The 260,074-nt window shown below is 37.9% G+C and overlaps 3 protein-coding genes and 2 long non-coding RNA genes across 20 annotated transcripts; 2 read left to right on the top strand and 3 right to left on the bottom strand.

Annotated features, from left to right (window-relative positions):
- Positions 1 to 11,629: 11,629 nt before the first annotated feature.
- On the bottom strand, positions 11,630 to 67,430 carry TNFAIP8 (TNF alpha induced protein 8). Of its 10 annotated transcripts, XM_064403906.1 has the most exons (3): positions 67,327 to 67,385; positions 55,260 to 55,327; positions 11,630 to 13,514 (listed from the first exon to the last, which is right to left on the bottom strand). In XM_064403906.1, coding segments are annotated over exons 2-3 (567 nt in total). In that variant the 5' UTR covers positions 55,261 to 55,327; positions 67,327 to 67,385; the 3' UTR covers positions 11,630 to 12,948. The 10 variants fall into 10 exon arrangements, with proteins under 10 accessions (XP_064259976.1, XP_064259975.1, XP_064259980.1 ...); XM_064403905.1 differs by lacking the exon at positions 55,260 to 55,327 and having other exon boundaries at positions 67,327 to 67,430; XM_064403910.1 differs by lacking the exons at positions 55,260 to 55,327; positions 67,327 to 67,385 and adding an exon at positions 46,640 to 46,809.
- Positions 67,431 to 68,991: 1,561 nt separating this feature from the next.
- DMXL1 (Dmx like 1) lies at positions 68,992 to 145,618 on the bottom strand. 4 transcript variants are annotated; one of them, XM_064403898.1, is made up of 46 exons: positions 145,460 to 145,618; positions 136,061 to 136,186; positions 132,515 to 132,592; positions 130,505 to 130,583; positions 129,875 to 130,007; positions 127,572 to 127,638; positions 124,808 to 124,983; positions 123,247 to 123,436; positions 121,595 to 121,763; positions 117,603 to 117,815; positions 116,686 to 116,939; positions 115,910 to 116,594; positions 115,268 to 115,389; positions 114,650 to 114,739; positions 114,244 to 114,346; positions 112,345 to 112,461; positions 110,896 to 111,120; positions 108,611 to 110,302; positions 107,956 to 108,066; positions 106,507 to 106,676; positions 105,260 to 105,357; positions 104,412 to 104,577; positions 103,385 to 103,637; positions 100,664 to 101,754; positions 100,206 to 100,397; positions 98,908 to 98,984; positions 98,606 to 98,733; positions 96,921 to 97,169; positions 96,436 to 96,549; positions 90,315 to 90,478; positions 89,159 to 89,298; positions 88,743 to 88,828; positions 86,691 to 86,892; positions 85,232 to 85,349; positions 83,913 to 83,975; positions 81,994 to 82,080; positions 81,233 to 81,354; positions 80,983 to 81,124; positions 77,079 to 77,129; positions 76,741 to 76,801; positions 76,121 to 76,248; positions 75,855 to 75,947; positions 75,299 to 75,390; positions 74,334 to 74,386; positions 73,034 to 73,251; positions 68,992 to 72,668 (listed from the first exon to the last, which is right to left on the bottom strand). In XM_064403898.1, exons 1-46 carry the CDS (start codon positions 145,544 to 145,546, stop codon positions 72,444 to 72,446), a joined length of 9,300 nt encoding a protein of 3,099 aa, XP_064259968.1. In that variant the 5' UTR covers positions 145,547 to 145,618; the 3' UTR covers positions 68,992 to 72,443. The 4 variants fall into 4 exon arrangements, with proteins under 4 accessions (XP_064259968.1, XP_064259969.1, XP_064259970.1 ...); XM_064403899.1 differs by lacking the exon at positions 77,079 to 77,129; XM_064403900.1 differs by lacking the exon at positions 96,436 to 96,549.
- Positions 145,619 to 145,648: 30 nt separating this feature from the next.
- LOC135290015 (uncharacterized) lies at positions 145,649 to 150,819 on the top strand. Its single transcript, XR_010352771.1, has 2 exons — positions 145,649 to 145,969; positions 146,998 to 150,819. It is a non-coding gene; the product is annotated as an uncharacterized LOC135290015 (long non-coding RNA).
- LOC135290013 (uncharacterized) lies at positions 149,508 to 166,632 on the bottom strand. 3 transcript variants are annotated; one of them, XR_010352769.1, is made up of 4 exons: positions 166,230 to 166,632; positions 161,824 to 163,928; positions 150,906 to 151,066; positions 149,508 to 150,507 (listed from the first exon to the last, which is right to left on the bottom strand). It is a non-coding gene; the product is annotated as an uncharacterized LOC135290013 (long non-coding RNA). The 3 variants fall into 3 exon arrangements; XR_010352770.1 differs by having other exon boundaries at positions 149,508 to 150,498; XR_010352768.1 differs by lacking the exons at positions 149,508 to 150,507; positions 150,906 to 151,066 and having other exon boundaries at positions 160,324 to 163,928.
- Positions 166,633 to 166,903: 271 nt separating this feature from the next.
- Positions 166,904 to 229,910, top strand: DTWD2 (DTW domain containing 2). Of its 2 annotated transcripts, none has more exons than XM_064403902.1 (6): positions 166,904 to 167,076; positions 191,726 to 191,816; positions 195,814 to 195,908; positions 203,656 to 203,845; positions 224,525 to 224,653; positions 226,374 to 229,910. In XM_064403902.1, exons 1-6 carry the CDS (start codon positions 166,928 to 166,930, stop codon positions 226,542 to 226,544), a joined length of 825 nt encoding a protein of 274 aa, XP_064259972.1. In that variant the 5' UTR covers positions 166,904 to 166,927; the 3' UTR covers positions 226,545 to 229,910. The 2 variants fall into 2 exon arrangements, with proteins under 2 accessions (XP_064259972.1, XP_064259973.1); XM_064403903.1 differs by lacking the exon at positions 166,904 to 167,076 and adding an exon at positions 184,985 to 185,010.
- The last annotated feature ends 30,164 nt before the right edge of the window (positions 229,911 to 260,074 follow it).

The raw sequence follows: 260,074 nt of genomic DNA, 5'->3' as shown, positions 1-260,074 counted from the left end.
GATGCGTGGGAGTATGGGTGTTAACGTCTTTGAAATCGGTCTTAATGTCGCTATTAACTTCAAGCTGCAGGTTAGTTGCAGAGGGCAGACAGCTTGACTCCTGAAATAGACAAGGGTCTGCACAAGCTTATGTTTCCGAACTTTAGGGTAAAATGCCAGGTTCGAGGTGGAATGTGTGGTGCGTGGTTCAGGAAGGCTGTACCTTTCCAGTACGTAAGGCGATGGGGAAAGGAACAGGGCAACATGCCACCTGGAGTTTAGGATAAAAAGAGGCTGTACCCTCCAAAACCTCGAGACATGAAATCCCGCCGGTGTGTGCCCTAATGAACTCTGTCCCTTTTATTCGAATAACATTCGAATGTCTCCCTTATAGACACTGGCTTTTCATAGTGTGATTTTCCATGCAAAGGGAAGGGATGGGGAATGGAGGAGAGGAGAAGAGAGGGAGGGGAGAGGGAGAGGGAGAGGAGAGGGAGAGGGAGAGGGAGAGGGAGAGGAGAGGGAGAGGGAGAGGGAGAGGAGAGGGAGAGGAGAGGGAGAGGAGAGGGAGAGGAGAGGGAGAGGAGAGGGAGAGGAGAGGGAGAGGAGAGGAGAGGAGAGGAGAGGAGAGGAGAGGAGAGGAGAGGAGAGGAGAGGAGAGGAGAGGAGAGGAGAGGAGAGGAGAGGAGAGGAGAGGAGAGGAGAGGAGAGGAGAGGAGAGGAGAGGAGAGGAGAGGAGAGGAAGAATAAAGGGAAAGGAAGGGATGGCAAAAGAACGGGTGGGGAAGGGATGGGGAAGACAGGGGGAGAGGAGGGGTTGAGAAGGGTAAGGAGCAGATGCAGAGGCCAAGGAGGGGCTTGGGATGGAGGCAGTAGGGCCCAGGATCGGCCCTGCCTGGCCCTGCTTTCCCAGCTGGCTGCTGTGAAAGATGGGAAGGAGCAGGCTGTCCTGTCCTGTCCGCGTGCCCAGCGAAGCCATTGCTGGGCTGGATTGTGAGACCAGGCTACCCTGGCTAAGGCACCACGCCTCCATTTAAAGTTAATCTGCAGTTATTTATTTTATAGTAACCTTGTTCATGGTGTGCAATTTTTATCTTCCTCTATTTACAATTTCCCACTGGAAACACTGCTTTGAGCACTGGGAACTCTGCATTGAGCAGTGAAAGGGCAATACACCTCCCTTTCTTTACCCTGCGGATTTTGGCTGCCCCTGTGCGGGGGGCCTGCAGGCATTCCCAGGCCCAGCACGGCATTCCCACTGGAACCTAAGGACTCACCATCAGGCATGGCTCAGACTCTCAGAAAGGGTGCTGGGAACGTGTCTAACAAAATATAAACCACTTTTTGCAGCAGTTGTGGGAGAGTGGGGAAGCTGAGGGAGAAACAGCCCTGCGGACACGCAGGCCAGTGAAGAAGGAGAGCAGGTGGTCCAACTGCAGGAGCAGATTCCCTGGAGCCCATAGAGATGATCATGGTGAGGCAGCCCATGGAGGTTCACACTGGAACAGATTTGTTGGCAGGACTTGTGATGCTGTGGGGGACTGGAGGAGCCTGTTCCTGAAGGAATGCACGCTGTGGGAGGGACCCATGCTGGAGCAGGTCATGAAGAGGCGCAGCCTGTGCGAGTGATCCCGTGGTGGAGCAAAGGAGAACAGAGTGAGGCACAAAGAGTAGAAGAGTGCATTGTGTTTAGTTGAACCAGCCATTGGCTTAAGTACAAATATACACATTTAAACATTATATTATTGCAGGTGTTGTGTGAGGCAGTGTTATTCAGAATGTAATTGTTCTGGCATTTCATAGGGCCAATGCTTAAATCTAGGGGCTGCTCAGGGAACAGAGGATTGTGCACAGAATTATTTTTTCTAGGAAATCATCAAATTATTTATTTGAGATATCATGTACATATTCCCTCTGCACAGATGAAGTTTAATTCATTATTAACCTTTCTTGTAAACTTTGGATTATTTCTAGAGCTAATAGAAACAAAAAAAATGGTTATAGTCTTGGCTGTAAATGCCTTGCTGTCTACAGTAAAGAAAGGTGATAGTTTCCTGAGCGACACCTATCTGGAGACTTCCAAAACAGAATAAATTATAATTTCTGACCTCAAATCATCTGTAGCATTCACTCACTCCTGTAGAAACAGTGGGAACAGAGACTAGTGGTCTATGATTTTATGACACAGTTCAGCTTGCAGCGGTTTGAAAGCTTCAACTGCAACTTACACTGTGGGCACTAGAGCGAGCCCGTGCTACAGTAAGGCTGCCCTAAGTGCCCACATTCATAATACCACCCACAGGGAAACTACTGGAAACTACAGGAAAAAAAATAATTTCTGAAGGCAGCCAAGGGAAACTGCATCAGATAAACAATCTGCAATCAATCACAAGTTTCAAGTGTGGGGAAATAATTCTTGAATGTGTGCAGAGACAACCCATTGCACTGGAGGTGTTTTCTGCTGTCACCACACTAAATACCCTCAGAACTAATTAAACTTTGGCAGTTTGTCTATGTCATTTGAGTGCAGCTCAACAGAAGAGCGAATTGCCCAGCAGTGAGAGGCCCGGTGCAACTGGGTGTGTTTTGCAGAGAGAACATCGCTGATTGTGGTTTGGCTGTGCTGTGCTTGGCAGCAGGAGGAGGCTCTTTCCTGGGGGGGAGCAGGGCAGAGCTGTGAGTCAGATTGCAATTGCCCTTCCTGAGGAAGTAACAGATTGAGCCCTTAACATCTGTGAGCTTTGGTTCAGCCTCAACACTCAATGTTTTGTTTATTGTTGCTACAGTGTGGGATTGGGCTCCCACCTGGGAAAAGAAAGGGAAGTCTCCAGGATGCTGTGAGAGCAGCATCTAGTAAACACTGGAAATACCTACAAGGACTGAGTGGTCATCCTTTCAGTACCAATTTTATTTGCATAATCCCCTATGTAACCATATTAATCTAGAGCAGCTCAGATATGCAGGCACTTCTATAAACAAGGCCTAAGAGAACCAGGTACATTTTCAGTACTGATTCTGTCCACCACCAGATCGTTCATGATCTTGAACAAGCCATTTCAGCTCTAGTCTTTCACATTCCATAGTCTTCCATCTGTTTTTATAGATGATGGGCTGTTCAAGAATGGGACTTACTCTTGAATTTGTCTAGAAGTTAGTGGTTACATGGCCCAAATAAAATCAGTCCCTGAAGTATTTCTATAGCGGAATTTGTTGTTTGGATACCAAATAAACAGGCCATGTTAACAAGTCAGGAACTTTTACAGTTTATTTTTGTGCCTAGAGTGGGATTAGAATCAAGGGAGAGCTCACACTTTGATATAACTAAGAGTTTCCTCAACAGATTGGTGCTTTTCCTGTAGAACACAAAATAAAGCACACAGGAGAGACAGTACATCGCTTCTGTATTTTATGTTTTTAAAGTTAAACTTGTCTGTATTAAAAAGATGCAAAATACAAAGAACTACTCTGGATGGAAAGGTGTTTCATGGGTAACAGTCAGAAAAGCTTTGTTTCAGAAGTTATATCAGAAAATATCTGTATCAGTCTGAAAAAGGTATGATGGAACTGCTGCTGCTTACCGAAGTGAGGTGATGGTAGGTGGAAACATGAGCAGAAGAGGTGTCAAGCCACAAACCAAGGTCAAGCACATAGTGAGTTTTCAGTGATTGAGCCATTGTGCAAGAATAATAGCAGGACATCTACATTCCAAACACAGCCAGACAAGGTTTAACAAAATAAATCAGTTCAAAAATGAGGATCGAATTTGCTTTATTTTGTCTTAGTCAGCATTATGAACTAGCATATATTATCATTAACATGTATACTGAAATTTCAGACATTTTTCACTAGGAAAAATTTGCCAAAAACCCCACACAGTACCTTGTAATACTGAACATGATGATGTTTCTTTCCTTTTATGCTTCAATGCCCAGAGCAGTTAAGTTCGTTTCATTAGCAGCAAAATTTCATGATGTGAAACAAATTTGGTGTATGTTCTGACATCTTTTGGGTAACAGGTTAGATAATTTGGTTTGGCTTTTTTTCTTTTACAAGTCTTTTGTAAACTAGGGGCTTTCACTAGGGCCTCCCACAGGAAGTCGTCATCCCATTGGAAATGGCTTCTGCTGTCTGCTGCTGGAGATGGTGAGCACCTTGGAAACTTTTATTCAGGGGGAATAAAAGAATTTACTGACTTGCTTTTACTCTGTATTTTTAACATTGCTAAAAGATCTTTTTGGATTATAAAGATAATTTTCAAGTACTTTATTTGCTTGCTAAATGGTTTTGCTCATGGAGATTTGCAGAGGCCTATTCACTGGGAACAAAGACTTCTCTACAAACAGGATTGAAGGGGAAGATATTTCTTGCCATGATTGGAAACTAGATACTGAATCCATGTTAAAAACTGTAGCGCTTTTCACTGAATAGTGAAAAGTACAGCCTTCAACAGATGGTGCCTCCCAATAGCCTTAGTGCTCTAAAACTCCCTATGTTTGTGAACACAGATGTTTTTTGCTGTGACCAAAGATGCCTTGCTTGCAGCCAGGTCATCCTCCCCATTTCCCTTCTCCCTCTCTGCAGCCATTCTCTGGCTGTCAGTGCAGAGAGGTCATTGATGGGTCTCAGGCCCTGAGCTGGTCACATGTTTATCTCACAGAAACTGACTGCATGGCCCAGCTCACCATAGTAATTACTCCCTTAGTAAAAGTGTTTAGATAAACCTGCTTAGAAACCCCCACCGAGAAATTCCTCATAGCTTGAATGTAATATTTCTATTGATTCCTTTCATCTGCAGTATGTCAGCATATAGTAGTATTTCCATTCTAGCTTCAATTCTCTTGACTTCTTTTATTTTTCTGTGAGCCTGCAGCAGTTAGTAAGTGGGGATTTTTTGCCATTGAATCAGTTGTTTGTCACCTTCAGAAACTGAAAAGCAGCTTTCCTGATGAGATGTTGAGGAGCAGCCTACTGTGTAGTAAACAGTGCACACATTCTTATGCACCAACTGCAAATATAAATGCAAACATTTTTATAGCTGTTGTCAACAACTCACATCACAGGAGGTCTCATATCCCTGTTTTGGCAAGAAACATTAATTTTGGCATTTGTTGCACATACCACTCAATTAAGTGGAAAATTCAAGCAGGGGGTACAAGCAGAGCACTATGGAAGCTCTCCATTTGATTCCATCAGAGACTTAGGATTTAACGGAGGCCAAAGCCCTAGGTCAGTCAGGGCTCAGTGGACTGCTGAGCAGGTATGAAGTGACACAGTAGTAGAACAAACTTCTGAAGCAGAAACTAGTTGCTTGTGCATATCTACAGCTTTGAAAATGGATCCTGTGGTGACAAGTTAGGGAGGCGCCAGCAAAAGGTTATGGTGTTACTCCCATAACACTATTTCATCCTCAATGATTCTTCATGAAAAGTCCATTAAATTGGTTCTCTTGAAGGGAAAAAAAAAAAAAAAAGGAAAAGAAAAAAAAAGAAAAAAAAGGCAGTAAAACCCCACAAGGACTAAAAACAAGAACTAAAACGAGAAGTAGAAATTCTGGCAAATAACCATATGTCACATTCTGTGGAAATCAGGTGCATATTTGCACTACTATCAAGTTACAAGTAAACAGATTCTGCAGATGAGTTGAATCTTTAATGAATAGATAGAAGATTTGAAATGCTTCCTGAGAAAACAGATTTGGTCCACTTGCTTCCTGAATCTAAATGTCAGCCATACTGACATTTAGAAGAGCTACAAATTCCAAGAGGTTCTGCTCATAGAATAAATCCAGACATCTCCTTTAATGAACACAAAGTGTTGCAAAAGGTAACTTACAAAAGGTAAGTTACTTTTAAACTGTGCCTTCTAAAATGGCCTCTCCAGCTGCCACCGAGGACATTTTACAGTTCTTAATCCAAATTTTACAGAATTTTTCTCTGTGCACAACATACATTCATTTTCCCTAGATTAACAGCAGAGTTCCAGTTGTGTCTCAGAAATACCTACTCTGCCAGCTTCCATCTCAGCCATCACAAGAATGCAAATGAAAGCAAAACACCACAGGTTTGTATTGTCTGTATTCCATGGTGAGAATTCCTCCCCAGCTTAAGTAAAGAAGAATTTTAGTCAAGAATACGTGAAGTATGGCATAGCCTTCTCTCTAGAAGCAAGATGGAGAACAGCAAACAACATAAAGAGCTTGTATTCCTCTTTAGCACTCGCTCTTCTAATCAGAAATTAGGTGGGAAGTCAAAATAACCCAGCCAAGATTCTCCCAGCTCCAAACAGTAGCAAAGACTAGTTTTTTTGATACTGTTTTCTAAAGGGCCTCATTCCCTGTTTCCATATGTTGTAGCATGAGCCTCTCTGTTCTAGTTTTGGGGTAAACCATAGATTACAGTGTCATAGGATACTGGAACTGTAGGATTAAATTGTCTTAGACAAAGCCAAATGCCTGTGCTTACAGCAGGCAGTAGTCCTTATCAGAGTGTGGATGGCAAAGCAAACTTAATGAGATCTTTGTCTGATCACAGCCCTTCCTCCCAGAAAAGTGCTGAGCTTTTCTTTCCACATTTCCCTAATAGTTTCTCATATGATGGCACAGCAAATGTACCTTTGGGAGTGTCCACACCACTGAAATCAAGTTAGGCAGACTGTAACTGAGACAGCTTTTTGGTTGGGCAAAGAGACTCACTTTAGTTCCAAGGATGAGATAATTTTTCCATTGCTGAATTGTCAAGATCCTTGAGATACAGAACCAGCTCTCTTGAAAGGAACAGCTGATCTCATGTCATGTCCCTGGACCGATGCACTTATTCCCCCTCTGGCTCAAAGACTCGTGGGGAAATAAGCCATTGGCCTCAGTCTCTCTTATTTCTGCAACCTCTTATTAGGACTAGCAGACCATACATAGTTGTGACTCTCCACAAAAATAAAACCGACCCCCTAACAAACAAAGCAAAAAACCACAGTATCTCCATTCCAGTCAGTGAAGTGAGCTGAAAGCATCAGCTCAGTGGTTCTGGAGGGGGGAAAGGCTGCTCTTTCATGTCACAGAAACCCTTAATTAACTGTAGGCTTATCAACAGCCAGGGGACATTCTTCTCAGAACCCCAGCCAAGCCCAGCTACTGAAATAGAGTCTCCAAATAAAATAGTAAATCCTGCTCGGGAAAGCCAAGTAGTTTTTCAACACTATTTGGTAATGGATCATAACTAGTGCATTTGTATTCCCATACAAGAGAAGAAGGGTTGGTGGTATAGGGGCCCTTCTTGAGCTGATTTATTCCAACTACACCACCATACTCCCTGTATTAGAAAACCCTCACACAACTTAAATATAACAATATTTTTCATCCACCATTAGCTGCAGCTTAGCCAGAAAAATCAACAGCAAATGAATTCTGAAAAAAATGTACTTCAAAATGTCCCACAAGTGTCTTGCAAATGAAGAGCATTAGGTTGCCACGAGGTGCCAGCAGAAACTGGAGAACAACTGTGTGAAAAGCAAACAATTTTTCTGTTAGAATTACCTGAATTGATGAAACCTTCAGAATTATATCCACTAAGAAACCAAAGCACCTAATGAAAAAACTCCAAGGTATCTAGAAAGCATGATATGATGCCCAAGGCCAGCTGCTCTTTTGCTTCTGCTCATATTTGTGTGCACTATAAAAGCACATTTTAAACCCAGATATGTAATGCGTACTGAAATAGGAATTAATTTGTCATAAAGCCAAGGAAAAGCTTCAGTGTTAAGATTTTTAGACTAGACAGAGGAAGGCCTTACATGCAAAAGCAATTTAAATCCAAATCACAGTAACTGTAGGAAGCTCTGCCTTTGTCCTCCACCTACCATACTAAGACTTTCCCACAGGGTAAAACAACAAATAGCAAATAAGTTTTGATTGCTTGGGAAAGCTGGGCAAGCAAAGTACCTTCATAACTACATTATTCTTAATCATTAAAGTCTGCTTCTTTGTTTGATACTGTATAATTATGGTACATCCCAAAGTTTTAAGACTCCTCTTTTCAATTTGCTCCCTAATAGAAAGAAATGCCGTAAGGGATGTTTCTCCAGAAACTGGTGTTGTGCTAGCAAGTAGAAATTTACAGATGGTTACAAGATATACATCAGCACCTGTATTTCCCCAAGCTCAAAAAGTGGGTATTGATTCAGGAGTGTCTTGCCCATAAATCTCAACATTAAAAACGGAAAACAGAACTCTAAATAATAAAACTGAGTACTAAGAAAAGAGAGGTCACTTCAGCAATTTGTAGTTTAAACATTAAGGAAATTTGATTTGTTACACAGACTCAGCACTATTGTATTTGCGAAAGAAAGCTTTTTGACATAGTGTGTATGGAGATATTATCCCTTTGTTTTTATAGACATAAAAAGAAATCACATGTTAATCTGTAATATTTAATACTATATATGAATTACAAAGCTGCAATATAATGTCAACTTCAGTATGCAGAATTCAGCATGAAAAGATTATTAAAATAGTAGAATGGAAAATTATTTCAGAAATTCTTTCAAATGCGAGCTTTCTTGTTTTGTTGCATTTTGGTGTCTTTTTTTTTTCTGCAAACTGTAAATAACTACATTACTAAGTCTAAACTTTCTGAGTAATAGTCACAGTTTTGCACAGCAATTTGGTTTTAAGATAAATAGGAAACTTTCCCCTCCCAAAAGACATTTTGTTTATGTGAAGTGCATATTACAGAAATTTTCTGGACAATTATGATCTCTTTTGACAGTTGTTTTATCCAGAGCACAGATGTTTGCCACTTAACCATGAATGTTGGCTGACCTGCCCAGATCTCCATAAAAAGCAGTTGTAACAAAGTTTGTCTGCAAATGGTTATGCAAACAGGAATCTTCATCTCATGTATATGAAGTATACCCTTTGTAATACGTTCAAAAGCACTTCTGGGAAAAAAAAAAAAAAAGGCTCAGAATTACATGTACTGAAAGCACACTGATGACACTGATGAGGGTATAGATTATAGCCAGAACAGTATTAGCAGCTAAATCAAGATGTAGATTATTCTTTCAAAGGTCAAATTACATTGCCAATGCTCCCTCCACCAAAAAAAAAAAACAAAAAACAAGAAATCAGGAAAGCGGTGTTTATTTGTGTTTTTTCATTAAGTAAAGCAGGTAATGTAGCCTATAAAATCTTCTCCTTAGATTACCAGGTAATGTAATCCTGGGGTAAAAACAGTAGGAAAGGAGTTGACCTGTCTTTTAAGTTTCAGCTGCTCAGAATGGCAGCGAGAGGCAAAAGAAAGCTGCGGTAGGCGATCACCAGACAGCCAGAGCTCATCCTAGAAAGACCATCCGAGTCCATGCAACGTACAGCTTACCATCCTACCCTCAATGCTGTCCCCTCTACAATGAAGTGGGCTAGATCCCTCTCTGCTAGACCCTGAAAATGAGCACACTCTGGTTCTTTGAAGAGCTACAGGCAGAATTCCAGTTTACCTTTAAATAGTCACATTATAGCCATTACTACTAGAAGGGGCTGGAAAGTTACTGAAGCCAACTGCCATCACAATCAATTCTCTGTTTTCTTGGGAAAATGTAATCTCACTAGGGAGAAATATGAGAAAGCAATTGGCCATCTCCTCACTCTATTGTTTTACAAGAATTTATGGGTGGGGTTGAATTTTTTTTTTAGAGGAGACATGATTTGGGGGAAAAAAACCAAAACAAAACCACAAATTGCTCCACATCAGTTGCTGCAATCTTCCAGATTCCTTATGATCTCTGTACCTCCTAAATGGAGATAAATCTCAAGAGAACTCAAGAACAAGGCTTGTAATTTACCCAATTGTGTCTTTTTGTTTGTCTGTGCACACAAACATAATTAAGGAGTGGCCAAAAGCCAAAAGCCCACACACAATGGCCCTGATAACCTCCCTATATTTTGTTTTTGTTGTATGCATGAGATCATGTTTGTTTGTACCTTGTAAAATGTATCCAAGGTCTTACTTAGCACTTTTTCAATGCCTCTAGAAGGCGATAACATTAGTTTTAAGTTACAGAACTTCAACATGTATTTTGATGGCATTAGGTTTTACATATTAACTAAGTGTTGAAAAATTATTAAAAATACATATCACCTGAGGTACTGAGATTTAGATGCCTATTGTAAAATGAATCTATGATGACTGGATTTTAATGTATTCATTATTACCCTATTAAAACACAGTATTATCAATTTTGCAATACTAAATTATGAGATTATGCTACCCATAATTGAACAGTAAGACTGTAACATTTTAAAAATCTTGACTATGTCAAGTTTCTGCTAGAGGGTCAATGCCTTCATACCAGTGTACTACAGGCAAAAATGCCCTCAGTTTATTTCTGAATTGTCATCATTAAAGCTACTATTTATGTATGCTGCAGGAAAAAGAATTAACTGCAAAAGTATGTAGCTTGAGTGCTTTGTCAGAAGAACATGGTAGGTGTTAGGAAACCAAACACAATTGGTTTCTTTCGTCATTATGGAACTCACTTTTTTGTAATTCAAAATGAATGCCAGACAAGAACCATTGTCACAGCATCTCAGAAGAATATAACTCAGTTGTGAGCTAAATATATGTTCTCTTAACTGTCAAGGTTTCATGCTTATAATCAGATCTCCATGGGCAATTTTAACTTTTTCTAACAAGTAAATGGCCAGACAGTGCAGCTCAGTAAGAAGGTCTGGGTACTGAAAATGTACATGGCTCATATGCATGTAAGTAGGTGTTAATTATCAATGTGCAAAGATTATTTCACCAGGTTTTTTTCCCAGAGAAAATTCAAATTTCAGCCTTTTTTTTTTTTTCCAGAGAAAATTCAAATTTCAGCAATCAAAAGATTCTGGTTCATGGCCAAAGATAATCTTCTGTGCTTCACACAGCATACACATGTAATACTGTGTATTATGTGTGTATGCTGTGTGAAGCATACACATGCAATATTGTGTTCTAAACAAGGTACTGTCTCCTCCTTTCAGTAACTGTTACCATTTGTTATAAACTAGGCTATTTGGGGAGAGTCAGGACATAATTTAAAAATAGGATTTGTAGATAAAACTGTTTTAATTTCTAGAAGTCAAGTTCCTTTTTATTCTCACCCCAGGAGGAAGAATTGGTATTTCTAGACAGGAAGATAAAATAAATACAGCAGCAACTAAACTCTTTACAATTTGTGCGATTTTTCCCATGATGTTGCATTTCTATACATGACTTCTGATGGACAGAACACAGTGTTTTTACTGTTTAGGCAAAACATGAGAAGAGATCTTACATGATGCTCCTTCAGATGTCAACCTAATAAGTTACTTCTTGGCAAATTCTGGTGTACTGTCCTTACACCTGTTCCCAGCTGTTTCCATAAAAGTAGTACATCAGTCTTCTCTCTCTGCTGAACAACAGTGGCTTCCATAAAATGAATTCACATTTTGAACACATTAATCCAGCAGGTTTCCAGGAATATTGAGAGCCTAATGACCAACCTAACAGCAATAAAACTTATTTTTCTCTCTTAAAAATCACAAGTAATGCTGAAATCGTATGTCAGATGTTGCACTGCTTTTGTTGCTGGCACAATTTAGAATTTAAAATATGATAAGGGGGAAAAAAGACAAGAGAAGTTTGGAGTGCAAATATTCTTTGGTTTACTCATTAAAACAAAAGGACACAGCAAACAGCAAAAACACTGGCAATTAAATAAACAGCAAATTCTTTATATGCTTCCTAACAAAAAGTCTTTGGCTGTTTGAAATGTATTAACTTCATGCTTTTAAGTACATTACAGTGTCTAGAAAGTCACATTTTTTATCCCCAATGTCAAGGCAGAGAGAAGATGAGGAAGAAAAAGGATAAAAAGTAGGAAGTAAGAAAAGAAGAAAAAAAATTATTTAAAATTCCATTTTTCCATTAGCTAAATAGTATATAACACAATGATAACATTAATTTCTGTTTCTACTTTCATTGTACACAATGCAAATTGGCTTGCAATTTATCAACTTTGGTGAATTCACATGATCATACACATCAGACTAGTATATCAGATATAATGACTCACATCTTTTCGAAAAGAATTGTGACCCTTCCAACCCAAATGATTGTTTCTATGATTCTACTAGCAGAATTCTATAAATCTTAAGGAATTGCACAGAGAAGTCACTGTGTTTTATCTTATTGTAGGCAGAGTTAAAATTCTGTACCACAAGCAGTTTCTTGGGAATGCTCTTTCCCAGTTCAGCTCTTTTCCTGTAGCTTATTCCTCAAATAATCCCCATGTAGTCAAAGGAAGCAAGCACCTGTGCAGGTCTATCAGGATCTCTACTTGGGAGATCCTGCCTTGCAGACAGGAATTTTTCACCTCTGAGCTGGAGATGCACAAGCCTGCTGTTAAGACTCTATGTGACAGCATCACTGATTTTATTTAAAACTCAATGCTTCATAATGGCAACACTAGGAAGCTGTTATCTGTGCAGAGAGCATAAAAGACTATAACTGAATCAAATATGTCTATTTTACAAGTAAATGAAAGAAATTACAGAGTGTACCATCACCATGACAGTCTGTTACCAACATTAATGGATTCTGATAGTTTAGAATTAATTCTGTAAATCTATGAAAGATGCGGATTGTCTGACGGCATATTGTTTTGGTTTGTATATCTATCTCACAAGACTCTCACTCTACTTGAACCATTCTGTTTGATTATCTTTATCAAGCTGTTTCCATAGGCAAAGCACAGTAAAAAAAGTCATGTGCAGTTTTTCTTCCAGATGGACTGTGAATAGCAACAGATAGCGCACAGTAAGAAATCAATTAATAAAGATATTTAGGAAAGATTTGGTATAATGTAAAAAAACCTGTTTGCATGCTCCCTTATTCCTTCATAAATCAACAGTGTTCCATCCACAAATAACTCATAGGCAGTCACCTCTAATACAAGGACTTATATGTTCCCCTCATCTAGCATTTTGTTGACCCCATCACAAAGTTTCTGCAAATGGATTTTATAAGGTCCAAAGGGATTGTACAAGGCAGCCAAGAATTCACAATCAGAGAAGTGATCAAACACATTGTTGACGCGTCCGTGTGACTTCGCAGTTAGGTGACGCTGAATGATTTCATGCAGCAGCTCTCTACATTCATTCAAGAGTTTGGACAAAAAGTTCCTGTCAAAGGTATAATCCACTTGATGGAAACTGACCACGGTCTTAGCCAGCTGATGGACCTTCTTCTTGAATTTCTCCATCAGTGCTATTTCCTCCTGATTAAACTGGTTGTTCCTGTAGAGAATTGCCAATTTGAGGACTATTTTAATGAGGTTTTTGATGATCTTCTCTGCTTCTTTTTTATTTTGTGTATATTCCTTTGTTACTCTGTAAAGCTCATCTAAAACATCACTGCTTGTATCATCAATCAAAGTAGTTGCTATTGATTTGGACACCATTTTTCCAAGGATCTTCTTCTGGGCCTGAATGGCCAGACTTTTGGAGTTGAAGACATCTGTGGCCACTAGAAGAAAAAAGTGTGCAGTCAGTACTTCCAAATAGACAGTCTCTGGACAGCAAGTTGAGGAATATTTCTATATTAATACATTCACAATAGTCTTACTAAGTGCCACAAAAATAATGCAACATAGTTGCAGAAAAAAAACCCATCTTTAAATCCCTAAAATTACATTTCTTTAGCTTTACATTCTTTCAGACAGTTTTACTTTTGTGAAAATACCAACTGAACTTGCTCAGAAATGGTTTGGAAGCTCTCTCTATATATAGATTGATGGAATTTCAAATTGAGGCAATAAAACTGCCCTATTTGATCAGATGAGTCACAAATCTAATCTGATTCTCACTTTCATAATGAAATCTGAAACCAGGATTATTTCAATGCCATGAAAAATAACCACTGCTACTCAAATAAAGATAATAATTCAGTGAAGCAACCATTATAAAGCCTTTTCCTGCTTAGCATTTTACATGATCAGTGAATGCAGACACCAGACATTAATTTTTTTAAAAGATATCTATTTTGTACATATCTATAGATATCCATACAGAAATACTAAAGAAATACAAAATACCACGGTCAGCAAACAACACTGAGATTCTCTGGATGGAAACTGAAGACACTGGTTTTCAGAAGAAAAGCAAGTACAGATTAACATTTCCATGTCCTATACTTTTTGCAGTAAAACAAGAGATTTATTTCCTAGGGATTCTCATAACAATTGTGAGCATAACCCTTTAAAAATGTCTTTTTGTGACCAATGAAGTAGATCCTAGACTACATTTCCAGTTCTAAAACTATGTTTGATTGCACTAATACACCCATTGACTGGTTCGCACTTTTGTTCAAAAGAACAAAAAGTCCTTGTTAGAAGACCCCAAACAATCCTTCACAAACTTGACTTGAAATGTTATGACTTGTTCTGTTGTCAGTTACAATTTTTTGACACATGTGAGCTGATATTTGCAGTTAGAATTGTCTGGGAAATGGCTGCTGTTGTGCTGCAGCTCTCCTGGAGTCTCAGACAGGGGGAAGGAAGACTACATCTGTTTACATTTACTATACATATGAAAGGTTTGCTTAGCAAACACAGGGACTGGAAATATTTTCTTCTTTTTTTTTTTTTCTTTTAATGAAAACATCAACTCTGCAGATGTCAGACAGTAAGTCCCTGAATTTGGAAAAGGTTTCCTCCTAACTGCTGGTATGTGGGCAGCTGGGTGTGTTCAGACTAAGGGTGCCTCAGGGGTTCCAGCAAATAGAAGAAACTTGTCCTTCAGGACATGAAACACAAATCTGTATTTTTAATTCAAGAGTATCTTTGAGAAACTTAATAACAAGCTCCTTTTTTTATCATCCCACAAACCTTCAAGCAGGTTTGTTTGTTGCAACTTTCAGTGCATATCAGTATTTTGTTTTGAAGCATGAAATGTCTGAGCACATTTTTGAAAGTCTTTATTACCAGAGGACACTCACAAACCAAAGAACCCCTTGTTAACTATCTCAGGCAAAGCTCTCAAGATCACAAGACAGACACACTTCTCAACCACAAAGATACAGGAAGACATTAAAGATGCTGAGCAGTCATTTTGAACTGAAAATATTTGATTTTTCTTTCTGTGTTAAAGCTAAAACTGCAATGGTTACTATTAAAGTAAAACTAATCCATGTTTTCCAAAGGATGGTCAAATACCAGAACTCAAGAGCCAATGCTTTACAAAGATCTATGGAAAAATTATAACTTTCTTTCTCTTCCAGGAGAAAACAGGAATATCAACTATTATTTAATAACTTTTATTAATTAGTCTTCTTAGTAATGGTCATGATGTCTTCTTTGTGACACTCCACATGGATATGGATGTTCCTACTAACAGCAGTTACTTTTTGGCAGTATGCTAAATATTTTACAGTTTTTCAACAAAAAACCCCTCTTATATTACATGATTTTACATTTTACAAAGTACAACTCAACACACAGTTACCTTTGCTAACCAAAAGAGGAACTGCTCCATTTCAAAAGCTGCCGAACTCTTAAGGTATTTTTCCAATATCTGTCTGAGTTTTAGGGCTATCCAGCATACTTATGCGCTTTGCTACTTAGAGCAAAGTAGATACTTTCTATCTTTGCTGTAAGTACACCAGACGTTAGTTTCATTTTCCCTGTGCTGTTACATGGGTTCTAATTTAACTGTTAAATATGTAAATGTCATACTTCAGTATTTCAGCCAATCCAAAAAAGGAACTTGCTAAGTCTTTGTAGTTTATAAGCAGAATTTTTCCTCCTTACTAATGACAGAAAGACTTAAAATTTATTTCACAGCTTGGATAAAACTCAGTTTAAGCAGTAAGAGTATAGAGCTTCTTCAGAATGGACAAACATACTTCCTTAAATAACAGTAAAGCTATTACTTACTTGTTCATCTCATGTAATTGCAGTTTTTACTGCTGCCAGCAGAAAGAGAAGCAAAACACCCAAGGTGAAGTCTGGCCTGTGGCGTATTTTTTTTGGTAAATGCAGTGCACACTTTATCGTGTGCTTTGAAACATTGTCAGAATCTATCACAGAGAGAATATGGAGTTTTCCTCCTCGCCGTAAGGGCAGCTCTTCTCAGCTACCTTCCTCTCCTGCCTGCAGTGCTTCATTTTGCTTTGGCACCCCAACATGCAAAAATACATCTCAGTGGTTTCACTTCCTCGAAGAGAGCGCTGAAAGGAAATTGCAGCGCCGAGCAAGCAATGCAACACCGAGGGCTGTTCCTGCCCACTGACAACTGGAACAATTCACAGACAGGGAAGGAGAAAAAAGATCCTGTGACTCCAGAGGACAGGTGATGTGTCAAGAAGAGGTTTTAAAACATTGACCTGGTATCTGCAAGTGGAGATGCTGATCGGTGTATCAGAGGTGCCTGTCTCACAGGTTGTGCTGGGGAGGGCAGTGCTCCCAATGCAAGGGCTGCCAGGCACCCCCTTTCAAACTTCTGACTGCAATTTCAGATACCAGCACCTGAAAATGCACTTTTATACAACTACTTGAGGATGACTGTATGTAGACACGTTTTGAAAGTGATTATAGTAGCTGGCCTGGATGTCTGACCACATCTTCTGTGTTGACAGGTTACATCCTTGCACTTTATACGGAAATAATGTCATTTCTCTGGTGACCTGCAGGTAATCCCATTAATTTGAAGCAGCTCACAGTTTGGTTTACCTCATGGCTGCTCTTTATAGCTCCAATTTCTTTCCTCTGCAGTTTTATACTTTACTTTTTAAAAGGTTATCATCAAAAAATACCCCTTTGAAATCAATGGGATGTCATTTGCTGCACAAACTACTCAAGTAAGCATGATTATGTGCAGTGAAGCCATGCCTCCACAGAAGAAAGTTGTCCAAGAGGAAAGGCTTTCGGAGGAAATCCTGCTTCCATTACTTTGAAACTCACAGAATCAGTCTTGGGAATAATACAGACATCTGCAAAATTTCCTAATTTATTATTTAAATGAGCAAACAAGGTGCTAGAGACAGCCTCCTATGAAAACCATGAGCTTAGTGATTATGAAACTTTTTGATTTTCATAGCCAAGCACACAGTATATGTGTTTAACATTGTATTTTGCATATTAAATTAATAAATACTGGACATGTAGAATGTCCAAATATTTTACTATACAGAGGTTTTCCTTAAACTGGGGTGGAAGTGTAAACTTTCAGTGAAAATTTAAAATTGTGGTTAATAGACCCTCAGGAGACTGCTATAGAAGTACAAGAAGGCTCATACTTAAGGCTGCAATGCTGACTTTTCCCTCACATGGAAGCTAGCACACCTCCCTCTGTACTGTGGCAAATGAATATTACACTGTTGCCACATACCCTATGTCTCAACTTTATTTAAATTTTAAAAAAAAGGTAGTATTTGGAAAAAAAAAAAAACAGCTTATTTTCTTCCACAAGACAATAGTCTACGGTAGATTCAACATCACTTGCATCTGAGTGTATGCAATCTCATGTACACTGACAATGAATACTTGAGTCAAAGAGTATTTTTAAACTTCACATTGTGAAGGAGCAGGGGAAAAAAAAAGCATCCAGCAAAAAAATTACAGTGAACCAACATAAATTCCATAGTCAAGAGTTGAGCTTTCTGAGACTCACTGTGTTGACAGAACAGTCCCAAAAGAAAAGAAAATATGACTGTGAAACACTGCTCCCTGAGACCCAGTTCTCATTTTAGTGAAGGGAACATCACGTGCTGCACAAGACCCAAAAATGATGAGGGTTTTTGGGAACAAAAACATCAACATGGGCTTGAGAGGAAAGGGACAGCACTGACTGAGGGCTTCAGGCAGCATTTAAAAGACTATTACATAGCATTGAGAAATGTGGGAATGGACTTCCTGCCGGGAATCCTGTGTGGATGTGTGTGTTTGCCTCTCTACAGACTGTAGAGCTAAAAGCCTGCACATGCCATACAAATTGCATGTTCAGTCAGACTCCTGTAGTGAAAGAGCACTATTTCCCTGGAGGGTGGCAACTTAAAATCAAGTGGAATTAGTGTTATGCTCTCTGAGTGTATGTGACCATGAGTCATGCACCTCCAAAATCATGAGATTGCCTAGATATGAAGGAATAAAAGAATTACTGAATTTTTAATCTTATTTTTGCCTTCTGCTTTCTGGGTCTTCACATATCTACTCTTGTTTTCAGGAATGTCACAGACCAGAAACATAATAAATACAGAAGCATATAAATATATTAATTCAGGTATAAATACATGACTTCAGTAAGGTAAAGCTGCAATGGTGATAAACTACAAGACTAAGTACCAGTGAATAAACAAGTTCTGAGGTACAAAATAGGAATAAATAGTTACAAACCTGTTACCAGGGCTGTAACAATTTTCACAATTATTATACTCATTATATGTCAATATGATTAAAAAACTTGAGTGGTAGGATACAGACTATGAAGTCTTCAGATATGAACAAAGTAAGTTGATTTTTCTAGCTGCCAAATGATATATATAGCTTCTTCTTAATAACCATTTGAGTGAGTCACAGTTTCAAAAAGGTTTTTTAATGCTGTTTTCTTTTTTCTATTTTAAGAGAAGAGTCAGTCTTTTGATTCTTATCTCAGTGCTTCAAAGTCTCTTGGGTAAAAGGTACGCTAAAATCCTTCCCAAAATTCTTCTAGAATTCCTTCCAAAAATACAGCAGCTCCCAAATGGCCACTTCAGCATATTGGCCAGTCTCCACATTCAAAAGCATTTGTTCACTTATTGGCTTTTCAAAAACTGGTGAAAACTGAGGTTTGTACCAGACATGCAAGACCAGAAACACTCTGAGAGCTTTCACTCTTCAGCCTCAGACACTGGCACTGCAACTTCACAGCTGGCTATGGGCAGGAGTGGGAAGAGACCAGGAGAGCCACAGAGTTTATTGATAGAAGGACGTCAGTAGGGCACACGGGTTGGGCAAGCACCACCAGGCAGTGGAAAACCCAGGCAGCAAATGGCCAAGTGCAGAAGGGGGAATGAAAAAAAAACAACTCAAACAAGGGCCCTGTACAGTACTTGCTTCTTTCACATGCACCTCTACTTTTTTAATTCATGTACATGAGGTCCTTATTGGAAGATCAAATATTTTACTTGGCACCTTGCATTTAAAAAGAGGGATTTATATACGAATACTGATTTTAACTAGGAAACAGTTTTAACTAAAATTTTTAATGCATACAAAGCATTCTTTCATGAGTAACATTTGCTTACAGTTCTCCTAACAGGTAAAGTAAATTGTACTAAATTCTGTCTTGCCATAATTGTTACCAACTGAGCATATGACGAGAATGCTAATTATTCAAGCAACATGCACTAGTTCTAGTATTCACACTGGAAGACCTTCAAAAGGAAAAACACCCCATCTGAAGCCAAGCTTTATGCATGGCAAATATTGCATGAGCAGTCTTACTGGATCTGGAAGTCAGCTATGAGGCTGCAAGTCACTCTGGAAAAACAGTTAATCAAGCAATTTCAGGAAAAAATATGGCTAATTAAGCATTTTTGAATATACAGAGTATGTCTGACCTGCATTCTCATACTGAAAGTGAGCATATATTGATCTACAGAAAATGGGAAAAATAAAAGACAGCAAACAACATTTAGAATAGCTTCTCACCCAATAAAATGCTCAGTAAGTCATTGCAATATATGTTTGCAAAACACATGTGATACTGTTATATGCTTCTGGATTTTGCTATTTAATTCTAATATTAGTGTATTAAAATGTCCAAAATTTTACAAACCACAAAAGATGATCCATATTCTAGCTGCAAACCAAAACCAAGCCATTAAAAAACCCCAGAAAATAAAATACTTTTTTTTGTTAAGAGGTGAAAAGAATTGCCAAAAAATGTACCTGAAGGTTAAGTCTGGGTAGAGTAGCAAGGAATTATGCTATTTCCAATAAGAATGTTGCAGAGTTTTGCAGTCCCATGGGAGCAGTCAGTGCCAACAAGTTATTCTGGTTTTACATGCTTGTGCTTCCCACAGCCAGCCTATGCATCACATGATACATATACTGTAGCTGATTTAGAAATTTTAAAAAGTCTCCTAAAAGATATTTTCCCCAAACCTCTGCATTTGTTTTCATTAACAGTGTAGCTTTAAAAACAAGGGAAAAAAATCAGATTAACTTCAGATGAGTGCTCTCAGAATATTTCAGAATACAGTGGATATTAAACCAAGAAAACTACAGTCACAGAGAACAATGTCATGAACTTAATTTGGTATTTCAGTCTTCTGCCACCATTTGTTATCCTTGTTGGAATGTAACAACTGGTGCAGTGCTGTTAAGTACACAGCCTGTATATTTCAGCTGTTGGTCTTTTCAGGGCTGTATCAGGTTCCTCTGTATCTACCAAGTGTCCATGCACAGTGAATAATAATGCTGACAAACCTTTTCACAGGAAATTAAACGTATCTTATGTCATTCCTTCCAATCAATCAAATGCAATGCAGGTACTCTATATTTTGTCCAGCCTTAGAAATACACACCAAACTGCATCAAGGCAACAGTGCCAAGCTCCTGAACCCAAGTGGCATTCTAAATTTGAAATTTTAAAAAGTGGTATCTAATTGCTCTTACAATCATCCTGGCAAAAAGAATTATTTCTCACAAAAAATTAACCCCAAAACACTTAGCTGTAGGCACAGGAACTACATACATATAAAAAAAAAAAAAAGAGTTCCTGGCTTCAACACAGAAGGAAAACCTCAGCAGCCAGCAGCTGAGGAGCACTTGGAATGCACTGGAGAAAATTAAACTTGATATGTTGCAAAAATACAATGAACTGGAAGGTCCAAATGAGATGGCAATCTGGCATGACAGAGACAGGTAACTCAATCACAAGGCATATGTCACAGCCTGGCCATTAAAATGCAAAGGGCATGTATATGAATCACATGTAAAGAGTCAAAGCAGAGGCTTCAGAGTTCAAATGACACAGAAGTTTGTGAGGGATCTTACAACGTCTTTGAAACTTGTTAATAATGTTTTTCCTGTATTTCTAGTTCTGGCTCTCTGTTCTTCTCCCTGTTGATCTGTAGCTACACTGTCTGTTTCTTACAGAGAGGATGGGACTCCCTCGGTATTTGTCTTTCATTTTAATGTTTAAAGCACGCTGGATTGCTACCATTAACTTTATGTGTGTATATATATGTACACATATATATATAAAACTAACTTCTGAGGCACTGAAGACTACCACAGCTACAGGCCGGCTGCATAAAATCTAGTAGTCTAGTCAGGGCTTTCAATTCTCAGGTGTCAGTTTGGTATATTCATTGCAATATCCACATTGAAATGTAGATTATAAAGAATACACAAAATTATACCATCTAAGAATTTTACTTATCAGATATCGGCTGTTCTTTAGGCCTAATACACTAGTAGCACCCTTCATCTCTTTTTCAGTTTTTAATTTTTTACTACCCTTTTTTTTACTAGAAAGGATAAATTTTATGGAATTCAATGCATGGCTGTAGAGACAATATGTGCTTTGTCTGCCTTCCATACCACTCACTCATGGCAATTTCCATGGTTATGGAAGACTACAACTGGTGGCTGAAATGGCAATTTTTTCTGCACACCTAACATGTTTACTTTCCTATTCCACAAGGAGCAAAATGAACCAACTGCTAAGTTTTAAGTTCTTTTCCCATTATTTAGTAGCTACAGCCTGTTTCCTCTGTATCCATACTAACACAACCTTTATCCAAACATGCAGTCATGAAACAAGATGTTGAGTCTTTTCTCTTCTTCACTTCTTTTCTCCCTCACAGGCTCTCCAAGACCCAAGCACACAGTTATCTTCCAGAGGCTTAGCTTTGTCTCCTCTTTGTTTCCACTAGTGCCACCCAAACCCACCTTTAAAATATTTGACTTAACAACAACAACACAACAAATTAAACCTAATTTAAGACTGTCAAAACACCAATCCACTTCCCCACATATCTTAAGAGTTTGGTTTGCTTTCACTAATGTCCTTAAGTTCTAGTAGAATATAAAACATAAGAGAAAAAATGGGTCTTCAATATTGTTAGTTAGAACTTAATCTTCTTCTGTAAAATTGAATCTTTGGTTAAATATTATGTCTGACCTTGTCATACATCAGGAAGTAGTATTATTTGCATACAGAACTCTGATATCTAGCAAAGCAGTAATAATCCTATTTATTTTTGAAGGTCACAAGTATATTTACTGACTGAAAGCTGGACAGCCTCCAGAGGTCCCTGTTCAGCCTCAAATCTTCTGTTTGTTAAACCTGCATCTTCTTTGTAATTCTCTTCTTGGGGCAAAGCATATGAGACTTGGCTGCATGGTTTTTTACAGCTGGTGATTGATTGCTGCAGAATTTGACAATTTAGCTTCTTTACTTTGCAGTGACATCAAATGACATTTTCAACTAAGCAATGGACAGCTCTGATCAGCTATGAAAGGTCATAAAATAGCAAGAAAGGTTGTTGCACCTTGAGTGCAACAAGATTATTACCCATAGGTAATAGAAGGAGGAATGCAAATTTGAACCAGGAAAAGGAAAGCCTTCAAGTGGTGAATAGAAACACCATCAATCTAAATTTCAAGTGTTTGCACTGAAATAAAAATGTCAATACTTTCTCTTTTTCTCACCATAATGTTGTCCTCTCCTCCCCAACTGTATCACATCAAGTAACAAGTTACAAAGAAGGGATCAACTTTTATCTGCAAGTTACTGATTTTAATACCAACTGCTTGTTGTAAAGAAGAGTTTAAACATACATCGAGGACCCGACGTCTTGCACCACAGAATTTAAATCTCTAATTTCCACATTGAGGACAAGGCTGTGGGCTTGATAAGGACATATCACCACAAGACACCAGAGTCAAACTTTATTCCTACTCCTTCCTGAAGTACCCATTTCTGTTCGCAGATGCTCAAATTTATTATTCATTGTTTCAAGTTCCTAAAGAAGTTGGCATCACTATGCCTCAGTGAATGTTTTTAAAACAAATGTTTTTAAGTGAACAGAAACATCCATTCATTTTCTCATTTACAAGGAGGAAAAACAGCCACTGGAATCAGTAACTGAAGTATTCACCAGTCATCTGCTTGCTTCCGTTAATATCAAAACCAAATTTTATTCTTTCTAGAAATACAATTGCCTTTGTAGAATAGTTTTGCAAAGTGGACATAGCAAAAGTAAAACCATTCCTCATGAAAGTGTCAGGTTTGAAAATAAGGAGTTTCTGCATTTTTCAAAGGTTTCTCCACACCGCTCTGAAGTTAATTAAATGGATGCTTGTCTGTGCATGCACTCAGTTCTTTATTAATTGCTGTATGAATGTAAATATTTTGGGATAGGGACTTGAGGGTATCACATTCTTAGAGATGCACAGGGCATCTAGCAATGCCTTAGAGAAACTTACAATTACTGGCCTTTACAGATACATAAAATCATCTCAGAATGTCCCTGGAATTTCAGGTTTCAAACCTTTCAAGGATAAATGCTCTCAAATAAATTAGGTGCTTATTCCCACTTTACTGCAATTTATTCTCATTGCTGCAAACTGCCAGCAGGAACAGGACTCTGCAGACACTGTGACATTTGTACATTATCTGTCAAACTAAAATGTAGGTTTTCCCTATTGCTGTGCACAACAGACTATCTGACCTTTCACTACTAATCTGCATGGTTACAAATGCTGATACTAAATTCTGAAAAAGATAGGGAAAATTAAATTAGTTTATGCAGTGTGTATCCAATCCTCTATATTGCTTCTGCTAAAACAGATCTGTGGGGAAGATTTTGAATGCCAAGGTCCCCAGACCGAATCCAACAGGCCACCCAGAGATGTGAGCTCTCTACTTCTGCCTGCCAGCTAAGCGCTAGAAATGAAGCACACACTAGAACTGGGACAGAGAATTAACTGATGGAAACTGAGTCAAATCACCACCCAATTTGGGCAGAGATGCTTAGTGATAAGAACAAAATTTAAGAGAAAACATCCCAAAGTCTTAAATGTAGAATGAATATCTCAAAGAACAGGCCACTCAGTTTCTCTCCTTCTCCCTCAAAATAAGACTGTCTCCAAATGACAACGTGTTTAACGCTTCTGCTTTTGCTGACACAATGGTTAAAACAACTGAGATTTTGGCAGTTGCATTTTATTGCTAATCCCACTGTGTATCCTGTTTTGTAGTCATGACAGAGACGCATCCACAAAACAGGAAGTGTACACCTACCATCAAAAACACAAGCAACTCATCAGATATAATTATGCAAACTAAGAAAACATGAACATCTGTAACGTTCAGATTTCCCACCATAAAAAAAACACCTTAGTGTCAATATGTATAAAGCTATTGTTCAGATTAGTGCTACTCATTAAAGCAGAACAGCCAGTTTAAGCACTCAAATTTCTTACACACTCATAAACAGCAATTGCTACTAGTAACAGTACTACTGCTGGATACTACTGGATTTAGAAATATCTAGCCAATACACAAACATGAAAAAATAATCTTTAAATATGAAAAAAGGTAATTTTTGCTTTAAAGCCATTATGAAATAGATTAAACTATTTTAGCCTACTACTTTTATTGAGTATGGAAAAATTAAAAACCAGAAATTGTTTCATGAAATAGCCTGAAAACCTCTCTTTATAAAATTATCTCCTTTTACCATATTTTGTATTCGAATTGTAGCAAAAAATAATTTCATAAGTTTGAAATAAGACCTGCAACATAGTTTTCATTTGCTTTATTTATTATTAGAGGGACACTAAATGACTGAGTGGAGAGGGGTTGCATTTTGTTTCTCAAAAAGCAGCATTTAAAAACCCTTCTGAAACTGTAATATTTAATGGAATATTTGACCAAATAATAAATCAATAGTGATAAAAGAAATGTTGTGTGTTTTTGGATAAAAACTGCAAATTACAGTGACTGTTTCAGCCTTACATTTTCCTTAAGCTACTCCTGGCTAATGTATAACAAAACACTCATTATTCTTAGAAGCAATTAATTTAGCCTGTTACTACACTTGGAAGTAGTAATGGTAAAGAATACAGCTTTACCAAATGTATGTGCAAGGCCTTCCCTTACCCAGATACTTCTTTTGATCCTGCAGAGATTTGCTGACTTTAGCTCTTTAGCTCCTGGTCTCAAATCTCTGTCTCATTTGTGGCAGTCCATTGTTTGCAAAGTCTCCGAAGGAAACAACCCAAAGGTCTAAGTACCATAATGCAGCAAATGCTATAATCACAGATAAATGAAAGGAAGACTGGGAAACTATGTGTCCAATACAACAATTTCAGAAAATGAAAAAGTTATACTCATAGAACTTGAAACCAAAGTACTTTCTTCCATTATGTGGAATACTGTGAACAGTATTGGGCTCCCCACGATCTCCCCCAAAAAGGCAGCTGGCAAATAGAAGCAGATCCTACAGGCTGTCACCAGCATTATTAGGGAAGTGGGGCACCTGATACCAAAGACGTGTTGAAAGTGCCAGGTTTGATGACAATAACAGTGGTCCTTACCATCATGTGCAATTTGTTACTGAACAGTTACAGAGTAGGCAGAGCCAGGCTCTTTTTGAGGGTGCACAGCAAAAGAGAAGAGGGCAGGAGACCCAAGCAGCATCAAGGGGAAGTCTCATTTGGAATGACACAGCAAGTGCGGCCAAACACTGAAGCACTACAAAAGTGGTCACTAGAGAAGTGGTGGCATCACCACTCTGGAAGACAGCATCAATGCAACTGGAAAAAGCCTGAGCAACCTCATCTAACTTTGAATTTGGATCCAACTTTAAAGCTGGCTCTGCCTTTAGTGAAATGTTGTGCCCAGTGACCTCTAGAAATTCCCTAGAGCCTCAGTTAATCTATGATTCTCTCTATCAACCAGATAGCTCAAGGGACTGAATCTTATTTGAAACTAAGCATGTGAACCTTGCAATTCATTTTGGATTAAAAGATTTGATTGCATAAGTATAATTATATTAATGGAATTTTCTCAAAGCAATCTAGCATTCAACCCTACAATCACAGCTAAATTATTAACCTGTTAAGTTTCAGTGATTCTCTGAAGTAATCTATCAGCTACAGCCCATGTTTATCCCATGGCCTCTGCTCAAATTACCACCTAGCTTCCTCATCTGATGCAGCTGCACAGATTAATAAATACATGAGGTACAAAGTGTCCTGCAGAAAACAACTACTGCATATGGACTTCCAAATGTGTTATACAACAAAAAAACACCAGTTCAACTAATTAAATTCTGAGCCTGTAGAAAAAGCAATCAGAGTGGACATCTGATCCACTCACAAACAGGTTATCTCAAAGATGACCCTGATGTGGCCAGGAAAATAAAAACAACAATTCTTTCAGTTTTGAAGGGGAGAGGTGAAGAGCTTCTTACAGTTCGATGGCTTTACAGCCTGAAGTCAGTGCTCTTTGTGAGAGTCAAGGGTCCACATCTCAATGAAGCTGCAGCAGCTGTGTTACAAACCATGGCAGTTTTTGTCCTCATAGACCTTTTATTTCTTGCATCTTGCTTCATTAAATGTACTGTCACCAAAACTACACTAAAAAATAAAATCTGCCAGTTCCAACTTGCCTGTGTACTGTACTCTTACTCCCCCTAAATTTCCCATTGCTTCTTCTTCATTAAGGTTTTATCTTCTTTATTTTCCTTTTGCCCTACTATTTGTAGTTCTGGCAATGCTTTCCTCATGCATATGTGATACTGTTTTACGGCACCTGGCTAGTAATAATTCTTTCTAAACTTTCACAAGCTTATTTTCTTTTTTCCTTCTTTCCTGTACTAGAGGGATACTTTTTTCCCTATCACCCTGTCCTAGTATAATTCCAATTATTAATAATACCAACTATTATTGCACAAAAGGCCGAATTGCCAAGCATTGCTATGATTTACAAGACTGTGTACATGATATGCACAGCCAGCAATCTTTTCATTCTCTTGATCAACAGTAAGAAAGTTATCTGTGAGATATAAAAAAAAAAAAAAAAAAGTTCTCAAATTGAGTAATCAAGATCTCCAGCACATCCACTGGGGCCAGATGATTCTTCCTGCTTCTGAACTGAACTGTCCAGACTACTACAACAAAAGGCCCCTGTTTCATTGGCCTTAATGTTTTATGAAGATTATTATCTTGACAAGGGAGGCTAAGCAAAGAGCAGGTGAAACAAAGGAAGCCCACAATTTTTAGTCTTTAGGGTGAGAGCAGAAGGTGATTCAAATCTGTGGGGTTAAGTACTAATTCCATGCTCTACTTCTACAGTTTGGATTTCCCCATTCATTGTCATAAAATAAAAATAGGTTCTAACAAATGCTAGTTTTGAAATTAGTGGGATGGACACATTACGGAGTCCCATTGACGGAGCAGATGGAGTAAGTGGACTATAGGAGCACAAGAGCAACTGATATCTTGTCTAGAACAAAATTCTAGCTTGGAAAACATTCACACATGAAAGATGACTGCAAGATGTGAAAGCAAATCCAGTACTACTTACAGGAGAGAGTACTAACTTCTTGAAACAGTGACTGCTCTGTGATTTTATAACCCCTGTGTTGTTCTCAGCTCTAAAAGGAACAAAACAGGTGAGCTCATTCTTCAGTAATCTCATTTGGATTAAAAAAAATGCTAATCATGTCTAAAAAAATCTCCAAGCACTTATAGGAATGCTCTGATCTCTCTCCCTCCTGAAATGTGGTATTCAAAACTAAGTATGAAAAAGGTGCAATGCAGGCTCTCACTTGTGTCTGAGTTTGTTTTACAGGCTTACATTCACGCTGATTATCTGTTACTGTTTTACTTTTCCTTTGAGATATTAGACTTCTCCCCTGTTGTTTTTAAAATATATTGCATAAAACCTGTAGCATGAGGTTGAAGTTCTCTGGAGCTTTACATAAATTCCTGTTTCCCTCTATTGAAGAAATGCATTTGCATCACAATAATCTTGATTGGTGTTGCCATTTATTTTAAAATGTGCACTCATGATACATAGTTTTAACATGACAGGACTAAAAACATTTCCTTCAGATGTCAAAAAAGAATTCAGTCAAATCAAAGCCCGAAACCATCTGGTACCTTCCATGGTAGGTGACATGGCACCAATCAACACCAGAATGAAATTATGCCATGCAGTTAAATGCTATAGTCTTCTTATGGACTTTAACACACAAGTTGTTTCATCTGGTGAAAGCAATGAAAACAAGAAAATGTGACAGGGTTATTTATATCATGACAGTTGTTGGAATCTGTAAATGCAATACAGATTGATGCCATAATGACACATGCACATATTTACCACAGCATTGTGGTAAATATAAAGATTGTTCTGAAGTTACTGAGCAGCGTGGCAGGAGGAAAAAAAAAACGTGTTTCATGTTACCATTCTAATACAGACCATGAAGACATCAAAGGCAGAAGCTGAAAACCCCGCATACACTGCTGCATACCCTATATCCAGCAATTAGTGTAATATATACTGGGGTAATGCCTGTCTTCTAGCAATGTCTTTTTAGTCTCTGTTCCTGTTAAAAAAATAGATTTTACTTGAGGTCGAATGCTCTACCTTTATTTGATTAATTACAAAAAGAAAATCTTTAGGAGTTAGCCATTCAAAATTGACCTTTGTTTTGTGTTTCATTGTAACAGTGGATACAGCTTGTTTTTACACTAGTAAAGCCTACAATCTTGGATCTTGTTATGTAGATTTTTTAAATAATAATCCATGCTAAGTCTACTTTTATAGACATCCCAATATTCTCCAATTACTGCAATTCCCTTGTATAATGTAGCGTAAAGTGAAGTATAAAGTGAAGTATTGCTCACTTCAGCATCAGATCATTGGCAGAACATACACAATGTTCCATTTTATTACTGCACCCTCAACTCTCCTCTTCACTGAGGCTGATCTTCCAACACACGGGAGTCACACCTGGAAGCTGCAAATGAACTTCAGAACTTCTCACAGACCTCTTTACTAGCTCCTGGCCATTTGAGAACCTCTGCATTAAGGAAAACAAAAAAAAAAATCTGCCTATGCTTACAAACATCATTAAACCAACATTTCTCATGTAGCCTTCTCTTCCTTTCACTTTTTAACTTGTAGCAGATGAGCCACTATACTATTCATCACTAGTTTTGGCCTTGAAATGTACAGGATCTGGTAAAATACCTGTTCTATAACTGTCCAAGTGTACCCTCTACTCCCTCCATAATCAGGAGTTACCTCCCGATTCCCTAGGTGGACCATATAGTTTGTAGGTAAATCAGAATTTCTCTTTTAGAATGACATTTAGTCTTGCACCTAAAACAAAAATCAACAACCTCCCCTTTGGTAAACCACTTTAAAATGATACAGCCTCAATGTCAAAAGACTGGGACACACATTCAGTTTGAATTTGCAAAGCATCCATTTTCTTTATGCAAAAAACCGAAGTTTCTTCATGAAACACAGCTTGTTGAAAGATTCTGCTACATACACTGGATCACTACCAATATACGGGTATTTGACTGCACTTTTCAGTATTTTATGCTTCCATAAATGTACAGTCAGACTAGGCAAAGTAGTGTGACAGCTGCAATTCTACATTTTATCTGTTAATTTCACTTTTTATTCACATACACACTTTTCTCATGCATTTTTTAAATTGTTCTTTTAAAGATGTGAATACATTACCAGGGATACGTTTACAGACTGACTGAAAAACCTTCTCAGTGACATCTGTACTTCACCTTCCCACAATGGTTGCTGTTTCATTTTCCATTCTAACACGTTAAGAACAAAGAACAGCAAAACCCAAATATTCCCTAAGTTAAAAATAAGTAATCAAAAAGCTACCTCTCTCTCTCTTTTTTTTTCTCTCTCAGACACCTGCTTCAAATGTTTTTTTTTCAGCATGAAAATCCTGGCACCTCAAATTGTTTATGAAGAAAAGAGCAAACCTATTTGATTTTAAGAATCAGAGTCATCTAAGAAGGTAAGACATTTCTTCAAACAATAAAATTTACATCTCAAATATAGCCAGCTTCTTAAAACTGTCTGGAGCTTCCTGTATGAAACCAGAGGATCTTTCCTGCTATAGCATGCAAGCAGATCTCTCCTGCTGTAAAACTGAAGGAGTATGTTCATATATTCTCTTCTTCAAAGTTTCTATAGAGAAATAATTTTTACAGTTCTGCTTTTCAGTAAATCTGTCCTACAGAAGAAAAAAAAACAAAACAAAAACGACAAGCTGCCTTTTGGTTCAGATGTTCATTTGACAAGAAGAAAAATGTAAGGATTTTTCTTATCAAAACAGAGACAATTGGGCTCCATTACTTACCAGGTTCTACCAGTATTATTAGCATTAATTCTGATTCAGTGCAAGGAGACTTTTTTTGCAAATCAACAAAATCATCTTTTAAGCAAGTAAACAGACACCCATGGTGATCTTATGTTCAAGTGAAGGAAGTTGTACAGACTGTGAGGGGAAAACCACCTGAAACATTGTGAAAAGTTCTTCTTTTCACCAAATATAAAATGCTTAGGTCGCTCTACTGCTTGCTTTTCTGCTGGGGCTTTTAAAGTTGTTTTTCTCAGCCATACTGGATCTCTGTATGTTTGAATCCCCCTAAGGACTTTGTCTAACCATGAAACATCAATTCTATTCTAAGAAATCCAGCATACAACCCCACCACTGCCCTGTTCCCTCATCTATATAAATGCTCTTTTGTACATAGGCACTTTCAGGAAATTGCCCTCCTCCTCCCCTGCTTGCTCCCCACTGTCCGAATCCCTCTCACACCCCCCCTCCCGATCAACACCAGGGAATAATTGCATTTTTGTTGGAGCACTTCCAGCCCCTCCACACGTTCCAGTCCAGAGGCAGCAGCACGCCGTAGCTTTGGCACTCTCCTCTGTTTTAACACACACACGCACACACACTCATCCGCAGGGAAGTGAGTGGCATCAGCCTTATTCCCAAAACAATGACCTTTCACTTCTCCCCATGCAACTTCCTCTTTTGCTGAAAAATACAGCGCTCCCAAATTAAAGAAATCTTCCTCTTTCGACATTTGGCTACCAGTGTTTTGAAACACTGTTTCTCCCACTTATCCGTACTCCACGTGTGAGTAAACTACCATGGCCGAGACAGACAGATACCCCTGGGTGCCAACACTTCGGTCACTTCCTATCCTGCAAAATCGCCAGGGCTTCCAACACTTTTGCAAGGCCTTTTCCCCTCCCCTCTGAATGCCCGAAAGCTGAAGAGAGCAGAAACTCTCCTCCGCGCCCAGAGAAGCAGCGTGCGCATTTCCTCTCCTGCGAAGATAAATAGTTTGGAACCGTACCTTCCTTGGGTTCATCGGCTTCCGAACTCATGGTGTCAGGCAAGGCTCTGGGGACCAGACCAACGCTGACGTGCGCGCTGAGATGCAGCCGCAAGCCAACTTCTCTCCCTCTCCCTTTCTCTCTCTCTCAGAAGGAGGGGAGGGGAAAAAAAAAAAGAGAGAGAGAGAGAGAGAGAGGGTTGGGGTTTTGAGGGGAAAAGTCCACGGATTCAGCAAATCACAACTAACCTACTTGAAAAGGATCCCGCCCCTTTCTCAGCTGCACACAGTGATTGTCTGAAAAAACAGCACCTTCAGAGAAACCCCGATTTTACTCGCCAGCTGTCGCCGTTTATGAATCTTATTCTCCCCAGTCTATAGGAAGGGTGGAGTTTTCACTTGTTGCAGCTTGCCAACGTGGTATGAGAAAGCAAGCAGGAGAGGCCAAAAAAGCCCTGAGTGCAGAGTAGTGCCTGATTGCGGTGACTGACAGTCACACTGGGGCTCCCTTAACTTGCAGGAAAATCTATTTTAAATAGTTTTGGTTTTAAGCCCGAATTGTACATTTCAACACTGTTTGCTATCTGGAATTACTTCTGCAGCCTCCGTAATTACACTGACTAATGCTGGATGACTTAATAGATGAGAGCTAGCAACCTTCTTTCAGGCAGTTGAAGCAAAATAATTTTCTTTCACTCATGCTCAGTGCATGGTGCCATCTACCCTGAGACTAGCGATTCATCTTATATTCTAGGGAAAACTATCTGGATTCTTTATGCTACAGTTTCTCCACACACATCCCAGACAAGGCTGATGTTTTTAACCACTACACGAGACAGTTTTACAGCAAGAGATCAGGGTCTTGAGCAGCCACGTCCCCGTCTGCAATGCCTCACACATGCCTTCAGTGCACAATCAGGGGGAATCACTCGGAAGCCTATTCTCAGTTAGGACAGACTCCACTAAAATAATTGTCCTAGGGAACCTGCTTACTCATTTAATGGATTTTTAGCACAGTGAACAGGACAAAACCTCGCTGGAACCATGACTGCTCTGACAAAAGGAGAGGTGTGGTCCCTCAAGTGAAGGCCTGATGGCACTGCCAGCTCCAACATGCAATCAGATTCCCACCTACCTCTCAGTCTTACGGGGTTAAATGTGTGGGCCTGAAGGGCTGTCAGGGTCTCCCGGAGGTAACATCATTAACAGCTATTAACAGCTAGCAAATGTCTTACTGGAGTCAAGTAGAAGTAAGTGTATTTGTATTTCACGGTGAAGTTAAAAAGAGCCAAAGCTGTTAGCTGCTCTGCACTGAGGCACAGAGGAAAAAATAATAAACTGTCCAGATTGTAACATTCCCTTGGAATCGTTAAGGCTTAAACACTCACAAAGCTGCGAAGACCAGATGTAGGTAGGATGGCCTTGTAAATAACAGATACAGCATGAATTCTTTACCTACAGCAAAGCTGCTCTGTGGACTGGGGTAAATAATACTTCAGAATGTTAGCACTTTTATCCTATTTGCAGCTATTTTATTATAAGGACTGTCCTTTGCCAGGTACTCCTCCCACACCTAGAAAAGACAGATTTCCTTTTATTTAAAGGCTTTTGGTGACACTGCCAATTTCTTGTTTTGCAATACACATAACTCCGTGGATTCCTTAAAGATATTCCTAAAGAAGCTAGCTGTCTTCTGCAGGCCTTATCATCCCCTGTGGTGTACGATGCTGCATCCTTGACAGCACAGAGAATGAAATTGAATTTTGCCCTATCTACATCACTGGAGTAGCTAAAGAAGTCACACTTTCAAGATTAAAAAAAAAAAGTACTAGTTAAGGGTAATTAGGAGATTAAAATCAATCAAAAATTTCACACAGAATAGACAAGGAACAGGAAGAAAAGGTTAGTCCAGAAGAACTGCAATAGCCTCTGGGGTCCTTTAATCAAAGGAAGTGTTGTAGAGAAATAGGAATATAAGCCAGCATCAAGATCACTGCATGATGAGATTTACATATTAGATGCATGCCTTTTGTTATTTCAGATGACAGACACAGAGATAATAAGACTTGTGATTAAATGTCTGCAAGTTTTGCAAATCAGGATTTCTCAAATCTCCCAGAAACTTTACACCTCACTAGAAGATAACAAAAATACAGTGATTTTATTTAGTTACTTCCATACAAAATCAACACATCTCATGCAGTCCTGTTACTCCTGCATACCGGGTCCCAATTCAGACTCGAAAAACTGGTTTTTCTTTCATTTTGGTTGTTAGGCTTCTTAAAAATACATGCGCTGGCTGAAAAGACTCCAACCTGGCCATAGACGTTAGATATGTAATTTGTGGCTCTCAGGTTAAGCAGGAACTTGTACTGGCATATGACAATGGGATATTATCACCTTTTTCAGAGTCTGAACCCAATCAATTTTAATTACTGTCCTTAGAAAGAGAGCAAAAGTAATGAGGTGAGGCAGGTCAAAATTAAGCAGTCTGTGAAAAACACTAGAGCCCGGGTAACAGAGGACACTAATCTACAGGGAAGTGACATTTATCAAAGCATCCAGACTGATCTGGATCGCATGGTAAGTAAAAAGTCTGGAACCCCAAAACCCCCTCTTTAATTGTAAACTGTGCATGTGATTTGGAATAGGAACAACAACAACAAAAAAAGAATAACAGAAATTCCAAAAGCATAACTACTAGGTGCAGCTAAATTTCATAGGACAGATTCTCTTACAGAAAAGTACCTTCCTACAATGAAGGCCTAAAACTCGCCACACATTTGGACACACACTGTTGTGGAGGGAAGGCCAGAATTCCCACAAGAAAATGAAATAATCTGTGTGCAACAGAAAAAAAAAAAAAAAAAAAAAAAAAAAAGGGCTGACTTATTTCAGTGGCTAAAAGCTTCAAAGCTGGGTAAGACAAGGGGAGTACAGTCCTTTCCACCCTTCTTTGCTGAAAAAAACCAAACAAAAAACAAACCCAAAAACTTTTAGTTTTACTTTTCAAAAAAAAAAAAAATTAGCTAGTTTTGGTTTGGCTTTAACTCATCATCTGTAAATTGTCCTGACTTCTGCTAAACCCTAATGGAGGGTCACCACAGCAAGAACAGACTAGAGCCAGGCCCTGGGTTACTACAGTAGTGCATGGGGAATTGTGAAGAGATGGGTAAGCACATCCCCCATCCAGCTCAAAGCCCAGCTTATGTTTTGCGTCACAATCCAATCTGAGACAGCTCTCTTTACATTTTTACATTAGATACAAAAGTTGCAAATATGATGATGCGTTTTGTAAGTATATAACTAAAATAATAAGCATCTTAGCAGAAAAAAAAAGTGCCAAAATTTCTGTCAAGAAGACTGAAACATCAAAAAAGACTATAATATTTTGTTTCATAAAAAAAAGAGGAAGCATCACCACTACCAGAAAAGTATCAGCAAGAAGCTTTCAAAAGGAAGCAGCTGCCATGGAAGCAGGACTAAATCCTCTACTGTAAGAAAAACCCTGAACAGCCCTAGAACAGTTCTAAAGAGAAGGAGTGGTAATGCCACACTTCAGACTTCACACATTCATGGGATTTTAAAAAAACCCCAAACTTCTCCATATTTTGTTAACATAATTAAAGTTGTTTGGTGAATATCTTCTGCTCTTCCAGAATGTCGCAACCAATGGACTGCAAACATTTAAACAATAAAAAAATAAGACCTGTGCCCAACTACAATTCCCTGACACAGACGACAGTCACCAGTCCTTTTCCCTAAGTCAGTTATGTCTCTTTTATGGACTGTAACTTACTGAATTATTTGAAGTCACATGACAGCAGCAGAGGAGATCTGGATTTCCCACCACATTCCCAATTGTGAGAAAAAGGAAAAGGTACGCAAGTAAACACTGCATGTGATATGGAATAGGAGGGGCAAAACAAAGAATGGCAAAAACTCTAAAAACAGAATCAGTAGACACAATAAAATTGTGTGCAGCATATTCTCTTACAGAAAACAAAAGTAACTTCCTACAATGAAGGGCTTAAAACCCACCACACATTTGAACAGATAATGTCACAGAGGCCAGGCCAGAATTCCTGGAGGAAAAATACAAGGAAACTTTTTGCCATTTCTCCTTTTAGCCACAAAAAGCTGTTGTACCCATTTCTGACACTAGAAGTTTGGGTTAATGGAATTTCAGCTTCTGAGGCTCTTCAATGCGTGTGGATCATGGATATATGACACAAGTTTTCAAACAGGATAAGGAGAACATTGGATACTATCCTGAATCACTCACACATATTAATTTTTGTATGAATACAATTTTCAAAATGTACTGGGATATTATGTGCCACACTATAATGCATTTCACCAATCCTCAAGAGTTTTGATTTTTTTCTCAAACTAATGTTCTGAGAGGGAACAAAATGCAAAATTGTTATATGTAAGTCTAAGACCTTCCAAGCAAAAAAAAGGGTATCAGGTCTGGCCGGCATACATGGATGGAATATCCAAACACGCTGACCTCTCATAAGGGCAACCAGATGCTAACACAGTACCGCAGAAAAAAAACCATACAAATAATGGTGGTATTTTCCTCATAGAAATAAGAGGAAAATTGTTAAATTCAAGGCTGGAAGCCATGCTGAGATATCATTAGGAAATTAACTATAACAACTGCTTCTACAAGTCATGCCTTAATAACTTGCAGATTTTCCCTGAAAGACCTTTTTATAGAAGTCACAGAGGCGTGTCCTTGACTTGCTCCTTTGCTCCTTTCCTGCGTTCCTTCCAGTACCATTACAACCTTTTCCTCAGGCAGGCAGATCACAATTGCACTGAGTTTCAAGAAGCACAGATTTATAAAACAGGAAATATTTTTGTTTTCTAGCACTTCTCTATTAGTTCAGACTGGTGGGTGAGCTCTCAGAGCACTGAGATCTTGCAGCACAAAAGCAGGATCTGCTGCCTCTTCCAGCACTGTCCATCTCCTCTCCCAGGGTGCAGAAATCCATCTGCCAAGCTCTCAGGTGCCCAAGGGTGCAGCGCTGACCTGCAGTCTGTGCCCTCTGCTGGTGCCACACACAGGCATAAAGCTGCACGCAGACATTGCATGTGCAGGATGGGGCAGGGGGAGAGTGTGGAGAGAGTGGTACAGGCACAGAAAAAAAAGTGAAGTTTCAGCTTTCTTGCTGAAACAAAGAATTGTATTATGCCCACTTTATCTAAGTTGTTCTGCTTTCAGTTATGCACTGAAAGAGCTGCAAGCACACCAAGACAAACCAGACAAACCAAGAAGTTATTTTAAAGTTATTTCCTAACAGAGGTAAAGCAACACCATCTGTAGCTGTATTACTTCTACTATTGCAAAAGAAGATGCAATATGCACTGTCCATGAGGTGTGAGCACAGCAAAACCAAATTCCAACTCTTACACAATTTAATTATTTTGGAGTTGAGTAAAAAAAATTATCTTGATTAGCCGTGTGATTTTAACAGCACCGTTTATATAGCTCTGTAAATAAGAATATTAGGTATAATAGCCTATCTTTTGCTGTAGCCAGACTTTACTACTATTTTATCTTCCACCATAAACAAGACATACATCAAGATAACCTAGACAGTGCTTAGCTTATGAATAATGTCAAAAATATTGTTTTCAGCAATAGTTGGTGTTTCCATGTAACAGCATAACATTAATATCTCAGTTACATATGACACAAAATTTTAAACCAATTTTTCTACAGGCACATAAACTATCAGGTAGTTTTTATCTTAGGAAAATTCAGCCCACTGAAAGACAGAGAAACAAAATAAATAAAATATTTGTAGGTTGAGCTATAATCCAGATCTGAAAAATATGTGTACTGCTGGGTTTGGTCTGATCGTTGCTGCTTGTTATTCCCTTAACTCTTTATTTCCACTTAGCCCAGCAGACTTCAGACAGAGGCAGATGGTCTGGTTTCAGCACTTGCTGAAACACATACAACACCCCCACCTGTTGGGGAAACCCATGAATGATACTCTAGACTGTGCTTCTGCCATATGGTTAATAAATTACAGAAGCTAACAGCCCTAAGTTAATGAATTATAAAAACATGTCATTGCCACCTGATAATTTTACTAGAGGATCACTCAATGGCATTCGCACCATGCTTGGCTTGATTCTATTCTTCTCCCCTCCCATGCTGCCCTCCTTTCCTTTTTCTAGACCTTCCCATTAAAACATCCATTTTCCACCAGCTACTGGTGTACTGAGGTCTGTCCATACTTTCGTTTCCAAATGGTAAAAGCAAAATATGGCAAATCTGGTGCTGAATGAACCCACACAACACTGGTGGTGTGGCCCTTCAGAGTAAGCAAAATCTAGAGCTTCACCACAGATGTACAAAAGTGTGTCTGAAGACCTCCTTTTGACAATGAACCAGGCGAATGAGCAGCAGTATGGGATGACAAAGGAATTCACAACAAGCCTACCAAGTGCAGGACAGGAATGCAGCATGTGGGGGACAGATGCTGGATTCCATATGGATGGAATTAAACTTCCCTAATAGACAGTCCTCACCCCAGCTCCTCTCCCTGACAGAAAACATATAGACAGAGGGCAGGAGGATACATGCACAAAAGGCTCCATAAAGCTGAACCTGCTTTATACTGAACATAACTTTGCTACAACATTTGGAAGTCACATCTCTGCAATACCCATGACCCCATTTATAAATATTCAGAGCTGACATGAAGATAATGTGACAGTAACCACCTTGCAAACTGTCAAGACAGCATGCAGTGTGCATCTTCCAAACTGCTGTCCTTGACACAAACATGCTGATATTTTAAGTTTCCAAATAGTGACAAGAGCTGTTTTTAAGTTATTGTGAAGATACACTCAAAAGCCCCTGTGGTTAAGAGATGAGAAAACTCCATCACTTACCCTCAAAATAAAGCTTTCTTCATAAATTTTAGCTGCATCTGCCATTAATTCCTGGATTATTAGTCACAGCACAGTCTCAGCACAGGCCGGATGGGATGGTGGCTCAGACTGATCCCTACTATTCAAACTCACAATGTTTGTTACTTGTTACAGAACAGCACCTTGCCAGGGTACAAGACTGCTCTCAGCTCAGAAAGAGTTTCACTGGCTTATCTTCTTTCTTTTCAAAATCAGTCTGAAACGTCACACAAAAAGCAACATCATGTCTTCTGAGATGTGAATTCTGATGTAATTCTGATTTCTTGTCTGTACATATCATGTTGTCAAAACCCACTAATAATAGGAGGTCTTATTGTAGTCATATAGATATCATGCACTGAGAGTGGTTAACTTATCCAGAAGTCGGCAGTTAGTGAAGACAAGTTTTCAGTGCATAAGAAAGCATAAAACAATTTCTCAAGAGCAAACATATCAAATAACATTCAGTGGCTTGGTTGTTACTGTCATGGCTTAGCCCCAGCTGGCATCCCCACAGAGCCACTCGCTCACTCCTACCTGGGGCAGATGGTGGACTTACTTGGTTTTTTATTTAAAATACTATCACCATTGGCTAATTAAGAAACCGCCCTTTGGTAAATAAATTTCTATAACACATTTTACATGTTCACAATACCAGGCATAGCATGTCAAGAATTGTTTCTTATTCTTTCCTCTGGTCTTCTTACAGCCTTTCCCAGAATGATGCTTGGGAAAGTTGTGTTTCTCTCTGTGGCCAGAGAGCTGCTGCCAGAAGGAGGTAATCAGTGACAGTTGGTGGTGGTTTGGGAATTCATACAGGTTGTGGTGGAAGTTAAAAAGACTGTTTTTGAGGGCCTTGCACCAAATCATGCAATACGTACCAACACTGGCTTAGAGCACTATTTGTTCAAATAGCAAACATTTCACTCACTATTTTCAGTTTTTTAAGTGTTCACTTAAAAGTTCACTTTAAGTGAACTTTTTTAAGGTTCTGTAACAGGACTACATACAAATTGCTCCTGCCAACGGTGCTATGCCAAGCAAAGAGCAGCATTGGACAAAATGAGACTGTGACCTGCATGAACAGAGGTAGCAAAATGCAATTCTCCAGTCTGGTGAAGAGTACAGCTGATCAGAGCTAGTTTTGTAGCTTGGTCACACAGGAAGATAAATTTCCCAGCAGTAATTTGTGACAATTCTTAGGAGATATTTGTGTTACTATATGCAGTTGCAGCCTTTGCAAAAATAAAAGCAAGGCCTAGAAAATCTGAGGGGCAAAGCACCAAAAAAATAGATTTGAAAAAATCCCTGCACTGAAAACAGAAATCACACCATAATGTTACAGTTTCCCCAGACAAGTAGAGGGAGTCAGTGTGCTACACAGAACCTGCTGACAGCACCACCACAGGCCATGAGAAGAGACACTACACCAGATCTGCTCTCAGCAAGGCAGAAGCTGTATTGCCTGATGCCTGTGCATCAAAACAAAGTGCTGGAACAATTTTAATTGAAAAGTGATATTTTAATTACAAACAGAAAATCTAGTATCACATAGTCAAAACTCAAAAAGAGCTCAAAAACAAGGTGCCTGAACTAGTGTTAAATATAGTACATTTTAAACAGTGGTACTGGAGGGTATGGCAAATAATGGCTTTATTTTTTCTTTCTTTCCTTTTTTTTTAAAATGCTGATAGAACAGGAAACTGAAAATTATCTTTAAAAAAGGAAAGTTTCTGTTCATATAAAAGTGGTGTACATGTGGAAAAACACATGTGTCTCAGTTTGGAAGGGCTGTGTTCCAGTCCCAAGCACACCATCCAAGTGTTTTGCTAATGAGTAACAATCAAACTATGCTTTTTCTCCAAGACATCAAAGATATTAATCATGCAAACAGTCAAAACACCACTTGCATATCAAATGGAGATCTAATCTAGAAAAAAAATTCAAATTAAAAAAAACCTTAAAAAATACCTATATTAATAATCTCATTTTAGTACAAATTCAATTAAGAGATTAAAAGAGAGATTTAAATGGATATTAAACCTAAGCAGGGTTTGCTCTTTAAAACTGAATTTAGCTATAGTTTACATTCACAAGCCAGATGTACCTAATTATATAGTATTCCTTCAAATAACCATATTGATTTCTGCTTGTTCCACATTGGCTTTAAATCATTTTATTATTTGCATAAAGCTTAGACTGAAGGCACAATGAATCTGGAGGATACAAGAACTAGCTTTTTTTTTTTAATTTTTTCTTTTAGCAAAATATTAACTACGACTCTGTTGAACAAGTGCTGGAATTTCAATATCCAAAGAAACCCAAGAACTCATAATTTATGAAAGTCTTTCAGCACTCGCTTTCTCTGGTTCATGGTAACATTTTCATAACTAAATCATACTTGAGAAAACAGCACTTCAGAATGGTCCAATTGAGAGTGTCTGTCTACCAGAGCAGCACCTTCTTCTTTTTCTTCTTCTCCATTTACCATGCCAGCATAGCCATATGGTGTCCATTTACAGGACATATATAGCTAACCTTTTTTTTTCTTTTATTTTTTTTGTAAGAATTTAAACTACAAGTAGGTCTCCCTTTTTTTAAAATATAAAATAAATTAATTGCATCTAAAATTAAGTCTTTGTCTCAAAAAGGTCTTGGGTGATTTCTAATCTAGTTAGAACCACTGAAAATCCATACCTTGCTCATTTTTCCTTCTATTTAGCAAACTTACATTGGTGAGCGACGTTCACTCAAATTTCACATGTAAACTCTGGTTAGCATTTCCACGTTGCATTAAAAATTCAATATTAGACTTCCATTGATTGCTCTCAGTTCCAATTAAAAAAAAAAAACCCAAGAAACCCAAAACACATCAGAATTTTGCTGGACTCCAAATGAGTTTATTTCATAAAAGTATGTCTAACTTCTCAACAATTTTATCCACTTTGCAGGAAATTCATACTTCAGCCCTTAGAATGCTTTAGCAACAATAACAATAGAATTTGCACTCTGGGGCTCAGCCAAACTGAATACCACTTCAAAAGGTTATTGCAAGACTTTCAGGAACTATTTCAACTATTCAGTTTCCAAAAAAAAAAAAATAAAAGAATTGTGGATAACAAGATCTGAACAAGACGTCTTACTCTTGTTGCTCAATATCTTGTTTACAGAAAGCTGAATTATGGCACATACTTAAGATGATTTACTTGTTCAGGTGGACGGTCTGCCAAGGCTGTGCTTCTGCAATTCTTCCTAAAAGCTTAGGACTTTAAAGTGTGTTTCCAAAATCTGAGACTCAGTATGAACAATAGCTACTATCTTTGTCCACTAGAAAATAAATGGGACGAGAGAAAGAATGAATGAAGACTGCCACTGACTCTCCACACAAGGAACGCAGCACTTGGATCAGAAATCCCACGTAACAAACTTCTGAGAGTTGCACTGAGGTCGGGTCAGGTCTCTTAAAACAGATGCACCTGCTCCCCTCTGTGCCTCCCACATCCATCTCACTTGGACATGTCAGTGATTGATGTAAGTCATGGAGCATTTGCTAGTGGTTTTGGCCAATGCCACAAAGCGGCAACAGCACCCTGATTAAAAAAGCCAGGGCTTCCTGAATGAGTTTTGCTTGTCTAGGGAACCGAGCAGGAAAGCACTGGCTACAATGGCAAGCAAGAAGCTTCCCAAACAGCCCTGCAATAGCACTTTATACTGTAACACACAGAAAGGCTGCAATTGTGTTTTGTACATGCTGGTACAGCAAAGCTGGAGAACCAAATGCTTCTGAAACAGTGGGCATCACCTGAAATCTGTTTGCAAAACACCAGGTAGCAGTACAAAATACCTATCATTTTCTTCTCAATATAAAATCCAGATAGATTTGAAAAAAACTTAATTACACTAGAGGATATCTACATTATGATGGCAATATAGCAGGTGATGTAGTGGTAACAGCTTGGCTCTATGAATTTGAAACCACACTAAAATTTGAAGTATCACTTCAGAGTATGGATACAATTGTGCTACTCATGAGGCTCACCCTATGCTCCCAGCTTCTGCCTGCAGCGACTTAGTTCAGACCTACTCTGTCCTGTATGTTCTCCCCTTCCCTATCCTGCCTTTCCAGAAATGGGATAGTGTAACCTTTTTTTTTTTCCCCTTGGAGGGGATGTGTTGAGTTATCTGTAACTCAACTTCTCAGCTGCAAAGTCAATGCCAGCATTTCCTCTTATGGGACATGCAGGATTGTTTTGCATGCAGAGGTGGTGCATTACTGGGGGAGCACAGTGTTGAATTGAAATGCCCATCAGAAACCAGGAATGCCATGTATAAAGATTGCACATGCAACCTCAACTAAGTCTGAAAAACATTCCCAAGTGTAAAGCTTTTCTTTGTCTTACCTCCACGAAAAGACAGTCTCATTAATTTTTTGAGAATTCATATATTCAAAAGATGTTTTTCTTTTGACAATTAAGAGCAACTCAAATGGTGGGAAAAGGATGGTGCACCTAAAATTAGGTAATAGTTGTTGTTTCTGTGTCCACTGTAAAACAGCAGTTATTGGGGCATCCCCCTTCAATATTTTTTCCTATGCAGCTAATTTATAGTAAAGAGATGCCATAAGAAAATTAGGATATTCTAGTTTAATCAGTGTTGGGTAGAGACAATTGCTTACCATGTTTTTAGATGGGTATGAAAACAAAAACTACTAAATCTATCTTTTCAACTTCCTGGCTGCCTTAGAGCATTTAATCTTAAATGTACGGCAAATGCATTTACATTCCTTATGAAAAAAGGTGAAGCAGGGACTGCCACCACTTAAAACATTCCCTTTACTCAAAACAATGCTATCTAAGCAAGTAAGATTTTCCCCAAAATTTTGATCTGTATTTAAAACCAATGTAGAGTTACCAAACTCTTCATCTCCATAAGTGAAATTGAAAAAGCAAATGCCCATTACCAAATACCAGACATGACACACTTAACTGTGAAACTAAGAGAATAGTACTAAGGAACACATTAACTAAAAGCACTAAAATAGCATCTATTTAGTACAAAGCTCATATGCTCACTTGCCTATATAGCTGTTTCATTCCATTTATATGAACTGATTTTTATAACCAAGCACTCTTACTTGATCTCAGTGCAGTTGTCTCTGTGTAGAAAACAGTAGCAAGTCCAGATGATGAATAGAAAAGAAGAGCTGAAATGCGGCATTATGAGGCCAGGCTACAAATATATTTGACTCAAAGCTAATGCAATGCCTTCCCAAAACAGATAATTTCAACATCTACATAATATAGCTTGTTTTTAACATCAGGAAAAAGCCAGCAGGAACTTACCTGACAGTAAACAGTGAGCATGTTTGGGCAACATAATACTAAGGCCATCATGTTTCCCCATTTCCTGACAGTTTGCTTTCATAATCTTCTGTGGTTTTTACTCCACAGTTTATACTGTAAATGCAGACTGACCTTCAAGCTTGTGACCAATTCTTGACAGCTCTTCAACAGTCGCTGCACAAATAATCTAATTTATTTTCAAAATTTCTGTGGAATTTAAACACAGAAGACTCCATATGTAGTTATCTGGAAATCTAGAAGCCTGTATATCAGTCCATCAAACAATGTGGATCAGGGATCAAGAAGTGAAAACTTCTCTGCAAAAATCACAGGCATGACAAAACAAAAACAAGAGCAGTTTTGGCCCTAATGACTGCAAGAAAGAAACAAAAAATTCCAATTTGTCATAGTGGATTTCTGATATTATTCCAATATTTACCAAAAATAGGTGAAATACAAACATTTAATAGTGAATGAATGGGCAAATACTGTGAAAAAAATAACTACTGCACTAAGATATGCAAGTATTTAAGACAAGTAAAGAAATCTGTCTAAATTGAAAGTCAAAATGTATTTTAAATACATAAATAATGTAATTTAAAAAAAAATTACTACTCAAAACTGGTATTTTGTGATGACTGATGACAAACACTGTTGCTTTGTCTTAGATTTATGAACTTGATACTTTTTTTTTAAATTTATTTTTCTAGTTTTTAAGAAGCATGCAAGTCCACTCATAATGAAGTGTTGCATTTTAAAGTCATAAGGTGTAACAAATGTCAGCAGCCCCTGTATGACTCTGGGCAACACAGATCCTGCACAGCCTTCACTGACCACACACACGGAGCACCCTGGGGTATGCACTGTCTGTCTATTTCTTCCAGATTCTTTGAAATGTGGTATCTATGAACATTTATCCTTTGAAGAATGTTGCACATGAATGCCAACTCTTTCTCTTAAATGCAGCTGTAAAATTCTTTGCAGAACTAGGAACTGTACACAGGACCAACAACAACCAGAAACCGCTCAGTTAATCATGTTTGTGCAACAAAGATCTGAAAGAAAGTAACATATTTGATGACCACAGAGATTCATGCTCATCTTATCTGATCTCCAACTCAAATCTACTTATGCCTTCTTACCAATTGGTTTCTAAATGAAATCAAAACTGAACAGGGTTAGAAATGCTTGACATTGGAGGAGACTTGAAACAAGAAAAAAATTTTAGCACCTTGAAGCTATTTCTAACATTATTATATAAAGAAATAAACAAATCTGACAGATTATATTTACTCCAAAGTAATGTATTAACAGTCTCCATTCACAGAAAGGTCTGGTTTCAGAGGTCCAAGATACGAATTTTTTGGAGGACACGGGTAACGTCTCTCTGGACAGGAACTAAGACTTCATGCATGTTAGCTTCTGCTGATCACCAGACAGTCCTTGCCCAACCTACTGGTGGTTGTGAATCCCACATAAACTGGTCAGCTCTTTTTGAGGGTGCTGACAGCTGCAAACATCCAGGGCTGCGTGCTGAAATCCCTTGGTAAGACAGCAGTTTTTTCCTCCCCAAACTTTTTATAGCAAAACTCTCATGTATAAAGCTACAGATCTTTCATTTCCCCTCCTACTGGTTTCATAGAGTAAAAACACTGTAACTACAAATGTCTGCTCTAAAATTGGCTGCACAGGTTAGTTAATTATTCACAGGTGGTTTATACTAAAGCTCAAACTAGATATAAATGTTATTTTGACTAAACAAGACAAATGAAACAGTATCTTTTGCATCTCAGCAGAACTACCAACCCCAACAAATAAACAGTATCTGTTTCTGCACCAAACCGGAGAGAAGCTGTTGATCAAAGCATCTGATACACCTCCAGGAAAGGAAAACGGGTGAGCAACATCATGAAAAATAAAGTCCGGGTAGTGACAAAAACCATTAACAGTTAATATCTGTGAAGGTACCCAACAGTTCCTGTTTAACTGTATTTGTCATACCTGATACCTCTTAATATGCAATATGTATTTCTATTTTTATATATGTTTTACTGATTACTAAGTTTTTGGGGACCAGTTTCATTACAAAAAATTAAGTAATTCAGTTGTAGGCCAAACAACTTGAATATATTAAGCAACCCCATCACAAGCCTGTGCTATCATTCTGGTCTGCATAAACCTTGATTTACTATTAAATAAGAGAGTAGTATTAAACAACTGCCTACCTGGTTAGCTGGTCAGAAATAGTCCCAAGACATGCACACTTCACCCACAAAACAAAGTGCTTTCAAATGCCACTCTGCTGTATTCCTAAATGTTTATGTTATCAGTAACCAATATCTTGGTTGACAGAGATACTGTCTACTCACATTTTGATTAAGCATGACTGGAACTGCAGGGGCAGACGTGCTCACATCTCCTCCCTCTAGGAGGACACAAGTAGCTGGATCATGCTGCTGTACCCTTGGTTTCTTTACAACCTTTAAATATCAGAATCAGTTGACAGCTCTTGAGGCAGAATGACACAGAACAGTGAATACAGACATGGAATGCATCTGGAATTATCTGTAGCTATCAATAAACAACCTTCACATCTCCTTCAGGTGAGTACTCCTTCATGTTCACATCTTTCTTCTACTCCAGAAGAAACAGGCTGCTCAGGGCTGCAGCCTTGAAAGACTCCTTAGCAAAAGACATCAAAGCCTGTCTAAGGTGCCCCATGAAACACTATCCCTGAACACAAGAAAATACTCAGGAACTCAACTGAGGCCTGACAGGAAGACATGGGGTGGCATGTGTTGGCTACCCCTGTGTTTAAAACTGACGAGCACATCTCATGGGGCTGAAAAACCCCACATTAACGAGGCTGAAACCATATGGCTGACAAGGGGAAGCACTGGGGAAGGGAAGCTGTCCCAGCATTCTGAGAACTTCTGAATATTTTTGAAGATGAGGCAGAAATGCTCAGTAGAAACTCGTACCTCAGACTGAGAAGGGGTGAAGGCACCCAGTTGTGCTAGGAATCCATAGGCTCAGAAACTGAAAAGCCATTACTTTTTATCAAAAAACTGAAAAGCTGGTGTTATCTTATTGAAAAAGCTCCAGATCTTCCAGGTGATTTCTCATGGGCAGCTCCTCACACACAGCCAACAAACTCCATTTAACTTCTCGAGCAGCCAACCTACTCTTATACAATACCCATCCTAATTGGATCCAGCTGTGGCCTATTAAGGGCAGGCCTGTTCCTAATTCAGCTGTAAATCCTTAGGGGTGAGATTACCTTCACCACTAGCTCTATTTTCCTACATTCCATCCATCCACAAAAAGCCATGACTTTTTATACATTAAAAAAAAAAAAAGTCAAAAAAGGTAAGGCTTAGGAATACTTACTACAAGTTCTGGTTTTTTCAGCTTTTGTGTTGGGCCTCTCACTAGCAGCCCAGATGTTTAACCAAACTAAGTTATCTTGTAAGACAACCTCCCAAAAGTCATTGACTTCCCCACAAAGGATGAAAATCTCACAGTTCTGTTTATGTGATACATTATGATTGCTAACTGTCAACATGGAAGCATGCCAGTTGCTCTTTCAGTTTGGGAAATGCTAGACATCACTCCACACGGCATGGAGCTGCTGTGCAGAGGTACACAGAAATGCTGTGCCTTAACCACCCAAGTGTGCTAAGGAGAGCAGCTTCCACATAATCCAAATCTGGATGGGTCAATCCAGATTTGTCAGTTTTGTCAGGGACTTCTGATGCCTTGCATCATTTTATGTAGAACATGGCATGAGATACTATGTCAGCTGATGACATCACACACTCCACTATATCAAAAACATGAGAAGGGTTGTTCATCATGATACAGCTGCAAGAAAATGGAAATTGTTCAATCTCTGTCCAAATACAGAACAGAAGAAAAAAACCACATCCTTTTTGGCAGGAGTCCAAAGATGTGGTGGTGAGATGCAGTTGGAGGGAGGCAAAGACAGGAAGACAGTCTCTATAAGCAACAGCACTGCTTCCTTTCCTGAATATATGGACGAGTACAACTGGTCATAACATTAAATAAGAGATGCAGCATTTGCTAAATTCTGGCTTAGCTTCTTTCAGAGACAGTACAGAAAATGAAGGGGAACTCCTCAAGGGCACAGCTCTATCTTTGCTGCTGTGACTCCAGCGCCTCTTGTAGCGAAAATTCAAAGCAAGGTGATCTTCTGGAAGAGTATTGGAGTCAACTCAAATATTATAATACTAGACAAAAGTTATTTGAAATACTTATGGACTACTACTTAATAATTTGTTTTAATTTACAGTAGTTAATGGACATAAAAATAGGAGTTATCTGCTTATATTGTACATGTAAACATGAAATTAGAAAAAAGTTATATTAATTTACAAGTCAATCAAAATATCTATTTTTGTTCATTTATGTCAATTGAAAAAATAAATCTCTAAACTCTTCTAGCATCTCTTGAAGAAGTTGGGAAAAATCCTGTACAGTAAAATCATACATCTATGTCTTCACCACTCTGGTTCAGCAGATAATTAAATACAACTCTTATAGGGAAGGAAACCACAGCATCTTGGCTTCTGTGAATTGTCCTGTTCTGTTGAAGTATCTCTGTCACAACTATTTTAAATCACCTTCTGTATTGTGGATTTTACAGAAGCAAAGAACTACAGCAAAAATTCAGTATTCAGTCTAATCAACTTAAGAAATACTACCATTTTAGCTTTCTCATGTATTTTGAAAAGGAGACTGAAGATCAGGATTTAAGACTACCAGCTTTCCTCCCTTAGTTAGTATTTCAAGTATATTGAACAATCTCAGTCCTCCCTTCACATATACTGACTGACTTTCCACTTATACTGAAAAGCTGAACAGAAACTATTAAACAACTGCTAAGGAAGAATATTTTTTAAAACTCTGCATGTTTGCTAGTAGAAACACAAAAATACTTTGACATGCACATGTACGTCAGCTACACATGTACTTAGTGAGATGTTTGTGGAGCAAAGGATTTTCTATTACACAATAGCCAATGCACACACATGTGGCTTGCAGATGCTACATTGGCCCTTCTCGTATACGTCCTGCAATGCAAACCTGCCACTGCTGACCCTGAGAGACACATATTCATAAGACTTAACCACAAAATTAATCATTAGACACAGCTACATAAACGGCTAAGATTAATGGAAAAATCCCTCAGTATATTGCATCTTTTGTTTTCCATACATCCATTGTACTTAGGCACTGCTGGGTCAAATTCCCCTGCACTGCAGGGTAAATCTCTCACTTCACTGTGACAAGTGGCACAATGAATGCCACACACTACAGTGGCCCAACATACACGTTACGGATCATAAGTCTTTGTGAAAGGCAGTTTATTCAGGTATACAACTTAACACTTGAGAAACAAAGCTAAGCTCTATCAAGTACTGAATGATCAAAAACCCCCATACTTCAAAAACTGACATAGAGAGGATCAAACACTCTTCTTAAAAATATCTCAGAATCCAAACACACTACAAAATTCTCATAAAATTCTCCTAGACAGATAATGATGATATGGATTTAAGGCTGAATATTTTACATCTGTAATTTAGGAAAACTTCAAAATAGCAAACCATAAGGGGAATGGGAGAAGTGAATAAGTGATCTGACCAGCTACTACTGCCTCTTCGTTTACAGCAGCACTCAGGTAATGGAATGCATTTTAAAGAGAGATAAAAAATGGACACATTATTCAGAAATGGCTACCTCAAAAGGAGGTGACATTAAAACAACCTATTATCTTTTCCAATTTTCCAATTCAGACATATAAAAAATATATATGAATATATAGTGAATAACAGGTAACTATTAATACCTAATTAGACAGCAGAGTTCTAAAGGAAAAATTACAGCATGGAGTAGTGGAAGGGGAAATATCAGATTAAAAGAAGCTTTTTTCTACAATTTGGGTAAGCCTGTGTCTTTAAATGTATCTAAACAAAAATTCAGAAATAAAAATTGGCTCAAAAGAATGTGAGCATTTGTGTGGTGTCTCCCACAAAGCTGAGAAGTGTCCTGAACAGAGAAAGACAAAACACATGAGAAAAAAGGAACAAATCAGGCCAGGATTTCAGTGAAACGCGATACAGACCAGTGTACCTAAGCTCAAAGTCAGACTGAGAGACTTTCATGAACACAAACTTTTAAGCACTTCCTCCAAATGGGAATTGTGATTGCACAATTCCCAATCCTCAGACATGTTATACCCACTCTATCCCTTCCTTTCACCCAGCCTGAGAGCTCCCTGTGGTAGCAAAAGCATCTGTTTAGCTGCACAGCACATCAGATTGAATAATTAATTCACAAAAAACCCCAAACTGCTGGGGGGAAAACAAAAAAGGCTAACTGATCTCATGATTGAGTTCCTCATTCTGATGAACACGAACGTTTCTGCTGACACAAGGAAGGAAACAATACAGGCATGGGAACAGGACAGCATGACATTTTTGGCAGCAGAAGGGGTGTGAAATCAGTGCCAACAGACTTGAATCCTTCAGCAGAGAGGCTATCATCCACTGGAAACAAAAGGAAAAAGACCTGTGCCACAAGATCATGACAAATCAAACAATCTGTCACTGCTCCAAAAAAGATAAGACAACAATAGTGAGACACACAAGACACTCATCTGCATACAAAGGATGATACAGACACTTGGTATGTGGCTAAACAATAAAGCACAGTTTCAACTCTTCTACAGAAATTCAATGAAGTCATAAAATGTGTGAGCTTAAGGATGCCTTGCTTTTTATCCTGTACCCAAAGTCATGGATCATAATCCTTTTACCATTTAGAGACCACACTGGTCAAAAAATTGTTCTAGTCATCTCGTTTCTTTTCTGAGACTGAAAATTTATTAGCTCACTGTATTTCCTTCAGTTATGCATCCCTTTACTGCAGCTACCTTTCCACTGTGTATATCTGTCATGCATAATCCTGTGCTGCTTTATTACACAGAGGTTCCTACATTTGAAACAACACTCCCACAACACACTTTGAAAAGAATACTTCTGTTGTGTGCCCTGTTTCTCAGTCCAAATTCCCATTGCCTTCAGTCAGGCATTATGCACACTTGGTAGCAGGGGACATTACTAGCTCTCAAACCTTTTTCCTAGGTGCACCACATTTGTTTCTCTCTACCCACCCTCCACCCAACCTGACAAGATTTTGACTATCTCAAGACCCAAATTCAGGTTACCATGATAATGTCCCCCAGCATGGATGTCATTGCATCAGACTTGCCTGTCAGCATTGGTGGCTGATCCCATTTATTTCATCAACCACCTCTTTCATTGCTTGACACACAATTCTCATGGTAGAGAAGAGAACTCCAAAACCACTCCCAAAATGCTCCTAGCACAATATTCACCCCACAGCTTCCTTTGAGGCTCACATACCCACAATCTTAACACCTACTGGTGCTTGAAATGCTACATGTCTAATATAAACAAACATCACTGAGCTTCTCTCCTTCTTTATTTATCTTCTGTATTTATCTCATTAAACTGGGCTTTCTTCATCCTCAGGCCACTCTAGATGAGCAGCTACCTCTGTAGCTGTGTGTGCTGAGAACAGTGCTTAACCTTTACCTGAAACAAGGATAACTTCAAGTGACCAGAGATTTTCCACCCTGGCTCTTAAAAGCTCAAATGGCCGAATCCTGACAATGTTAGCTAAGGATTTGTACAGTTTTTCACATGCAGAAAGTGAAGGAACCAAACACAATGCATCTCCTTCCACTTCTATTACCACTTCACAGCTTTAATTGCATACCAGGACCTCACTAGGTCCTCCTTACAGCCCCAAATACCCTTGAGCTCCAAAAGCATCTGCTACACCATCACAAACACTGCTCAGAGCAGCTGTCACAGCTAAGCATAAAGAAAAACATGTCTTGCCACATGCCTAATAATGTTCATAAGAATCTGCTAGTAATGCAGCCACGTGAGCCTGCTTGTTGATGACTGTTCTTAGAACCTTAAAATCATTCAGGTTTTAAAAGATCAATGAGCCCAACCTTCTTCCAAGCTGTAGCAGAAATGCTGCCACAATACAACAGTTAATGCGACTGTGTATCTATGCCTGTGGCAGCATGAATATGCTTGGCAGAGGAGTTCACCTTTCTCCAGCAAGAAGAAAAATACCATGAGCAGTGATTCCAGCAGAGACTCCACCTAGAGATGTTATTTATGATAGATGTGTATGTGTGTATGCAAAGAAAATCATGTACTTGCCTGCACTGCTCAGGAGAGCAGGATTCAAACCAGGGGAATTGCAAAGGAGGAATTAGCAGTCAAGGGAAGAGAGTGCACAGAAGGCAGAAGAGTTTGATATATTTCCTCTTTCAACCAGCAGGCTCATCAGACAAGACCTCAGACTATAAAAATATCCAGGGTCTGAATAGCAGGTCATGGAAAGAATTATTTTAACTCACAAGATGTTATGAAAACAAGTGAGAATAGACCAGCCACAAGACAAGTAAAACTCTATTGGAAGCCTCCAACACTGGAGCAAATCCCCCGGCTACCTCTGTAAAGAGCGAAAGTACCTGTGCAGAGATAAAATTAGGTTTGGCCACAACATGAGATGCAAATGCTTGCTACATGGACACATGTGATTCAGAAGGCAGGCTTTTTCCAGCTATTATTCCCAAAGCACATCTGCCACCTTTGGCCTAATGAAGTCGGTATGAGTGCACACAGGACCAGGGCAAAAGCTATAAAGCTTTTTCTTACAAACCTTAGCATACCAAAAAGAATTAGGAGATGTCTTATAATTAAAGGTAAAAATTCCATCAAGTGATTTCACACTAGCAGCATAAACATTAGCAAAAATATTTAGTGATTGTCCCTAGGTTATAAGAGATGAAACACCAGAAAAGATTTTCTAGGAGTCAAAATGAATAGCATTCAGTATTAATTGAAGAATAGCAGTGAAATTTAGGTCCAGAAACATTAAAATTGTACAGTCAGCAAAACCAGGAAAATTGCCCATAATGAGTTTGATTCTGATTAATTTGATATTATGAATATAATTTTTAAGTTAAATTCTTTAAATCCATTTTCTTACTCAAAATAAAGAATGATTTAGTAAAGTCATAAACACGTCTCAACTTCTGCCATGTTAAAAATTAACAGGCATAAAATACTATATATTTAATTTCTTTCAGGAAAGAAGCTTGAAAAGTGAGAGGGTTTTCTACAGTACCTATTTGAAAAACAATGGAAGAGAAGAATCTGAATGAAAGCAGCTGATGACTGCAGCATGAGAGTTAGTTTCAGTCTGTGACTGAAAAGGCTTCTGCTGGTTTTAACATGCACCATCTGAAGCAGTCTCTCAACAGCTCCAGATTCCTGGCTTCAAGCTCCCCAATAAGGGAAGAACTATCAACCACTGAGGGACTAGCCTCCTTGCACAGTCTCTAAAACAAACATATTCACTATTTTGCAAGTGGGCTAACCCAGCTGCACATCCTGGAATGCGGTGTAACTCGTCATCTTTACTGACAAGTAACGTTAGCAAAATTCAATGCTTTTGAAACAAACAAACAAAAAAAAAGATGTTATCCAATGGACACTCTGTAAAATTTCCTTATTATCTGGCTACTGACAAGGGACACTTCCTTACAGCTATCTGGTACTAGATACTGGTTGTAGTTAACACAAGGAGGTGCTTTAATGCTATTCTGAGATAGTGCTAGAATTTAAGCTACACAAATAAGTTCTAAGCTACACAAATAAGTTGCAGCAGAGCAACAAATTTCCATAATTTTACCTCTGAAAAACAGGTTCCCAATCTACATACACTACCCAAGCAAGTATGTAAGGGCTGAAAGTGCTCGCTTCCCATGGCTGACAAACGAAACAGGGAGGGCTGACAAACAAAGACAGAAGAGGTGCGTTTTCTTTACACATAAACAGAAATTTTAAGGGAAAAAAACCCCCACAAAACACCAAAATAAGTAATACTCTTAAAAATACAGAAATAATCTAATAATATATTTTCTGAATGTAAGCAGAGAAAAGCCCAGTTCCTCTAAAGATGCAGTACCCTGCACTAAACTATTTTTAAAATTATCTCTATAGATGACACATTTCTATGTAAAACATCTAGAAATCCGATGTAATTTCATTTTTTTTCCCCAGAAATTACTGAACACTTTAATGACACAAGAATTATCTGGAAGCTTCACAGCAAAATGTTACATTAATTAAGCTTCATGCAAACGCTATCTTGCACCACATTAGCTAAGAACATCTTTTTTTTAGAAATGAGACTCTTTTAGTTGTAGGTAATTCTAAGCAGGGAAAAATCACAAATATGATAAAATATCCTTACAATTTCTTACTGGGATGCACTGGGATGGAGTCAAAGCCATTGAGGCTGTCACCTGGCACAGATACACAACTACTTTCTCACCCTACTAGTCTTTCCTAGAGGACTAAGGCCATGCATTGTTTTTCATAACATTAGGCAAACTATTCCTGAAAAGAATACAGACTAAAAGCAGAATAATTTGTGACTTTCATTATAGGCCCTCCCCTTCTTCCTTTCTTTCTTTCTAGAACCAGCTATTGCCTATCTGTAATGTTCTAGCTGCACAGATTATTGACAGAGTTGTGAGCTGTAAATATGGCCAAGTGCATGCAACAGAACCTAAACCAAAAATAAGGAAAATTGGATATAAGCTGGGATGTGCCCTGGCAGCCCAGAAAAAATGTGGCTAGAAGGTCAGGGAGGTGACCCTGCCCTTCTACTCCCACCTGGAGTGTCTCATCCAGCTCAAGGACCCTCAGAACAAGAAGGATGTGAACTTGCTGAAGAGTCCAGAGGAGGCCACAAAGATGATCCAAGGACTGGAGCATCTCTCCTATGAAGACAGGATGAGAGGTGGGGTTTTTCTGCCCAGGGAAGAAAAGGTTCTGGAGAAAACTTTTCTGAGGTTTCAATACTTAAAGGGGGATTAAAAGACAGAGAGTCCATAGTGACCACACAAGGGGTTTTCAGCTGAAATGGGGTAGTTTTATACTAGGCATAGAGAAGAAATATTTTACCATGAGGGTGAGGCTCTGGAACACACTGCCCAGAGAAGTCATGGGTGCCTCATTCCTGTAAGTGTTTAAATCCATGCTGGAGGGGCAACACTGCCTAGTGAAACATGTCCTTGATGACTATGGGGGCCAGGGTTAGGCCTAATCTAGCTTTGAAGGTCCCTTCTAATCCAGGCCATTCTCTGATTCTGAGAAAATGGGACCATATAGTCAAAGAAATAAGGAGAATACCAGCATGCTGAAATTACACCAGGCATTTTTCAAGGCTTAAAGTTTGCTCAAAAAATATTTTAAGATCTATGAATAAAAATGTAGGTCTGAATATTTTGAGCTACTTTCTGCAGTCCAAGAGTAATACATTGAAAGAACAACTGAAAAATTATGTTTTAAGAAGAAATTCAGCTTGTGGTCCCAAGCACAGGAAAGTTTTCATCATAGCAGTTTCTGTATGTCATTGATACAGAGGAGAACACTGTGCAGACCTAGTTACACTTACTTGATGCACATGAAAGTACATGCAGCTGTTACAGAGAAATTTAGAGAAACCTGTCTGGACTTGTCACTCTGGGGAAAAAAGAAAAAAAGAAAAAAAAAGATATATTAATCATAGGCAGAAAAACAACTTTAAAGCACATGGCACTTAATGAATCACATCAATAAATAAACATTACAAGCAGATGTCTGAGAAACATTCCTGTGTGTAACAAAGTTTAGCTTGGTATGAATTACCTCCTAAACCATGTAAAAACCCCTGATGTTATGTAACAAAACTGTCTCATATAATACTAATATTACCAGTTACTGAAAGTTCCTCACCTGAATAATGGCAAAACACAAAAGAAATTACATTCTTCTCTTTGACAGTTTGGAAGGAAGCTTTATTCCAAAAAGAAATATGAACTCTTCCAATCATGTAAAGCAAAAAGAATTTAAAATGTCACACAGAAAAGTTTCCTCCAACAGATTATTTTCAGCTTGGTGTCAAAACAGACAACAATATCTGGAGCATATTTACCTCGATCACACACCAGCTTTACAGTCACCAGCACTAATTGACTTACACATCTCCACTGTCAATAAGAGATCTCATGTACTCAAAGAGGAACCTACTTTCCTTTAGTGATGATTATTTTCTACTGGGACACCTTGGAGTGCCTTTACCTGACGCTACTCAAGTATCTCCAGGGCATTTTAAGGAGAAGAGCATGGGAAAGAACAATTAAGTACAAGCTCTGCAAAGAAGAAGCACATAAAAAAGAGGAGCTGCAAAATTTGCTAGTCAGACTCAACATTCGTACGTGTATAGTGCCAGAGGTACTACAAGAAGAATGGGTGTCAAACGAATTAATGTACATCCTTTAGAGCACTCAAAAGAGGGTACTAAGGGAGCAGGCAAGTTATGGACTAAAGTCTTTCCACGGTTTTTGAATTTCATCTTCTTATTTCACTAGCTTGTGTTAGAGTAACTTCATTAGTTTATCATCCCACCTTCTCTCAGCAGTTAGACTAACTGTAAAAATATTGTTGCTGTAACATTTCTTCTAAACTACATGGATTTGTGAATCTCCTGAGGATTCCCATTTTAAGTAACAGAACCACTCTCTCATCATCTGTTTATAGACAAAAAAATAAATTATGCATAAATAACACAAGTTGAAATAATTTAAAGGGAGGGAGGGAGGGAGGAAAAAGATGTTATGGTTTTGAAGCACTTGACTGCCTTTTATTCCCTTGAAGTAATCTTACATTGAAAGATTCAAGATTCAGATCCAAAACAGGAATTAGTTTTGCTGCAAGTTGCCACACACGAAGCATTACAGAACAACTGCTGCACAATAACTGCATTTGCACAGACAGCTACTTCCCATTTCAAACCCTACTGTATCTGCCAAAACGTTCAGACACAGGAGCACAATCTTTGGGATACAGTGACCTAAGTGCTGCGGTCTGCTGCAGGCTTCCAGACTTCCACAACTTGCTCTGCGGCCACTGAGGGAGAACAGAGCAGATAATGTTACAATGTGCTTTTCAACTGAGAAGTCTAGCAGGATGTAACAGTTTTTTGCATGTTTTATTCTGGAGAAAGTTACTGTTTCTACAGGACTTTCTTTCAATGAGGAGGGTTGAGAGCGGTATGGGGGCTGTCCAGAGAACAGGATTTCCCAGCTCTCGCTATTGAAGGGCCTCTGCTAGCAGGATGTGTAGCTTCCCACAAGCAGCACTCACTCAAGAGCCTGAACACCATAATTACAATACGGTCTTGCTTAAGGGACAAACAAGCTCAAGGCATGTTATTTTCAGGGTTGCAGCAACACTAAGCACCTTAACAAATTGCCTCCAAATTAGTCAGGCCCAGTAGCGTCGCCCTTGAGGGAATTTCAGATGAATTTACCTGAGCAGAAGAAATTAGGTGATGCTCACAGCTCTTCATACTGCCAGCGTGACGCCAACTGACCAACTTTATTTGCCTCAGTAGCCAGCACAGCCCCACGAGACCTTTACCTGGTCACCCACCCACCAGAGGGGACACAAACACTCCTGTCGGGTTCCACACCACTGCTGAAGGCAGAGGGTTTCTCGGGAGAAAGCCCCACGCTGGGGACAGGCTTTGCAAGGCACCTGTGCGGTGTGCCTGCCTCCCTGCAGGGCACGCCAGGCGAGGCAGGATGCCCACAGCCAGCGTGGGGCTTCAGGCTCTTCTGTGGCCCCGCAGCACCAGACCAGAGATCAACCCAGCTGTGCCCCAGCTGTGAGCTTCTGGTAATGGCACAGATGGGTCTGACAGCTGTTCTCAACACAACGCAACGTGTTCTTTGCACGCTCCAAAGTGCTCTACAGCCAGCAAGCCTTCCATGCATTCCATTTTTACTGTGGTGTTCTCCGCTCATACCCACAAAAAAAGAAAAAAACCCAAAACAACAACAACAAAAAACACCAATAACAAACAAACAAACAAGACCAAAACCTAAAATAAAACAAAAAAATTTTAGTTCACTGATTCTACCCGCTCACAGAGCAAGCCCCAGTCGACTGAGCACAGAAAAAAAGCTGCATGATCACATAGTTTCACACTGTCATGCTGGGTATCTAAACTACTTCTCTTCTATGAAGAGCTCTTGATGAGGACCTCTCTTCTGTATGGCACTGTTAAAAGTTTTAGTAACTTCAGCTTATTTTATTATGATGTTACTCAGTTGTCCATACTATGAAAAAATAAAGCTTTAAACACTTTTTTTTTTCTTTTCAGTCTTTTGTTCTTCATCTCAAGGAGTTAATTTAAGCTTCTCAAGGTTCTTCTAATCCTTATTCCAGTATTTGATTTGATCAAGTTCTGAATTTATTCCTCCTTGCTAACAATGTATTCCTTTGGCTATGTGCTAGTTGCCATTCTTCTCCATTAATGCATTTACTGCCATCAAGACTCAGAACATGAACTTTCAGATTTGTGCCGTAGCTCTTCACTTTTTAAGCAACATTGTTTTAAGACAAAGTTGAAATAGGTCAAAACTGCCTTTTTAGCTGTGGAGTTCTGTTCTAGTTCTCTCACATACAGTTGTGAAACTTAAGGATTATTAAATGCTGCATGCTGCATTTAAGCCTGGTTAGTAGAGAGGTCTGCTTTCCTATAAATTTAAACCTAAATTTTAAAGCCCACTGTAACCCCAGACTCCCCAGCCTCAGTCACATGCATAAAAAATATTGTGCTTGAGCAGAAAGTAGTTGGTTTTGTGACATGGTTTCCTGTGTTCAGAACAGCAGCACATGTTTTAGGCACTTAGAGGTTTTATAGGTCTCAAATGCTGAATCCCCATCAGGTAGGCACAAACACACAAAATTTTTGTTTCAATACCACTTGATTGATATGTAGAACTGGGTACCCCATGTAAAGCAGGATCTTTACACCAATACAGGTTGGGTGTTGGATTTGGTTTTTGGTTTGTTTTTTTGGGTTTTTTTTTAAGGCCTTAAATTTTAAATGAAGTAATTTAGAAAAATTAATGTGCTGAAATGCTAAGAAACTTCTAAAAAACTACAGGTAAGAATAAACAACTTGGACAAAGCCAATCGGAAAACACCAGCAAACAACCAATGTTTAGGGATCCCAGATGAGATGGACAGCAGTGTCCATGAGCTGAGGTCAACAGCAAGGACCATGTCTGTCATCTTTTGGTGTTGCCTAGAAAATGCATTCAGCAGATGGATCTTTTTGTAGTAATTCAGGCCCTCTATACTACCCAACGTAACATCTGAGGCAGAAGAAATGTATAAACTGCTAATCACCTGAGATTACATTTGAACACCTCACAGGAATAAATAAAAATGCATACAGTATTTTATTACCTATCACTGACCTCACATTCACTATTCCCCCTTACCTATTCCCCAGTTATCTTCCCGGTATTAACAACAAAATTGACATTTCAAGTGACTTTAACCATCCACCTGCATATTCAAAACCACTTGTACAGCAAATACTGCTGGCAAACCTGCACAAAAAGCATTTGGTCACAATCAGCATACTTTCTGCATCACTGACCAGCGTGGTGTTTTGCAGACCAATACAACACAAATTCATTGTTTGGATTACACAGATTTTTCTACAATTCAGATGTTAATCACATTTCTGCTATTATTCAGCTCTACCTGTAAGTTCTAATAAATTTGCAAAGGCTCCAAACAAAACAAGATTTGAATATTTCTTTAACATGAGAGTGCTCTAATACACTGAAGTACTACATCTTAATGGAAAACAAATTAAGTAAATATGCCTGGAAATAATCAATTGAATTCACAAAAGCAGCAGATAAGACCTTGATATGAAATGCATGGCAATACAAGAGTATCATACAAACAATTTCTAGTATGAAATCTTTAAACAAGAAGAAATTCCACCCCTCAATATGTTGTGAAGTACAGGACCAAAAAAAAACCCAGTCTGGCAGCTACACAAAACTATTAAGATTCCTACAGCACTGCTTATAGTAAAAGATCTGTATTGTTTCATTATTTTATCAGAGAGGAGGCTAAAGCATCCTGTAATTTATACACAGTAACTACAAATACAACTCAGTACACAAGAAAATAAAACTAGTCAAACAGAGAAAGACTTCCCCTCAGTGTGTTTGAATTATTCTGAAACCACTGGAAATCACAGAAGCCAGAATCATAGAATGTTAAGGGGTGCAACGGACCTTAAGGATGAGGTGAGCTTTCCTATTCCCTGTTTCACTGTAATTCTAGCCATAATAAAATATCTAAACATGAAGTTTATAAACTATTTTCTTCTAACTTGACCTGCAAACTACTGGACAGCTAAGCAAACTTCAAGGCTGCCACAACAGGCTCAGATTTGTCTCTCCTCTCTATCCCCTTGTCTTCCTTCCTGAATCTTTTGCAAAAAACTTCTACTTTTTAATCTCATAAAAAAAACATAATTAATTTTCACATGCCACTAAACCCCACTTAGCTGCCTACAAAATCACTCCAGTCATGCCAAAAAGATAACAGAGCTGAAAGTTCTAGCAATACTATAAATAAGACCAACTCTAGACTACTTGAGACACAGATTTTATGTCTGGAATCCCAAACACTACAAGCTACAGGCTCAACAGCAGCAAAATGTTTTTCTCCATACTGAAGACAGACAGGTAAACAATGTTTCCTCAGAAGAAGATTTTTTTAAAAAATAAAACAGTCCTGCAGTCATAAAGACAGTACTATATACATCAAGATTAAACAAAATCTTAATATCAACAGTTACTGACAGTAAAATATCAGGATGAACAACAATTAAAAAAAATTGCTAAGCAGTTGTTCATTTTTGTTTCACCTTATAAAGCATAAAGTAAAAAATTCATTTGAAGTGAAGCAGATAAAATGCAGATTTTGTGTTCTGAATGGAGGAAGAAGGATGTGGAATAAGCTGAAGGTGGGCAAAGGTTCTTCCACAGAGCCTGAAAATTACTTTAATACAGCAAGGAAAATGGGTTAAGCATATATACAAAATAAATAACCTTCTGCTGAGAAGTGGAAGGATATCATAAACAAACACATATCTAATTATGGATACTCTAAACCAACTCAATAATCAGGGCTTAATTACAGGCCATTTAACCAGGCTTACCTTATCTAGCTTTTTTATGTATGCACATACTTACCACTCATCTGCAGCAGATGAGTCAGAAAGGCACAGGCACCTTCTAACACCAAACTAATATTTCTCCACATTCTGAACCCACAGTATGTAAACACTAAAAAAAACTCATCTACCAAATGTTTTGCAAAAGATGGGAGGTATGGTTTTTGCTACTGATTTCATACTAGTTAACCATGATATACAAGAGATGGCTCTAAAATGCATTTTGTATTTCATACAAATGGAGATACTTTATCAATAGCAATTAACACAGCAGCAAATTCCTCTATTTTCCCCAAGGCAAAGGAGCACCAAAATGCCCTTCATAACTGTTAAAATAACACTACATGTTGGCTTTCCATGGCCAGGTTTTGGTATTGGGGGCTACAGGGGTGGCATCTGTGAGAAGCTGCCAGCAGCTTCCCCCATGTCTGGCAGAGCCAATGCTCGCCAGCTCCAGGATGAAAGTGCCGCTGGCCAAGGCTGGGCTAACCAGGAATGATGGCAATGCCCCTGTGATAACTTGTTTAAGAAGGAGAAAAAGGTTATTGGGCCGATGAAAATGTGCTCAGAGAGGAGTGAGAACACGTGAGAGAAACATCTCTGCAGGCCCCAAGGTCAGTGAAGGAAGGGCAGGAGGTGCTCCAGGTGCTGGAGCAGAGATTCCCCTGCAGCTGGTGCTGCAGCCCATGGAGGGGCAGCCGTGCTCCTGCAGCCATGGAGGTCCACAGGGATACAGAAATCCATCTGTAGGTTATGGAGAAGCCCTGCTGGAGCAGGTGGGTGTGTGCAAGAAGGCTGTGAACCCATGGGAGGCCTGTGCTGGGACAGGCTCCTGGCAGGGACTGCAGGGCTGTGGAGAGAGGAACCCATGCTGGAGCAGGTTTCCTGGAAGGACTTGTGACCCGCTGGGCGACCCACACTGGAACAGGACTGACCCCTTGGAAGAGTGACCCATACTGTAGCATTTTATGTAGAACTGTTGCCTGTGGAATGGACTCAAGCTGGAGAAGTTCCTGGAGAGCTGTCTCCTGTGGGACGGACCCCATGCTGGAGCAGGACTCCTCTCCATGGACAGTGGCAGAAACACACGATGAACTGGCCATAAACTCCATCCCGCATCTTCCTGTACTGCTGGGGAGAAGGTAGAGCTGGGAAGAAGGGATGGGTGGGGGGGAAGGTGTTTTTAACTCTTATTTTACTTCTCATTATCCTGTGATACTGTTTGGTGGATGATCTCTGCTGGTCCTTATCTCAACCCTTGAACGTTTTGTTCTATTTTCTCTCCCCTTTCCAGTTACCAGGCTGAGTGATAGAGCACCTTTGACGGGTGCCTAGCAGCCAGCCAAGGTCAGCCCACAACACACTGGAATGCTTTCAGTAAGTCAAGAGGCAGTTATTTACTTCAGACATTGCAATAAAAAATCTGAATCATATTTTAGATCATTTCACTATTTATAGCTGCTGGGGATAAACATTCTGCTGTACAGTGTACGATTTATGGATAAAAAGGATTTGTTGCAAACATCACTTTTCAAAAATTGGAACACAGCAGAAGACTCATGGGCCCAGACATATCCTTTACTTTTATACTTTCCCATATAAAGCTTAACATTTTCAGGGCCCATATCTACTGGTTAGAAACCAGTAGAGATTTTTTTATCCCCATGTCATCAACAATATTCCAGCGATGGTAATGACCCGGCTATGTCTCAGATTTCTGTAGAACTGGCAAAAGCAGGAAATTATGCTTTTTTTTCCTTTCAGAACTGAGTGAGAGCAGCGATATATTCAGGCTGGAAGTGCTAGTTAGCATATACACCCAACAGACTTCTGACAGAGAATGCTCCTCATTATCTGAAGCCAAATTTTTAATACTCTTTGTTTCAGAATTGTATAATTAAATTCCAGAACTTCAGCTGTACTTGCAGGTAAAGTAAGTTATTTAGGTAAGTATAATACTCTGCAGTAATGCCAACATACTTTAGATAGCCCAGATATAGATATGCATCAAATTGAAAGTGGGCAGCACTGGAGTATGGGAATTGGGTTGAAAGCAACTTACTTCAGCTGGGAGTTAAAAAGAAATTCCTCTTCATGGAATGACAGTGGCTACACACCCAGTATTGCACAATCAGTAATTTAAATGTGGTAACATTTTGTTTGATAAATTTCAATTTAGTGTGTATTTGGATAAAATTATTATCCCCTCCCTAAACAATTTTTTACCTAACAGGCACCTTTTTTGGCCTCACTGGATCACTTATTATTACTTAAAATGCCTTTCAAGACAACCAAATTACAACACTTATCTGTGTGGCTTATATATGCTGGAAAGGACAATCAGTCACAGGTAACTAATGGATTTTATTTCGACCACCAGAGAGGTGTTCCAACTTCAAAGTTCAAGAGAGAAATACTTTAACAGATAATGACATGCAGGTGTATGCTTTCTCTGTTTGCAGCTTGTTTTTCTGCTTCTCATTAACTTGAAGTTTAATATACTCTTTCCTTTTACAAGTATTTAGTATGTAGAGGAATAACATGGACTACAGTTACATGTTTTTCTTCAGTTCAGTTATTTACAGTTCACCCTGAATATAACTGAGCCCCAGTAACTTCTGCAGACAAAACACCAAACAAGACAAAAACATACTGTCTGTAAAAATACTTGGTTAGCTGGAAATTTAGTTTACAAGTACCAAAGACACTAAAAGAAGCAAGCATGTAAGATCTTCAACTATAGAAGCCAGTTCTGTTTAAAACAATTTTCTTTGCTCTGCCATTTCCTGAATTCCTCTCCAGACCTCCCTAGCATGGACACACTATTCAGACATGCTCCAGTACTACAGCAAAAATGAATCCATTAACTGTGAAAGGCTTCAACACACCACACAACAAAAATTTTCCAATTGAACAGGTAATAAATATCAAACTGCTACGGTAAATGGAAGTTCCACCAGTTTATTCTGGGGTCTCCCGACACATATACAGAACAGACCAATTACTCAACTGCAAATGCAGAGAGCCCAGCCCACTGCTCACGCACACACACCTCCTTCAGATGATTTAACAACCATCACTTGGGGTCAGACGTGCATCCAGAGAACTACCATTAGCCACAGCTGCACCCAGCCTGATTTCCATAGGCCAACTCTACTGCACTCCCACGTTCTTCACTGCATTATTCCATAAACTGGGAGAAAATGCCGGGTTTTAATGTGTCCAGTTTTGTTGATTCCACTATCCTCAGCATACAACTCATCAATGCCAGCTAAGAGTATTATCATCAAAAAGTCATGTAACATCTTTTAAATCCCTGTAAGGTTTGCTCAAGGGCCAAGACATTTACTATCCATTTTCTGTATTTCCAAATAAAAATGTATTGAAATTAAGGAGCAGCTTTAACACCTGTAATTTAAAAGCTATGCATTCTGTTTAATACACCATCTCACACACCTGACTTACTACCAGGACTCCAGGAACCACCACAGTGAAATGAAGAAAGAAGTGATGTTTTGGCTGGAAATGACAGTGTCAACAATCAGTTCAGACAACAGCACCTGAAATACAACATTAACACCTTCTAACACAAAGCCTGTATTCCACACTCTTCCCCTTCTTTGAGACTTGTTAGAGATGCTAGGAAACAGCCAAGTCCTGCCACTGCTCTGCAAATTACACACCTCAGTCTCAGAGCACAGAGCTCACTTCTCAGTGGGGATGAGGTCAATCTCTAGGTTAAAAAAGGAAATTCTGGTTTGAGCAAAACATTACTTGAGAAAGAGAATGTAAAACTGCTGTATGAAACCTCTTGTTCACATGCTTAACAGAAAAATGTCATCTTAACTTTCACTTGAACACACCTAACATTTACTCTGGGTCTTATGATCTGATGACATTGGAGGCATAAGAGGAAAAAAACCCATGTAATTTCAAGCCATACTCACTTTTGGTGATTGCAAAGCCAGTATAAAATAAAGAGGCCTAGAATTTGCACTACATTACAGTTAAAGAATGTTGTAAACATTTTTATCACAAACAGAATTGACAACATGTGGCTGTGAGTAGATGGACACAAAAAATCCCCCAGAGCAGCCCAAAAAACTCCCCAAGTTACTTTGACATTAAATCATATCTCCTGAAGCACCAGTTTGTGTATAGAAACTCCAAATAAAAACAAGGGCACTAGAATCTGTCAAGTTGAGATACACATTACACTAGAAATTTGTCTTGACACTTTTTCAAGGTATATTGTGTACAAAGAATACTTTTCCTACAAGCAAATTCTTCCTAGATACTTAATTTTCAATAAAATCTTGTTTTGTTCATCAGTTTAATTTGATTCACAAAATCTGACAAAGACAGTGTAAGAAATTTGTCAGTGAGAGAAGATGATCAGTCCAATACAGGGAAAATATAAAAAATTACAAGAAACCTACTTACAATGGCTGTGGGAAAAGAAAGACAAAAAGAAAAGAAGCACAGTGCCATCTATTTGCCTTATGATTTACCTTAAGGATGTAAGAAGCTGTAACTAAATTTACCTAGAACATTGTTAAAGCTGCTAGAATGTAAGAAATAGAGAAAAATATTATGAAAAGGTACTACTAACCTATTAGATGAAGTAGGTAATTTTAAAGGATATATACAATGGTAAGATTATGACAAATACCATTTGGTGACTTTTTTCCTTCTCATTTTTATACTGTTCATGTAAAAGGATTAACAAAGAACATAAAGGTGAATTATAGCCCAAAACCTCTGTTATGAGGTAAACTCAAGAACAAACATCTGCAACTTGGAAGAAAATTCATCCTAAGATGTAACTTATCTCAAACCAGCCACCGTTTACATACCATAAATTGCTATTTCAGTATTTCAGTATTAGTTTTGTATAAAACTAAGCTATAAGGATGCATCATCTGCTTTAATGCTAATTAGGCATTTTACTGTCCATCACTTGGAGGACTTTCCTTGTTGTACCAAAATACAAAATTGACCAAAGTTGAGATTTGATTATCCACTCAGCTTTTTCAAGCAGCCAGTATTATTCTTTACCTAGCAGGAACTATTTAAAGAAAACTCAAAGCGGGTAAGCTAAGCCATGAAGCACACTGAAATCTAGGTTTAGCCAGACTGGGCAAGTTACTATTTAACGGAAATGAGCAGCTTCCTGTTGTCAGGGCAAACAGCGAGCAACTTCCATTTCAAGCTGCGGTATTTTGTGCTCCTTCAAAGATCTGCACCATAACTTCTATTTCAATAGTGTTGCAGGTGAAATTTGCTTTCAGGTGAAGCAGAGACACTAAATGTACTAGAATGTTTTAGTTCAAGTACTAAATGCAAACGTACTAGAACATTTCAGTTCCTTGTTCCTGCTTCTAAGTATGTTTCAAGTTCACAAAGTTTTGTTTTCCAAATAGAAGGGCTCGGACCTCTTTCCACCGCAACACTCCTCCCCTCCAGACTTTTTTTTTTTTTTTTTTTGGCTTCGCTCCACTGTCGGTGCTCTTTCAATGCAAATTTCCTATTCAGAGCTTACAAAAGACAGAGTTGGCAGCCGCCAAGCCAGCCAGTGAGCGTGAAAACCACTGCTGGGAGAAGTTTTTACCAGGGAGCTTGTAACGTGAGTGGTTTCACTCAGCAGTTACGCAAAAAGCTTGAAAGGAGCGTAACTGAAACAAGACACGTGCAGAGAAGAGGAAGCATCACCTGGACCGTGTTTCGCTTTACCTGTGGTCAGGTAAGACTGCGAACATGTACCTATAGAGATCAACAGAGCTGTGGAAGGTCTGACCAATCAGGTTTCTAAAAAGGTTAAATCCACACTGAACTGTGATCTCTTTTATTTAATTAGCAGTATGTAAATAAGATACAATTCTACAGCCGGAACTGCAAGATTTTTGCTAGTAGTATTTCAAAGTCTAACTGGCACGTCTCAGAAAAGTTTCTTTTACCACCACCGTGCAGACTCCAGCTGCATCACCACGCTTGCCTCTGCCCCAAGAGCTACAGGTCAGTCACGCGCGCCCCGGCACACGCGGAGCACGGCTCACTCCGCGTGAAAGCAGAAACATTGCGGGGAGAACAGCGGAAAGCTAGCCTAGGAGGAGCGGAGGAGTTTCGGTATCGCAGAGCAGCCTTCACCCAAGCACATCGGCGGTGAGGCAACTCTCCCCGCGTGGTTCCGGGCAGCTCCCACCCGGAGCGCGGAGCCGGGACCCGCCGGCACAGGAGGCGGCAGCGACCCGGCCCCAGACCCAGCGCCGCGTTTCCCCCCCGGCGGAGCCCAGCCTTCCGCCGGGGTCGCCGCCGGGCCCCAGCCCGCCCCGCCGCCGCTCTCGGCCGGGCTGCCGCGGGCTCGCAGGGGAGGGCCGGGGCCGGGGCCGGGGCGGGCCGGGCCGGAGCCCGCGGGGGCACTCACTGTGTGTGCGCGGCGGCAGCGGCGGGGCCGAGCGGAGCGGGCGCGGCGGCGGCGGCGGCGACTCGGGGCTCCCGCCGGGAGCGGGGCGGGGCCGCTGCCGGCCCTCCCTGCCCCGCGCTCGCCCCGGGCCGGGCGGGGCCGCTGGAGCCCCGCGCCGCCTCTCTCTCGCACCAGCGGCAGCTACCGAACCCTAAATACAATCGCTGGTGTCTGTCGAGCTGCATGCAGAGGCGGTAAAACATCGGGCAGCTGCTTGCCGCGAGCCTGACGAGACGCATGCTCTCTACTCGTGCCCACTGTGTGACTCGCGTAGGGGCTGCTAGGAGTTAAAGAACACGTCTTGACACTATTACAGCCAGTGAGGAGAGGAATTTGTGCCAGGAAGGTGCTAATTCCAGACTTGGCAGGGGCAAGATCTGTTTAGCAGAACTCGGTCCGTACATTTCCGCTGGGACAGACTGTGAAAAGCAGCAGCTCACACACCTATCGATGAAGAAAAAACATCCCAAATTACGGGACAGGTGGCCTTTGCAACCACCAAGAGCCTCCAAAGTTCCTGCTGTGGATACCAGGATCCTGGGCTGCATAAAGTAAATACTGCCTAATGTCCTAGGGTAAGGTTAAAGGAAATAAGGGTTTGTTCTACTGGAAATAAGGATGTTCTACTGATAGTGGATACAAAAAATTGCCAAATTCACAGACCACAAGGACATCAGACAAAGCTCCCAAGATAAGGAAGACACCAATAAATCCAATTCAGCGACCGTACTACAGTAACTTTGACTGGGTAAAAGGTAACTCCAGTGGGGAGATTGCAACCACCAGATGATAGCCCTCCGATCCAAGAAATCCACTGACTCAAAAGCAGAGAAAGAACTAATTAGCATAGGAAGCAATGGAGTCATTAACCAATAGAAAATAGGATACTAACTAGAGAACCATGTAACTTGCAGCTAATAAGCATGGATTCCTTTATTTGCTAAAATGCATAACAAAAAATTTTCATAGTCAGTTTCATCTTGTGTACCCAGCACCTCTTCCTGCACAGAACTTACCAAAAGAAGAATGAATTAGGTCCCCCCACCCCACCACTGAGAAGCCCAGGATGAAAAAGGACCAAGACACCCCTGGATCTCTAAGTGGTGACTGTCTTCTGTTGGCACTCTCTCTTTCCCCTACACACTAAAAGCTACAAATAAAGTCAGTATTGTTGAAATGGCATTTCATCTCGTTTGTTCCTTAATTTGGGCATCTCTCACTAATCAGAGCACAACAGGTGCATTCATACTTGTACCTCTGCTAGAGGTGGCAACATAGAGGTGGATGAAGCACCCCATGACCTTCACAGGTTTTCAAACTTAAATGAAACTGAAAAGGGGATTCAAAAGTTAAGTTGTGGCAGACAACAGAAAGTGCCATTACTACATCACCCTCATTAGACTGCAAAATAATTTTGTTTTGCCTAGTTCTGTTACTTATACAGAAAAGAAAAAGAAAATGACGCACAAAAACAAACCCGCAGCAACCAGTCCCCCTCCCAAACACCAAAAAGTTAGAATAAGGAAAGATAAAGCATGAGACCATAAGACACTAAAAAAACCACCAAACTCAAAATCATGCATATTTTAGATCTAGAAATGGAAGGAATAAGAAACACTACAAAACTTGGTAAATCAGTATCTTTATTTTATAGAAAGTAGTTTGATCAGTGTGCTGAACCTGCCATTAGCGATGGTTTTGCTATTTTTAGTAAAAATAAACATTTGAAAATAATTACCTTGGAGCATATAATCTCCAAGCTTATTTCCCCTTAATCACTGTTGCTTTTTTCATAACTATTGCATCTAATCTAACACTGGGTGCTCTTAATAGGAAGGGGGTACCTAGTGTAGGATATCTCCATAGTTTATTTCCTGCAACTGGTTCTGAGGTTCCTAAAATGCAGTAGAACATGTATGACCTCACCATGCACCACCTTGGAGCGGTACAAAATCTGCATCTCTTACACCTTTCTCCATCAACGTCCTGCAATGTCAGCTGTCAGCTGAGAATTTTCTGGTGTAAAGTCACACAACAAGCCAGTTTAAGTACCTAGATGTCCAGAGTTTTACCTTTCACAAGTTGCTGAAGTAATCATGAAGAACTTGGATCATGTGTCTAAAGTAACAGAATCAGTTAGCAACACAAGAATGACACACTTGTGACAATATTATGTACTGCTACAAAGACAAACACAAGTCACAGCTCCCACTCTGTGATATTTAAAAGGGACATTATCAACGACAAGCTAAATTATTTTGTCTGGACAAAAAAGTATTACTGATTAAGCACTGGCAAAAGCAAATTTTAAGTTCAATTTGTACACATGGCTACTGTAAGCACTGGGACCTCTGTAGGCACTAGTACCCTTAAGTTTGAGTAACTTGCATAGCAACAGGGAAAAAGCATTAATTGCTGGAAGATAAAAGTCAGTGGAAGTTAAGGGCAACACCCAGAGGCTTCTGAGTTCAGTTCTTCTCCAATGACTAGATTCAAAGTTGAGAATGTCCCTTTAAAAGTTTCACATACAACAGAATTTAATTCATTTTTAATCCATCATTACAAGAAAGCTACTGATAATTTGTCTTACAATAGTTAAACATCAATGAACAATATGCAGGTGAAAACTGATTTGTAAATGAAATAGCAGCAACATGGAACTCTAGAAGGTTGAGCTTCTGCAGGATTTATTGGAAAGATTATAAAGGTATGGCAAATACATTGTGATTTACATAATTTAGTTTCAAGAATAGCTTATGGTAACTATAAACATTATTGAAAATGCCTGGTCAAGGTCAGTACTTTTCTGGTATAAGCATAAGTTTGCCAGGATTTTTCAAAGTGCAGCTTTACTCAGAAAAATTACAACATTGTATGTCTTGGCAAATTGCATTTTAAATCTGCTCAGTTTGCAGATGGTAAGACAGCTTTTTGTGATTGCCAGTACAACAGATTTGAGCTTGAAGTATTAAAGCTAATGAGATATAAATATTTAAGGACAAAATATCAAGGACATAATTATATAATACTGCCATGATTTTTGCACATGTAACTTTGTTAGTTCAGTGGGTGTATAAAACTGAGGCATGTATTTAAAGCAGCTACAAAGTCACGGTTTCAGCTGATTCTAAAGCAGTGTGCTACTGTTTATCCCTCTGTTTTCCTTCTTCCACAAGAATAAAGAATATTAGAAACTCATCCACTGAGCAGATAACTCATACTCATTGGGCAAGTCTATTTTGTAAGGTGGTGTCACTTTTAGTCACTTTTCTGGTCCATCACTGTACTTAAACTGTTTTGAAATCACGTTCAATTTCGATCTCTAAGTGTTAAGGAAGAACAATTACAACTGATTCACTGAACAGCTGTACCAGTTTGAAATGCTGTCACATGTTTCTTCATGGCAAAACATTCACATTCTTTTTATTGCACAATTTGAAAATTCAGGTTTTGTGCATAAAAACCTTCATAGTGTTTGCACTGCAACTTGCGAAACATACATTTAAAATGACCTTAATACATTTTACAAAATCTTTTTAAACAACTTTATATTCTTAAGATAAAAGCATCCTGAGAATGTTACATAGTTCATTATGCAAGCCCTTCATTTCTGCTATGCTTTATTTATCCCCATAGTTCCTAATTTGACAGGTTTATTTTACAGTTAATATCTTGGTGCTATATTTCACAAAATATCTTTTAGCAAAAAGTACACCATTGGCATTCAAGTAATCCAGCCTCACATCTAATTTACAAACTAAACCTTTGTTAAACTCTCAAGTAAGGAAAAGTAAACCAAAATACATACAGAAACAGTTTTGCTGAAAAAAAAAGTAAAGGCCTTGTGCATTAATAATTTGGTCAAACATTTAAGTTATGCAGTTTAATATTTTGGCAAAAGAAAAAACCCTCTACATCTATCCTTCTCAGTTTGTTTACTTTCATCTGACACCAGATGTAAACATAAACATCAAGAAAGAAAGACTGACAGTGTAGAAGTACTTTGCTGTTGAACTACTTTTTCCTTTTATAAAATACTTACGAAAAACAGACAAACAAGAATGTAAGTGCTAAGAATGGACTATCTTTGGGCTAAATAAAAGTCTTACTGGAAAAAAAAGTCAAAATAAATTAGGTTGAGTTTTTCTTTTATTTCCTCTACAGACATCTAAATAAATAGTCTTTGAATTCTAGTGCCATATCCCAAAGCAGTATCTTCCTGTATCTTTTCGATCATGTCTAAGGCTTCACACATAATCTTGACTATTTTACTAGGAAGATATCCATTCATATTTACATTTTATTTTTTAAAGGGAGTGTTCAGGGTTAAAAATATATTTATTTTTAAAAGATCAGCCTGCCATCCTGATGGCAGTGATTCAAGCTATAGAACAGAAGACAAGATACAGAACATCCTTCAGCTTCTTATACTCTAGAAGAGAGGAAGGAGATCAGGCAAGTTAGAGGTAAACAGCCTGGATTTCAGGAATGGAAAGAAAAAGTGGCTCGTTACGTGAATGTCTGCATGACCAGGACTATTCATTCCTGGAGACTTTGTTTCTCTTCTGCACATAGGTATACATTTTTATTGTTGGCTGATTAAACAAATTGAGAAGAGAGACACTTATGGTGGCCACAGTGAAAAAACATTACCTAAGGTTTCCATCAGGACCGACATGCTTTTACAAGGAGCCAAGATGTTGAATATAAGCAGAGGTCATGCCCAGATAGTACACTCCAGGTGAGAGTGTAATTACCTCAAAAGGAAGTGTAAACCACTTCAGCAACATCTTTATAAATTATAACTATGTAATTTGGAGTCATATTTAGCTTTTATTTTAGGCAATGATCAAAATCTGAAGGACCTTTTAATCTTTAAGGCATTAGTGCATCAGGGACTAAAAGCTCCAGGTAATTAATAAATAGGGGGTTGGAGGCAGAAGGAGAGAAAGGAAAAAAACCCAAAACATCTTTGTATCACAAGCTATCATTGTGCAACTGCTTTGTGGGTTCGTTCCAGGAAAAATATTTTCAAGGATGGCAGAAGGGGAATGTTATTCACTATTCTGAGAAAAACATTAGATCATAAACTTCACATCATTTTTTAACACATCCTTTAAAGAGCTAAATCTATCAGGCAAGATTCTCATCTTTACTGTTCCATCAGCACCACAGGAGAATATGTGATTTGCTGGTCCTGTTTCAATTTGCATGACTCCTGTCCCAATGTTTCTGAAGAGAGACTGTCGAGCATGCTCATTGATGAAAGTGTGAAGAAGATTAAATGTAGACAGACTCCATACCTGGAAAAGCATCAAAACATTAATCTCTTATAAGGAAAATTACCATGGTCTTAAAATCATCAACAGTGAATTGTGCATTTACTTTTCTGATACTAACTGTAAAAGTAGAATATGTAGCAATCTGTAATGACACATTTATAGAATACTAGTACTCATTTACTATAATAAGCAATATAGAGACACTAAGGTATCAGTAATTAAAATGAGGACTGCATTAAGAAGAGATAAAGGCTGACATTTCATAATTAAATTCATAAATATGAAAGTCAGAGTTGAGAACAAATAGGATATCTGATTGTTCCACACCTGCACAAGCTTCTTTCTTAATGTACACAATACCTTTGCTCCCTCCCCCTCATTAATACCTTTATGTTGCCTTCGGCAGATCCTGTGACAAAATACTCTTCCGTAGGATCAACAGCAATTGCCTTGACTGGAGAATCATGACTCTGGAGTAACTGTTGCTGCTGCTTTAGGCGAAGATCAATTACACAGGTAAAGCCTTTTCTGCCACCAGATATCAACAGCTGGTGTTTTGGAGCATATGCTAGCACAGTTGCTCCACTATCATGACAGATAAAAGCTGAAAGCCAAAGGAAAGTAATTAAAATAAAACACTGTACTAACTTGCATTTTCCATCAACCTCTAATAGTTTAAGACAGTAGCAACAGTGACTTTGATGCTGTAATCCAGTTGACCACAACCAACCCACTTCCTGCAGTACCAATATACATGTAAAAACCAAGGTTCCCATCAGACATTCTGAAGCTACAGTATTCTCAAATTAAGCAATTAAAATATGGATTAACAGAAAATTATATCCTTCTTTTCTATCCCTGTGTAATCACAAACTATTAATCCTTGACCAGAAAGAGATTATTTTAATAATCTACTATTAAAGTAACAGATTTGTTGTTTTAAGTAATACTTGGTTTTTTAAGTCACATATGGCCATCAGAAATTCTTCCTAAACTATGTGCACAAATCTCTTGCAAGTTTTCACTGGTCATTTTACTGCTAATTTGCTTCTTCTTACATTTATTTGGATATGTTTGCTCCCCTATATGAGTGGGAAAACAGAATGAAAATCACAATTATCAGAACACAGCTTGGTATGCTGTACTTATAGTTCAAAGGGCCTATGAATTTACATTTAGAAATTCCATATACATACACTTAGGCATTCACTACACTTTAAGTACAAGGAGTTCACAACTCTCTGATCTCAATTCCATATTTCAGATATTGAAATGCATTTCTTGTATTACTAGCAACAAAGCATTAGTAATAAAACTAATGAAACAGAGCTAAATACTTTTTGCACCCCCAAAATCCTACTTAGAGGAATAACTATTCTGAAGCAGAAGCTGCCCAAAGCCTTTCAAGAAAGAACAGAAATGTATGTTTTGCACTTGTGGTACAAGGACAGAAGGCATACAAAGGAAGGTGCTCAAGTCCATGAGACTAATTGTGCATACAGAACACCAAGCAATTTCTCAAGAATCTGCTTCTATACTACCACTGGTGCACTCACACAGAACAATGAAAGATGTTTTACTGCCAATGTTAAAATTACTTCCCACAATAACTCTTCCATAAAGATAGACTCACAAACACACTTTTTATATTATAGTCAAACATTTTGTCTGTTGTATTTTACTGACCATGCACCAAGCTGTTTGTAGGAGAAACCAGAGTGTCCCAAAGGCAAATATTTCTGTAGGAAAAAAAACCAAAAAACAACTTAATTCAGCAACAGATGTTTTAAGGTATTTTTAACTCTTGAAAAGTCATCTGTACCTTAACATGGTTGTTTCAGGCATTAAGCACTGTAAATAGACTCTCAATGATGATGTCTGAGCAGAACTCAAATTACTTCCAAAGCTTATCATACACTGCAAGAAGATGCCTTCTACACAATTATTCTACAACTGGCTATTTCCATAAAGCATTTATGTTAACAATCTTTTGTAACTTAATTAAAAGGAATGTTACCAGGCTTTGGTGGTTTTTGATCAATACTTACTTATGAAGAAAAATGAGAAATTAAGAGCTATGCAAATTCCCTAGAGCTATAAAAATAATTTATGACAGGTTCATCTGCATAGAACAGAATAGAATAGCTCAGCTGGAAGGGGCCTAGAAGGATCATGCAATCACCCATCTGACATCTCCAGGGCTGACCAGAAGTTAAAGCATGTCCAAATGCCTCAAATTCTGACAGGCTCTGGGGACTGACCTCAAAGAAGGCTGTTCCAGTGTCTGAACCTCTTGGTAATAAAATGTTTCTTGATGTCCAGTCTCATGCCAGACCTCCCCTGGCACAGCTTTAAACCATTCCCACACACCCCTCACTGGATTCCTGGCCAAATCACTCAGGACCTCCTTTTCTACTTCTCCTCCTCATAGGGAACATGAGCAGTATATTTGTGCTTCCCCATGGAGCCTCCCTTAACAGGCACACTAATTTAGCTGCAAACATGGCTTCTGTCCATCTCCTACCAACAAAGAAATCTAGCAGAAGTACTCTTAAACTGCTTAAGAAGAATCATTAAAAAAACCAAAGTGAAGGAAAGGAGAGAAAATATGGCACCACTTAACTTTTACGAATTATCACGCTAGATCTTACCTGTTGTCAGAAGAAAATCCTGCTGTAGCTATCAAAGATGATGAACTGATGAAAACAAAGTCATTGGCTGTTTTGTTATGACATTGCCATGTCTGAAAAATTGCAGTTAGAAATCATTAATTTAAAAGGAATCCATTATGTGCAAGCAGGCAATATTAAACTTCCTTGAGAAGAAAAGTTGTTTCATAAGAAATTTAAGGCACATAGGATACAAAGGTATTGGTATGCCTTGTAAGACTCTTAATTTTTCATGGAAATATACTCTGCAACCCTATGTAACTGTCCATTAATTGACAAGTGACAATTATTGACAAGTCTTAATGAACATTAAAGTTATTTCATACCTCATGTTACATTTTCAACTCTCCACTTAACAAACATTATTAGACTGTAAGAACCTGTCATGCAGACCACAGGATGGCAGCAATACATAACTTAATCTTGATTAATACTGGTTAACATCACAATCCTTGCCCCCTTCTAGCTATTCTGAAGGGAGAAAGAAGTTGGGGAACACAGTGCAAATTTATGGAAATTAATTTATTATTCAGCTTACCAAATATGGCTTAGGTGAAGTTCCAGTAAGTGGACAACATTTCCAATTTGTCTGATATAAACTTATATATCCATCAGCATCAACAATTCCAAACTGAAAGAAAATATGCAGTAATAGTAAATACATAAGTAAGTATTGCAGAGAAAACACCCACAATTTTGAGAAAACACATTAAATAAGAAGCATGTGATGTTTCTGTAATTTGCAATTATATTGGGGGAGGGGAAAAGAGAAGAGAAAGCATACAGAAGCATTTTGTCAGTTACCTTATTTCCTTGGTAATTGAATCGCATTCGAGTTACCCTTGAGTTGCCACCAGATCGAAAACATGTGATCTGCTGTGCATGACCCCATTCAAACATTCTTACACTTCCATCTTGAGCACCCGTCAGATCTGCAACAGAAAGTATTTACATGATCTTTCACAAGTGTTGCAGCTTTTTTAACTTCAGGAAAACTCATGCTATCTCAAAATAACCAGTGCTAAAATTATGCCATAGTATCTGTCTTGGTGTAGGTGCAGGATGTACTACTGCAACTTAAAGTCGTGTTACTCATTATTTGATCAAGATTTGTGTTTAGATGCTCATGGAATATGAAGCTATTTACTTGGAGATAATAACACATCTTTCCTATCATCTTTCATTTTAGTCACAAATAAGAGACAAATACAGTATTTTTTCCCGTTTATAAAGGCTATTCTACAACCCCCAATATTGTTTTATAAAATGAAAAATAGTTTCACTAAGTATGCCTTATAAAGAACTTTCAAAACATGTAACAGATTGTTGTTCTAGTATAAAATAGCAATGCATTAAGAAACAGATGAGTAATAAATATATAATCTTTCTATAACTTTTCTGTTTTTTATAAGAATCGAACTCACAATATGGCAGTGTTGGATGAGAAGCCATTCTTCTGACATTATTAATAGCTTTCTTGAGCATCTGTTCAACACACAACAAAATAGAAAAAAATTAAACAGTATTACTGAACAAAAAGTTATCAAACTAGAGAATAATTAGTGATTGCAGAGAGTTGTTTCCTACCAAAATTCCTACAAAAACAAGTACTGGGTTTAGAGATTCAGATAGGAGTCTGTATCTTCCAAGACTAGTGTAGATGTTAGCACTTATGCAGCTTTATACATCTAGATAAATATTAAACTTTTGCTTCAGAAATTTATGGATCCAAATATAAACACTCCTTAGACTGCAGTCTTACCTCTTTTCTTGCCAATTCCTTTCTGACTCCATTAAATTTATTGGAATATTCCTGAATATTGTAAGATAAGCAAGAGAAAGGCAGAAGCATGTAAAGAAAGAGGTAAACAAACTTTAACAGAAGTAGAAAGTAGGAAGGAATATATCTATTTTCAAGTCTAGTTAACTTATTGCCATTGATTGAAAAGTGGCTATTTGTGACCATCCAGAATAAGCAATATACTATGTAACTGGTATAAAATAAGTAAATAAATTAAAAAAATTCTTCAAATGTATTTGTAATTTTGCAAATACAGATCCAATGAATTTTCAGTAGCATGTTTGTTCCTAAATTCCAAAACTGGCTTTGAGATAGGCATATCATCCAGATTTTTGTTTTCTCTTATTTTATTAATTCCTACTGAGAAGAACTCAATGTGCAAAGAGGATTGGAGACATTAAACAATTACATTTAACCCCCATCTATTTAAATTATACGTTCAACACACAAAAAGGAAAAAAAGAGTAAGGATTTTTTAATCAAGGAAATATATCTGTGCCTGTGTTGTCTCTTCCCTTCTTTTCTTTCTATTAATGTACATTCAAGTTAAGTTTTCATTATTTTACTCCCCAATAGCTCTCAAAAGTATCTGACTTTTCTGAGGACCCTCTTTTCTCAGAGAATTGTTGGATTTGGTTTGATCATACACCTCTTATTTACCTCAACATTTGAGAAGGGAAAAATATATATTTATGGCAGATGTTAATTTCAAATGAGAACACATACGAAATTTTGCTGCCAGGGCACTCATCTTCAACACAGCAGCTTATTGCTTACCACCCACCAACAACAAGCTGGTACTGAACCACTTTCAGAGAAACATTTAGGTCAGAAATGTTTAACATCACTGAACCCAATTGTGACTTTCAACTGCTGTAATTTTGTACAGTATTTTAACACTGCTTTCTTATGGGGCAGTAGATAGTGATGAGATATTTCAATTATGCCATTCTCCCCTGGCCTCCAATTATATCAGGGTGTCAACTGGAGGGAGGCAGGAATTACAAATTTTCAGGTGCTTTATATTCCTAAGTAAGATCAATAGAGTTTATAAGAAATATCCTCTAAATTATCAGTTTGCAAACAAAAATGAGGAAAAATACTCAAAAGGGAAATAATTTACTTTCTTGTAAAAATTTCCCTGGGTTTGGATCTGTGGAATAACCACAATCCTCTTAATTACACTTTGGAAACAGATTTAGACCTTTCAATTCTCAAAGTTTTACCACTGTTGAAGAAAAAGCTGTGTGTCCCTCATTCCAAAACACTTTCTAAACATAAAATATATGATCCTGAAATATGTATTTCCCTTTCTTCTTCTCTAAGTACTTTAAATATCACGGAAAAAGCCAAATGGTTTGGTAAAATTATATATACATTTTAAAATTCAGGACAACAGAGAATGATATTCTTCAAACATTTACAGAAGGGAATGTGCACTTATAATTGCAATACTTTGCTCTCTAAACTCACAACTTATCTTCTGTATGTAAATGGAAGAACAATAATTCATGTCCACTATTTCTTCACTAAAATGAAGGGCTGTATTGAGTTTTACAGCTACTAACTTTTACCCAGAAGTTAATGGAAGTCATCTTCCTCCACTGAACAGATAAGCACACATCATGATCATAACCCCTGCTGGATTATGCTTTGGAAAAATGCAAATTTACAGAAATGTGCCTTTGAACAACTCTTTGGTACAGTTTGTCCAATTTAGAAGAGAAGTACAATTATGAAATGCAAATACTTCCATTATGAATGTAACTGACATTTGACACTCTAGCCCCCAGTTTGCCCTTAGAATAGCTGATGGCTAGAACACTGCTTGTTTTGCTGGACAGTTGAGTGCTTTGCGCCTTAATGTACATTAAGACTGAAAAATAAAAATACACTTTAACTCCAACCCACCCATTGTTAAAGTGTTAAATATTGGTGTCAGTCACATTGATTTGTATGACAAGATGTTGGTAACACTGCCTGAGTTTCAGAGCTGTAGGTACATACTATTCCCTTCAGTACTCTCTTACAAACACCTCCTGTAAGACCTGTGTAAACAAGCTGTGCTGACATGTCTGACCTTCCTTACTTACCTTCTATGAGCTGTGTAACAGGGAACAGTGAAGAGTGACAGAAAAACCTTACAGCTAATACAACTTTAACTGCCTGACTGTCCCTTGTTGAAGAAAGTGGAGCAAAAACAATGAGATTGAAAAGCCAGTAATGGTACCAAACAGTGGGCTACAACCACTAAATGGGATGCACATCATGGAAAAGCAAAGATGACATCAAGAACCAGCAGTATCTGAAGGAACAAAGTACAAAATGGTAGCAAAATAAAGGTGTTAGTGAAGATGCTTTTCTTCCAGGTTTCAGCTCTTCCACAGCAACATTATTTCCTCCCGAGATTCCCTATTTTTTCCTTTATCTACTTTGTCCTTCATTAGGTACCTCTGACCTCTGTCTTCCCTCCCTATTGGGTAGGTGCTGTTCTGTTCTGTGGTGGGTTGTCAGCCACAGTCAGAAAATATGCCAGACAAAATTTAGGTCCAATGTTTAACAGCACAAACATTCAACACAAGCACAGACAAATATATTTAGGAAGAAAGCTTTACAGCATGTAAAATAAAAGGCCATGTAAATACCATTTGCATTAATATATTACACAATGACTTAAGGTTGAAAAATACAGAAACACAAAAATTCTGTATGTACATAGACATATATATATATGTATATAAATTTAAAAAATGTATATATATTTTAAAAATGTATATATATTTAAAAAATGAAAGTGAGAAGACAAAGTGGCAAAGGCATTCAAAGAATACTTGCACAAGAGACCTGACTGTAATAGAAGAGCTGCAACACTGCCACCTAGGATTAGTAGTTCCTAAAGTGAAAGCAGAGGTGTAGGTACTGGCACAATACCCACTCCTGTATGTGGAAAACATTATCAATCTTATAATGCTTATTCCTTACTTACTCCTCCTATTCATCAGCTATTTGCAAGTCAACAACAGTAGTAATTAACATATGGTTACTTAATTTTGCCACCAGTTATAAACTTGCTTTGAATTGTTAAATGACGCAGCCAAGTCTCAAGACTTAACGCATTTGGTTATTTAAGAAAACTCCACTTTCTGCACTCCATGTGCAGAAGCTCTGAGATACTGGTGTCTTGTATGACCATTTCAGCTCCCTTATGTGTCTCCAAATAAGCATCTGTCAGCCAGCTAATCAACAGATCTGCATCTATGCTCCACAGGAACTAAGATAAGAATGTCAATGGCCAGGCTACAACTATCATCTGATCTGAATTAAATTTAACTTAATAGCCTTTTGCTCAGGGCCAAGCTTCATTCCAGATACAAGATCTCTTTCTGAAGCTCAGATTGAAGCTAAAGATTATGCTTAAAATAAAAGCTACCAGAAAAAAAAATTCTATAAATATTTCTACCCAATCCTTATGAATTAATATTCTGAAACCTGTGAAATACATGCTTTTTAAATACACCATTCAGCTTCAAGTCATTGAAGAAGAATTTATAGTCTAACTTCTTACCCAAATCCTGATTCTTTGCTTTTAGATGATGCTTTTACAGGAAGCATATATGACTTGACTGAAAGCTTTGCTTGTTTAGTTGTCCCTTAAATTCTGTGTAGTATTTTAACCTATTAAGTGAATTACTACCAAAAAAATCCAGCTTGCTTTGGTTGTAGAAAGGTTATATTATATAAAGGTTATATATATATTTAGGTTACATATTTAGGTTCTACTGCAAAATAGAACAAGCAAGACTGAACAGACAAAAGGAGAGAAGTAGATAGATTACATAAAGCTAATCTTTGACAAGAGACTTACCACAGATGCACCCCTGCCAGTTTGTGTACTACCAAGCCAAGGCATATTGATAGGTGTGCCAGGATTACTATGAGTATAAGGAGTGCTTCCCTGAACATTTACCAGATCATCACGAGCATGTATAACTAGGAAATCTTCAGCCCTAGAAACGAAGAAAACATTTCAAGATTCTGAACAGCAACAGTAAATACCATGTTTTACTCTGATTTAAGCACAGTCAAGTGTAATACTGAAAACAAAGCACATATACCCTTTATTTTCTATTTCCATATCATCATCAACCCAGGTGTAGATCTGCGTAGCTAAAATTGCAGAAACATCCAGTTCTTGAATATCATGACTTGATGCTATTGCAATGCAGTTCCGATTTGCCTGAAAAAAATAACATACAGAAAGACAGATGCAAAAGAAAACCTCAAAAATGGACATATTTTATTTTTTTCTGATCGTGGCACAGTTGCTCACAAAAATATACACTTAATTTACAAACCATTTACATCTACAAATTTATGTACATTTATAGTTGACATTTCCCTTTCAAAACTTATTTGCACCTGGGACAGTATCACACACTGTTTGCATCTTGTACCTCTCAAGCAGCTCAATATCTCCTTGCTATTCTCAGAAAATAAGTAATAGGTAACTATATTATAAGGCTTGCAACCAGGCTCCCCTCCTCCAGTTCTGAAGTGTTACATGGCTGAACAGAGAAAATATAACTTCCTGTTTGACAGGAGAGGACAAACACTCCTACACACAAGCCTAAAAAAAGATTAGAAGCCACCTCTGCCTTTGATCGATCCCCTGCACAATAGAAAAAACCAAGAAAATTTGTAGTAGAACTGTTCATGAGAAGGTAATTTTGAAGTGCTTTAGAGAAGGGACTGGTAAAAGTTATAGCTGCTAAAAACAGTAGGATGGCTGGCAAAGCCTATTTCACCCAGTCACAATGTGCCTGTGTATCATGTGGAAAACACAGCAATTAGGTTATTCTACCTCCTTTACACTCACCTTATTGACTGCAAAAGCAGTAATGATGTCCGACTCTTTATGGATTATTCTTGCCTTCCCACCAGGGCATCCCAAATCTGTTTCTATCTGTATTTAAAAAACAAAGCACAGTTAAATGCAAACTTCTGTACAATACCACATTTACTGAAAGTACAGAGATCCAACAATGTTATGCATAAAAATTTTTCCCCCTTAATTTTAACTCAAAGAAAACTCAATAAACATAGCCTGTAGAAATTATGCTAAACCTGTTTTGTGTAATAATACATCTTCCCATTGCCATGTTAAGATTACCACAGCACAGAGAAAATGTAATTTGTCACAAAAGCCACAGTACTGCGTTCATTTTCATGTTTTGAAGGGGTGCTGAAAACCAGCAAGGCTACATGCAGCACACTGTTGATTGAAATTTTGAATTTTGATGTTTTGCTCTCAAAAAAGTTTGCTAAGTCTATGATTGCTCTTAGCAAACACCTTTTGCCACTGAAATAGATGAAATAGTTCAAAAGAAGGTGCAGGCAAGCTCCTGAACAGGAAAATGAATTTGAACTTCATCAGTGCATCTAACCACAATTATTGCAATTATATAAATCTGGAATCTTGTACATGTCAGAACCACAAACCTTTTGCTATCACTTTTTTTTTTTCCCATGTGATCAAATTCTGGATTTGAATATTGTCTATAATTTTGTATTTTAAAAATGGAATCAGGTACATGCCAGCACACAACAAAACTCTAAACTTTACCAGCACTGTAGCAGTCCTTTTCAAAATTAAAGACCTTAGCGCTGAAAGAATTAAATTGATAGGTTACAGACTGTTACAAAATAGTTTTACAAGAAAAACAGTAACACTGCCAAAATAATGGTGATCTAAGAATTAAAACCTGAGTTACAGATGTAATATTTAATTAAAAAAACCCCCCAAAGAATTATGTCACAACTATTTCAAGCCTCTCATCTTCAAATTCTTAATTTTCTGTGCTTTAAAAGATTTAAACAATAATATTTTACTTGAAAAACAGTATGATTTTTCTGCCAAAGAACTGAAAAAGGTCTTTTACAAAGTCTAAAAAAACAGTTGTTACAGACTAAAAAAGATATTCTACTTGAAGTTAAAACAGAATTGATACTTCATTGATTTTATGTATATAACACTGGACAAAACTGCAGTGGCAAACAGACAGAAAACCATGATTTGTGACTCATGATGAACAAACCTGCATGAAATTAAAATTATTTTTTCTCCAGCCAGTTCCAATTACCTACTTGCTATTACTGCATTATCACATAATTAATATTAATAAGGTAGCCCAAGCCACAGAGTGTTCACATTTCTGTCTTCACACTAGTTTTATAAAAGAAAGGAATATGGTATTCATTTGAGTATCTAGGCATAGACACTCTACCTTTTTAGTATGTCACACCAATCTTTCAAGACAGTTGCAAAAATTCTGTTATATGGGTTGATTTGTCACCATCTTTTAAATAAGGTTCAGTGAAAGCTTTCAGTAGCAAACTGGTATCATGCCAACAAACTGCTCAAAGTGCAGCTCACCACCTTCACTTAAAAGCAACTATTAAAGCTCGTACTGATCAAAGGTTCTGTATGTACTGTGTGTCATACTACTACTGAATTTTTGTCACTTGGGCAAATCTCAACTTCAGCTCTTCACTTGGCCAAGCTATGGAATTTGATAATAGATATTGTTTGTACCTGGTTGATGTAGCTAAGATAATTAAGTTTCAGATAAACTCTGAAACAGTTTAACTCAATCTCTTACATTTTTTAAATTTTTAAGTTTGTTTGCTATGTGAGCAAAGACTTTTTTTTAAGTGACCTCAGCAACATTTAGACAAAAAAAAATTCATAATTGTGTTAGGTCTAATAATTTTGAGGATTATTACCAATGACAGTACCTTATTGATGACAGGCTCCTCCACCACAGAATTTTTCATGGTTTCATTGTGCTCCTCTAATGACTTCACCAAGGAAAGAAACACCACAAAAACAAAGCAAAAGATAAGATATAACATGCATGATATCAAGGAAATCCTCAATTCCTTGTTGTTCCCCAGCACAAGACAACTGAAACACAACAGCATGTCTGCACACACATGGTGCATATTTTATATAGTAAGAATAATTAACAAACTCTAAGCTCTGTTTTCAGTACAGAATACACTGATTTACTTACTGTGTACTGTAACAGCACCTTGTCCATCCCAAAAGCTAAATTTCTCGAAAAATAAGCAATTTACACTGACATTCTATCAGCAACAAGACAGAAAATAAAGCCAATTATGCTGCATAAGGCTGTGAGCCTACCTTGAAACACATAAAGTACATCTAAAATTTTCCAAAATACCTGTCCATACAGCATAACATTGTTGTGTTAACATAAGATAGAAGTGGTGCACTTTTAATGGCAAAAGGAAAAAATTTCCTTTTAACTGCACTCTGTAGTGAACACAATTAGCCAACATTACCCAAACAAGCTAATATTCTAGCTGTGACAGGACAAAGGTTAGGTCATGCAGAGCTCTGCTGCCATGGCTTTACTAGTCATGCATATTCTTTCTCCTGCATATTTAGTTTGTTCACATCTGCTTCTTTCTCCTCCATTTCTGCTATGCTACCATTTTTCTGTAATACCAGCAATTCTTTCAAAATTAGGAGCAGTGGTAAGTAAGAAAAAGAAGTGAGAGGAAAAAATCCAAAAGCTCATTACAGAACCAAAATTTAAAAACATTTAACTGCATCTGGAATAGGAATCCAACTAGACACTGAGACAAATAATCAGGCACAGAAATAGTAATTGCTGCATGAGGACTTATTAAAATTGAATCCTAACATGGTAGATCATAAGCAGTGGATATAAGTCAGGATGACTACGGCAGGGACAAACTAAAACCTCAATACTTTGGCTCATACTGGTTTTAATCTTTGAAATGGTCCATTTTGTCCTTCTTTTGAGGAAACTTTTATATTGGTCTTCAAGAAGAGACTGACTGTAGCAACATTGTGCTAGTTGTCATTTTACAGTCAAAGTCTGATTATTTTTGTATTTTATGAAAAAATGGACAACTATTTTTTTGCATGAAATACTGTACATTTGAAGTCATTGACAAGTACATTAACCCTTCATGCACCAGAAGTAAACAAACCAGCAAGTAACTTAAATAAAAGTTGACAGATTGACCTGCAATATTTTCTGCATTTTATATACCATACCAACCTCATTTAGGCATCGCTTTTTGGTAAAAATATTTCTGATAAAAGTTTCCTGGACTTCCTCCTGTTTGACCAAGTACTGCCAGAGCCTCTTCACAGACAGTGCAACATGACTGCTAGATCTACAGAACAAAGTTGAATAAATACATCATGCTCATACTTATGACTGCAGTATTTTATGTTCTAATCAAACTATAATCAGAAGAAATGCTGAAGTAAAACTACAGAGCTATAGACAGTACACTAAGACCAATCTCAAAGCACTTTAATACCCTCTTCCTGCAAAACACCCACATGAGAGGAGGTGCAAAAGGAAGAATAAACAGAGTATGTAGTATCTTCTCCTTCTCTCTTGGGACAAGTGAGAAAATCTCTTTAAGAGATTACACAATGGTAAGGGAGCATAGAGACTGTTTATTAGTCCAACTCATTCTTTACAATATGAATAATTTCTGTTAAATCCTAAAGAGTGATCTTTCACATGGACAATGAATGATTAACACTTCCTGCTAGGAACACATCATCAGCTATGTAACTTCTCTGAAACATCCATGATTTTTTAGTAACAAAATTGGAAGGATTGTAGAATCAGATCAAAATTCAAATGTTTATGCTTATCCCTAGAAATGGCACACTCAAGCAAAAATTATATATACCAATTTAGCTGCTACATATAGCTGCTTATGACAAACCAAAATCCATCAAACTCTGAATTGCTTTAAATCATAATTTAAAAATAATATCAGAGAGCAGATACATGTTAAACTGGTCCCTTTTAATCAACTCGAGTTACTGAAAACGTGACCATGATTAAATATTTCACAATAAAAAGCCAGACTTTGTGTGTTCTGAAATCCACAAGTGATAGCAACATTAAAAAGGCATAAATCTATATAAAAATTACACTTTGAGAGACTGAGCACACTTTTCTGGCTGAACATGCAATTATGTTAAGTCATACCTATGCAAATATCATAAATAATAAGTATTTATCCTCTGAATTTAGGTAACAATACTGATAAGACTGTGAGGTAATTTTGTTACTCTATAATAAATATAATAAAATTAATAATATAATAAAATTACACTAAAGATATAATATCATATAAAGTATACAGTATAAGTAATATAATAAAATTACTCTAATGGCAAATATTTAATTCACTGTCACTAATCCATAATTATCTTTCAAGGTGAATGTTTTATTCTTTATTTTATTGTCAAACATACTTTTTCCAGAGACACACAAAATCCATGTTAGGCTTAAGTAAAAGAATTTTAAAAAATTGGAAACTGTGGTACATTTTTCCTGCTCTTGCTTCAAATCAGAGATGCATGAAATCTGACATGCACCCTTCACTTCACATAGTTATTGAAGTCGCAATCTATCATGTGCACAAACAACGTAATACTTGATTTATATCAAAGATATTACAATCAGTGTTTACAGAAATTAGACTCACCTGAAAGGAGTGTTTGTAGGCTCGAGTAAACTTTTGTGGCGAAGCAATGCAGGACCAGCAGAGAGGGCATCTTCAGAAGCATGAACTGAAATATAATGTTGAGGTGGACCCCCATACAGCTCAAGACGTCGGAGAAGAACTTGTTCCCAGCGCTGTAAAGTTTTCAAAACTGCATGGCATATCGGGGAGCTAACTGGAAGCTCTAGAAAGACAAGTAAATAATAATAAAACCCCTCCCCTTTCCTTACCCTTGATAAAGATAATTCCAGCAGGTGAAGTTTATTTTGAATACTTCCACAAGTAAGATTTGTTCAAACCTCAAGTCAATATTTGCAAGCATAAACAGATGAACTGCTTAGGGCTATTATTGCTAAAAAAAGGAACAGATTCCCAATATTGGAGAGACTATATCATGGAGTGAACCATTATGAAACTGATCCTCCTGGAAGATATCAAGGTATACAGATGATAGGCATGTGATAAGAGAAAGCTGACGTACCTTCCTAAAGGGCAAATTGTGCCAAACGAATCTATTAGTGGCATTCTATTGTGAACTGACTGTGTGGGAGGGCAGGGAAAGAGCAACTGATGTCCTCTACTTTTAACTTCTGTAAGGCCTCTGACAGTGTCCCAGACAGCATCTCTGCCACTCCACTGGAGCAAAAAGGATGGACTGTTTGACATCTAAGGAACTGGCTGAATTACATCCCCCAAAAATGATTCTACGATTCTATGGTTCAACATCCAAATGAAAATAAGTAACAAGTGTCATCCCTCAGGGATGAATGCTGAGACTGGTAATGTTCCATCTCTCCAATAATGACACATGCAGGGGTAGTGAGAGGCACCTGCAGGCAGATGGCAGAGAACACCAGGGTGAGCAGTGCAGCTGAGTTCTTGGAGGGAAGGGAGGCCACCCACAGGAACCTTGGCAGGCCTGAGGAGTGGGCCCATGTGACCCTCACAAGCTTCAGCAAGGACAAGTGCAGCTGCATCAGGGCAATCACCAGTAAAACTGAGTGACGAACAGACTGGGAGCAGCCCCGTGGAGAAGAACTTAGGGATACCAGTGGATGAGAAATTTGGCATGACTTGGCTCACAGACTAGAAAGCCCACTGCATAATGGGCTGCATCAAAAGAGCAGGGTGAGGGAGGGAATTTGGCCCCTCTAATTTGTTCTTGTGACACTCTACCTGGGATACCATATCCATGTATGAGGACCCCTCTACAGGAATGACAGGGACCTATAGAAGGGATCCAAAGAAGGGTGACTAAAACAGGTCAGAGGGCTGAAACACCTCTCCTTTGAAGAGACTGAGGCTGAGATTTCTGCAGTTCTTCAGCCTGAACTGGAGGCTCCAGGGACATAATACAGCAGCCTTTCAATATTTAAAGTAGACTTAAAGGAAAGAAACAAAGAGACTCTTTACCAAAGCCTGCAGTGATAAGGGAAGGAGTAATGTTTTCACACCAAGCAAGTAAATTTCGATCAGATAAAAGAAAGACATTATTATGATGAGGGCAGTGAAACACTGGAACTGGTTGCCAGAGAAGTTGTGGATGCCCCAGATGTGGGCGGTCATGTCAGATGAGGCTTTGAGCAACACCATTTAGTAAAAGATGTCCTTGTCCACAATTGGTGGGCAGGGCTGGACCTAGATGACCTTTAAAGATCCTTTCCAAAATCAAAACACACTATGAGTCTATGAAACAAGGAGCAGGAATGATGTTACTTCAATTACAAAAAAAAAAAAATACAGTGTTTCCACCAGGAAATAAATATTGCAAACATTCTTACATGACTAAGAAGCAAAGAAAACATAAGTATGTGGAGAACTGAGCATTCTTTCTCACCCATTCATCTTCACAACCCACCATGTCATTTCATAAATATACCTGCTGTATGATAAACAGTATCAGAATATCTTTCCCATATCACTAGAAAACTAAGAACTTTTGAACTAAAACTTACAACATATGCATATTATTCAACACATCGCTGATTTTAATGTGCTGATTAGGTATGAAGAGACAACTCTGCTGCTTATTACCTGAAAGATCATGTCCAGCCAAAGGGTAGAAAATCTTCAAATTGTGAAGTACCAGCTGAACCATTGCCAATCTCATCAGTGACCAACTAACAAGAAAGCACTAGTAAGTAATTTACTAATAGGAAAATAATTTTCTCACTTATTCATTACTAGGTTTTAAATTTAGAGCTTCAAATCTTCATTAACAACTACTGAAACTACAAACCATACTTTAGAATATTATAGGTACTTTGAATTAAAAAATCACTACACCACAAACTCAAAAAATAAGTTAAATAATTATTGTGAAAAATTAACTACTAAGTCTAGGTAATACATGAAAATATCAAGTAACTGGTATATTATCTCAAAAATAAAAAAGCAGAAACGCAAGTCTAGACATGGCAAAATATCTTGCATTCTGAAGAGTTATCTACCTGTAAGAATTTGAATTAGAATGCTCTTGGTTATGTGAATTTGATGCAAATGTATCTCCATCATTGTCTTCATCATCTTCATCACTCTCCTGACTCTCTTCTGAATCATATTCCACTCTAGTTTGTGATGGAAGAAATGGCTAAAAAATTCAACAAAATTCTGTAAATAACTTCTAGTCAACATCCCATTCTAAACTACCTTTTAAAATTGAATAATTACAATGCTTAAAACTTTTTTATAAAAAGCAGACATCTCTTACTCAGTTTAGTAACATTTGGAGTTTGTACCTCATGAAAAGGGTAATGGTCCATAAGCACTACATACATAAGTTAACACCTAAACTATTTTTTACATTACTGAAAAATTCTAATGCTAAAAATGGAAACACTAAGCATTTTTGAATTATTTTGTTTTCATGCCACATATACAAACCAGAGTGGGACACACAAGCCTGCCAAAGAGAAGGCAAAACCACTAGGGTATATTCTCTTCAATTATTCCAAGAGCCAAGAGAAAACCTGTCCTCTCACTGATCATATTTATGATCAGTCCATTATCATTGCCTCACTGTGCTATTCAGTATTTGCTTTTTTTTTTTGTCCTTGCTTGTAAAATACACTTACTATGCTCACTATACACTCACTATATGCTTATCTACATAAGCAAAACTTACTAGCTTATTTTGCTTATGTAGGTAACTCTTGATATAGAAATGTGTGTATAACTCCACGAAGTATGTAACTTTCTGGAAAGAAAGATCTGTCGCAATGGACTTAACAAGGCAACATAATATGATTTCCAGCGGGTATGCACATGCATTTTACCCAGTGGAAATAGCTGATAAATGCTTCTCACGTTTCCTTATTCCCTTAAATACCTCATCAGTAATTATCTACACATTTGTATGCTGTAATTATAAAAATTAACATGATTTGTTCATACCATTATCTGAAAATAAATTAATTGAATAGCAACAGTTTTCAAGAAAGCTGTTTCAAAAATATGTATAGGCTCCATTTTAGAAAAACCTAAATGTGAGCAATAAAAACAAGGAGATTGTATCACAACAGTACCTAGAATAATGACTAAGAAGAGAAAAACTACCAATCCAGAAGTGATAGAAGACACTTAATTGTCAAAACAGCAAAAAATTACCTTTGCAATGAAATAATCCCAGATGCTAAGCTCAGGAGGGATAAATCTTTCTTTGTAAGATGATGATTGTTGGTCTACCAATGGCAATGCAGGCAACTGAGAACTCTCTTTTGGAGAAGTTTTTGATGAACGCCTGTAATGTTTTTGCTGTTTCTCTCCATCATCTATGTGAGAAGAAAATAGAGTATGTTGCTTTAAACTTTCTGTTCTACCTTCCTATTGCTTTTAATAAACAGAAAAATGAAAAGTAAAAATGACATGACAAGTTTTCAGAAATTTACCTTAGCATTTATGTAACAACTAAACACAGAGAATGTTAATTCTCAAATACATAAAATATGTAACTAGAACGCGAGAATGTAAAAACTCCCTGCACAAATAATACACCCATAACTGCATGAGATGATCTTCTTAAAAACTGTCAAATACTGTTACTCAAGCCAACAGTCTTGCAAAACTAAATTACTTTAATAAAAACTACTGAATATTGATTATGTTAGCTTTTAAGACAAGCCAGGAGACTTGTTTTTCAGAACATACATTGCAAATACTTGTAAGCTTGCCATTCCTGCTCCAACTGGTAACTCCATGTGTCCCTCTAGTGGAGATTTGTATTTTTTTCCTCAGTAGAAAAATTCTGCTAAATCCACATGCCCTGACAATACATTTTCTCAGCAAATACAAAAGATAACATTTTAACTAACACAATCTAATATACAACTTATTAAACAGTGAATTGTAGTAATACCCTAAATCCCAGGAGCAGAGAGGTCCCCTGGCTTGCCCCAATACTGACTTTTTTCAAACTAAGAAGTGTCAATGGAAGGTTTTACTTCCATTCTTGATTATTACAGTACTAAAGGAAATAGCTCATTCAAGATTTCAGAAATATCTTAACATATTTGTACCCCCTTATACCCTGAAATACTTCTGGATCTTGTTAGGAATCATACTCCAATACAGCCTTTCTATTAGTAAAGGAGGAATGATACCAACTGTCACTTGTCACCAATTATCAGTGTTCTGACTCTCCAGAACACATCAGAAGTGAAAGCAGCAAGGCAGAAATTATATTTGGAGATTTGTTGGCCATCTTTCATAACAAAGAAAATGGACTTGAATCAATTTCCTACTTGATTGTAGAAGGTGGAGCTTGTGTTCGTTTTTTTGTTGTTGTTGTATGGTTGGGGTTTTTTAAAGATTTTTTTATTCTGTCTTCAAATAGATACATGGAATGTACACAGATCAGTTTCTACAGTGAACCTCAGGAGTCGGTTCAAGACTTAGGTAAAACAAAGAAAGCTTAAAGATGAAGATAAAAAGGCAGTTTATTTTTTGAACATCAATTTGGAGTCCACAAAATGTGGAAATTTAGCTGAGTCTGTTTTCTTAAGCAGAGGGGAGTATGGGCTGCCTTAACAGCAACAGTAAGTATGAGCCAAGAAAGCAAAACTACAGGCTTGAAGAGCTCACCTGAGGGACAGATATCTCTATCACTGAGTTCAAGCACCAACCTGTTGGGCCAGACCAGTTGCAAGAATGAACTAACATGAACATCACCAACTAACAACCACTGAAGCTTCCAAAATTACCTTCTCCTGTTAATAATGCTGAGAATGGCAAAAGAAGAGCCAGCACACCTATCTGTTCCTGAAGTAAACTACCACGAAGTACTTCCTATACCCTTATTTGTTTTAGTGTTTTATCCACAGGAGACTGAGTCTTGATAGGTGCCTGAAAGACTATGTCTTTCAAAACTCTTATGGGTATTCCAGTCACTTGAAAACAAAAGGTCTAACACTCTGAACAAAAGAAAAATAGTGGTAATTTACAAACACTTATTTCCATATGTAAGATTTACTTGCTCATAACACAAACTGAGCCAATGGTACAATTGTAACTCTGGGCTATTAAGATTTAAATACATGGTTTTAAAAAAAAAAACCTTCCAGGATTTCCATACCTCACCATTTTTTGTTTTCTTCTTATGGAAAAATTCTCTGTACTCACACTAGTCAATGGAATTTATTCATTACTTCTGGTCATTTGTGGACCAGGAATAAACATGTTATTCCAGGATTCAGAAAGATTTTTGACTACGTATGAAGACAAACTTCATCACAAGCAACTGAACTACTGTGCTGGTTGAGGCTGAGGTAGAGTTAGTTTTCTTCACAAATGGCCATTGTGAGGCTGTGTCTTGGATTTGTGCTGAAAACAGGGTTGATGACACAGAGATTTCTTTTATTGCTGAACAGGGCTTCCACAGAGCCAACGCCTTTTCTGCTTTTGCATTTCCATCCTGGCAAGGGAGCTGGGGGTGCCTAAGAGGCTGGGAGGACACACAGCCAGGACAGGTGACCCAACTGACCAAAAGGATATTTCAGAGCATGTGACATCAAGGTCAGTACCTAAAGTGGAGGAAAGGAGGAAGAAGGGCGAGCACCTTTAGAGGCATGGTGTTTGTCCTCCCAAGTCACCACTGCACATGATAGAGCACTGCTCTCCTGGAGCTGGCTGAACACCTGCCAGCCCATGGAAAGCAGAGAATTCATTCCTTGTTTCTCTTTGGCTGTGTGCACAGCTTTTGCTATTAAATTGTCTTGATCTGAACACATTAGTTTTCTTTTTTCACCCTTCCCATTTCATACCTGGTCCTGCCAGTGGGGGAATGAGTGAGCAAGTGGCTGCCTGGAGCTTGGCTGATGGCTGGGATTAAACCATGACACAATTTATATATTAAATCTAATAAAAGATGAAGACATCCCATCTTTCATCTTGAAACAGGAATATCATAACACTATGTGTTGCACTTCTATACTGTATCATTTTCTTTTTTTCTTGTTAGGGATAGTATTTGAAATCCACTTACCTGTACTAAAAGTCAAAACCACAATAACTGCAGTACGATGCATTTTCATCTCATTATTCAAAACTTATCAGTTAAGGAGCATGCACATGCATCACCATGAATTTTTAGCTAATTTTTAGCAACTACTTAAAATAAAAGAAATTCACTAGGCATGAAATAAGGAGCAAGTGTTGCATGATACAGAAATGAGCAAGTATAGGCCAGCAGGTTGTTTTTCTAAGCAGAATTCAAAAGGTAAGTTTTATTTAAAAAAACTTTTTAATTAAGTTTTTACTTTTTTATTAAAAATGTACATTATTGCTTTCTGTTGGATTGCTCTTTGTATTTTTAAGAATACTGTAGGCTAGCCATTGGAAAAAATTCAGTATGTAAGGTAAATGAAAGAACAACCACCTAAGTTTGACAAACACTATTCATGCAGATTTCTTTTATACATTGTAAAAGAAATTAACTACATTAAAAATGTCCTTAAAGTTCTGACTGTCATTTGGGATTTCAAATTACCGATTACACACACTTTCAAATTTCCCATATATTTCTAATTAAAAACAAAACATGTGTTTTGTTTTTTATTTGAAACATTTATCTTTGCTCCCATTTTACTTATAACACAAAAGTAAAATGTATGTTATTTCCCAAGAATATTGGACTATTTCAGACAAGGAAAATCCTTTAATTTCTGTCGGGTCCTAAGACATGCAATGATACTGAAAAGATCTATTACTTTCCACCTTCCCAGGAAGAACTAAAAAGCAAACTGCTTTCAACTTCCCGTCACTTGCTCTTGCAGCATGGAGTAACTGAATACATTAAATGAAACTATGGATTTCTAATTGCTAAAACTAAGGTCAAATTCTTTCTCAAGAACCTTTTGGATGATAAGAACTTACCATCTCTATAGACTTAAATTATAAAACAGTTTGCTTAGGTAGTTTTCATGGTAAATGTGATTCTGAAAAAATTCTGCTATAATCAACAACAAGGTTCTTTTTCAGATGATAACTGCCTCTTGGAAAACAAAACATCATGCGCTAGTTCTGTTTGCCAAAATCATTTGCTGCGACTGCAAAAGCAAGAAACACGGCTGAAAAGCATAGTGAACTGAAAAGCTTTCAAACTCCTTTGTTCTGTCTGATTGTTATGTGACAGAGGCACTAAAACAAGTTTTTATTAAAAAAAATTCCTAATAGAGGTTAGGGATTTATAAGACTACCAGATACTGGGTTTTAGTTCCTGTTTTTACCATTTGAGTCTAAGAGAAGGATCATATTTACTTAAGTGAAATTTTATATTCAAAGTTACTACACACTCAAGTCAACTAAAGCAAGGAGCAGAAAGGGAAAGAACATAACTTTATTGACCAGTGCTGTACATGGAGTTATGATCTCTTAAAAGAATTTTCAAACTTGGAGATCAACACCCATATTCAAATATGTACTACAGGATTGGAGGGGAGGCAAAGAGGAGAACACATGCATAGTCTTGTGTTAGAATTATTAGTGTTCAGAATTTTTAGCTTTTCGTCTCCATTTGAGAGTGGAAGCATTTCACAAAAATACAGAAGTAAACATAAGGGAAAATAGTCAAGTTAAGCATAACAAAATGGTAAGATATAAAAATCTAAATAATATTACAGAAGAATATGGCATAGCTGACCGGAACAAGCATTCCACTCACTTCTCAGTATTTGCTTCTGGGTGTCAGAAAGAGTAAAGGCACAAAAATACAGCTGATTTTAATCTTAATCTCTCTGCTTCATTGGAGGTCTCTTTTTTTCCCTTTCTCCTTCCACTATTCTTTTCAATATGAATGAGAAAGGACTTTGGAGAAATACCTTTCCCCCAAATCTGCTTTATATAAACATGCATTAAAAACAAGTAATAACTCAATGAATCCTAGAATTACATAGGTTGAAAGACACTCAGTCCAACCCCTTGCTCAGAACAGGGCTGACTTGATTGATGTCCTAGCTTGTTCAAGTTTTTGAGTACCTCCAAATATAGAGATCCCACAACACCTCTAGGCCCTTTTCTCAGTGATTATCACTAAAAACTAGTATTAAAAAAATGTTCCTTCCTCCCTTCAAATTTTAGGTAGAGCTTTGGGATTCTTCCAGCAATAGTTTTATTAAAACTGCAATCAGGCAGCCAGCATTCTTCCTTCAAAAAAATATGCAGCATATAGGCTATATTTAGTATCTATTTCAGAATACACTTCTTTGTAAAAATTGTTTGCATTTTAAACCAGTGGTAGCAGTAGTATTAACACAGCTTAGCATAGAGGTAATAACACCTAGTTAGCAGAACTGCCAACAAAAGCCAGTAAAGGCTTCTGACAATTCTGTGACAGCAAACAAGTTTACCTTACTAAAGTGATAGAGAGAAATGTTTACTCGGTACCACAGAGAAATCTAATCAGAATAAGAGCTCACTTTTGGGTAAAGACCTCTACTCTGAAAACATTTTTCTAAAAGTCTGATGAAGATATTTAAATAGACCACATTTACATGTTTCCATAAATGGAAGGTAAGACATTTCAATATGTAGCATATATGTAAATATTAACAATATTTTAAAAAATAAAATTACATTTTGTTTCTCTACATATATATTCAGATGCGATTCAGAAAGTCATCAGAGTTTAAGTAAATTTGTCTTTACAAAACTTTCCCTCAAAAACTTAGTTAATTGTAGCATTTTTGCTGTTGGTTTTATACAAGTCAAATGAAATCAAAAAGAACATAATTATATGAAAAATAAAAGCATTGCAGGAATTTGTTCTGGACCTGAGGATAATTTATCACTACTTGAATTTAAAACTTGAAGATTGTTTACTTTTCTAATGGGTTCTTAGAAGATCAACAAGACACCTTTCACTTGTAATGTCTGGAATGAACACTTAGAAATCACATGCACAATAATGCTTATATTCAAAAAGCAAAACAAGCAGCTCTCCAAAAAAGATATGAAACACTTCTGATATTTTCAAACCATGGTCGAAGTAATTTTGTATTTAATATTTATTTCAAGTGAAGAGCCGTAAGAATACTACATGCTGACAATTTTCTTTTTTTGGAAAGGCCCAATTTATGTGCTTCTTTAATTACAAAATTTTACTTTAAATTTTGATATCATGGCTTGCAAACAGAAGTTTTTCTGTCTTTTTCTGTCTTTCTGCATATGCAAAAAAAAAACAAACCACACATAGCAAACTGCATGTAGAGGCCTAGTACTAAATCTAGTGTCTTGCCTGAAGTTTTGGTAGGACTATGAGTACTGAAGGAGGTAAGGGATTTGGAAAACCCCACGCATTCCATGGAGAACACTACTACCTGATGTGGGCTAGGCATTGGGAAGTGCCTACCTGTCAAAAAGAAAAAACATACTGTATTTGTAAAATAGGAATATATTCCAGTTAGAAGAGAACTGGAAAGCTTTAAAATTAACACAAACTAGGCTGTAATAGTATTGGAAACTCTCTAAGATCAACTTAACTCCCTCATACTATAGCAGCTGTGCTACTTGGAAACCTTATTGCAGTAGCATTCATTCCTGCTTCACTCTTCTCGTCTACAAAATATCTACACAAATAATTTCAGATCATTGTTTTTCTATGCAAATCCAAAACCACAATAAATTCTTATTGAACACAAGCTACTTAAAGAAATTAAGCTTTCATTAGTCACATAATTTTCTTAAAAATCCCAGAAACATACATAAAACAAGAGAACTGACCAGTTTTTGTCTTTAATTGCTGCTGTCCTCTGCTGGGTGTATGAGCTCCTCCTCCAAAGATAGCAGACCACATTTTGTTGTTAAGTGGATGAGCCATAATTCTATACAACTCATTGCTAGAATGTGTTGCAAGGCCATGGATGAACAGGCTGAGATAGACCGCAGTTAGAATTTCACAAAGTAGAACTGTCAGACCTGGCTGAGCTTCCTCGCCAGCAGAATTCAAGAGACGTATTAGAGCTGTCATTCCTGTTTATATAAAATAAACATTCTTTAAGAAAGCACAGATATGTGTGTGCGAACATACTCTAGATTATCATGGGTATTCTGCCTGGCAACCATGTTACTTAGTAATGTTTAGTGTAGAAAAATTCCAAATTCTACATATTGAAACCTAAGTTGAAAACTTCAGGAGAAAGAGGCAAGCTCTTAATTTTTAACACTTTGTTAGTTTTTTAGCTTCCTGTTTTGGACTAATGGTTAAGGAAATGTATAACACCTTTTCAATTATTATAACTACATTATAATCCTGAAAGCTGAAATTCTATCTTCTCACTTTACAGTGGTAAAACCAATCAAAAATCATGGGCATCAACTTGCATTACACATTGTCTGGCAAGTGTTCTTTCACCCAAGTACTAAATATCTTGTAATGTTTTTATGCTCCCACAAAAGGATGTAGTTTCAGATGTGGCTTCAATATGACACTTTGTGCACACAAGTAAAAATGCACACAGCCATGGCAAAGAATTCTCCTTTTGTCATGCTCTCCAATTTGCACACACAGCATATAAATCAACTAAAATATAGAGCAAGTCAGTTCATGGTGATGTTCTTCATAAGAGCAATTGCTAACAATTCCTTGTCCAACTCATCAGAAATTTAACCCTGCGATAACTTAGTAACAAGAAAACAGATGACAAGCTAGTTTTTCTATAAAATCTCTAGTCAGTGACAATGTTTGGCAGAAAAGAAAAACTGGCATGGAATCAAATACAAAGGTTGCTCCAGGTTCTCCATGAAGATTTTCAAAGAGAAATTGTCTGATTTAAGAAACAATTCTCAGAATAAGGAAGCACATTTCCTGGCTATGCTTACATTAAAGCTAGTGCTGTAAACATCTATACCTAGATGTATTACATTGGTAACACTCCCTCTAATGTAGTTCCATAGCATAGTTTAACCAGCATAGATGTCAGCACACTCTTAAGTATTACCTGAAATCTGACATTAATTTTACAGCTACAGAAAACCATGATTTATTACAAATGTCTCGTTTTTAATAGTTTTAAGGTAATTCAGAAATTGTCCATAAGGTAAAATAATTCTGAGCTGGAGCAAAAAGACAGCATTCCCAGTCCTTAGGACTCAAGAAGTAGAATCCTGGTGCTCTAGGGAGTGTAAATAGAGCACAGGACATGACTTCATCCTACCTCCTATCTAGCTGCTCTCTCTTTACTAGAACCAGCACTAACATTTTTTAGTTAAAGAAAGCAATATAGACCAATTTGACTTAATAAATAATCAGAAGTAGTAATTTAGATGTTAAAAAAAATCACAACATTTCAATCAAAGAACTCAACACAGCTGTTAGAAACACTACTAGAAAGTCACAGCCACATGCTCTTTACAGTGGATCCAGATAACTCAGTTTTCCTTAAGAGGAAGGAAACAAGTCTAGATACCTGGCCACTGAGCAGGGGATGTGTTGGGAGTCACTGTTTCTTCTAAGCTTGCTGTTCTTAACGAATGGCGTTGAGTTAACAGGACCGTCTGGTATACTGTCCCAGTGAACTGATTTGCTTGAAATGAGCTGTGAAACAGAGAAGCAGGAAATAACATTTATTTTTAAAAGTTACGCTTACAACTATTCAAGTGATAGCACTTTCTACATGTAGGCAAGTGCGATCACTGCCTTCTGAAGCCCCATCCATTACCATGGCTGCAATAAGACAGCTGTCTAAAAACCACTTTTCATAGACGTTACCTGTAGCTGTGGCCATCACAGAGACATTGGTAGATGCAAGCAGAGAGCGATGCTGCTAAGGTATGCATTACATATATCTGAAAGACAAAGTTTTACAGAACTCATTACACCCAAAGTGAGCTGTGCTTAATATCACAGCTCTGCATACAAATGTGCAACAAGCATTGGTCATGAAAGGTCTAGGTCCTTATGCATTTACAATGCCACCTTTTGCTTCAGAATTTATATCAGACAAATCAGTTCACACCCTATAAAAAGGATGACAGAAAACTCACTCATCCCACCAACACATAATCACAAATCAGCTCCATCTGAAATGTTTTCAATTATTAAACAGCAGCATATTAAGCCTGTATTCAACAGTCCTACATAATTACACACTAAAACAGTGGCAGTTTGCTGGCTCAGAATACAAAGAATTGATTCCACAATGAAAACTATAATGCAGCTTAGTTTTTGATGAATTCTAGTGCAGCTCCTGGACACACACTCAATTTACTCAGTATCGTATTGATCAGTACTTTTAACACAGCTGACACTTTTTTTAATGTATCACAAAACACACTAAGATTAAAAAGCTAGAGAAGCTGTTAATCAAAAAGGTTCCATTAAACCAAAACCAGTTTATTGTATTTATTTTTTTGTTCCCTCTAAAACAAAGCTAACTAGGATTAAACAATCTTTTTTGTGTTCTTTAGAAATCCTTACTAAAAGCAGACATTATCTGGGACCTAACAATACAAAACTTCTGGAAAGACTAAGTTGTATTTCCAGTCACAGGTTAAATACAGGAGAAATCTTACAGAAATAATTTTTAAAAACTACTGTACAAACAAATACGGTTTCACAAAAAAAAGTATGAGTTTATTGAAGTTTGCTGACACTCAGTTTTTTGTACTTAAACATTTAATTTTACTTATATCTAAGAATAAAATGCAGAATCTGCCATTAACATAAAAGAAGTAATGAACATACTGTCATAAAGACAAATATTATGCTGATGCTTTAGTATAACATATTTTCCATTAAAATGTCCTCTTGGACAAATATCCAGTTCTGAGAGAGGCCAATCTACAACAGCTTGTTGAACCAGATGCTCAACACCTCAACAGCAACTGATGATCTCTGGACATTTCTTTAAGTTCAAGGTAAGTACTACAGAAAATGATTGTGTTTCATGGCTTTACTTTGTCACAGATAGGCACAGCAAAAAGCTGTCATTCTGTCTGCAAGAAAAATTTGTGACTTCAGCAAACTAGATGATAACAACAACAAAACAACTGTAAAAAAATACATACCTTGCTGTTCTGAGCATCTGGATGAGGTGGTGAATCAAGGTTTATTATAGCATGTAATATATCATGAGTTAAATTGCCAAGATGTAGCAATGGATTAGCCACCACTGTTTTGGCACTAGCTGTGCAAGCAAATAGGAGAGGTATGGAGTTTTGCTCTGGTGGAGGGCTGGAAGGTATCTGTATTGACTGCTCCTAAAATCAAGCAAGAAACACATACACAAAGCAATAGTACATATTCTTTAAGATATCATAATAACTTTTGAAAGAGGGAAAAGGATTCTATAGAACAACAACAAAAAACAAGCAATGTACAAAAAAACTCTGTCAAAAACAGATTTAGATTTATTTAAAAACATGTGTATGCTACACAAGGAAAATTTCAAAAATATTGCAAAACACTTTCAAATAAATCTACAAACCTGAAGCAGAGAAAACAAAACCTAAGCCCCCCCACATACCTGCTGAGATTCTTGCAAGAGCAGAATTAATTCCATTCTGACAGATGCCAAGCCTCCACCGTGTGAGCCATGAAGTACACAGTAACTAAGGAACATTCTGAGGAGAGACTGGTATTTCAGAAGCCATTGGCGTCTTTTCTGAAAGTCTTCTTTCTGGAGCATAGTTTTTTCCTGGTCAGCTAAGTCTTCAGTGTTTTCATGTAATGTAGCTTCCTCTGGCATCCCTCTAACTCCTGACTGTATCTCTTCTGCTTCAACACCATAATCACAGGTCTTCTGAAGAGCTACCACTTCTCTCTCAAGCCACTGGTAAAGCTGATACCGCAACTTTCCACCATCAACTTCATAGCCAGTGGATAGTGTACGAAGCTCCACAGTAAGGATTTTCAGGCATGCCCTAAACTTCAGCTGTGCTGAAATTATATCTTCTGATGGACTTAGAATATCTTTGTCATCAACTACACTAAAAGATTCTGTGTAGCTAGAACCTGTTTCATGTAATTTTTCAGTTTTCTTCAGAGGTTTTAGCTCTTTCATTACCAGGGAAGAATCTTCACTTTCATCATTTTCATCACTGTCTGACTGTAGTTGCAATTGCTCATCTTGGAATAGAGCACTTGGCTGGCTCCAATCAAAGGACAGAGTGGAACTTGAATGTTTTCCTGATGAACAATCTGAAGATGAACCTAGACCATTGAATACTGGCTGTGACCAATCAATACTGGAAGCTTGATCCTTTGTTTCAAACTCTTTAACTGGAGATAATGGTGAGAAATCTTTACTACTATCCACTAAACTAGGGGATTTACAGAATAACTTTGACCTCTTGACAACTTTTGGCATCTTTGATAACACTTCTAAGGCCAACATAGGACAACCAGCTTTCAGATGAGCATATGCAGTGGTGAAAAATAGCCGTCTTTCACCTAGGTTGATTTTGTCAGCAAATCCATTTTCTACTGTTAGGCAGATGTGTGTTGAAGATGTATCAGAAGAGCCAAAATGACGTCTCAGCAAGAGGGGATGTGTTCTTAGGTAGTTATAGAAGTTAAACACTGCAGGGTTGCAACTTGATGAGCCATCCCCTTCATCTGAAAAGATATGGCAGCATGAGGAAAATGTACCACTCTATGAAATAACCAATCTGCAAAGTACTAAGTTCATCAGAAGGCTTTTAGGTCTTAGTATCAATCCTATTGTCTATCTCATACATCCATTCTACTGTTTACTTCACTGCACCCTCCTTTGCGTCTTCATCATACGAATACCTCAGTGCGAAGGACATTGCCAAACCTACTAAAACCAAGCAGAGTGGGGCAGCAGGCATGAATGTTAAAATTAAAACAGCTACCATTTCTTTTTCCTGTAGTCAAGCCAGTTTTACTGAAGCCAAACAAGATCACTTTTCTGTTAATTTTAGATTTCTGAAGTCTCCATGTTCCATGTCTAAACTACAATAAGACAATATCTTACTTCTTTTACTTAAGGTCTCTTTTAAAGAACTGGAACAGTATTTTTTATTTTGTCTTCATCTCAAAAGAAACGCAACTTACAATAAAACTAGGAAATCTATAATGCTTATACACAATGGTAGCAGTATTACATACAAATAAATGAATTACACAACACCTATTCATTTCATGTCCACAAGAAAAAAAATCCTGAAGAGATATGAGAATCAGCATAGCATGATTCAGACAGCTTTCAAAGGTCTCAGAATAGCTGAAATAAACCCCTTCTCTCTCCTCTATCAGAAGTTATAAGCACAACTGGTGACAGTTAACAGAGAGAGCTACATGAAAACGCACATTCTAGGTAAGAAACTAAGGCAAGACACTACATACAAGCCATTAACTGATCACAGAAGAATTAGCAACACTTTAAAATTATTTTACACAGAAAGATGGGATCAAGATAGAAAAACCAAACACTATATTCCTCATTTGATCAAAATCCTCCTGAAGTAATTAACTTCTACTAAAATCAGTTTCACAAATTAGTTACCCAGTTCTAGTATTTGAGCCTCTTTTTATTCCCTTCCAATTTCTCTCAGTAACCAGAACTGAAAACAGCTAACTACCTAGGACCTGAAGCATTTAACTTCAATGAAAATACTACCTTTAGGAAATAAAACTATTATTTCTTAGAAGGCTTATAAAGCCAGCAAGTGAACATAGAAATGAATTACTCTAGGAGACTCACATGCTGTTTCAGGCAGCACATAGGCCTCCTCGTACCATTTCAAGTATCAAAATCTTTCTATTGGTATCAAGTATCAAAATCTTTCTATTATCCTAGTCAGCTGTTACCAAGGCCTAAAAGCTACAGAACACCATGTCTTCCAGACTCTCTTATGTAAGTGGGCAATCAGAAATTTTGTCTTAGACTGTGATGGAGTTGAATTAATTTAAGAAGTAAATTTTTGTCTTCATCTTTAGACTGCTTCTGGAAAAACAGCTGCATCACTGTAGAGTCATTTCACTATCTTGACAGTCACATACTTAAAGGACAAAGTATGCATTCATGGAATACAGGGTAACAACAATACAGTGACCACGTTTGTTATTAAAGTCCACATACATTGCTACAGCAAGCTATTTACTAACAATGGTGAGGAACTGTGTGGTACCTGGTTTTCTTTAGATGACACTTCAAGAAACTGTGGCTTAAACGAACAAATATTTAAAATCAACTCAACAGGCCAAATACCTATATTCTTACCTCCTTCATCTTCAACAGAATGCTTAATCAAAGTGTCAAGAGCCTTGCTATAATCTTCCAAAATCCAGTATGCCATACTTCGCAGGAAAGGGTCACAGTGTATGTTTCCTGAGCTCTCTTTTCCAGTAGACACATTTCCCAAAACTCTCTTCTGTAGCACAGATTTGTAAGTACTAGACGCTTCAAACTCAGATTCATAAAGTCTTGATATTACAAGAGCCAACTGGATGTCATGCAGTTTTTCAAGGCAGACCTAATTAAAAATAAGTATATTCAAATGATCAAACTTCGTAATTTCTCCTCAGTTTAAAATGATTACAGGGCAGGAAGTGACATAAATTTGCTCAGATTAAAGTAGGTAGGTCTACCAACTCCATAAAAAGTGAGCAGGAACTAAGCAAAAGTGTAACTAAGTATCACATGCAAGACTGGATTTGCATTTCTTCAGTTTAAGTATGGCCTGACAACAGATCTTTGAAATCAACCAGCTTCAATAGATCATTACCATGCCACCTCTTACCTCTGGATTCTGGTTGTTTTAGCTAAAAAGCTTTACAGAACAAAATCCTTCATTATCACAGAGATTAGCTTCCTCACAATTTTGCAATTCAAACAGACACAGGAAATAATTTGTGTTTGCTTTGTTTTTTGTAAAGGACTTCTAGAAGCTAATCCACATCTCTGCCAAAACACCACATCTGGAACTTCCTAATGAAAAACTATGCTGTCTTCCTATAGGACTGGGTAGAAAATCTGAAATGAAGCTAATTGTAGGTAGGGTCCTTAGTACTGGAGCAGAGAAGTTACCCATGTCACTTTTCAGTATCAGTGATATGACAGATAAAAAGGAATCCAAATGTAAAGATGAAGGTTTTGTATTTATCATTAATTTGGAGCGGGAAAGAAGAGCAAAAATTGAAAGTGTAAGAAGCTTCAGGGGTCATACTAATGCAAAATGCAAACTGCATTCAAAGTATTTGTACATTTGGAACAATGTAACATTCTTAAACATTAAGAATTTTATTACCTCCACTGCATCTTTTAAATGTCCAGCCAACAAGAAAAATGCTGCAGAATGTTCAAATCGCTGTTTCCCAAGCAAAGAAAAAGCATTCTTTAAGGCTGCTTTACGCCATCTGTCCTCAGTAAAGTTGTTTCCAAAAAACTGTGTCATTTTAGTATCTTTTTGGGACCTGCATATCAAACATAATGGATAAAAACATTTTACCTTCATTAGTTGCACTATGGTTCTGAATTTCCGCAGATGTCAGTATAATTTTACACAGATCTTCACATTAGGAAATGCAGAATCTCTCACCACACTGGGAGTTGAAAAGGCTACTTATTTAAAAATAGCAGAAACTTCAATATATGAAAACCTAATAGTATTTTCAATAACCTGATACAGAAAATCTTTTTTCTTAAGGTGAGCTCTTAAGTGACAATGAAAATTAGTTTTCAGAAGGTTTCCAACACTGAATGCTGTATTACGAAACATCAGTTAGAAAGACCTAAATCAGTCCCCTGATCTGAAGGTAACATTTTTAACAACAAGCACTTATGTAAAAGATAATCATGACATTTCACACGCTACACTGCTAGTCCTCAAAAGTAAGCCACAATTAAGCAGTAACTTAAATTACAGGAGATCTGAGGCTAAAACTTGCAGCAACTGAAACAGCAACTTCAGAAACAGCAACTGAATTCCTTCAGTAAATACAAAAAGTTTAGTTACATTCAATGTAATGACTATTTTAGAAATCAAACCTCAGCTTTCAATGATAATATTTGTGCTTCCTTTGGATTACCATCACATTCAACTTTCCCCCCATAATTATACCAGACAGTGTAAATTCCATATAAGAGCTTGAATACCTGTATAATCCCCAGATAACAGCCTTCTTCTTCATTGCAAGGTAAAAAATGGCAGCATCAAGTGGATCATTGTTTCTCTGGAAAGCTGCTTTAGCAACCTGAGAAGACAATTCGAAAGCAAAAAAAACAACCATAATTTAAATTAATCTTAAATGAGATTCTTGGTGCTTCTGGCATCTCATACCCCAGAGTGTTCTGAAGTCTCTTTAATACAGGATCCCTCCTGTCATTATGAGTCCAATGTAAGAACATATGAAGATACAACAACCTGATATCACTTAGCCCATGCTGCTCTTCCAGTTCTAGAAGCTTTTTTTGCCGATCAAATGGGAATCCCTGTATCTGAAATAAGTTTCTAAAATCATAGCAAAATTAATTTACTAGTTGTTCTGTTAATAATAGGACAGATGGAGTCTTGAAAAACAGCCTGGTACCATTGATTGCTTTTGGAAGGTGGAAAGGAAAAACAGTAAGGGACAGCAAGTTCCATGCAAGATAACTTTAAACTCAGGCCCAGAATACCTGGAATTTTTTTAATGCAAGGCAGTTAAGTTCCACAAAGCGAGGATTAATTACTTTAGATTTAAAAGTAAAAGTAGAGACATGCATTTTATCATTCCGTGCTTTGTAGTCTAAGTACCTTGTGCATATAATTTTCTAACTCAACACACTTAGCTTCTCTAAGAGCTTAAAACAAGTGACAACGAGGTTAGGCTAATTGCCACATATGTGATTATTATAATATGTAATATAAAAAACTCAACAAAACCCTCAAACAAAGAACAAAATCACCAAGACGAAACAAAATAATAGGTTTGTTTTATCATGTATATAATCAATTTGCAAGACAGATGTACATATAATATCTAAGTTGTTCCCACATCTGATAGGTTTCTAAAAAGAACCTTTTCGCACAACTTGTTTCTCCATTTTGCTATAAAAAACAACTATACATTCCATCTGTATCTTGAGCATCCACAATAAGCACTGCACAACAGTACTTTTAAGTATCTAAGAGCAAAAAATGTACTCCACTCTGGAATTTGAAATCTAAAGTACTAAAAAAAATTAGTTAAATACAGAAGTTCCTATTCATACAGAGAAGTATAGATACAAAAAAACACAGCACGAAATGCTCAGGAAAACTTTATTATCTAAAAACTTAAAACTACATAAATAGAAGGTAAACACTGGAGAAGAGTTGTTTGGAAAGATCCTGTTGGGTTTTTTTAGAATGCTATGTTTACCTTTTCTATGCATTTCCGCAGGCTGTGGATGTTTCGAACCCACCATCCTACACCCATAGCTCTGAGCTCAGACCATGTAGGATCTCCCTTCTGCACTGCAGGGAGCATACTCAGGAGCTCTTCCTCTGCTACGGAATGGAATGCCCAGGCAAAGTGACTAGTAGATAAGCCTGTACAATGAACATTCAAAAAAAAAAGGAAAATTCAGAAGACATTCATTAATAAAATAATCCAGAATCTGAAGATAAAGGGATGGGAAAGGGAGAAGGGAAGAAGGTCAAACTGCTTGTTTTGAATTTTTAAGTGCATTGCTGGTGACACAACAGAAATTTTAAAAATATTTGTAAGGACTGCATTTCAGAAATATTACAGAAAAATGATACAACTGGAAGCAATTTTTCATTTGCAAACTCCTTAGGTAAGTCTGCGAAGAACAGTTTCTCTATGAAGCTAAAACACATGCATAGTAAGTGGCACTAAGATTAGCCATGATACAAAGTGCAGTGTACTGATTAAATTTTTCAAAATTTTGGAAGATAGGTTCACTATTTTGACTCGGATTAGAAAATGCACAAGTTTCACATATTCAGAGCAAAAACACCTTTGGAGACAGAGATACAAAAGAAAATTTTAAATAAAAAAATCTCACAAGAAGGAAAGCAATTACTAAACAACAACATAGCTGGCTAGGGATAATTGCAATTCTAGTGAGGGGCAGGCGCTTGTTTGTAGAAAGGCATTTCCACATGTGCTCCGGAGGCACTTCCCACTCTCACCAATTTCTGAGCTCACCAGAAGCAGAAGTATCTCAACTAAAATTACTCCATCAGGAACTTAATACTCTGCTGTGGCAGTCCTGGGAAATTCCAACCTCTGATTCAGCTGAGGGGTGACAATGCTATCACAACTGTCATGATGGCTAAAGGAGTAATCATAGCCAGTCCTTTATGACTAATCAAATCCATCTTATTCTGTCATATGCAATATCAGGATGGAACTAGTTAAATTATACAAAAAAAATTCCTATATGATATAGTTGATTGCATAATTACAGTAAGTATATAGAAATATTTAAAGTCTGAGTAGTAATTTTTTTCCAAATACGTACCAAACCCCTACATAAATAGGTACAATTGTCTACTACATTATTCCTGCAGAAGGTTATTGGAACAACATGGTAGTAGACTTTCATTTGGAGTATTTGGGGTGTTTAATGTGGGGAAACAGAAACTCTCCTCCACCAACTAAAAACTTGCTTGAAAAAAATCAGTTCTGAGACCTTTACCACAAGCAAAACAAGACATTTTCTGCTCTAGCATTCATTCATATTGGACAGTATTTTCTTGAAAAATCCCAATGAATTAAATTATTGGTTCTGCAGAAGTACACCATTCATAGGTGCAGCTACATCACTAAAACTCAACTCATCTAAGAAAACACATGAGTTACCTTGGTGAAGCAGCTGGGCTCGATGCACAGGAGGAAGCGCAGTTGTCAGAAAGGTGTGACGCCGGACAGCCAATAAAAACTTTAAACCACACTCATCAAGAGTTCCTCCACCTGGAAATAAGTATTTTTACACACATTTTACAGCAATTAATCCAAGTAAGTATTGTGAGTCTTAACAGAAGAAATATAATTTTATGACTGCTAATACTTTGAATTAATAAATGATAGCTTAGTCCATAATTCTTCCCTTCAAGAAAAGAGAAAGAAGAAAATTTCAAATATAAAAACTTCTGAAGTTACTTGTTCTGTTTAATGCAAGAGACAGAAAATGTTATGTTAAAAAAAAAACTAACCAAATTCTTTCTCAATTTCTCTACACAGTACAACAAATATTTGGTGTTCCTGTCTCTTCAAAAGTGAATTAAAAATAATCATAGTATGTGGACTGATGGATCCACAGTGGCATTACCAGGTGGCAAATAAAATTTTAATTTTATTAAAGCAATCAAAGCATAGGTCTCAAAACGATTATACTATGAAACAAAGGTGCATCATCATCATCTCACAAGCCACAGAAATATTCCAAAATAGGAAAAAAATCCCTGGAAAGGCTGTAAAGTTCAGTAGTACATTTAACTTGGAAGACACAGCTTACCCTGACTTCTGTCCCTGCTTTCTCCAATGTCAGTACTGGTAGTAGCAATTGTATCTGCCAAGGCCATCAAAGACATTTGCTCCATCCTAGTCAGACCTGGCAAGCTTGAATGAAGCAAGTGACGAGAAAGAACTTGAGCATGTTCTGGTCCAAAGTAAGTTAGACTGTATTGAGAAAGATCAATGACTTTTGAACTGTCTTCATCTGCCTCAAATGTGACAAGGTCATCTGTACTTATAACAGTATTTTGGAAGAGATTTTCGTAACTGTCACTGGGCATATCCTGTTTATTTTGACTATTCTGATTATTGGACTTCTCTAAACAGGAATAAGATGAATCATCATCCGCAGCAAGCAGAGCATACAGAGGCAATGGTGGAACAGAGTCTATTTCTATATAGTCTGTAGTCTCTGTTTTGCTGAACATTTTGGGATCTCTTGCAGTACTTCCACTAGCACTGATTGTCAGAGATCTGAGCCTCCTGTCATGATTAGGCTCAGACTCATTTATAGCAACAACTTCTCCAGCAATGCACTTCACCAAGTGGGACAGAATGGCTTTTGCTCTGCGTACTTTACCAAGATCCATGAGTTCCAACAGTTGATATGGATGGTACTGAGGTAAAGTTGGAGATAATGTATGAGCTGCTTCAAATAGACCAGAATCTTCGATTTCCATGGACAGATCAGAGGCAGACCTTTTCCCACTAAGTTTCTGTGCAAGGCTGGTCAAAGATCTGGTCAAAGTTCTCTTTGGTGGATGCAGACCTGAGGCAGCTGACTGGCTTTGTTTCATTAAGCTAGTTAGGCATGGCATACTTCCACTGTAGGAATCTGTACTAACTAGCTCCTCCTTAGAAGGAGATTGCCACTGGGAATAAACATGCATTTCACAATCCATTCCAACTACTAGAATGCCATCACGCACCCAAGACAAGGATACAGGAAAAGGAGATGACCCCTCCACAGATGAAACCAAGTCAACACAACGCAGCAAAACAAACCCAGAAAGGGCTGCAGCCTTAGGACTGCCACTGTGGGAGATTGTTACAATCTCGTTACCATTTTGTTCTTGCCTCTTCCCAGACATCTGGCCAAACATATAAAGTTTTGATCCAATTCCCACTGTCAGAATATGTGAACCATCTTCCCTAGACATCCAATCCAAGTGTACCAAGTGCTTAGTGCTAGGTGTAGTACTCCCACCATGAGACAGAGAAGTATCTTGTTGGTTATCTGCCACTAAATCGCTATCAACACTAACACCAGAGTCCAACATGGTGCCTAGCTCATCTAAATTAAGTGTCTGTTCTAAAATCCAAGAAGAACCCCCTGTAGATTCACACTCAAAAATACTAACATGCATCACAAAATCTTGAGAAAGATGGCCATTTCTAGATGCTGCCTGCTTGTATGCTACTGCTAATCTGTTTGTGTGTGCACAGCTGACATCAGTTGGCCTCCCTGGAACATTAATAGCACTACTATTAGGAAGTCCATCCTCAATCAGTAATGGCCATTCTTCCCATACATATTTAATATCACTGTCTGTGCTACATTGTGGCATGGAAGAAGCTGATGATTCAGTGATAACCCTGCATCTCCAGAATCGAACTTTTCCATCAGAGCAGGAAGTAGCCAGCAGATAAGGTGCACGACAAACAGGATATATGGAAGAAGAACTGAGATGTCCTAAAATGAAAAAAAAATACACTCTTACTGGAGGAAATACTAAAAAGCAAAATTAGCAACATTTGTATTCAGCCACCATTCTATTACTCTATTACAAGTTAAAAAAAGTATTACTGCTTCCTCACAAAGAGGTCATTTACAGGGCCCCACAAAGACAATACGTCAAAAATACCATGCAACTGTTTTACCCTTTGATTGCACTGCGCCCTAAAGAGTATTATTTAAACATGAATACTAATACATATCCTGTCAAACAAATATTTCTTCACTGAAAAATCTCAAACTGTATTTTAGAAAAACTGCTGATGAAAACCTTAACATTCAAGTACAGATTGTACAAAAAATGTTATGAATGACTGCAAAACAGAATTTGTGTTTCAATTATTCTATTAAGTAAGAGCTTTATTTTAGTGTTAGTTCCAGGACTGAGATATTAAGTGACAGGAAGTACATTTTAGCAAACCTTTTGGATTCACCTACACATACTCAATTCTAACAAATCCAAAACTCACTATTACTTTGTTTATGTTTTAAGACCCAAGTCAGAAAGGCAGCGACTCCCTATTTTAGTATTTTAAAAAAAGACAACAAACCTGCTGATGGCTTTACACTTATTATTTCTACTCCTTCTGGCATACTCAATTCTTGGCTATACACCATTTTGGAAGACAGAGTAAGCCAGCTGGTGCTCTGAAGGTTTGCTCTACAGGCCCGATACTTGTGAGTGAAAGGCGATTGGATCTTCTCTGGATCCGGTGAAGAATACAATTCTTCCACTTGTGTTGTTTCTTCAGATGGATTTGAACCTATCTTTTCATCTAAAAAAAGGTATGCATTGTTAACTTTAAAGATCAATGATTTCTTTTAATGTAAGAAGTTATTTTATTCACTTTAATAGTTCCAGAATAGACAGACAAAACCTGACTTAAAATTTTACTGAAATGTATTCTCATACTCAGATTTAAAGGGAAACACTAGGACATGTCACATTAAATACTTTGGAGATTCTAGAACTTTTGAGAGATTATAAAACAGTCAAAGCATGACCAAATAAACCAAAAACTGCATCCATATGTGGCTATCCACCGAAAACAAGGTTTCAGTAAGCACAGAATATCTGCAGCGAGGGAAAATTAAGACCTTCATGTCTTAGCTTACAAATTGGTGAAAGTTATTTTTCAGAAAAGTTTTAAAAACAGCTTTATTTTATTCCTTAAAACATAGGCTTTCAGAGAATGTGATATGAATGCTTCCCTTTTTTAATAAAACTCAAGACCTGAAGCATAAAATTGCTGGAAATGGAACACAAAAATTTCCAACAGATTTGCTGCAGAGCTTTCTCAGTCATTTCCTCATCACATAAGTACATCAGAAAATTTAGATCTTTATTATTCTCACTAACTTATAAACTAATTGCAATAACACTTTTTCTCTTATTTAAAAGCAACGGTAAGAAATGCTAATTTAGTTTAAATGACAAACATGGATTATAACTGATTCCTCTGGGAAGTAGTATCAGATTTATGTTTCTTAAAATCTTTGAATGTCAACAGAAAACTACCAGAGTGTATCTTTCCTTTCTTTAAAACCTAAGAGTTTTAGAGATAGTTTGGTAGTTTGAAAGAGAACTAGAGCAGATTTCAGAACATCAAAATTATTTAGGATTGTAATTGCATCACTGATGCTTAGGTGCTTCAGACTACGGTCCTATTTAAAATGTATGCATCAACTCCAAAATTGCAAACTAAAACTTACGAAAAGCAAAACATCTGAACTGGCAGACAAAACAAAACATGTTAACTGTATTAAAGCCAGTTAAGCATACCTGGCCTTAGAATGCACAAAAAATACCAAGTTCCAGACTCAGGCTGAAGAGTTTCAGCAATCAGATGAGGCAATCAAGAATGAATGGCTGTGATAAAATCTTGTAATCAAATGCAGAATCTTTTCAAAAAGATGAAACATTTTAGATTACACTGAACAGCAGATACTCACTAGACAGAGGCTTTTTTAAAAAGAAAACTACAAGAAAGAGGGCTTACCTATTGAGACAGGAACTGCCTTCAAATGTAAATGCCACATATGTAGTAATGAATGGTTTTGTGTATATTCTATCCCTATTAAGTAGAATTTTTCAGAGAATCCATTCTGCTGGTTTCCTGGTAAAATTGAGAACAGAAAGATCTTAGAGACTATTGACCTGAAATCAGAACTAAATTTTGCTGGCTAGCAAATAATCAGATTAAGACAACATGAACTAATACTGAAATGGAATGGTCTGACTGTATCTAACTCTTACATTAGCCTTCTCATTTTTTTACCACAACCAACAAACATTACAATTACAGGTACACTCATGTAAGAGCTGCCAGTGTTTTCTTTCAGAGATGACAACACATTTGCCTGACTTCGCTATGTTTAAAGTTAAATCCCAAAACGTATTAGCAGTACAGTATAGCCTAGAAGAGAGAAACAGATACAATGCTTCTTACTAAGAATTTACTTGCCCTAGTTTTACACAAAAAGAAGATATGTTGTACTATCAATAGGTGCCCATTTCTGGAGAGTTCACCCAGATATGTGCTTCCCTTCATTTAAAAGTCAACCCACTAGGACCAAGAAGGAATAGTTAATTTAGGGACTCTCTTCTGTCCATGATTCCTCTGACCCTTTAGTTGTGTGTATACATAAAACATTACCAAGAATAAGCTGTATCTGCCCTGTGCTTTTAACATAGAAAAACACAAGTGAATTTGTTCTTTTTAAAAACAATATGAGGTAACTACCTTCATGCATTATTAAACAGGAAATAAGAAAGAACTAGAAAATAATTTCAAATGAGAATGCATACAGTTCTAATTTAACAGTTTTTCAAAGGGTCCATTTAGCCCAATTCCTTACATCGACGGCATGCAGCAATCTATTGCAGGCTTTCAGAACACATACAGATGTATACAGTTGCCTAAGATCAAATATTTCCCTATTTGTTCTAAAATTATTTCTGTGTATCATACTCAAGATGGAAACATACACTTATGCTGTAGAGTACCACTTTTTATGTTCTCTATTTTATTTCTTATTTTCAACATCTCAATTCAATTTTTTAACTCCACTGAGGTCTGGGATTATCTCCACTGCTCCAAATCTCTTCCTCAGATAAAAACAGCCAGTTCCAGGCCCAAATAATCACTATGTATATCCAGTTCATTTAATATTTCCCTAGGTTCCTTTGACACTTTTCTACAACTCTGCTTCCTTTCATTCAGGACTCCCATCTAGTACTGCAGATGACCTGGTATTACAATCTTTATTCAGACCCCTTTTTCCCTGGACATTATTTCATTGGAACAGAACAATGTGATGCCTATATATACAAATAACCGAGGCACTCCACCAAGGAAAACAAATAATTTTTTCCAGAGCAGCTCAGATCTGTCCAAGGATCTAGAAATCCACACACTACTCACAATATTAGGGTGAGGAGGAATTGTTTGGCTTGCCAATTGTTGTACCATCCAAGGCCTGAGGAGCAATATTTAGCTGATGTAAAAGAACAGCATGCCAGGATACACCATGTATCCACCATGACAGGATACAGTAAGTTTTGTTTATGTCATACCCTATAAGTACAGGCATATTTAATACCCTTTCCCCCTTCATGTTAAAGGACTGCTTAACACAGAACACAATGGGTATCTTGTGATTTAAACTTGATCTAAAATTGTGATTTACTTGATCTAAAATTTGGTTGCTCACAACTCAAAGGAAGTGAAACATCCAGGAGTTTCATTAGTTTCATTCTTCTGAAGATCTCAAATTAAGGTATTTGACATTAAAATGATACATGCCATTAAACAAGTTGTTTGTTTTGGGTTTTTTTTTCCCGTGGAATGAAAAATAAAACACTGCCTTCAATGTACTATGAAAAAAAAATTATTTACCAGAGTCTGATAAACCGTTCTTCTTTAAAGGCATTTCCTTCTCCTGGTTATTTAAAATAAATTCTTCTTGAAAAACATGGAGTAACTGTGTTTTTCGGCCATGCTAAGGAAGTAAAAATATGCAAGAAGTGAACATCCTGGTAAATACTTTTCAAGATTTCTCTCTAACACAGGAGCTTTTAACTTGGTAAGTTAAACACATCAACAGAAGACTCCTCATGAAAATGCACTTTCATTACTCACATTCTTTCCATTTACAGGTACTGTAAAAAAAGTACGAGAGTATGTCAAAAACAGCCTAAGTACCCCAAATTTACCTAATGGAGAGCTACAGGTATTGCCTTTATTATTAAGGCTTTTTAAAAAGCTAATTATGACACAAAATGAGTATAGCAGAAGATCTTACAAGCTCTGTGATGGCATCCAGTTCAATGATACATCCCGGGCGAGCCGTAGATTGCTGACTTATGATGTTAAAAACTTCACCAACATATTTCTGTTTGAAAAGAATCAGCAGGGTGGTCTTGTTAACCCCTATGCATTTCTGTGGCACAACCTGCTAGATAGGTGCAACATCACTATGCAAATGTTAACTAAATCATAAAATATATACTAGTTGTGATTCAGTAAAGAAAACAGGTAACATCTCTGTTTTATTTAGTTTTGATGGCTGAAAGGTGACAAGAATATCTGGAAAGCCCCACATCTAGCAATTGTTCTTTCCCCAAAAGCTGTATTGTTGTCTTAGCTTTTTCTCAGGATGGCAATGCACCCACACAGTTACTATTCCCTGTGGTGTAAGCACTTCACAGATATTTCCTAATCAAACCTTGGCCTGCCTCAATATGCAGAGTTTGAGATTAAATGAAATACAGCGTAGCTAAAAAGCTTTACCTAATCTGTTTTTACAAACAGAATAATCTGTGAAATCTTCAACAACCAGCTTAGTCAGTCACGAGATCTGAGCCTAGTGCAACTGAATGAAGTTGTACCATGCAAAAACTTGAGAAGGCTTTTCACTTACGGAAATTTCTGGGTTGGAGAGCTCACTGAGAAGTTTCTTAGCATCTATTACAGCTTGATATAATCTTAAATGCTGTCCGTCACTGGCCACAAAGCAGGCACTTGGAGAATTACAGTATGCACCTGAAAAGCAGGAAGAAAGTGCTCAAATATTCAAACATCATATGGTTTCATTATTCATTTTTTGACAACAGGCATTTTCGAAGTTATGGCAAAAAACTATACAGCATAAAAAAATGTCCTCTTAACTTGTATTCACAAGCAACAATTACAAAGTTTAAAGCTGTGCTTAGCAGCCAAATCAAGGTACATGAAAGAAAATAAGAATTCCATTTGCAAACTAGAGCTAAATCTCCCTCAGCTTTTAAATCTTCACCATGCTGTTCACTACTATCGAAGAACTTTACTGCATAAGCTCCTAAAATAACAAATACATAAAATAAAGCAGTAGAACATAGAAACTTTTTACACAGGAATAAAGAATTCCCAAGCACCAGCAGCTTGAAAATTTGAGAAATAAAGGACCCATGCTTAAAATTTTTTCCAGTTAATTCAAGTATACCTGTATTATCTATTACAGTGCATTATTAGGTTATATTAATTTTATTCTAGAATACTTCACAAATCAGAAAATGAAACTCACCAAGGCAATAGCTGGGTATAAGTGTGGGCAGCCATGCAACATTAGAAAAAGCTGAAACATGAAGAGAATTGATCCGAGCAAGTTCAGAAACTCCACCAGAAAAGGACAAAGGCCCAACAGGATCTACTCTCCATAGAATAAGTTCACTGTAAACAGCGTTGGGATCCTGGGATGTCACATTTGCATTGCCCCTACTCTGAGGCCTTACTGGTGACTCCTGAGACTTAAAAGACTCATTTGCCTGTATTGCTTTCTCAACATCTGCTGAAATTGGAGCATTGTGATGTGAGGTTGTGAGCAGCAGTGGTAACACTGAGTGGCAAGCCAAGTCGTTAAGATGAAAACGGTGACCACAGTATCGGGATTTGTGTGAAATACTGAGTACAGTTGAAAAAGCAGATTCTTCAGCAAAACTCACTAGCCACTGGTTCAGTGACCCATCTGCATGTTTGGAAATCATCATAACATTAGGTGTGAAGATACTTAGTTTTAAGCTGTTGGTTGATTTAGTGTGTCCAGAAGAGATAAGCATAGATGAAGATCGTGTAAGGCCAGGAGGCTTTTGTTTGCCTTGTTGAATAGCTAAGTCAACATTTTTGGTACAAGCATACATCACTATACTTCTGCAAAGAGAGTTTGCATCGCCTGTTGGAAATGCAACAGGAATTCTTGACACAAATGACACCTGCAATTTTAAGAAAGAAAGACTAAATATTAGAGTTCCCATCATACTTCTCACTGAACACCAAAGCAAAATGCAGGAGGAATCCAAGTACCTGCACCTGGCGAAACATGCCAGGCTGGTATTCATCCAGCCAGTCCACATGCCACACCAGCAGGGAGCCATCCATAGGATGTATACTGAAGAGCATGTCAGCATTTTTACTCCATTCAGAAAGCAGAACTTCAATTTCATGATCAAAAATAGCAGAGGATAAAGGAACAAGGCTTGAATATGGAGCAGCTTTCTCATCACCCAGTTCCTTCTTCTCTTGGTTTCCTTTTTGTTCATCTCCATTTTCATCAGCTTCTAGAATACACACACACACACATATGCATATGGAGCTAATTTCAGGCCTTTTACAAGCTACCCATATGAGAACTAATTTAAAAGGATGAATATTACAACCATAAATCCTCTAACAGAGCTCAGTGTCTAACAAACCAAAATAGGTTATGCTACATCCTAATTTGAAGCATCCTTCTTTCCCCCTATTTTATACAAATTTTTGCATGCATAGACAGAACAAAGGATAATAATCTCAAGGATGTATCTATTCAAATTAATTGATTGTATTATGTTATAAAATGAAGCTATGTAAATAAGCTGTACATTAATATCTAAATTTAAAAAGTTAATTCTAAAGTTGCTCCTGCTTCCTTAATATTGAAGTAACATTTTCATGCAAAGGCCTCCAGCCAAGCCCAATTAAATAATACAGTTTTCAGCATATATAACTCAAAATTTCTAGAACAACTATGAAAAGAGAAATCAGAATACAAATACATTTTTTTAAAGTCACTTAGATACTTTCACTGTAAGGAAAGAAAATGCATTGAAATGCCACTGTAATCTGTCTGTATCCTTGCATGTCAAGTTGCCAATCTCTCACTTCGTCCCGGGGAACATTACAAACTACTTTATAAACTGAAAGCCATTTCTCTATATGACATATGTCTGTATGACTTTTACCTTCTTCTGATCTGCCATCCATTTGGTTAGAATCCTCAGTATTAGTCTCAGGAGAATGATGTTCGAAACTCCTTTTAAGTTGTTGCAAAAACACTTCCATAGATAAGGTAAAATGAAGTTCTTTGTTGTTTAGCCAGTGTACAATAAAAGGTCCACTTTTTTCTTCATTTTCACCAAGACTCAGAGATGTGATAGAAGGCAGTAGAGGAATATCTACCAGAAAAAGATACTGATTGGCGTTTTTGAGAAGTAAGTTAGGTCAAAAAATAATTTTAGAGAAATGGTTTTTAAACAGAAATCCCACAATGAAAAAAAAAATCCAAGTATATTGCCACTTGTCATTCCCTGCAACACCATCTGCTTCGAGACTTCTTCTACACAGAGGCTCTTTGGTATGTTTACATTAGGATAACAGTAGGGTCCTGCAATGTTGATGTAATACTGTGCATGTAAGTTAATTTACTTTTTTTTTGCAACTATGGCTCAGTATGAACCAAATCATTTAAGCACAATTTTCCAACATTTAGTCCACAATGGATGCAGCAGTAGATATACACTGTAACCAAAGATGACGGGCTTACACCAGCAAAAATTAGTACAGAGATCAGACAATGCCCTCTGTAACATCATCACAAAACTCCAGGAGTTCTGGTTCTGATACATTCTGTTAATTAATATGGCTGTTTGATGGCATTTGGTGTCCCATGTAGCTGTGAAAAATAAAGTAGTAATCATGAATTGTGTGACAGAAGCAAGGATCAAACTGCTGCAGAGTAACATAATCTAAATTAATCAAGGCTAAAAAGCAAATAGGCGATTTACTGCAATGTCCTCAAATGCATGATACAGCAAGATGTTAAAATCTCAAACTGCATGTAATTCCCACCTGGACGTCTCCATGTATAGTCTCATCTCCTTCTGCTCCCTATTTATGCAGAATTGCTTGAATTCCACATCCTGGGAGACAAAATACTTTTCACCCAAAATCTGTTGTTTTTATCAAAATCAGCAATAGGTTTGAATAACTAATTGTCCAATCTAGCCAAAGAAAATTGTAATGGACAGCCCACAGGTAAAAGAAAGCAGCACCACAACAACTAGCAGTTTTGTTTGCGGGTAGGGGACGCAGCAGGGGAAGGGGGCAGAAGTAGCACAGTTCATTTAAGAAATACAGTCTACCTTCCTACACAGGTCAATGCCAGCCTCAAAAGTATCATTATACATCTGGAAAGTAACAGAATCTGAAGGAAAAAATTCTATTGATGCCCTTTGAAAGATGAAGCTACAGTAAACATGAATAAGGTGAACTAGAAAGATTACTTTTCAGATTAGACTATAAATCTACGTGTTTTTTGAGTATTTAACAAAGTCACTAAAGAAATCACTTTTTTCAAATATCCATCTAAAACTACCAGCTTCTAAATGATGTTCAGCTCTGAACATTATTCTTAGTGAATTTCTATCTGCTTCATAAATCACAATCTCTCTTTCCAGAAAACTTCTAATTCAGTAACTTTTTCTGTAATTGCCTAGAGACAATTTTGTCCTAGCAACCACTGCTTATTCCTTTCACAGAATTCCACCCAGGCCGGACTCTAGAAAAATTATAGTATAAAAGTAGGTTGCAAGGATTTTGGTTGTACACATGTTGTATTTATTATTATATATATTCTTATATATAAGTATATATGAAAGCATTATTCTTCAAAATGTGAAGTGAATGAAAGATAAAGCTGTTTTGACTTTAGTTTTTATCAGATATTTTAAAATGCTGTAGTAATGACAAATTTTAAAACAAGACATCACAAACCAATTTGCTTTTAATCAAATGAAAGGAAATACAATTAGGTTTTTGGATTAAATTTAATTGCAAAAGGGCAAACGAAAAGGCCTACTTAAAGAATGTGCTTAGACTGGGGTACTTAACGACTTGACTGTGAGGGAGAACACGTATTTCTTCAAATATTTCAAAATATTTGAAATGTGAAAGTTACTTCAGAGGTTCTACAATAAAGAACAACCTGTTAATCTCCAATCTACTGAGTTACAAGACCAAGAGATCCAAATTATATTAAAACAGATACTGATTGATATAGATAATATAAAAAGAATATAAGATTAGAAAAGCCAAAGGCAAGTTTTAAGTACCTAATTTTTCTCATCTTTTTCAAAATTGTTTTTATGCTCATTCTGTAAGTGTGCTGTTTGGCATATTTATACTGCAAAGTCTATCAAAAGCAAAGTTAAAGTGTGCATAGTTGTGCTGGTTTTGGCTGGGGTAGAGTTAACTTTCTTCATAGTGTCTGGTACTGGGCTGTGTTTTCGATTTGTGCTGAACACAGGGTTGATAATATAGATATATTTTTGTTGTTGCTGGGCAGGGCTTACACAGAACCAAGGCCTTTTCTGGTTTTTGTACTGCTGCACTGGACTTTGGGAGAACACACAGCCAGGACTGAAATGGACCAAAGGGATATTCCAGACCACATGACATCATGGTCAGCGCTTAAAGTGGCAGGAGGAAGGAAGAAGGGGGAAAGTTTGAAGGGATGGTGTTTGTTATCCCAAGAGACCATTAGGTGTGATAGGGCTCTGCTCTCCTAGAGATGGCTGAAGATCCCCCGGGCCCACAGGAAGCACTGAAGTTATTGCTTGTAACTGTTTGGTCACGTGTGCAGCTTTTATTTTCCCCAGGAGGTTTCTACCCTTCTGATTCTCTCCCCAGTCCTGCAGGGAGTGAGCAAGTGACTGCCTGGGGCTTGTATGATGGCTAACATGGTGAACAATAACGTTAGCTATTCTATATAAACATAAGAAATGCTTTAAAAGTAAGTAAAAAAAAAAAAAGGTCAAAGATTATGTGCTTCCTGCATGAAAAGATTAGGTAGCTCACTGTGCAATCTGAAGAGGTAAAAAGATAAGAGGAGATAAACAAATCTCCAAGAAGCTTTCAAGAAACTTTCCTGTGTGACACTGGATAATAACAAGCAATGACTGGGGACTTTTCCTGTGGAAATATGATAGCACTGATGGTACAGCACAAAACTGTAAGAAGTTTCCTTCTGATAGGCTGGATGTGATTCTAGTCCAATCTGTTAAAATATGAACCAATGAACTACCACTCAAAATGCTGAAGAACAATCAAGGAAAAAGTGTTTAGAGCTTTGCTTAGCACAGGCTTGTTAATGGAAATCACTTGTTCTTTCCAATCACACCAGACTGTATAGCTAGAAACATGAACTAATCATAAATGCCCTTAGATGAAAATTGGCCTTTCAAACAAGGTTAAGTAGGAACAGAAAAACAATACTATAAAACAGAGCTTAACTAGTTTAAGACAAGAATTACATATTATGTTTGTTCATTAAGTCTAGACACAGAAAACCACATCAGAACCTTCATGAAAGGCCATTCCATATTGCATTTCTAGTCAGTTTTTCAATGAGCAGACACACTTCACTTTCAGCATACACAAAGATAATAAAGCCAGAAGTACCAATAGCCACAGGGGAGTTTCCTCAACCCCTATCAACATGTTCCAGTGCAAGGCAATGTCAAAGTTTATGGAATACAGGATGAAGGCATGTTTTGTTTGGTTCAGAGACAGAAGTACATGAATGTGTGGTTACTTCAACACTTAAGTGTCAGGTGGTCACTTTAAGAAGCTTAGACATTTTTTATCACTGTGTTCCCAGTACCATACACAATTCACAGTAAATTTTAACTCCAGTTACAAATACTTAGCTTTCTCCATTTTAGACACTATCAATCTCACTTAAAAGATGAACAACTTAAGACAGGATTACTGCAGTGGAAATTTAATCAAATAATTTCATTATTGTAGAAAGTTCTTCCATGCAAAAATGAAACCAACATACCAGCAATTGTATGATCATACAAATACTTAACAAATACATTTGCTAAGTTTCCAGAGAGAACACAAACCTAACAGCAACTGCAGTTCACTTCATAGCAAGGATTACATTTCTTACCTGTGGCTGGATTGATACTGGCAGCAATATGGTAGTGGCAAAGGGCATTTGCATGAGGAGGAATGTTCCTGTGAGCTTCATGAGGATCTTGTTGATGCAGAGCATATCCAGTATGTGCTACAACAGCACCTGACCTCCTCCTTCCTCGTCGGAAGTGCTTCAGGTTTAACTGCACGAAGAATAAGGCATCATTTAAAATCCTTTCAAAAAAAAACAGCAGATTTAATCTGTAAGAGGTTTTCTAGGCACTAATGAATGATATTTTTCAGTTTAAAAGTGAATTTAAAGAATCAGTGGAGTTTCTTGCAAAGTTGTGTTGAGTCTGCAGTAGAGAGAAACCAGTGCCTTTGGATTTATTTATGAAGGCCCAAAAAATACCTTCATGTAGTAACTACTTCATACTTCAGTGCGCAGATGATCTTCATACACTTTTTATACTTACACAGAAAATACTCTTGTGTTTCATAAACACACATCATGCTTATTTACAATTCTGAACAAAGCAGCAATACTGAGTAGTCTCATTTCATGAAAAACTGGATCCACACTTTGTATCTAATTAGATCAGCACTTCAACACCCCACAAAAGACCCCAATGAGTTTTAAGGTCTTCCTCTTTTATACAAATTCTTATTTCCAAGGGAAAGAAAAATATTAAGTTTTTAAGACTGACTTACACAGTTCAATCCTTTTGTGCTGTAAGCACCCAAAGGTACACAGAGTTTCATAATTTGCATTAAAGATGGTGTTACACTCTTGGCATCCCTTTCACCTGCTGTGCTTTCCATCTTTACACAGCATGCTCATGTCCACCAGTGTTCTCTCAATTATCACATAATTGCTGTTCCTGATTTTTAATGTTGCCTCTTATTTTCCACAGGAACATGGAAATTTCTCCAGCTTCCTTTCTCCTCCTCTCTTTGACTATTTCATTTTTTCAGGTGTGCATTTCAGCCTGCCATATTTTTCAGGTATGCTGCACTATTTCTCAGGTACAGAATGCACTATGAGAATGCTAAGTACATCACACCAGTAAGATAAAAGCACAATGCCCACATATGCTCTACATACCTTTGAAGCAGTCCATTAATGCTACTTTCTTTCTGATTCACACTGGTTAGAAAACACTATCTGGTAAGAATCACTTTGCATTAATGCTTATGAGCAGTCTGCTCTGAGGACTACAGCAGAAAGACTATTCTTCTTCCCTCCATATTACTGTTTTTCCAGTTGCAGAAGTCAGAGAGAACATCCCACAACTTCAGAGGTAACAAGTGAGCCCCTACCATACGTCTTAAGGAAGCATCACCCCTGGGTTTCACATAACCGATATATAACGTGTGCTCCATACTGCTCCTAGCCCTTTGAACTAAATACTGCAAAGCACTCTTCTTCAGTCACCAGACAAAAATAGGCAGTTGTGACTTTGGAACAGTGTGTCTTCAATGTGAGAAGCTCATAGCAAAAGAGCTGTCAGCTTAGCCTGCCTAAGGAAGATTTCAAGGAAATTCACCCTTTCATAACATTTTATGCACATCTCTGGTATAAAGGATTTCAGCTTGTGATACATGTCTGAGTTACAAATTACAAATTTGTCCAAAATCACAAATTTTTATGTGTGTTTATTCTCACTGTTTAATTTAAATTCTTACCTCCAATGCACTCTGCACTTTTTCTTTACTTGAAGTATTTCTCTTGAAGTTATTTGTGAAGTTTGCTGTTTCACTCCAATTGCTGTATCCTCCACCATACAACAGACTGTCATTGGGTAACAAAGTCTCTGCCCAGAGACGACAAACATTATCCTTACAGCAAGTCAGGAGTACATTGCAGACAGCACCACTAATGAAAGAAAATTTAAGGAGTGAAGAAGCTGCTATTACACAGCATCAAAATAAACTGACATTTCCAAACAGTTTTCCACTACCAGTCTTTGGAATTGCACTAACTCACGGATACCAGCACAAGAAAAACTCATCAATACATTGTTAGGAAAATAAATTATATAGGAAAGGCCTTCCCCTCTGAGGTGATTTAAGTATCTGACTATAAATCACCTCAAACGTCATCACAAAATAGAAGACCAGCAAATTGTGGATTTTAATTTAAAGAAAAATTCATACGAAGATTAACAAAAGGCAAATTTTTATCTTTTAGAGTCATTCACATAAAAAGCGAATAATATTCTGGATACCTGATTGTAATTCCAAATCTTACTGGTACTTCAGATAATACCAGTATACTCAGATAAACTCAGATAATACCAGGGAAACAACAGACAATTTAAATGTATGAGTTTTCCTTAGTTATTATTTTTCCACGTATAACTTGTGTTAGATATATAGCCAAAAAATCCCACTACCCTAAACCAGATACCAGAAAAAACTACACAAATCATCAGGTTTCCAGGTCATATAAGTTCACTGTTTAGCTCTACATAAGGCTCGAAAGCTATGACCAGACTGTCCAGCAGCAAACTCCCTTAGGAATCATGGAGCAGGTGGATTTTCAAAAGTGACACACAGAATAAGAACTATAGATTTATGCAGAGTCTTAAAGGCTGGTATAACAAACAACATAAATTTGCTCAACACAAAGGAATGCAAATTTGTTTACTATTTGGAATAAAACGGCAAAGAGATGGTTGCAGGCCACAAAACCGCTAACACTACTTCAGGTTAAGATTGAAAGTACTGGTGACAAATAAGTACAGGTCATTTTGGAATCAGCTGAACACAAACCTAACACCAAATGATTACTTGAATTCAGTTTCCAGATACTATTTCTGACAGAGATCTAGCTTTGTAGTAGGCAGAGAAAGAAATAAAAAGAAAATATTTTTGAAAGAGGACTTCAAATCACAGAACTTTTGCTCTGATTCCATCAGGATAGAGCAAGCCGGCATTAAATGCATGAACGGTCACTTAGTGCAATCAAAAAAAATGCAAAGAGACATGACTTTTCAAGAGCTGATTCTGTATTTAGTTCAATGTCTAAGTCAGTCTCTGAGACTTCTATCTTTTCAATTCTTTCTCAGGTAAGAGGATACTTGTCATCCTCTTAAGAGCAGAGACAGTATAAAAGGTCTTACACACATACAACTGAAGTAAATGCACACATATAATTGTGTGACTGTTGACTGTAGAGAGAGGCAGACTGTACAGTTTAGGGTTTGTTTGGTCAATTTATAAGCTAGTTATTAGAACTACTGACCGTGGCATGAATTTACTGGTCTTTCTCCATGAAAATGCATTTACTGATCGAGGATGAGCCAAATAAACAAATGAAAAATCAAGCTCTTTTGCTTGGTTTTCTGGACCAGCACCAGGTGGTGATACGGCTGACCGCCAGCTCTCTGCGTTGTACCATACTTTCACAAGACAGTCATCCTGTGGGAAGACAAAAAAGGACAGTAAATAAGATTACCTTGTGTAAGAATATGATGCACTTCAAGTACTTTTGCGTACATCTCTTGAGGTTTCATTTTTCTTTAAAGTAAAATGCTTTTCTTATCAGAGAGGAACACAGGAGCAGAGCTTCCACCTAACTCCTACCATTACTAACTTGGATTTCATATAGGTCCTTCTGATTAGCTTCCAATTTTTAATCATAAAACTACAACTTGCTCTAGCCTGAGATGGTATTCAGACATTAATACAACTAATTCTACCTTGTCAGAAAACCACCCAAACCCCCTGTGTAAATTTAACTGCTAGGAAAACAAACAAAGGTCATAGATGATATCTCAAAAACTGAACTCAATACTGATCAGCCTGCTTTTTTTCAAATACACACATGAATTGATATCTTCAAGGACTAGATAAATTAATCTGATAATAGATTCACAAGCTGTTGATCAACTATTAAATGTGAATGGCACCAAAATATTGAAATAACCTAGGTATGCATAACATGACCCTACTTGGGGGGAGGATAGGTCGGTGCTGCTGACCAGCACTGTCCCTCATGAAAAGTTAAGTAAAGGAGTAAGACATAGAAACAAAGATGTGCTTTAAAAGTTCTCCAGGCAGGTAACTAACTTAAGCATTTATGGTAAAAAATATGTTATTAATTTTCCTACTTACTAATTTTCTTACTTATTCAGTAATTCGCTTAGAAGGAATTTATAATCTAAAATAACAGGATATAAGATATTGGAGTCAAAAAGTCTGCAATAATATTAACCTTACATAAGCTATTTGCAGATGAATTAATTTTTCCACCACTCCATCAAATTGTAACATTGGAAACCATTAAACCATTTACATTTGACTTGTAAAATAAACATTAACTCCTACCCATCAAAAGAAGGTGGAATACATATATTTATTGTTGACAATAACAAAACACTACCTTTTTACATAAAACATATACCCAAAGAATTTTATTTTTCTGAAAAATGGCTGGAATGGCCCTCCTTTCTATGACAGTTTAAGGCATTACAGAACATATAGCAAGAAATAAACATTCAAATAAGCACAAAAAGAATGCAGCATGAGAATTCATTGGTTTGTTTTTATACAGATAATCACTTAGCATGAAGAAAGCCAGTATTTCACTTTGTATACTGGAAGCTTGTTAATTGGAGTATAGTTTCACTAGAAAAGGAAAGTTAGGCAATTTTACAGATTTGTTACATCTCTATCTTTCTTTAAAGATAGCAAATGTCTTAAAAGTTAGTCTTTTAAGCATGATCAAGCATGCTGACCTGAAATGGCAAGCTTTAAAGGAAAAAAGCCACATACAACTAATAAAGATGTGCATTACTCATCTGCTCCCAATGCACATAACTGAATCACAAAAATATGCATGACAACTGCCTTTCAAAAGCAATATTTATTTGCAGGCTGAATCACCACCAATTCTTTATTTTTTAAGCATGTACTAAGGGACACTTTGACCCAAACAGCCAAGTTCCACATTACTACTAAATCAAACACTGTTCTAACCACTTATTATGTGAATACACTAATTTTTCACTCATGCATCCAAGACAGACTAGTGTGAATTGCAAAACTGTCTTTTATTCTTCAGTCTGAAACATGTTCTCTCAGGTTACTACTGCTCAGGATTCTGAGACACTTAAACCAGGTTTTCACTAATATCAGCAAGTGATATTAACCTTACGTACTATAGCATGCTGTTTTGTATCTAGTAACTCGGCAGCCTTTAGGTTCTTTAGTTAGTACCAGAAACTTCAGGCAGGAAAGAACTACTTCTCCCACTCATATTCCTTAGCAAGTAATATAAATTCTCATATGGGTTTGTCATATTTGTTCACTGCATCCTCTACATGATCTTGATTTTTTTTTTCTGTTTTGACTTGTAAGGACATTATTCTCCTACAAAACCTGAACAACAAGTTTTGTAGTATAAATAAAAAATTAGCTTGTTTCAGGAAAACAGAAGACTGACATTTTGCTTTAATTTTTTTGCTTATTTTGCCAAGGGGTTCTGCTTTTGCTGAAAAACTGCTCAATGTTGAGCACATGGAACAAACTAGTGAAATTGGCCACAAACACTGTCACGAACCTTGTGCACACGCCTATGGAGGGGAATGTGAACCTCTTCTATGGACACAAAAACATATGAAAGAGCTATTTTTGATTTTTTAGATTTTTTTTTTTGGTATTTTGATTATACTGCCTCACTACTAGGATAGCTAGCAGTGATCTCATCCACAGATTTCCACCATTCCTCAAAACTATTCTTTTCTTATGTTTTATAATTTGGCACAAATTAAAAATGAGTATTTTAGAATAGTAAGCACTGAATATTTGGTGTGTCACCTCCCTGCCTTGAACTACCCTTCTACCAAATTCATGTTTACCAAATTCTGAAGACACATAGACAGACTACAAAAAATTATCAAAAAGCTTTTTTTTTTCATTAACCTTTTATTTTTAAAGTGTTTTTGTTGGTTTGCTTTAATGCTTATCCGAATTAGTACAAAGCTGTAAGGATAAAAAATTCTTACCTTTCCAGCAGTAGCAAAAAACTCCCCATCTGGTGAGAATTTCATTAAACAAACTTGAGAAGCAGTTCTATAGAACAAAGACAAAAAGAGAAAGTAACTTTGACAGCTTTTATGGAATTCTGAACTTTTTTCTTCCTTGAATGAGTAAAAATTTTTTAATTCTTAAATACAAGTGTGTATTCTATCGTGTGAAAGTTTTAACAAAGCGCAAAAGACTAAGATGCAAACTCATGTATAACACAAGGCTGCAGTGATCCAGAAAACCAAAATCTTGTAGCTGAATATGCAATATTGAAAAATATCATACCAGAAAAGGAGTTGCTAACAGATTAAACTGCACTACTTCCAATTCACTATTATATGGGTCTCAAAATGGTCTCTGTTGTACCATATTATCTTCCAACTTCTCTGAAAGACAGCTTCACTTCTTGTATTTCCTACAATTACAACTCAAGAAAACAATGCAGTGTAAAAGGAATAATGTAGTTAATAAGTGGCTGAAAGTAGCTTTCACACGAATGGTCACACTGCTATAAAATGCTACACCAAAATATTCCAAACCTAATTATGTGGTTAACTTTTGGAGCATTTCACTTGAATTGGATGTCCTAAGAAATCTTTTACAGGGCTTGAAGCACTCAGTTATTGACTAAGCAACAAAGCCTATTAATAGCAACAAGAACATAGAAAAATTTAATTGCACAGAACAGATACAGTGTACATTTTCATCTTGAATTTAATACACATGGAACAAGTTGTTGAGGTGTAACTTTCAAAAGGGATCAAGGTCAATAAAACTAGGGTGCGTTTAGGTGCAGCAACAAGAGCAAGGCAATTACAAAAGCCCTGTATCAAAGAAGTCAACCCAGGTTTAAGCAAAATTCTCCTGCTGGGGCAAATATGAAAACATTTGGAAATGTTTCCTTCAGGCATTAAAACAGGATATTTGCAGGGGCAAAATAACATTCTTGCAGACTTTTCTACAAGAAAAACCTATTATAAATCTAATTGCAGTACAAATGCCAGGAGACATACAGGCATAAAAGTATACAAAAAAAGCAAGTTCTGTTGACCCGTTCCAGGACCTACTCCTTCAAAGAAGGCAACACTCTGCTCTATCTCCAACAAAGAGAGTTTAAAAGAGAAAAACAGGTGAAGAGCTGAGAAGACTTCTGTTAGTCTTCATATATGATACAAATGCAAAACCTGTTAATTGAAGGGACAGAAGAAAAGCACTCTCTATATGATTTTGACTACTGTTACCAGAACCCCAGATTCTAAAGCTACACTCAATGGCAGTCTGTCTACAGGCTGACATCTCTTATTAAGCTGAGAGATGAGCACACAAAAATGCTTCAAAAAATAGAGCAAGTCTTCAACTTCTTGTATTTAGAAAGTTCACCACACACGAAGGAAAGTTTTTCAATGGTCATTTGGATGACCTTGGGTTTTTAAACACTGATAAAAGTTCAAGTACAGAGAAAAAGGAATAACTGAAGGATCATAAACTGGATGTTTTTCTGGTACATCCAGAAAACTACCTATAGAACTACCTGCTAGAATTCTAAATGTTTCACAAAGAGTAACTTCAGGTGGGTCTTCACAGTCAGCCACTTCAGGAAACTTCTTTAGGAGATGGCCATATGGTACACTGCTCTTACCTGAACAATGTACCCACCCCATTGTACTAGTAAAAGTCTACCTATGGCAGAACGATTTAAATTGTCTTATAAACTTAAGCACTAAACTAAAATTCTTCTGAATGCACAATATACAAATGCAAATATCAAAATCAACATGAATACAAGAAGAGAATTCAGAGACACAATAAAGAGAATGTATCAACCTTGACTGTTCCAAATTCCCAGAATAAATCTAGAAAGAGTACAAGTGAAAGTAGGGGGTGGATGTGCAAGAAGTAAGAAGGAAACAACAATAAGAGTACACTGAACATAGAAGGAAGCTTTTTTTAATCAGTCCTACCAGCAATTACACAGCTTTCACCTTATTTCTTCTACAAGGAACAGTGCCTATTGGAGAGCTTCAATATTAGCCTTCCCTCAGTATTTTACTAGTGTTCTCTGTAACTGAAGAATTGCTCTAAAACCAATTGCAACTCATCTTATAAAAAGAAAGAATGTCACATAGTCAAGGGAAATATGATTAAAGTTTACCTCACATCAATAATATTTATCAAGTAACAGTATGCAATAGCATTTCACGTAACTACACTAAGTATTTAATCTCAAATGTATGAATCAGTAAAGAAAACTGAATTACTTGTCTTTAAATGGGTTCCTTACTTGCATTGCCAGATACATCTCCACTCTCCAAGTCCAACATGGGCTCTTTCAGTACTATCATTGTCAGCAGGATTTTCCAAAGGAACATTGGACCAAAGTTGAAGACAACTGGAACCAGTCAGAAGGCGAGTACCTGGAACAAATATTTATGGAAATCTAACAACAAACAAGTATCAAACTATAGATTTTTATAGAGAAAGAGAGAAAAAAAAAAAAGTACTGCAAAGCTGAAACTGCAGAAAAGAATCTGGCAAATGCACCTTTCCTAGACTTTTTTTTGTAGATTTGAGCATCTACAGTTCAAACTATGAAAATAATAAAATTTTAGTTATTCTTTAAAATAAATGCCTAGGTCTACTGCAGACATTACTCTTTCTCAAGAAATATTTACCATTTAAGCCACGTTTTCTTATCTGCTCAGATAAGAATAATCGAGCCATACAGATGCACTTAGTATGTTAGCTCTCCTGTAATAAGTGACAAAAGGTACATTTCACTCCACTTCAGTATTCTCTATCATACTAGGACAGAAAAAAACCCTTTTCCTTGTCCACAAGCAATGACGAAATATAAAATAAAAAAATAGGTGCAGTATCAAATAGAAAAGTGTTTCTCTTAATCTGTTCGTACCTGTGGGATCCCATGTTAGATTATGCACTATGGCTTCCAGTGAGATTTGAGCATTCTTCTGCCACTGGTAATGTAACATCTGAAATTTTAAGTATTTACAAACATTAGCATGAAAACTCTTCATTCTCCTCTGTCCTCTTTTTATAATATAAACTGTACATCTTCACTGCATTCTCCAGATTTTATGAAGGTGTTTAACATAAGTTACTGCTTATCTAATGAAAATTGATTCATTCTGATGTTAAAACAAAATAGCTTTTCATTAATATGGCCAAATTTATGAGATTTTTAACTTCTTATTTTGAAAGTTTAGCTTGAGAAAAATTAGTATATAAGATTATTACTGGAATTTTTTTAGGAGGAAGCAAGATTTAAAAGATATCAAAAATTAAACAAGTTAAAGGCATCTGGTGTTTGATATCTGTACCACTGCTGAATTAGGAGTTCAGAAAGGTCAATATAACACGTGATACTCCCCTCCACTCTTTTTTTTTCAAATATACAACAGAACAGTCAAGTACTTTTCTCTTTTGCATCACTACTTCACTCTCTAAAACAAGTTGAGGATTAAGTTTACAAAATATTTATCTTGTCTGTTTCTGTTATAGAACAAAAAGGTTTTATGTTTTGATCTACAGAAGAAACTAAAAACATTTGTCAAAATTCATACTGCCAAAAGACAACAAGAAGCAGCTGCAGATAAGGACCTACACAGAGTATTTGCAAAGCTGGTTTTTTGGGGCTTTTTTAGACCCTGAACATTTCAGTAAATGGAACACAGAGACAATCTTACAATAACATCAAATAATATGCTGGAAACCATTGCATAAAAGTCAACTGAAAAAATGAAGTAACAGAATATTTCTTCAACTAAAAACATTTGAAAACATTGTGGGTGGTGAGTGCTTCCTCTACTGCTTACAGTTACTACTCCAACTCAAGTTTCAAACTAAGTGTACTCTTTACCAGTATAGAATATTATTCAGGATGGAAACACCTGGAAAATGGAGTGGATGGACCAAAACCAGGAGCATTATATCCAAAGTGTTCACAAGAGTGTGATATCTCACACCTTACTGTAATTTTATTCCACTGTTTTCCAGTGTCGTAAATTATTACATAGGTGTTCATTTCCAGCTATTTAATTAATACATAATTTACCACAAGTTTACACATACACCCCAGAATCTTATGACTGAGTTGGTTAGTACAAAGAGGAGAAACCACTTGATGATCATATAAACAGTTCGTTAATACAAATGTTGACAAAACCCCTGAAGAGGGAGAAAGAAGCTCCTTGAGCAATTGCTGCCAAAGTTCTTATATCAACAAACTGACTTTAATTAGAATCTAATGCTTCTAATTATAGCCATATGCCTCCTCATGTAAGAAGCATGGCTAAGTAACTTGCCCTAAATCATATTTATTATTCAGAAATTAAGATTCTGGATCTTAATCACTAAACCACTGTCACCAAAAGTAAGCCCCAAAAGAGCAATTTTTCTTATTCATCACTGTAATGTTGAAGTATAATCATTTAGTCAGATACTCTAAAAAAGTCGCAGATTTCTGAAACTATTACAATTTGGCCAAGGGCGTGTAATTTCATAACCAAAAGTTAAAGTAAGAACTGTAAAACAAAACAAAACATAAAGGGTATACAGGATGGTTCAAAATGGAATTCCTGTTTTAAGGAATGGCTACACTCAAGGCAGAATGGGGCTGTGCATATCTTTCTGGGTTCTGGTGTATTTTGGTTATGAACTGCAGGGTTATATAAGCAAGTAACATGAAGCCTTATAGTAAAGCCTATCTTCCTTAAAACTATTTCAAATTACAGGCCTCTGTCCTTATCCCACCCTTTTCCCTTCCCAAGCACTACCTTTATATCTCAACTTTATTCTAGCCTTAAAAGAAGACATCAAAAAAGCTTCATCTTTAAAGCAAACTTTAAAGTAAAATCTGTCAAGCTTTGTAACTACTCAAATTAAGGACTGATGAAATACTTACATTATGATGACTGCTGTTCTGCTTCAAGATGCTAACTGGCTCAAAGATACAAATCACCTTTCCATAAGAAGCTGCAATCTAAATTAATACACATTTATATGTATATAAACACACAGAAACAAGTTAAAGAAACAAAACCAAGATGCAAATGGTTGATTTTACTTTTAATCCTGCTTGTAGATAAATTTGAAGCTCACATCCGTACTTCCCTTTGAACAGAGAAAATTACATTTACCAAAAATCACTAAGCTAGTGTTGTCAATAATAAAAATACAATCCTCCATTTACTCATTAATCATGGTAAACTACTGAGAGTATAGCTGAATGATTTTTTAAAATCAGATTATCAGCAATATTCTTCCCATATTAAACTACATAAACACTCAAAACAATCTGCAGATTTCATATTCTCAGATATGGAACCAGTACACAATTAGAGCACTTTTGTGAACTTCCCTAGCATTAGAACAGGCTATCTTTTAAAAAGTTATTTCAAAAGGCCCAAACTATGCAAAGAAAAGACCCAATGCAGAAAACTGCAAATAAAACTACTACCAAAGGTTAACATTAAACAGTCCAAAAAAAGTTGCAATACGATCAGTTTTAAGTCATCGTTTGAAAGTCTTATTCTTCACAGATTATCACCCACCTCAAACTTGCATTAGGACAAAATTAATACTATTCAATCTGAAGGCATCTTGCTAAGAAGAAACAAAATAAGTCAAATGTATGTTAAGACCTCAGGCAGAGAGTGTGAGAGAACTGTCAAATGACAATGTGGCCAAAAAGTATTTTGAATTACAGATTTACAAAAATTAAGGAGTCTGCATAGGTCATGAACAATAGACATCCTGGAGAACATCTACAGATAGATTAAGCTACAATAATCAATATTCTAGTTCTGTAAAATTCTGACTTAATGTAATCATAGTTTTCCTTTAAAAATAACAAAGTTAGATTCACTTTATAAAATATATTTTGATTCCAGTATCAACCACTAAAGTTTGAAAGGAAACCAAACTATCATACCTGAGATCTATACAAACATAGAGATTCATACAGATCCTAAAATCCACACATCCACAGCTTTAAGAGAAACCCTCTACATTAGAAGAACAGATAGTTAAATAAATTTCCATCCTGCTAACATCAGCCTGACCCAAAAATGCCAAGAATAATTTTGTCATATTTGCAAGGAAAAAGTTTCTTCAGGCATTTTGCAGACTAATACATGCCCTCTCTAATTCTCTTTAAATACCTCACTTACTGTTGTATTCTCTAATAATTCCATTCCATACCCAACAGCAAAAATTTATATTAACTCATATTGATTGGATTTTTTCCTTTGTTCCTGTTCTTCAAATGTAGACATTTTTCCCTATTTTATTGTTCAGTGTGTTTAAAAGATAATATTAGCATTCCTAAATGCTCAACTTGTAGTGTCCAGAGCAACTGCCGCTCCCAAAACTTCCCACTAGTTTCCACAGCCACTCACCCCGCATCTTCACTGAGCTGCATTCCGCCAAAAAGAGTAACGGTGGGGTTGAGAGCACCTCCACCAAGTTCCCTTGACAACACCAAGCTGTGTGGGGCAGGCAACAGGCTGGAGGGGAGGGATGCCAGCCAGAGGGACCTTGGCAGGCAGAGAGGTGTGACCATGTGAACATCTACTTCAAAAAGTCCAAGGGCAAAGTCCTGCACCTGGGTCTGTCTGAAAAAATACCACCAGAACAGACTAGGGAAATGAACAGATTGAGAGCAACCCTGTGGACATAGATTTGGGGGTACTGGTGGACAAAAAAAACTATATGTGAGCTGGCAGCATGTGTCTGTATCCCAGAAAGCCAATCATGTCCTGGACTGCTCCAAAAAAAGGATGGCCAGTAGGGTGAGGGGGACGATTTCCCTACCCTACTGAGACATCACCTGCAGTACCACATCCAGTGTCCCCAGAACCAGGCAGACATGGACATGTTGGGTCCAAAGAAGGGACAGAAAAATGGTCAGAGAGCTGGAGTACGTCTCCTATGAAGACACACTGAGAGCATTAGAACTGTACATTTTGACAAACCAAAGTGGAATTTGTGTGTCAGTACTGATGAAGAATGTCTAAGGAGAAATTCCACCCTTTTAAGAATGACCTGAAAATGCACTGATCAATCTGGTCAATAAGCAAATTCCTAGCCATCCACTGCTTAGTACTTCAGCATTTAGAAACACATCCAGTTTCCTCACAGCAAACAATACCAACTTGCAGACTCAAAATGACCTCACAGGTCTACTTAAGAAATGAAAAAACTCTGAAGCTCAGTAAGCCTTACAGTGTGATATATTCAGGTGTGTTCATTTACAATTCAAGGACAATTTTTCATTTAAATGCATACAAAATTGGTATAATGCAATCCATATGACCTTACAAATTTAGAGAAATAATGCTAGTGAACTCAAAAAAAAACCCTTCTAGTTAACAGCAGACAGTGGAGAAACCCAGATAGACTATGGCTATGAGGTGCCAGAGATACAGAGAACATATCTCATTTTTGTGTTCCTTCGCTAGCACTGCAAGAGTTTATCACTCAAATGTTAAAAACCAGGAACAGGGTGTGGCTGGGGTTTCATTAGCACAGTGCTCACATGTAAACACACAAACTGGTTTCCATCAGAGGTCTTGTCTCAAGATGGACATAAGATGAACATGGAATATAACCCATCTTGTCTCAAGATGGACATGGAGTATAAACAAAGCTCCCATCAGTTCATAAGGCTGGTAGTAATGAGCAGAAAGCTGACATTATCTACTCACATGGACAAGCTTAAAGAAGCAACAGAGATAGAAAACCCCTCTTACATTAACAAATAGTTATCCAGAGTTCCCACTGAATTGGTCAACAGTTTAATCCTTGTGACACCCCAAAGGGGTATTATGGAACTGTGACATCCCAGTGAACAGTTACCTGGTTATTTATTTTTCACCCTGACAGGAAAATTTAAAAAAAAAAGCTCTCTTAGAAGGAATTAAACCCCACTGTTGTCTTGAAACACAGCATTCTGACACAGACCTACTTACAAAAAAAACCCAAAAGCTAAGAATTCAAGAAAGCAAACCCCATCCAAGAGAGGTTTTATGAATTGCTTGAAACATATGTAATTTTTCTGGATAATCTGAAAGCGATTTTTGTGGAAGCACTCATCTCCTGCCAGCCACTAACATGTCAAAGTATGTCAATGACATGCCCAGTAGTGCAAATCCACAGTGAATAAATTACTTTTGCCTCCAATTTAGTAATCTCTTAGTCAAATTCTTGCCCTGAATGTAGCCCCAAATCCACAGCCTTCTGTGCAGTCCTACCTATCTTCTAGAACCATCTATCATATCTATGGTTACTATTTACATTTACTGTGCTGCTTACAGTTAAAGACAGAAAGCAATCAGTCATTTTACTATTCATTGTAGTATTTTTGCCCTAACTTGCAAGTGTACACATTCCTAAGAAGGTGCTTAACATGACATTGCTGGAACATTATTAGAAACACTGCTCTACATACCTTCCCCTGTTGCATTGAACAGTCCACACATCCCACTTGAACGTTTCCATGTTTCGCTCCAGGGATTATCTGTAATCTTTCAAAGTCAGTCCCCAGTACCACAATATCACATCCTGATGCATATGCCTACAGTATATTAAAAAAAATAATTATAAACATGCAAAGAAAACAAAAAAAACACTCCAAAATAATGTAAAGCTTTATCTACTTACAGTGTATCAGTGAAGTATGAAACAGCATAGTCCATGTATCCTATCCATGTAAACACACTATACAGTCAGAAGAGGTCTTTGCAGAGAAAATACAGATGTCTGCAACTTAAAACTACGCAACAGAAGTGGCAAATTGCTTTTTCTCCAGGCTTACTAGTGCATCATAAGACTTGCATAATAAGCAAACTGGTTTGTGATAGAAAAACCAAAAAAATGTGGAGATACAAAAACATCTAAAAGGAAAGTAAAAGCACAAAAAGCAAAGTTTGTGCAAAGTAGGAAAAGGTAATATATTTCTTAGATTGGAGACAAGAGAATTCAGAAGCTTTTATTTTAGTTTTTTAATTTCTGTAAAGATGGAATAGAATTGAAGAACTATAATTTTAGTAAAACACTTAGTAAGGACTTTGTACAGGCAAAAATCAGAAGGGTAACAACTTGAAGCTTAGTTATACAGAAGTAAACCTGTCCTCTCAGACTTGCTGAGTCTCCTGTTATTTGCAATTCTATTCTCTCAAGTTTATATTTCCACTGAGTATGTTGATATACTAACACATTCACAGAGCCAATCCACTGAGTCTTGCAATGCTTGTGTCAAAATTTTTTCCTATCTTCTTGGACGTTTTATGAGATACTGAGCACAGATAGAGGAAAAGATTAAACACTGGAGAAAATTGTGGAAACAACTGTGAGGAAAACCATCCAATTAGCATAACAAAGCATCCTTTCATTCAAGGATGAAATTCTTAGAATAAGGAATGCACTCATTAAAAAGTTAGTCAGAATGATAGCAACAAAATTAAGAGCATAAACAAGTGTTCTGTTAGCAAGAGAACGATAAAAGGATAAAAAATATACCATTTTAATTGACTAAAAGTTTCAAGAGCAGAATAGCATCACCAAAACTGAAGATGGAAGATTTCCATACACTGACAGAAATGATCATGCCTTACAACCAACTCCTCTACTAATTTCTAATATGGTAAATAAAAACTGTGGACTTGAAAACAAAAACAGAATAATTGAAAGATAGATATATAAATTTGAAATCTGATGAACATGTTTTCAAGTGTTTTACATGCAAGAGTACTTTTACCAAGACTGGCCTAGACTGCCATACCATCACACACCTTAAAATAATGAAAACTATTTAGATTTTGGTCCAAAGACATTCTTCCCCACAAAGGATTAAGTGACACTTCAAAGAAGAGTTTTAACAAGAAGACTGTGCTCACCACTCCCAGCCAATATTCAGTTATCACACTGCAACCAGCAGAACACCAGGCACCACCTCATAATTGAAAATGCTGTCTGTAATTCTGCAGACTAAATATAACCATATACTTATTTATGATCACTTATAACTAATAGGTTTTTGAGCCCCTTCCTGTCCAGTTCCCCCTTCAGCTTCAACACATTCAAGCAGAGTAATTCCTCTTGTCAAAAGAGCAGCATTTATTACTAATCAGCACACTCACCTACAGGTTCCAAAGCAATCTAAGCAAAAAGTCATTCAAAAGAGGAGACCGAGTAGTAATTTTTGTTCAAATGCTAAAGTAATTTTTTTGATGTTGTGATGGCATGAACTTCAGACCTGTTCACCACAGAATGCTTTTTTCTTCAGTTAAAAATGATCTCACCTAGTGACTTCCTGGTTAAGTCCACAGTTCACCAGAAAAAGATTATTCAGAAATATCATATAGACAATTTTTCATAAAGCCATTCCTTAGAATTTAGCATTCTGTAGAGGCAGTTTTAAGGAAAACAAAAACAAACCAAAGGAAGTGTTTCCACGTAAATACATTAATACATTTATAATAAAGATGCGTCTAGATTTCTATGTTAAGATTGAAGTGTCAAAGGCTGTATGAAACCTACCTGCTGTGTGCATATGACCCCCCAGGATTCATCAGCACTTCAAAGACTTAGTATACTTCTCCCATCTGGTTTTCTCCATTTCTAGCTTCACAGACAAGCCTGAAACCATCTTGTGCCACCACCACAATCATAGGATAGAAAACAAAGAATGGCTTGGATTGGAAGGGACCTTGAAGATCATCTGGTTCAAACTCTATTGCAATGGGCAGGAACATATTTCATTAGACCAGATTGCTCAGAACCCCAGCCTTGAACACTTCCAGGGATGAGGCACCCACAGCTTCTCTGGACAACTATTCTAGTGCCTCATTAACCTTACAGTAAGGAATTTCTTTCCGTCATCTAATCTAAACCTACTCTCAGTCTGGAGCCATTTCCCCTTGTCCTGTCACTACATGCTCTCTCTCAATCTTTCTTGTAGGCTCCCTTCAGGAACAGGAAGACCACGATAAGATAATCCTTACTCCTCTTTTCCAGAGTGAATTTCTCTCAGCTCCATCCTTCTAATTATATTAATGGCCCTCCTGCAGACTTGCTCCTTGCCTTTCCTGTGCTGGCACCCCAGAGCTGGATGCAGGACTCCAGGTGGGGTCTCACCAGAGCAGAGCAGAGGGACAGAATCCCATCCTTTGCCTTGCTTTGGATGCAGCCCAGGACACGTTTGGCTATCTGGGCTGTGAGTGCCCATGGCTGGGTCATGTCCAGCCTATCACCCACCAGCACCCCCAAGTCCTTCTCACAGGGCCGCTCTCGATCCCTTCATTCCCAGCTTGGACTGATAACAGGGATTGCCCCAACCTAGGTGCAGCACCTTGCACTTGGCCTGGTAACCTCACATAAAATGCCATACTTCCATCATAGTGCGTAACACATACCATTATCCATAAAATAACTATTTCAATGAGATCACAACTCCATTGGTTTTAAGACCTCAGTAGAGTTGACATTTTGCACTGAAAGAACTCTATTAGTAACTATCAAACATTACACATTGGAGACTTGAGGAAACACATATTCATCAACACATCAGGAAATAAGATTTAAAACAGTTATTATAGAATATCCTGAGCTGGAAGGGACCCACAAAGATCATCAGCATCCAACTCCTGGCCCTACACAAGAATCAAACCACATGCCCAAGTGCAATGTCAAAACACTTCTTAAATTTTCTCAGGCCAGTGCTGTGTGACCACTTCCCTAAGGAGCTTGTTCCAGTTGCCTCTGAGAGAGCAACCTTTTCCTAACAGCCAGCCTATACCTGCCCTGACACAACTTCAGGCCATTCCCTAGAGTCCTGTCACCAGTGAGAAGGTATCAGTCCTGCCTGTACACTTTCTCTATGAGCAAGACGCATGTTGTCACGAGGTCTCCCCTCAGTCTCCTCTTAGCCAGGCTGTCACTGCTGATACGCCTTTCCTTCCAGACCCTTCACTGTCCCCCTTTGGATGCTCTCTCACAGCTTTATATCCTTCTAACGTTCTGCTGCTCAAAAGTCAGAACCCAGGCTAGCTCCTGCTAACCCAGGCTATGATGGACAACAGTAGCTTAAAGTATTAAAGCACCCTAGACTTGCTGTTTCCTGTTTCCTTATGTTCTGGTATTTCTCCACACTACCTGAAAAGACTGACACTTGGGGGGAAAAAAAGGAACCACTTCAGACATCAATCTGTTCAGACAGATTAGATCATACCTTATCACACTGGCTTCCCAATGCCCAATAAGCTGCAGAGCCACTATCTCCTAAGCCTGTAGAACTTAACTGTTCCCAAAGAGATAAAAAGGGGAAAAAAAGGCCTTTTCAAAGAGCTTCCAAATATAGAGCCAAGCCGAAGGATGATGACTTGGAGGTTATTTTTGATGTTTAGTTACTGCTCACCTGCAGAAGAACCACAGTTTCAAAGACAAAAGGCAAGGGATGCAGAGGGTAGAGAAGTTTTATATTGCAATGGAAAAAGTGTCTGAAGAAGAAGGTGACCAAGTTTTCTGGCAACTGTCTCCCTTTTCTACTATTCTCACTATTCCTCACACTGAACAGACACCTTAGGAGGGAAGCATGTGTACTCCTCCTAAGGTGTCCTTCCTTTGGTTCTTCATTGTCCCCCCTGCAACTCACCCACTAGACTGATTCTGTGCAGAGATGCCAGATCCTCTTACACACTCACTGGAACCCAGACTTAGGTTCCTAAGCAGCAGTACCTTACCAAGATGTTTCTCTAAACAAAACACATAAAATTAACTGCCAGACTAATTTTACATTTAAGATTTTTTTATTCACTGCAGAGGTATTTTAGTATAGTATAATAGAAGACTGTACTCAGGAGTAAGAAATATCTTCCATACCCTTCAGATACAACAAGAATGAATTCTGTCTACCAGTCACTTTATCTAACTTTTGTTGTGAGACTTGTCCATGGTATTTCACGTGCCACTCATCTTCATTTTAACAGGAGTTAGTAAGAGTGCATCTTTGTGGTAAATGGTAAACAAGAAAAAAGGCAATTCCAATCTTCTCTTAAGCAAAGTGCAAGTGAATCCAAAATAAGAATTTATTGTATGTATACATATACACACATACATATTTTCATATACATATATCTATTATGTATCATATATCCAATATTCCATTGTGGGAAGGGGGGGAAGGGAGGGGAAAGGCACAAAATGCTGTCACACTGTTGAATGAAGAAAGAATTCCTAAAAATATATTAATTTTTTTAAATAATATTAAAACCCTAAGACAAGTTTTTGAAGCAAGCAGAGCCTCTATGTCTGATATTGGCAGGCCATAAAAGCCTTTCACCTTAAGAACGCCCTAGAACATTTACAAGAAAGCTGTCTTTGCACAATAAGACAAGCAGATAATGTGATATTATCACGTACTTGGAATGTTTATTAAACAATGCTTTGTTCTTCTGTTACAGAAATAAACAAGACAGAACTAGTTCAAGCTGCAGGACGATGGATCTTACTTGCTGCTGACACAGCAAACAAGCCTGAAAGTAGGAAGTTAAAGATGTTCCAGACCTGTGAAAATAAATGTGATTTTGTATTGCAGAAGTGGGTTTTCACAAAAATTCTGCCCATTTTTTTAATCCAATGTTGGCTCTTAATTCTAAATTAATACTTCTTTGAAAAAGACTAACAAATTTTGACTAGAACAGTACTTTAAAAGCACAGGAAATAGTATAGACAATTATATGAACTATTCTGATTTCTTTTTAAAGTGAAAGTCTGACATAAAGAACTCACAATCTGAGATTGCTGTTGGGAAATTTCTCTCAACAGAAGGAAAGCAAACAACTGGGGGCTCAACCTCTCATGTAGCACAGCACCTTCAACACATTTATTCCCCTTACAATCAACCTTCTTGACATATTTCTTCTATGTACTGACATACAAAGTTTTTGCTGTAGTTTCTGCTACAGCTAAGTAAGGGCTGACATATTAGCTTGGACAACTTGTAGAAATTTTATTTAACCTACCTCTCTTACATGAAGGGCAGCTATTATCCGTGGCTAAATGCAGCAGACCATGCAGCAGACACATGCATATTTATAAAGATACATATACATAAACAAATTCAAGCATATATGGGATGAACATATATGCTTGAAGGACAACACGAAACTCAGTAAAAGTCAAGATAAAAACAAATCTATGAAGCAGATGATACTGCAATAATTGCTGTATTTTTATGTCCTGTGCATAGAATGGTCAAAATCAAAAGAGTCACCAGGAGCCACATAGTATCTTGCTGAATTATTTTATTCTATTTTACTATGGTGTCCCTCTATCCCCACTTTTGCATCAGAACTTACACTAGCCTAAGTAATCCACTTAAACATTTATTTAAAATAATTAAATTCTTTTATTAGGATGCTAAATTAAATTTTAAGCTATTATATTTCATCATGCTTCGGAAAAAAGAATTCAACTTTTTTATTTACCAGAAGTACTTGAACTATTATACTATAACTGTATTATAGTATATATAAGTACCCAATTGATTGGCCATGCCCTTTGAATCATGTTTCACTGCACTTCAAATCATGAAACTGCACTTTTCATTGATGTGTAAAGAAATTTTTTTAATTAATTCAGTTAATACACAATTAATTTCTGAAGTCCAGAGTAGCTTTACTCAAGTATTATTTTTAAAGAAAAGGACCTCTTAAAAAAGTTCCCTACTAAATCCCTTCCCTTTAGTAAATACCAACCAAGAAGCAGGTGAGGTGTAAACAGTGTAATTTCTTGACTTACTCTTACAATATCTCAATTTTCTGAAATACAGATATCCAGTGAGTTCTAAGTGCAAACATTAAGTATTTTCTAGACAGGTAAGTAACAATATCACTGAGTCATAGAAATTCATTTTATTTACCAAAAAACTTTGCACAATGGGAAGCCTTTTTCTATTGCAACCCAGTAGCTTTAGAAAACTCAGTGTGGTCCTGACCAAGCTATGGAACCCCGTCCCTACCCCAATTTTCCAAGTGCCTTTCAACTTCAGATATTTAGTTCCTGGTTCTATCAATTGTACAAAGCAAGTCTCAAGTCCAGAATTATTTTAATCACACACACAAATGAAATTTGTCAAGGAAATATTTTGGTTCCATTGAAATAATCTGTGTAATAAACGAATAATTGCTCTTTTGTGATTTTCAGTAACAGTCTTGGAACTTGCACTTGTAGCATTGCTATTGCTCACACAGACTTCCCCCCTCCAAAATCTTTTTGCTACTTTTTAATGACTAGAAAAAATTTACAGAATCAGAACTGAATAAGCAAAAACATTGTATCAGTGCTGATTACCCGCTTAACTTAATAACTTAACTACAGCTTCAGTAATAACCAGTTCAGAGGAATCCCATGTGATAAACTCCAGGAGCTTTTTAAACTTTTACTCAAATATTTCAGACCTGACATTAACAAAAGAAAGGATGGTTTCCACTGTGGACAAGTACATGGAAAATAAAATAATTCAGTATCTGGAGAAGGACATAAAGAATAAACAGGTAACTTCTGACAGCTGAGGGCCAGGTTCTTATTGATTTAGTGTGCCATACATTACTATCACCTGCCCTCAGCAGAGAAACAACAGGCATGCTTCTTATGGTATCTTGATACTTATGAGCCTTTTTCAACACATAAATAAAAGATGGGCTAAAAACTTTACCAGTGTTCTCTCCAAGAAAGCTCATGCTCCCACTCTACACTTCACATCCTAAAAAAAAGTCAGAACAACAAACCTGCCCCCAATAGAAATCCGAAATACCTCTTGAAATATAACAGCACTTACTCAAAAAGGTGCATATGATTTGCTGGATACACGAAGTTTTATACTAATTTTCCTTCTAAATTTTCAGCTTTTAAGAGAAGAATCTTGATACTTTTAGCTTAGAACTGTAATATTTTAAAATACTTCACTTTGAATATTCAGTGCTGTCTATGAGAAAATATCCTGAAGCATACTGTATCTGAAAAAAAAAAAAATTACAGACCAAGTTCTCCTGTTGGACAAGGACAACTTGTCCCTCCTGTACTGTACATAACCTTGAAATATCAACTCCTATATTCTCAGCCACAATAACTGAAGCATAGAAGTCTGACATGTTTGGTTTTTTTTTTTCCCTTTCCAAAATACAATTCAAGAGTATTTATACTAATTAATGCTTATATCATAATTTCAGACAGGGAAAAACTATGTTCAATTTTTTTCCATTGGATTTTCTAAAGCTTAAGTCCATCATCCTTTTCAAAAAAAGCAGAAATTAGCTTCAGCACCTTTAACTTCTTAATCCTTCTGAGCAATCTCATTAACTTAACACAGCATTGCAGAACCAGTAACAACAACAAAAACAGCCCTGAAGCAGTCAAGGATATTTTGTTTGGCCATTTTAAATATGAGGGAAAAAATCCGCTAACAACCTTTCAGAGAAAAGGATAATGTTTTTACATTTATGTCCAGGAAACATTGTTACAATATGCATCGATGAAAACAAAAGAGAGACCACAGTAATGAGTATCAGAAATTACACTTCCCAATCATTCCATTCTCCTCAAGAAGAGATTCCTATCATTTTTATCCACTGGGAACCTCCAAAACTTTAAGTAGGTTCGGCTGTAACAGGCTGAAGTGAGTCTAGTGACATGAATGACTCAAATTGTTTTCCTCAAAAAAGAATGATACCAAAATGGCAAACTTAGGGCAAGATATTTTGAAAGCTTAGTAGCATTTCTCTGTAAAGCAGACCTCCTTGTCTCTTACTGAATAGCTTCCCACCACAGGTGGGTCTTTGACATTTCTGGATATGTAAAATTAGAGAGTCTGGCACAATTTGGTATCTGAAGTCTCAACTGCTGTAGTTTAAGATCTCTTCCAACATGAACTTATTTATAGGAAGCAAGGACATGGCCGGACAACGCTGCAGAGACTCCGCAGAGCCAGCCTAACCCTGGGGAAGCACCTCTGCTCCCCTGCCCCAGGCGAAGCTGCAAGCAGCTAGATGAATTTAACTGCATACACCAGACGGGACAGCAAACAACAAGATTTCATTCCTGCATTTCCGCCTATCAATCCCTTATCAAACTGGAGAGCACACCAGGCTGAAGCTGGGGGCAGCCATAAAAGGTAAGGCTAAAAATATCCCAGCATGGTGCCCTGAGAAACTTTGCTGCATCTGATTTCATTCCCCTTCAGCCCTAGGCGGAGGGAGGGTGGGAAGAAGAACACAACAGAAATCTGTTTACAAAACAAAAGGAAGGAAAATGCACGCTAATAAAGACTTTGGCCTTTACAACGTACTGAAGTGTTTCCTCTCCACTCTAAAGAGACAGGGGCTTCAAACAGGCTTTGAAAACCTCAGCACCACTAGGGCTGGGTATACCAAGTCTTCCTCAGCTATGCGCAGGAGAGGATTTCAGCCACCTTCCTGTCTGCAAGGCAGCGCTGAAACTCCCTTCCACAGCGAGCCGCACGTCCCGGCTGCCGTTTATGTAATCTTTTATCACCGCCACCACATCTCCGCGGCCCCGGACCGCCTCTGCCCGCATGTGCCCGCCGTCCCGCCGGCTCCGCTCCGCCGGGGCCCCCGCCGGCAATCGGAGCCGCCGCTCCGGACAAGTTTTGCTCGTCCCCGGCCCCGCCGGGCCGCAGACCCGCGGGCTCCTCGGGCGGCGCCGCCGCCGCCGGACGGCGCCACCGGGGCCAGCCCCGCGCCCGGGGCCGCCCGCGGCCGCCGCGCCTGACGCAGCCGCTTTCGGCGCCGGGCCCTGCGGAGGCGACGCGGCCGCGGCGAGGGACGCTCACCGTGAAGGGCTGGTCGTGCAGGCTGCCCACGGAGAAGCAGCTGTCCCCGGGGTTCACGGCGCCCGTCAGCACCTGGTGCAGGTTCATGATGGAGGGCGCGGCCGCTCGGCCACCGCCGCTCGTCCCCCCGCGCCCGGCGGCGGCGGAGGCGGTGCTTCCCGGGGGCGGAGCGGGCGCCGCGCATGCCCGGCCCGGCCCGGCCGCCGTCCCTGGGGCGGGCTGAGGGTTCCGTCCGCCCCGTGGGGAACTCGACTTTCCTGTTAAAATAACCCGACTGTGCTGTCAAAACAGAGCTGGAAAACGCCGCCGCCGCGCTGGAGCCAGGCGGTGGTGACGGAGCGGACTCGAAACCTGCCGGGCTGCTGCGCCTCCCGCCCGCCCGGGCCGACAGCGCTGAGCCCGAGCGCATCCTCTGCCAGCCCCTTCCACAAGGGCAGGGGCTCATCCGCCGCCCTCCCACCGGGCCGTGACAAGAGGAAGCACGTGGAACAGGAGTCTTGCGTCCCCGAGGTCAGGGGAACAAAACGTTTTCGCTTGCACCTCAGAGTGGCTGTAGGCAGCAGGGCTTGTCAGCGCCCGGCTGAAGGGAGGGGACGCGGGAGCCGCCTGGCAGCTCACGGGCGCGGTGGGCGCGGGCCGGTCCGGCCCGACGAGAGCCGGCAGCGTGCCCTCCGCCTCTGCCGCCCGTCCCAGCAGCACACCTCGCCATTTCGGCAGCTCCTCGGCGCCAAAGCTACGGCAAGCTGAGGTGTCGCCCAGCTGTGAGGCAGCGTGGCCATTCTCTCTGCTACGCTTAAAGAACTTTATAGTATTTCTTTCCACTGTAACTAGTTTTTAGTCTTCCATCAATTTCTCATAGGAAACTTCAGCATTACAAGTGTTTTGTCTTGTAAATTACAGGTCCCACATCAATTTTCATTCTTGCATTATCCCTGTATCAAATATTAGATCCTCTTTCTGCCCACCCGCTCGTCCAAGAAAAAAATGCAAAATTAAAATAATTTGACGGTGTTAGGCATAACTTTGTGTACCACATCCCCGAATACTTATAAAGTGATACTGTGTATCTGTAGATGGCAATGCCTACGTTTCTGCATAAGCAAGGTCAATCTCATACACTTTTGGGCATTATGTCTTACACATAATTTTAGTAAATATAAGCCTTGCATCCTTTGAAAAACAGATTGACAAGCATGTCACCATAACACAAATTGCTGATGATAATTCATGCATATTAAATAAAGACATCTCTTATTTTTAAAGTCTTCTGATATGAGAAAAAAATCATCAGGTTTGGCAATCTCAGTATGTAGATGTTCCTCCAAGGAAAGTTATAAACTCCTGTAACTCTAATCACTTTTCTTTCGCAAAAGATCAAAAAGCTTATAAAAGTATTCTGTCAATGAGTAATGATCTTACTCTTGCAAGGCTTGCTGGTCACTGATAAATGATCTTAATTCTTCTGCCAGCTGCAAAATCTCAAAAATCAACCTTAGTGAATTTTTAAGGTAACAAAAATTCTGTTCATTGGGTTCTAGGTAATAAAGTGTATTATTACTGAAAACAGTAGGAGACTCTCATCTGCAATTTTCAGCACAACCAGCTACTTCTAAGCTCACACTGTGAACTGCTCTGACTTTGCTTGCAGCCAGCTGGGACTTCTTTCCACAAGGACTGATCTGGAATACACTGGACAGAAGAAGTCAGAGGTACTGCAGATCTATGTTGGTTCTTCAAGTCTTATTCAATCCACAGGTGTAAAGCTCATAGGATTTGCAGTATAACATAAGAAAGAGCAGGCTAATAGTAGAGAGCAATCCCAGTCCCCTGTCTGAGGAAGGTGAAGCAATCAGGAAGGAGGGGAAACTCAGGACACCAACAAAAATGATGAAAGGAAGAGTTTTACTCTGCAGTTGATAACTGCTTTTTAATCTATATCTATTTACAACATAGTAAGACATTTATAACTGCAACATCCTAACATGCTGGTATGCTAAGAAACTACAGAACTTCTCATTTCCTTTCTAAGTGAATTTGACCTTTGTCACTACTCAGATTAGTATGTTTGGCTTACTTTATAGGACATTAACTTGTGTTCTCTCTCCTGTGTATAGAGTGACAGCCTATGTAATGACCTGTCAGGTGTATAAATCCAAGGGCTTCCATCCCCACAGGAATAGGGCATTACCTTCCTCCTCCCAGATTTGCTGTTGGCAATGTGCAGTAGTGCAGGACTCACACCTCACCTCACTGCTGATCCCTTACATGGCTGCTATGCTTCTTCCACTTCTTAGCCTGGGGAATGGCAAGGACAGCCATGTGTCCTGCGGTTTGATTGATGCCCCTCCTCGCTTCTGCAACATCTATGAGTTCAGCTGCAGACACATTATCTACTGTATATTTTATTATAACACCAAAGTGAATGCATTGTAGAACACTGGCATTTAAAAAGAAAAGCTTTAAATTGTTTAATACAATTAAAAGTGTATTTGTACAGTGTCTTGTTGACAAAAACATGTAAGTTGGTCTAGCTCAGAATTTTAAAACTCAATGGTTTCTCAAAGGTAGAAAAAAGCTCAGAAAGCTAACAGTTACAACCACAGTTTTTTTCACATATTTTTTGTTAATTTTGCATATTTCCTCACCTTCTCAATAAACATGTTTTCCTCTTTTAAGAAGATCTTGGGTTTGCCTTTAACTCAGAAGAATTAAAAAAACAGAATAGGCATTGAGTTTAACCTACAGTATTATAAAGTACCATTATGAACTCCTTTTCATTGTTCCCCCCCTAACCTCAGTAAATCTTCTTCATTTGAATCTTTCAGGACTGAAGTTATTCTCACAATCTCATGACTTCTGTCATTCACAATTACTAATGAGTATGCTCACTCAGTCCTTGACTTTGTTTCTTTAAAGGGAACTCTATGAAATGGTATCTGTATTAGAAGATCAGGAAGGACTAATTTCCCAATACTTTAACACACAGTGGCTGTGGCTGTTCTGAAAACCTGACAGAACTGCAGCATTTTTGCATGTACAAAAGGGCTTGGAAGTGAACAATTTACTGCTTTTTGATTATTGAGAAAAGTATTACTTTTTCAATAACAATGAGGCCCTTAAATGCTGCATAAAGCAATACCAAGTATATGCATACACACTTCTCATTAGTAAATCCTTCATATATTTCCTGACAGTATCCAAGGAAAGTCTAAATGAGAATTTTAAATCATACTCCCATGAGTCTCTTCTAAATTCGAAATTGCACATCTGCACAGCAAATCCACATTAACAATATTCTTCAGTGTAATGAAGTACAAAATTGATATATATATATGTAAATTATTTCACTTGCAGAATTACAATGACATACTTTGTGTTCTTTCTGTACAAGAAACATCCATGAGTCACTCATTAACAGCGGTGAGGCCACTTATGTCAATGATATACAGGCAGCTTGAAAGAAGCTGGCATTTTAAGTGGCATGTTTAGAGTTTGTCTATGGTACTAGAAAATGTTGTATTCTTCCTGTATTTCTTAATAATTAGCTACAGGAAGGTAAGATATATTTTATGTTTATATTTTACCTTTCACATGAAAAAACCAATGCACTGCAGCCAGGAATAGCTGTGCCACCTCATACACTGTTTGACCTTGTCTTTGCTGCTGTTGATCTTTCTGCAGCATTCCTTTGGTTTGTGAATACACAAGGCAAAAGTGGACCTTAGTGAGGTTAAGACTGAAGAGCCCTTACTGATCTCCTCAAGATATGGTGTTCTCCCTTTGTGATCACACTGGCAATCACTTGAAGAACTACTCAATTCTCCTCTTGAGCTTTTGTGACTTCTAAAAGTGTAAAACAGTAAAAACACACCATAGAATCTTCAGAAAATGTGAAATGCATAAATACATATATATTGGCATTTAGTAGTGAGACTCTAAACAGAAGACCACTTTATGAAACCTTTCTCCCCAAAAAGCTTGCTTTATTCATGTCTTCAGTACCCCAAGTTTCATTATTTGTAGCCTGAAGCTTAGAGTGATATTTGGTTTTTGGTTTGGTTTTGTTTTTTTTTTTTTTTTTTTTGTTGGTTTTTTTTTTAATGTAGTTTTCATTTGGTGAAAAATGTTTTGTAACAGCTAATGTTGCTGTCAAATCTCCTGTACAGTGCAGTACATTGCCTTTCACTTCAGTGATCTGATATGGCCTTTTACTTGGTGAGGGAGATATATACTGACTGGCATCCTTTTTTACAAGATATTAGTAAAGATGTTTTGATTTATTAAATTCAGATTTCTTTGGCTCTTGGTGATTCTTTGGTTTCAGCAGACAGTATCATAACTAGTTGATTCTAAGGTAAAAATCAACAATTACTAGATCACTCAGGCTTGCAAATTAACAGCTAACAATTAACAGACTTTTAAAATTTCCATTCATATACAGAGTTTTACATTCATTTCACATAACTGAAATTAAAGCTACTTTTGAAGTCATGAAAGGACTGGTGGATAGTACATTAACTGTCCACTCCTTCCCCATGAATTTATAAAATATTCTGTGATCCCTGACAGCTGAAGATGTTGAGCTGGACTTTATCTCTTGAGATAAAGAGATGAGAGTAGTGGGGGGCCCTGACAGGTCCACCCATCACGTTCCAGCAGGCTGCTCTCAGGATACAGCTCTGCACCACAACAGAGCTGGGAGAGCCAGGAGGGCTGCTCTGGCATGGAGCTGCTGTGCAAAATATCCTCTGGTGGATTACACAATGCATGGTTGAGAGTGATCTTGTTTGGCATGTAGAGGTCCTGTCCTACTGCAAATGCTAAATAGTGATGACTTCCAAATGCACCAGTCAGTTTTCACATGTCATCTGTCCTACGTGAACAGGGCACATTTTCTGCCATGGTGCAGTAGTCAGTATCCTGGAAAAGACTGAGCCTGGCTCTCTTCACCACTGCAAAGATGTGTCTGGTTGGGTCAGTTCTTTGTGTAGACCTGGAAAGCTCCATCTGGCCTTGAAGAAGTTCTGCTGACAGCTCACCTGCTGGCACTGAACACTGATTAGGCTACTGATGTATAGCCTGTTACTTGAAATTCATATGAACAGCTGTTGAAATAGTCATTATGCAGTATTATCTACCGGAATGTATTTGTCCTTTTTATGTAAATTCTGAATTGTTCAGTAAGTCTGTTTCTCTTTTATAAACTGTGATTTTCATGTTGAGCATAATAAAAAATACTATTTTTTTGTCTACTCTGAAATGTCAAATTATATGTAAATAAAAATGTACACTCCATATTCAGATCATGAATTGTCATACTGCCAGTCTATTCCAATAAAGAATATTATTTTATAGTTGAACTCTCTGGGGTATTTCAGGTGGCATATGGTTTCTATATCAAGCTTAAAAGGGTGACACCCTTTATATGTGTCCCTAAGAATCTTACCTGAAGTATAATGCAATCACTTTACTTTTCCTTTCATGTTTATATCAAGAGATTGGATATGTACGTTTCCAAATTCACTATCAGCATATCTCCACAAGTCTATTGCATACAGACATTCATATTTAGGCCTTTGAAATGGCTTGAGACACTTAAGGGCTAGCCTGGGGAAAAAAAAAAAGTTATTTTATGCTATTATTTCAACTTGTTACCTCTTTAAGTTTGTTAATGGCTAGGTTTTAACCTCTTATGAGAATGATTGAGCTTTTGACAGAAGATCGTTTTTTCCTTATACCTGTACTTAGACTTAAGCAGATGGCCATTTAAGGATTGGGAAAGAAAACCACAAAAGCCCATTGTTCTTTCCAGTTGCAGTGGAACTAGCAATTTTATCCTTAAATGCATATGCTCCATATCTCTCAGACATTTAGTAAGGTAGCCCTGCATTTTGTTCTTTGCCAGCAGTTTTCATGGTATGCAACTCAAAAGTTGTTTCTTTTTCTGATTGCTACATTTCATTAATATAGTTCACATTCATATGTACAAATGCAGAGTTTCTGAACTGTCAGGCATACTTGCATTTACAAGATTAATATTACCTTCTTTATGCTGTTTTTATTCCACAAATAGGGAAGAGAAAGGAAGAGCAATCAAATGAAGGAGTGTTCATCTGTGTGCTAATGCACATTCATTCCAACATTAAATGGCATATTCATAATGCTGTAGACACATAAAATTTAACAATGGTGCTGAGAAAAACAGAATGTTTCAGCCTGATGGTAGATTCTCTGTTGACTGTTAGGGGCTGAGTAGAAAATGGTGTTCCAGTGACTGATTTTGAGTGGAACAAACCACACATCTAACAAGGCTTGACAAAAGCTATTAAAATCTCTATCTTTCTCATCACTTGAACACCTGCATGCCATCTACTTTTCTTTACAGGGTAATAGAGTGTTTGTGTTTTTATCGGAATAGTCTTGAAGCATCTTCCATTTTATAAACAAAAAATCATGAGTTTCTTTAACCTAGTTGTGGACAAGAAATAAAATTTACACATGCACATTTTAAAACATATTAAAGAGTGGTGGTTGTTTGTTAGTACCAGGCTTCATCTGTTTTGCAACTAAAGAAAATAATTTTTTACCAGATTAAAAAAAAAAAGCACATGCAATTTCCTTGTTTAAAGATTGTTAAGAGTGTAAAGTGTCACTGTGTTTTATGAACACTATGACTTTCCTGAAACAGCGTGTGGGTTTGTGGTGTACACTGTTTAATCTGCCCAAGAGCGATATTGCTTTCTCGTGACTCTTCTTCCACCACATATTGTACACTCCACTTCAATGGACTGATTTTTATTTACTGCTGAGTCAATATTTACCACTTTGCTACTGCCTGCCTGTTTTAATCTCTGTCTGAGCAAATGAATGGTACCAGGAGCTTTTTACAGCTTTAGGCCTTAATCCTGTCACATTCATCGAGTTTCTAGTGGAAGTTAAGGATGCTCAACACCCCAAAGTACTAGAATGCCTTGGTTATTATTGTTTATTTCTTCTATTGCAATAGCCCTGGAAGACTTGATTAAGCCATGGGGAAATACTGTGAGGCAGGACAAAAATAAAACCTAGAATGTGCTTTTTTTTCCACAGTGGTTTTCTGACCCCATGGAACAAGTAATAGGATTTTTTTTCCCTGCATGTGTGAACAGAAGGGATCCAGTAGTACCAGAAGCATACACCAGAGAAGGAACCAAGTGTAAGAGGAAATATGACAGAAATGCCACAACAACAGCCATCAAGAAGCTGCTTTGATTCACTAAATCGTTTTGTAAATAGAGACTCCAGACTGGTTTCAGTCTTTCTTCCGGAAATCGGTATATGGCTTTGTAAGCAGTTTATTCTGACAAGTTTCCAGCAGTGATTTAAAACCACAAAATCTGCTTGAACCATACAGGTATTAAAATATCAATAGGGCAAATGAAAATCAGCTGTGCAAAGCTTTCTTCTGTAAATACAGGTAGCTCACATGTAAAAAATTGTATCATCTTGGAGTAGACTGTCAGCTGTGTTGTAAAGACACTGTCCTTAAACACATTCTGGGAAAAATACATTTATCTTCTGTAATTCCAGTGTTTTCTTCTATATGTTAACTGCAGAATTTCCATTGCAAAGACCACTGTGACTCTCTGAGCACTGTGTAGTGCTGCTAAATGAACAGTAGTGCTCTAATTAATCTAATGTCTACAAGGAATAGTTGCTGGTACTTAGTATCAAGTATTTTATCTCTATTTTTCCTGGGGGACTGCACAAAGAAAAGAGGTAGCAAATACAGTCACATGGAAAAATAGAGGCATGGTATGTATTCTGGTTTGCATTTGCAGCTTACTCTTCTTTCTAATAAACATAGAAAGCTCCAGTCTTGCCCCAGGAAGAGAGAGAAATAAAACGGAGAGCAATCCTCTATTATGTATAATTAGACCCTGTGTTTAAATATACTAGTCCAGAGGAAAATAATTAAACAGGTAACTAAATAAACAACCAGCACTAGAAAGCCTAAAACTGGCAGTTAAATCTAGGAAATTGTTTCCTGCTCTTGAGGTCCACGTGAACATTGACCAGTCCTGTTTACCTCATTGCACGTCTATGTGTGCAAATGTGTACATCCATCTTTGTGTTTTTTCTTAGAGAAAGAGACTGGGAATCATCACCAATGCATGCTATTTGGCATATTTTCAGCAGGCATAGCAATCAGCAATGTTTACTTGAAATATGAAGAGATATGAATGTTTAATTATGTCATTGCTAGATGATTCAAACAATAACACATGGACCTTTGGGCTACAAGATTTTCATAATTCTAAGAATTCACAGTGCTTTCATATTACATAAGAAATAATATCTAACATACAATGAATTTTTTCTCAAGATGCAGCCTTACAGTTTTTGCATTAACACCAAGTGACTACTTGAAAAATCAATATTTAATTATTTTAATGTGCTATATATTAAGCAACAGAAAATAAAAAATAAAATATGAAAACTGTTAAAATCAACAATTTGGATTTTACCATAGATAAAATTTACTGTGACAAATGTGATTTTCCATTGAATGATTGGTGTACATCTAAATAAAAATAACTGGTCTCAGGAAAGTTCCAGTGAGTTTTATGTGTTTGTTTCTGTACTGCTTGTGCAGTTTTAAAACTGTCATCCTCAATAACTTACAAAACTGTAAGGAAATGCAGGGCTCAAACAAAAGCATTACAACCCCCCAATAACTCTTTAACAAAGGATATAAGTATTTATTGGGGGAAAAATACCCCCAACAAATGAATTGTTCATGTTTCATTATCTGTGACTGCCATGTTAATTCTAAACTTTTAATTTATAGGCCTCCAACTTCACTGCTATCACAGCATCCTTTTTTAAGAAGTTATATTTCAGAAGGACCATAAAAGCATTTTAAATTTGGGAAATGGTGATTGTTACAAGGCCATGTTGCATAATATTATACTAAATAAAATACTTGAATTTGAAGAAATTTAAAGTTTCATAAAAGAAGGAAAAATAGTAGATTTGCTGCACAATTTTATACACTGGTCTGACAACAGGAAGGAGAATGAAAAGTAAAGTCCAATGCAAATCATTAACTAAAGGTATCAGCTGTCAGTTATATCACATTTGGAGAAGACTAATAGGAAAAATATCTACAAATAGCTTCATTCTTCCTAAGACAAGTTATCTAATTTTGGCAAAGTGTGTGTTTTATTCACTGATTACAAGAATTGGGAGATGGATCTGGAAATTTTCCAAACCCTTTTGTAGATACTATATATATGAAAAGTAAAATATATATATGTGAAAAGTAAAATCATAATAATCTTTTATGTAAATTGGAAAAGTGATGTCTGATTTGGTGTGTGAAATTGATGGATTCAGAAGTACATAAATATTGGTGGAACTCTTTACCCCTCAATATATCTGGGCACTTGCCAATGGAGTGTTTTGAGAAGCTCACTAGTGCCCTCTAAGATATTATTTGATTGCGTGTTTATTGCAAATATTTGGCCAAAGCCCCCCATGAGAGCCTCTCCCGAGAGAGAGCAGACAGGACTAAATTAACTGAGCAGAGACAGAAGGGTTACCACTGTCAAGTGAAATATGTGAGCCCTTGGCCTAAAATGCTTTGGACACTAAATTTATTTACAGGTGCCCTTATAAAGATCTAAGTTTTTACAAACCTAGCTTCTAGAGCTTTTTTGATAGGTGTCACTGCAGCAGCAGGCAGCTGCATAACCTGCCTGTCATGTCTGTTCAGGCTCATGTGCAGCTCCCATTGTTTCTTCTTGCAATCTCTTTACAAATGTGCTATGGGCACAGGACAAATCTGGTGGTCTGTAGACTGATACAAACCAGATTATTTTATAGTTAGCTGCTCTCCATTAAAAGATTTAACAATTCCCTACCTCTACATAAAGCAGTGTAATGCACATGCTGAGCACCTGAAAGTTGTGTAAGTACATTTCCCCAGTAATATATCACTGCTTATTCATACACTTTTCTGACTTCACAGTGCATGCATCACACAACAAAATTTCTATTGTGACATAGTAAACAAGGTGTGTGAAAATCAAGGTAATCTGAGGATAAACCTTTACAAGCTACCTATGAATTTATCACCTTTGTTCATATCAGCACACACTTTTTCACATAGAGGCTGTTTTCATAATTTTACAACTGAGAAGGACATACAAAATTGACACACACTGCTACTTTTTCTCTGCTTCATAGTTTTAGGTGGCAGCACCATAATAAAGACTTCTGCTGCCCATGATCACATAGATAAACAACAGAAAAATCAGTGTCAGATGCAGCTCAAGCTACAGAAAATTCTGAAAAGTGCACCTTTGTGTAATATGGTGCAGCCAAACCCTATATTAATTGCTATATTTCTGTTCTTTGGCTGTTAAGTGGCTTTTCTTTTATGATTGAATAGACATATTTCTGCTGATTTTGTCATTTTGTTTTTTCTTTTCATGAGGATGTGATCTTAGCTGGCCTGAACCTGCATGAGATAAATTCCTTCCTGCCTATTTCCCACTCTTCACTGAAGTGAATGCTGATTTTTTTTACCGTTCTCAGTAGGAAGTCCATTGAGCCATCTTTTCATATTATCTCACAGATGTTCTTATATAGTCTGTGGGCTGCAGTGTTGCAACATGGAACTTTAAATTCCTCTATGCTTCAGATCATACATCAATATTGCCTTCTCATCCTTTTTGTTAAAAACTTCAGCAATATTCAAGAAAATTAATAGTTTCTATGGGTCTCCTTTGCCCTTGGATCCAGCTTGTTAAAAACCTTGTGGCCTTTTCTCCACAATTTTGCAGCATTTTAAGTTTTCAGCCTTCTAATTCACAGAATCACAGAATAATTAGGGCTGTAATGGACCTTCAGAAATCATCTAGTCCAACCACCACAAATTTCATTTACTTTTCATCCCAAAAGTCAAAGAATCATCAGGTTGGAAAAGAACTTTGAGATCATCAAGCGTCACCCTGTAGTAACAATCAAGTCCAACTCATGACCTAACTAACAGGTCTTGGTCTTGGAAAGAAAATGAGGCTAGCAGATCCTTTGGGATTCACTGCTCCCACTGATATCAAAGCTGGCTCTGATTCTCCAGAGAATAGGCTCATTCCTGATGTGTCTCTCCAACACCATGACTGACCATGCTCAGTCTTACCAGACAATGCTATAAAATTCAAACACATGTCCAGGGTGTTTCTTAAGTAGTGCACTACCTTATTATAGTGACATATTCCCTGCCTCCTTTGTCCTTATGATATTTTTAATGATTTTACTGGGCTGGCATCTACAGTACTGTGTAACACACTCTCCTTTTCTCTTCCCCAATGCAGCCTCATGACTATCATTTTATCATGACTAAAATAATCTACAGTAAAATCACTACTACATTTGGTGTCCACATAGGAACAGCCTATTTAGGTGCATAAGCACAACCCATCATGCTATTTAGCCCCTGCACAGCTCACTGTCCTTAGCAGGACAGTGTCAGGGACAAATCATCATTCTTTTAGGAAAATACCTGTTGTGACTTGTTGCAAAGCGAGAGGGGTTTTGTAGACTGGCTGAAGTGATGTTGAAGTTGCAGATGAAAGATAATAGATGCCATGTCCTTGCCCTAGGAAGTACATTGCAGATCCATTACATCAACATTACATCAAGGTTTCTACTGACATAATTATATTAGGCATTGATCTTGCCTACTACATTATCTATCAAGCAGATGGTGAAGTAACACAAATATATCGATACTACCACAACAATTTACCGTGCAATGCCACTCATGAAACCACACATTTGGGTTATTTAGCAGTCATCAAAACCTTTGCTAGAATGTAAAATTTCTTGGGGGAAAAAAATCAGTCCAATCTAAGGAAAATAATTTGATCAGGGTCTGGCAAAGCATTAAAATCAGGGTATTAAGAAGGAAACAGTCTGATCAGCAAAATAATAAGATTCCCAGAATTAATAAGAGTTTATTTTTATTTCCTCTGACTTGATAGCTACTGGAAGAAAGAGTATGTTTTGCCTGACAGTATTTTCTATGATATAAAACATTTCTTTGTAGGGGACACAAATCCATGAATTTCAATTTTAACTTCTCTAAATGTCTGATACCATTAAGGATATTGCTGGCATTATGAAGGATCAGCAAATACATGCCAGAGTAAGCACAACAATCAGAACCAAAGCAAAAACAGAGTCCCAGAACCCAAGATGCAGAAGTAACTCAGGGGAATATTAGTACATTATGCACCATTGCTAACATTTCATCTAAAAATTATCCTAATTGTTTATCTGCATCCATTTAACAATCAGACTTCACCATTAGAATAAAAATCAGTATGGCTGAGATAGATGCAGTATGTCATGGAGTGTAAGACAGGGACAAGAAACAGCACCTAATAGCACCAGATTTGGGACATCTGCGCTGTTAGATGCAAAGCAAGAGAACTGATCTGCCCTGTGAGTTGGAAGCATCAAAGAAAGGTCCTGTCCAGGACCAGGAAGCACCCTGAATCAATCCCCTTACTGCACCCTTGCTAGCACAGAGGCAAACATTATCTCCTGTGCTGTACACTTTGCTGTCTAAGGCACAGTTTTGTTCAAAGTTCTTTCTGCTGGACATATGTGTAACATTAATGCAGCTTTCTTTCCATGTCATATGCTACTGTCTTCTCTCTTACTACACAGGATGAACTTTTGTTTCATAATTGCCCCCCTCCCATTTTACTGCGGTATGTATCTAACTACAACCTAGTCCTAGAGTAGCATGGCAGATATTCAGATACACTATTTAATACTAGTCTAGTGTTTGATCTATAAATCCAGGACAATAGTGCTGCATGAATGCTGCTTTGGAAGAGAGCTTTTCTGACATACTGTTTGCTTTCACATCTTTCAATAATTTTCTTACACATTATAGAGAGGAAACTTGAAATGCTCACGTTATGTGGCATAATTTTGTTACTTTCTTGTTCTTTATGAGAAGACTGAATCTCCTGTGCTATTGCTGCCACCTGAGGCTTTTACTGTATTTGCTGTAGTCTTGTCTGGAAGACTGTATTTGCAGAACCAGAAAAAAACAAATCATATAGAATAAATGATGCATCCAGTCTGTGAAACTGCCCAACCTAAGAAATGGCAAGATATTGCTGAATTCATGGACATGAGTAAAGTTGCCCTGACATTTCCCCTTTGCATTGTCATATTTTCCAAATAACCAAAACATCTTGGATTTAAAGAGAGAGGTACTTCTGCTTTTCAGAGGTGCATTCTTTGCACCAGTAAATAATCTCTGTTAGTTGCATATGCCCTTCTGATAGAAGAAAAAGAGCACAAACTGAATGTTACATTGCAAGACAGGTACAGTTTAGTCTCTTTCATTTACCTTTAAAGCTTTTTACTTGACTATTCATTAAGTGCAGAAGTAATTCAGCTATACTTACTGTGGGAGTCAAAGAACAGGCAACAGTTTCCAGACAAGTGGAACCTGCCTCCTTTGACCACCTAGGGCAGGCCATACCATTACTAACAATGGAGCAGGAAACACTAGAGATTACTATAATTACGGCATTTGACCAGCTTTCCAACCAGAAACTTTACACTAAGGTCTAAGAAACTTCACACTCAGGTCATAATTTTCTAATGGCTTCGAAATGACTTGCTGAATGCAAAGCTTTTAAACTGAGTGGAAAAAAGGGTTGGTGTTGACCTCTCAAAATGCCCTGTAAAGGTACAGCTGATTGGAACATTGACTTCTAGAGGACTTCAATAAAAACTCAAAGATTTCTGTCAGTATTCTGAAAAGCACATCCTTTTGTCTCTCCCTGTAGCAAGACACATCTACATCAGCAGTACACCGATTCTCTGATAAAAGTGAATTCTCTGCTGACATGCTTGTCAGGGTCCAAGAGACATGTAACATACAGGAGTCTCCACTGAGTAGTCCTGAAAACAGAAGCTTTATGGTTTAGCTCTAAAGCTATAAAGCTCTGGAGGACATACTGACCCTTGCCTATAGTATTTTACTACTTCAAAAACCATCTCTCATCTACCTATTTTAATCTCCATCATTGAAGTTTATCTCTTTTGTTTTACATCTGCTCTTTGTATTTTTGGCTGCATTTTACAGTTACAAAATGGCATACACAGCACACCAAGATTATACAACCAGCTACACTTGTCTCTATACAATGCATAGGTTTTGATTTTTGAATCTGACTTTAGTTAAGAATTTTGAAATTAGCATGAAGGTCTCAGTAACCTGTTACTGTGCTCCAAGTCATCAGAGTTGAAATCACAGAGCTGCAACTACTAGCTTAGTGATTGGAATTATCTGTTATTAGCTATGTGTCAGGAGTGAATGTGGTTAGATAAAAGGTAGGAGAATAGAGACAGTGGTGAAGGTAATCTGGCCCCTAAGGAGTTACAGCTGTGCCAATTATCAAGCATTAAGAACAAGCCTGCCCTTAATAGGCCACAGCTGGATCCAGTTAAGAGGGGTATTATAAAAGAGCAGGTTAGCTGGTGGTGATGGGAAATGGAGTGTGTTGTCTGTGCTGAGAAGGAGGAGTCAGTGTTGTGAGGAGCTGTGCCTGAGAAACCACTGAGAAGGTATGGAACCTTGGCAATAGGACAGCAACAAGTGAAGTCATTAGAAGTGACCAAACTTTCAAATCAGTGATGAAATGACTGTTTGAAAATGTGTTTACACCTTACAAATGTTTGCTTCTGTGAAAGAAGCAAATGAATGTGAGTGATCTGTCACATGATGTCTTTAACTTACCTCGGACGTTCAGTCTAAGGTGTTTCACAAAGGAGATGACACTTACATGTGACCTTATAGAATAACTTTATGAAGTTCCATGTGACTTTCTTATGCAACATGAGAGATCTACTTGCAACAGACAAAACCAAAAGGAACTGAGAAGGCAGTTAATTTTTACAAGCACAAAAGCAATCAGACTCATGAATTGAATTAGGCAACCAAACTATAATACAGTGTATTTTTCCAGACCATGATCTCTTCACATCTTTTGAAACCTACCCATAACAGTGAAACAAAGAATTGAGTACACAGAGATTTTCCAGATCAGCGAAGCCTTTTGAGTGTTGTGCTGGCAGGGAGCACGGTCCAAGCAGCAGCCTGGCAGGTTGTTTCACAGCACAGCATGGCACAGGCAAGATGAATACTGCAGCAGTAGAGCAACATGAAAGGAAGAGTGGCAGCTCACAAAAGGAAGAATGACAGAAAAAAACCCACAAATGAAGCTGCCATGAAGAGCTATTTTTTAACTGTACTCATCACAGGGCTGGCCCGCAGCAAGACAACTGGTGACGAAGACCAACCTCTGCAGGCACCAGTACATGCCCAGAAAAACAGCTTTTTTCCCCCAGCATTTACATTTTTACTGGTCTTTCACTTTTTCATTGATGCTAGAGATCAGAATGGAAAGCAGGACATTTTTCTCCTCCTCATTCTTCCCATGAGCATGCTTATGCCAGCATGAATGTCTGTCTGGTCACAGGGTAAACCCAGCTGGTGTATCTGAGAGGAAATAGAGAAACATTCAGGGTAGCTGGTGGGCTCATGGGGACTCACAGTAGCACCAGGCAAGAAGGGGGCATGGAAAGGTGGGCAAGACCATGACCTTCACCAGCTCTGACAATTTATGTGCACCTTCAAATTATTTTTTGCATTTAAAATATGCTGCCATTTTTAAAGTTTGCAGGCTTGAACAACATGCTCATTTGAGCTTGATGGAAATTGGCTGGAGGCAGCCTGCAGCAGCATTGTCTAACACCTGCTACCCTGCCAGCACTCACCAGTTTCTGAGCTGGAACAAGTGAACATTGTTTTATGAGAATCCAATATGTCTATGTTTGTTTACAATCCTCATTAGGAGAAGGAATTGTTAATCCACCACTAAAAGTGACTACTTGATCAGGAACAAATACTTGCAGAGCCATTGGCACCTGCCCACCAAATGTAGAATGCTGAGCTCACAGCACAGGCAGACTGCAAACAGCCATACAAGCACTACAGCTTTTATTAAATTCATTTGGAAGTGGCCATCTTCCCATATAATTAGCAACATTTTTTCATAACAAATGCAACCAAAATGTTCAAAAGCTGCCTTTCTATGTGTCTGCTGACCTAACTGTATCTATGCCAGAAGCTTGGGTCGCTGCTAGTGTATCTGTGTGAGGTAAACACTGTAAAATGTGTTTGCAAGTGATGAATGGTAACTGCACAAGTTCGCTGCAGACCAACCTTTGGCCTCCTTAGGGTTTCTCTCTTCAAAGCGAGGCTAACGTAAGCCACTTAGACTAACCTGGGTGAGACTTCAAATGCAAAGCTCCAGTCTGTACAGATATTTGTCCTACCCCAGTACTTCCCATATTCCTGGAAGAAAAATATTACTGTGTAAGTACCTTTAAATAACTTCACTCAAATTAATTCCAATGCAGATTCACTAAAAGTTTTCACTGTTTTAAGAACAAGTGAAGAAATAAGGTTCTACTCATAGTATCATTGTCTTCACTATTATTTTTTTCAAAATGGCTGGTAATTATCCTCAAGGGAGAATGAGAAAGAACATTTCCTGGTATTAACAGTATGTGAAAACATGTAAACCAGTGGTTTTGAAATGCAGTAGTTACCTTGTAAAGTCACGCCCTTATTATTTCACTGTAACTCATCTGTGTAGTTATGCCAAAAACAAAAGTGTATGCACAGGATATGGCATGAGACAGCTGGGATAGAATGTTATTTTGAGCTATTTCCTCACACAAAACCAGTTCCTAACTGCATGTTCTTATAGGGTATCTGCAAGGTGTGGGGAAAGTTTAAATGGACAAACATTATTAACCCCCAAATCCTTTGATTCTGGGAAGTAAATGAGGCTATGGAAAGTACTCCTTTTTTGGCAAATATGTAGAAGAGAGGTGCTAAAGAACAACCTCTGCAGGAGGCTTTTCATCAGGCAGAATAAAGGCATAATCACTGCAGCAAAGCATTTTGGACATGATTGCACAAATTTTAGTTCTTGGGTCAACAGAAAGAAATACAAGGGAAACATAAGCGACAAACTGGATGTTTCTATCACTGCTGCTGCTTCTCTAGATTATGTAAAGGACACTTCCAAGCCCCCAGTAGTAACAAAAATAGCTGAAATGAATTCTCCATTTATCAAGTCACTTGCTGTTATTATTTACAAAGCAGTGATCATAAATGACAGACAAATCCAAAGCCTTTAAACATAATGAGTAATGTCTGAAGCCCACAGGTGAGATAACTATATGCACCGTACATAAATGTTACACAGGTCTGACCATGTAATCAGTTTTTAATACTGGATGTTTAAATCTTTGTAATTGGTTTTTTTTGTTTCTTTTGTTCTTTTTTTTTTTTCCTTTTCTTGGGGTGTATTCTGTTTTGTTTGTTTGTTTGCTTTGTTTTATTTTCCGTTTTTTGTTCCCTGGAATGTAATCCTTAGCTGCCCAGGCAAACAAGTAAAATGGGTGCTTTATTCCTATCCTTTGTGTTGCAAATCTGTTATAGAACAGAATCTTCTGGAATAGAGACAGGCATAGGCAATTTTGCCCTTAAGTCTCGCAGTACTCTGTGCATGTGGAAAAATACAGTACCTCCAGCAACAAAGTCCTTGGTGGGAAGTTGGAGAGGATTATTCTGGGCAGCTATCTTGTCTCCCTAAAAACATACTTTTTCCTTCAAAAAGGCCTGTCTTGGGAAACAAGTGGGCTGACAAATCAGGTCAGTGCATGCTTAGGTCAAACAAAAAGCAAGATCTTCCTAAAAACTCAACAGTTTCTGCTTTTGAGTTCAGACACCCCCACACTTCTCCTGCACTGAGCTCCATTTCCACCCTGAGTGGTATTTACCAGCACTATGCTGGAACCCCCTTATCTAGTATAGTCTTCCATATTGCACATGGGCTTCTGTTGGCACACGTTGCAAGCTCAGAAGGTGCTTTGTTGATACCATTCTGCTGTACAAACACCAAGACATTTGTCTTCTGTTGTGAGGCAATGAGGCAGAATCACACAGCAAACAAAAGCCCTCCTCTTCATGGCGGCCTTTGTACAAGCATCTGCCAGTTCACCTGTCTCAAACTTGTTCCCCTTGGCTCACATTTCCCAGTGCCAGTCAGTTCTCCAGGCTCATCTGTGGTGTCCTGAGGCAGCAGTTTAACACAGCATGGCTTCCCAGCTCCCAGTGCAGTTAGGCAGACTGTGGCTCTTGCTGACACCAGTGACTGCGCAGTAAGACAGCTCAGGCAGCCCCTCCAGCTTGAACGCTGAATCAATCACCTGAATGCATGGACGAGGATGGGGATGGGCAGGAAACATGAACCACAGCTACCCGGATTCAACAGTTGTCAGCTGCCATGAAGGAACACTCTGCACAAGGACACAGCTTTACGAAGAAAACAAAAGAAAAAAATATAATGTATCTAGCAGGATTTCAAATTACTTATGCTAGTATTTGAAACTCTGAGTCAAAGAAAACAAAAGAAAAAAATATAATGTATGTAGCAGGATTTCAAATTACTTATGCTGGTATTTGAAACTCTGAGTCAAACAAACCAGTAGAAACACGGGACTTGGAATTAAACTGGCTAAAGCTCCCTGGAAACTACACCTGCCATTTGCATATGCTTCTTTGAGAACTGCAATCCTGACAGCTTTTTCACATCTCTTAAAATAAATGTATATTAAATGTGAACTTCTTGGCAAGGAAGGGATTTTTGGTGACTTGTAGCAGCAGGAAATGTAACTTGTTCTTACTCAGTAAGGGCTAACCCTAAAATAAAATAAATACTAAATCCTAAAATAGAAGAGAAATGGTTTATAAAAGATGCAGAAGAGACTGGACATGCAGAAGAATGGTACTTTCCACAAAATGTAATGGACTTTCCACACTACAGTGAGTCACTAAACACGTAACCATTTATTATCCCAAAAAGGGAACAGTGCAGCACATCAAATGTACTAAACACAAGCAAGAAGCTCTCAGTCACCCCATAATTTAGGTCTGTGAATTTACAAATTGTAAACATTGGTCCAAAGAGATGCTGTGAATTCCTCAGGTTTCTAATATGATGGTGGACATGTTAATTTGCACTCAAGTCTGCACATCAAATACTCAAGCTACTAATGCATTAAAGAAATAGTGTGAAAATAAATTAACCTGCAAAAGATTATCAAGATCTGCCATAAAATATTTTTTTTGTCTTGGACTTCAATATTCAGTCATTTTTCCTCTTAAATCCCTCTTTATTCAAACAAGATGTTTTGGTCAAAAAAGAATGCTTCCAATTTTTAAAAAATAGTATTTAGTGTAAAATTTGTAGTTTTTTTGGCCTTTAGTGAGAAAAGATGCTTTGAAACAACACAGATATAGCAAACCCTAGCTCTGTTAAAAAAAAAAAATGCTAGGGTTCAGCTGGCTTTTAATCTCTTCTACTGTTGTTGGAAGTCCAGAACAGCAATGTTCTGCTAACTGGAATCCTCTGTCCTCAAGCCTAGCTTTTAGTCATGGTCGGGTTATCCTAACCTGATCTCATGTTTCCATTTTCCTTCAGTTTCAACTGATTCACTTTGTTTTTCAGATGTATGCATACACAAAAAAACATCCTCTAGCTTCTGAACTTCTCCATATTCACTGCCAGGTTTACCCATTTCCTTGGCAACAAAATTACTTCAGACCAAGTTATTGTTACATTTATTTTAGGCATCTATCTTGCAGATCTATTTTCTTCTTTTGTGTGGTCCAACCAGAACAGTTTACAATGGTTTACTTTCTTTTAAAGCTGATTATACTTAGCAGAGCAGATAAAAAACTCAAGTCTTTGAAGACTTGTGGAAAGCTGTGAAGGCATATCCAGGCTGCTGCTAGTAGCCCTGCATGGGGATGCTTCTAAGTAAGGTGGAATTAAGTAATCATTAACAGTCCTTGTCCTGTCCCCTACAACTGTGATCCTTCTAACAGTAGGCCTAAATAAGCGGTTCATAGGTTATAACAACTTACCTCATGATAAGGCTTTCAGCTTAACAAAAAAGTTTCAGCCTTCCCCACCACCCACATTAGTCTTCCTGTCCTAAATTAGGACAGGCCTATAATACTAGCAATAGATAACTTTATAATTTTGAATTTGCATAATGGCAATTTCCTTTTTACCTAGTTTTTTTCTTTCTGTTTGTTCCTTTCGCGTTTTTAAAATTTCTTTGGTGGATTTTTTAATTTTTTAAAAATTTACAGTGTATAAGTATATAGCCAGCTTCAGAATCAATGATCTCTGATTTTTTTCAATCTTGTGAAGAAAATTTGTTTTAACAGCTACACAAGAAAATTAGTGTATATGTACCTTGAGCTACAAATACAAAAGTATAGTACAAAAATATACAACTTAAAAGCAAAACTATGTTAATATTGTGCATGAATCTAATACCAGAAGGCCTAAATTAGATCAAATTTGCATGATTGTAAATACGTAAACACGATACAGTTTATTTTGGGTACAGAACAGAAAACAGGAAATAATACAACTGGCCCACTCATCTGCAGATGCTAATTTCAGGAGAGGATCTCTTGCGTGGAAATTTACTGGCTGCTATATTTCAGTAGATTTCTAATGTAAACTGCAACAACTCTGGAGCTGAATTTCATTGTAGTGTATAGTGGACTGCAATAGACTCAGCTTATTAACATACCTACCTTAATGACCACAGCATAGCTTACATTTTGTCTTGTGCTGCAGAAACTCTCCCTCAGAAACACTGAGCTGTGTCAGCCCAGTACAGGGTACAAGGGATCTAGGGCACGGTTAGTCCTGAACCCTTACTCTTCAGCACTTGGAATAAAATATCAATTCAAGCGGTCAGATAATTACTTTACAACCAGAAGACTGATTAAAAAAAAAAAACAAACCAGTATCAAAAATCCAATCTCCCACCCGAGAGTAGCACCAGGAGCTGCTATCTACGCGGAGCGGGGCGCTCTCAGCTCCAGGCCGGGGCTGTTTGCCGCTGTCTCTCGGCGGTGCCGGTACCCGCGCGATGAGGGCAGGGGCGGGGGCGGGTCGAGGCTCCCCGCTCCCCGTTCCCCGTTTCCCGTTTCCCGCTCCCCGCTCCCCGCGGGCCGGCGCTCACGCCCTCCCGGCAGCGCCCGGGAAGCCCCAGCGGCCCCGCGCGACCGCCGCGCGCCGACAGCGCCCCCTGCCGGTGACGCCCCGCTGCGCGAGCAGCTCTCATTGGCCCCGCTTCGGTGGGCGGGGCTCAGCCGGCGCTTCCCGCGCTTCTATTGGGCGTGCCCCGGAAGGGGCGTTGCCGCCCCTCGCGTGAACTGGGGCGCGCGCTCTCCTGCCCGATGGCGCCCCCTGGCGGTCGGCGGCCCCGCGGCCTCGGCACGCCGGCATGGAGGGGAGCGGCGGCGGGGCGGATCCGGGCCCGGGCCCGGCCACGGCCCCGGCCCCGGCCCCGGGCGGGGAGGGCGAGGGCTGCGAGGGACTGTGGGAGCTGCCGGTGGAGCGCTGCGAGAGGCGGCCCGTGTGCGGGCGCTGCAGGTGACGCGGGCGTGGGGCCGCGGAGGTGCCGCGGGGCCGGTGGGTCCCGCCCCGCTCGCCGTGAGGCGGCGCTGAGGCCCCGGGCGGGCGCGGTCGCTGGCTCGGCGGGGACACCCGAACAGAGCGGGTCGGTGTGAGCGGGGTCTCGCTCGCCATGTGCGCCCTCCAGCGCCCGTGGCATCGCGCAGTCCCGGCACGGGTCAGGCTGGGAGGGACCGCGCGGGGTCGTCTGGTCCAGCCTCCCTGCTCGAGCAGGGCCATCCCAAAGCAAAGGATTGCCTCCCCATGGTTCTTGGGTATCCCCAGTGACAGAGACTCCACAACCTCTCTGGACAATCTGTTCCAGACACAGTAGAGATGTTCTTCCTCTTGTTCAGGTGGAGGTTCGTGTGCATCAGTTTCTGGTTGTTTCCTCTTGTCCTGAGGCCATCATGTCCTAAAGGCATGTACACACTTCTTGTGTAGCAATAACATGACATCAATTAACTCTGTTGTCCACGAAATTGGTAAATGTGGTGGGGAATACCTAGAAGCTCAACACAGAGAGGGTGCTACGCCTTTTCTCTGTGTGCTCCCCTCTGAAAAGCAGAGGGGAAGCAATGTGTCCCCTCAGTGCCATGCAGCGAGGCACATGAGGCTCAGTATGTCTGGGCAGTCTTTGGTGCTCTGTCAAAAGAAAATGAGAAACTAGCCTTACCTTACAGCTTTACAGCTAATTTTGAAATCCATTCAATGCTGGTTAATACAGCTTGTGAATTCAGGTGTCTTTTTGAAGCAGGCAGTGACTTAGAGTCTTACAGAAATACCTCACAACTTGATTTTATGCTTATGTATATATGTATGTACTTTTAGTAAAGTGAGTGCAAGTTCCTGAACTGAAATGCTTGTGTGTAACTGCCAGGGAAAAAAGGCTTCTTAGCACCTGTACTTATTCATCTGTTTGTGGTCATTGGTGAAATGAGTGGAAAGCTTTGCATGTAGTTTTGCTGACATTGTAGTTGCAGTCTCTTTCAAGTGTCAGAGTTCAGAAGCTTATTGCTGGTGAGTTTCCTGTATGTAAGTTATAGTAAATAATATGTATTTGCAAGTCAGTTTTGTAAGTGTTCACTGTTAGAAAAAGTAGTCATAAGCAATAGTTGATGCTCAGAGATGAAAACCAAGCAGATGAGTGACACTAGCCTTTTGCTGCCCTCATTTTCTCCAGTGACTTTTAACTCAAAGAACTTCTTGAGCTGGATGTGGTTCTGTATCGAATATCCCCCAGTAAATGTAGGCGGGATGGTTTATGTGAATTTCCCCAGTCCCACCTGAACCTATGTAAATTCCATGTATCAGCAACATCTGGCTAGCAAGGACACACCACAAGCCTACAAATCACAGTGGGGAGAAATTACCTTTTAATGTATTTTGACTGTGCCTTCCACCTTCCTCCCTTGCACATAGTATTCCAGGTATGAGCAAGCCAGCTGGAGATTTACACGTTGGGTGGTGCATTTCGGCTTATATTTATACGGATCCTTCCTCATCCTATAGCTGCTTAGTTTCCTAGTAACCTTTTGGGAACTCTTTTGGAAAGGCAAAGTTGTTTTTTGTCAGCTACAGCACTCTCACCCCTGTATTTATTGACTCTTTCAGGGATCATAAATGGTTCTGAAAAGTTTGGTTTCCTTTTCCTAAAGCCATGCCAATTTTTCTCGTATAAATCATGCATTTTTGTAAGGTTCTACTAACCATATTTTTATTTGTAGTTTCTGTTCACATTAGCAGTCTTCTTTGTTGGATATCTTTTTTGTAGTAGTTGCTTACTGCTCAGCTTTTCTAGTCCTTACCTACCAAGGAATTGGCTGAGTGAGAGTTAACCCAGTGTCAGCCCTCAATGTGCTTTTTAATGTTGAGTTCTTTCAAAATGCCTGTAGAGTACTGCCATTATTGTTGTTATTTTATTAGTGTGTTTCACAATATCTACTTCAGGTCCTTAAATTTTGAACAGATTCTCTGATGAGTCACATACAAAAATGGTTTCTAGAAACGGTATCTCTTTGTTTTCTTTCACAGTAAACATGGTGCAAAATATTTGTCCAGCTCCTCAATACCGTGTAGAGTATTAAAACATCAGCTTCCTAAAGAGTTGTGGATGAATTACATCTCCTTGTGAGGAGCATGGGAACAATGAGCACAGACACTGAAAGAAATGTAGGGGCAGAGAAACCAAGGAGGATGTAAAGACCACAGCCTACTTTTTAAGAAAAAAGGAATTTTTTTTTTTTGTGGTGGTGACAATGCAAGACTCAATTGTACATTCGGTGTATTTTTGCACTATGTCTCCTCCATGCTGTTCTTCAGGATTATAGCTAAATTAGCTTTACATTAATCATGACTTTCCATGGCATGACTTGAGGTGGGTAACACTGTAACTTAGGGTGTCTCATGGGAAGCGATATTACCCTTAACAGTATCATGTTGGTTGGGGCCAGGTATATTTAATTGACTTCCTCAATTTTCTGAACTCTAGATTTTTGTTCTAAGTTCCTTAATGAATGTGATTTAGGTCTGAATTCAGTAGAAGAGCATGTAAGAATGGATTCTCTTTAGCATCATCTGGTGATTCCTCAGGGGAACTGAATTCAGGTTCTGTTTTTTTTTTTAGAAATGGCAAGACAACTGATTGACAACTTGCTAACAAGTGCTCAGTCAGTCAAGATGTGAAATAGAAATGTGGGAGTAAGGTAGATAGGTTTTCATTTTGGATAATGTGAATGTCACTTGAGTGTCCTGAAGGAACAGGATGTTTCTAAGTGTTATGTGTTTGAGGCTTCCTATTGCCTGTGGTGGTGGTGGAGAAAATATCAGCATTTGCCATAGCTTATGGGGGAGAATTTGAATGAAATAATGTAATACAGTGTAAGAGCCGTAATGAGAGATGCAGGACTCCAGGGGGCTCTTCCAAAACGCAGTTTATTACATGCAAGATGTTCCAGCAGTCCAGGGTCGTGGGTGACAGAGCCTGTGCCTAGAGCTGTCAGCTGCAGGCAGGCCTGGAGACCCTGAGTTTAGGTTACAAATGCATTATATACTTTTCTCTGCTGAGCATCTTAATACAGTAGAACCAATCTATACCTTAACTTTTATCTATAGCCTATCATAACTAATACAATTACCATATTCATGTTAGTATTCTCCAATCACTAAATGTTAGTACATTACAGTTTAAGCTAGAAGTTGTTTTTCAGTTTTCTTGCAGTGGAAAATTCTGAGACCTTTTTTCTACTTGCAACATTTGCTGACTTGTTTGCCTGTGCTATCTTTCTGCTTGGTAAAAACATCTTGTTTGAGGTGAGTTTATCCTTTGTTCTAAGTCATAAAAACCCCCTTCTAACTAACATACCCTTTGCATCCTTGGTTATCCAGTAAGACTGGCTCAGCAATTCTTTTCTTCTATATCAAAACTTACTTTCATCTCTATTCCTTCCTCAGCTTCTACATTCAAAAATCTTTCTGCTAAGCATACACATCTGTGAGACTTTCTTGTCAAACTTTCATCTTTCCCAACAATACAGTTTTACATTTTGAAGGTGTTGTGTAAGTGCCAGTTTAAAAAAAAAAGTTTAAAATGACCCTGCTTATGATTAGTGTTTGAGATGGCAAGCAGCTGATGCAAATGAGGTATGTGCATAATTCTGTTTTGTTCTTGAGGAGAGAATTTTATACACATTCTGTCTGCCAAAAGATTAGTGGTGATAAACTATGAATGAATGACTTCTTAAGGCTTTCATAGCTAACTTAAGTATTCCACTTGCTTTCAGAAGTTAAAGCCCCACACCCAAACATTTAAATAGAATAGGTTTTATATAATTTCCAAGTTGCTATTAGCTTGAAAAACAAAATGAGCAGGCCCTACAACTGAAGTAATGTAGGACAACAATTTGATTTTGTGGTGTGGTGCTGATAGGAAATTTAACATTTTGAAATTGTGAACTTCTCTGGGTCAGATTACATAGTTTTCTAGATACATGGTGTTTTGTTAGGGAAAAAGCCTTTTATTTGTACAAGAGCCATGAATTGACTTCTTGCCATAAATCTTGACTATAAATATGGAAAGCTCCATTGTTATAAGAGAATTTCTGGGTAATATTTTCAGAAGAAATTGTGACTTTAAACTGTGAGTATTATTTATCATCTCTGGACATTGCTAGGTGTCATGTAGGCCATCACAAATACTCACTGGTAACAGTCCTCTATATTTGCAGAATGAGTTTATGTTGTAAAGTTAGGTTAACAGCAATTGGTATTTTCTCAGTTCTACTACTATAAATGCTGCACTGCTGTGTATGTGGGGGGCAGGAAAAGGAGTAACATTACTCCTTTAATATAAATACTCCCTTTGCTTATATCTGAAATAATTACAGTGCATTTGAGTGCTGTAAAGGCTCTTGATAGCATTGATAATTCTGTGATGACTTATGATGACATGGTGCTGCTTCATATTTTGAGGAAAAATGTAATCTTCTTATATAAGTGTCACATATTTGTTAATAATTCTGTTATGTCATATAATGGCTGAGTGTGAAAAACCAATCTGAGCTTTCTTCAGCACAATAAATGTATGCATTTGCTTTGTAGCACATTGTTATGGTATTTAGGTGCAAACATGAATTTTTAAAGTTTGAGTTGCAGTTGCAGAAAGTGAAATAAGCATGCATTAAGTATTTTAGCAATGGCTGTTGCAAGAAAATAGCTTCATAGCCTTTTATTACTTATACTTCGGGATGATTTTTTTCCAGTTGGCATGTTTTTGTTATTGCTGTGTGGAAATGAGTACCTACTTCCTATGAGGACATAATTGTCAATTGCCACCCTCACAGTCTGACATACTCAGCTGGGGCTATAGCCTGGTCACTCTGTCATGTCACCGTTGCTTACATTAGAGAATTTTACATACGAAATGGGTGAGGTTGGCGGGGACCTCTTGAGATCATCTTGGGTCCAGATCCCTGCTGAAGCAGGATCAGCTAAACCAGGTTGCCCAGGATTGTGTCCAGCTGGGTTGTGAATATCTCCAAGGACAGAGACTCCACAACTGCTCTGGGAATTTCTTCCAGTGTTTGACTCCATCTGTGTTCAGATGGAGTTTCATAGTCTACCTGTGTTTTGCCTCTTGCCCTGATAGTGGGTGCTGTTGAGAGGAGCCTGGCTTCATCTTTGTTCCCTCCCATCAGTCATTTATACACAGGGATAATGTTTTCCTTATCCTTCTCTTTCACAGGTCAAAGAGTCCAATTTCTCAGCCTCTTCTTGTACAAAAACCTCCAGTCCCTTAGTCGTCTTTAGCTGTGTGCTGGACCTACTCCAAGAAGCTTGTTATGTTCTGGGAAGCCCAGATCGGACCCAACACTCCAGACATGTCCTTAGTAGTGCAGAGTAGAGAGGAAGGATCACATCTCTTGACCTCCAGGCAGTGGTGTAAATGCAGCCCAATTTGCTATTGATGGCCTATGTGTCAAAGGCAAGAACAGTCGGCTGGCTCATGGTTAGCCTCTCTGCCAGTTTCTTCTCAACAGAGCTGCTTTCCAGCCAGCTCTTTGGTTCCAAAGGGTGTATTGGTTCCTGAGGCTGTTCTTTTTATGCAGGGTTTTGCATTTCCCTGTGTTGAAATTTCATGAGGTTCCTTCTAGCTCATTTCTCCAATCTGTAGAGGTTTGTCCTGCCAGAGGCCAATATCCCCAGATATCTTCTAGCGTGCACTGTCCATCCTAAGTTACCAGAAGGGAATGCATGGGTTGAACCAAGCTAAAACCCATTGTTCTTTTTGAAGTTCATTTTGTGTTTGTTCAGCTTTTGTGTTATGCTAAGCCGTGTAAATACTTCTTCCATGCCGGTCTGGCTGTGTCAGAAAGATAATTGTCTCTATTGATTTTCTTGGGGTCAGGAAGATAATTATCTCTAGTGATTTTCTTGGTGGAGGCCATTTACACAAACAGTTGATCCACAGGGAAGTTTATCTAAAGCAAAGGCCACCCTCCAGTCCCTTTGTATTGAAATGAGTCCAGCTTCCTTTGTGTCTTCCTACATTTTTTTCTGAACTTTTTATTGAAAGGGTTTTTTATCCTCAGTCACACCTTTGGCTAGTACATGCCATGTACTAGCCAGTCCTATCAGCTGTGAGCCTTTCTAAGGGCATGCTCTGTCTCAGCATACAGGTCAATGATGAAGACGTTAAGTGGTGTTAGCCCAGTATCAATATCTGGAGTACTCCACTAGCAGCTTGTCTCCAGCTGGACTTTATCCCACTGGTCATGCCCTCAGCACCTGGCTTTTGAGCCAGTTCTTTTCACTGTCAGTTTATCCAGGTACTTTATCAGCTTGTCTAGGAGGGTGAGACGCTGTCAGAAGAAGCTGAGGTAAACAACATCTACTGCTTTCCTCTCCTCCTCACTGTAGAGGGCCATCAAGTTGATTAAATGGGATTTTTCCTTTGTAGATCCATCTGATTACTCTCAATACCCTTTTCTCTTTTGTTTGTTTAGATGGTTTCCATGAGTAGGTGGCCTATATTTTCCTGGACCTTCTTGCAGAGAGGAGTGACATTTGCTTTCTTTCAGACTTCAGCAACCTCTCTTGTTATCTGGAGATCATCAAAACTGTCCTTGTAATAGTGTCAACCAGCTCCCTTAATATGCAGGAATGCTCCAAGAAGGATTCACCGCATGGCAAGGCTGAGTGATGGCGGCAGTGCTGCTGTGATTCCCCTGCAGCTCATGGTGAAGACCACTGTGAGGCAGGCTGTCCACCCACAGCCCATGGAGATCTGTCATGGAGCAGAGCTCCATCTGCAGCTCTTGGAGAGCCGCACGCCAGAGCAGGTGGATGCCCAAAGGAGGCCATTGTCCTGTGGGAAGCATGGCTGGAGTGGACTCCTGGCAGGATCTGTGGACCTGTAGGGCAAAGAACCTGCATGGGAGCAGGTTTGTTGGCAGGACTTCAGACCCTGTGGAAGAGACCCACACTGGTGCTAGTTAATGAAAAACTGTAGCCAGAGGAAGGAGTCATGTTGGAGACATTAGTGGAGGACTGTCTCCTGTGGGAAGGGACCCTGGATCAGGGGAGACTGTGAAGAGTCCTCCCCTTGCAGAGAAAGGAGTAGCAGAGACAGTGTGTGATGAAGTCATACCACTGTTGAGAGTAGAGAAGAGAAGCTGGGAGTGAAGTTGAGCCTGGAAAGAAAGGAGGGGTAGGGGAAGATGTTTTTAGCATTTGTGTTTTGTTTTTGTTATCCTACTCTGATTAATAATAAACCCATTTCCCTAATTTAAGTCTTCACCTGCTGTGGTAGTTGGTGAGTGATTTCTCCCTGTTCTTGTCTCATCCCATGAGCCTTTCATTATGTTTTCTCCCCCGTTAAACTGAGGAGGAAGGTGCTAGAGGCTTTGGTGGGCATGTGTCACCTATCCACGGTCAACCCACCTCTGATAGTAAAGAGACAATGGTGAATATGAGATCTGTCAGAGCACAAGTAGCTGGTAATAAACTTTTGTTCTGAGATGAGGCAGAGACTGCTGGAGATAGATTCATGCTTATGAAAGATTACTGGCTTTCCAGTTCTTAATCACAGTCCGAGGTTATGTTATGGAGATGCTATGTAGTGTAGTTTATGTGGCTATCTCTACTGTGTCTGTAACATCAGCGTTTGCTGAGAAAGACCTTTTGGTAAGTAGTAGTATTTTGCAGATATGTCTAACAGAGCATGTATGAAAAGTGATTATGTTGATGAAATTAAGTCTTATATTTGCTTTTAGATTTTTTTGTAGAAGGACTTTGTAAACGGCACAACTCCAGTTAATGCCTGGGAAGAGGGGATTGCCTAGAAGGGATGAACTGGAGAGAGGAACCGGGATTTTTAAAGGGGTTGTTTTCAGCTGTTGCTTCTAATAGAAGAGCGAGTAAATTGGTTTGTGTGTTCCAGTATAGCTGAAGGAATCAGAAATTACTTACTCTGAACAGATTTTTGGCCTATGGAACCAAATTTTCTTTCTTGTAACTTTTTCGTTCATTACTTTTTAAAAAATACGGTGCCTTTGCAATTCTATTGTATCCTTGTGTTGACCCACTAATTGCTTGCATAGGTTTTCCAAAGTGTTGTCCGACCTGGGGACATAATAACTGGAATGAGGCTTTTGTAAGCTAATTTTAACACAGAAAAGCCTGATAAAATATTTGATGCCTTCTCACTTATAAGTTGTATTTCTTAAAAAAATAGAAGTATTCATCAAAGATTTCTTATCTCCTTACCATGAATGTATTGTAAGTGTTTATTTCCAACATTCAGTGAGTTGTATATAAATAGGGAATTCATTAGGGTAGACATGCAGATATATATTTTTTTTCCATAAGTGTAGGGATGTAGGCAGCTGAGAATATAAGACAGGCCTTGGTGCCAGTCAGGTGTCTGACCCTTCTCCAGGGCTATGTCAACCCTGTAGCCAAAATGAATCGCAAGAAGAACTCTGTTGCCATGATTGTATTTTTTTGTTACTTGATGTATGCTTTCTTAGGTAGCTTGGGGAAATGTGTATTTGCACTGAGAGATCTAGAGCGCCACACTTAGAAAGCTTAAGTTAAGTTCTTAAGCAAGAAGGTGCTAGTGCCCTCTTGCCCCCAGTCTTTGAGTTAGTAAATCTTCACTGACCAGCAGAGAATCCAGCCACAAGACCACAGAACAAATTAGTGTTTTGAGTTTTGTGCTTGAACACATGAAGAGAAGAACATTTCTGAATGGTTTTACAGCAGATTGCAGATTATTTTATCAATAAGTGCCTATTTTTGCAACAGCAGAAAGTTATTTTACAAACTGAAAATTTATTCCAGCATTAAGTGGTTATGTTGATTTTCTTGCCGCTGGAGAAGCAGAGATATTTGTACTGTAATATGTCAGCTCTTCTGAAGAGGCTAAGGAATTTGAATAGGTCTGGGGGTGTGAATATCAAAAGTATACAAACTGAAACTTTCTTCCATTCAAGAATTACCCTTTTTGCTTGATAGACATAAATGTCTTTTAAGTTGGTTTTTTTTTCAACAGAAGATGCTCAAGGAGATTTGAGGAATATTAAGAGGGGGTCTTGAACTTGTGTACTTGGTAGTTAAAAAGATGCAGAATTTACCAAATACATCTTAATTTGTAACTTGTTTGAAATTGATCAACTACAATATATATAATCTATACCACATTTCAAGAAGAATAGTTAAAGGTAAGTGGAAAAATTATCAAGCATTAGATTGGAAGTTCAGTGCCTTTTATGATCTTAACATACTTCTGCTAATGTTGCTTTAAATGACTGTAGTTTGCTCACTAAATTCTGTATCTTCTTTTGGCTAGAATTATAAATCTCAAGCTAAACATTGTGTTTTCTTCTGTGTTCAGCAGTTACTTTATATGCAGTAGTTTCTCATACTGATGTTTCTTTGGTGTGTATTACCAATATTCAGTGGTGCCAGAGCAGCTGGTGAATTAAAGATATTGTGACTTCACTGTTACTTATTTCTGCTGTACTAAATTTCAAAGGCATTTATTAATTTCATACTATATTGTGATCAGATTAATGAGTGGAGACCTTTTTAAGCTGCTGGTTTTGTGACTCAGCTGACTTGGTTAGCATACTTTTTGATATGTTGGTATTAAATAAGGAAAAAGAATATGTCAGGCTGGCCACATATGGTATGTGGATAACTGTAGGTTATTCTATAACTATAGGATATAGGAGCACACCCAAAGACAAGAACTGTATCAGCAAATAATCTTGTTAGTTAAAACAATGTAGTATGTTTGATTGGCTTCTATTCTGTAATTACACCAAGTACACCTTTTCCTTGGGGATGGTAGAGTATTAGAGGTCAAAAATGTTTCAACATTGATAAAGCCCTCCCAGTTTAATTGTAAGGAATACTAAAAAATACAAATGGTTATTTTTCTTGATTTGCTTTTGATTTTTATAAACATAGCACAAAGCAAAAACTGAAGAAAAGGTGAATTTGGCTTTCCATTCTCTGGGGCTACAAAAGCAGCTGAAGACTGTTATCCATATATCCAAATAAAAGTTGGTTTAAGTGCAGCAATCCAGTGATTTTTCATGTAATTTCTGGGGTTTATGCCTGATATTGGTATATGTAAATTTTGGCTGCAGCATTATCTCTTTTGAAGAGAGCCAGCCCTGTAATATCCCTGAGTTATTTTATTACATAATGTATTCTAGAGCTTGTCTGAGCATCCTGTGACTAATTGGTCTTAATTCAGTGAGATTCTTTTCAGTTACCGGTTGTCTGTTTTTTCTTTTTTTATGTTTTCCCTCAGTTTGACTTTTGTTTTTAAAAAAGCTTTCCTGTAATTTCAGGTGCATCACTCAAACCTTCTTCCTTTGTTGAAATAGTATGCCTAGAATTTCTTACAATTTATTTTTTATTCTGAGTAGTCTGAGAATGATTTATCAGGGTCATCTGAATTCTCCCACCTGATTTTTTTCCTGATTTCTTTCATTGATGATTTTTTTTTATTGTTTTCCCTTTCAGCTGTGATAATTGTTTGTTAGAGTCTTCTCTCTCCCTTTTAATGACTGTATGTCATTCTACCCCCTGATCTCACATTCACATTTATCCCTTGCAATGCACCTGTGTGTCCCTTTCTCACTTTTAAAAGCCAAATAGTGTTCTGAACACTGGATTCAGTTTTCACTTGGCACTTTTATAGCTTTAACAGAATTGTACTTTTTCTTCACAAGCTCTGATGAAATGTTTTTCATCAAAATCTGTAATGCTTTTTGCTTGGAATAAACAATCCCAGTTCAGACTCCTGGATCTGTCGGCCTAGTACTTGTCTGTGCTGTATGCTAGAAGCATACCCGTCTTTTGGCTTGCAAGACATGGTCAACAGATTTTTTTTTTCTCTCCATCTTTCTGCATACAGTTTCTGAGTTACACCAATTATGCCTATGATGTGTGGTACAAATTTCTTTTTGAATTCTTGAACTCAGTTCCTGAATCTATTTAGCATGTCAATACGGAAGACTGCAAACTGTCTCTAACATATGATTTTTATTTAATTTCAAATTTAGTTTCATGGAAATGTCCAGCTGTATTAGTTATGTGAAGGGGAATGTGTCCTTGCAGTACTTAATTTTTTGTTTTCCTGTGAACATGTAAAGAAAATGGGCTAAATGAGTCCTGGAAGCCTCATCCTATGGCTCTTTTGGCACAAAGTAATAGGTCATCTATATTGTAAAGTTAACATGAATTTTAACCTAGTGAATAGTCAAATTCTTACTGTGGCTTTATTTCTTTCTACATGTATTCTTTAGTGTTTATGTATTAATAATTGACAGTACAATTTTCTGAGAGCTTTTTCCTTTTTTAAGCAGTCAATCTACTGTTGTCCAAAAGGAAAAAATATTAAATAAAATTGACTGTGTGTGCATCCTGCATTTGGAAGGAGTGCCTTTTAATGCACACTTTTGTGTGATTTGACAGTATCAGCTCATTCAACCTTACAAGATTTATTATAAAATACTTTTATTTTCTTATGATATCATGGAATTGGCATTCTTGCCTGTATTTCTGTTTAACAATTTAGCATTTCTATTTATTCCAAAAGTCCAGTTTAATGAAATTGGAAGTAGACAAATTTTGCACTAGGAAGAGAATAAGTGAGTTAAAGTGGAATGAATATGAGATGTTCAGGAATTCAATATTTTGATGCTTTTGTCAGATAGTGGAAAGAAAATACTCCTTATCTAAAAATAACCTAGGGGTTTTGGGTTAATTACAGATGCCAAACAGTCTGAGAAATCTATTGCCAGAAAAGTTAATTAGAGATAAGGCTAGTTTTGTTAACAATGGATTATATTCTTAACAGATCTAAAGCAGTAAATCAAGACAGTTGTATTTTATAAAAAAAGATTATTTAAAAAAAGGTGATTCAGAGGTTCTTATGATTTGCTATGTATATGAAACAGTAGCTGTCCAATTCAGTGAGTTTTATATAAAACAGTAGTTGTCCAACTTGTTGGAACTTGTTTTTCCTGGTATTTTTGAATTCAGTATTACACTTAAGCGACTTAGGAATAATCTGCCTTTCTCCCCTCGCCCTTGATTTATTAAAATTGTTGGTTAGAAACTTCAGAAATTCTCTTTGTTAGAATTTTCAACAAATGAAGCTGTAAACTTAATAAAATAAAATCATTATAGTTTAAATTTATTTTGTTTTTAATAAAAGGGCTTGTTAATTGTACTTTCTAATAGCAAGTTTCTTCATTAAAATACCAAAGAAATATCAATGAATTCCAATTGTGCTGATTCTTCTGGACACCTACGTCTAATTCTCCTTGAGCATCAAAGTTCTTTTAAAAATCCTCATGCATGAAAAGCAGGCAGCTAATACAGTGCATTAAGTTGACTTTAAGTGACTTTTAGAATATGTCATCTCCAAGTAGGTTAAAAAATAACCTCTAGTGTACACCAAGCCTACTTACGCCAATAGCTGCTTCATGCCTTACAAAAGTGAGCAGGGATGCTGATGAATATGTGTTTTAAACTCAAGTGGTTTTAAAGATATCTAGGCACCCAAATACCATGGAGCTTAAACCTTTAAAACTGCTTCAGTGATGTCTTTGATGTTTATAATGGTACAGTGGATATAATCTGTCAAAATCTATTAAGTTGGTTATGCTTTATTATAATTCTGTTCTGAGCCACTGCTTTCATTTTGTATTCTGTTCCCTTTGGCAAATGCAGATTTTGTAACTGTTGGGAGAGGGGTCAGGGAGGAATTTAGTAGGGGCCCTATCAAGGACTAATGAAGTCATGTACCAGTAAAACAAATGTGGGTAGGGGACAAATGGAAGAGCAGCACACCCTTCTTCGACAGACTGGTTAATGGATTTAACTGTACGTAACCATGATGACAGGTTCTGGTTCTGGAGTAGGGGGCTGGTTACCTTTGGCTGAATTTAAGGATATTAAAGGAGTATTTGAGAGCTTTCTACAAAAGTCAAGCCGGGAAGATACAGACTAGATTATAGGTTTACAAAATAAACAAAATAAAGAGAGCCTCCCAGACTGCTGAGCTCAAGCAATCTACACTTGAAAGCAGGAGAGGTCTTTGTGGGGGTTTATGCTGTGGGCAGAGCTGTGGAACATGCTCCCTTTGCCCACGTGGAAGGAGCAAGTGCTGCACTGCAGGAGGTTAGAGCTGCCATTCAGAGAGACACTAACAGCTCTCTTGTCATGAGGAGCCTCAGGAAATTCAGCACATTCGAAGCTCAATTCCCAGGGCTAAACAAGATCCGGTATCACTGTCAGCCTGCGTACTGGCCTGCAAGGGAACCACTCTGCAGCACCGGTGGGCAGCAGGGTAAGCGTGGGCCAGCAGCATCCCCTGGTGGGAGAAGAGGCCCTGTCCTGTCAGTTTCAATGGGAGTGTAGCTGTGTTTCGGCTTCACAAAAAACAAATTAAACTTTCTGAGGGTGGTTAAATGGTAGAGCTGGTTGCCTGATGAGACTCTGGTAGGCTAACATCAATTGGCTCAAGGCCTTTGAAATTGTGTCTGCTTTGAGTCCAAAGCTGTCCATTTCTGAATTATTTTATGAGTCTGTTTATAGCTTTTTACTGCTGTGCTCTGTTTAACTTAATAGCAGTGGCATCTCAGACCATGATACTTTTATGAGTTCAAAGTTAACTATTAACTGTTGTGCTCCTTCCTATTCCTGTCAACTTCTTAATGAGGTACTCAAGTGCAGTCTAACCTTGTTTTTTATTAACTTTTATTAGCATGCTTGCTAAATATATACTACACTAGTGATGAAACTAGTGTTTCCAAGTTACACAAGAAAGTTTCATCTATGGAAGAGTCTTCTAACTTTCTTATTTTAAAGAAAGCATTTATTGTGGGGTGTTTTTTCCTGGGACCTGAAGCCTGCAAAGCAGGCTTGAGTGGTAAAAATCAATGTGATTCTGAGATTTGATGTTGTGACTGCTGTATTAAGCATTAAAAAGCATTTGTGCTGAATTGTTTACCTTATAAAAGCAGCATCTTCCAGTATCTGGAAAATGCTTTAGAATGGCTTAATGAATTTGATACATAAAAGAGTAAATAAAAGAGATATTCTTTATTCTGTAAAAATCAACATATTTTAAAGAAATAACTTTTTACTGTTAAATAACAGGTATGCTGTTTTAAAATATATTATTTTGTTGCATTATATCAGGAAAGTGACTGCTTTTTAATAAGATAGATGCTAGATCAGAATCAGTGTGTTTGACAGAAGCGCTGCTCTTCAGAAAAAGAACACTAGAGCGCAGTGTAGCATTTAAAGTGCTCTCACAGCTAAGTGTTCACGAAGTCTGAACAGAGCATTGCACACGGCCTTTTTGGTATTGTTTTATATTGGTGAGTTATGCTGAAGTTTTCTGAGTGTCTAAACACAATTCCATTCTTCTACAATCTATGACAGAAATGAATATTATACTAGAATACTTTAACTGAATATTCTATTTCATATTTAACAATTTTCCCCATACAGGTTCTTTGTCATATACTCCAATAACTGGATTTTTGCTTGCATTCAGTTGAAGATAAACTTTCTTTTAACAGGAATGTGTATTATTTAAAAAAGTTCTGTCTTATAGACATTGTCTACTTTCATGTTAATGCTAAATATAATTTAGGAAGGGAATACTGTTGTGTGCTTTGTTTTACCATAATAAATTATAACAATACCTTTATTTTATAGGGTTTTAAAACCATTTTTGAAAGGAATAAAGCTTAAATTCATAGCTGTAAGTGACAGGATATAGCATTGTTGTGTGGATTGAGAGACATAAGAACTTAGCTCTTTTAACTTCTGAAATGTGTGTGGATGCTGATCATGCTTTCATGAAAAATCAATGACAGAATTCCCTTGACTTCATTTAGTGTAGAAGTGAGCTTTTAATTTAAATCCCTTTTTTCATCTGCTCGTTTCAAACTAGGACTCAGACTTGGTTTTGCTATTAAAAATAAAGTATATATTTCAATAGGTTCTGTGTTTAAAACACTATATTAGATAAGATGAAGTTGCAGGAGAGATCTAAATTTCAAATGTGAAATGACCTATTCATTTTGTGGAGATAGAAAGGGCAGTTTTATTGAAACTTGGTTAATGTGTTTTGAAGATACTGTCACTCAAGTAATTCAAACTTCAAACTGAAAAAAACCTCATAAGTTGGGACTTAGAAAGAAATATAGTGTTAGAAGTTTTTATTCTTGCCTGGATAGAGTTTTGCAGTGTTACCCTTAATGAAAAGTTGTAACCATCCTTTTTCATCAATAAACAAGAAAAAACAACAGTGCAGGAAGATTTTAGGTGAATTTAACTTGAGATTTGTAGACTGCATTTACACAGCTTCAGTTGCTGCTTGAACCCCTCACTGCACCTGAATGTAGTGTCAATGCCTCCTGTTAACAGTGTCTTAATCTCAGCTTCCCTGTCTCACTGCAGTTTTAATTATGAACCTTTATTATACATGGGGTGCTAAAGAACTTGTGTTCCCTCAAACCAAGCTGCCAGACAGAGAAGAAGAGGGAGAGTCAGCCATAGTTTCTGAGAGTCATTTGTGGAGAGGCTCTTTGTGCAGGCATGCAAAGGACTACCAAGCCTACCAGACCCAAAATGATGGTGTTGTATTGTTGGAAATCTTTTCTTTTTTCTTTTTAAATTTTTTTGCTCTTTCTTGCTTGGATTGGTGGGTTCCTCTCTTCCCTGGGAAAATCAGGACTTTTTCATGAAATGTTTTGGTTGCACAGTCTTTCTGCTTTGTATTTTCATGTGGGAGAACCTGAGCTCGTGAAACAGATTGGGAATTATAAGCTGGCAATATAAGACTTAAGTTTAACTTCTCAATGTCTCAATTGCACACTTTAAATGCCATTACTGCTTCACCTTCTTCAACAGATTAAAAGCTGTGCTAGCTGTCTGGGATCAAGCTTGTCAGGGTGCCAGGTATTTTGCCAGAGTGTAGAGGCAAGATGCATGAAAATGTCAACAATCTCAGGCTCATTAGTTTTTGGCTTTCCTGGCCTTTCTGTAATGACTGCAGTGCTGCATAAGCTAAATACTATTTTATTTATTTACTCCTATTAGTTCCAGTGGAAACCACAGCCAACTTAATGTAAACACTTAAGCCATTGAAAGAATGTTCTCCTATTGATTTGTTAATTTAAGTTATTTACAAAGAAAGCTGCCTGCCAAAGTCTGCTTTCTTGTTAAAAGTTCAGAAACTGATACAGTGTGGATATTTTGTTATTTTCTTCTTTGCACCGTTTGTCTTTTAAAGCACTAGAAGATACTTGTTGTATTCGATATGTTTTGATTAGGCTTGTAAAGCTACTGTGAATGTACTAGGCTGAAAACTAATTTGTTTGTCCTTTATTTATGATTTAATTGGTCCGGCAAAAAGGTTATTTGCCTTGGAAATGGACACATGAGAACACAGCACAATTTAAAGGCCTTTAATAAGGTTTGTGCTGCCTTTGCCCACATTTTTGAAATATATTGATTTTGTTTGTATACTTTCAGCATAAAAATATGCAAAAGATTGCTCATTAAGGATAACACACTCTTAGAGTGGTCATACACATGCTGTACTGAAGAATCTACTGATTTTGTTGGGTAATCTGTTGATTCCTATTGTAGTGTCAAAGTCTAAGGGAAATGTCCAAATTAACTTAAAATTCTTCCAGTATAATTGCATGTCACTGTAGTGTTATAAATTCCTCCATAAAAGCCACTTCACCCATAATTGGTAATTCTCTAGATACTATGTCTTCAATATGTGGTGCTATTACTACTGCTGATGATGAGGATAAAATCTCTTGTACTATTTACTTTGTGTTGAAAACCACTGTGAAAATAAGGTAATGCAAATAGAAGTTCAGAATGATACATAAGCTATCAGATTCTTGGAAGGAAAGATACTTCATTAGTTTTAGATTTTTTTTTAAAATACCCATTTTCTAAAGAGAAATGTATGTATCTAATTATGTATGTATGTTTATTTGTCTAATTTTTGAAGAACTGCACTAACTGATGAAATTTTCAAAAAAATAGGAAGGTTTTCTTTAATGAGAACTCATAGCTTATCATGAACTAAGTGACTGCTTCTGTCTCTTACTTCTGGAAAGTTGCCCTTTTAGTCCAGTTTTAGTCTTAAATCTAGGGAAATAAGATCTTGTAATCTTTATAAGTAGGGTTTTTCATAGTTGTTTCAATCCAGACCAGTTGAACTTCGACTGAAAATCATTACAAGCTGATTGTTGTTTGGTGCTGAAGAAGAAATGAGTTAATGGTATCAATCCTGTTTCTAGTAGCTGGCTGTCAACTGCTGAAAACTTAGCTGGTTTTGAGATAGATTTGTTCCTTTTTTTTCCCTCAGTAAGAGTTTAGGACATAATCTCTGAGATATATTGGGTTGCTCTGAAAATAAATGCTAAAATGAAACCACATATAGTCTGCTCTTGTTTTCAACACTTACCTCACTGAACTTTATGTTCTACTGCTGAGTGTAGGAGCTGGATAATGGTCTAGTCCTTCTTTTTTTTTTTCTTTTTTTCTTTCTTTTTTCTTTTTTTTTTTTTTTAAATAGTGATTTCTGCCAGTAAACCATACTCAGAGCAAATGAGTCAAACATGAGGTTCTGTGGTGGATGGCTAAATAATGAATAACAGGTGCCTGGGGATCATAATAAATTCTGGGCACCTGTAGAATGATATTTGTGGCTGATAGAAGTAGTGGTTTTGTGATTTTCTGAACTAAAATGCATATACTTTAGTAACTTGATAACAGACAGCTTTTTATTGCTGTGAATTTCTCCCCCTGCCCTTTATGTGATGCAACATAACTGTTCATGAAACAGAGGTAAATAGGTGTTTCTTTTTGCCCTTAGTCTCTGCTGGTATTCCTTGATGCCTCTGTGAATTAACTACCTTATTCTTTGTTCAGGTTTTCTGAAGTCCAGTGCTCTGGGCAGAGATCCAAGACTGTTTCAAATTTACAAGAAAGCAAAATTTTCAAATTGATTCATTATGATGGAAAATCAGTGTTTTGCACTGGTGGAAACAGAAGGGCAATGGATGTATCTTCTCACCATACCATGTAGGAGCAGGATAACTGCTAAGAGTACCAACTTTCAGCAGTTCTCTTGCTCCTGCATGGAATCTGAGAAATCTACAAGAAATCTAAGTGCTAGGGAATAGTTCTGTGGTCTCCTAGCTGCTCGCTAGTACTATGTGCTTTGTTGAGAGGCAGGGAGATGACTGTCTCCCTCTCCCCCTTCTGAACCTCTTTCTGTACCTTGTCTCTGAAGTATCTCTGACCCCATCCCATTGCATTTTCCCATTGCTGTATCCCTTGACCCAGTTAGTTCCAGTTAGTTCAGTTCAAAGGCAGTTTTTGTCTAAAAATACTGCATTGCTTTTTGAATGCCTCTTTATACTGTGACAACTTTGCTGTGTTGATAGTACCTTGTGGTAAGAAGAACAGACGCTATGTTTTATCAGCTGTACAACTATGAGGAGATTGCTCTGGAAATGAACTTGTTGAATACAATGGCAACATCTATTTAATTGGTCAGTTTCATGGTCTTGTTGGTTTGGAAGTTTGTGATACTGCTTTAAATGTCTTCTGGTACAAAATGTTAATCTGGCATATTTTAATGAATTTAATATTTAGTTCTGCGGTAGCTTTTCCTGGAACTAGACAGAAAAGGTTTGGAACCTGTACCAGAATACAATGCAGGTTTTAAGTGTAAAAGGAGCAAGATCTATAAGTTAAAAGAGATAAAATTAGGTTTAAATTAGATTTTAGGAATAAATGCTTTGCTATGAGGATTATGAATCACTGGAACAGTTGTTCCAGAGGAGCTGTGGGTGACCCATCTCTGGAAGTGTTCAAGGCCAGAACAGGGCTTTGAGCAGCCTGATCCTGGAAGATGTACCTGACCATGTCTGGGGAGTTGGAATGGGATGATCTCAAAAATCTCAAAAATTACTCAGGCCATTCTGCTATTGATCCATTGATACTGTTGGTGTTTATAGGAGGATGCTGCTTTTTTTTTTTTTTTTTTTTTTTTTTTTTTCTGGCTGGGACTCTGAAGCAGTAAAAGAAGGAGGAAGCTGATAGTGATATGGTATTATATGAAGTCCTGACATTCAAACTCAGGGGCCTCAAGCTTTTTGGCACAGAGAACATTTGATGTGCATTGGAAAATTATCTGCAAAATGGAGAGACACCAAAGGACTCCACATGATAGCGTGAGGAGCTATCTCAAAGCTCTCTCATTATAGCATGAGAGCTGTGGTACAACTTTTCATGTGAATTAGAACAACATCAGCTGAGTTTGTTTATTTTTGTGTTCTGTTGCTTAAAGTTGCTGTCTTTATTGTATTGAAAAAGTTACAAAAGCTTTTGTGCAGGAAAATGAAATTTTCTTTAAATAGTTACCTTTTTACACCTGAAGGCAATTTATTTGCAAAATAGATGATTCATATTGTTGGGTAACATAGAAACAATTTTTTTTCCATTATTGTGTGTAATCTTTGAACAAAAGATTTTCACTGTGATTTGTATTAGATTTTTTCCTGTGCATACACATTTCTCTGTTGAGTGTATGTTTTTACTCCGGGAACAGAGGTATGTTCCATTAAATTCGTTGGTTGCACCATTAAAAAACAAATGCTAAAACAAAACCAACCCCATACACCTGTTTTATTTATTTATAACTTCTTATGGAAAGCAAAGCTTTGGCAATACGCCTTTTTATTTTTTAAAATTTCTTTTTTTTTTTTTGCCAGGAAGCTGGTGTTATACAGATTATCAAGTGGAAAAGGAAGTGCTCTATTATTGTTCTTGATACTCCCTCCATCTGTGTTTCTGATACTGTGTTTTATGTGGCTATTAACTCCTAATGAAGTTTGTAAGGATTTAATTTTACATTTTTACACCTCATGACCAGTGACTTTCTAAATTTTGTGAAAGAGATAGGAGGAAGAAATGGAAGTTGGAATACAATAAAGTCAGAGTAATGTTCTGTGCCTGATTTTTCTTGGGAAACCCCATTAAAAATAAGGCTTGAAATTTTGCTTGTGTAAAGAATGTCCAAAATAAGCCTAGAAGAAGCCCAGACAGTGCCGATGACATGAGAAACTACTGCAGGTATTTTTGATCTGGCTTCTCCAGCACTCAGAGTGCACACCAGGGGTTTGTGTAGTGTCGTAAAAATGTTCTGTGTTTAATTATTAGTAACACTTTACAACTGATCTGCATTTTTGAAAACTGCTTGGCATTAAACTGGTGTTTTCACAGGATTATTTATTGAAGTTTTGTACTGTTGAGGTCAATGTCATAGTAACTTCACACTGTATTTTTCTTGTAAATGTTGGGTTAGGATTGTTTCTTCCTAAATGCATAAGTTTATACACATAAGATCTACTTATCTGTGTATAATCCACTCTTTCTTTTGTGTTCCCTTTATAGCTGTAGTGGTTAAGGTGGAGAAGGCAAAATGTTATCTTAATAGTTTTTGTTTGTCCTCTAACATAAAAGTAGCAAAAATAGCATTAGTTTCCAAATTTTAAAACATAAATGGGCTTCTCTTTTAAACTTCACCCCCCCCCCCCGAGCTTTGTAAAACTCCTGACTGTTGTTTTAACGCATGGGAGTAATGGACTTCTGTCAGTATAAAACATACATAATAGCATTAGTATAAAACAGACATATGGTAACTTTGTGGCTTTTCTTCAGATTTCTCAGGTGGGTTTTGACAAAAACAGTAGAGAAATCTAATTTACTTGAAGCAGCTATTTCTGTTTTGGCAGGCATGTTTTTTTGAAAATACAGTCTGGGGCCTGACCTTGGCAATATGTGTTGGAACATCGATATATTACTACAAGTATTAGTAGTTAATAAACATCAGCTTCTTCTTTATTTTAATATTGGAAGCATCATTTCTGGAACATGTGCTTGGTACACTTAACCTCTGTATGTTTCCATACAAATGTCTACAAATGCTGAGCATAAAACTGCAACTTTGTTAGTTTTTGCTTACTTTGGGTTTAAATCCTTGAGTAACTTAGCTGTAGTTTTCTGAGTATGGGTGTATGAAAACACTCACATTCACAGAATGATGCTTGTTTTCAGAAGAAGCCTTTGGTCATGTAGCAAGGTAAAGTTCTGAAGCAAGTTGCAGTAAAGTAAAACAGAGACTTGGAAAGAATTTCAGAATTAGCCCACTGTTTTCCAGACTATGGTATATTTAATTTTGGAGTATCTCTGCCCAGAAACTAGTAATCACACTAAACCTGATACCACAGTCCCCTGTCCAGATTCAGTTCTGCTGGGAAGATAGACTTAATGTTACTCTGAGTATCATTAATTGAGATATAAATAATGGAAAGAAAGCTATGAAGTCAGTAGATGTACATGGCTGTCTTTTTTATATGGAACAATCTTTCAAGGCGTGGAATGATGGTTTTTTCATTTTGTCCTGCCATTGTGATAGGTTACTTCATCATAAATTTTTAGACTAGAAAAGCTGTATTGAAAAAAAGGTAAGAATCCACTGGGTAGCTTTGAGCTGTACTGAAATTGCATACAGGAGAATAATACAACAAAAATTATCCTCTTTAAAATCCTAATCCCAACTCACAAACCTTTTCCTTAATATTCTGAATGCTACTGCTCCTGCCTAGAGCTGATTTCTGATAGCAACCAGAAATTTCCAGAAATGAGAAAAAGATGATGTTCAGTGTTAAAGAAGTTCTTGGTGCTGCTTCTTTTCTGTAACATCAGTTGTGTATGTAGGGCAAGAGTAAAACAGCATCTTTAAACAAAAGAAAGGCCACCTAGGCAGAAAAAGCATTTAGTCTTTCTCAGAGCAAAGTCAGCTTTTGTGGGGGTGGAACAGAACTTTGTTCTGTAGTGCTTCCTGTCCCACAGATGTGGGCTGGTAATGTTGATTTCATGAAGGAATAATGTTGGGGGCTTTTTGTCTCACAAATAACTGTTAGGTTCCAAAGTAAAATTACAGAAGTAAGGCTTGTGCTCTCAAGATGGGGTTGTAAAAGTATGTATTCAACATAATTGGGTACCTAATTGGGTGCTTAAACTAAAGTGATGTACATGCATATGTAAGTAATTAAATTATATTGGGAAATTCTTTATTTGTCATAGTGCTCTGTTCCCTACAGATCAAATTATAGGCAGAATTTATTTTGCAGTTATTTGAAAATAACATACTTTCCACATAATTTCCTTATTTTTGTTTGGGTTTGTTGATTTTTTTTTTCTGTGAGATTAACAAAGCTTAAAATATCTGTGAAAAATCCAAATTAGTGTGGAAAATACAAAAAGTGTATACCAAAGGGAGACTTGAAAGTAAGTTATATCTAGTGAAATTTTTTATAATTAAACACCCTGAGGTCAGAAATCACTGGGATTTTTCTGTGCTTATGAGAGGCAATGAACAGTGTAGTTCATGGGATTGAAGTCAACAGCTAACTGTTCTGAAACAGCTTGCTTTAGTAGATTTTCATGTCTTTATCTGTCTTCAGCAGAAAATTTCATAATGGGGAGACCTTTAACAACTTACCTTGTAAATGAAACCAGCTGTTGGAGTGAAGCAGCTATTGAGGAGAAATCAAGGAATCACATTTTGTACACACATCTGAGTTTCTGATGAACCTGATGATCAAAAAGAGGATGAACTTTGACTTAACAATCAGGACACAGGCAAAAAACAGCCTCCGCAGTATTTGCTGCTTCTAGGTTGTTATCAAAACAGAAATTTCTGTTTAAATTGCTCACATCTGAGAACATTTGGGAAAATGATAAAGAGATTGCACTGGAGAACAGCCCATCAGACCTGGAAGTGAGGTTGTTTTCATTTCATTCACGATGAAGGTCCCTTGGGGAGCCCACTGAATAGTCAGGTTACTCAGTGCTTAATTTTAGGCCTGAGGCTTGGCCATTAATACATCAGAATGTACCAAATGTATGCTGCATTAGCAACAGGAAAATGCCTGTACTAGAAGAAAAAACAGGCAGCAGGCTACTGGAACAGTACACCAGAAGAGCGTATCAGATTAATTTTCAGTTTGCCATTAGGCTGATTTATTGTCTGTAAGCCTTTAAGTCTGAATATTTAAATTCGTTTTTCTGGTGCTTATTTTGAGAAGTATCAATTCCTTGTTTTGCGTCAACATTCCCTGCATCTTCATTTTGTGTTGTGACTGGTGTTGGGTAACCTTTAACTGTATATCCTGTGAGAAGGGAATAGCCTCTGTGCCTCCTTCAGTAGTTGGGGGTTGAAGTACAGCTTTTAAATTAGCACAGCCTGTCAAGTGATAAAGAGGAGCTTATCAGTTCTTACTGCCTTTCTATAATGCTGCCATTTACTATTAAATAGTAATGTTTGAATGGGGAACGCTTGTACTGGTGTGCATCACTGTAACATTACTTAGTCCTCCTGTTTTGGTGCATGCTCTTGTGAACAAGCAAATTCGTGATTCGGGCTCATAATGAATTTAATCTGAACCTGTCTTCAGAATTCACTTATTTGAATCACATCTACAGTGATTCATTGCTTACTGTCTCTCCTGTGAGGTCAGTGTATGAACTGTTAACAGTAAAGGTTACGAAGAGGGTGCAGGTAAAATTCTGCTCCAAGTTGCTATCACTGCTGAAAATACTGACTTTGTATGTTTTAAGTGTATAGAGTTTTGTTTGTAGAGATGGTGTGACTTTAATTGATGAATACATGTAGTAGTTTCACTGTTAAGAAAATTCATTTTCTTGAGTAGTTGTTGTGTGTTTTTCTGGAGTGACAGTACAATTTCTCTGGGAAAAACTTCAAGCTTGCTTCTTTGCTTCTGTTTGTTCGTGATCATTCAGCAGATCAGTTTCATACTTAACATAGTTATTTTCTTTAATTACTATTCTTCAGCTAGTCATTTCAACAGCTTTAGTACACTAAAGAATTTGGAATAATTTTTTTTTCTAACATAGATTGGATGTTCCTGATAAGGATTTCTCTGTTTTCATTCTACATGTTTGTTACATATTTTGGCATAGATGGAATTATAAAAAATTAAAATACAACATGTCTGAGTTTTCATGTGTGTATACTTCTAAAACATTATGTTCTAATTAATCATATTAATATAAATTGTAAATATTGTAAATATGGTATGTTCTGTTGTAGCTCATCATATTGTTGAAGCTGACTTCTTAGGAAAGTGATAACAGACTTGTTTAATAATGGTAATAGTTTAATAATGGATACTAGTAAGCTGCTCATCTTGAAGATGACAGAAGAATTTTTAGAGTGCTATAACCCTAATGAAACCACAGGAAGTGTCTGAATACTGTTCTCAAAATGCTGTTTCAATGAAAGCCTTGCCTCTTTATTTTTAGAAGTGAAAGGAGTTTCAGATATAAGATTACATGAGGTTTAATACAATGTGGCTAGGGGAAGTTCTTACGGAATGCGATATGTATTTGTGCAATGTAGTTATATATCTTCTTTCACAAACTGCTGATTATTTTTATTGTTCTCTCACTCCCCTTTGCCATGTAGCCGTCCTCAGAAGGTGTGTTTGTGTCCTTTCCTGCCTGTACATCCACTAAAGGTCTCCACCTGCTTGTATATAATTCAGCATCCAGCAGAGGTGAGTAAGGCTGTGGTAACTATGGGACTTGAGCTCAAATCCTAATGCAGCAAATGGCAGGCAGGAGGAAGCAGCTGTGCTGTCAACTTATTGTCATGCTTCAACCCCAGCCATCAGCTGAGTACCATGCAGTACCACAGTACTTGCCCCTCTGCCAGATGGGATGGGGATGAGAAGCAGAGGGAGAAAATGTAAAACTTTCTGTGAGAGAGATAAGAACAGTTTAATAAATTAAACAAAGTGAAATAGAGGAGTAGTAGTAGAACTACCACTGCTGCTATTAATAATAACAATAATAACAACTGATGCACGATATAGTGCTCGCCACCTGCTGGTGCCCAGCCCATCCCTGAGCAGCAATCGGCACGTCCTGACCATCTCCAGTTTAAATACTGGGCATGATATTCTATGTGTGAAATAACCATGTTTAGCCAGTTCAAGTCATCTGACCTGGACATGCTCCCTCAAGATTTCTTGTGCAGCTTTTCACTGGCAGAGCATGACACACTTGAGAAGTCCTTGGCTTAGGTAAACACTACTTAACGTACTGATGTTTTCATTGTTGCTATCAACATTATTCTCATCCTGGATCCAGAACACAGCCTTGTATCAGCTACTGGGAAAAAAATTAATCATATCCCAGCCAAAACCAGGGCAATCATATAATGATTTTTCCTTTTAAACTTTATGACTGAATGCTAGTTCATCTGAGGTGCTACATTTGTTGTTCAGTTCTTCTGAATTATTGTACCTTCTGCAATCACACCTTATTTCTGTAATTCTATGCATGCAAAACATCTTAACTGTATAGTCCTACTGGAATTGAAATCTACTTGCCTTTGTACAAATTATAAGAATGAAATAACATTATGATTAAGTAACATTAAATAAAATAAAGGCACATGGGTGTGGAGTATCCTGTACAAGGCCAAGAGTTAGACTAGATGATCCTCATGTGTCCCTTCCAGCTCAGCATATTCTGTGATTCTATGAACACCGTGTCTCACAGAGGTGCTTAGAGTTGATCCATGGAGAAATGTATTTTGATTACAGCAGTGGTCTTTTATTGATGTTAATCTTCTGTTAAAAATGATAATTAAGCTATTCATCTTAGTGATAACCTTATCTATTTCCCGAATGAAAAACTACAGTTCAGCTTCAGAACAGTATGTTTTGGTTTACCAAATAGGAGGACATACTGATGGTTTACTTTACTTTTGCTTTACTTTACTTTTGCTTTACTTTACTTTTGCTTTACTTTACTTTTGCTTTACTTTACTTTTGCTTTACTTTACTTTTGCTTTACTTTACTTTTGCTTTACTTTACTTTTGCTTTACTTTACTTTTGCTTTACTTTACTTTTGCTTTACTTTACTTTTGCTTTACTTTACTTTTGCTTTACTTTACTTTTGCTTTACTTTACTTTTGCTTTACTTTACTTTTGCTTTACTTTACTTTTGCTTTACTTTACTTTTGCTTTACTTTACTTTTGCTTTACTTTACTTTTGCTTTACTTTACTTTTGCTTTACTTTACTTTTGCTTTACTTTACTTTTGCTTTACTTTACTTTTGCTTTACTTTACTTTTGCTTTACTTTACTTTTGCTTTACTTTACTTTTGCTTTACTTTACTTTTGCTTTACTTTACTTTTGCTTTACTTTACTTTTGCTTTACTTTACTTTTGCTTTACTTTACTTTTGCTTTACTTTACTTTTGCTTTACTTTACTTTTGCTTTACTTTACTTTTGCTTTACTTTACTTTTGCTTTACTTTTGCTTTACTTTACTTTTGCTTTACTTTTGCTTTACTTTACTTTTGCTTTACTTTAATAGGAGGACATACATTGATGTTTTCCTCTTTGGCTGACAGTGGCCCATGGAGGTGGATCATTAGGTGTTTAGGAATTGTGCCACGGTTACACAGATCTGGGTAGATGGTGGGTCTGCAAATTAGTCTGTGGAATTCAGAAAACTCTCAGGATGTACGCTCATGTACTCTCATGATGCAGCTGTTTGCTTGACATTGCACAGTGGTTCAATCAACATGCAAAGAGTAATTTCCTGAAGGAATTTAAGCAGAACACAAAAAAAAATCCTATTTAAAAAAGTCTTCTCTCACAGGGAAATAAAACAGAAGCCATGACATGTTTGGACTGTAAATGGGAAAACTGATTTTTAATGGACTGTGTATAGTAGAAATACTCCTCCATGTTACTTCCTATTTTAAAAGTACCTAAATATACACTGAAGTCACCTGCTGGGAAAAAGAAGTTTAAAAATATGCCAGAGATACTGAATTGGCATTTTAATTGTGTTGAATTCCCTATTCATGGTGAAGAGTATTAGAAAAAGTCTGCAGATTTTTCTGGATTTATACAGCATTCCTGCGTCTCTCTGGAAGGCTATCTACAATTTTTTATTATTCAGCAATCAGAACAGCTGTCTGTTGGGATGCAAGTTTTCTCTTACTCTATATTGCATAATGATGATTCATAAAATAAACTGTCGTTGGAAGACCGCTATGGTAACTGTCAACTAAATGAGGGTCCCTGGCTTATTAGAGATAAGTCCTGTTAAATGGTGGGAAGCTAAGAATGTCGTACAGTGATCTTTGGAAGTGGTCACAGGTGGTGCTTTTGATTGCATAACTGCAGAGGTGTACATGACAAAAGGTAAGTTCCCTTTGCTTGTAGCTGCTCACACTCAAAACGCAATCAGTCTTGAAGGCAGATGAACCTTGTTGGACTGTATCTGATCCTTCAGTCTGCCATTGCATTACAGATTGACTCTTAACAGTCTGTTTCAAAAATAACCCATTAAACTAACCAGGTAGAGAATTTCTTTCCCCTGCTTTACGTCAGTCTTAACTGTCATCCCCCATGTGCTTCACTGTTGGCTTTGGAAGTCTGCTGTGCATTGGATTGAGCCTTCAACTCTGGTCAAATGCTGCTATTGAGACTGGTACTGAGGGATGATAGTAATGTAGAAAGTCAGGAAAAACAGTTCCTGTGTTCTGATTAATGTGACTAATGTCTTCACATTCACACTATCCAGAGACCAAGCTGCCAGACAGAGCTGTGCGTGTATCAGGTGTTGTGAAAGGGACAAGAATCACTTGTAGAACAGTGTGTGAGAAACCTGTGAGAAACTGTACTGTCGAAATTCCATTTTGCATAATAGCTACATGAATTATTTAGATTTTTATTTGTGGAGGAATCCAAGGATAATACAACATTCCATGTCAAGGTGTAAATACTTGGTTTCAGATCAGTGTTATTGCACCATTGCTCATCATGAGACTAATTAAAAAACTAAAACTATAGAAATCCAGCATCAGGACTAGTGCAAAGGTGATGGAATTATTTGCTCCATCTGATTGCTTTTTTTTTTCATAAAGGTAAATATATATAAGTAAATAGAATAATTTTGTAATTTTTCCTTTTTCATGCCTGCTGTTATGATCCATAGGTCAGTGGCACAGCTAGGTGTACAAACCCCTTATTTTCTTACCTTTGCCTTTGATTATTCATGAAGGGATTCAAGTAGGAAGTAGACCATTATGGACTTTTGAAAACCTGAGTGACGTGTGGAACTCAGGACAGAACCCCGAAGTGTCTATTTGTGGAAATTGAGCCCTACCCTAGTTTTCTTCTGATCCTGATGCTATTTCGTTAATGCTAATGCTTTTTTTTGCCCACTGTCTATTATTCAGTGATTTTCTCTGAAGTTTTGTTACTGTTTTTATATTGATAGCCTAGTTCAAATTTATGATGATGATTGTAGATTAATTGAGACTGTGTTCAGTATTGTCAATCAAAACAATACAATTTGAAGCATCAAGACTGGGGTTTTTTTTCCCTGAAGATTTTTTGTCTTGTTACCTGCTATAATTTTTTCTCTGTCTGTAGTCAACAGAATTTGATAGAAAATGAAAACATTAACAATTCATAGAAGCCTGTCTTGATTTTATTCAAAAGTAACTTCTCCTTTTTTTACAGGAAAGTCGAGTGTTAAGGACGGTACCTTTGCTAGCAGCTTGTCTCCCTCCAGACAAATGCAAAATTTTGGTTGGTCGACGTTTTAATGAAGACAGGTGAGCAGGATTGCCTATGCATTTTCTGCTTCTCTGTAAATAATAGGAATATGTCTTTCAGTGTCTTTTTAAATAGCCAACAGTGTTCTTAATTTTTATTTCAAGTGTGCACACTCACTTTTGATACAAGCTTCCAAAGATAGTCAGAAACACTTGATATTCTTCCTTTAGGTGATAGTCTCAGCTCAGTGCTCTTGGAGAGTTCAAATGGCTACTTTGAAACTCTTACCTGTTTCCAGTTCTGTTCTTTTCTAGTACTAGGTCTGTCTTGCTATTCTGTTTTGTTCTTTTTTGATTTACTTTATCTGACTAACCATTTGGTGTCACTGAAGTAAAACTAATAGTTGTGGGAAATTGAGAAAGCAGCCTTGTTGTGAGAAACTCTTTAACAATTGAAAAAATATATATTCATTTTCTCCTTCCTCTTAAAATTTATCATAAGAAAGCATAGCTCTCAGAAATTTTAAATTATTTTTTCTAATATTCTGAGACATTGGAAAATACTGCTTTCCCATATAGCATCTTTAATTTTCATTAGATGAAGCTAAATCTTAGAAACCAGGTCTTAGTATGAATGCCAGTGAAGCTTTACTGCATACATTTTTAATGAAGCAAATAGAAATTGTGAATACTCCAAAGGAAATTAATTCTCAGATTGAGTTGAATCCTTAGAGGAACTTTTGTGAGTTGTTAATATTTGCTGTTTTCCTTCAATAAAAATTGAATGTTAATGTTAATACACATGACATGGTGAGCAAGGGCCGTTGAAATATACAAAAGCGTAGGGGAGAACAGAGGGGTAGCTAGGGCATCTGTTGTCTCAATTCAGTAAAGTGATTACTTACTCATGAATACAAAGTTAAGATATAATTTATATAGCTAAATATACACTGTACAGTGTGGTTTTCTGAAACTGCAATTACAAAAGCCTTTACATTTGAAGGATGTCTGTTAAAATGCTCTCTACAAAGATAGTGAACTTCAAAACAGTGGAATGTAGAAGGATGGGCAAAAAAAAAGTGCTAATGTCTTTTCCCTGAACTGTTCATAGACTTGTACAACTGCAGTATATTTGCTATTCACTATGGAAGTGTTAGGGTAAAAAACAACTATTGTCTCTAATACATTAATAAAATGCAATTTATTGGATTAATGTTCTTTTTAGGCTACTAATAAAATTTTGTAGGCAGTTATTTTTGTATAATAATCCTGTTCCGCTCAGAAGTAATTTTGGGTGTATATTGACCAGAGATAACAACTGTATCTAATATCTAACATGTCAAAATTTTGAATTATTTTGGTACCGGACTTTTATAAACAACCTTGTCACTACGGTTTTTAAGTTTCATTTTATATTTTGTGACTATTTGGATGGGGTGATTTTGCCTTTATTTTATTTTTCTGGAAAGGTAATCTAATCTTCAAGCCTTCCTTTCTTGCAAATATTCACACTTTGGTAATTCTGAATGCTGTGATGAAATTATAGATTCTAATGAAGGAACACTTACAAGACACCAGATGCAAATATTTCTACATCCACCACCCTGTTACTTAGGACAGTGTGGGAACAATTACAAATTTATCTGCATTGCTCTCTGAAATCAAACCACACAAAGTGCTGGTTCTGTACCTGGGATGGGGCAACTGGCTGTGTGTGTAGACTGGGGAATGAAATACTCAAAACCATCGATGTGGAATGGGACCTGGGGTTCCTGGCCAATGGTGAGCCAGCAGTGCCCTGGCAGCCAGGAGGGCCAAGTGTGTCCTGGGGGCATCAGGCACAGCATCGACAGCCGGGCAAGCGAGGGGATTGTCCTGACCTGCTGTGTGCTGGGGCAGCCTCACTTTGAATATTGTGTGCAGTTTTGGTCACCACAATATAAATGACATTCAGCTGTTAGAGAGTGTCCAAGGAGAGCAATGAAGGTGGTGAAGGGCCTCAAGGGGAAGCCGTGTAAGGAGTGGCTGAGGTCACTTGGTCTGTTCAGCTGGAGAAGAGGAGACTGAAGGGAGACCTCACTGCAGTTACAACTTCTTGTGAGGGAAAGAGGAGGCACAGACCCTGATCTCTTCTTTCTTGTGACTAGCAACAGACCCCGGGGCAATGACCTGAAATTGTGCCAGGGAATATTTAGGTTAGATACAAGGTTTTTCACCCTGAGGGCGGTTGGGCACTGGAACAGGCTCCCAAGGGAAGTAGTCACAGCACCAAGTCTGTCTGTGTTCAATAAGCATTTGGTCAGTACTCCCAGGCACATGGTGTGACTCTTTGGGTGTCCTGAACAGGGACAGGAATTGAGTCAATGATCCTTGTGGGTCCCTTGCAATTCGGCTTATTCTATGATGTTATGGTTCTATGATTCTATGAAATCTCAGTTCAGTAGTTAGATCAGAAATTAAGTGGACCACTTGGGAAAATTTGTAGCTTCACTTTAAAAGTAATAAAATGCAACTTATTTCTGTTGATTTTGTAAAGCTGTTTAAGGTAATTATATGCAATAGATATGACACTTTCTGGTGCTTGTTCATAAAGAAGAATTCTTATTATATCAAATATCAACTAATTGAGTTTTGCCACTTACCAAATAATGTAAAACTGTTTACAGTTGTGGTTCTTTATTCAGGTAACTTTTTTTGTGAGCTTTTTGTGTGCTTTGGTGTCATGCTATCAAACTAAATTAATGCATTTTCGCCCCTTACCACAATCATGAATGACTAGATGCAGGCAGAGATCATCAGCCTGTCACAGCTTTTGTCATTCTGTGCGTGAAAGTAATTAGTGCTGGTTAACTGAGCATATGCTAATTTCCATCCAAAACTGTACTTTACTGTATCAAACAGATTTCTCAGTATCATTTAGATAACATTCTCTCTGGCTATTTTTTCTTTGTGTACTATAGACTTCAGCTTTGCAGTAAAGTCCAGAATATTTCCGTTCTGCTACTGCCTCCTCCTTGCACTTTCCCTCAGTGTGTGTGCTCTCCCCAGGCTGCAGTGCCTTTCTGGACATATTCACAGGGAACACACAACAACTTTTGCAGCTTACTTACTACCAGAACCTTGACGTGAACCCAACACAGCATATGTCACATATAGGAAGACCTTCTCACTCTCTACAACTAACTGAAAAGAGGTTGTAGTGAGGTGGATGTTGATTTCTTCTCTGAACTAACAAGCAACAGACGGGACAAGAAGAAATGGCTCTCAAGATGTGCTTCAGTGAGAGGTTTAGATTAGAAAATTCCCTCACCAAAAGGACTGTCCAGCAATGGAACAGGCAGCCCAGCAAAGTAGTTGAGTCACTATCCTGGGAAGTATTTAAAAGACTTGTAGGTAGGGAGTATGGGGATACGGTTTAGTGGTGGTCATGGCAGTGTTAAGTGTCCAGTTGGACTTGATTGTCTTTGAGGTCCTTTCCAGTGTGAAAAGTTCTATGACAATCCTTGTGCTAATGTTTCTGTTCTTAAAGATTATGCTTTACATACAAAGAAAGGATAAATGATAAAAAGTAGATAAAACAGAGGCACTCTTGCTGGATATCTTTTATGCTTCAGTCCTGATCCTAAAGGCCTCTTTCTGAATATGGAAATGACAGAGGGTAGTTACCTTTTTTTGAATCTATTTTATTACCTGATGGAAATTACTACCTTATAGGAATTACAGCAATCCACAGTCTTCCAAGCACAGGAGTACTGAGAAAGGCAGAGTCACCTGCCTATAACTGAGGTGAGATAGTAAAAATGGTAAGAAAAACTGAGAAGTCCTCATTAACCTGATGGTTTTCTACAGATAATATGTTAGCATCTATTCTTTATTAGTAGTACTGTTTGCTACTAAATGGCAGTGTTATATTTTTAAAATTTGAATGCTTGCCTTTCACACTGGATCCATGTTGAATTAAAACCATCTAGAGAGTTTGAGAGCAACTGAGAGATGTGTAATGAAAATGTGTATAGTACAAAAATGAGATTATGTTTAAATTACACATTTCAAGAGCATGCATCCCAGAAATGAAATGCTACTTAAGTGCAATCATGAGAATGTATAAATCTGTGACAAAGTGGTTGGATATTCAGACATGAACAAAGAATAGTTCTGCTTAGCAGAGATTGTTGTTGTGCTAAATGGATTATAAAAGCCTGCAATACCTGCTACATACCAAAACTAAAGATAATTTATAAGAGAAGGAAGTATTGTAAGTATTTCTCTTTTGGAGCTCAAGGCCACAGTTGTATCTTACATCATAACTTTTAAGTTGTGACATCTGTTTGAGCTTTATGTTAGCTGCTGGCCATGTCAAGCAGATAAAAAAAATGTGTTGATATATTTATAGAAAGAGAAAATTAATTATATTCAGATTGATCTTACTTTTCATTATTGCAATAAAAATCTTACCTGGGTTGAAGAAAATTACTGTAACTGTAAATGATACGAATTGCTTTTTCTTGGGAAATTCAACTTTTTCTGAAGTCTGAAATTCTGCAAGTACTGCAAAGTGCCAGTAAAAGTATTGGAAACATCATGGTGTCTATATAAAGGATTTTTTCTTCAGCATAGTCTTTATAGAGGATGTTCCTTCAATTACTTGAAATCATTCTGTTTTAAGGATAAGAGCTACTAAGGGCCATCATTGGCTGTCGATATTCATTATGTATGTACTATAGAATTACAGAATACCAGCATGGAAGGGGACTTCAAGGATCATCTGGTCCAGACTTTTTTTAGCAAAAACACAATCTAGATGAGATGGTTAAACCTCGTCAGACAAATCTAAATCTTAAGTGTCCAGTGTTGGGGAAGTCATGGGAGTAGCACTTGGTGGGAATTAAAGGGGTGGAAGGACTAGGAAGAGGAGACTAGGAGAGTTGAGATTGTTCATCCTGGAAAGGAGATGAGCTAATTGCAGCCTTATATACAAGAAGGGAGCCTGGATGGATGGAGAGAGATTATTTACAAGGGCGTTTAGTGACAGAACAAGGGGGAATGGATTCAAACTGAAAGAAAGTAGGTTTAGATTAAATATTAAGAAGAAGTTATTTACTTTGGGGTGGTGAGGCACTGGGACGGATTGCCCAGAGAGGCTGTGAATGCCTTGTCTTGATATGTTCAAGGCCAGGTTGGATGGGGCTCTGAGCAGCCTAGTGGCAGGTGTCCCAGCTTGTGGCAAGGAGGTTGGAATGGCATGTTTCAGGTGCCTTCCAACCCAAGCCATTCTATGATTTTGTGATGATCTTTGGAGGAGTATGAATTAAAAACCAACTGAATTGTCAACTAAAACATCAGTTATGGTGTTCATAATATGAACTTAAAGAGCTTCATAATCAATACAGTTTTGGACTAGTTTTAAGAATGCATTTTGTTTTAATCCTCTAAGAGGATTTAAAATCTCTTCTGTCTCAGAATTAGGATAGTTTGCTCTTTGAAGACTCAGGTTCTCAAGGCAAACATGAAAATAATGACCAGTTTTAAGCCTTGCATACTAGATACCGTTTAATGAAATGGCCCCTTGCTTTCGATTTAATGTAACAAGATTATTGGTTACACTAAAATGATACCAAATTACTATAAGTAAGGCTTAAAATTTAAGTTTCCATGTACTTCTGTTTGCCACAGGCTTATCTTACAGATTTCCAGTTTCTATTTACAGTTATTTTCCTGTTCATTTTGGAAAGACAGATCATTATGTTTTGGTTTTGTTTGTTTATTTGTTTGTATGTTTGTTCCTTGTAGTAAATTATGTTGATAGGAATGAAACATATAGTGTTGAATCAGTCTGGACGGTTTGCTGGAGGTGGGATGGCTGGCAGTGAGGGTGGTCAGATGGTGGAATACTATTTCCAGGCTTATTGGTACACTGAATTCCATTCCACATTCATTTCATATACATCCTGTATGCTCCCATTTGAGTATTAATCTGAGGATTTCAATGTCTTGCACTTCAATACTGTCTGAATTTAACATTCTTAAAATTGTTTTTTTCACATGCCTCGTCAGAGTGATAATGGAGTGCAGGTTTAAGTACACCTTGTATATATCAACTCAAAATCCATTATGAACCATTTCTTTCTTCCCTAGTCCTCCCCACTCCTACCACTTCTTCCCCCTACAAATCCATGTTACTCTTGCTTGATTTTTGGAGAAGTGGTGCAGGTGCCTGGTTCCTGGAACTTAACAGCTCCAGGTGACAGTGACAATAGGAATTCCTCAGTGTAAACTTAGATGTTTACAGCGTGCCTGTGTCTGTGATCATGTACCTAGTGGATTTTGATAGGTGTCATAAAGAGCCCACTTTATGTGCTGCCTATTGTTAATCCCGTTCCGATACACGTAAGATGTACTGGTTTCTATTCCTACTTCACATGGTGTTTCAACTGCTTATAGCTCTTCTCTTCCTACCAAATCATTTTACACCTTATAACCACTGAGGTAGTATGAAGAATTAATTTCTTACTTGATGCCACATGCTTTGGACAGTCAACCCTTGCTTTATATTTCTTCATGCTTTCTGATTGAGGCAAGACTGAAGACTGAGAAATGAGTTCCAGACAAGTAATGCAATCTTTATTAGAAGACTAGCCTTTTCTTGGATTCTCCCCTATCAGTCTGCTTGACTACACCATTCTGGTGAGAACCCATCTGGAGTACTGTCACCAGCTCTGGAGCCCTTAACACAGAAAAGATATGGACCATGGACATGTTGGAATGAGTCCAGAAGAAGGCCATGAAGATAATTAGAGGGATGAACACATCTCTTATGGGAAAGGCTGAGAGTTAGAATTATTCAACTGCAAGAAGAGAAGACTCCAAGGGAGACCTTATGGAAGCCTTTTGTTACCTAAAGGGGACTTCAAGAAAGCTGGGGAGGGACTTTTGTAAGGTCTAAAACAAGGGAAATGGTTTTAAACTGGAAGAGAGTAGTAGGTTTAGATTAGATGCTAATCATAAATTCTTTACCCTTATGGGAGTGAGGCATGGAAACCGGTTGCTTACAGAAGCTGTGGCTGCCCCATCCTTGGAGTGTTCAGCCCAGACTAGTTTAAGCTTGGCTTTTGTGACCTGGAGTACTATTTAAATGACAATGTCTTTCACAGGTTTTTATAGGCTAAGACAGTGGCATCCTTCAAAAACCTCAGGCGTTTCCATGTACACTTAATAGGCAGTTATTACTCCTGTGGTACCATTGACAAATGTAGAAGCCAACAGGAAGGAAGAAGAGAGTGTAAAAGCATAGGAACTATAACTCTACCAGTTAGCATAAGTAGTAATAAAAAAAAACCCCAAACCAATGGAAATGATAACATTTTCAAAAGTGCCCTGTAGGTATGGAACATGAATTGCTAATATTCTCTTCTATATTTAGAAGGTTAAAATGGGATAATTGCAGTAATTTTATACCAAGTGATTGAAGAAATTTTTCTAGAATACATATATTAAATTTTGGTAACCAATTCAAATGTCTTTGGCTCCAATACACATTAGAGTAGTGATTAAGCATTGGAAAAGATTTGATATATTGCTTTATTCAGCTTTTATCGGTCACTTTTGTGGTTGTTTTTTGACTGTGCCCACATAGAAGCTGGGGTAAAACCAACAACTTCTGAGGTGTTGGAAGGAGAAAGTGACTGATCAGAAAGGGACATTTTAAGTAAAATTTGGTGGAGGTGAGTGGGAGCTAATATTTGAAAGTATATGTATGTCATGGAAAATTTCAATAATTAATTTAATTTTGTGTTTCTTTGCATAAAAGATATCCTGAATTAGCATCTGTGTGCAGAAATCCCAATACTCTAATTTTGTATCCTGGAGCTGAAGCAACCAATTTGGAAGAAGTTACAGTGATGTCTTCTAGTCCATCTGTTATGATTATCATCGATGGAACATGGAGTCAGGCTAAAGATATATTTTACAAAAATTCTCTCTTCCGCCTTCCCAAGCAGGTGAGTTACAAAATTGTAAAGTAAAAATTCAAAATTCGTCTAATAGATGCTTGCTTCTGATCAGTCAAAAGGGAGTGGTTATTCTAAGGATGTAACCAGCTAGCAAGAGAAAAACAGCTTAAGCAATTATTTAAGGATTCTGTAAGATTGTAAGAAAGATGATTGTAAATATTGAGGGTTTCTACTTTGTCACTTGAAATTTGCTTTTTTTTGTTTTTGAGCTGGCATATGTAACTTCATAGTGAATCGTTTTGCAAAATTGAAAACTAGTTTGTGTAGAAAATTCTAGTGTCTTGTTTAAGCTGCTGGAATACATAGATTGAAATAAGCGTTTCTTTTCCCCTGCATAAGTATCTTACATTGCAGAAATAGGAAAGCTGAAAGTTGAATTTTCAGCCTCTTAGGAAAGGGTCACATTCTTCTCATATGTGTTCTCCACCATATTAAAAATTCTGTGTCAGGTAGCATGTTACAAATACTGTAACATTTGACTGTATGAATGGAATGATTTTGTATCTTCAGTATTTTCATCAGACTAGGATTGTTTGTCTGTATTTAATTTTTTGACAAAACTGCCATTTTTATTCAGGGCCTGAATAAAGATAAAAAAATTGTATTGATGTATTTTTGAAAGAGAAAATTATTATCTTCAGATTGATCTTTTCATTATTGCAATAACTGAAAGTGTATTTTAGAAAAAGTATTAATACCAATAGTTTTACTAATGGAAAAATAATTCCATTCATCATTGGATCATAATTAGTATCCCTGAGGCTGTTAAAATGTTTATTTTATTAAAATAATGGACAGCAAACTTATGGATCATTTTACATACAAGTAATGCTTTTAAAATTGTTAAATCCTGCCTAAGGCAAATTGGAGCTGATAAAGACTTTGAAGTGATAGAACAAGTAAAAATAATGTAAAGAAAATGTGTTAAGATACTACACCAAAAAACTCTTGGAAAATTGAGCAGTAGTGTTGACTATAATGCATGAAACCTTATTTAATAAAATAAATAAATATAGAAATAATTTATATTTAAAAAAATCCATAATACCCAGTTCGTTACTTTACTTTACATTTATTTTACTATTGCATTAGATTTCACCAAGATATTAAGATGTATCTGTGTGCTACAAGAAATGAAACAAACATTTCATGTTTACAAACAAATGTGTTCCTATCATAGGAGGTTATTACACCAAAGACTAGACTTAAATCACGTCTACATGTGATTTTATATACACCTAATTTGCCCATAACTATTTTCTGTATGTTAAGATGTTTTGTGCAAAATTTCATAGCTATAGGAGCAAATGTAGGTGTAGGGTGTTAATCTATAACCCTTTGTATGTGAACATGGATAAAGACATGTGAAGACATGACAGCCCAGAGAGATTTTCTGGATGGAAGTTGATAACTGGGTACTGTGTACCTTCCCTCCCTGCAAGTGGGCACCTCTGTACAGGGTGCAAGACTTCGCAGAAGTAACAGCTGGGTATTGGTTTGTCACTGGGGTGAGTCACAGATTTCCTTTCTGAGAAAGTTCAGAGGCATTGATTTATAAAACAGTGATGCAAAGGATCATACTTAAAGCTCTAGGGAAAAACATCAGCAGACAGCTGGAACATAAAAAAACATTCTTAGGAGATTTGCTTCTTTGTGCATGCTTGAATTCTATATTGCATCGATTGTAGTCTTTAACATTTGCAGCTATTCATCAACACTCTACTTTTTATCTGGCCTTTTTTTCAAGGAAAAGTATATTCTGCCATCCCTATTCTTTTTTCTTGGAATTGCATTGCTGCTTTTGTTTTAAAGGATTTAAATTCTTAGAGTAAATGGATACAGTGATTCTTAAAGTATTAAGTTAATAAAAGTATTAATTTTTTCATAAACTATGGTAGATGGTTTAATCCATCTGGTAAATATATCAGAGCTAAAATCAATATTTGGTTTGATTTTTATTTTATATGCTACTTGATACTTTCTGTTATTCAAATCACATGGATGTGTTATGATGACATTGTTGGAGTTCCCAAATGCAAAAATAGCTTCCTGCAGGAAAGACTGTTTTCCCATGTTGAAGTGTGACCTGGCTGACTTCAGTCTCTTAGATCAAGTTTAAAGGTTACATTTAAACAGTAGTTTGACTGTTATTTTAGCTTTATTTGTACTGTGCTGTGCCAAGTTAGAACTTGTGCTGTAGCTGCAAACAGTAACCTGTGAGACAGGTAAGGCTCAGTGAAGACACCCACTGACTGCAGAGCAGTGCAAAGGTTGTGTTGGAGTGCTGTGTACACAACCTGCATGTTAGACTGAATTTGGTCACTTTGTGTTGAAATTAGCTTGAGGCACCTGTGCAGCCCCCTAGAAACTTCTTAATGGTTAAAATTAGCAGTAATGTGAGAGAAGGTAGTTATAAAACTGTCTGCGAGTAAACACCAGCATTGTTAGGGACTAAAGTTTGTTCAACCTTTAGCAGTGTTCTGTTTCATCTTTCTCACTGAACTAGCTATTATGGCCAACAGTGTAGGGTTTTTCTGGCTTTTTACTATTTCTACATTATTTCTGGTTTTCTATGTCATAGTTCATATTTAAATGAACTATGTAAATGGTTCTCTATTTGAAAAAAGTTTTGCTGATTATATCTTGAAACTTTGGGTTGATATTGCAATTTTCTGAGACAAAAGTGTATAGAATATCGCTATGTTTGAAATTCAAGAAGGCAGGCTTTGGCCTCAGAGAGAGGGTGAGGTGGATATGACAACAGCTATATGGAGGGGATGTTAAAATTGAAGAGGATGTGATACCTGTAGACATTATCTGTAATACAAAAAGAAACTAGACTTATTCAATAAATGGTGATTTGTGCTTTTAATCAATTTTCTGGAGGTAGAAAAGAGCTATTTTAGTAATAAAGTTAGCAATTCTTAACTACAAAGACACAATAGATTGGAGGCATTGAAAGGAATATTTTATTGTATTACTTTACAGCTTTGCTCATTTTGGGTAATACAAACTGCTATGTTGAATGATTTTCAAGATACTGTGGGGTATTTTAATACACTTTGCTGTTGTTTTAAATTAGTAAATTTATTAAAATGTATTTAATACATTTATTAAATGTATTAAAATCTTGAGATCTCCAATAAAAGCTCTGTTAATTAAGAGTTCAGTCAGCAGAGCATTTTTCCTTGAAAAAAATGATAAATTCAAATTGCACTCTTCCAGAAAGCCCAGAGGAAATAGATATATGTGAATCTAACATATTTAACTTTATCAGAAATATGTAAATTTATGTCTTGATTCAGAATCATTCTTATTGTATGGAATTTTTTTCATAAATTACAAAGCATGAGGTTGGACAAACTTTTTAGCAAAAACATATGAGGCACTGAATCGCAGATTCAAGTAGATTGGAAAAGACCTTTGATGTCATCAAGTTCAACCTAGGACAGAACACCACTTTGTCAATTTGTTGGCACTGATACCAAGCACCACATCCAGTATTTCCTTAAAAGTTTTTTCCCCTCCACAGACAGTGACTCACTCCACTGCCTTTCTGACCAGCCCATGCCAGTGCCCGATCACCCTTTCTGTAAAAAACATTCCTCCTAATGTTCAGCCTAAATCTCCCCTACGGCAACTTTAGACTTGTCCTGTTTCCTCTTGTCCTGTTTTTAATTGTGTGGGAGAAGAAACGGAGCCCCACCTGGGTACACTCTCTTTTTCAGGGAGTTGAGAGTGATAAGGTCTCCCCTAAGCTGCCTCTTGTTGAGGTTAAACACCCTGTGCTCTCTCAGCAAGAGAGAGCTCCTCATGTGACTTTAGTATGATTATTACATTGATTACATAGTGTGGCAGTGGGGTTTTGAAGATTATATCTTTAGTCTCTCCCTAAAGTAGTTTACCACCTGTCTTCCCGCCTTTTCTCTGTGACAGTTATGATAATTCCAGATTCCTCCCTGTCTATCCTCCAAATTCTGTCCCTGCAGCCTGTCTGTTGTAATTTCCTGCAACCATTTATCCAGAAGCTTTGGTGTCAGTTATGATATCTCCCTTCTCTCATTGGTTTGTATCTTTCCTGTCCCCTTTTCTATTGGTATTATGTTTACATTTGTCCTCCGTACCCCTCCTATCCAGCCCTTGACTTGTTAAATGGTCTCCTCCTGGGAAAACACTTCCCTCTGCCCCGCCCCCCCCAAAAGCTGCTGTTGTTCTTGGTTGTGTGCTCTTCTGCCGCTGTCCCCCTTCGAGCCATGCTGCTCCCGTGCAGCGCTGCGTCACCTGCGCTGCTCCCGCACAGCGCTGCAGCCCCAGCACCACTCCCATCATGAGAAAGAATAAAGATGGCTCGGAGATGTAAGCAAAGAGTCCTTCTTTCTTCCTTTGCCTTGATCCTTAGACATGGGTCCACATTTATCGGCCACACCTGTCGGTCCGGGACCTCAGCCAGTGGCCAAACGTGATTCTGCCTGCTGGTGGCTAAGGCGGAACGTGGCCACTCCTGACGTGTGTCAAAAGCAAAAGGGGATCAGAGCGAGCCGGTGACCAGTGCTACCACTCCTCCACCATTGGGATGCGACATCAACGTAGGGTACTCCTTGAACTAGCACCCTGTGGAGAAGCACATTATCCTGGGATATTTTGCATAGCCAAAATTGAGGAAGAGGTCTGCAGGCTTTCGTGCAACAGCTGCTGTTACAGAGAGGATACAGAGAAGGTATTCAGTTACCTTGGACAAGTTGATGCAGTTAGTTTGAGAGAAGAACTAGCCATTTGGCACAGTTCATGTGATGATGTACTCTGTGAAGCAATCAGGCCACTGTGGGTGAAGCTGCTTCTGTTTATGAGGAGATAAGCACAGCATAGTGGGAAGAGACAACTAAACTCCTGCTTTTGGTCTTCTACTCCTTCAGCACCAAATAAGAATTGAAAAAGTTAACCTGAAAACCATATATATAAAAAGTAGACAATCTATCCCAAGTGCTTACTGTTTCATCAGAAGTAGGTAATGCAGAAATAATTTTTATTTGTGGATAAGTATTTTTGGATCACTGTTGCAAGTCCAGGAATTTACTATCCCAAACCTGAATGAATTATTTCTATCACCTGATGTTGTTTTCCTTTTTTAAAAATGCAGTGAAAATCTTTGGGTCATCATACTTAGGCTGGATATTGTAGAAAATGCATATCCATTCCTTGAAGATTGGAAAGCGCTACACAGTGGTTGTTGGCTTTGCTGGCTGTTTTTTGGAAGGGATGGGAAATAAAAAGTTTACAGGCACTTCTGGATAGTGTGGTTTACGTATTTCTTATTATTTTTGCCATCTTCCTGGTCTTGTGGCTACCTAAGGTGCAGCCAGCTCTGGACAGGAGGATCCCTGCCTGGCCTGCAGCTCTCTCCTTCCCCACTCTTGGGGTATTTCGAAGTTATGTTCCTGTGACATTGAGGCAGCGCTGGGTTCCAGAGCTAAGTGTGGTGGGATCTGAGGAACTGTGTGGTTGTTCAGAGGCTTTGATGGCCTTTGCACTGCTCTCTGTGCCCACTGGAGGGGAGATTGATCACCTTTTAGATGAAGGCTTTGAATCCCATGTTTGCTGTATGTGTTTGCACCCCACCCTGGACCTCCAAGATCCATGCTTGTCCCAGAAGTACTGTGCTGCTTTCTGTGTTGAGGCCATGTCCGTGAGTCCTGCTGGCACATATCTGTCCTTGCTCACCTGTCATCTCATCTGGTTCACCCCTGGGGGAGGGGACAATAGAGTCCTCCCCTTGCCTTGTCTGCCCTGCTGGCAGTGACTCAGCTCTGGGGGTGGCTCAGTGCCCTTCGGGGCACACTGGCTCTGATTTGGGGCTTAGCAGAGGTTTTGCACCTCTTGGATTCTGTTTTCTTTCTGGTGCCCATCTGCTCCGTCCTCAGAGGAGTTTTGGGTCAAGAACAATGCATATCTGTGTGTGTGATGAGACTGAGCAGTGGAGGCGCTGGGAGCTGCGCTGTGCCATGCTAATGCCAAGGGGACTGTCCCTGCCCAGGTACTGGAGCAGCTCTCACCACCTCAGTGTCATCACATTGTATTTTGAGAATATTGAGGGGTGGGAAGAAGAATTCATATTCTGGTATTCAGGTACAAATAAATAGTTTTAAGTGAAGATGGAAAGGTGCATGGAAACTGTATTTCCCTATAATTTTAAGGGCATCAGCATCGATCTAGCCAACAGTCAAGAAAAATTCAATTTTAGACAGTCAGATACGGGGCATAAAGTGTAGTTCACTGTTAATTTTTTTTGCTTTTTCTTCCTATGTTATGTGTAACATTTTTACCTAATATGCTTTGACATTTTGTAGTGACAAGATATTTTGTAAATGTTTCAGAAGACTACTGAAGAATATTTTCATGAAGCTAGTGTTCCAGTTTTAATGATACCATTTGGACACATTATTTAACTTCTTGTTTCTGCCGTAACTCCCTGTTAGTCTGAATGGTGTGTCTGTACATGAGTGGCCTCAGTTTAAGGTTGGAGGAAGCTTTATACTCATTGTGACTTTTAAATTATTTTTTGGTGTACTCTTCTGCTACTTAATGGGCATAATAATGTCAGCAGTATTGTGACAACAAATTATCCTATTTATGCATTCATCACAGTATTGCTGCTATTCATATATTCAGTACCTCATTTTCTTTTCCCATCATGCCTTCATGATTTCTAACACATCTGTTTTGTTTCCCTTATACTTTCTTCGCTACATAAAAATTGGTATCATCATCTGAAATCTGGTTTCTTACAGCACATTTTTACCCTTTGAGCTTTACTGTTTAGTTCAGCTTGCACTGTATGCTTAAATCTGCTTGACTCGTCATAAGAATTTGTAATGTATGCTTGTATTGCCAAGCACTGGTTCTCAAGGAAGTTGATATTTTGATATACAACTTCAGATTATGCTTGGGATCTCTCTTGCTCTTCCTCTCTCTCAGTTCTCACCCTTCCTTCCCTGAGATGGAATTTATTTTCTAAGCAGCTCTCTTGGAGCCCAAGATGTCACCTTTAAAACAGTTTAACAGATCTGTCTGCAGTCTTGCTAGAGCTTTTAAAAAAAAGAGGTAGCCTTAAGATCAGGGAATCATCAGTAAATCTGACTTACTGTAACTACTCTTTTAACATTTGAAAATAATTTGTATATTTCTTCTTCTACAAGAGAATTCAGATACCATATTGAGAATATATGGCAGAACCATCAAGAAATTGCAAGAATGCATGTGTAAAGACTAATTGTTATTCAGAAGTTTTCACAAACACTGCCTATACCATCATTTTAGTGACCATTTAGAGATATGGAAATGAGAGTTTTTTATCAATATAATCTATTTGCAGTAGTCAGAAAGTATTTCAGCTGATGCAAAGCAGCCTTTCTGTATGATTGCTTTTAGTGAGGGCCATGTAATTTAAAATTGTAATTATAATTTTGTTGATGTATTCACGTATCTGCATCAGAAGAGTGCTAATCTCTTGTGTGTTAGACTGCATCATGTGTATATAAGGTCATGCATGACTTTTCTAAAGAGGAAAAGTCACTCCTCCAATGCTTGAAACTTCCAGGACAATTGATACAAAGGAAGTTATTGAAATAAGGATAAAGTATCCAGAATGATCTTTTGGCTAAAAAATTTATGTTCAGCTCTAGAATTGTCAGTTTTCTGAGGAGAGTCATGTGTCAATGCTTTCTTACCCAGTCAACCGCGAAGACTTGGAAAGTCTTAACATCATGGTTTAATATTATCACAGTCCCTGATTATTGCATGAGTATTGCATATTGTTGGCTGTGTTTCTGCTTATCCTTTCACATATCTAGGTACACTGCAGTAATACCAATAACCCAGTGGAAAATATTATTAAGAATAGGATTAGGAGATCCAGGGATGTATGTGCAGTATTGGTCTAGTTCAATGCAACTGTTGAAAATAGGTGACATATCTTACAAATTTACTGAAGCTGTTTACCCACATGCCTCATGTTTCCTTCAGAAGCAATCTGACTGAATCAGTGTGCAGAGGTCACGTTTTGCAGATGCCTCACCAAATACTCTCAATAGAAATAATTGTCATTCGAAGAAATGCTGTCTTTTATAAAAATACTAAACAAGGCATAAGTAACTGGTCTGTTTTCATAGTGATTGTAATTTTATTTTACGGTTTGTAGAGAAATTGTTAGTGGAGCCTGCAGTGAATCCAGGTTGTTCAACATATTCTGAAGTAATAACTGAAGGTATACTAGTTAAGTGGCAAAATGTTATCATGACAGTAAGTTATTGAAAGTGGTCGTGATAACTCAGTGGAGAGTTCTATAAGGAGTATAAATTTCAGTAACTGGACATTAATACAGTGCAGAAAATTCACTGTTGTTCCAGTACAGAAATTATTTAATTGTTAATTGAAACTGGGATTCCAATTTGCTGACCTTCTGTTTAGCAGTAGTAATCAAATATGATGTCTGATTAACTTTATGTAAGACTCTCTCTTACAGCAGCCTCTGTAGATACACTTCCATCACTTGTAAAGTAATACCTGTAAAGCCACAAAAAAATGGCTTGACAAGCCTTCTAAAGGGCCTCACAGTTTTTCATGTACTCGGAGTGAGATGCATGGGAGAAATGCTGGCAAGATATCCTCAAGCAGTCAAACAACAAAAAAAGCTTTAATGGCAACTTCAGAAAAGTAGAGAACTCTGGCAAAAGTTTAAAACAGCATACAATCAACGTAGAACACTTCAAAAAACATTAACTTGATGCCCTATTCAACTTAGCAGGCTCCAAACCCATCCAGTTTTAAGAGTCTCAAAACTCTAGGAAGAGGAAATGAGAAGAAGAAAGAGAGAAAGACAGAAAAGCTGTAGAAAAGAGCATACAATTCTGGTGTTCAGCTGATAGGAAGTACAGCAGGAAGTAGAGTCAAGATCTATGATTGCTTCATGTCCTGGCTAAACTACCCTTTGGTCTTTCTTCACCCTTTCCCCGTGTGGGACTTCCCTCCTCTGGCTGCTCTGGGGCAAGACTGGGGCTCCAGGGCCAGGTGTGGAGGTGCCAGGAGGCCAGGTGCCTCTGTTGTGCTGGGGATTGATGGCCACTGTAGGGCTGGGATACAGGCCAGGAGGGGTTGTGCAGTGCAAGGCATGGCCCAGTGAAGGCAAGGCCCAGCTTGCCTTTATCCCCACATGTGCCTGAAATGTTCCATCCAGCAATCCACCCAGTCTCTTGGATACCCTCTCCAGCATTTGTTTGTACCTTTGTTTCATTGCAGCTCGCCTTACTTGCTTTTTACTGCCTTGGCAATTAGTTCAAGGTCTTCTATAGTGTATACAAAAATTTCTTTTGCAAACTGTAGAACCATAGAATGGTTTGGGTTGGAGGGGACCTTAAGAATCGTCTGGTTCCAACCCTTCCTACAATGGAGGGGCTACATCAGTGGACAAGGCTACATGAAAGGGCTACAGGTGTCATCTATCTGGACTCCTATAGGGCTTTTAATAGGGTCCCCCACAACTTCCTTTTCTCTAAATTGGAAAGAGATGGATTGGATAGGTAGACTGTTAGGTGGATGAGGAAAACAGTCACATGGAGTGTAGTGGCTTAATGAGGGTCAATGGCTCAGTGTTCCAATCGGAATCAGTGCCAAGTGATACCCTCAGTGGTCTCTGCTGGAAGCAGTGTTGTTTTGAGTCTGACACAGACAAAAGGATCAAGTGCACCCACAGCAGATTTGCAGATGACTACAAGCTGAGTGGTGGCATGACACTCCTGAAGGATGGGATGTCATTCAGAGGGATATGAATGAGCTCATGAAGTGGACCTGTGGAAGCCTCATGAAGATTAACAAGGTCAGATGGAGGGGGACTGGTCAGGGAGCTGGACTAAACAACCCTTGAAAAGTCCCTTCCATTTAAACTATTCTATGATTCTGTGAAAATAAATAAATAAAAAACCTGAGATTTTTTATGTCTTCCTATGTATGATGGACTTTCAGCTCAGGTAACCTAGCCAAATTTTGCCCAGAGTAGTAAAACATTTTCTTAAATTCAGTTTTCCCCATTTTTCCTATTGAATTTAGGTATACTTCATTATACAGTTTGATGGGCTTGAAATTAACTAGGAAAAATGTGATCTGCTGGTAGGTGAGGTAAATGCTACCATATGCTTTCTTTCTTACATATTTTTTTAAGATGTGTGCTCATATTTATATGAGATCCTAGAAATTCTGTGGTAAAATGCAGCATCATAAAGCTGTTAAAATAGGTTGTACATTTACTGCCTATTAAAGGTAAACATAATGGTTTTGAGGCAAGACCTTCAGGGTGATTTATGAACTTGTTTGTGGCAATAAACTGCAGAGTTTCAAGGTACCACACAAATGTTCTTACTCAGCACTGCATTTGTCAAAGGGTCATTCCTGCTGAGTTTATTTACTCCCTTCTGTCTGACCTTTTTGTGACATTCTGTCTCTGTGCATAAGGTGGGTACAGTCTGCTAAACATAATTCTATTTGCAAACAATATAATCAGGTTGTTAAGAACACTTACTGTTAAATTAAAATACCATAGTACTATTAAAAAAACCCTCAAAATGCTTCACTGTCTTCAGTACAAGGGAAAAGTGTGCAAAAGGTGGTACCAATGACAAGAAACTGTGTTCTTTGACCTCATAAACCAGTTAATTAAAAGCAATGATGCCACTTTATAGTTGATGTGCTGCCTTCTGAAAAGGCCCTATAAATTTGAAATGTCAAGATTATATGCTGTGTAGAACGCAAGTCAATGGAAGAGAAGTTCAGCAATTTGTCAGGCAGGGGGAGCTTTTCTTATTCTCAGCTTCTGAGTAACATGGCCTAAATCTGTTACAGTTTCTAAGATGGTGTGATTAAATATTTATTAAACACTTAGGCATTTCTGTTTCTTTTCAGTTGTTCACTGACCATCATGTAATATGCCTGAGTAGTTGTCAACACAAACTGGTCTTTGAGATTCCAGAGTTTTGATCTTTCACCAAAGTCAGTCATATCAACATCTGTTTTAAGAATTCTTTGCCAGCTTACCTTGTTGCTCCTGTCAAAACTTCATGTTGTGCAAAGTGAATAGCACTTACTGGATTGTTTTTGTGGTTTCTTTGTTGCTTCTGCTGGGTAAGCATGGATTCACAGATGGTATGGGATGTCTGAGAGTAAGTCTTATCAAACAGCTTGCTTGAAACTGTCATCATAGGGATTATTCGGGAGAGCATTCTTACCCTCTTCTGTAGGAATCAGTGTTGGAACATGCCAGCTATTCTCAAGACCTCACCGAGCACTAAGAATGAAAGAAAGGAACTGCTCATGGAGTATGGAAAGCAAGGGACAAACTCTTGCCACTCTTTATTTAAAAGAAAAGACATTAAAAAACCCCATTCCTCTAGGGGTCCACCTGCTTTTTGATTGAAGTGGTGCTACTGGAGTTACTAGGTAGGAATCCCATGGGCTTCCCCTGAAGGGTTAAATGCTAGACAGGAAGTCATAAAATGCCACCTGGTTTAAAGCAAGTTGTATGGCAGATGTGATGAAATGCTAAAGTGTCAAAAGGTGCAGGGTGCTGAATTGTAGTTGGCTGTAGATTCTTCTGTCTGCAATTCAACCTGCAGCAATACCAGTACTATCAATGAATGCATAATTTAATTTGCTCAGCTATGCACTATGCATAGCTGAGCAAATGCTGAATTTAATTTTTTTATTTTTCTGTTAATGATGGGTAAAGTCACGAATGAGTTGGTGGAGAAACTAATGGTTTGAGGTTCATTGAATAATTATATCATACTTTTTAACAGTAAGTGGGTTTTGTGGTCTAGTCCTCTGGTATATTCAGATAATAAAACTTTATTTGTGAATTTGTCATTTTCAAGCCTAGAGAATTAAGGAATGGGTAGCAATTTTTTTCTGAAAGCATGTTCAAAAATTAGAGGAATTTCATTGATGAAGCAAGTAGTTACTCTAAAGTGTTCTCTGTCATTTACATAAATTCCTTCTAGAGAAAGTTAAAACTTCATTCTAGTTTAGTTACTGCTCACAGACACAAGTATAATACAGTTTATGTTGTATAGCACACTGTAATGCCTTGAGAGTTACAGTGGATTACAATTATTGTGAAAGAAATATAAAACCATTTGTTCATCTTCACACAGAAAACACCTAGAACAGAAGTAAAAGCAAAATATCAAGAGTCACTATTGTCATCTGTCTGTATCTTATTTGACTCTTATTCTGATTACTCTCTGAATTTTTTATTAAATCTCCTATTCAATGAGCTCAGGAGGGGCAGAGAAAAGTATTTTTTCTAATCTCCACAGTTACAAGACTTCAGCAAGTGATTTTATGAGGGCTAAATAATAAATAGTGCCAAGAAGTAAATGAATTTTTTTACAGTCCTCTTTTATCTTTATGCTTTCCTCTCTCTGTTTTTATTTGTTACAGTTTACAATTTGCATGAGAGAAATTCAGTACTAAATTTTGCCATATAACCTAAATAAATGAACAGCGCGCAGTTTAATTCTGCAAGGGAAAGAAGTATGATCATTAATAAAGAGTGCAGGAGGCAAATCAGAACCCAAGGCAACAAAGGCCAGCCACAATGGTTGCAGCAGGGAAAACTGTAGTAAGGCTGGTCCTGGAAAGTATGGATTCAACTATCCATCTGTACTCATGGAAGAAAAACACTGCATTTTCACTGACTTGTTCCAAACACAGTTTTATCTATCTGTGTATGACACTGGTGATTTTCCTAATAATCCTGCAGGGTAGCCCAGTTTTCCTTAGAGCGAAGGAGGCTCTTTGAGCCTTGATAGTAAATTTTTGTTTCTGTATTATATTTGTTTTTTTCCAACTGTGAAATTTTTGCTGCAGCAAGAAAACTTGTTCATAACCTATGTATGTATGTATGTATTATGAACCTCAGTAGTTCATAACCTATTCTGTGTATGATGACTTGTAAGATAAAAATCGTTAACAGCTGTTACATATTGTGAAATGTTTGATGTGTTAAGTTTTTAGCTGCTGTCTTATTACACCAAAACATTAAAAAAAATTTCAAACTCAAGACAACAGAATGTTTTATGCTAGGACTGTCAGAATTGCTGTTTGAGTAAACTGAGATCAAAGAGAGAGAGATGGGAATTATTTTGGGTGAGGACTGGAGGCATAGTTGAGATATGATGCTGAGCAATCAACAGCATTCTGTCCTTGTGACATTTAGGTTAATTTGAATGACATTGGTCATTGACATTTTTCTGGTTATAAGTATGTATTTATTACCTCTCAATACAGTGACATTTTCTTTGTGACTGAAAGGTGTGAGGTGATTTACCACATGTGAGAAGTGTATACTTTATTCTTGGTGTCATGTTCCACTGTGGGGAACAGGAGGAGTTCTTTTAATAATGATGATTGGGAACAAAATTAAGCCCAGCAAGGCAAACATTGCATCTGAGAACCATTTATTGGTAATGAGAGAGCAAGATAAAAATGAGTTATTTTTTTCCCTTTTTTTTCATAATTGTTGTCAAACCCTTCAACAAATGTCTGAATATCCAGGTACTAGAACAATTCAGGAGCATTGGCAAATTTTGTACCGTTGTACCTATGCTGATATTCTCATGGGATATGAACATTTTGTAAAAAGTAAACTGGAAATATATTTAATTTTGATTGAATTTGCTTTGAAATAGCTAGATTAATTGAAGACATTTTTATTCTTTTACTCTTTTCTTTTCATGATTCCTTCTGCCCTTGCCAAAATTAATCTCAGGAGCTTCTTCTGCTGCTTTTCCCCTGTCCAGGGAAGTGCTTACTGCTCTTCACATACAGTAAGAAAATAAGAAATTGCACAAAGCAAAAATAATTAGTTGGTTCCAAAGAACAGTATCATTGCATTGATGCTACATTTTGACACTGAAGTGTGTAATTTTCATTTTCAATTTTCTGATATTTGCAGGTAATTATAGTTAAATTGCTGTGACAATACAAGTAATTACTTTTTCTTTCTTCATTTCATGACCCCATTCTCTACGTTCATACTCTGCTCACTGACTGAATTTACTTGCCACACTTTCCTGTTTTATTAATTATTAAAAGAATAGTGCTGCATAAAATATTGAACTGTTGGCTGACATTAATTTTTAAATGTAAGCAGAGCAAGAGAGATATTACCAGAAATAATTTCTAGATTTTTTCTTCTCTAAATAAAAAAAAAAAAAGTACAATGCCTGGAAATTAACTGGAAATGCATGGTCATTTTAGAAAGTGGCATGAATAGCCTATATGACATGTACTTAAATATAATTATTTTTCCATAACTTAGTGGCAGTGTTAAATTATTTAATTCCTTAGTTATAGGTCAGATCGTGCAATTTCAGAAACTGAGACCATAACCAGATGGTATTTCAATTATTTTTTGCAGAATATATAGTCCAGATATTCCTAGGTCAGTCCTAACTTCTCTAATGTGTTATCTGTGAATATTTTCCTTTCCTTACATTTTTACTGTATGTTAGCTCTTAGTTTTATTGACATTTGGATCTTTCTCATGCTGTGTTCTTTTACAGGAGTTAAAACTGTTCCGTTTGGGTTAGAGCTGCAGCTTGTGTGCAGTTGGACTTTATTTCAGTTATCTGTTTTAACTGAAGACCAATCTAAAATCTAAAAACTGAAAGAACTAACCTTCTTAGGCTTCCCAATATCTAACATAAATTTTCCCTCTTTCAGTTTGTACCCATTACTCCTCGTCATGTCACTGCAGTTCCTGATGAAGGGTGCATCTCCAGCTTCCCTGACGGCCCCTTCAGATCCTGAGAGGTTGCCATGAGGCCTCCACACAACCTTCCCTTCTCCAGGCTGAGCAGCCCCAGCTGTCCTAGCCTGGTGTTGTAGGGGACGTGCTCCAGTCCCTTTATCGACTTCATGTTCCTCCTCTGGACTTGCTCCTACGGTTCCATGTCCTCTTATGCTGGGGACAACAGAACTGGACACAGCACTGCAGTGGTGTCTCGGAGCAGAGCAGAGGGGCAGAATCCTCTCCCCTCCCCTGCTGGCCACGCTGCTTTTGGTGCAGCCCAGGACACGACTGGCTTTGTGAGCTGGCTCACGTGGAGTTTTCCATCTGCCATCCCCACCAAATCCTGCCCCACAGAGCTGCTCCCAGTCACTTCTCTGCCTGACCTGTGGGTGTGTCTGGGATTGCCATCACCCGGGTGTAGGACCTTGCACTTGTATTTTGTTGAACTTCTTGGTGTTCCCACAGTCCCACTTTTGAAGCCTGTGCAAGGTCCCTCTGGCTGGCATCCCTTGCCTCCCGCATGTCCCTGCCCCACACAGCGTGGTGCCATCAGGGAGCTTGCTGAGGGTGCTCCCAATGCCACTGTCCCTGTCACCAACAAAGGTGTTGAACAGTGTCAGCCCCACTGCCGATCCTGGGGATCACCACTGGCCTCAGGTCTCCGTGTGGACAAGGAGCTCTTTGCCAAAACTGTTTCCATGCAGCCATACAGGCAGCTTTTATCCACCAAGTGGTCCGTCCATCAAACCCATGTCTCTCCAATTTAGAGACAAGGATATCCTGTGAGACGGTGTCCAAAGCTTTGCATAAGTGCAGGAAGACAGTGCAATTGCTCTGCCCTTATCCACCAATGCTCTCTTATCCACCACTAACTCCATCACAGAAGGCAAGATTTCTCCTCTGTAAAGCCATGCTGGCTCTTTCCAATCACCTCTTTGTTTTACACATGTCTTAGCATGGTTTCCAGGATAATCTGCTTCATAAGTTTTCCTGGCAGATGAGACTTCTCTGTAGATCACTAGATCTTCTGCTTTCCATGTTTTCAAAAATGGGGTTTATGTCTCCCTTTTTCGAGTCATCACAGTCTTTAAAGTCATGCCCTCATGCCTGGTGGGTTTTGTGACAGGTATCTACTTTTCCAGGCTGTCCACTTGTGACAGTTGCATGGCAATTACTCCCCCCAGTATTTTAGAAAGAGAGTGCTCTTAAATTGTCACTTTAAATTAAAGCCAAGATTTTGAACAAGATAATTTATTTATATTCTTGATTTGAATTTCAGTAGCATGCTGAGACTAAATTTACTCAGCCTGTCTTCTCCGGCACAAAGGTAATTTTACTTAACTGCATGAAATTTCTGTAAGATACAGAAAACTGTTTTGGCTTACAGATAAAAGGTTCTTGGTGCAAACTGGATACTGAGTGAACGATCTTCCCCTGCTTGTCACCCATCTTCTGTCTGAGGCTCTTTTTGCAGTAGCTTCCAGAGAATGCTCTTACTGCCTTAACCACCTTCAAAGCAATTTAGCTTCTAGAAGGATGGGAAGGATAGCAGGATATGGTTGTACTCTTTCTGAGGTGGTTTTTTTTTTTTTTTTTTTTTGTGCCTTTTGAATTAGTTTAAAGAAATGGCTGGGGTTTTTTCTGAAAGGTATTTATTAAAGTAGTAGAACATATGACCTATGTTATATGTTATATAAGACTATGTTATAGTGCCTATGTTAAGCAGGAGGACAGATGGTACTTTTTTCCTTCATTCTTGAAAAGTTAGCAAATTAATTCCCAAGCTGACATTCAGATTTTCAAAAGACACTATCAACATAAAGAGGAAGTGATCTTAAGTATTAAAGTTTTTAGAGAAACCACAGAAAAATATATTATGCCTCTGCCTTTTTTGAGATACTTATAGAACAGGCAAGAATTGTTTTGTGTGTGCTGTGAGACAGATGTGCTAACTTTTTTGAATTCTTGGTAATGCATTATTTTCCAAGTATAATTTTGCGTAATATTGGGTTCTCTTTGGAGAGTAAAGCTGGTGAGAGTAAAGCTGCTAAGCGTAGTGATGAAGAAATTAACATAGAAAAGATATAAAGATGCTGATATTAAGGAGAGGATTTAGAGCTTTCTGATAGACCTCCAGTACTATTATTTAAAATAAAAGCAGAAATCAGTTTCCTATCTTTACTGACTTAAATTTTTAAAATTTCAAACAGCAGGTCTGTGACCCCATCAAGGCAACACTTTTCCTCCCATCGATTTTGAACAGCTGAACAAGATCAGCTGGGTCTTCAGTTGCCTGGAACATGTCCAAGGAAGGCTCAGGAAGAAAAATGCTGCTCCAAGAAACACTGAAGGGTCACAATTTTTATTGTGTTTCAAATCCTTTGTAAATGCTCAAAGGCTGTAGCATTTGCTAAGGGAATGGTGCAGATAAGCCAGTGTTAAGTTAGTCTAACAGTATGTGAAATTCAGGCTGAAAATTCAGGCTGAAATTCAGGCTTTTGGAAGCAGGAGTCTTGAGTTACAGATAGAAATGAAACTTTATTTTATGTGTTGCTTCCTACTTCTGATGGCTTGGAAATTAAGTCCTCAAACTTCTTCGCACTTAGAGAGAATAGATACACTAATTTCAGTGTCTTGGTTGAATTCCAGTGAGTAATTGCATTATTTAAATTCCTCTCTGGTTTGAGATGGTTGAGATAGTTGCCATCTTCTTTCTTGTTATTTTGGTGAGCAATATTAAACTGGTTGTTGTTTTTTCAACTTCTCATTTCTGTATTTTGTTAGAAACTGATATTATTCCAAAGTATGCATATGATTTTCAAATTACTTTGAAGCAAAAACAAACAAGTTGTTGTATTGTGGTGTCTATCATTTTATGGAGAAGCGCTTCTAAAATATAATCATTTTTATTTAGAAATGTACTTAAACAGGGTATTTGTATATACTCATTTTGAACTGAGATTTTGAAATCTGGTGTAAGAGGTAGACAGTGTGATTTTGTTTAAATTAACTGTATGAATATTTCTGTAAAGTTGGACAAAATTTGTTCAGCTGGATTTGAGATACACAGGTGACAGATAAAGAATTCATGCACATAAGTAATGCAGGAACTTGGATGAGATTGGTGCAATATGGTATCTGAAGCTATTAACTGCACAAAAAGCAATGCAAGTTTAGACCTCTTGGTCAAAAACGAAATAAGTCATCTTCCCAATCAAGTCTGATTGGGTAAAGTAAATATTTCATATGTCTAGGCATTTCTTTTCCAAGAAAATATCTTCCTGTGTCTGAAATGTTTAATAGCTATACTAATTTGTTTTGGTTTCTGTACTGTTTCTGCTTTGTTTTGCCATTCAGTTTATGCTCTTGAGTGGGTGGAGTATTGTTTGTTTTATTGGCTCAGTAAATGTATCTGGTTTCAGATGGGACCTTTGGTGAGTCTGTCCATTTGCAGTAGATAAAGACTACCTTGACTGTATTTCAGGTGACTGGGGATCATTTATTTAGATTGTGCCTGCTTTAAAGAGTAGGTTAAAATGCATGCTGAAAGAAGCCTAAGAGACAAACTGTAGCTGGCAGTTGTCTTGAACAGGTATTCTTCCTCTGGTCTCCAACACTCTTTATGGTATTTTAATCTTATCTCAGGGAATATGTAATTTTTCAGAAAAAGTGGATGGGAACACTTGTTTCCATTCTTTTTCTTTCGTCTCATGAAAGAAGAAATGTAGTTGCTGCTGCTGTTGCTGTCAGTACTAGAAATTTGCCCTTTTGTGCTTGTCAGTTGTTTGAGAGCTGCAGTTATGTTTTGGCTCCATGGTTGTGTGGCATTGTGCAGGCCCCTTTTCTTTATAGAAGTTGTCTTGCAATCATTGATAGGTTTTCTTTCTCTGGAATGTTGACTTTTTCAGCATAAGAGCCAAGGAATGAAGTATAGAAACCAGCAGGCAGAACTATTCCTAACTCCTAGGAAAAAAAGCCTCAAGGTGCTGTCCAAGGAAGGGGAAGCCAGTGGGCCTGCAGGTGCTCCATCAGGTGGTTTTAGCCTCTGGAGAGATATTCCATGAACATTGTAGTGTCAGCTGTTGAGAAAAAGCGTGAATATATGTCTGCTTTTCTGCTCAGGACGCGTGTTGGAGAAGGGATGGACTGAGTTCACCCTGCTATTTGATACCTAGATAGAAGTTTCTAAGTAGGGACCACTTCTTCCAGCATAGTTTTCTGTATACTTCAAATAACTAAGCTTCCTACTCTGTTGTGGTGAAGATCTCTACATGGTCACAGAGAGAAGGCATAAAACCAAAGAAATCCTTGAGGAGTAACAAATGAAAATACTATCTTCTTTTTCTTTTCATTACCTATACTGATGTCTACATTCTAAATTTTTTCCCTCCTAAGTAATTTTCTTGTCTTCTGGGTTTTCCGTACCAAATTGAAGAAGGTAGGTTAGAAAGGCTTAATTTTTCTGAATTTTCCTATATTTGAGTAAATTGACTTTTTTAGCTAACTTGCTTGTCTTTTCCAGAATGCCTTTTGCTCTTTTCTTGTTTCCCTTTTTTAAATTTTACTATTTTTAATTTCTTTTAAATTGGGATAAGTAAGGCAGTGGAATTTCATCTTACTTATTTATGTCTCTTCAGCAGTCTGGAGTTTTCCTTTTATAAATGGGATACCTTGAACTTTTAGGAATGGGTAATTGCTTGTAAGAGAGATGAAGAAAAATGAAATATTTCAAATAAAAGGAAAAATGAGAAGAGTGAAGGAGGAAAGTATTGAATAAAGTGAGGAACGGTGAAAGACTTCTGGCATGCAAAATGATAACAATGTTATGGCCATGGGGATTCACTCATTTTTTTTCGAGAGGAAGAAAAATAAAAGACAATTGATGGGATGAGTTTAAAAAAAAAGAAAATCAACATACTCTTTTATAAGGATGTGTCTGGGTTTTTTGTATTGCACTACAATATTGTTGGAAAAAGAACTGAGACTTTTTGGTTAAGAATACTGACAATGTTGCTAAAACATTATTTGGTTTGCAAATTGCATTTTAGATATATGTGGACATGGAAATCTTAAGAATAAAGGAATAATGTCTGAAATTTCATACAGAGTCAAATAGTGTAAATTCTGTGTTGTTTCAAGCACTGTTTAAAAACCTGGTAAAAGCTTTTGGAGCTTTTGGTTGAATTAAATTTCCTTTTCTTAAAATCCTTTAATTTGCAAGCTAGTGTAAAGCGTTTATCACTTCATGCAGAGCCAGTAAATTATTTTCAGACATGATTTTGTTAAATAAATAGTTCTAATCAATCTAATAAACCTAGTTCATTGTGTGAATAAATACAATTTCTAGAAGTCTGAGATTCTTTTGACAAATAGTATTTTGATAAATAATACTTTGCCAAGATGTAACTTTGACAAAAAATATTTTGCCAAGATATAAAGTGTTTATGACTATATGGCCATTGTAGCTTGAATGTTTGTGTGTAGAGTAATTTTAAAAAGCATAAGTGAATAAATCTATTTTTGTTATAGCATATTTATGGCAACTGAAATCAGTTGCTAAAATTTCACTTACTCTTTCTCTAACAAAAAATTGTATTTCCTTTGCACATTCATATAGTAACAAACGTGCAGTTTTTGTTTGTGGTGGTGGCTCACAAGTATTACACTGAACAGTTGCGTGGCATTGGCTACTGAGAGACTAAACAGCAAAAAGAAAAGAAGATGAGTGAACACAGAGGGGAAGGGGATGTGTTTTGCTTGGTGTAGAGAATAGGTATCTCATGGGTTATCCTGGCCTGTTTTTTTTACTAGAGTTTGCTATTTTTCAGGTGCAGTTAAAACCCAGTATTTCAAGTCAATATGTAATTCGTACACAACCAACAAACACCTGTCTGTCTACTCTTGAATGTGCAGCTGTTGCCCTTTCCATCATGGAAAAAAATAAGAGTATACAAGAGGTATGTAAACTTAAATACGTGAGTTTTTCTCTTATGAATGGCAGAGGGGCAGCAAAGATACTTAGCTATTAAAGTAAAACTTGACAGATAAAGTCTTAATGACATTTGTAATAGTTTTGTGGCATAGCAAACTAAAACAAGAATGCAGCAATGGATACCATTTTTCATTTATTAACTCTTGAATATTCAAATTACTGTGACTCTTTCATGTTGTGCTCCAAAAGCAAACACAACAAAGTGACCTTTAACTCTGAAAAAACTAATTAATTATGTGACAGGAGATAAGGTATGTTACTGCATGGAAAGAAGTAAATTGTTTTTTCCAAAAACTAGACAGCAGAGATGATCTGAATCCCCCCTCACAGCTATCTTGAAGATTAAATGTTTTATAAAGCCAGGTCCTCTGATCTCCTGCACTCCTCAGCCGTGGAATGTAACCCACTGGGTTACATCTGCCTACCAGCTGGCTCACAAGTCTTACATGTCACTGGAGGAATTTAGGACTTAATAGTTCTTGAGTTTAAGTTTATCCTAGGTCAGAGAATACTAATTGGACATTAGCCTTTCCTTGCAAATTGTGATCCCACTAGTCTGTGATGGAAGAGGTCATTAAGAAAATGTCCTTCTTAATCTTTTGTTGCTGACATTAGTAATATCAATTTAATAAGCCCCTGAAAAACACCTACTAGTACTTTTACACCACAGAGCCAAGTCTGCAATTCAACTGTGTGCCCAGAATTTAGTAGTGAATGATCTGTGAAAAAATATTTACAGCCCATCCATGTACCCCCTACATGCTAGTCTTCACCCTGGAGTGCTCATATTGCTCTCAATCAGCTAGCTAATATTTTCATACTCAACATCTGCCTACTAAAAAAGGTGCCCAGGTCAAAAATGCTCCTGTAGCTGGCATAATATATAGTTTGCCACCTCTGTGTCTGCCTCTGTGACACTAGACTCACCTTAATATTAAATGAATTGGATATGAAACCCAGATTTGGATCAAGTGTGTGGACACACAAGAAGATAAGAGTCATATTTTTTTCAATAGAATCTCAGCTCGTGCTGATTGCGGTTACACATGTGATTGCTTTACACCTTTGCATCTACACATGGGACGCCCCGACATAGCCAGGCAACCAGAAAATGAAGAGTCTACAATTAGGAACCACTTGAGATAAATCTGGTTTGTGTGGCTTCATTTATTCTACACAATACCTCTGGGCAGAAGCAGTTGTGTCTCCAGGATTGCAGTCCAGCTGCCTTGATCATAAGTCCCTCCTCTCTTCCTGAAACCCTGCCTCCAGGGATTTTTGTGCAAGCACAAACAGCTTAGTTATTGTAACTTATTTTATTGCAGCTTGTTGACTGAGCCACAGTAATTGATTGTAGTCCATTGCTGAGGTCAAGTCAAAGCCATAACTTACAGTAATGTCGCTGGGGCTGAAATCAAGATTGAGTGGTTCCAAGGGAAGGAGTGAGGGATGGCACCATGCAGGTGGTGTATGACTGCTCTGTGGTTCTTTTTAGTACATCTTCTATTCAGGTCTGCCTTTTGTCTCCAAAGGGCATATTTTAACAGTATTTATCATCCAAATTGTATTCTATTAGCATTTTTAAGTAGACATTGAATTAAAAAACTGGTAATAACTGATGTCTCTAAAATACCTTACTAAAAGCTTGGGGTTCTTTTGTCCCCCACCCCTTTATGTTTCTGCAGACTATACTCCATCCGCTTCAAGCTTTATGCTCTTTCCAACTTCAGCATGGTGCCCAGATCCATCACAGCAAGGAACATCTTCTCAAAAATGGCTTATATGACAAGCCCATGCCAAAGAATAAACGCAAACTCAGAAGAATGGAGCTTCTGGTGAATAATGTTAAAATATAAGAAAACTGTACTGACTGTATGGTGGGATTTATTTGCAGCTAGCAAATGAATATGAATCTGGATTTGATCCAAACAGTTGACTGTACTCTAATAAAACAACTTTTAGGCCCTTCTTAGGCAAGATTTTGTCTACCAGTGTGACAAACAGTTATGGACTAGCTTTTTCCTTTATGCAGTAAGCCAGGTGCCTTTGTTCAGATGATGGAGGAGCATTCTCATTTCCTGTAGAGAAGAGGAAGAAAACCAAACATAATTTAGACTTATGTTATCGCTTGGTGTCAGATATGATCCTCAGTATGACTGGATGAATTTATTTTGGAGAGGCTTTTACCAGTACAAAAAGACAAGAAATATGAATATGGATGTGATGGAATGGTAAAGCTTCAATGGTTAGAATTATTTTGAATTACAACTGATCTTTTTAGCTTCAGTATCTGACTACAGTAGACTTTCAAACCATAATTTCTGATATTCTTTAGTTCAGATGAACATAAGACATGTTATTTGGACAGTTCTTTCTAACTTCGAGATTATTTCTTCTATAATTAGAACTCCTTTTTGTAAATTTACATAAGTTTTACAATGCAGTCATGTTTAGTTTCTCTCAGACTTAATTTGTAAATTAAGTCTGCATAAGTTTCTACAAGAAACTAAACAATTCTGACTTACAAAAAGAAAAGTAGAAATAGTGATTTGTGGAATTAAAACTCAGGTGCATTGCTTTTACTTGAGCAAAAATTAGTCTTCCGCAGATGGGGAGATGTTGTGGATATAAATACATCATACTTATACTCTGACATACAATGATTATGCTAGTAAAGGAATTAAACAAGCCCAGTTTAAACTGCTCTGTAAGAAGTATGATGCAATAACAAATGATTATGTTTGGTTACAAACAACTAACATGATTATAGATCCTCTAGGCTTCATGTGTTTAGTTTTTTACTTCTAGCAGTGATATAAATGTACTTCTTTCTAATGGGAATTGCAAGAAGCAGAAGAATTGGGTATTTTTAGAGACTTTCTGAAATAATATTTTATGATATGGAGGGAAAAGTAAAGTGAAGTAAAGGTTCTGATAGTCCTTATTTCTACTTTAATACCTCCTGCATTTAAGAGATTAAAATGCTTAATGTTTGCCTTTACTGTTAGTTCCCCTCTAGGTAACAACATGAAGCTAATTGGGTACTAATTAGTCTTAGAAAAGATATTTTGTCTTTAATTAATGATCTGTAAGACAAGAAACTACAGAAGTGCAGTGGGGGTGGGGTGAGGGGATGTGTAAACACAACTAACCGATATTTTACTGAAAGCTTTTCTACAATTAATAAGAGAGGTCAAAATTAGGTCAGAGATTAGCTAAGAAGTTTTAGTTGACCCTGAGCTAATAGTGACCTTTTGTTTAGGCATGGATAAACAATATAATTTGTCTGGCTATGCGAGCAAAGCTTATATAACCTTTTCCTCGTCTCTCAGTCCAGATAAATCCCATATCTGTCACTAAATTTAGCAAAGCTGAATTAGTTTTGACAAATCTGAAGCAAACCAGTCTCATATGATTAATGATAGCATAGATGCACTTTTGTTCACATTGGAACAGAGAACTGTAGCACACCAATCTCCAGGCTAACTTGGAGTCTGAAGTTGCAGTCTTGAGCAATTTGTGTGCACAGCCTTGTGAGTGATGCTATGTCCAGTTACCTGCTGGACTGGTAATCTTCCTTTCCTCTGCCCTGGGACATGGTCAATAATTCCTTGAGGAAACATGGGTATCAATTAAGCTTTATTCTTAATGTCATATTTACATATATGAATCATGTTCACATTTAATGTTGTTAATTTAATTTACTTTATTTTAAATTTATCTCAAGCAGCAGTGTATCTTTTGACCTACATTTTGAAGTTTGTTTTCCTAGGCAGAAGATTAAATGTGTCTTTACAAAATATGTGAGTTTATATTATAGATAACAGAAAGAAATTTGTACTACAGCCTGGGATTCATAGCCATTTGCAAAATGCCTTAGAATTACAGGATCAGAGAAATCAGAATTGCCTTAATTAAATTATAATCCTACTTTAAATACTCTTGTACATGGAATCTATGCAGAGTTTTCATGTTTTTCAGCAATGGACAAATTCTGCACAGCCTACAAAAAGGACTTTTTAGCTTTGTTGATTTTTCTTGTTCTTTTAATTTTGCTCCTGTGGATAACAGGATTTTGTAGGACCTCATGCTGGATGCATGGAAACCTTTAATTGCTAATTTCCTCTGTTGTACAATACTAGATCAATCAATATGCAACTGTTACTGAAGAAATTAAAAACAATGCATTGCAATTGCAAACTCCAGGCATTTTATGTTTTTTGAGGTTTTTTGTACGTCCCAGCTTAGCTATAATGTAATGAACATTTAGGTGCAGCACAGCAGTCACATGAAGTTCAGTTTCAGATTTGTTTGAAGCTGTTAAACACAAAATACAAAGTTCCACTTTTTAGGTGGAACTTGCATGACTTAAACAATATGCACAGTGTAAGAGGAAGAATTTAGAAAGTTTGTTTTCAGGTCTTTTGGTTTCAGAAATTGGCAATAAATACATTACCTCAAAGAAATGAATACTCTGAAGTCCAAACTCTCTTGACAGAAGCTGTGTGTGAGCACTCTTTGTAAGCAATTTCATTAGAATGAATTTAATTTGCAATTTTACTTTGCATAATGGTAAATCCATTTCATTTTTCCCTTACCAAAAGATTAATGACTGAAACCCACCAGTCTAACAAGATATTGATTAAAAAGGAAGGAATGTGTTTGCTTCTCATGTTTGCTCCTTTGTCCTTGTCCATTTTGTACTTCCAAATATTGCTACCAAAATTAAATCTGTTTGTGTGTGCTGCAGTCTCATATTTTGGGGAACTGGTGGCATGGACAGGGGGCTTTTGAACACATGCAGATATTTTTTCAAAGGTGAACACTGTTAATTCACCATTTTCATAGTCTACAGGAGTAAGTCTATGAAAAAACACAAGGATGGAAATGTTTCAAAATAAGGACACAAGCCACACCTCCTCTTTTGTTTAGAATGCTTTCTTATTAAAGAGACACTCAGGACAAACATAAATGTATTTTTCTTCAACATTGTACTTTTGTTGCCTCATAACCCCATACTACCAATAAATTACTCTTTATTAGTTTTTCTTGAGATGAAAAAGGAACTTTTCAAGTGACTTCAAAAGAGGCAAAAATTATTTTAAAACCAAGAGTTTTCTTCTCCACTGCTACATTGGATAAAAAATTGCTTATGCTGCACTATTTTCTACAACTTCCCTGCTTGTTTTGAAATTTAATTAAAAACTGGATTTTTTAAAAGAGATAGTGGTTCATTCTTTTCTCTTGATGTTTGTGTGTTTTATGTCTACATACATGAATGCACATAAATTATATATTTGTTTGTGCCTCAAAGCAATAAAATATCTAATTTACTGTGGTATGTTCCACTGCATCTCTACAGAACTGATTTGTTCACATGTGCTGATATTACAAATCCTAGTCCTTTTTTTCTGTCTTTTTAACGCCACACAATCAGTTATTGAAGAGATGTGGCTTTGTGTATGTTATTTGAAGAAAAAGGCTTCCTTTGTTATCCAGTGAAACCTGCATGAAGGCTAAATTGCTGTGCAATTTCTCAAGCTTTTCAGTTTCAGAGCCCTGTTCTCTCTTTCTGCAGTGGTGACTGACTCCTGTTTGGTACCACACAAATATGCATATCTTCCCACATTGAAACACCACCCAAGTGCCGCATCTCGAGCTCTGTGCCCTAATAGGTGCAATGAAATAACCATTCTGTTTCTCACCCACAGTTTCTTCTATCCCAAATTGCTATAATCAGTTAAAACAACAACAACAACAACAAAAAAAAAAAACAACAACAAAAAAAAAACCAAAACAAAACAAAACCCCAAAAAGCAACAAACAGACAAACAAAACAAACAAGCAAACAAAAAAAAAAAAAAACAGAAAAAAAAGAAAACCAAAATAACACAACTGTTCTTGTGCAGCCATTTCTTATCTCCCTTCTACAAAATGTACTCTTCAGGGACTTACATATTGCTTTGGTTACAGGATTTGTTTCTTGTATTCCAATTCACAATCCTTCCAGACTCCCAGCCCTGAGAGCTGCTGCTTTTGTCTCATAGGCACAGATAATAGACGAAAATAAAGAGGAGAGAAGAGTATGTGTTTTAAGGAGGATGAGAGACTATTGTGGTTCAACCTGAGCCAGCAGCCAAGCCCCAGGCAGGCACTTGTTTGTTACCCCACCAGCAGGACCAGGAAGAAAACTGGAAGGGTAAAAGTAAGAAAACTCATGGATTGAGGTAAAGACAGGTAAATAGGGACAGCAAAAGTTGTGCACAACAGCAAAGCAAAATAAAGAGCTAATTTACTGCTTCGCAGGGGCAGGCAGGTGTTCAGGCATATCCGGGAGAGCCGGGCCCTATCACATGTAACAGGCTTGGGAATACAAATGCCATCACTCTGAACATCCCTCTCTTCCTTCTTCCATTAGCTTTGTGTTGAGCAGGATGCCATGCAGTCTGGAATATCCCTTTGCCCGGCTGGGATAACCTGTGCTGAGAGCCCGTGTCTCCTCCCAGCCTCCCAAGTACCCCCAACTTCCTGGCCATTGTGGCAGCACAAACAGCAGAAAAGGCCTTGGCTCTGTGTAAGCTCTTCTTAGCAATAACAAAACATCTCTGTGTTATCAACCTGTGTCCAGCACAAATCCAAGACATGGGCCCATATTAGTCACTGCGGAAGGAAATTAACTCTACCACAACCAAAACAAGTACAGAGGCTTAGGTAAAGGGTAAAAGTTGTTTCTGTTGTTAGGGTATGTCTGCTATAAAACTTGGTACTTGTCACTGTGGCTTGGTGTTCCACGTAATATTAGGATTGTCCTGTTTATGAAGTATATCTTAGGTTAGCTGCATTGGTTTAGTGGTTTATTATTTACTAAATATTTCTTTGAATCCCATTGTATTTCCTAAAATAATGCTAACTACTTTTGTATGTGAGAAGGTATGTCTGTCACTAAGCAGCAGAAAAATTGCTCTACCTATGGGACCATGGAAGCAGTAACAGAGAGCCTCGGTAGCTGTAACTGAGAGATTCTTTTGGACTTCAATGCTAATATTTGCTCTCAGTAAAGAGAGATGTTAAAGAGTATATACAAATTACTTAAAGCACATGAAGACATACCAACTTCATGTGTTAGTGGAAGAGAACTACAAAAATATTTTGCAAATTAATAACGTATAAACCATTTACTCCTTATATACATGAATGGAAATACAGATAATGCATTTACATAATGCATTTTATTGTTAGAATGTTTGAATTTTAAATTCAAACATTTTTTAATTCAAATGTTTGAATGTTTGAATTTTTTTAAATTATATTGTTGGAATTTTAAAATACATTTTTAAAGGAAAACCATGGAACAAAAGGTCTTGCTTCTAGTTGCTTGTTTTCCTTTTATTGACTCATATATATATGTATAAAAAATGCATAGATAAAAGTAAAAATAAATTTCTAGTGGGATTTTTATATGTTCTTTTTAAAGATATTTTAAGATGGATATACTGAGAAATGGGTCATATACTTGTCGTGATTAAGCATTTTCAGAATTGAGGTCATGTACATTACGTTTGATTTTTTTCCATAATTACCAGCAGAAGGTAATGAGGAAAAAATTATTCTGTTCTATATTAATGTTTCAGCTTATGGTGCTTCATTATACTTGAAGTAGTCCTCTAAGGGATTTTAAGTTCATACAAAATCAAGTTCCCTATTTTTTTCAGGGATTAGATAGGATGTCTTCAGTCAGTGCTAGATGTGCTGGTGTGTGCCAAGTATGGAGTCAGTATTGTGGGAAATACTAGGTTTAGATGAAAAGTTCATTCATATAATTTTCCCTAGAAAGATTATGTGGATTTTCTTTTTCACAGCAAATTAAATTCCATACAGTAGTGCCTGGTTTGCTTTTTTGATGTCTTTTTCATGTGAGTTTAACAGAGCTATACATAACTGGAATCTTGCTGGTCATTCTGTTTAATTCTGAAATGTATCAATAATAGATTAGTTAATGAAATGTGCTAGTAGTCAGGTATTTGCCAAAAACGAACAATTGTGGTCTGTGACCTTTGCCTTATCCAAAGACATTTTCTTTCAGTTCTTTGAGCAGGCATTGGTAGTAGATAAAATATGTACTTCATTTATTTTGAAACTGTTGTGAGATTGTCATTCTCTTGGCTTTGTTCACCTGTGTCCTGCCAGACAGACAACATTCTCCCCTCTGGGGAGCACTTACCTCCCTGTGATCAGTGAGAGTTTTTTTAGCCCATCAAGCTGAACCTACACTTCAGCCTGCAGAACTAAATCCTCCCTGCCTGTTCAGACAGCAGTCATGTTTCCTTTTGACCCTGTTGTCACTGTGGAATCACAGAAGATATTTTGCAGTGCTATTCTGGTACTGTTGGGGCATTATGTGCTTTTGATATGAGAAAGATGAACATCAGTTTCTGTTGCAGTTACTGTTTACTGGGGATTTATCCAAACTGGAAAAAATAAAATGTCAGTATTGTCTGATAATAACAGACAAAATATGAAAGCAAACTTTTAAGGGCCAGATTTTACACTTTACCTAGGAGCTCCTAACAAGAGGTCCTTGCTTGTATGCCCTTCTCAAGATGCATGGAAAATCACAGCCTTTCTGTTGCAGAGAATAGAAAAACAGTTCTGTCTTTCTACCCCTAGAGGCATGTATCACTTCAAAGATGGGGGAAAGGGTCATGACTATAGTGTAGCTCAAAAATGTAATGCTGAATATCACAGCTTTTAAAGTGAATCTCTGCATGGATGCAGCCTCTTCTTTAGGATATGTACTCTTTAAGGTGTTTAAGGACATCAAGATAAATGTAAGTGTACTTAATAATCAAGCAAGAAACATTCACTTACCTGTCAGCATTGTTGACTTCAGACATAAATTGCTCTAAATTATTGCTGTTGTTTTCATAATGTGTGTATGAGAAGATGGTACTAAGTCAAAGTGATAATGAAGTTTGAGGAGAGGGAATACCAGAGTATTTCTGGTTCTTTTTTTAAAGGTAGTTCTAAAATTCAGAAGCACAGGACAAATTGTTAGAGGAATTGAATTACATGTGGAGAGCTGTATGAGTTACAGAATAAGAGAGTTTCTGAATCTTAATTTGCATCTGCTCTTCCTAGCACCTTGAAATCAGAAAAAAATTAATGTGAATTTCATAATATTTTAGAGAATTTAATAACATTTTAGATTCAGTCTTCATCTTTATATTCTGTTGAAATAAATGATTTTTTAAAAAATGTGCTGCCCTTTTCAGAGGTATGAACTTTTCTTTTGTGAAGTTTTGGAGTATATTGTAGTGATTCGGATTAAATTCACTGCAAGTTTTACAGTCAGCAGATTTTTAGCTACGGGGTTTTTTTGCGTGTAAAATCCTGAGCATATTCTGTCCCCAGAATTACTGAAGCAACAACAGAAGATGGAAAGCTAGTTGCACGCTGTGTTTTCTGCTTTCATGATGAAATATCATCCTCCTGAATTAATTGTCTAAATTGTGTCTATTCAATATCAACACGTGATTTTCATGTCCTTTATAAGTTCATCCAAAGTTACAGTCATATTAGTGCCTTTAGCTTGAGACAATTACTACTTCACAAAAGTAGATGTCTGGCAAGTAGTTACTTATAACAAGTTTTGTTTATATCAAAATGTTACTAATATCTACCTATTTGTATTTCTTCACTAATTCTTAGGAACTTTGTCCTCAGCCCAGCAGGTTATCCATCTTCCAGTCTAAGGTTCTGCTCCTGATGTGTGGCAGGTAATCCATGATCATGAAGAAATTCTTCATACACTACTTCTTTCTTGGGGGAAAATGCAGTGCTTTTGATTAACAATGGAACTTAATAAAGGGGAAAAAATAAAATATGACAGGGGTATTCTGCTGAGTGATTCTTCCAGTTAAGTTGATGATTTCTACAGAAGCATGCTTCATGAATAATTCAGGTAAGATGGAAGCAAGTGCTTTGCTGGCCAATGATTCAATGAAGAAATCGTGTTAGTACCAAAGCATTCTGTGTAAAATGCATGATATTCTTAATGCTTTTGTTTAAGTATTAATAAGTTTTGTCCTATAGGATAACCAGGGTGCAGTAGGGTTGAACCCCAAACAGAATTCATGTACGTCGCTTCTGAAGCTGTCACAAATGCTCTGTTTTAAAATGGAATTGAGGGAAGGGTCACTGTTGTTTAACAGAGCAGCAGGCTGCAGTTCTCAGGCAACCTGAACTGTTTTTCAAAAGAGAGCCAAAATTTTACAAATGGCTGTGAAAGTTCTAGTGAAGAAGCAGGTACTCCACTCTATGTTGCTCTGCTTCCTGAGGAGTTAAATTCCTTTGAGTAAACAATCTGAGTAGCAACACAAGCAAGCTTTAATAGAAACATCTTTCAAAAATTATCTATAGTACCTCATGTAAGAAATACATAGTAAATACCAATTGTTGTGGTTTAATTTCCATATTCATTAAATAAATATATTTGTTGTGCAAATATGCCTTGTTGTGAATGCAGCCAGTGGATGTTGAGTTATACACAGGATAATGACTTTTATCTGAGAATCTTTAAAGAGTTTAAAGACGTTTCTTAATTTCTGCATTTTCACTGTGGTGCAAAAACCTGCTAACTTGCTTTTTATGCTTAAAAGGAATTTTTGAGAAGTTAAAGGATTGGTTGTGCCGTTCCTATTTGTTTGTTCCATTAGTGCTGCTTGGCAAGGCTGGAGTTCATGCTGCAGCATGAACTGTATGTGTTGGAGGCCTCCCTGAGGAATGTACAGCTGGAGACTGCCTTTTGCTTCTGCTTTACCTTCACTGTGGCATTGCAACTGGCATAAGGACTCCACTGCAGCATGTAAAATTTGTTTAAACATCCCAGAGCTGAAAATGTGTTATAATGTGCAGTGGCATTCAAAATTTCACTGCAATATCTGGATAGTTACTGCAGAAGTTCTTTTCTCCTTCTCAGCTATGTTATCCCAGAAGTCCTGCCAGCATTGCTGACAGGCTCAATCTTGGCCAGCAGTGGGTCCATCTTGGAGCCAGCTGGATCTGGCTCTGTCTGACATTGGGGAAGCTTCTGCCACCTTACTACAGAAGCCACCCCTGAAGTTTCTCCCTTTCCCCCTCCCAAACTTGCCTCAGAACTGCAATATTGTGTGCTTGCACTGCTGACAGCACAGCTGCAGGACACGGTGCCCAGGTCCTATGCAGCACACTCATAAAAAAAAGACCAAGATCAAGGAAAAATCTGCAGCTTTAAGGGGTACAGGAACAGCAGAAATGTTGGGATTCAAACACCCATGATATCTTTGTGCTGTAAGAATTGTGGGCAGACTCTTACTCAAAATAACCCACAGATGCTCTGGCAAGGATTCCATGATTAGGACTTCAGAGGAAGACAATCCTCCAAATCCTGGGACCATGTCAGTGTGACCCAAGGGGAAAAAAACTTCCTGACTGCAGATGCAGGGCAGCAATGCTGTTATGGTGCTGCAAGAGCAGCAGACAGTAAGTTACCCTCAATGGCCCAGGGGGATTTGCCAATCTGCCCTGGGCCAAAATTCCTAACACCAGAGCAGCCCATTTCCTGACCTTGTGAGCAAGCCCAGACCAGGAGCTTCTCCTACTGAGCCACAACCAGCCAGGTAGCTCATGAGCTGAGCACAATATGCCGACAATATGGAGGAGTCTAGCAGAATCCTTCCCCATTAGGACCTTGGGACAACCCTCAGCACAGGGCTCGTGCACTCCTGCAAGCTTGCTCCCTCCCTTGGGCTCATGTGAGCAGAGGGCATCCCCTATGACTTGCTGTGACATTCCTTGTAGTTATCTCTTCCTCTGCTCATGCTGCTCATAAAGCTCAGGAGTGTGGGAAGCAGCCTATCCAGCCTCGTACCTCTGCAGAGTCACCTTCCCAAACAATGGCCATGGTTTCTCCAAGAAAAGACAGGCAGTGTGTCAGGGTAGTGGAGAGCTGCTACTCTTCTGTGCAGCACTGCAAGCAACAGGCCATGGCACAGGTCACTATGTTCAGTATCAGCATGAGAAGTATGTGGAACTGTTGGAATGAGTCCAGAGGAGTGCTGTGAAAATTACTGGAGAGCTGGAACACCTCCGCTATGAAGACAGGCTCAGAGTTGGGGTTCTTCAGCCTGAGGAAGGAAAAACTTTCAAGTATGTAAAGTGGCAGCGCCAGGCATAGTGAGGGATGTGGGAGGGGATTATGCTGCTCTGCTCTGCTCTGTGTGGAAGCAGCTCATGGGCTGGGGGCAGGTTTGGATGCTACAATGTAAGAAAGACATTGAGCTGTTAGAATGTCTGCAGGAGGGCAACCGAGACTGTGAAAGGTCACAAGGGCAAGACTTACAAGGAGGAGCTAAGATCACTAGGCACGTTCAGCCTGGAGAAGGCAGCAGGAGATCTCATTGTGGTTTACGACTTCCACATGGAGAGCAGTGGGCAGTAGTTGCTGATGTCCCTTGTCTGGCAACAGTGATAAGATACAAGGAAATGCAATGAAGCTGCTGGCTGGATTCTATAAAAAGTTCTTCCCTGAGAGGGTGGTCAGTCACTGGAACATTGTTGCCTATGGAAGTGTTCATCATACCAGCAAGCCTGACAGAATTCAAAGGGTGTCTGGATGACAAGTACGTGGAGGGTTTTTTTAATGTAGTCCTGCAAGGTACCTTCGAAGGTATTTGGACCCAGTGATCCAAAGGGTTCCTTCCAACTTTTGGTATACTGCAGTTATGTTATTCTACTACACATCTAAGGTAATTACTTAAAATACCACTAAACACTATTTCCCCATTACTTGGCAATGCAACAGCTCTCTGTTTTTAAACAAGTTGACAATTTGTACTAGGCAGCTTTTGTTATGAATAGAATTAATTGTGTATAGCTCTTGTATACTGTCCTTGTCTTTTGCAGTGTGCCTTCTAGGATATAATAGGTTTAATTAAACCTACTCAGTTTGACAAAACATATTTTAATGATGCTCTGTAATGCTAGATATTTTGCATTTAATGGCACTTAGAGCATATTGACACACAAAGTAGTTGTGACATGTTTATATTTCAGTGTTCCTTGAATCCAAACTCTATTTTAATAAAAAATGACACAGTATTTATTGTACTATGATACATAGTTTATTGATTATTAAGGATGACATAATTTCAGGAAAGAATGTGATTGCTCTGAAATGTAATGACAGTTTAAAAAAGATTATCTGTACTTCAGGCTCCCTGTGGCTTTCAATTTCCTTTCAGTTAATTAACTTTAAAAATATTAATTCCAGATAGCAGGTCAGATTTAACTACAAATAAAACCTCAGAAATATGGGTTAAACTAAAATAGGTCACTGTATGTTATTGCTTAAATCTCAAATTGTACATTGTTGAGTTGGGGTATCTCATGCAGGGCCAGAAGCTGGACTCGATCCTGATGGGTCCCTTCCAAGACAACATATTTTATAATTCTACGATTATATGATTTTTAGTTAAGTATATGGGCAAAAATATTTCAGGAAACATTGTAGAGTAGTAGTTTTTCTTGATGAGTGAAATGCCATAACTGGTCATGTGTGTGCACAAGCTGTGATGTAGAATAGTTAATATTAAACGTGGTTACAGTGTAAAGTAGACATGATTACATCCTGTGGCTGTGCTTTTCAACCCAGTGAGCTGTCCAGTTAGCCTCAAATGCTCAGTGGAGCAGCATTTAAGCTTGTTCCTGCAATAGTACAACAAGCTAATTTCAGTACTACAAACTGGTATTTTTACTGGTGCCTTTTCCTGTTCTCCTAATAGGTTTTTGTCTTTCTGTGAAACAGAAATCAGGTCTGCAGTCTTGCTTGATGTTTCTTGCTCAAGCCACAATTAACCCTTAGCAAAATTGTAATTCTCATAAATCGCAAATATAGTTTATGCTTTACAAAAACGTGAGATACTACGGATCCCTTTAGGAGCATTTAGATTTTGCAACTCTTTCATATTCCTTTGTTGTCTATTCCTTAATTTGCAACATCTCCTTTATGCTAGGAATTACATTCTAACCTCCTTTGTGTCTCTCTTGACTTGCCCTCTTCCCAAATTAGGGCACATGCCAAACCACCTCTCTGAAAGGTTGCATTTAAATATATTTCCTTTGGCTTTTGTCTGACAAGTTGCCAAAAAAGAGAGTACCGGTTTCCCCTAACTAATAAATTAACATATTCTTTCTCTTATTTTTATATGCCTAGCTTTTTGTTGGCCAGACTTGAGAATTACTTCTCAGAGTCTCTGGAATTTAATTGCATGTAAATTAGTTCTTTCATTTGCCTGAATGTGCTAACCACTTTCTATTAACATTGCTTTCAAAGATCCATTTTCTTTGCTCCAAAGACCTCATATCTCAATGTAAGTTTACAATATTTTCTGGTTCATAAGCCTGTATCTTAAACTAAAACAGCAACACAAAGTTGATGCTGCCATGGCATTGGTTTTGTACAAACTGGTATGTTTAAATTTGCTCTTCAGGAAGTTCTGACTAATTTTCTTATTTGGGACCTCTTAGTCCTTCATGTATGTTAACTGAAAATTTATCAGGCAGTAATTTTCTGTAAAGCACTTACCAGATTATAAAATACAAGTGCCAGCTCAAAATTTGTGAAGTGTTTTGTAGGGGTGAATTTGTAAGTTGTATTAGTGCTCCTTTGTCTTATGAAAAGTCTGTCCCTTGGTGATCTGTATATTGGTATGCAGCAGGCCTTGGCTTTGGGCTGTGTCTGCTTCCCTTGGTGAGGAAGCTCTAATGTTGGACATGAGCTCTACAGAAGATGGAACCAAACCTTCTCCTTTCCAGTGGGACACAGCTGGTGCATTCTGCAGGGGCCCAAGTCTGCTGTGGTGGAGATGCAGCTGGCTTGCACAGTGCTCAGTGCATTTAGGCAGACAGGTGTAAGTAAATATTCACCAAAGTCCTGCAGAGCTTGTCGTGTCTGTTCAGTGAGGTCAGAGGAAGCCTAGGTCCTCCTGGTGCCACCTCCCTGAGCTCAGTGAGCTCTGTGCAGACCACACCCACTACCATAGGAAATACTTGATCCTGCTGATGTGTGCAACAGGACCCCCATACTGCAGAGCACAAATTATGTGTGAGGACATGAACTTATCCTCTTCCCTTAATTTTCCTTCTGGATCTTTGTAAAGCCTATTTGACAATGAGACAAAGATCATGATGGCCAGAAAAAGATATGTTAAGGCATTCTCTGGAACATATTTTTTTTTAAAATAAAATTTTACTGCATCAGAAATGACTGCAGTGTCACAAAAAATGAAGTATTATTTCTTCCTTGGTAAGGAGTTTAAACACAATTAATATTTAGTAATTATGAAGCTGTATTTTTTTAAATTTGTCTTAGTGTTTGTTACTTTTCTGTCTAGTGCAAACATACCATCTTTCATTAAAAGGAAACTTGGCCTCTAATTTCTCAAAGATCCCAAGGGAAACTCATACTTTTGAGCACTAATCCTGCTAAAAGTAATGTAAAATAGTAATTTGATTTAATTTGTAGCTGTGGGTAATACACATGCAGCCTTCAGATGCTGGCTTAGTTTTTGTTGATGTTATCATATAAGCAATTTTTCAGATGAATGGAAATATTTATGTAGAAGTTGACTGTGCATGACAGTGCTAACATAATCAGACCAGTGCCTGTTGTGTATTCCCTTAAACTATGTAGGAGATATCTCAGGAAAAGCTTAAAAATTTGTGAAAAGTCTCTAAGACCTTTTAGTGAACCCATCTAAAACTAAATGGACCTGTAGAATGTACTAAATCTGATAATCAAGAGATGTAAAATCTACTTATTTTCCTTTTTTCACTATTTCCTTCTAAAATGTTTCTCTTTGTGGCAGTTCATGAATGTAATAGGCTCTTGTCAGTGACTAAAGGCATTCAATTTTCTTGGGCTTTTTTCTCTGTAGATCTAGATGGCCTTAAGTAGCAGCATAAAGTATTGTTTTAATAGTCTTTGGAAACTGTGGCTACTTGCTTGTGGATATATGTGAGCATTTGAAGTATTGTTTAAAAACTCAAGTTCATGGTGTGTATTTTAAGTGTCCTGCTCTTAAGAATGTTGAAAGCAAATTTTGGTTTTTCAAATGAGTAGCCTGTTAGTAAAAGGAGTGAGAAATAGTGAATAAATTGATTTGCCTCTTAGGGAATGACTCTTGTGTGGTGATAGAATGCATTGTTTAGTCCAGAAACAGCAGTATGACACTAGGGGACAGAGATGGTTGAGAAGCAAAATTGGTTCAAGGGAAATGTGTTAGTGAGGCGTCAATAAATGTGCAGCTGGGAGGGAAGGAAAATAGCTAGTAAATTTCCCAAGAAAAAGAGAAAACATTGAAAAAACATAGTTAGTGGTTTAGACAGAGAAAGTACTAATATAACAATCGTAATTGGAATGAATTTGGAAGTTGGTTTTCTAAATTGTATATTGTATTTCCCTGTGTAAAATTGCATAAACATTTTTGTGTTTGTGTAAAATATTGTGTGTAGTTGGAGAAAGAGAGGGAGAATGTGTGTATTTTGTCACCAAACTGTGCATAAATGAAGACTAAAATTTGGCTTTGAGTTTCCAAGAACCTTTTTTTCAGCCTCTTGTTCTATAGTTTTAAGTGTCAGAAAAAACCATCTGCAGGGGCTGTGCTCTGTGGTGCACTCTTGGATGAACTTCCTTTTTAAAATATATTTTCAAACAGAATGCATTAGTGGAAACCCTAGGGAATTGCTTTGTTCACAGCAGAAACTCCTTGATTATGCTGTGAATGCACAAGGTGTTATACACAGAAAAGTACAGAGTACAGTACACAGAAAGTACAATTTTGGAGTTTGTCTCAAATTTTATCCTCTTTCTTTAATAATAATTTTTAAATATGTCTGTCTTCTCATTCTGAAAATGACATAATAGTGGAGTTTGACAGCTGCTCTCCATTTTCTATCTTCAGTGAGGGTAGCTAAGGGGGGAAAAGGTCATAGAGCCTTCAGTAAAAGAAAGCCTACTGGGCCTTTCACGTCCAACTACTTTTTGCATTGAGCCACGGACAGAAATCTCTGAGGTATCATACTTCTTTGGGTTCAGATTTTGTTGGATACTAGCTCTTGCAGGGAGATTTGGGGCTATGAGACTCCTGAAAATCCAACTGTCAAACAGTGTCTGCAACCATTGTCCAGCTTTATTTCAGTTAAAGCTCAGCAGTGGTGACTAAACTGAAATGCACACACAAGTTCTTGGATAAAGGAGGGGGCACCAAGCAGCAACAGCTGTTGCAGTTACCTACCAGCAGGGAGCAAGATCTGAGACCATTCCTCTGAAAACCATATGTAGGAAATGTGTGGGGAAAAAAACACCAAGCCTTTAAAATCTTGAAGTTATATACACATTTTTAAAGTGTCTGAGTAGTTATGTAAGATAATCCATAGAGCTAAGGGACAAAACCATATCTGTAAGGCTACTTAGGATTTTGAATTACTTATTCTGGGGAATGAATCAGGAAAATTTTGACACCTTGCTACTTCAAGAAAAATAACAATGATTTTTTTCATCTTCAAAAGAAAGAATACATCTTGTCTGAGGAAAGCATTAGTTTGTTGTTTTTTTGGGTTTTTAACCTCTGTTTATAATGCAATCCTTGTTCTTTACACAAGAGCTGTTTTGCTGTAGCAAGTTTACTAAAACCCAGTAGAGTTCATACATAGCTTGTAAACAACTTTTTTTGTCTTTGTAAACCCTTCAAACTGAAATTTTTGTCATGGTTGGATAGAACTGCACATTGCAGGATCAACCATTAGACCTGAAGACGGACTAATTAGATGTTTGCCTTTTGCTACGTGATATTAAGACTTAAATTCTATCACACCTAAGGTCTATGCAGTTCTAGGCATCAGTCAATTAGATAAAGGAAAAACAGGTCAATTTTATTACACCCCCATGACTCAGGCAGTTGATTATGCTGAGAAAACACAGGACTTGGTGCTTTAGCAGAGAGTTTGCTTTTCTAATTGACTAACTGTTGCCTCCTGCTCTGTTGACCTTCACTAATTTGTAGTATTGTCTGTCATTCCTTATCTGCAGTCGAGTGGGGAGGTTCACATGTAAACATCAACGTTGTTAAGGTCAGGGGGGACTGCATCTGTCTCTGTAGCCAGTTCATTTTTAATTGTGTGTACAGCCAGGCTGCAGGCTTTATGCCACTTTGTTCTGCATATCTGTCTGAAAATCTGCAGCTTTTGTCAGACTGTCATGGTTTTAATCATATGAAATGAATAATGTAAACAGCTATGGATCATTTAAAACCCTCGAGAGCATCTTCTGTTACAGTGCCTGTGCTGCCAGGCACTGCAGGAGGGTGGCATCCCCTGGGAATTGGCTCCATCCAAACGCATACAACACACAGGTGTGCCCTGGGAGGTGTGGTGCTGTATCACAGAAGCTCTGTTATGGTTACTGTGGAATTCTTTCCCTTTGGGGTATCAGTGTAGGGGCTGAAACTGAGAAAAAAGTGCCCAAAACTTCTCCAAAAGGTTGCATAAGTACTCTCATGTTGTATTTACCAATGTTTCCCAATACATCTACACAAAGCGGAAAAAGTGTGTAAATTATTTCAATGGCCTGGTAAGTTTGCAATATTTTTAGAAAAATATTTATTTAGCTTTATTACCAATGCAGCAATTTACATGTTTGCATTTCTTAAATACATTGTCAGTCTTATTAGTTAAAAATAAGGGGACAAAAGTGGTCTAGGAGTACTGTTGCTTGGTACTTTCCATAACATCGCATTTCTACTGCAGAATTCTTGTATTTTTCTGCCTCCTGTATTTTTTTTACCTCTAAATTGTTATGAAGTTTCAGTTCTGCTGTGATATATTCCATATCCTGATGTATTTTAACACAAGCTATTTTTGGTAGTAACTGTATTAAATGTCCTTATTCTAATTTCATTTCTTTGTTCAACATAGCAAGCTTTCTATTTCAGCAAGTGATTCTTCTTCCTTTGATGTTTCTTCTCCTCAGATGTTTGTATCCAATTACTTTCTTTTCCCCTTACTTCACCTTGGCTAAGGTGGCATACATGATAGTCTTTAATATTTTTTTTCTCAAATTTGTCCTCAAATTCATCCTCTAGCCTCTTATGCTGATACTGCTTAGCCTAAAGCTGTTTTTTTCAGTTGTCGAGCTAAATAAGAGAAGTCTTGGTGCTATCACTTTGCTAGCAGATGACAGTTCTTTCTCTGCCCTGATGAAATGGAGGACCCATACATAATCTTTTACTTCCCTGCTCTATATTCTTGTGAGCTGTCCCATCACAATCTGCATTTAATTATTAGTGTTGTGAATTATTTTGTATACAGAGGTTCTAGTTTGACTTTTTTTAGGTTGATTTGCAATGTAATTTGTTTTTATCCCAAAGCTTCCTTGTTTTTGAAACAGTGCATTTATGCATTCATAACCCCCACAGGCATTGTATCAGTCAGGAATAAAACTGACACATTTTCTTCCTGCTAAAAATTATTAATGAGAATACTAAATAAGTATGTTTTTTTCTAACTGTGATTTGAGCAAGAAGTACAAAACCAAAAGGAATGCATGCTTCAAGGTCTTGTTGTGAAGCAGTCTTGAATGGAAAGGGGATGAGTGCATTAATGAACAATCAGCAGTTTCACTTTGGCAAAAGTCAATGAAAGTGTTTTTAATGACAGTGACCTACCTGATCCTCCCTCCAGCACTGCTTCTTCAAAATGATCTTCACAAAATAGTGCAAACATGTACAGAATGTTGAGAAGCATTAAAACCCGTCCTGCATGTCATGATGACTAATTGAAAGGAACAGCTTGATGAATTTTCTAGTTCAGTTGTCTGGCTTTTGCAGAGAAACTGCATTTCTGAAACACAGCAAGCTGAGGCCAAAAAGTTGTTGCCTCTAGCAGTGGATCTTTGATCTGGCTCTGACTGATGTTGCATAGCTGTGAATTCCTCAAGGAATGAATGATGAAATAAATGTTGAAATGATGAAACATCAGTTCTGGGCTGTATTGCAGATCAGGATGATGGACCAGAAAAATTATCAGCATCCATATTTAACCCTGCAGCTGTGCTACATTGCATTTCCTTGAGTACATGCATTTATTCCTTGCATTGCTTTCTTCAGAGCAGTGCTGTTTGTGTGTTTGTGAGCCCTAACAGTGATGTGTCTTCTTCAGTCAGATCAAGTGTCACTCCTGCCTGCCAAGCAAGTGTAGATGAAAGAAAGGAAACTAATTGGTGCTCTTGGGAAGCTGCAGTAAAATACTGTTCTCCTGTGTCAAATTTCTACATTTGAGAGTGCTAAAAAAGAGCAAGAATTCCACAGTTCTCTGTGAGCTCAGGAGGTGGTGGCAAGATCATCAATGAAGGATATTGTAAATTCTTCGTACAGCTAGTGTAGAGAAGGAAAATTCCCCATAGGTTTGTGTCCTGACAGTTATGTATAAATTGCTTGCACTTTCTTGGGTGTTATTTTCCTACAACAGCCAGATATTTATCTCCCTGCCTTAGTAACATTGCTGTAGTGATGTGCAGATTAAGAGTGAAAGGAAATGAAAGCAAGGTCAGCCCCCAAATGAAAAAGCATTCTGTTTCAACAAGCCCTTTTTTTCCCAGACAGAAGGGAAAGCTTTTTTCCTTTAAACTATGCTTCATCTTAGTGACAAGTGACTGAAACACAAGAGTGAAGGAGAGAGAGATAGATAATGGGGTTAGTTCAATTTGGCCTTTATTTCCAAGGGTTGGTCAAAAACTGACTACATTATTTGAGGAGAATTGATTTGTTGTTTTGTTTTTTTTTTTTTTTTTTAATTTTAAAAAATAGTAATTGAAGTTTACAAGAACCTTGTCACAATGCCCTAAACTTGGGAAATATTGTGACAGAACTGGATACAACATTAGTGCAGTTTGTAAAGAAATAATATTTATACAGTTCATATAATCAAGAATAATTTTGAAGTGTTTTCCAAATAACAGTGGCTTGTATGCAAACCTACACAGTGCATGGCATAGGCCAGATGACCTATGACAAGACACCATATTTGAAAATTACTTTGAAATTGCTGATAAATAAAATGGCCTTTATTAGATCATGGGGCAAAGGGGGCTGTAGATAGGGGAGGAGCTCAGCTGGAGTTGGAGACTCAGGAGTTTCTCAAGAGATTGATATCGGGACTTGGAGGAAGTCTGTATGTGTGGACTAGTGGAGAATAAATACCAGATGGGAATGAAAGGCTGATATTTAGTGTTAGAAACCTGAAAGCGTGTGATGTTAGTGTAAGTGACATGCTCTTCTCAGATAAACCTCCTAAGCCCACTTTTCTGATTCTTATCATGTTGATTTATTAATTTCTCTATCTGATTTTTGTTGTTGGTGCTGATTTTCCCGTATTACTGTCTAAGATATTAGAAATTTCAGGAGAGAATATTTTACCAATCTTCATGTTTTTAAGCCAGAGATCCCCAGCCTCTTTTACATGGAGACAAACACTGATGCAGAGCACTGGATAAGTCAACATCATAACTCAGAAAAGAAAAGAAGCTGCAACAACTGAAAATTTGAAGGGAGATTATGAGTGTAAAAGGGAAACTTCAAACATGCAAGCAATTTTTATTGTAATGTGCTGTTTTTATGTAAGTGTTGTCTGTCTTGGCTGCAAGTCAGTGTACAGTACAATGAAACAGTGCTGCTTGTTTATTAACCCAGAGATTAAGTCTACTGCTCTACTTCTCTGGCCTTCTCATCAATCGAGGTTTTGAATAGAGCATGTAGCCCCAGCCTTGCCTGAGGTATTTGCATTTCCTGAGAGTGTGATACTTTCTTTTCACAATGCCAGAACTTTGAAGACTTGTGTTGAAGACCTCAGAGCAAGCTGAAGACTTGTGTTGAGGAGATACTAGATACTACTGAGGGCTGTAGTTATACATGGAGTTGTACCTGTGACTTTCTACTCTCTATGGGCCTGTTTTTAAGTATGATGCTTTCTTTGGTTCAAACGCCCAGCCTTGTCCAACCTGTGCCTTGTCCAACAGAGTCAAGTGGGCCTGATAAGTAGGCTGATCTGTTATCATATTCTCAGTTTCTGTTGACTTTTGTACTATGAGGGCTACTTGAAACACAATACCTTGAAGAGCATCCTGGGTTGACAAGGAAGTGAATTTTTCAGGAAGATGTAGTCAAACCAATCAGTGCTCAGATTTGAATATTAGCACCTGGTGCAGCCACTGAAGACTTGGATATGCCTCTGAGAACAAAGGGGGTTAAAAAGCAGAGAATGCCCGAGGGAACTCTCTCTTGGTTCTAGTAGGGTTAAGAGGTCAGACCTTCCCCTGCCCAGCCACGGGCTGGGTGTGGGAGGGGAAGCCATGTGGCCTGGTCTGAGGTAGGTCAGAGCCCCCGCAGGAGGGAGGGGTGGAGGAACACTGAGAGGCATTGGGCAGCCCCCCCGCCCCCAGGCCCGGGAGAGACAGAGAGACAGGAAATTTGATACCATGTGCCAGCAGCACTTCGGAGAAGGAGAAGGAGAAGGGGGGATGCAGTGAGAAGGTGCCTGGCTGCCGAGATGGTGCCTGGCTGCCATGGGAGTTCTGGGTGGGCAGAGCCCAAGATTTTTAACACTTTTTTTGGACAATGAAAACTTTGTGGAATATTAAACCCTCCTAGAAGGGAGACAGACATGAAACAGAAGGAAATGGGCAAGTGTGGTGAAGGTCGGAGGAAGTGAAAGATATCAGAAGAAGTTGAGGAGAATCCTAGGTGGGAGGAGATGATGGAGTGGCTTTTGGCTGGACTCTTTTCTTGTATAGCCATGGGCAGACCCATTTTTCCTGTGCCACAGAGACATTTAGGAGGAGGCAATGGTTTGGAGCCAAGAGAGTGCAGTGATGTTATGTGAAGCAGTGGCGTGAACAGAGATGGCTGAGGAGAGTGTGGGATGCCCTCTGTCTCCGTGGAGGGGAAGATCTCTGTTCACGAGGCCCCTCGGCCCCAGGGGGTGAAATCTGGGGGGGACTGGTATCCCGAAGTTGAGAGACTGCTGCTTTTGGAACTGGGTGGGGCATCCTTAAAAGGGGAACCCTAAAAGCAGTCCTGGCCCATGTGCAGTGGTGAGAGCACTGGACGTGGAGGGAAAAAGTCACGAGGGCAAATGTTCTCCAGGCAGTCCCATGTGTGACATGAAAACACAAGAGGTTTCAACAGTGTTTCTGAGGGAAGCCTATGGTACAAGAGGAAATTCTCTCTCCTTGATGAACTGAGGGTTGATTGTCTGAGGGGTGGTAACTGGATTGGGAACCTAAGCTTTTATCTCATTGTGCTGTGGTGGCAATTGGAGGAGGAAGAATGTTTTGGAAGGTTTTCATTGTGAGTTCTGTGTGTGTTCCTTTTTACATATTGTAAAAAAAAGTTTTTTCCTTTATTCTTAACTTGGAGCCTGCTTTGCTCTATTTCTGGTCACATCTCACAGCAGCCACTGGGGAAGATATATTTTCATGGGTCACTGGCATTGTGACACCATCAAACCATGACAAAGGTGAAGGACAGATTTTTTTCTTAGTTATTCCAGTTTTATGAGTAGAATCTTACAATTTTTAGTTTAAGTCTTTAGCAATGTAAAATACCTGTATTTATCCTAAACATTTTCTCTTTAGTTCAATTTTCATGTTTCAGCAGATACATAGGTAGAAGCAGCAACCTGGAAATTCCTGTTGAAAGAGGCCTCAAATCCTTTTCATTTCCATCTACTTTAGGGTCATAGTCCCATGTAAACAAGATGCAGAATTTCAAAGGCTTCAGCTTCTCTGCTGTAATGTGCTGGTCATCCAAAGACATTCACTTCATTTTTACCTCTTATCTCCAGAATAAGAATGACTGTGGTATGTTGGCTTACCTGGAAGCTGAGGTTATGATAGTAATCAAATGAAAAAATGTGTATGTAAATATCCTTCTCTTCCTCACCGCAAAGCCATATTCAATCTGTATAATTTAATGACCAATCTTACCTCATTGTGTTGATAAAATCATCTGTGATTTCTTCTTTTTGATCCTTGACCTTCCCCATGAAGGTGAGACTTCACAGGATGTGGCAGATCTCGGCAGAACAGAGATCCCCCTAGTTCAATACCGACATCTAACTGGGGGTCTGCAATACCTGTCCCATCCTCCACTGGACCTGTCACTTTCCTTCTGTGCTGCATCCAAGTTCCTCTGCTTCCAAACTGCAGAGATTGAGGCTGAAAATACAGTGTTGTTTTTCAGTCATTACCACTGGTGAAAAATACAATTAGTAAAGTATCTTCTTGGATTACGATTAAAGGAGAACCTGTTTGGTCTTTGTTCACAGGATTGAGGAAGGCAGATGGGAGCCAGCCTGGTGCAGTGCAGTAGGGTTGATTAGCCAGGAGGTGGCAGCTGAAGTACTCCTTTGCACTTGGAGCAAAAAGCAGCAATAAGAGCGAAAACCAGCCTGTAAATAGCGCAGATCCTGCCTTTCTGCATGGGAAAGTGCTGTTCTTCATTAAGGCTGCTAAACAGAAAAGTCCTAATGGATGTGTGTTTTTATGCAATTACCTCAAGCAGCCCTCTCAGCCTTTGCATTAATTCTGTGTATTGTTGTGCAGGGGCATTCACAATGAATTCAAAGCTTGGAAAAGAGTTCTTCTTTTGCCTTCTCATGGCTGTGTCTTTTCTGACTGACTTTAAAATTGCTAGAATAATGCTGAGTTTTGAAGGATGGGGAGCCTGTTTTAATTTCTTTGGTTCTTTCCAGAGGTTAATGTCCAAATATGTTGCACTTGGAGTGCCACAGGTAGTCAGAATATAATGTTCCAAATGGCAATGGTTTTAATGTTGGTTTTTTGCCAGCTGGATTTAAGTGGTGTCAGCACAGCTTCCCCATGACAAACAGTCTAGTCTATATATAAATAAATAGGCCCAAAATGTCTATTAAGTTTGCAAGGTAACACAAGTAAGGAGCAACCAAAACACAATTCCTGAGATAGCCCCTGGCTATTTTATCTCTTACTGAATAGAAGCTTCATATTAGAGGGTGTTGTCAACCAGACAGTTAATCTTATAGAGGAGATGGCTCTTTCAGATGCTTAGGTTAAGTGGTTAGAAAACAACAAGCTACATCTGGCCTAACTTCTTTTTATGGAAAGAAATTACACAGACAGCTGGAATCATAGAAGCATTTTTCACTTTTACTAAGATGCAACAGCTGGCTGAGGATTCCTAGTTTTGACTAGTCCTCCAACTGTACAATTCTTTAAAGGACAGGTTTTGTAAGTGAAGATTACACTTTTATTCCCTATTAAACTCAAATTGACCAAAAACAGCCAAGCAACCCAAGAAGAAAAATGAACAAAAAATGCCGTCCTCCAAAACACCAAACCAAAACCAAAACCACCACTCCCCTTGCCCCCACCCCTCAAAAACCCCACCAAAGAACAACCAACCAAACCCCACCAAACAACAAACCAACCAAAAACCAAACTCCAAACTAAACAAGCACAAATCCTGGTGTGTGAATTGGAATCTGTGCTTCTCCACTGGTCTGAAGGCTATCACACTGCTTATAGGGACTTACAGGAATTTTGCCCTGTAAGGTCCCAAGTGCTTGCAGTTTCAGGTCCTGTCCCTGTACACATATAGAAGATGTGTTTAAGTCTTTTATATGTTGGAGTAAGATCTCTCTCTGGCATACTTGCATACTGGTGACACCCCTGTGCTACCTCATTGTGTCCACTGAAATGGATGCAACAAGAGGAATGCACACTTGGAGAGCTCTAGTACTCAATAAAGTATCTTTCAACAGCAACGTCTTGGAGGCGACCACAGGAACGTTTCAGTTCTTGAATGATGAGGTGGATGCATAGCAAATGTTGTTCACTCTGCACTAAGTTTTGTAGTCAGCGTACTTTACAAAAGTATTTTTCTACTTGGTGAAAATTGGTAGCAGAATAAATACTTTTATGTGAAACATCTTTTAAAGATGTACAGAACAGCACCTGGTAAATACTGCAGCAAATTCATTAAAGCTGCCTAGACTACATCTTTAAAGTGTTCTCCCCACCACTAAGCTCATCCTTTGTTTCTACCACTCTCCAGTCTAAGGGGAAAAAACCCAATAAAGCCTACTCCAAACCATCCTCCTTGTCCTTAGCCTAGTTAAGAATGTCCCAGTGTCCCAGCAGGATGAGACTTCAGTGCAGCATCCATCAGCTGTGCTTTGTGCAGAGGCTGATTTCCTGTCAAAGCCACTAGACTGGGGAAGAGACAAATCTGGACTGATCCTCACATCCCATACTGCCTGCTCATTTCTGGTGCTTAAGTGGGATTTCTATGTGCATCACAGGGTTTCCAGGGGATGAACTCTAGCTCCAAGGCACTAGTCTTGAGCTGCTGGAGACCGTCCGTTTCTGCGCTGTTGCGGCTTTGGCGTGCAAGAGAAGCGTTTTGAAACAAGGACGTCACCTGGGGGCACTATTGTAGCCGGATACTCGGGTCTTGTGTCATTTGCATTTGAAAGTTTATAGCAGCTGAATATATTTCGGTAAAGCTGCTTTTTATCAGAACATTTCTTTTAGCTCAACTACTGGTTATAATTTTAAATGATCTCTGCCCCTGAGCAGAAAAACAACAGCAAAATTAATAATAGAGAAACTTAATTTCCTAGGTTGCTTACTATTGAAGTTTAGTTTATTTTATTTGGTGAGCCAAACCTTATTTTATCTTTAAAACTTTCCTGCAAAACAATAACCAGTTCCATTTGAGTTCTGCCAAAGCAAACATTCACATAATTTTATCTTGTGAGGTAAGCTGATATTCCATACACTTTGTTTCTAAATATGCTTTTTACGTCAAAAAGACATTGTGTATCCAAGATGAGTTTCCAATATCCATGCCTTGTTGCAAGAGACAAAAAATGCTTTGAGAGCATTTATTGCACTCATTTCTGGAGCTTACCCTTATACCAAACAGATATATCTCTCTTTGGTTTTATTTTGTAGTGGGTAAGGGGAAATAAAAGATAAGAAAAACAACTCTGCTTATATTTGTGACATCAAATATGCTGTGATAGAATTATAATAAAATACTAAATATTTTACTATTTTTTCAATAGTTTAAACTGTTGAAAGAACATAAATCATGCTATTTGTGATATCCTATATGCTGAGACTATTGTAAGAGTCACTGGAAATGGTGATACCTTATACACATATTATATTTGAAAAAGCCAGGTAATTTCCATTCTAAAATGTACCTATGCAAAATTCTCATCTTCTTTTCTTCTGCAGTTGTAAAAGGCCCAACTCTACAATGAAAATGTACCAAATAGTGTGTGATGGAAGAATACTTTGAAAAGCAAGGTACTGAAAGTGTTAGCTAGGCAGGGCCATCCGCTGTTCCTGCAAGCAATTCTGCCATTCTGCAAAGAAGGATCTTAAGAGTTTTAAGATTAGTGAGTAAATTTTTCCTGCATGACTTATTACTTCTGGCCTTTTGTAGTATCCCTTCAGCAACTGCTGCATGACATGACCTTTTCAGCATATTTATCAGTCTCAGATGTACGGATGATGCAGAGTTGTAAATGTGGTTGCTGGGGGAGAAATGACCAATTCAAGGGGACTGTTCCAAAATCATGTTTTGATACAGATGCTTTGGAAGACATCTGATATTTGAGCAATGTATTTTACTGGAGGGATATTCTGACTTATTACAGTGGTTTTCTGATACTCTCCTGTGACATTTCTGGCTTGCATGTATGAAGCTTCAGATATTACAGTATTCCATCATATCATTGGAGTCAGTGAAAAAACTTCTGTTAATTTCAGTGGTACAAGGTTAAGGCCTGGGTATCTGGGTGAATTGCTGTACTGATTTAGCATTCTGCTTTTTACCCTGAAGGATCATGCACAAAAACCCCAAACCAAACCAAACCAAATGAAACCAAACCAAACCAAACCAAACAAAAAAATTAATTTCTATCTTTCTGCATTAATTCATTTACATAGAAACTAACAGTGTGTCCGTGTGAGTTCCTGTGTTGCATTCCTGGCACTGACTGGTAGATTTAGAGACTCAGATTTTACAATCTCTCTGCCCAAATTTTCAGCTATTACCCTGGCAGATATGAATAAGCAAAGAAAGATTGCAAATTATGGGCACATTGGGGTGAGACAGGACAATGTCATGATCCAGTGTTTGTGATATTGGAAGAATAAGATACTTAATCACCACACTTTAACCTCTAATTTCTAATAGAACAAGGTTTGTATATGATATCAGTGATGTAAGTGCTGCTTTTTGAACCTGTTTTAAGTAGCTCTTGAATAAACATGCTACATTTCTGGTAAATTATATAGTTTCTTGGTGTATTGCTCATTTTCTGTTTTATGACTACCCTGCAGGACTTCAGATTTCTACTGTGACTCAGTTAGTGTCATTAGCACCTGTTTTAGAGCCTGGAGCCTGTCCAGGGCAGGATTTTATTTCATAGCAGGTGCTTCACCACGTGGCTGTGAAATCTGGGATGTGAACAGTGAAGAAATTCTCATTGTGTGTATTCCTAGAGCTTTGACTTAGAGGTTTTTGTAGATAAATAACACTCCTCTTTATTCAGTGAATTCAACTCACTCATCTCAGAAGTCTGTTAAGGCTCTTCGTGGCCAACAAGATGGTCCCTCAGCTGAGGTCTGTCCCTGTTTGGTGTTGGGACTTGCTGTTTTGGGAAAAAAGACACTCTAAGAAATGAAATTAGGGTCCTTTGAGGTGCACAGGTTAGGGAATCCAGTAAACTCAGTTCTACCCTAGGTCTACCTTTTACTCTTGATCTCTGCTGGCTGATGTCACCTGACTCACTGCTTACAGAATGGAGTTCCCAGTTATTGTTAGCTCCTTCTAAACTGCGTTGTGTAAATGGATGTGAAAATGAGCAAACCTGCTTTTGATTTTTTTGTTTATACACTCTTCCACTGATGAAGAGGAGCAGATCTGCCATGAGTTTGTGTACTGTTGTCCAAAATACCTGAGACTCCGCAGTCCCAGTTTACAAGAGAAGTTCAAGTGACTAAAATCCATGAATACCTGACAAATTTCTGGCTCCAAGAGGTGAAGCCCACAGAGGGGGAGTTTTACACTACCGAAAATGTATAAAATGATCAAGTACAGCATGGGTATGCTTAAAGAACGACTTCTTGTAAAGTTTTAGTGAAAATTCCTCTATTTGTCCAGAACTGTTCCCTGAGGTCACTTTCAAAAACCTTGCCAGAAGTACCTGATTTGAAAGCAGGCATCTGATTCAAACATTTTGCAGACCATGAATGGAGCTATCTCCTTAAGAATAGAATAATTTCCATAGAGGCTTGCCATAGCTCGTGACATTATTTGAATTGTGGCAATGCTGCGATGCTTGATAGTCTTTGGCTCTTCCCTATTTAAGTGATGCATACAGAGCAATTAATTCTACAGCAGTCATCAACATTTTCACTGGCTAGACAGTGATAGTGATGCACCAGAAGTCTGGGAGACTACATCCAGTTAAAATTCCCAAATTACAAACTTTCTGGGACCTCACTCTAGTTAATCTTATGGTGAGGATTCCTGACCCCTTTCTCCACCTTTTCTTATGCTGAAATGGGTTTTGCAGTTCTGGTAGATGCTAATCTGGATGGTGACAGAAACACTGCTAAAGTCCAGTGAAGAAAGGAGGGGATGCTGGGGAAGAAGAAGAGTTAGAGGAGATTATATGTTACTGTGCTGCAGTATAGAGGTGAATTTAAGGAGAAAGACTACAGAAGGACATAGAAACAAGTAAAACAAAATGATCTTTGAACTTCAACAGATTCAAACAGATCTATTAAAAAAAAACAAAACTAAAACAAGAGCAAACAACTCTGCTATTTTTAAAAAATTATCTTTTCCTTTAGTTTTTCTTTGGGTTTCTTCTCCTTTTTAATTCTCTTTTGTTCAGAACTGTGTGAACACATCTTCAAGTTTTGGATTTTGTCATTCTAATCCTGCAAATCTCTCTCTCAGCTAAGCATTAACTACTCAATGAATTATCTTTAAAGACATCCAGAAGAAGATTTCAATGCAATAAAACATTGTACTCTCTAGATCATATTATGTAGGAAAGAAAATTGAACACTTGGACAAACTTCAGAATTTATAATAAATTTATATGTTTTATAACAGCATTAGTAATTTGTTATAAGGTTTTCATTTATTTCTTCTATGTCATACATGATAGAATGAAATCATAGAATATCCTGAGTTAGAGGGGAACCACAAGGATAATTGAATCTAATTCCTAGTTCTACACAGTCCCAAGAGTCAAGTGCTTGAGAGCACTGTCCAGATGCTTCTTGAGCTCTGTCAGGCTGGTGCAGTGACTGCTTCCTTGAGGAGTCTTTCCAGTGCCCAACCACCCTTTGGATAAGGAACCTTTTCCTCATATCCAAACTAAACCTCCCCTGGCACAACTTCAGGTCATTCCCTTGTGTCCTGTCACTGTCACCACATGGAAGAGATCAATGTCTGCCCCTCCTCTTCCCCTCACAAGGAATTTGTAGCTGCAGTGAGGTCTCCCCTCAGTCTCCTCTTCTCCAGGCTGAACAGATCAAGGGACCTCAGCCACTCCTCACACGGCTTCACCCCAAGGCCCTTCACCATAGTCGTGGTCTCCTTTGGACACTCTCTAACAGCTCAATGTCTTTTTTTGTGTTGTGGCACCAGAACTGCCCCCAGCACTCGAGGTGAGGCCACCCCAGAGCAGAGCAGAGCAGGTCAGGACAAACCCTTCCCTTGCCCAGCTGGTGATGCTGTCTCTGATGTTCCCCAGGACACGCTTGGCCCTCCTGGCTGCCAGGGCACTGCTGGCTCACATTCAACTTTCTATTGACCAGAACCCCCAGGTCCCCTTCCATGCAGTTTCAATTCTTTTAAAATAAAGAGTACCACTCTAAGAAATTTGAAAGGTAATGTTACATTTATTCACTAACCAGAAAAAATTGTAGGTCATGCTAGATCGAAAAGCTTGCCTGAGAGCGGCTGTCAGAGTGTTCAGATACAAATTTTCAACTAGCTTTTTCCCCTTCCCATGAGACTGAGAAAGGAGAAATTAAATTAATATAAATTATGTGTTCACTTGAAAACAAATGACTTAACTGTGAACAGAGTACCAGTCAAAAGAACTCATGCTTTTTCCACACACTAAAGATTCAAGTAAAAATATACATCTGCGCCTCTGTATATGTAGATGAATCTAAAAATGTGGGAAGTGGAATGAAATTAGTCTATTGTGTCCTACGATGTTTAGTGTCAATATGGCCATTGGAATTTTTATTGAAATATTTTTGACTTTTTCTGGTTTTAGTTTGTTGTTAACAAGTATATTTTGTGATCTATACATTTAAAGATGGCAAAAAGAATGGAAAGGACAAAGAATGTAACTGTTTGAGATGTTTGTGACTATGGCTTCTGATAGGTAGAGAAGACTATATACAATTATTTTGTTTAAACATGGAGAAGCCACAGCATAAAGACTTCCAGTGATTTTGTGCAGGCATTTTGAGGAACGTAGGAGACAGAATACCTCACAGTCCCAAATCTACAGTCGCTTTGTTCCAGGGAAGCTCCAATCCAGTTTCAGGAATGAGGCAATAGAACTCAGTTTAATTGAGCAGTTGAGTGACTTTCTATTTGAAAAAGGGTTTTTCTAGCATCAGTCTCTTTGATCTCAAGCAACATCCAATCCAAACAGTTTCCATGAAGTCTCTCTTTTATGTAATAGGACTACTGATGGTTGTATGCAAGGTACCTCTGGCTGCTTTATATTTTTACTTAAAATACAGGAATTTGAGCAGTTTAAACACTTCACAAACACAAAATGGACAAGGTCTTAATTTCCCCAGTCACAGATGCTGCTTGCTTGTATGCTGATAGAAAACAGTCATCCTTTTCCTACCTGGGAAAAGATATCAGGCAGGCATGAAGGATCCTCCCCAAAGTCTATAGCACCAAATATGCCTCACAAAATTCTAAATTTTGTGTCTCCCTGATGCTACTTAGTACTTGGACTCTGTTTGTGCTGATGTCACCATGTGAGGTCTGAAGGGCTTGTGCTCAGTGCTACACACCTGCAGTCATTGTGTGCTGCAGAATGCTCCAGACTTGTACATGTAACTCACAATGAGCCACAGACAGCAAAGCTTAGCACAATCCAGTGGTTGTGCTTTCTCATGCAGAGCCCTGAGAGAGTCTGGGCACAGAATAACTAATTGAGAGAGTGCTTTGCTGATCTTAGTACAAGTCCTTTCCCATGGGTAACTTTGCTTTTTTAGAAGTAGTACCTGAATTCTGTCTGAAAATTTTTGTGGGGCTGGTTTCTGGTGAGGTAATACTTAAAATAGTACATGAGAGCAAAATTTTGTTTGTTTTGTTTCCTGACATCTCTCTGTGGGAATTGCTATGAATGCAGCTCATTATACTAAACCAAATTTTCCTGCCCTGCTGAAACTCTTTGGTAGGTTGTGTTTAATATGTTGTGAATACTGCCTTTACTCTCATATCTTTTCAGGTTTCCACTTTATACCACTCTTTCTTTACTGTTTTGTTTGGCTTGCTAACCTTTTTAGTCCTTAAGGTAACCTAGATAGAAAGAATGATTTCTGGTTTTGAGTCCCTAGAAAACAATTTCTGAACTTTTCAGCATGAATATGAGGAAGTGGAACTGCAGCATATGAAGCCCTTTATGGGATAGATCTTGACAAGATAGTATTATCTTTCAGGAAGAAATGAGTGTGTCCGCTACCATAATGTGCTGCTGTCTCTGCCCCAAATTCTATTTTTATTTCTATTCTCCTTAGCAGAACAGAACAATAATAAAACTTCTATTTTGCTATTTTTTTTTTTTTGTTATTTGAAATATTTTCTAGCCTAACTCCAAAGAGCAAGCTGCAAATAGAGATGAGGTCTTTGTAGAACAGCACCTGCTGATCCTCTGTGAGGAAGCTTTACCTGTCCTGAATCTGCTAGGTCTCTTGGCAGTGCTACCTTACTCCTGCTGGGTGAGAAATGGGCTGTTTGCAGTTACACTTGACTTATTTCCTGGCCCAAGTTTTTTATTTTGTCAAGTCTTCAGTTTTCTTGGTTAAGCATGACACAAAGATCAATTTTTTAAAAAAAACCCCAAATCACAGTTGAATTTTACAGTAAAAAGCATTGAAGGAGTTGCCCCTGACTGAGCCATGGCCACAGAGGAGATGGGAGCAGAGCACCTGGGGACATTCCTGCTGCTTCCAGACTGGAAAGGGAAATGGGTACAGTGGAAGATGTCATTGCACAGCCACAGCAGTGCTCACTGTGTTGGTGCAATGACAGCCAGTCCACCTGAGCTGGCGCTTCATTTGTGCAGAACTGCTGGCTCAATCCTCAAAATGCCAAAGAACTCCTTTTTGTTTTCACAGGAGTGAAAATGTTTGGAGTGATAAAGGACAGAGAGCTCGTACAGGGTCACACACACATCTATAGCCACCCTGTCACAGAATCAGAGGGTCACTGGATGGGTCGGGTTAAGTTGGGTTGGGAGGGACCTCACTGGTCACTGGCTCCAGCCTCCCTGCTCAAGCAGGGTTCAACCAGAGCACATGGCACAGGACTGTGTCCAGAGAGTTCTTGGATTTCCACAGAGAGACAGAGTCCACACCTCTTGGGGCAGCCTGTTCCATTGGTTGGTCACTCTCATAAATAAAGTCTTTGAAGTGTTCCGTAGGGTCCTGAGCATTAATGGGTGAAATGCCACTAAACTCCTCTTAGGTTATGCAAAATTCGTGTCCTTGCATAAGTGCATTAAGTTACTTGGCCTAGCTAGGTTCCAAGGATCATGATAGTGTTATCATTATACAAGATGAAAACCATGAGGAAAATAGATGGGAAAAGGAAAAGCATTTTTGTGCAAAAACAGATATGTAGAGTCAAACTTCAGCTGGAAGCTGTTCTGCTTTTTATCCACAAGGGGATGAGTTGGATAAATTGCACCTATTTTTTTTTCCAATAAAGATAGTAATTAAATTTTTGTATCAGATAATGCCATATTTTATGCACTGAGGAAAGCTTTTCTTCCAGTACCAAAAAATTATTTCATTAGAATTGCACTTTAATGGAGAAGGTGTTACTTCATTATCAAGTATTTTCTTTCACTGTTTGTGTATTTTAAAAACACTCTTGCTCTAGAAAGTTTCTTTTCAGATTCAGGTGAGCTTTTTGCAAAGCTTTGTGTGAAGATGCTCTCTTTTGTTTCCTTAACCTTTCCCTGTTTGTGTGATCTAGCTAGCAGTCTCTACTGGGGAGGCCACAGTGTGCAATGGTATTTCTTGTATACAAATACCTGGAGTTCTGTACTGTTATGCTAAATGTAGAAAAGAAAGGTAAAGCTTTTTTTTTGTGTTGCTGTTGGGTTTTTTTTTTTGTTTTATTTTGCTTCCAGCAAATGATAAATAGTTGCTCTAGGGATAGTAAAACCAGGCACAACAGAATATGATTTTTTTGGTAATGGAAAAGGACCCAGGAGGCTTTGGGTCCTTCGAGCAGAAGATGAAATTGCATTAAGGCAGGACTTCATCAGCCGACCGTGATGTGGAGATAACAGGTATGGGGGGAAAAGCAGAGCTGAATACCCTAAAACTTAACTTGAACTGAACTTCTACTGCTTCTACTTCTTAACCAAGGCAGTTATGATATTTATTGACTACATATTAAATTAATCTCTATGAATTTTAGTTATCCTTCATACTATCCTACAATTTGGCCTCAAATTCACAGATTGAATTTATTGTCCTGTCTATACATTTGTCTACATCTTTCTTTCACAGAAACTTTGCAGGTCAGTGCAGCAACTGTAGGATACTTGCTAAAAAAATTTAAAAAATAATAATACAATGCACCATCTGTTGAGGATCTTTAACAGCTAGTTGGGTCAAAGTGTGATCAGGAAAAGTAGCTGAGTTAGTTTATGGTAGCGGGGTAGGGAGAACGTAAGTATTTAACCTGAATTATAAGTCAGGATCGATCTATCTATCTATCTATCTATCTATCTATCTATCTATCTATCTATCTATCTATCTATCTATCTATGTATCCATCTCTCTAATCTCTATCTTGCAAAGCTTTGCCTGGCGCAGGATATTGTTCAGAGTAATGAAGGAACTATCCCTTAGCCATTCTTTGAATAAAACACTGATTGTATTTAAGAAGGGATGATTTTGATCCAAAATTATGTTAGAAAATTATATAGCATCCAGCATATTACA

The sequence above is a fragment of the Passer domesticus genome, chromosome Z (assembly GCF_036417665.1).
Source record: "Passer domesticus isolate bPasDom1 chromosome Z, bPasDom1.hap1, whole genome shotgun sequence".
Lineage (NCBI taxonomy): Eukaryota > Metazoa > Chordata > Aves > Passeriformes > Passeridae > Passer > Passer domesticus.
The sequence above is the reverse complement of the archived record's forward strand: the minus strand, read 5'-3'. Positions and strand labels throughout refer to the sequence as shown.

Coding starts and splice junctions, on each gene's coding strand:
- DMXL1 (XM_064403898.1), bottom strand. CDS start 145,546: ATGAACCTGCACCAGGTGCTGACGGGCGCCGTGAACCCCGGGGACAGC. Junction 130,584..132,514: donor AGAACAGCAGTCATCATAAT/GTAAGTATTTCA, acceptor TTAAAATTTCAG/ATGTTACATTACCAGTGGCA. Junction 130,008..130,504: donor TCTAACATGGGATCCCACAG/GTACGAACAGAT, acceptor TATTTGTTCCAG/GTACTCGCCTTCTGACTGGT.
- DTWD2 (XM_064403902.1), top strand. CDS start 166,928: ATGGAGGGGAGCGGCGGCGGGGCGGATCCGGGCCCGGGCCCGGCCACG. Junction 203,846..224,524: donor TCTTCCGCCTTCCCAAGCAG/GTGAGTTACAAA, acceptor GCTATTTTTCAG/GTGCAGTTAAAACCCAGTAT. Junction 224,654..226,373: donor AAAATAAGAGTATACAAGAG/GTATGTAAACTT, acceptor ATGTTTCTGCAG/ACTATACTCCATCCGCTTCA.
- TNFAIP8 (XM_064403904.1), bottom strand. CDS start 31,432: ATGAGTTCGGAAGCCGATGAACCCAAGGAAG. Junction 13,515..31,401: donor AGCCGATGAACCCAAGGAAG/GTACGGTTCCAA, acceptor TTTTTCTTCTAG/TGGCCACAGATGTCTTCAAC.